Source organism: Emydura macquarii, unplaced genomic scaffold (genome assembly GCF_026122565.2).
Source record: "Emydura macquarii macquarii isolate MOO-44397 ecotype Brisbane River unplaced genomic scaffold, CSIRO-AGI_Emac_v2 contig_1390, whole genome shotgun sequence".
In the NCBI taxonomy this organism is placed as follows: Eukaryota; Metazoa; Chordata; order Testudines; family Chelidae; genus Emydura; species Emydura macquarii.
Window position 1 is genome coordinate 23,483,300 of NW_027131527.1, and position 206,199 is coordinate 23,689,498.

At 39.9% G+C, this 206,199-nt stretch overlaps 2 protein-coding genes and 1 long non-coding RNA gene across 13 annotated transcripts; 2 read left to right on the plus strand and 1 right to left on the minus strand.

The window, feature by feature from the left end:
* Positions 1 to 10,850: 10,850 nt before the first annotated feature.
* Positions 10,851 to 23,120, plus strand: ZNF518A (zinc finger protein 518A). 2 transcript variants are annotated; one of them, XM_067552890.1, is made up of 3 exons: positions 10,851 to 10,957; positions 13,258 to 13,386; positions 15,680 to 23,120. In XM_067552890.1, exon 3 carries the CDS (start codon positions 15,735 to 15,737, stop codon positions 20,457 to 20,459), a length of 4,725 nt encoding a protein of 1,574 aa, XP_067408991.1. In that variant the 5' UTR covers positions 10,851 to 10,957; positions 13,258 to 13,386; positions 15,680 to 15,734; the 3' UTR covers positions 20,460 to 23,120. The 2 variants fall into 2 exon arrangements, with proteins under 2 accessions (XP_067408991.1, XP_067408990.1); XM_067552889.1 differs by having other exon boundaries at positions 10,904 to 10,987.
* A 4,202-nt stretch (positions 23,121 to 27,322) lies between these two features.
* On the minus strand, positions 27,323 to 162,709 carry BLNK (B cell linker). 10 transcript variants are annotated; one of them, XM_067552894.1, is made up of 26 exons: positions 162,533 to 162,709; positions 160,952 to 161,030; positions 154,993 to 155,055; positions 118,873 to 118,919; positions 65,097 to 65,162; positions 59,492 to 59,548; positions 57,233 to 57,282; positions 56,097 to 56,137; positions 54,788 to 54,944; positions 53,480 to 53,622; positions 52,870 to 52,948; positions 52,107 to 52,196; positions 49,464 to 49,489; positions 48,554 to 48,579; positions 48,150 to 48,248; positions 47,110 to 47,152; positions 44,185 to 44,221; positions 43,466 to 43,538; positions 42,857 to 42,887; positions 41,318 to 41,360; positions 40,693 to 40,771; positions 40,263 to 40,294; positions 39,359 to 39,429; positions 30,348 to 30,431; positions 29,108 to 29,263; positions 27,323 to 27,769 (listed from the first exon to the last, which is right to left on the minus strand). In XM_067552894.1, exons 2-26 carry the CDS (start codon positions 161,024 to 161,026, stop codon positions 27,650 to 27,652), a joined length of 1,788 nt encoding a protein of 595 aa, XP_067408995.1. In that variant the 5' UTR covers positions 161,027 to 161,030; positions 162,533 to 162,709; the 3' UTR covers positions 27,323 to 27,649. The 10 variants fall into 10 exon arrangements, 9 of the variants coding, with proteins under 9 accessions (XP_067408995.1, XP_067408992.1, XP_067408994.1 ...); XM_067552891.1 differs by having other exon boundaries at positions 160,952 to 161,093; XM_067552893.1 differs by having other exon boundaries at positions 160,952 to 161,379.
* On the plus strand, positions 142,770 to 172,766 carry LOC137156171 (uncharacterized). Its single transcript, XR_010920681.1, has 3 exons — positions 142,770 to 142,832; positions 172,466 to 172,568; positions 172,731 to 172,766. It is a non-coding gene; the product is annotated as an uncharacterized lncRNA (long non-coding RNA).
* The last annotated feature ends 33,433 nt before the right edge of the window (positions 172,767 to 206,199 follow it).

The following is a 206,199-nucleotide window of genomic DNA, read 5'->3' on the forward strand; positions in this document are numbered from 1 at the left end:
TTCAAATTTAGCCCAGTTTGATAGTGACCAGAAATTATAACCAATTTATGACTATATGAAAAGTATTTAATCTCAGTCTAGTTCCTTGAGGACAAAATGTCCCCATCATCACAAAAAACACTATCACGATCAATACTAGTAGTTTCAAGCAGAGATGCCAAGCAGTGAATGGGCATGGAAATGGACATTGCCTTGATGAGTGGTTACTCTAAATCAAGGACAAAGGTACATTGCACGATGGTGTGGGAAAGCTCGAATTGTGCTGTTGCCTCTGCCAAACCCATTCTGTAGCGAGAACTTAGTTAAATACTAAATCAAGGATTCAAGGTGTGAGATGACACAAAAGAGTGAGAAAGATCCAATGACAGTATAGGAGCAATAGTATGTTAAACACTCTTGTCGACTGAGAATACCATTTTAAAAATCCATTTGAAATCTTATTAGAAAGCAGTGCAATAAATAACAAATGGATGAAATAAGAAAGCAAAGTTTTGTGCTATGATTAGCTTTATGATGAACAAGGTTTTTCAGGATATGTTGTGGGAGACTTAACTAAAATTAAGTATGTGATGCAACTAAAGTCTGGAGAAACACAGAGGTGTATGAGGGGAAAGAAAATGTATTAGTCAATCTACATTCTCCTGATAGTGAAAATACATTTTCAACATTAGATTCAAGTGTCATTCAAAGGATGGAAGGGGAATCAAGATTACTATGAGTAGTGACCAGAATATAGGTGATTAGTGTTAAAAGGACAGAAAATAAGACAGAGGAAACAAGTAGTGCCAAATTCTGCACATAGATGTGCACATCCAATTTCCACTGAAGTCAACAGGAATTGTTCATTCATTCCTGAAGGCAAAAATCTATCCCTTATGTCCATTGCTATATGATTTTTCTGTTCTTCTAATCACTGTCATCTACTTGGTTTTTGAAGTTGCATGTATGTATTTGAGGGTAAAATGTGGTCAGTTATGTCTAATGCTCACATTGAATCATCAGTCTTTGGGTCTGTATATATAGTACCTTTCATTGAAGGATCTCAAAGTACTTTACAGCTACTAAAGTCTTACAACACTTCTGTGAGGTGCAATTGCATTAAGTTTTACAGCTGGGTAAACTGAAGCACAGAGAGGTTAAACAACTTGCCCAAAGACAAGCAGGTGTCTTCATTATTCAAATGAACACTTAGATGGCAATGACTTATGACAGTACTCAAAGATTAATGTTCAAGTTGGTACAGCAGAGAGGAGTTATAGAGGTGAAAACTAGAATGCAGCCATTAGCTAAACCAGAAACAATGTCAGCAGGCTCAAATTATACATGCTGCAGTGACAAAAGCTGCATGCAGTTTTATAATTTCATCAGTTTTAGTTTAAAATAACCTGCTGATTTTAGTTGTTCCTGTTTGTATTTCTATAATTCTACTCCTGTAAGTTCTAGTGGGGAGAATTAATGCCAGTCTTGCTAAAGAAAATTAGACCAGTACTCAGGATGTATTTTGAAATGTTGCATCAGGAAGATATGTGTCAATAGTATGTGGTTTCTTGCTCTTTAGTCTACTAAGGATAAAATTATCTTCTCAGGCTTGCAGATCTTCCAATAGTTTAAGGATCTCTGTGCACAAGCAGACCAGTGGAATTCATTTCAAACCTTTCCTGGCTGCCCCTGAAATCTGGGTTTAAAAGACTATTCTGATTATTATTATTGATAGCATTTATAGAATACCCATCACTGTGGCAAATCTGTTGGGGGTGGAAAGGTTTGGAGACCAAGATTTGACCTGCAGATAGTCAGTGTTCAAATGGAATACAGCTATCCATTTGGTCTTGGTTCAAGAGGCCTTCTCCCTGGCTGCCACAAGCACATGAAGTTGGTACGTGCACCCTTCTGCTGAATATACTGTATAAAGAATATCATCCTGAGACAAACACATTGTGAAACACACATTTTCATGGACAAGGCATACATGGGACTCCCCAAAGTTAGGCTTCTCAGCTAGCCCATTGAAGTCAATGTGATTTTTGGGCACTGACTCCAATGGGGCCAGGGATTTCACCTTAGGAAGTATTTGCAAATCCCCATTTAACACATTGAAGCATTTGAAGGGACATTTCTGCTATAGATTTCATGGAGGATTTTGCTCCAAATACTGCTTCTCTATACTTCTGACAATATAAACACATATGCTAGCTCTTTAGTATCTGGGAGGTGCTCAGATTATATGGTGATGAAGGCTATATATAGAGCATTTGATGGGTGTGTCCAACATGCCTGAAATACTTACAATACATAAGAACATGGAAGATATATAGCACACACTGTGAACATATTTACATATTTGGTCCTCAGTTATATCCATGCTACCTATTAGCTTTCAGGAGGTTGTGAAAGCAGAATGTGGCTCACTTGCTTCAGTGAAAAGGGTCTTGTATTTAGCCGTGACACTGAATATGTTTCCCAGGCATGAAGAAGAGCTCTGTGTAAACTCAAAAACCTGTCTGTCTCACCAACAGAAGTTGATCTAATAAAAGATATTATCTCACCCACCTTGTCTCTTTAGTATAATCAAAACAGCTCAAAAAAGCATTTATATTTCCAGAAGGAAACAGACAGGGTGCTCTTAAAAAAATTATATATGCACACACACTCAAAGGTGAGGAACATGGAATCCACGTCAAGTAGTCAAACTGTTTTTTGGCTGGTTTCAATTGTTTTAAAATTACTTTTTAAATAAAGAGTATAACATTATAGGTATACAATGCAATGTAGGTGCAGAGTTCAAAGAAAATACACATTTGAGTCATCATTCTCCTCTATGTAGTCACCTTACAAGGTCATACCTTAGAAGATGTTCACTTGTCTTCCTCATAGTAAACAGTGTTGTGTTATCATGTCCTTTATTTATGATATATTAATTATTTTTATATTTAATATTTAAAACCTTTCGGTAGGGTCTGCTGAATACTAACACATTAATTTCACATGTGGTTTCTTTACAGAAAGCCCCAATTTATGCTTATAATTAAAACAAACAAACAAAAAAGATGAACTACTCAGAGATCAGTTTCTTTATGAAGTACAGTGTACTTTTAACAACTGCACTTTTGTGGATGAACTGTTTTGTGATTATCAGGAACACCCAATAAATAATTTCTCTAAGACAAACAGAATCCAGGAGACCAAAATGGTGTAGTGAAGAAACCAGGTTATTCATAAAAGTAAGAAAACTGCCTCTTGATGAATAAACTGTTTTCTGATTGGCTGAAGTAGCCTGTATTTGTTGACTCAGTCACTTGGAATGCACAGTGATACAGTGAGCAACTGTCACTGATATAAAAATAAACATCTTGCTTTCCCCTGTATTTATTTATGATAAAAGTCTCAACAGTTAAAGAGACCATAATCAATTAGCAATGCTGTTCTACTCCACTGATTTGTTATTTCTTAAATATTCCAGCATTAATGCCTGCACCCAATGATTTCTTTGTTAATATCAGGATGTCATTGAATTCTCAGAGTGGCCTTATCCGCACTGCTCATACAATGATAGTGTAATAATAAAAGTGGTTATTTTAACTTTCCTTGTAGTTTTCATGGTGCCAGTCAACATTAGACCCATCTAAGGCAACTCCTTTAATGTTGCAGGAATATGGGCAATAGGTTTGAAGCACTACAGAGGATAACCACAATAGTCTCCAAGTCTAAGAACAGCAGTGGATCTAAAGAGCTTTTGTGACCCATTTGTTTGGGCCTGATCCTGGAGAAACCTACACATTGAAGAACCTTTTTACCTGTGTGAGTAGTCCCTTTACTTTTCCATGTCAATGATAGTACCCACATGAGTAGCCTTTTATATGTATATTTACCGGATCAGGTTCTCTAAAAAAATCTAACAAAATCCTCTACCATTTCAAATCTCAGTGTTGGATCTATTCTCAGCTAACATGATACCATAGATCAACTCCAGATATAGTGTCCATGACGAAATACAACATACCCTAAATTATCTATAAATTTAGCTATGAGATGATGGCACAACAGAAGACACATGAAATAATGCTATCAGTTTTAGCTAGACATTTTCAATTTATTAGTTCAAGTATGGAGCACACTATCAATAACAATAATGCATTTCTTCCTGGATTCCTCAAAAATAAGCTGTTTCAGAATTATGGAAGTGTGTGTCAGGCAGATACCCAGGCAATTTGATTGATTGGAAGAAGTGGCTTTCTTATGAAAATGTGGAGTCCCTCAATGTGATTCATGTTGAACTGTTACTCCAAAATGGACCTTTTAACTGAATGTTCTCTTTTCAGAGTTTCTGAGAAAATCCTTAAACCAGTCACTTTTTAGCTGTACACCACATTTTGCATTATCTGAAAACAGGGACAATCTGTATCACTAATATATACAAGTGCTACTTGTCTAACAGATTATTTATTAATCTAATCCCAAACATTTCATAAATACAAATAAGATAAAATATCAAGTTCCATTGAACTCAATGGGATAGCACCCATGTATCTGAGGACTACAGTGAGTCTCAAATTAAAAAAAAATAAAAATAAAAATTCAGATTATAATGTTGCAATAGCTATAACAGCCACATTAGAAAGGGTTAACCCTTTAAATGGTCACATTAAACAACACACAAAATTAATGAGATTTTTAATTGGAAATTATATATGATTATAACAGGCAATACTAAGTCCTCAGTAAGCAAGGGGTTAACTCTCTGAGATGGCATGGTTCCTAACCATTTTCTGAGGACTGAATTGAACCCTAGCCTGTGTGATTTTTTTCATTAGGTTTGTTTTTGCTGATGACAACTTTTTTTGATGTATCATTACAAAGATTTGTGGCTGCCAAAAACCATGCAGCTTACTACTGCCATATCGGTCTATCAGCTTACAATGATATAAAAAATGTTATATGTTTGTAATATGAAATCTTGCTTGATTATTTGCTATTTAAAATACAACGCATAACATAATAAAATGTTTTATTTACCTTTATTCTAAATCACTGTACAAGCAATAAATGTGCCACACCACACAAATGTAGCCACTTTTGCAGAAGAATATGACAACCAGCCAGTCCACAAAACACTGCACAGCATTGGAAGAAGGGAAATATTGGCCAATGGGACTGGGGCAAGTTTTTTCTTATGAATAATGCTATGGGATCTTTCATGTCTACATACAGCACCTTGGATTTTAACATCTCATATGAAAGATCCCATACAGTAAAGTGGATCAAATTCAACGTATCTGTTGGAGCAGAATGAAGAACTAAGCTGGCTCTGCCTGGATTTAACCTGCGGTCCTAGGAATCTAGGCATTTTCAGTGTGACGTTTAAATCTCTAGATCCCCTAGCTATATTATATGTGTTGTCACTCCTCGGCAGGGGAACACTAAAAGGTTCTGGTTCAGAAACAGCATTCACCAAACCCTAAACAAAGCATAGTGATGTTGATGCCACATCAGAACCATCATATTGTGATGTTATCATCAATATACATGGGAACTATGTATTATTTCTGGCTGTGTGCATTCAGCCAAGTACACTCAGGATATTGGTTAGTGCAAAGGTTGTAGTGAGACATTGGACTCATCTGTAGTCCTTGAAGTTCCTTGATACCTTTCAGTTTAGTTTCAAATCTGGTTTGTGTACCTGTGTTGATTGCATTGGTTGATGATCTCCAAGTGATGGGCAGTGATCAGGTGTCCATTCTAATTCAATTAGTTTTTTAGGCAGCCTTTGATATCATTGTTCTGAGGTGTTTTTGACCTAGAGGGAGTAGATAGTATTACTTGGTAAATCTCAGAGAGTGCTTTTGGGTAATGACTCAAATATCCTAAAGACTCTTAAGGTATGTCCACACAGCAAATAAAAACCCACAGCTAGCTTGGCCAGCCAATGTGGCCTCGCAGGGCCCGGGCTGAGGAGCTGTTTCATTGCTGTGTAGACTTCCGGGCTCAGGCTGGAGCACAGGCTCTAGGACCCTGCAGGGTGGGAGGATACCAGAGCTTGGGCTCCAGTTAGGGTTGCCAACCCTCCAGCGTTGCCCTGGAGTATCCAGGAATTAAAGATTAATCTTTAATTGAAGATTATGTCAAGTGATGAAACCTCCAGGTATATGTCCAATCCAAAATGGAAACCCTAGCTCCACCCCAAGCCCAGAAGTCTACACAGCAATGAAACAGTCCTGCAGCCCAAGCCCCGTGAGCCCGAGTGGTCTGGCATAGGCCAGCCACAGGTTTTTCTTTGCTGTGTAGACAGACCCTTACGTAATTATTTTTGGTAGGAACAGTTATAAAATAATTACAACCTTTTAAATAGGAACTTTAGTGTTAAATGTAATAAAATATCTTTCTTTATATATACATTCTTACATGAATCTTGACTCCATTGTAAAGTCACTGTTATTAGTATATTCCTATGCAATATGTCTCAGTAATGGTCTTGGTTTTTCTTTGCCATTATACTGAATCTCCAGCATATATAGATATATATATATATAAATCATCATGAAAGGATTATCTATGCATATCAGAGTTCAGTTCACATCTACAATGCTATGTCACATTTGTGTTTGTACTTTTTTTGTGTGCTAATTTGGGCATGAAAATATAAACTGATTGTCAAATATGTTCCCATGCAGAGTCTACAAAATATTAACATTTAAGTTTTATATATATATAACTTAAATGTTAATATTTTGTAGAATATATATATAAATATTAACAAATTATATTAACATTTAATATAATGATAATATTTATAAAACTTAAATGTCAATGAAGCAGTCAATTGAGCAATGCAAAGGAACACCAGTATACCTCAAAAGACTGTTATTTACTATTAATGAAACAAAATGTCAGTGAGAATTTTGATTGAATAAGGACTGTAGTAATGTATAGAAACCCTTTTCTTAACCTGTGTATTAGATAACTTTAACATCAGCATTAATACATTTTTTTAACTTTGAAGTTTAAATATTTTGTAAACCATATCTGAAAAATACACAGTACAAATCAGCAGACTGTTCCTCACACTATAAGTGTACAAAATACTTCATATATTCTAATGGTTTGCAATTGTAAAGCACCATCCATCTGAGAATCTAAAGCACTTCACAAGCTTTAGTAAAGTAAGGCTCATAATAGCTATTTGAGGTATGGAAGTACAGCGTCATTATCACTGTTGTACAAATGAGGAAGCTGAAGTTGTTTTTATGTCCTCCTAAATTTGGATTTGTGCATGAAAACTGAATAATGTGCAAATGCAAAACTGAGTGTATACGTTTTTGTGTGTATGTGTGCGTGCGTGTGTGTATAAATACTACCACATAAAAGTAAAAGCCCTCGTCTTTCACAAATGGTAAATAGCTAACATGGAATCATAGAATTGTAGAACAGGAAGGGACATCACCAGATCATCTAATCCAGTCCCCTGAACTTATGGAAGGACCAAGCATTACCTAGATCATCCTCGACTGGTGTTTGTCTAACCTGCTCTTAAAAATCTCTAATGATGGAAATTCCACAGCCTCTTTAGGCAATTTATTCCAATGCTTAACTACCCTGACAGTTAGGAAGTTTTTCCTAATATCCAAACTAAACTGCCCTTGCTGCAATTTAAGCCCATTGTTTCTTGTCATATCCTCAGAGGTTAAGGAGAAAAATGTTTCTCCCTCCTTCTTGTAACAACCTTTTATGTACTTGAAAACTGTTATCATGTCCCCCCTCAGTCATCTCTTCTCCAGACTAAATATACCCAGTTTTTCAATCTTCTCTCGTAAGTCATGTTTTCTAGACCTTTAATCATTTTGGTGCTCTTCTCTGGACTTTCTCCAATTTGTTCACATCTTTAGTGAGATATGGTACCCAGAACTAGACACAATAATCCAGTTGAGGCCTAATCAGCATGGAGTAGAGTGGAAGAATTACTTCTCGTGTCTTGCTTACAACACTTCTGCTAATGCATCCCAGAATATTTACTTTTTTTTTGCAAGACTGTTACACTGTTGACTCATATTTAGTTTGATTCACTATGACCCTCAGATCCCTTTTTGCAGTACTTTTTACTAGAGGCTCATTTCCCATTTTGTAGCAATTGATTGTTCCTTCCTAAGTGGAGTACTTTGCATTTGTCCTTATTGAATTTCATCCTATTTACTTCAGACCATTTCTCCAGTTTGTCCAGATCATTTTGAATTTTAATCCTATCCTCCAAAGCATTTGCATCCCCATCCCATTGATCTTCCAATGTAAAGTGAAAGAAAATCTCCCTTTTTGGTTTCTAATTGATTGTGTTAGTATACATTTTGATACACATTTTTGTGGAAATTCATGGTTGTAATGTCCTAACTGCATAATGTGTTCTTGATGTTCCACATTTAACTCAGGCATAAAAACACGTAACAGTGTATAAGAACAAGATGGCACCAGAGATAAATGGACCTACTTCTTATTTTACATGACTACAGTTAATATAGCATATGTGAAAGATTTTGCATCTGACGGTTTGTAGTAGGGATGTAAATTTCGTTTAAAAAAGGTAACAGTTTAAACTATTAAAATTATATGGTTAACTGATATAATTTTCTGTCCCCCCCACTCCTCAACCACCAGTGAGCACCCCCAGCCTGGCTGCGTGGGAGACCCCTCCCCCTATTTCGAATCCATGTTCCACAGTGGGGTGCTTCCACAGTGCCAGCATCAGGGCCTTGGCCTCCCCAGGCAGCAGCAGCAGTGCAGCTGCCTCTGCCATGGCCCAACACTGTCACCATGGAGACCAAGAGCCTGTACCACCGGTTAACCAATAAATATTAGTCTTAACAGTAAGACTAATACTTATTGGTTAACCATTTAACCATTTAATATTTTATATCCCTAATTTGTAGGAATATGCACCATTTTACATGTTAAATTGGGAAAAAACAAATTTGAAATGGCTTCCTCTCATTCTCATTTAAAATCAGAAATGCAAGGGCAATAACTCAAGCTGTGATGACAAAGTGAATGAGGGAGATATAAAAAAAGTTATGGAAATTTGTAATGTCTCTTTGTTACACATGAACCACACATAATATAATTTTTCATCTCTAAAGGGAGAAATTTTAGACATTGACTTAAGTTCAATCCTCAGAGGAAGTCTTCCTCCTGATTAGTGAGACTTAACAGATATGGAGAACTTAGGCCTGGTCTACACTTAAATATTAGATCAACCTAGCTACTTTATTCAGGGCTGTGAAAATTTTGCTCCCTGAGCACTGTAATTAACCCCGTGGTAGATGTGGTTAGATTGATGGAAGAATTCTTTTGTTGACCTTCCTACTGCCTCTTGGAGAGGTGGATTACCTACATAGATGGAAAAACCTTCCAACACTGTAGGAAGCATCTACACTACTGTGCTACAGTGGCAGAGCAGCAGTGCCATAGCTGTACCACTGTACCAGCTGTCATGTAGACATATTCTTAGTTAAACTGCTCCCTTTGGGCTCAATCCTCACTGGAAACATGATCAGTCCTTTTGACTCCTTCCTCTTGCCTTTGCACCTTCTTTTATGGCCCCCGTTACGTTTGGAACGGCATTCCTTTTCCCATGCCCTTTCTTCCTTCAAATCTCACTTCTGCTAATCCTTCCTATGTTGATCTTGTCATTGACCACATCTCTTTGTCATCTAACATTTGAATTTATTGTACTGTAGGTATCTGAGATTGTAAATACTTCAGGCAGGGACCTTGCCTTTTGATATGTCTTGTAAAGCACCACAAACACAACACTCTACTAACAATAATTGTTATGAAAAAGGCAGCTGTACTTTATCCCTTATGTGTGGAACAGTCTCTCTCTTCTAGTGAAGTAAACTTCTCTCTGAAGACACATTTCTTCCACAGACCTTTTCAGCTTTAGTTGCTACATTACCTTGAGTATGTAAAATAATTCTTATCTATGCCTGGCATTTCTAATGTGCTCATCCTTGCAATAGGTGTGAGCTGCAAAGTCTCCAGCTGCACTGGACTCCTTAAGGCAAGAACTGTATCTTCTTCTACAGCTGTATGATGATGAGTATCCTGTTACTATTATTCAATGAATCTAAATGCAATGGGGGTGCATGTGTGTTGGTGTAAAGGAATTATAAATTTGCTAGATAGCAGTATTTGGTGAGAAAATATAGATACAACTTTCTATGCCATTTGAAGAACATTGGCCACAGAAAAGGTTTGTTTGGGGGAATGGCAAACTGTCGCAAAAAAACAGAATTGGTTGGCATGTATTGTGGGGAAGGAAGGGGGTGACCTTAGTTAGGATAAGCAAGGTGCTTGGGGATTAGCACACCTATACTCCATCCGGGCCAGGCTTTGTTTTCAAATGGTTACAATCCAAGACTCTGGAGAGGTTATGCGTGTTGGGGTGAGAGGTATGTACCTGTCAGAGGAAAGGGTGTGGGAGGTTGGTGCTCTGCAGTTGCCGGTTGTGTATTGTGTTCCTGTGTGCCCCCGCCAGTCACAGACAAGAAGATTATAGAATTACCAGATGGCCCCTTTTAGGGGCTTTGTCTTCTTTAGGCAACTATTCCCCCACCCCCTTGAAAAAAAAGCCTAGGTTTTTCAGACTTGCTTTCTGGTCACCCTAAAAGGAGGAGAGAGGGTGTGTGAGTCTGTCAGTGTTGCTGCCTCATATGTAGCAGGAGCCCAGGCTTGCAGCTGCTGCAGCCAGTATAGAGCCGTCAGCACAGCAGCCACCTAGGGCGCCGGGCATTTGCCCCAGGGGCCTGGAGGGTCACCGGAACGCACTCCCCTCCTTGGGCCTCGTCGGCCCCCGTCTCTCCGTCCCAGGTGAAGCGCGTATCCCTCCGCCGCTGCCGTCCCCACCCCCCATTGCTGGGCTGGGCTCAGCTCGGCAGCTCCAGTCCCCGGATGGAAACTGTTATGGCCGCCAATTGTGAGTCGGCGGGCTATGGAGACTGGCAGGGTAAGGGGGCGCTGGGCACGGTCCCCAGCGGGCAGATGGGTCCCCACGCGGCCCGGAGAGAAGGGGTGCGACCCCGCGCGCGGGAGGGGGCCGCGGAAAGCAGGGGCGACTCTCGTTGGCGGGGCAGGAAGCTGCCCTGCTGTAGGGCTGAGCCGTTAAATAGTTCCGGGCGCCTCCCGCCATGAAAGTTTGTGGGGCGGCCCCTGGCTCCGGGTGGGTAGCGGGAGGCGAGGGGGGGACAAGAGGGGAAGCGGGTGAGCCTCTCCCTCCGCGGGCACCGAGCGTCTCGCCCTCCGCGTGGCAGGGGCACAGCGCTACCGTTTACCCCTGTATCCTTCCGCCTGGCTGAGGGGGCAGGCGAGTCCCCGCGGCCGCTCTGCCTGACCTGTGGGCAGCAGCAAAAGTTCAGCGTCCTCAAGAACCCCCCTTCCCGAGGCCCTGAAGCGGGGCAGCCAAGTCGGGTTGGGGGGACTGCTCAGCCCTACCTGCCCTGAAGGAGGTTAGACTGGCCCAGCCTGGGGAGGGGTAACTGTGGCTAGTGGGGCCACTCGCTGCCCATCAGGTGTCCTGTGCCTTTTACTCCTGGAGTTGCATGAAAAGTTTGAGTTAATCTACAAGGAGGGATTCTCTCCTCAGTGCCCCAGCAAAGTGGGACTTCCCCCAATCCCACTTCTACCTGCAGAGTCTTGTAGCACACCCTGTAGTTTTAAATGTACTTCAGTAATGTTTATAAAGCACAGATAGCTTGAGCACACCGCACCACTTCACGTCTTGGCTTTCGTATTTCAGCACTGCTTGTCCACCATAATATTTTTTTTCCTGAGAGTTTATACCCTAGACTAGAAAACCCTTGACTGCGATTTTATATCTTTCCATGAGTAGAGTAATGAGCTGGGAGCCTTTAGAAACAGCCACTTAATTGTGGTGCTTAGAGTGTCTAAAATGTGTACACTGTGTTGAGCTAATGTTATTATATTTAATGGAGACTATTACAAATGTAGTTGAAGCAAGTAATTGCAGGTATGTTTATGATGATTGCATAGCACTGTATTTGTAGCATAAGACACTTTCATAAACAGTAAACCTTTCTCAGTTGATGTCCATCTTAATTTAATCTCAAATTTGTTATTTATATTTAACAAATTTCACTTCATTTTCATAAAATAAAGATATGAGAGTTCAAATATACTTGGGCATCAGAGCCCATTTCTGTAAGCCCTAAGTGCACATTCCTGTTGAAGTCAAAGAGCTACTTAAATGAGTGAAAATTATTTTTTTAAACTAGAAAAGTTTAAGTAAGTGGAAACAAATTTTACACAAAACTTGATGCTATTAAGCTGGACCTGTACTATATTTCAAAGTAAGTATTTTCCCTTAGCTACTTGATGAAAATTTACAAAATATATAATAGTTTATATGAGTTAAATTTGTGTACAAAGAGCTAATGTTGGTTGTTTTCTATGTTAAAAATAAGAATACTTAATTATCCTAACCAGATTAAACAGGGCTATTTTGTCTATGTATTCAATGGCTTGCTTTTGTTTTCACCTATATTGTGTGTTAACAACATATAGACAAACTTTCAAAACAAGATTGGGGCCTAGAAAATATAGAAACTGCTTACTCGTCTGAGTAAAGTTAAGCATATGCATAAGTGTTTTCAAGATTGGATCCTTACCCATGATATCAAAAATAAAATACGCAAAACCAATATTATTTTCAAATGGTGGTGAGTAGACTAGTTCCCTTTCCCCTCATGTCCACCCCTTTTCTTTTTTAAAAAGCATTTTTCAAAATCCTTGTGGGAAATAGTTCTGTGGTTTCTCCAAAGTTAAACTTTGTGTTCTTTGGAAAACCCACACTTCTGAGTGATGCAGTTGTACTGACTGAACTCCTGGTGTAGACAGTGCTGTGTGTATAGGAGCTTCTCCTGTTGGCATAGCTACCACCTCTCAGGGAGGTGGTATATCTATGCCAGACAGGAGAAGCTCTCCTCTCAGTGTGGTGGCATCTTCACTAAGCACTACAGCAGTGCAGCTGCAGCACTGTAAGTGTAGACAAGCTCTGCGGCACCAAATAGTGTTTTCTTTCGGTTTCTGTGGTTTAACAACTGTCATGTCTAGCTACCATATTTGTCATATAAGGCTTGTGTCCTATTTCATTTGGTTAGAAACATGCAAAATGTCAGATTGTGAAGAATCTACGCTTATTTTTCCCCCCAGAAATTCTTATATTTACAGCTTTTTAAATCTCTATCCTTTTATTTCCAGATCCTTCTCTTAAGTATTTCTCCTGATTGTGGCCTTTTCTGATCGTTGTATTTTTATGCCTTTCATTCTTGTGGAAGAAAAATGTTGAAAAGGCAAATGAAGAATTGAAATCTAATCTTTCCCTACCAAGTAAGTTCAATGAATGCCTACCTAAAAGACAAAAATTTCACTGGGCATCTTAACTAGTAAACTTACAAATTAGAATTTTTTTTTTTGTATGGGTGAGATACAGTTAGAAAAAGTTTTTGCTATACAGTGTGAGGCAGTTTTATATTATCATAAGAATGTTAACTTATAACTTATGTGGTTAATTAGTTTAAATAGAATTTAACTTGGTTGGATATATGTGGCAAACACTTCGTCAAGGGCATCTATATTTTATCCAGTTAATGAAAGGTTGCCCAACTGAGGACCACATTTGTGCCTTGGTCGGAACATGAAGTTCACCTTTGCATAAAATACAGCAGACTGTAGCTGCCTTAATTTTTAGTGCAAAGGTGCAGTCTGTGGTTATTATGGTGTCAGTATTCAGTATAGGCTCCATCCTCATCTGAGCAGCTGGTAGCATCAGACCGAAGTATTGCATGCTAGGACATATAATTTGAATGAGTTGCATCTTGTCTATTAATAATATCCAGCCATACTGAAGAATTTTCTGTGGCATACCTTGTCACCCATGCTTTATTTGGGAGCTGGATTATTTTCTATATTTATAGATCAGTATATCAGTGGATCTTAGTGTTGACAAGAGGATACATTAGTATATTTTTCTTTTAGTAACAATAAAGTGTTGTGTATATGCAGTGCATCTCTGATGGCACAAAATAGGGTAATGTCAGATGGACTAATCTCACACTTGTGAGTATAAACAGGAAATGTACAGTATCTTATCTAAAGGTAAAACGTCCTCTTTTCTGTATGCCAAGTCTTTGGTCTTAATTTCCAAAGACTCCTAAATGTGTGTGAGTTTTTTTTTTTTTAATTTGTTCTTAAGAACACCAAATGTGTAATTTAAAACTTTGCAAATCACTTCACTGAGGAACACTGTTAATTGAATTTTAATTCAGTCCAAAATATTACTATTACTATATTATAATAGTAACATGTAATATATTACTATTGAAAAGCTGTATAAAATGCTGGAAAGTGTTTTGCTCTTTATCATTTGGAAGACTTGTTTAGGAATCCTAATACTCTTATTTTTTTAAAGGTGTGCAATAAAGAATATGTATACAATTTTTGTTTGCCTTTCTTGCTCCTCCGATATGTAAATATAGCCTTGGAATTTTTTTTCAGCTTCCACCATCTTTTTGCTTGATTTTAACATGTTTAATACTTGCTAGAGGACTGAGATAAAATATTTGGAGAAACTCAACTGTGATGTCATAGGAGAGTGTTATCTAAACTGCAGCTTTTGCACACCCCTAACCAAGAGGGGATGAAAAACTCATTCTTACTGTTTGAGTGCTAGCCTGAATCTTAGCTCATTTTATTGGTTATGTCTACACTACAGCCTGTGTTGGCAAAATATGTCGCTTAAGGTATGAATAGTCCACCCTCCTGAGCGACATAAGTTACATGGGCAGAAGAGGGAGAGTTTCTCCTGCCAACATAGCTTATGGTGTTCGCGGAAGTGGTTTTTTGTACAACTGTGCTGCTGCAGTGCTGTATGTATAGACATGGCCTCAGTGTCCACGTCACTTTATGGGGGTAGAGAGGTATGTGGTGGATTGCAGCTCAAGTTACAGTATGTTGTGACTCTACTACTCAACATTCCAAAAATTTTGCTAAAGCCTTCCAGAAAAGAGGAAAGTGAAGATATCATTTTTTTCTGACGTAAAAAACCCCAAAAAACCTCCTCACAAAAGAGAACTTCATAAATTATGAAGAAGCAGGAAAGAGCAAACCCATATCATAGTAAAATTAATGATTTTTATATGGATGGAATCCAGGTTTTATCTGTTCCTGAGTAAGAAAGAACATCTGACTTAATAAAGAGGCACTCAAAAGTTCTGATGCTGACACAATATCAACATATATTTAAGACTTCTGTTTACAAAAAGGTGTATTGTGAGGAAAACAAAAAACATAAAGCTGTAGCTATGAGCTGGTAAAATATATATTTCTCTTGTCAGTAGGTATGGCACATACAATTTTTAAAATCATGTTTGTATATATTTATGGAAATCTAATGCCCAAATTATCAAAAAAAGTTTAATAAAAATATAATTGTTGCTTTTTGTTCTTTAGATTGATGCAGTTTTTCATGGGTAACACAGGAATACAGATAAATAAAAGTAATAATTAAAATACATTTAAAATGCTGGCTCATAAACTACACTTTAAATAATTTGGTAAGGAGTATGTTACAGTTGAATCTGCTTTTAAAAAGTAACATTCACTGCGCTATTTTTAATTTCAGGGAAATTAAAATGGGGGAAGTCCTGGAACTCTGAAGATATTTCAGCACAACAGGCATGTCTGCTGCACAAATTACAAAAACCCTCAAGATCTCCCTAAAACAAAATAAGGAATATTTAAAAACTATGCCATCTGAAAAGGAACAAACTTTTTGTGATAAAAAGCCAACTCCTTTATTAAAAGATCATGCTGCAAAGAAACTTTGTGTTTGTATTCCAGATAATGCTATGGAAAAAGCATTGGTGAATGATACGAGAAGTGTAATGCCTCCACCAGCAATTTTAAATGTTAGTCTTTCTTATGGACTGAGAAATGTGAAAATTGATTTGCCCAAAGTGAACATTCCAAATGAAGTGATATTGAAACATGAAGTTGATAGATACAGAAAATTATTCCAGTGTAAACAGCAAACTGCAAGAAAATCTTTAAGTCAAGAGAAAGTAAATGGAAGTCATTGTTCAGAGAGCTATAATTTTCAAAGTAAACCAGAAGTGCAGTTTGAAGAAGAGGGCTTGAAAACTACAGCAAAGATATTGAATTTCACCTGTACGAAATGTAGAGACAAAATTAGATACAGCCCAAATGATCTACAGAAACATTTTCAACTGTTACACTGTGGAGAGTTGCCTTCATATCCTTGTGAAATGTGTAATTTTTCAGCCAATGACTTCCAGTTGTTTAAACAACATCGGCGCATCCATCGCAGCACTTTAGTAAAATGTGAAATTTGCAATGATGAACATATGTATACCCTGTTGGACCTGACAAAACACTTCACATCAAAGCATTGTATAAATGGTCACTTTCAATGTGAAAAGTGTGGGTTTTCTACCCGAGATGTAGGCACATTTGTTCAGCACATTCATAGACACAATGAAACTCAATATAAATGTGGTAAATGCCATTATGTCAGCTTTACAAAAGGGGAATTTCAGAAGCATCTTCTTGTTCACACTGGTTCATTTCCTTTCAGTTGTCAGTATTGCAATTATAGTGCACCACGGAAGGATTACCTTTTAAAGCATGTAATAGCTTTGCATAGAGATCACTTATATGCAAAAGATAAACTGGAGAAGGATAAATGTGAAAAAAGAATAGTAAAGACTCCAGCGGGACTCAAGCTTATTTTGAGAAGGTACAAAACAGGAGCATCAAGGAAAGCACTTTGGAGACGGAAAAAAATTAATAATGGAAATGACAAAACTGAAGAGCAAAATGCACAAGTGCTTAGAAATTTGAATAAAATTCAACCCAAATCTGAAGAGCAAAATCAGCCTGTAAAGGAGCTGCATGTGAATGAAGAAAAGGATCAAATTGTACACAATGAAAAGCATAATCTCCAAGGTGGAACACTGTCACCTGCCACCATGCAATACAATAAAACAGAAGATGGGTCAAGTTTTGGTTTGGGATTATTCAAAAATGCTGTTCATGGACCTACAGTTCTGATGGTGAAAAATAATAAAATATCTGTTCCAGCAAACTACAGTGCTAAATTTATGGGATTTAAGATGGTGGATGGAAAACAACATATTGTAATAAAATTGTTGCCTACAAATAAACAGAACTTGTATTTATCAGGACAAAAATCTGATGGCATTAAAGATGCCTCAACTGATTCTTTGCTACAAACTGCTGATATCTTTGGCTTGTCTTCAAGTGCTACATCACATGTAACTAATCAGCAAACTCTGAAGAATAATTCTCTTCACGTATTAACCTCCACTTCATTTTCTGCTCCTTCAGGAAAAGGAAAAGCAGAAAAACAAAATAACGCTTTATCACATGGTAGGAATATTTCTCAGACTGTAGAATCTCCCACTGTAATTGTAGGAAAAAATGCAGCTCATTTGTCAATGAAGCCAGGATCATCTGCCGCTCCATGTGACTTGGTAACAAAGGTTGGAACTAGCAGTAATGTTCTGTCATGGGAAAGTTGTATTGCTCACAATCGTCCTCAGGTATTATCTCCCACAGTTACAGATACACTTCATTATGACCCCATGAAAATGCCTTTCCCTACTGAATTTAAAATACAAAATGGTGGTGTGAGCAATAACAGTGGACCTAATCATCTCTACTATCCATCAGTTGATTCATCTAACCAGGGACTACCACCTTTTCATAATTACTCCAAAATAGATACTTCAGATAATCCACGTAGCATTTGGATACCAACAGATGACAAACCTAAAGACTTTATGTCCAACAAAATGTTTCCTCTTCAAAACAACTTGAGAAGTGACTCTGCATCCTCATTTTCACAGTCAGTGAGAGGCCTAAATCCAGAAAAATGTGTATCATCTCAGTTAAATAATACAGTTTATGGACATTTAAACACTAAGAATAATTCTTTGTCTTCAAGAAACCAATCTAAATGTGTTATTGACAGACAGTGTTTTATGGGAAAAGGGCATGGTGGTGGCAAACAGTATTTGGACACTAATATAAACCAAATGTTTGAAAATGTAGCAGAGAAATCTAAAGCAGACAATGTTTCAGATTGTGTTAATTCATCCCTTATGCCTAAAATCACATCAGTTTTCTCATTACATAGTAAACAGGCATCTAATTATTTGTCACCTGAAGTAAACCAATTACTTCAAGATGTGCTAAAAGTAAAATCGAGTGCTCAGCAAGAATCTCACAATAAGTTAAATAAATGCACAAAACTTCATTGTGACCAGTCATTTTCATGTCATCAGGCAGACAATAAATCTTTTACACGCTTAAAAGACTTAACTGAATGCAGTTTATCCAGTTCTGCTAATGTAGGCGTTTGTATGTCTAAGAGAGAGTTGAACATGAAATGTAGCACAGCAAGTGAAGATACATGTTTTGGAAAAGAAAGACATGCACCAGTGACATCACTTGATGTAGAAGAAATGGATAAGTTATCTAGAACTGTGGGTGTTGGTACATTGCTTAAAACTCATACAGATGCAATCATAACACAGCAATTGGTAAAAGATAGGATGCGAACTACAACCCATAATCCTAGCAGCTTTACGCCAGTTCTTCCAGAACAGAAGAAAACACTTTTAGTTCAGTCACCTCCACCAGGATTTCTTGTACCTTTGCATCGTGCTAACCAACCAAGCATACAAGTTGTTTCAGGAAAATCTCTTCCATCAACGAATTCATCAGATGTTCATTTGACTAAAAGCATACCTACATCCTTTGTTTTAAATAAAGGACCTGGAATGATATTGACATTAAGTAGTGGGACACTTGGCACAGTTGCAAATGTCACTGGTGATAACTCTCAGATTTTAGGGAGAGTTGCATCTAAAGAGTATGGTAAAATAACAGTACCGACGTCAAAGACAGAATTGAAAAATGACAGTTTTAGAAATTTAAGTTGTTCCTCTGGTGTTAGCACTGCATCTGATGGAGCAGTCAATGATTCTTCAAATAGCATGCCATTCAAAGCACCTCTCACAATAAGAAATTCAGCTGATTCTTCCATGAAAGGAGTTTCCTCTGAAAAAATGTTACCAGAACGTCCTGGCACTGTGTTTGGTTCCTTGGAGTCAGTAAAACAACAGGAGATTCCACAGAAGCAGCCTGTTTATGCGCTTTTGCCTGATGGACGACAAGCCGTTTTTCTGAAATGTATGACACCAAACAAGCCTGTAGTACAGAAACACAATGTTTTTCAAGATAATGCTTATTATCAACCAAAGAAAACTGGAGCCATGCAACAAACACTTTTGCTGAAAATTAAGACCTCTACTTCTGATGCAACTACTGATCTAAATCAATCAGTTAACAACTCAGTGCCCCCATTACAATTGAATAAAATGCAGTCCTTTAAAAGTCCTGCACTAGAGCAGAAACAGACTATTTTTACTTCTAGTGATGCCTTATTCTTACCAGGTAGATTGATGCCAGCAAATGCCTCTTTGGCAAGCTCTAATTCAGCACATTGTGTACTTCCTGTAGAACCGATACATTCCACCAAGCCTATAGGTGCATGGTCGCAAAGGTGTTCAATTAATTCTACACAAGCAGTAATTGCTAACAGAGGGAATAGTTATAATAGCCAAAAGTCCACGTGGAGCTCCAGAAACAAAATTTCAAAAGTCAAACCTCGCTTAAAACAGACTGGTCCTAAAAGTTCTGAAGCTGTGGTTTCACAAAGAAACAAGAATTCCAAACGAAAAGCTAAGGCTGATTTCCAAGACCCCCCTAGAAAGAAAATAATGTTGCACAGGAAGTGTAAAGAAAAGAATCAAACTGAAGTTGTTAGCAAATCAGGTGGCCCTTACAGACCAAGGGCATCAAAGGAAACTGTGAGGACTTTAAAACTACTTCCTTTTAATTCTAAACAACTTGTAAAATGTCCTCGGAGAAATCAGCCAGTTGTAGTACTGAACCATCCTGATGCAGATGTTCCAGAAGTTGTAAATGTAATGAAAACTATTGCTAAATTTAAAGGACATGTTCTTAAGGTCTCATTGTCAAAAAGAACTATTGATGCTCTTTTGGAACCGGCATACTGCAGTACTTTGGACGTTGCTACTGAGGATCTCTCTCGAAGGAGACACAGGATGATAAAACCTATTAGCCCTGTAAAAGAAAGATTTGTTTTAAAATTAACACTGAAAAAGACAAGCAAAAACAATTATCAGATTGTGAAAACTACCTCTGATGATACCCTGAAAGCTAACTTTAGCTGCTGGTTTTGTGGTAGGATATTTGACAATCAAGATAATTGGGTAGGGCATGGACAGAGACATCTAATGGAAGCTACTCGAGACTGGAATTCATTAGTATAATCTTGATTAGCGGGAAAAAAAGCAAAAATTAAATACCTTCTAGTACTCCTTTAAAAAGAGCCAAGTTGAATTATGATACACAGGTTATTTAGATATGGTATATAAATACAAAACAAAAATGAAAAATAATGCAGAATGATAGCATCACGCTTGGGGATACAACAAAGAACTTTGTGAATTAGATATTGTATAACTAATTGCAATTACAGTACCATAAAACTGCATATATTTTTTGTTACTACTATCATGTCCTATATTTTTATTATTCTATAGAATGAGTTCCCAGGGTTTTTGTTCTGTACATATTTAAGAAACCTAAACATGTAAATATTTTTGTATTGCTCAGTTACTTGCTATAAATCTTGCACAGAATTTTTTCCCTTTTCAGTTCTGTGCATGCACTACTAAAACTGATTTTAAAGTTTTTCAACTACACACAGCTATTATCCATGGGTTTTTGTTGGTTTTTAATTTGAATTATTTTTGCTTTTTCAGGGATTGAACACTATTGTTAGCAAGTGCCTAAAAGATGTGAAACAGTTTACATTATGTCAACTGTATAACCATAGGTCCAAATAGGACCATTTCCCTAATAGTTTCATTTAAACAAAGCCATATGTGAATGCTTTAAGCTATATTGCTATGCACATGACACTTGTACTATTTCTGTGCAGTTTGTCTACTTTCTTAGTGAAGTATTTTTCATATAAATTAATAAAACATGTTACAATTGTGTTTAATACATTGAGCCTGAGAATGGAATCAGTTGGAAATATACAGTATATATTCATAATGTACATGGTGTTTAAGAATGGTGAACATTCCTAATCTGTATTGAGACTCATCAATATTAAATTTGATATAACTTTGTTTACAGGATATGGTTGGGAGAATTCATAACATTTCTGTTTCTAGCCCCAATATACTACCCCATCACAAACCCCAATTAAATGGCAACATGTAGTTGCACTATTCTAGGACCAGAAATTGGAGCAGACCAGAAATTTGTTTTCCCTGGAGCAAAGTATAATTCAGTCTGTTCCTATAGCTAAAGCAAATTACATCCCCTCTCTGCTTCTTCAACTGCACTGCCTGATATTTTGGGCGGGGGGCCCAAGGCATTACCCACTCCTCACCCATCAGTATTAGAAGGGGAGTAGCAGCCCTGCAGAGGCTGCTCTCTCTCCTATTGCAGCTGGTGAATAAAGGTAGCCCATGCAGGAGAATAAGATTTTATGCTCCCTTACTTTCCTGTGTGGACACAACCAGGATCATAATCTGACCCATAGAGATTAGTATATTAAGGGCTGTATCCTGCAGCCCTTAGTGAATCAATGGGAGTCTTGCTTAAGGACTGCAGGATTGTACCCTGAATGTCTGACTCAACTTTTGGAACATTGCTGGAAATCTCATATAGGTGAAGTTCAATTCTGTGCTCTCAGCATAGGGTCTATGCATTTAAAACATTGTGAGGTCTTGGGTTCTCTGTAGAAGGGTGAATGTCGCCCCAATATGAATATGGAGCCTGATCCTGTGTGCAGTGAACATAGTGGTAAACCTCTCATTGAGGAGCAACATTAGACTCATGATTAAACTTTTAATAAGGTGTAATGAGCGTTAGTATACTTTCTCTTTTAAAATTTCTCAATTGAATTGTTTTAATTTGTAAATAGGGATTGATATAAAGTATCAGGAAAATTATGTGCTTTTAGAATTTAAACAGTTAGAAATGTCCTCTTAAACTCTCCCTGAAAAAAGTTTAGCATTGACAAATTACTAGATGCAGATTGTTTTATAACTGTCTTAACTTATATTTTTGGTCAAGATTCTTAAAAAATTAGTGCCTAAAGTTAAGCTCCAAACTTGTATTTAGGTACCAAAATAAATTACCCGTGTTTTTTTGTTTTTCCTCCAAAAAGTGCTGAGCACATAGTGGCTCCTAGTGACTGCTAAAACATTTGTTCATCTTGACTTTTTGGCTTATTTGTTTTTTGTGTACAGTGTAGGTGTTTTTCACTGCATGAATAATACTGACACCTACATTGGTGGGGGGAGAGCAGAAGTATGAAAAAATGTGTTTTGAAGTTGCTTAAGAGTGTGTTGCTTTGTTATGTAGAAGCAAAGAAGGAGTCTACTGGAAATGAAAATAAGCAATTTGATGGTAGAAAATTTTTGTAATTAATGACATGTCATTCCGAAGGTGTTTTTACTTCAGCTGTTTAACAGACTGAGGACTCTCATAAATGGATACAGAAATGGATTTAGGTTGAAACATGTATATTTGTGTATACATATGGCGCAGCATTCCAGATCAAATATTTCATATTTAAATATTTTCCTTTCATGATGAGACTTAAGTCTCATAATAAATATGTCAAACGGTTTGTTAATTTTGCAAAGCTTTTAATATAGTGGGGAGAAAAGGAAAATCTTGCCTGATTTTTTAACACTAATTTATGAAGAATCTACCACTTGGGCTACTTCTGTGCAGCTTGTGCTGCAGTGCAGCCAGGCAAAAGCATGCGTAGTAATTGTGATTTCAGTCCCCTGCTGCAACAAAGCAACTCTTAAGCAGCCTTAGTGGGTTTCTGTATGTTTATTGTAAATCTAAAATTCTGTTGCTTTTGAAATTCATTCTTGTAATATTGACATTAAATTTTGATCCTTTATAAAACTCGGTATGATTTATCAATTTTATATCTCCAACTAGTAATAAGCCAATTACAAAAGACTCTTGAGGATTTAATTCTTCTACAGCATCCAGAATTTTATGGATGCAATGATTGACTGTTGTAACATTGTATCAGTCTTAATATTTTTGGGGGGACCATACACACACACACATACTATCTGTATACATTTTTCATAAGCATTATGTGGCTGATAGTTTGGAAAATGTCAGCTTCTTGAGAGTTAAGGCATTCAGAAAGCATCTTTGTATTACAGCTGAAGAATTCTGTTAAGAGGTACTTCACTAGTACATAAAATGCATTTGTAAATATTGTTCTGGAAACTAACTACTGATAAAGTGTGCAGTTACAAAGTTACCAGATTTCATTGATTAAGAAAATGTTGGTTTATGTAGAAACATTTTAGAATTGGTTATTGTTAACATCAAAGTAAAGATCACATAAATAGACTGGACACAAGAATCTTTTTATTAATATTTTATATGTTAGATGCAACTAGTAGTGCCACCTGCTATTAAGGTTGCCTGACATTTCCCATTATAAGACCCTATCTTCAGTTGCTTATTATTTTGCCAAACTTTTAACTGTTTGGGATGAAATTTTCCATGTTGGGTTTTTGCTTCAGCCTATCCTTGAAAGTTCCAGCAAAAATGGTTCAGCCAATTTCAAGAACAAGATTTGGGGAAAATAGTTGTACTCTGGCACCTCTATGCATGGGAGCAGGGATCTGTAATTTGGCAGAGTCATGGCCTTTGTTTCAGAGATATATGCCCTTTTCTCTTCCTGTGAAAAAACAAATTTGGCCAAATATCTCCGTTCATGCTTAAGATACTTGGAGTTGAGCAACAAAATTCTTGGAGGATGTTTGACTGCACTGAGCCTGTTTTCAGTTGAGGCCCAGGGGCTGAGCAGGAGTTTCCATGCAGGTTGCTGCGGATAGTTCTAGTACTAGGCACGGAACTGAGAGCTGGGAGATTCTCCCGGTGTTCTAAATAAGAACATAATATAAGAATGGCCATACTGGGTCAGAGCAATGGTCTGTCTAGCCCACAGTCCTGTCTTCAGACAGTGGCAGTTCCAGATCCTTCAGAGGGAATGAACAGAACAGCGGAATTTGAGTGATCCATCTCCTGTTGTCCAGTGCCAGCACTCCTGCTCTTGTCTAGGAAATGTGGAGGAGCAACAGTCTGAGGTGATTGCAGAGGAGACAAGAGCCAAGCTGGCAGCAACTGAGTAGAATGTGGCAAGGACCATGGAAGGGGAAATGAGGACAATGGAGAAAGAACCAGCGGAGGAGGAAGACTTGAGATTAGATGAAGGCCTGGAGGCTGGGACTGGCAGTGTGAGGAAATGGGTGGGGATACTGGGTGTGGGAGCTGGGGTGGAAGGAAAATTGGTACTTAGGGAGCCTGTAGGAGAAGACTGACTGGGATGAGGAGGCTGGCTGGGAAGAGGTGGGACTGGGAGAGGAGCAGAAGGGGTCAAGAGTATTTTTTGGGGTGGTGGAGGAAGGAACAGGTTGCCTAATAGAGTGCACTCCCTTCCGAGATTCCATCATTCCTAGCTGTCAGCAAAAATCTGAGTGCCTAACTTGATAACCTGGAGTTTGAGTTACAGAAGTTCTGAGCACTCACAGGGGGAACTATAGTCAATGGGAGCTGTGCTTTGAACATATGAAGTGCTATATAATGTTAAGTATTTTCAAAAATCGGGTCCTAGAGTATTGCACATTGGACTCCCAAAATTAGTGGATGCTTTTGACCTTAATCTCTCTGTTCCCCATCTGTAAAATGGGGATAATACCACTGCTCACTTTGTGGGTGTTGTGAAAATAAATTAATACGTGAGAAGCAATCCAATGCTATAGTGATGAATGATAGAAAAGCCCATGAGGAAATAATTCTCTCTTCAGAGCAGGTTTGAGTATTGTGGGGTCATATATTGTACAACGAAAACAAAATATTGAGTAGGGGCTCATTAAGTGAGCACCCACCATTCTGTGCACTGCATGAAGCGGGGGTTGCGTGGAAAAATAATAGGTGATTGAAATTAAATACTGTGTCATAATGTATATGCACAAGGAGGCCAAATTAAAGTAGCACAGGCAGCCTTAATGTTGGCATTTCCTAACTTTTGAGTGCTTAGTAACTTTAACATTCTTTTAATGTCATTTGTACATAGTGTGTGTATGTATATAGAAGAACAGACCTTAAAGTCTTAGCACACTTATTGGGAATGGATAGTAGCTGATTACAGGTATGGGGCTAGCTGCTTCCTCCCCTCCTATTAGGAAAATTTTAGGAATGACTAAAAGCTTTGGGCTCAAATTTTAATATGCCATTCCAGATGTGCAAAGTAACCTTAGTTGGCCTAGAAATTGGTCCATTGTGTATTCTTTGTTATTATAGTAACACACAATTTCTACAGTAACTTCAAAATATAACAAACAACTTTTGTAACAAGTTTTAATATTTGTTTGTTCCAGAGCTGTTGTGACATCAGCATCAGTTGTCTTTTTACAGCTTGCCGACTAGGAATGGTTTTAGGGCGACAAAGGAATGTAGTTTTTTCTCAGCTTTTGAATTTTAGGAATGTGAGCTCCCATGTCTTTCAAAGAACAGTACTGATAGGAATAAATTATACTACTTGGTCATTATGCTGCAATTTTAGTATCGGAGAGATATCATGTACTCTAACTCTTGCATGTTAATATGAGCAAATAAGTGAGATGGTTCCCAACCTCCCTGAGCTCTGGAACTAAAAGCAGGCTGAGTATTACATTTGAGTTCCTTAAAATTAAGCCTTACTTTTAGCTCTACAATTACTGTTAGCTGATTTTAACATTTAATTATTAATTATTTATTAATTATTAATTATGCATTAATTATTCTTAAAGCCAACTGGAGTACTTATTTGTATTGCATTGTAACATGGAAGAAATCTGAACAAATAATTGCTGTGTCAGACTAAAAACAACTTGAAATATATTTAGAACCCATTAGACTTGGTATCTGATGAAAACAGTTGACATATCGACTAGTCATGTCATCAGTTGGGAGCTTGAATTCATAAATTTGGCTAGATTCTAAAAATCATGGACTCAACAGACTCATTACAAGAATCTGTAACCCACTGACCCTCCTTTGTCCTATGACTGCAGAAGTGTTAATTGCCCACTTCATCTTAAAGGGTCCCCTGCTACAGCTGTTTATCCCTTATGCTAAAATATCTGTCCCCCCTTGTATTTAGCTGGGACACTGATTACCTTTTCCAGACTGAAGAAGTGCTCTGTGTAGCTCAAAAGCTTGTTCCTTTCATCAAAAGTTGGTCCAATAAAAGGAATTAGCTCACCCACCTTGTCTCTTGTGTCTACTAAAGGCAGATGTTGGGATTGAACACTGTTGTAGGTTGTGGTCCTGGAACATGCCACTCTACAGCATGGCACTATAATCATCCTGCCTCAGTTTCCCTCTTGGTTACCCAAGAATGTAGTGTTTAAATAATGTTTAGCAATGAAGGAATCTGGTATTGATGAAGCTTTAAGTCCTACAGGTAACAGTTTGCAGAGAGGCATTTGAGAAAACTGTCAGTCCAAAAATATACATGGGAGGAAAAAACAAAACAAAACAGGCCCATGTGCAAACTGTACATTGATATTTGTTGTAACAATAGAATGTGTTAAGCAGCTCATACAAAGATAATATTCACACTAAAATAAGCATGAGCTACAATAAAGTACTCTGACAGCAGTTGGAAGCACAACAGCAAATGTCAACCAGTAATATTACTTACTGTCCATTATTAATTTTATAGTACTATATTTTATTTGCACTTTAAAAATACAACCAAAAAACTCATGTCAGGCAGTGGGAATAGAGCTTCAGGCAGTGCTAATCCAGACATATCTCAAAATCCCAGACATGGAGCAAAATACTATCCTCAGCTAGTTGCACACAATGGTCCATCTCTTAGTTATGGTCATTCTATTTTCGAGAGCTCTGGATTTTGCGAAGGAATTACTTTATTGAAAACAATGATCTGTAGTAGATATAGTTCTTTGAACATATTGAATAGGCATATTTCAATAGTGGGTATTTATTTCCTTCACTTCTGAGTTGAGAATGTCCTACAGAAAATGCATCTTTAAAATAGGGAACAGATAGATGAGAGAGCTGTGGGGTACCGCTTTTATTGGCATGAATTTCTGGAATTACAACATTATGATTGGTGAAGCCACAAACAAATGAACAGCTTCTGTCTGACTTGGGTAACAGCATTAAAAATAACTCCTTCAGTTTTTCTGATAAAATAGCACTGACTTGGAGTTCTTCTGATCTGCATTTCTTATTGTTAGATGGAAGATTTCAAATAATCTTCTAGTAAGAGTATCCTTAGGGTTAATTTTTTTTTTTTTAAATACGTGATCCAGAAACTTTGGGAAGTTATAAAAAAAAAAAAAAATACATATATAAATCATGATCTTGTTATAGTTCAATGTAATTATGAAACTCTAACAATATGTTTCAGTTTGGTAGAATCTTTCGTGTTGTTTTGGCTGTCGATTAAAACCAGGGATGTATGTTGATGATTCTCTATTATTTCAGCAACACTTGCGAAGCGCTGGATTGAGAAAAGAGAAATCAGTTAGAAGTCTTATCGACTACTTGGCTAACAAAATGGAAATGACAAGAATCACTACCTCATCTTCTCTTACTCTCTGCCACTGTCTAATTTGGAACTACAGGATCTTCTGAGACCACGGTATCAAATAGATGTGTCTCCCTTCCCCTGTGTCTAAATATGTTGCCTTTATTGTGTACTTTGTCTCCTCTGTCAGTAGAAGGAGGCAGTAGAATAGAGAAATTAGAACAAAATACGTGGTATTGATGTTTAGGTTTTGGTGAGATATTTGCAACAATCATGACATTGCTTGGTTCTATAGCTAATTTTAGGAAGATGGTTTTGAGATGGGCTACTAAGGCTGAGATGTTCAAAGTTGATGATTGAGGTGGGAAGCTGGTGGGAGGGGGCAACTCACTAGCCAGTGCGTCAAATAAAGTTCCAAACAATAGCAGAATTTTATTTCCTTTCTTTGGTTTATTTCTCAAGATCCAAAACAGTCTGACATAAATCAAATAAATAATAAGCTTTTGCTGCCTGGCCCCTTTCCCCCGCCTTAGGGTCTCCCCCAAGTCTCCCTGACTGCCTTCCTGGCCTTTTATCTGAAGAACAGGTGACCTGCAGGCTATTACCTCATCTCTGGCTTGAAACCCATCACCTAGGAGGCAGATAATGAGGCTCAGGTGGGACTCAGCCCAGTTCCCTCGAAAGGCCATCCTGCCCAGTGATAAAGTCCAATTGCCAATGGTATTTTAGCCTCCAAATTTCCATACTGCATTGGAGATATGCTATTTTGGTAATCAGGCTAACGTTACAGTCCAGAAGAGTTTTAACTTATGCAAATGCAACCCAAAATATAAACTCTCTCCTTCTGGTAGGTGATGGGGAGGCAGAGGGAGCAGTTCTGATTAATTTTCTCCCTAAGTATTTAAGTATAACTGCTCTTTGTTCAAAGATCCCATTGAGTTCATTGGGAGCTATTGCATGAAGGATAGTTAGAAGATTGGTTTTCAAGAAAGGATGGAGAATTTACACTTAGTAACTGAAGTGCTGATTCTGATGACTGTCCAAAGTGATAAAATATATTTTAAACCAACTTGTGACTTTAATTGAAGTCCCAATTTGCAATAACCTAAGTTGCCCTTCTGAGTTGGATTTAAAGTAGTTTATTTTATATTTGTTTCACTGGATTTTTCAGTCTGAAGGATAAATCAATTATTTTATGAGGTATATTTTTATTTTGGTGCATGAAGATTTACACCCTAACAATGTTATTAAAATAGACCCCTTTACTTTTACTTATTAGCACATAAAACTAAAAAGGGAAAAATCACTCACCTCTTCACCAGATTTTTCTCTGCCCAGTGCATATTGTTTGGTTGATTCAATAAATCGTACAGGGATATTATAAACTTTTTTGTTATAAAACACAACTAGTGTGTATGGTTGCTTTGAATCCTGACCAGAACTCTTCCTTATCAGAAAAGATCCATCCTATGTCAAGGAAAGGAAATGCAATACTATTTTATTACTTTATGTTGTTGCTTTCATTGATGATGTAACAATATTAACATCACATCCCCTCCTCCTTTAAATTAATGATTGATGGAAAAAATTCACTGGGAGAAATGGGAGAGCTTTCCCCCCAACATTAGCTTATATGGGGTCATTTAGAAGCACTGCTGTCCTGAGCCCCAGTGGCTGCTGCTGCTGCTGCATGTTCCCTCCCAGCTAGAGAAAGAAGAGGAAGAAATAAGCATGCAGCAGAAGCTTCTTGGGGATTACAGGACATTAGGAAGTGAAGACTATGCAAACTATCACTAGTGGCAGTGGGTAGGAAAGGAAGGGGAGAGAACGTGAGCAGATGAAATGCTCTCAACAGCTTTGCACATGCAGCAAACAAGTGCTGAGAGCCACTGTTAGGGTTATCCTAATGCTTCCTAGCCAGCGATATCCTACCCTAAAGATTATCCCATTATTTTGTCCCTCTATCCCACATGGTGAAGCCATAAAAAAGAAATGTTTGTTGGGGGGGAGGAAAGCCCTCTTAAAGACAGTGACTTTGCCTGGCACTTAGGGTGCTGCCCTAAGTGTGATGCTCCCTGTGGCATTATAGCTTTGTGCAGGCTGATATAGTCTCTGTCAGGAAGTTTAGACAAAGTCTAAAATCCAGATCTGTGTGTGTTTCAAAAAGATAATAAAGTGACAGGACCAATTTTTACAGAGATCAGCATTTGAATAGGAGATAGTGATGGGCAACCTTTCAACCTGTCTGTAGCCTGTTACTTGCCCTTGTAAGGGATGTACATGAGCTATTAGATCTTTTCTATCTCTAGCTGCTATAATACTATCACCATCAGTGTGTTCTGAGTTATATAGGTGCAACTTTAATTGGCTTTAGAGATCACCATTTCAATCAAATCTGAATTATGTAGAGACATGTCAGCCAACACTAATCCAACTTGTTTAAGAGGTGGCGGGTGGGGGACAAACTTTCTGGGAACAATTCAAGTTGTATTCCACATTTCTAAAATGCTCTTAATAGAGGCATACTGTAGATGTTAACTTCCTGCTTTACCTTATTTGATTTGTATAAAGCATCTTCTGCAGTTTTTCGATCACAAGAAGCTGCATACCATGCTTTATTATGAACACCAGCATCCTGTGAAAGAGAGATGGAGACCTTTTGTTAATGCAGTGGAAAAGCCCTGGTTTTCCTCTATAACTTACAGCAAAATATGACCGTTCCATCACTGGATATTGTTGTACTACAAAGCTATAAGATAGGAGTAATAAAAGATAAACACCTACTGTAGTGTATCCATTGCCAAATGATGATGATGATAGAGAACATTAGGTGTGCAGAACACTTTAGAAAACACCTAGTTAAGACAGGCCTCTGTCAAGAGCTCACAGTCTCAACTGGACAGATGCAGTCCAAATGGAGGATGAGTTGAAACTGATCAGTGAATGAAAAGAGAAGAGATCTTAAGGAGAGGTTTCCAGGTGGAGATGGAGGATACTTGGTATTTGTAAAGCAGAAGGCTGTTCTAGTTGAAAGAGAAGGAGGGATGAAGCAAGAGAACTTGTCATTTTCACTATTAATAATTAAACGTCACTTTCTGGTGATATTTACATACCAATTTAGCATATACTTTTGTGTGTTGCAGTGGGTATTGGCCACAGGATGCCAGGTTTCTTTTACACCATCCAAGTCAAGCAAGTTATATAAGATGGTGACTCTGCCCTACCTCAGGCTGTTCTTAGTACTGAATATATTATTATGGGTTGGATTAAACCTCATTTAAATTGTAATGACCTCCACTGCTCATTTAAGATAGGCAGCCCCACGAGGCCTGATCTAGACTACAAAGTTAGGTTGATGCAAGGCAGTTTATGTTGACCTAACTATGTAAGTGACTACACTAAAATTTCGCTCCCACCAACATGACTACCTCACTATGTCAACTTAATAACGCCACTTCCATAGGAGGTGTAGAGTTAATATCAATGCAGTTACGTTCACGCAGTGTCAGAGTAGACACTGAATTGCTTATATCAACTGTTACTGTTCCACAATGCCAGACGCTGATGGTACAAGCGAACCTGGTGAGGACATGCATTGCTGACACAAGAAGCAAAGTGTAGACACATACAAGTGATGTAATTACTGTGGCAGCTATATCTGACTTAAGTGAGGTTGACTTAATTTTGTAGTATAGGCATGCCCTAAGACCAAAGGGTATATGAACCCACCCAGTAATTTTTGATTGTGTGTGTAGAAGGCTCCATAGAGTATTGTCTTTGAGTATGGGTGTGCATGTGGCTATCTCTCACTATGAGCTGGAGGTGTAATTCCCAACTCATGTAACATGTTCATGCTAACTCAGTGAGACTGAGCATGAGTATAAATGGTGGCATAGCGTAGCCATGCCAAGTACATACCCATGGGGTTCAGGCAGGTTTGTACTTGGTATGTATTATTGCAGATACACCCCCATTTATATATGTGTTAGCTTGATGAGTATGTGTATGCAAGCTGGGAATCCTACCTTAGGCTTGAATTGTAGACGTAGCCTGGGGGAGAGGGGAGAGAGAGAAAGTGTGTGAGTGAGTAAAGAAGCAGGACAGAGAGTGAGTGAGACAGCCTGAACAAGAAGCTGTGAGCACTACTGTAAGGAGCGGAAGAATTTTGTGACGCAGGGGGCAGCATAAGTGGCAACGGCTAGGCCCAAGTTAGCATAAGTAAAAATAGCTAGGCCCTATGGGTAATACTAAGCCATTTGAGCAAAAGCTAGGTATCTCCTAATTTGGGCATAAACTCGGGCCAATATGTAAAGGTAGGTTAATTGCAAAAAAACTAGGTCAATTGTAGGAAATTAGGCTCACCACAAAACCAGTTCAAGCCAATTAAAGGTCAGTGGAAGTTGTAAACAAGTAACTGCAGCTTGTAGTGGATTGGTCCTTAGCTAACTGCCAATAGCAGAGAAAATGACAAGTGTTAGGACCCAATCCCCAAGTGGATTAAGATATAACCAATGAGCTTATTGCTAGAAGTGGGGGGAAGAGTATATCGGGACTCCCTCGGGTGCCGCCCTGCCCCGAAGCTCTCTGCAGATGTATAAAGAATCCAGCGGGTGCTGCGTGGCAGGTTTGCTCCCGGGTTGCAGTCCGCTTACAGGGGGTTAATGGGCTTCCCCTCCTTTATTGTGGTAAGCACCTAATTTATATCCCCAGCAGCTAAGTGTTGTAATAATAGCCTAAAATTTGTAACTTTCACAGTTTAAGTGCTGCTTAAATAAACTAACAATGTAAGGTACTTCCTCGTCCGGCTGCTCTTCCCTCGCTACCGGAATATCAAACCACGGACCCTCTGTCTCAGCGAACCACAACTACTCTGTGGAAAGCCTATAGAGAAAGTTTCTGGTGCTGCGAGTGAGGATACTGTCTCCCATTATGGGGTTCCTCCCATGTTTGGGGAAACAGGATTTTGTACGTTCTCCATAAGTGAAGACTGCATCAAAGGTACCACGCTCCAACTTCAGTTTTTCCTCCCAACTGAAACAATTTGCAGGGTTCCATATTTTGACCAGATGCTCAATCAAAAAGGGGTAACAATAATTTTAGCTTGTATGGGTGGAAACTTCATTCTCATCTACCATTTGCTCTATGAATTTCCCATGTTCCTCAAAGCAGCAACCATTAATTCCATTCATCCCACATCTGAGGATGGACATTCCCCTTGGAATTGACCATATTTTCAAAACCAGTTATAAAAGCATCCTGCAAACTACACTGTTCCCGTTTCTTTTTTCCAGTTGAGTTGGATACTCCTAAGTGCTAGAAGTGATGGCTGCTTTTATATCTCCAAACATTTCTCACCCACCAGGACTGTGTACCTTCACCAATGAGTGCTGACAGGTTTTGATTATTTATTGAAAGGATCCTTCAGCAGGAATCACAGTTCCTGGGGTGAGGTCCTGGATCTGCTGTTGACCTGCCAAGTAATCTTAGGCAAGTTATTAAACCTCTTTGGTGCTTTAGTTCTCCCACTTATAAATGGGTACAATACTTTTCTAATTTCTAGAGTGTTGTGAGGCTTACTTAATTAACATGTGAAATGCTTTGAAACCTCAGATGAAAGACAGTTTATAAGGGCAAAGTGTTATCGTTAAAAGTTGGGATCTTCTGTACAGAAAAACAGTAAGGGTAAAATTTTCAAAATCACCTAATTCCCATTTTCAAAAATTACTTGGTCACTTAGGAGCCTTAAGTCCCATCAACTGTCAATGAGTCTTAGGTTCTTAAGTCACTCAGGTGCTTTTGAAAAAATTACTCTAATTGCATATCTGGAAGCAAGGTTTTATCTCAGATTTATTTCCCTGTAACTTAGAGAGAAATTACATTTATTCTTGCAGTTAAGGAACAGCAGTACGTATTGTGCAGGAAAGGAAATTGTTGTTATATAAGGTTTTAAAAATGTGCTTTATTTTATGCTGATATGCCGTACTTAACATACACACACAGCTAGACTAGTATGCAGGGGCCTATCAGACCAGCTGACCCTTCACTAGAAACATGCATTTTATTAAACGAAGGAGTACTGTCCCAGGGAATAGTCATCAGTGGGGGAAATAACCAGGATTTCAGGAACCCTAGACTGAAGGGATCTGAATAGCATTGGTGTTCAAATGGTTTCAACCATTTAATTAAAACCAGGTAAAAAGTAAAACAATAAAACTAGGCCCTTTTAAAAGATCTGAAACCTTGAAGGGAGTCTCTGTCTGTAAAGGCCTGTATCAGGGTACTGAAGTGTAGCACCAAAGACATCAGGAATAAAACAGGGTCTTTCTAGATAGTGAGATCTTACTGTACAAAATATGGTTGAAGTGAGCTAAAGTTTGTTACAGAGCTAGTACGTAGGCTGAAAGAGAGAGCTTAGCATATACTTGACTCTCAGCACTCCTCTGCTATCTTTGACCTTCCCCCACATGTCCCTGGAAGAAAAGAAAGAAAGGGCTGGCCTAAATAGTACAGTCAAAATACTTTCTCCCTAACTGCTCCAGATTTTGGGGAAGTGAATCTTTATTCTCTCCCCTTTTTTTATTTAGGAGAGATTGTTACTCAATTTTTGTGGTAGGGTGTTTCCAGAGAAATGAGTAATTATTTTTAAGGATTGCTTGTACTAACTATTGGCTGGGAATTTCTGCTTCCAAATATGTTGTTTAAAATAGTCATTTATCTCTCCCCTGGAAATAATAATTATTCTTGGCTGCCTTTCACTCTCTATAGATGATAGGTGTAATCCACCTAACTTCTTAAAAGGCATCCATCACTTTGATATAAGTGCCATTACCATGTGGGTTAAAAGCCTGTGTGTTAAAGCCTCTCCCATTTCCCTATAAGAGAGATTAATGCAAGTATATTTGGAAGACAGTTGTATTTGTGTGAGCAGAATCAAAAGTGAATTATGGGATAGTAGAGTCTGGATATAAGTTTGTAATGACTTACTGAACTCCAGATTGCTAGTGGCTCTGAAAGCATTCAATGGTTAGTCATATGGAGTTGTTCAGACTGAAGCAGGGGAAGGTACGCATAAACCTAGCAAATCTTAACATTTTCACTATACATCCTGTAGGCCCCCCCCGCCCCCCATCACATGATCCTGAGAGGGTTTTTTTATTCCTTCATATTGGATTTTCATAAAAAGAATAAAGTGCGAGAGTGACCTGGGGCTTTTTTTTCCCTTCAAGGGATGCCAGGGGTGTAGCCAGACATGATCTTCTGGCAGAGTCACAGGCTGGCATGGGCGGGCTGGCTGAAAAATCTGAATTTCCTACTTCCGGTCATGTAGCCGGAAGTTTGGGAAGCCAACATCCAAGAAAGCTCCAGTTGTGCAGATAGTTTAAGCAGAGCTTGGGTGGGTCTGCTTTCAAAGTGGGTGGGCCCTTGCCCACCCAGGCCTATCCATAGCTAAGGTGTAATGCAGACATATGCAGACTTGTGAGTTTATAGTTTGTATGTCAAGCGGCTGCTAAGCAAGCAATTATTACTGCAAATAGCTGGAATTGTCCTAGTAAATGATCATTGTATAATTAGTGCTGTTCTACAAGTGTGATTCATACAGCCTCCTCTTAAAACTATTATCTATTTTATGGAATTTGCTAGAATATACCGTCTTCATTTTAAATTTAACCATCATTTCTGTATTCCATGAGTGTACATATGATGTCATGCTAATAAAGATAATGGATTTCAAGAAGGCAGACTTTAGCAAACTTGGGGAGTTGCTAGATAAGATCCCATGGGAATCAAGTCTAAGGGGAAAAACAATTCAAGAGAGTTGGCAGTTTTTCAAAGAGACATTAAGGGCACAAGAGCAGACTGTCCCACTGCTTAGGAAAGATAGGAAGTATGGCAAGAGACCATCCTCACTTAACCAGGAGATCTTCAATGTTCTGAAACTCAAAAACGAGTCCTACAAAAAGTGGAAACTAGGTCAAATTACAAAAGATGAATATAAACAAATACCCCAAGTATGTAGGGACAAAATTAGAGAGGACAAGGCACAAAATGAGATTAAATTGGATAGAGACATAAAGGGTAACAAGAAAACTTTCTACAAATACATTAGAAGCAAGAGGAAGACCAAAGACTGGGTAGGCCTGTTACTCAATGAGGAGGGAAAAACAATAACAGAAAATGTGGAAATGACAGCAGTACCAAATGACTCTCTTGTTTGAGTTTTCACCAAAAAGTTTAGTAGTGATTGGACATCTAACTTAATGAATGACAGTGAAATTGAAGTAGGATCAGAGGCTAAAATAGGGAAAGAACAAGTTAAAAATTACTTAGACAAGTTAAATGTCTTCAAGTCACCAGGGCCTGATGAAGTGCATCCTAGAATACTCAAGGAGCTGACTGAGCAGATATCTGAGCCATTAGTGATTTTCTTTGAAGAGTCAAGGCAGACAGGAGAGATTCCAGAGGACTGGAAAAAGGCAAATATAGTGCCCATCTATAAAAAGGGAAATAAAGACAACCTGGGGCATTACAGACCAATCAGCTTAACTTCAATATGTGGAAAGATAAGGAAGAAATAATTAAGCAATCAATTTGCAAACCCCTAGAAGATAATAAGGTGATAAGTAACTGTCAGCAAGGATTTGTCAAGAATAAATCGCGTCAACCAACTTAACAGCTTTCTTTGACAGGGTAACAAGCCTTGTGGATGGGGGGGAAGCAGTAGATGTGGTATATCTTGACTTTACTAAGGCTTTGGATATTCTCTCACATGATTGTTTCATAAACAAACTAGGGAAATACAACTTAGAGGGAGCTACTAGAAGGTGGGTGTATAATTGGCTGGAAAACCATTCCCAGAGAGTAGTTATCAGTGGTTCACAACCAAGCTGGAAGGGCATATCGAGTGGGGTCCCACATTTCAGGAAAGATGTGGACAAACTGGAGAAAGTTCAGAGAAGAGCAACAAAAATGATTAAAGGTCTAGAAAATATGATCCATGAGGGAAGAGTGAAAAAAACTGGATTTGTTTAGTATGGAGAAGAGAAAACTGAGGGGGCACTTGATAACAGTTTTCAAGTGCATAAAAGGTTGTTACAAGGAGGAGGGAGAAAGTGTTTTCATTAACCTCTGACAATATGATAAGATGTAATGGGCTTACACGTCAGCAAGGGTGGTTTAGGTTGGACATTTTGAAAAACTTCCTAATTGTTAGGGTAGTTAACCTCCCTAGGTAATTTATTCCAGTGCTTGTGGAATCTTTGTCATTGGAGATTTTTAAGAGTAGGTTGGACAGACACCTGTGAGGGATGGTCTAGATAATGCTTGGTCCTGCCTTGAGTGCAGGGGACTGGACTAGAAGACCTCTCGAAGTCTCTTCCAGTCCTACGATTCTATGTTTTTTGTAAGGGAAGGAGTATGTCATATTATATTCATACATCATCATAACTACATTACAATAAAGTTGTTGCTTTTACAGGAAGCTTTAAAACAACCCACCCCTCTCCTCTTTGTAGTGGGGTCCAAGAGTCCTTCAAACAGAATAATGCAGTCTGACTGGAACTGTTATATTAACTGTAATGGAGCAGGGGGAACAATGTGAACTCTGGAAGGCACTCATACTGTGATGATTAGCGCTGTATAAGAACCTACGTAGAACAGACAAATTCCCATGTGATCAGCTTCCCCCTCAAACCTTCCTTCTTCCTGTCACATAAATTGTTGGGAATAACCTAGAGGAATAGAGAGCTGTGTGGTGAAACCCAACCAATTAATGAAGGTGTTGCCTTCATGAACCAAACAAGTCAAAGAGCACCTGTGCTGTGCAGTTTGCTGCAGTAAATGGATAATAGCAGTGTCCATCATAATTTTGGGGGAAATATCATTAACTTCATCAGCAATGCTTCAGTTTTTCTGGTGAAATGGACCTTTTAGTAGTCAATCTTCTGGTTGTGCCCATAGCTGCTATAATAAAAGCTTCAAATATAATTGTTACAAGCTGTTTGCTTTCGTGTCTGCTGGATTGTTCTTATGAAAAAAGATGTTTATAATAAATATCCACTATGACAGACTGTTAAAATTGTTCCACAATTGCAAGTTCTTTGTGTTCCTCACTGCGGTATTATCTTTGTTCTATCGGTCTTTAGAACATTTAGTGTTACTTGCTCTGCAATAATAGAGCCTTTGTTAGGCACTCAGCAGAACTATTTCTACCTTGTTTGTGACTCCCAAACAGGACTGCTTCCTGCCTTTTGTGTTCTGCCATCTTCCAAAGGGGGACAGAAAAGGACAGACTGAAATAAAAGTAGCCAATATTTGCTTAGATTTTTTTCAAACCCGTAATGTTGAAATACAAAATAGAAAAAGGTTTCCAATTAATTAATTAAAAGGGGCTTATAGTGAAAGGAAGATTGTTTGTTTTATGGAGCAGCAGGGCATAAGGCTGATGGGGGGGCGGGGACTAAGATTGTTTGTCAGGTGGAAGGATCCTAGTTTTCACAGAGGTGGGTGTGGGCCACCAGTGACTTCTGACTTAGGGCTAGTCTACACTTAAAAATTACAGCAGTGCAGCTGTATCAGTACAGCTGTGCCGCTGTAAGTGCGCCTGTGTAGCCGCATTATGTCAATGGGAGAGAGCTCTCCCGCCGACATGATAAAACCACCCATAGCGGTGTAGCTATGTCAGCGGGAGAGCGTTTTGCCAGCATAAGTGTTAGTGTAGACAAGGCCTTAGTCTCCTAGATCCCATCTCTGCTGATGAACCAAACTGTATTAAACAGTGCAATGTTTTAAACATGACTGTCTTGTGCATTCCTGTGCTTCTGTGTTGTACTATCTCTGGCAGCCTCATGCTCCAGCAAGGTTGGAGTACCTCTACCTAGCATGGCTCACAAGTATGTGTGTTCCTACTAGTGTATACGGAGATCTCTCAGTATCCATCCACTGATGCAACAGCTGCAGATGGTTTGCACTGCTTTGCACTAAGCATGCAGATACATACTTTCAGAAAGGCCAGTGAGCAGTAGAGTTCAGCTATGAAATACAAAAAGGAAAAGGGTAATTAAGTGCACTCTATATCTATCTGCACCCAGGACTGGCCTAAATACACCAATAAGGCATTTTCTGTTTGCTCACTATGGGATTATTTGATACAAAGTGAAGATCTGAAACACAGTTTGACTATGTTGCTTTTCAGTTCCTGTTTACATTGAGCAAGAAAACTGTGCTAGCCTAGGTTTGATATAACAATATCTAATCATAATTATACAGTTTATCATGGCTTTAACACACAGTCCCTGTGTGTTCTACCGATTTGGGGCTGGAACTGGACAACTAGATGACTTATACCATGACAAAAGATTTCACTCTAGAAAGGGCCAAAGTCGTTATCATAAGGGAGGAAATGGACCACAAGCACCTCAGCACAGGATTATGCTTTCTTGGAGAGTGGGTGGCGTGAAGTATAGGATCAGACAGCCAGGGGTCTTTCTGTAAGATTCCTCTTACAATAGAGCCTGATGACACATGCTTCCTCATGTCTCTTTATACCCTTAGCTAATTTCATACCTGGTCTGTAGTATCCAAACGAGCTGAAATGCTGTTGCGTGGAAGAGTACCCAATGAGCGGTTTGCAGTGTCTAGTGATTTTGGGAAGAACAAGGCATAATATGTGTAAGTGTCCAAGATAACTATTCCTATTATTATTTTATTGAGGGCAGAGGTAGGAGGAAACAATAACGCTGTAGACTGTCAGAACTCTGTTGGCTAAGGGAATAAGGAGAAACATTCATCCACCTTTAAGAGAGTGACCAATATCTTCATAAAAGTAAATTCTGCAGGTCATTAAAATTCTATGTATAGTTTATAACAATATAATGGAAATGCTGAAATCTTTCTGGTATAGATCATCATTTTATCTAATTTACATTTTTATCTGTGAAACAGAATGAACTGAAATTCTTGCCCTAAAGAACTCCAGTTCCAGTTGCCCTAAAGACTTCCAGTTCCAATAATGAACTGGAATTCTTGCCTAAATCTGAAACTGTAAATTGAAATATTTCCAACTATAAAAGTATTATTTAAAGCAGAATTAAAGCCTTAGTCATAATGAAAGTATTACATTTTTTTCTGTAGTATAAGAACAAATGGCTGGATGCAGACTGAACTAGCCCAGAAAAATGTTGTATTTGGAGTCTTGTGTCGCATGGAAGCCAGATGGAATTTTATAGAATTCAGCCCCCAAACTGGCTTAAGTTTTGATTTTCAGAGGCACAAAGGGAAGTTAGGTGCCCAACTCCCATTACTTTCCTATTAAGTCTCCCTGGTTGCTTAATTGTACTAATTAAGATAATACCATATAACCGGCTGGGTATTTTAATCTCATTCTTGTATGTGTTACATATTCAGAATCCAATGAATCTATATGTGACAATTGAAATAAGATTTACTCTAAAAGATAAATTGTACTTACTTGGGAGGGCTGGTGGCTTTTGAAGTAATGTTCTGAAATAAATATTTAGAGATTACCAAAAGGTATGAGGATGTCTACCTAATGTCTATATTTGAAACACTGAGCATGTATGTATATGGAAGAAAGCAATAACAGAATGTGCAGTGATGTATATGTTCCCTCATGAGGTTGAGGACTGAGTATCTCCAGCAACTGAATGGGTCATATATCCTTTTTTGGTTCCTTTGTTTTGCATTTTTGTGGGTACATTTACCATTCTTTACTTTTGCTATAGTGAAGACTAAAGGTCTCAGGAAATAGAAATTTAAAAGGGAAGTAAAAGCTGCAGAGAGAAGAGTGCTTCCCTCTGAATCTCTCACATCATTTTGTTCAAACTTAATAGTGAGTCTAGTGTCTATAGCTATAAGAAAGAAATGAAAGTAGCTTTTACTTTTGGCCTGCAGTTGGTAGAGGTGGAAGTGGAAGCTCTAGATTGGAAACTCGTCGCCGTTCAGCTGCTGTAGGTTTCTCTGTAATATGGAAAAAGTTGTAGTCAGGATTAGCTTTAAAAATAATCACTCCAAGTGAGAGATGACAACTTTAATTCATTCTTATTTGTACAGTAAACATTATTTTTACTGTATCTTTTCCCTAACTCTCACACTAAGTGAAATGCTCACACATACTGCATCATATTGTACCACAGATTTTCAGGCACAGCCACCTATTTATTTAAATGGGGACTTCTTACAAATGAGTGGTGAGATACTGCTCATAAAGCTAGTGAGTTAAAGCACAGGATGGTTAACTAATAACGAGAGCACTCTCTTTGGGTGGAATTCACCTCTGCACCAGATCCCAGTTAAGCTCTCCCAATGGCTCTCTGTGGCATGAATTGCACCCTTTGAGTAGTCTATTACTTTGCCACAGCCCCACTGATTTCAGTGGGACTGCTTGCAGAGAAAAATGCTACTCAGTGCAAGTAACGGGGGCTGATACATGTTCTAAAACACTAAAAAACAAAAGTTAAATTCTGGTGAATGTGAACCTTTTTCAGAGTACCAGTGATAATTTACCTTCAGTAACACTTAAATTCTCTTTGTGTGGTAAACTTGGTTTCTGCAATAAAACAAAGGACAATCAAAATGTTTTTGTACTTAAATGACATCCAGTTAATATTTTGTAACATTGCTATAGAGAATCTTGGTTTCATCGTTATACAAAACTCCCCACTAGTGCATGTAGTGGAGAACAATTACATGTTTTGAGCTCTAGAACATACATGTACAAACCCTAAACAATCATTATGAAATAATAGTGTACAAAAGTTAGACTAAGAGGTGGTTGATTTTCTGTTTGCATCCCAAACATGCAACACAATGTATGCTTAGTGCTCTACCATGCTAAAGGGATGCGATCTACTCAACTTTGGACCAAAATTTAGATTTTTGTTAAGAGGGTTTTCTACAAGTTTAAGCCCAGTAGAAATGTTTCCATTACATTTTAATTTAAAAAATAGTTTTCTCATTTTAAAACGAATCAGTGCTACTGTGTAATATTTGCAGCATTCATTGTCCAAGCTGGAAGAAGTCATGCAAAGCAATATGACATGTTGGCAAAAGGGGTGTGTGTGTGTGTGTGTGTGTGTGTGTGTGTGTGTGTGTGTGTGTGTGTGTGTGTGTGTGTGTGTGTGTGTGTGTGTGTGTGTGTGTGTGTGTGGTTTGAAGAAATCAAAAGATTTTTCCACTTGTTATTTAGATGTGAGATAGACAGGGATGTTATGGTTGGGGAGATAAGGGCATTGCCTTCTCATAAAAAGGAATCCGGTTGGATGATTGTGCAACTATGATCAGGTGGATTTTGCAACATGAATTTGTAGAGACTCCAACCCTCTTTATGTGAGCAAGACAGACCAAGGTAAAAGCCCATTTATACCGTGAGATATCATTCTTGTCCTAGGGTGATATTTTATTCTCATTCCATACAGGACACTCCTACAGACATGAGTGGGAATTTTTGGACAAAATCTGAGGCCAGAACATGATTCCAAGTAATTCTCATTTGTTTTCTTGAGTTCCACTAATGTGGATTCTACCACTATCTCCTGGGGAAGAGAATTCATATGCTGATAATTCTCTGGAGGAAAAGACTATCCCAGGTGTATTTAATCTAAACTAGCTGTCAGGAATGTCCATTTGCTTTTCCCTTTGCTGGTTAATTCATATACATTCCATAGCCAAGTCTTTGTGACTTCCCTTAATTACACATACACTATTATGATGATTCCCACCCCCTCACCCCCACACATGCTTCATATATTTCAAGCCTTCATGATGGCGTGGCCCCAAAACATTTTTCAGTTAGAATAGTCTCTGTGGCAGGCCAGAGGATTTCTACCATTCTTGTGGTAACAAACTCTTGAGTGTATCTTCCTCTGTCCAATTCTGTATGTAACTTCTATTAATGTGAATTAATCACTTATAAAACTGAACTTGGTCATAAATACAGTCTCCTTCTTAATGGGAAGTAAGGAAAGAATTAAGAGTATTTTTGCCCCTTGATTAAGAATCACAGGTGGGACACTGTATCATTATGAAAATACAGAATCTACTTACTGGTGGTTTTACTGGATTAGATGTCTTCTTTCTGACATGGAAAAAGTAAATGGTTATTTAAAAAGCACATGCAATGTATTGAACAATTAAGTATACAGTTAATTGTTTCCCATATTATTGGCAGTGGTGAGATTTTGGGTTGAATTTTGCCCTTCCTTGGGCTGATGTAATAGAGAAAAAAGGGCAGAGGCAGTGTTGCATTTAATATGGATTCCTAAGGGAGTGGTGGGGAACCATAGCATGGTGTGTGAGAAAGCTATGTTCTCCAAAAGCACCGGGCACACAGCATGGCTGGTCAGAGGGTGGTTTGTACGAAAAGGAGCATATATGCACAGGTATTTCTGAAGATCTCATCATTGCAGTGTTTGATTGTCTCAAGCAGGCCAGTAGGTTTTCTGTCATCAACAGCATGCAGTAACTGGCAACAATTCCAGCATGCAAACTGGCCCTACTTGGAGAAATAGTAATGAGTGGCAGGATGCCTCTTGCGCTAGGCTCATGGACAGACAACTCTTGCTTTGATGGCTGCCTTTGGTAAGGACAGGATTTAGTTCATAATAAATCTAGCAACTAACAATGAAAGAGAAGCAGTGATATTTTGTTACTCACATTGCCCTTGGTAATGGTGATGGCATTACACCAGAGGGAAACTTGGATTCCTGAGCTCCACTGCTGCTGTGATCTAAATACCCACACAACATATTTAATATATAGTATTTAATATATCTGAGCATTTTTTAATGTTCATACTGAAATGTTCTCAGGTGGCACTCGTAGTCCCTGAAGAAAAGATTATGCACCACTCTATTTTCATACTCTGGGTGGAGAGATGTTCCCTCAGCCCCTTCTTGTTGGTGAGTGCTTCCACTACATTCCTGCCATCAAGGGTCGTGAAAACGGAACACTGAGTATCAGTGGCTGTGGAGGGGAATTCATGATTAAGGGCTTTCTAGATCTGGTGTAACTACATCAGTGCAAACCTCTAATGCAATGCAGCACAGGGTGTCAGTGTGTTTTAACTCTGTAACTCTCCAGGGTAAGTCACACTGGTGAAAGCCCTACCTGCACCTGTCCAGGGCATCTCTGCTGGGGGCTTGAAGCAATTTACACAAGTACAAAAATGACAAAACTCAAGCCTAAAGTAAGTTGTTTCCTGACTTGTTTTCACACTGGCTAAGCTATTTAACAGTTCATTAAACTCGCTTTCTTAACATTGATGATTGCAGTTAAAACTTAAAGAAAGGTACCACTGCATTTGAAGTCGCCAATAATATATTGACCAAAAAATCTTTCTAGCAATCACCATATCTCCAGTGCAAAATACTTACTTTCATCATTATCATGTGCTTTGTTCCTATCATGCTCCTGAAATTGAAATATACAGTATTTGTCAGCTCACACTTACAATGCAGCAATTGTAAAAATGATAAATATGTATGTAGCATCTCAGGAATGGACTAAGATGTTCTGGTATGGACCACATAGAATTGCACCAACTTCTAAACATGTTAGTTTAGTCTGTATATTATATTAAGCCTTGCTAGTGCATTTCATCCATTTATTTGAAATCACTTCACAAACTATTAATTAACTGTGAACACCCCAGCATATAAACTGGAGATAAATTCAGCATCAAGACCCCTCTGGTTCACATAGCACTCCAGAGCAGGGAACAAAAAATTCACTAATACAATCAGTAGAGCATCAACTGTGTTTTTTACTCTGCCCCCAAATTTTTAGTGTGCTATAGTAATTTTTTAAAAATTGAAAACACTACATTTTAGAAGCATTTAGCGGCTTTGACATCTGGGGAGAGGACAGTTGGGGCACTTGACACCTAGGAAGTGTATTGGGTTTCTATCTCTCAAACATGGTTGAGGTCTTTGGCACTGGGAAGGGGATTCATTTAATCTTTCCTTTCATCTTGTAGACAGAGGTGACTTTAGGGGGTCTTGAAAACTCAATTCCCTCCTCCACAGCAACTCTTGGGAGCAACCAACTCCAAGATATGCCATGAATCCAACAGTGATGTATAGGCTATCGTTTGGCTGCTTTTACTGAAGCGATCAGCATGTATGAATGTTGATATTTTGATTGGTGTCATTATGATTCATGGTTAACACCTCCCTGAGTTGAATTGGTTCAATTCACTTGTCTCAGCTAGAGTTTCAGGCTGCCTGTCTGGAGATTCTGGTGGTGGCGGGGGGCATAGCGCAGCATTGGGTAAATTTCATTCACATTTTCAAAATTTTCTTCAGAACCATAAGGGTGAGACAACACTTATTTTTAAAACAAAAGGTTGGAGTTTGCTGCACCATTCCTTCCCAAAATGAAGTGTACAGGTGGGATGTAGTGTGGGAGTTCTGATCTTGGCTCTGCTAATAGTTTGCTTTGGGCAAATCATTTAATCTCTGTCAGATTCTATATCTGCCTAATTGTGATAATTCCCATCTCAGGGACCTGTTGTGAGAATGAATTAATGCTTGTGCAGAACTGTGATGATATAAAGTGCTATGCAGTGTAATGGTTTTCATTATAGTTGGTCTCAAAACAGAACTTCTGTTCTACAGCAAATTCAGACATTTCTAATTTTTTCCTCCAGAATCTGTACAAAAAGTTGAAATATTTTGTAGAGTGGTAATTCCAAAATGTTTGTATCTGAAATAACCATATTGAAATGTTTTGTTTCAATTATATTTAACTTTAAAATATGTTAATATAATGTAAATAATTATATATTATATTTATTAACATGATAAAATTAAGAGCTAAATAAGTTTTTTAAAAATTAAAAGTTAAAACAGTCAAAACAAAGTATTCTATTTTTATTTTGAATCTTTTGAAACTTTTCTGTCAAATTTCATCAATCAACAAATTCCCATGAAACTTCTTGATTTTAATGAAACAGCATTTTCTGATGGGAAAAGTGCTCCACTGAAAAATTTTCAACTATGTGAGTTGTTATATCATCATCTCTGGGGCACAGAATCATTAGTAGAGGTGGGAACTGAAGAGTTCTGATCTGCTCTAATCATTAGGCCAAACACAAATTATGACTCTTATGATAGCAAAAGGCATAACTAAGTTTAAATTGGGACCTTGATTATAATCCTAATTTCTCACATGCTCACATCTGTGAGACAATCTTCTTTGGCGCTTAACCTTTTCATGCTTGATGGTGAATTTTTCGGAATTTCAGAATTAGAAAATAAAAAAAACCAACCCATAACTTTTCACTATTTGAAGAGGTTTTTTTGCTCACCAAGAACTCAAAACCAGCTAGAAAAGAAAACCTTCAAACTCTGCATGTAAAGGTTACATAGGGATTTTCAGTGGAAGTTAAGAGGGCTAAGCACCATGCAGGAAGTGCTCAGCATTTTGTAGGATCAGAATCTAAATTATATAAGGTGGATCCAATTTACAGCCTTCAGGACAGGGGAAGGGGAAAGTAAATGCAGTTCCTATTCAGACTGCAGACTGACCTGTTCTCTCATATTTAGAGATTTGAAAATTGCGGAAATGTTGAGCACACATCAAATTACAATCTCTGAAAATAAAACTGAGCCTAAATTTTCAAAAAGAGACTAGTGATTTTGATTGCTAAATTTGAGCACCTCAAAAGAGTCCTGATTTTTAGAAAGCACTAATTATATACCCCTCTGAAAATCAGGATTCTTGAAGATGCTTCAAGGTGGGCACCCAATATCACTAGTCACGTTTGAAAATTAAGGTCATGGGTCCTGGCACTGGAATTTTTCTGTTGAAGAGGCTTTATTTGTAGACTGGGGTTTTAATGGGGATTATGAATGTATTCTCCATCAATGCATGGTAGATATTAGACTCCCAAGGGTGGAAAATACAGATATAGGGTTCATTTTCTCTCTGATGCAAATACATTTACTCAGTTCAATAGGGTTACACAGGGCTTATTCATGGATGTAAGAGCTTCAGCATCATGGTTGTATATGTCAGCTATTCCTTTCATGCTGTCATGACTTGTAAGAAACAAATTATGTTAATATTTTGAGTAAAAAGGATGCATTTGGCGTTTTAATTTCACAGTTACAATATTATGACACGAGTCTGTATTATGACGTGATACTTTGGATCTGTTTACGTTCTGAGTGATCTATGATTCTATAGTCTTTCTATCTGTAATACAGATAATAACAAATAGCAATATACAATGAAGATACCAGCACTACCCTTCACCATTTAAATGCATTCTTTTCTAATGGCATTTAGCTACTCACTGCTTTTTCCTGAGGATGGCTTCTGGGAAGAGGCAAAATATTTCTGGAAAACACACAAAATTATTAAAAGGTAACTATTTTTTCTGATTTCATTTAAAATTGCTTAGCCCAAAGGTGTAAGTTTTCTTTAGTTTCAAGATACATAGAATTCCTTAGTAAACAGGTTGTTAGTCAACTATGTACCGATGCAATTTGCTTTGCATGAGCTTGTGCCTTAGCACACAGCCCTGAGTTGGAGGCTGGGTGGAGCTGTGCTATTCCAGGGGGAGGCCAGGTGCAGCCCTGCTTTTTCCTGGTTCACCTGGTTTACTCTGTGGGAATGAGATCCCAACCCTGACTCCTTCCAGCTCCTCCCCACTCCCTTTGGAGCACTGTATGTTCCTGGGGACACATGGAAGGAGCAGTTCATAGGCAAGAGCTAGCTTTACTCCTGTGTACCTGATCCAGGGGTGAGGGAAGAATGGACAACATGTAGTCATGGGTCCACCAGCCCTGCACTACTCCTCAATCAGTCCCCAACCTAAAAACTCCATGTTTGCTGGGGCACAGGGACTGGCTCTGGCATGCAGGGGGTTCTCAATCCCATCATTGGGTCACAGAATTGTGCCCCCATTCCACTTGGTGGAATTCCACTGGTTCCACCACTGTCCTGAACCTCCATGAATTGGCTGCTCCTATATCTTGCTCTAACACTTTTCAGAATGGGTATGTGGGTTTGGTTTTGATAAGTGTCCTAATCTTGCCTACTTCTTAAATCATTTGCGTTGGCAGGGATCAGCTACTACAGTCTCCTGCTTCATGTCACGTTAAACAGCAAAAAATACATTGAAGAAGTATTACACATCTGGCAAACTCACTAAAACAGGGATGCTGAGAGTTAATTGAGAAATTTCATTCTTAAGTGACCCTCTCGTACCTAGGTAGTTTGCACATATGGCCTATCAATCATTCATTGTCTGAAGGCCATGCAATAACTAGGCACACTGTGGTGAGGTGTGTTTGCTTGGCAGTTGACGTGACATAAGTTGCTTTCAACTAACCTGGAAGTATCTGGTCTAAGGGACTCTTTGGCTGTGCTGCACATGTGGGAATGTCCTCCTATACTCTGAATAGGCTTTGGAGGAAGAGATTTAGTGATCCTAATAAGACAACACAAGTGAAGTTAGAAACATTATACAAAAAATACTGAATAAAAGCAAAGGCCTCTGTAATCCTAGAAAACACTTAATATTTCTGAGTATATGTATTGTGTGTTCTCATTCTCAAATTTAATCAAGAAATGCATGCCTTACAATATTTTATGAAATTGGTATCTCTTCTATTGAGATACATAGGTATTAAATATATAGATATTTAGACAATGATCACATGTTATCAAAGTATAGTTCTTGACACGGTCTAAGTAACTTTAAACAATGTACAGCATTTCATAGCAATGAATTACCTGTTCGTTGGTGGTGATGGTTTTTCCTTTAGGAGAAAATGCACTGTTAGTAATTGGGTCATATCTGCATTTAATAAAATGCATTTGTGCTAATATAACATTTTAAGTTGCCTTTGTGATCTCTTACTTATTTATTGGAGCATATATCTCCAGAAAAACATTGCCTGTTGGGAATATGCATGAAGATGGGGTAGCCAGAAAATAACCACTACTATATCTGTGAAGCACCAAACATGCTACTAGGCTATGTGTCATGTGCAGCTCTGGCTATATTACAGCTTAAGTCGACATAAGTTATGTTGCTCAGGGATGTGAATTAGCCACCCCCGAGCAACATAATTTATGATGACCTAAGCGCTGGTGTGGACAGCTTCTCCTGCCAACATAGCTGCTGCCACTTGTCGGGGATGTATTAATTAAGTCAATGGGAGAGCTCTCTTCTGTTGGCTTAGAATGGCTACAAGGTGAAGCTGCTCTGCTGCAAGCTCTCTAATGTAACCATAAAGGAAATTATCATGTCAGAACAGTCCATGTTTCCTTTAGTGGGGAAACACTTCTAGAAAATGTTCCTTTAGGCCTATGCTTGTAAGACTGGACACATTAAGCAGAGCTGGAAGCCTCACCCCACTTAGCAACCTTGGTAGATAGAACAAATTTTCACTGCCATTTGATGGAGGGAGACCGAGTTATGAAATTACCAGGGGAATGGGGCAGCATTTTCAATGGCATAGGTTTGTTCCAATTTCCTCTCTATTAAAGAGTTGACACAATAGTTTACTTTCACATGTATTCTGAACTATTTTGCACCAGAGGATACAATGCTTTCAAGCTGCAGCATGCATGTTCTCATCAGGTTCTTCATGTTTAGACTGCAAGAAGTATGACCCATAACATGTACATAAGGCCTTACCTCCTCTTCGGGAACCTCATAGACATCTGGAGGAAAAAAGAATATTCTGTAGTTACAAAAGAGGATCACAAGTCTCTTTTCACAGAAGTAAACTGTTTAATTTACATCAAAGTTAGTTTTGCTTTTAAAGAGAAAATAAGATTCTTCTGGGGAAAAGATAGTTTTAGGAGATGTGATTGTTCTCACTTAGGGACTGATTCTTCTTCTCTTATTCATAATAAGCTGTGCCTTACTCCTCAAGTAGTCACTCTGGGATTCTTTTTAACTGTAAATTGATGATGAAAAGCACACAAATCCATATTTACAATCAGCAATTACAGGCACTGCATTGCACCCAAATAATCTTTATTCCCCCCCAACTCCCAATTCTTAGTGCAAAAGGCAAGAAAAGTGCCTGAACTGGGAACAATTTTTAATGGATCATATTTAGATGACCTTTAAACTTTCCTCTAATGTTGGTGAAGAAGGGACCTAATGAATCATAAACCCTTAGTTTTCAGTGAGAATCTGCTGGTCTGATTCCTTTGTATTGCCACACTGTTATCCCTGAGCTCCTGCTCACTACTGCAGGGTTTTTACTTGCTCAGAAAAATCCCAACATATTATAAATCATGAATATTAAAATACACACATTAAAATAATTAATGCCATAATCTAAATCCAGCTTCGCTGATAGTAGTTAAACTAGGTAGTATTATATTTTAACTTTAGCAAAGAACTGTAATCGGGCAAGTGCTCTTATATCCACTAGAGGGAGTTGTTTTATTTGTTTAAAATCCCATCAAGAGAATTGTTGCTTAGGAACAGACTAGAAAGGTGTTGAAAGATGTCTGAAATGTATGTGATGAAACTGCAAATCACTGAGAGAACTTTTATAGCTATGGCTTGGAAGTTAAACAAATTACTAATGAAAATGAACATGCATAATATTTGGTAAGAATTGTGAAACTAGTTTGTAAAGGTTCTCTTCTGGGCAATTAATGTCATGACTAGGAAATAATTCAGGATAGGAGTGGCATTACTCAACTACAGAGGATTAAACACGTATGTTTGCAATTACAGAAGAAAATATCATCCCACTCTTTCAATTGCTTTTTGCCTTCATTTTCTCTTTCCAAATAAACTTCCTTTTACTGTACCTGACAGCAAGAGAAGTATATACAAAACTATCAGAATCCACATAATCTCAGTAAGATTGAGTCTTGATTCTGTATTTTAAAAACTCATTTTGGTATCCTATGTTGAAATGAGATCATGGATCAATGATTTATTGGTTCCTCTAAGTGTTTTTAGTCATACTGATCCATCTGAATTCTGACTTTTACTTGTGCAAACTAATAAAACGCAGAAATGAATACAAGACAAGTGGATTATTCCAGTTTTATCCATTCTTAAAACAGATTTATAGTGCAAAGATCTATTCCAAACACAATATGGCAAAACAGCTGTTATAAACCAGAAATTCCTGAAGGGGAACTTGCTTTTATTTTACAGACGTGTTATAAATTTATGTTTTGAACACATCAAGTATAATTTAATATCTTGCAATAGAAGAGATGAGCAGATGGATCTTTGAAATAAAACACCCAGTAAATGGCTTGGGGCTAATGCTAGGTTTTTAACAGGATTTGGAGAATACATAAAAAAGTTTATAGAATAGTACTTTTATTTATAGCAATGAGGTTTAGGTCAGAATCATCAGATTCAATGTGGAGAGAGGGGGAAGGAGTAAGGGAGATGGTGTGTATGTGTGTATTATACAATTTACCTGAAGTTCTTTAGGTTGCCCATTAGCTTTGTGACCTATCCTCACTACATAATTACCTTGCCATCAAAAGAGCTATATTTCTCCCTGCATGTGCTTATTATCCCTTGTGATAGGTCTCCTTTCTATTCATCATCAAGTCCTATTTAGCATTTCCTCTCCTGATCAAGTGTTGTGCTAACTCATCATCAAGTGGGTTATGGGACAACCTCTTCAACAGCTCTGGAGCAACATGATCCAGCAAGCCCTACATTGGGATGATTTAATCTCTTTGGTTTAAATTTAGAAACAAACCAACCAACCCAAACACAAAACCACTCGAGTTTATATTCCAGAATGCCCCATAGTATTGGAAAAGCCCTGAGCATGTAAGATGGGTGGTGCTTGTGGGAATGCAGGGACAGATCTTGAATGTTCCAGAATTTCCTTTTAAATTACTAAGCAACACAATCAGTGGCAATAGCCAGGTAGGAAGGATTACTGGGTCTCATTCCAACTCAGCAGAACGCTATCTATCTGTTCTCTGAGGATGAAAGTGAGGCATGAGGATAAACCGGGGGTAAGTGGGCCACACTCTGAAGAATATGCCACTGAAAGGAGTAGTAGGCTTTCAGACTTCCTATTATTATAGATAGGGAGCAAGATTATCCACCTGCCCCCCACAAGTTGCCACTGGAAGAAATAAATTGCAAGCAGTTGGTTGTTTCCAGGGATGAGCAAAGGTCATGCGCTGGTTCAGTCATCCCTAATTATGTGCAATATATTAATACTTTTTCCACCCAGCCAAATAGAACATATGCTATTGCATTTCCAAACACCCTTAGCAAAACAGGGTGTCTGCAAGATGCTCCTCTTACACCAATATAAACTCTGCATACCTAGCATGGAAGGAGACACAGGAACGGGAGAAGACCTGGCAGAGCTAGGAAGAACTGGCTTTGTTGGCTTGGTAGATCTGTTCACAGGAGCTTTAAAAAAAAAAAAAAAAGAGACAAACATACCAATGTCATGTCTATAACATCAGAACAAGTACAAAGAAGGTCTGAGGTATAATGAAGAGACCTTGAGAAATTCAATTGTGGCAGAAAAAGAACCTTTGACTCAGGTGAGTAGCCTTATTCACAGTGCTTTCACCTTGTCATAAATGTCCAAGACTGTCGACTGAGTGAAAGAGCAGAGTTACATACTCTGTTCAAGTCATTTTTCCCATTAGCACTGTACGTTTAAATTCCAGCTAAGTAAACGTCAGGTGCAATTGAGGTAAAAAATGAATCCCTACGTTTGTTTGCTAAAAATCTGCCTGGACACCCCAGCATGTGAAGAATTTTAATGAAGCAGTACTCTTGGGTGAGAAGAAAGGCATGCCACACCAAGCTAAGATTCTCAGTTGTCGGGGTGCAAGACTGTGAAAGGTCATGGAGACAGAGGTGCAAGCCAAACATGGCAGTCGGAAAAGACAACCATAACTTTTGCCCTTGGACTGCCCTGGTTAGGGGATCCATGTTGCCCCTCACTTGACTGCACTCTCTTTAGCCTTTGCCCCATTTCTCTATGAACCCTAGCAACAGCCAGCCAGTGGCACTATATTTACTCTCATCAGGTAGTAGAAAATTATCATGTGCTTAAAAGATTAAAACTCACGTTTTGGAAATTGTGAAGTACTGCCTTCTGTAGGTTCAATGTAGTTATCTTCATCATCTACAGGCACAATATAATCATCCTGAGAGAAATGCAGAGAAAAACTGCAAGTTAAGCATGCATTATATCAAATATACCTTACAGAACAATCCTGCCTTGGCAGGGATGGACAAGATGCACTAACACCAATGGCTTTCTCAGGCATCTATGCTCCCTCTGTGGCTGGATAAAGCTGGGCTTTTCCAGGGACATTCCTTCTTCACCAAACAACTCCATCTGTGGCACAGCTGATCAACCATCTGCTGTCCTGCTACTCTGTATCCACCCCAGTGCTCAACTCTTCTGGTCCTTCCCCACCTGGCTGCAGTCTGTCTCTAGTGAACAGAGAATGCTAAGTGGGCTAAATAGCTCCACAGATTTATGATGTGGGTAAATGTTCACTAGAAACTAATCTGAGACTATACAATTAGTTTTATGACCTACCTAATGATTTGAACCACAGCAGTCAAATGTGAAAGGCTAGCATATTAAAAACCTATAGCAAGTAGCTTATGATACTTATGGGGCCATCATTCATCTGTACTGTAAAGACTTGTGTATCTGTGAACATTACCTCATCCTCATTGCACACTTTTGACTTAGCTGGCACTTTCAGTTTCAGAGCAGCAGACGATGATGGCAGAGATGGTTTCTTGGATTTAGCTAAAGACTGACTTGGCTTGCTTGGGAGTGGCTCCTGGTGGGTAGTGCGATTATCTTTAATAACGAGGGGGGAAATAACAAATTTAGTGCATAGTTACTCACTAGCTTCAAACAATTGTTTTAATATCTATGAAAACTGAGCATCTTTACTATGGCTATAGCATAGGCTATGACTGGAGGTGAAGAGAACCTATTATGTTCTATAGTCCTTAAGTACTGTAGCATATAATTTCCCATGCAGCAAGGTGGGTGAGACTGAAATAAATGATATGGCCAACTTCTCTGGGGTACCGCCAAAATACCTACAAGGAACTGGGTAATATAATTCCTCATTATTTGAAGAGTGTACAAATAATGTTTATCACATATCCATCTATATGTATGACACTGTAATAGTTCAGTGCCTGTTATATGTCCAGTACCAGAGCCTAATATAATGCAACTGAAAGAGACAAGGGTGGGGAGGTGGTAAAGGGATGTTTATGTTGATACTCCTTTTCCCAGTGGCCTAAATCTTGGTCCAGCTGAAGTTAATATCAAAACTTCCACTGGCTTCAAATGGGAACAATGTTTGGTTCAAACTAATGTTGAAGGGAAGAGAAGGCCTGTTTGTTAGAGTGATGTAAGTAGGGTCATCTCTTTCCAGTCCTGTCTGCTCCCAATTGTCAAGGGCAGTATAGGCTCAGATCTTTGGGAATGTTATGACCCCTGTTTTACACTTGTCGGGCTAACAAATTAGGGCATAAACAAGATAGAAAAATAGGGCTCCTTTAATTTTTTTGTCCTTCCTTTTTGTCCTTAAGTCAGCTAGGGAAGAACCAATCCCCATATTAGGCTAATCGGGTGACTCCTGGGGTGTGCTCAGTGAAATGTATCCCCAACATTCCCATGCACATTATGTTATTACTTAGTTTATAAGCTTCGAGGCCTTTTACAAAATATACAAAGAAAAACTTGGGAGACAGCAGCGATACTGAGGGAGGTCTCACCCACCAGCAAATCCATGAATCCTTCCAGAAAGTAGGCACACTGATAATCAGTGTTGGGAACAAAGAGGCCTTCCTCCTTTCAGGCTAACTCCTGAGAAAAGGATGGGCTTTACATCACATTGAGACCTTTTGAAATTCTTTCCTTGTTTTTCAATTTGTTAATGGTCATGCCACTGGTATTGAGACCTGAGAGACTGACCGGCTTGTGTAACCAAAGATGTCATAGGTACCTGCGTATTCTCCCCTTGAAAATGAGAATGATGAAGGAATCTTCTTTTTCTCTTGCTCAGTTGGAGGGGGCTCATAACTGTCATCACAGTTCTCTTCACTGGGGACCACATACATCTCTGAATCAGAGTGGGCATCTGGATTTTCATAATCGCTGTCCTAGAAACATACCACTTCCCATTTCTTACTTTGTAAAACACTTGTGGCTTCATATGTGGAAGTAACATTCAAATATCCCACTAGTTTCATTATTTGCTAACTTACAAAAACACTTTCTGGTCATATGACCGTTACGAACAAGGTTCACTTCATTAGTATTACTCTATTGCATCACAAAATGTATTTTAAAATATTTTTACTCTGGAGAGAAAGCATTTAACTCCTAAACAAAGGGCTAGCACCCTAATTTTCAGTACAACCGTGCCTCCCTCTCTTCCCTACTGGAACACCACTTTCTATTTCTGCCTTCTGCCTCCCATCTCCACAGGCCTCTGCTAAACTGGGAATGCATTCCCCGACATCTGTGACCTAACAGCCTCATGCTTCTCCATCAGCCCACTCTTCTGGGAGCTGTTCCTTCCCAGTCTCAACCTCAGCTGATGAGGTGACACCTCTTTCCCCTTTCTGGTTCCTGGGTTTCAGGGAGAGGTCAGGAACTAGCATCAGGAGGAAACACGCTGCTTTGAGGAAGAAGGCTGTAGAGTGAGGGGATGTCTACACTGCGCTTTGTGGCGATTGATGCAGTGGGATTGATTGAGTGGGTCATAATCAATGGGACTTTTGCCATTATTTTCAATGGGGCAGGATTTCACTCTGTGTTTTTTCAAGTGTTTGAAAAGTTCCTAACACGCTGTGGGTGCTACCACTGTCTAACTATGAGATACCAAAAATAAGTCACTAACCACAAATTTGACAACACTGATAAATAAGTGAAACCTAAAAGTATCTGTAAATCTTCTAATTAAGAACAGGCCAGTGTTTTTCCAAAAGTGGACACTAACTTTGGGTGCCCTCTTTTTTGGGTGTCCAAGTTGAGACACCATAACCCTGCATCTCCGAAGCGCTGATCATCTACAACTACCATTAACAGTGCTTCTGAACGTTGAACCCTCTCTAAGCTAGGTAGCCATAAATCGAGACACCTAAATCAGTGGCCGCTTTTCAAAATTTTCAGCCTAGTGAATATGGTATGATTTTAATAGCAGAAATGTAAATTTGACTGAAAGTATCTGATTCAGAATTAAACTTTCATCATCTTCTCTTGTGTGGACCTAGTTGAAAGAGTATGACCGCCCAGGAAAATATACTTACAAAATCATCTGACCATTGTTCATCTTCATCATCTGGATGTTCTAAACCAAACATTTGAGTTATTTAAGGGAATGGTGTAGTGATCACAAAAATTCATCTTAACCACCGACTGAATGGCTCTATTGCATTCTAATCACACACAAACAAAAAAAGTGCAATATTCCTGGAAGTTTGAGCTAAACATACTTAGCTTTGGCTGAATAGTGCTGGTAATTTGAATTCTGCTCCTGTTGCTTATTTGGTTTTAGAAATTAATTTAGAGTGCTCATGAAAGAGTCCCAGATAGATGTGCTGGACAATGCAGTCCTCTACTTACCTCCAGTCTAAGTAATAACAATGCAAGCTTCCCCACACTGCCCTGCCAGTGTCTCCCCTTTTTAAAGGAAACATTCAGCCCTCTTGACAATTCAGCGCTTGGCCTCTCTGTTGAAATTCCAAGTTGGCTGCCAATTAACTATGATAGTTTTAGGGTTGTGGACGTCTGTCCGCTAGGAACTGGTTATATGGGTCAGTGAACGATTATTAGATGACAGCTTCCAGCCACTCCCCACTTTGTTCTGCTGCTGTTTTACTTTATTTTCTCTTAACAAAACCATTCTTAACACTTCAAAACAAAGGTAAAACAAAATTGCAGGCAGCGAAGCTGTAAGATAAGCAAATATAGCACTACTCACACTTGAAGATAATGTTTGATGCCATCATTATATTAGCACCAACATCAGATTCCATTATTGTGTGAAGGAGACCTATTACCCCTATTTCTTTCTTTATTTTTACTTCACAAGCCTCATAAGCCCTGAACTGGGTTGGCTCTCCATCTGGCAGAGCATGGCTGGATATGGTGCCTTCTTCCCCTTGAGAATGGTCTAGATATGGATCCCTGGAGTGGGTGAAAGCTGCCTATTAGAGTCAGCTAGCAGGGGCACTTACTATCAACTACTTCTTACTAGTTGTTCTTCACATTGGGGCAGCTTTCCATAGTTTGCTGTCCATAATTTTGCCAGAGAGAATTGCACTCTAAGTTATGGGTAATGGTTTAGGATTCATCGGGCCGAGAAGACAAATGTGAGCAAATATGCAGTTGTAACACTCTTAGAAAAAATATACAGTTTAAAGTTCCATTAAGCCATCCTTACCTGAAGCATAATCCCTTTGTGGTACACTTGGTGGGGGTTTATTTTTTAGCCTGTAAACAATAATTATTAAATTTATGATCCAATAAGTAATAGTTGCAGGAAGGCAAGCATTAGCCAGACACATAAAAAAAGCTGATGACAAAAGATATCTGCAACTGAAGACACAGGTCATTGTCACAGACACTTAGTAAATAGCTGCAGGCAAATGCTCTGAAAAGAGAGTATATTTTGGAAACAGCTAAGAATATAGAATGCAATCTGAGTTTTTTGCTAAGAACTTTTTTGAAAGAAACACATGCAGAGGAGCAAAAGATATAAGCAGCAGTATACATTATAGATACGTGCACATCTGTTTGAAGAAGTAAAGCTGATTGAGGTCCGCAAAAATCCTAGTAAGAGTTTTATATATGGGATGATAAAAGAGGACAGTGCTCTCTGGTTCTAATTTACAATTTTAGATTTGAATGAGCTCTAAATTCTGATTGAGGCTTAAAAGTTTTCCCAGGCTGTCTCTTGGTCAGATTCTGATCCCACTTACAATGATTTTGTACATGTGTAGCTCCTACAGTCAATGGAGTTATGTTGGTATCAGATCAGAACTGGGCCTTCAGCCTTTGCATCTATAACATGCATGAGGTATTGCATGTTTGGTATAATAGTGGAAGTCCTAACGCAGAAGGTCTCACACACCAGTTATTTTCATAGGGGAATATAATTGGAATAGCTTTGGTTCTGTAGTATTGAGAGAGCCAAAAGACTATTTATAGAAAGACTGAAACATTCTTCAGAGGCTTCTATTCATTTCCACCTCTACTATGCTATACCTAGAATTTAAAATTATGCACATTCCTGTTTGCTTAATTGTAAGCTCTGGGAGAGCACCCTCAGGAGCTTATGATCTATTTATTATTCATTAATGATCTGACATTACCTCATAAGAAGAGAGACAAATTTCTGTTAAGTTATTCACGTCAGATCCAATGGTGCAGCTGGGATATTACATGCATGAATGGAAGCATCTGAAGATAGTAATGTTTTCCTTTCTGTATTTACCTAAAGCATTAATATAATTTGCATTAAAATGCCCTTTTAGAATAATTCTTACTATACAATCCAACAATTTTCCTTAGCACTAATGAGACCACACCAAATGCTTGATCCAATGCCCAAGTCAATGGAGCGACTCCTACTGACTCCAGTGTACTTTCAATTAGGTCCCAAAAGAAGTGCTTCTTGGGATGTTATTTGCTTGCAGAGCTGAGTGACTAATTCACCGGGAATAATGTCCACAATGACTGTAACTTTTTCTTGTGCGCTTGAAGGTCTCTGAGCCATTGTGGTTTCCTTCAATTTATTCTTTCGATTTTTTTCCAGTTTTTTTAACAGTTTGCTGAAAGAATTTGACACTCAATATTCAAGACTTGAGCATGCTGCTGACTTGTGACTATTCACGTAAGTCCCACATCTAAGTGTTGTTTCTGTTCCCTGAATGGCTGAGTGCATCTGAGTGGATACCCAGATGTGCAAATTTTAAGATTTGGTTTCTGTGAATGATTTCTGCCACAGTTCGTGCTAGTGAAGTTCTATTGCTCATATAGTCGCACAAAGTGAACATACACGTATGCATGATGCAGGCATGGCCAAAATGAATTCATTACCAAGCTCAAGAAAAGATCCAAGGAACGTTTTTCACAGTGTTTGCCCACCTCTCTTGATTAGTGGTGCCACAGAAAAAGTATAGGTAGTTCTTCCTTGCTGAATGATTGCTAGTTCCCGACAACATGAGTATAACTTGTCCTGCAGGCAGTATTTTATTAAGCATTCTTTACAGTATTATTCCTACATCTCATCCAGGTTAGCACAGGCATGTTAGACAGAAGAAACCAGGGCCATTGCCAGGAGAAATGGCTGGTGCTTTGTCCCAGGTCTAGGTTTGATGAAGAGGGTGACCCCAAATCCAGCAGGCTGTTCTGCACTAGATTTGTGCTGAGGTGCAGGGATACCAGAGACAAAGAAAAATGGTGGAGAGGGAGCCAATAACGGCTCTTTTGAGTGACGGGGTGGGATGGATGGCCTGGGTGGGGTGGGATGGATGGCCCCATATGCTTGGGGAGGCTTTGTTTCAATATTTTGTTCAAGGCATCCTGGCTGTGGCCCTGGCAGAATATGTAAATATGTTACGACAAAAGCATATGAAGCACAGAAGAGCTCTATATCTAAGCCATCTATCATGCCTTGTGTGGTTCTGAAATAGCATACCGATCCCAAGTATTTTTCCCAGTTTTGCAAATTAAGGCCACTTGTTCATTTTGGAACCTAAGTAGCAATAGAAAAGAAATTATGTTTCTGTCACTGAAATGAAACAATTTATGGCCACATCTGTATTTGCTTCAAATATGTTAGTTGTTCGAAAATTCAAACACAAACCCACAGAAAAGATACTGCACCATATTAATATTATTTAGTGGGTGACAACACTGTGGAATCCTGGTCCCATTAAAGTCAGTGGGAATTTTGCCATTGACTGGAATGGGGCCATGATTTCATCCAATATGCAAACATGAAAGACATGATCCCTGCTTCCAGGAGCTTACTGTCTAGTTACTGTACATGTTAAGGTAATAATACATATGTATATTTACAACACTTTTACTCTTTGCTTTTGGTAAGCAAAGGCAATGGGCTTGATCCTGTTCCTGTTAAAGTTAATAGCAAAACTCCAAATGACTCCAGTAGAAGAGGATCAATTCTTATCTTAATGCATGTTATTCAAGGGAAAAATTATAGTCGTTCATTATATCTTTTATTTGCATCAAATTACTGCAAAAGTGGTTCCAAAAGAAATCACTGCGGTAAATAATTTCACCAACTTTGAAAGTGCCCTAAATATACTTTGTTCTGTATTGAAGTTAAATGTGACAGAATAGTGAGTTAACCCTTCTGGAAAAGTCCTATAGACCTGATTTATAGAAATTACTCAACTCTAAAATCTATAGGCTGAAATCCTGGCCTCACTGAAGTCAGTGGCAAAGCTCCCATTGACTTCAGTGGGGCCAGGCTTTCACCCATAGTTTAATAGAGAATGCTGTATCCTTTGTAGAAGTTTTTGAAATGTCCTGCAGAATTCTATAGCAGGGATATAATTTTCAATTCAACAAGACTCATCCAAAAGACAAATAAATCCAAACAGGTTTTTGAGAACATGTTAGAGTTGCTCAAAAATAACATAACCCGTCTTTCTGCATTATTAGCTTCAATAAATTATCAGCTGGTATTTGAGGCATTTCATTTAATATGTAACCAGCATTGCTCAGTGACCTTGCACAAAAACAAAATACAGCATATAGTAACTAGCCAGCAGTTAAGTGAATGAATTACTTCCATTTTAAGAGGTACCGTGGTCTTAATCTTCCTCTGTGCAATGTGCTGAGCACTCTGAGCCAGAGGCAGCAAAGCTCTTTGGCATGTGCTTAACTTGAAGCAGAAGAGTACTCCCACTGAAGTCAGAGGTACTACTCAGTTACTTGAACTTGAAGATGTGTGTAGGTGCTTTGTGGGATTGTGGACAGGGTGTTTAGTGAACCACAGGACTGAACCCTGAGCCTTGTCTGACACCATCTGTGTTCCTAGAATACTTGTTTTTAGGGATTCCACCACTTGCGCTGGAGATTGGCATTTGCTCCTCTATATCCTGCATTTCAGCCCACCTGCCTAGCTTTTAAGAGAGAGCTTAAACATTTGTTTTTTAAAATGTTCTTTAATTTTACTATTGTTGGCCCTTTCATACAGGATGTGTCCTTTACATCTCACCCATTTTTGCTTAGCAGGTGATTTTTAAAAGTATATTACTTTCTTTATTTAATTTTATGTTTTTACTGTATTGATTGTTGTGCAGTGCCTGGGCTGCACTACATCAGTACAATTATTATTAAAAAATAACTTCACTGAACCTGTCAAAACTTTTTCAGAACTCTGAAGTAATGCAGTTAAATTGATTGATAACAAACTGATCCCAAATTGGAAGAGCATGATAGACTAGAATGCTTTGCTGCTGCTTTGGAAGTATCTGGTGATAAAGAAACTCTTTAAAATATTTATGAAGCTGCCTACGAGTGTTATTAATGTTCTTAATATAGTTTTACATATTTTCTTTGCACCAAACTGTGGTAGTGTAATATTTCTGGCTACATGATATAATACTTTTGACTTTAATGGACTGTCCCTTTCAGGGGCGTGCATGAAGGGGGACAAGCAGGGGCCCGGGTCCCCTCCAATAATTGTCAGGGGCACAGAACTCCTGTGGCCCCGGGGCTGTGGTGGCAGGGGTGAGGAGGAGGGAGAGTGAGCTCCTCCCAGAGTTTGTCAGTGAAGTATCACTGATGTCCCCAAGAAACTTTGGAAAACTTTTTTTATGTAGAGTCAGTTCACATGAGGCTTGATCCCGCAATGTGCTGAGTGTTCTGATTTCCTACACCTTGACTCAGCAAGGTACTTAAGCATGTGCAAAACTTTAAGGGTGAAATGTTGACTTTGTTAAAGTCAATGGGAGTTTTGCTATTGAATCCCATGGGGCCAGGATTTATTCTATAGTATGCAACAAGTCCCACTGGGGCTTAAAGTTCCGTATGTGCCTAAGTATCTTGCTGAATCAAAGTCAGTTGAATACAGTGGGAGTTGAGGGCACTCAGCACCCTATAGCATAAAGCCCGTAACTTGTTTTTTATTTCCCTGTTTTGCATTACCATGGACATGGAAACAGGCTTTCTGTTACTTACAAATCCTACTGAACTCCTTGGTTATTCTATAACTGAATTTATAATCCTCTCTGAAATCACGATCTGCACAGCAACTAAGGCTCGCAGCCTGTAACCAATTATGCACATGATTAAAGGTAAACATTGGCATGTTAGCAGGATCTGGGCCAATTTTTTGGTTTCACAGATGGGACAATTGTGACCTCAGGTAGGGAATAAACATCAGGAGCAGATGAGTTTTTAAGAAACGAAGAGTCTGGTCCCAATTCTTTTCTCTGTAGTTACTTATATTCATACAACTGTTAAAGAACTTAAAAACATACACACACAAGGAAAAAAATAAAATATATTCTGATTTTCTTTCAATAAAATAATTTTAAGTAGCCTAGAATGTGAGCTCTCTGAGGCAGGAACTGTCTATTTTTTTTTTACTTATCTATAAAGCGCCCAGCCCAATGGGACCCCACTTCTGATTGGGGTCATTTGTCAGTTTTAATACAGATTAATAATACATAGAATGTATTCTAGGAGAGCTCAATCAGTTTATAAGCTTCAGCAATAAAGGCTTGCAGTACATATGTTTTATGAATAGTACATGGGATAAATTCAGACCTAGTGTAAGCAGGTGCACTTATATTGACTTCAGTGAAGTTGCACCCCATTTGTACTTGACCTGCATTTAAGCCAATACGTTTTGCATTTTTCATTGTAAAGAAAGATGTCCACACAAAAAGATACTACAGAAAACAAATTCAGTTTTTTCCCTATAATGTATCCATGTCTTTGAAAGCCTAAATTTCCACCAAACCTTGACATTTCTAGAAGCCATAAGGTAGCTGAGATGAACTGGCGGTTACCTTTATGCAGAGAGAGCAGCCAGAGTCCACAAAAAGAATAATCGACTTATAGGGTTAGGAGGGACCACAAGGGTTACCTAGTTAAAACATTAACTCATACACACTAGGTTCTGTCTCTGAACTTTGAATCTTCTATTCCTACTATTACCAACTCTTGCAATTTTATTATCTCATGATATTTGGTGTTTTTCTTGAAGTCCTAGCACCATATGAATGTGAGAATCTCAGCTTTCTTTTTTTTTAAAAAGTAAGTTTCTAGCCTTCAGGGTTTCAGAGAAAAGCATGAAAATGTGACTCCAATGCACCGTAAAGGCGCAATTAAAAAAAATCTTATTTTAAAATCAATCATATGATTGTTGGAAGGTAGACTTGTGATTTTTGAATGCTTGTTGCTGGCAATAATTCCCTTCTCCCTAGAGAAATAGAAATTCACCTGTGCTCTGTGCTGGGTTCACCCTTTAATAGAATCCTTTCCCAGCCTGCTCTTCTGGTAGCTGGCTCTTTAAATCTGGAAGCATTGAACAGCTGCAGCCCTATAATGGCCATTTTGTAGCTGACTGATGTAGTCTGCATCTCCCACCCTTCCAGCTACATTTAGCGCCTATTATTTTCCCATCTTCTGGTTTTTAAGGAGGGCGCAGCACATCTTCAAAGCCACGCTGTTTAAAACCAGATTTCATTTCCAGGTGGAAGCAACCACATAAAATGAGTTGTCTCTGTAAATTATAACTCTGAGATCTTTCTCTCATTTTTATTGTGTGCTTTCATTTTGAGGCAGTTGCTGCTGACCTCTTGTGATGTCATAAAGTTTAACTGCTCTAAAGCTGCTACTGTGACATTGTTCTTTATAAAGGCTAAGGTTTTGATTCTATTCCAGGTGGGCATGTCCTCCATTATATCAACTGAGCTTCAGGCAGATCCAGAGCTCTACAGTTTGTACATACACCATGTTAAAACCCCCTGCAAAGTCAAAGTATGTTTGAGTTACCATGAGGCTCTACCAAACTGACAAAAGAAGTGCCATTCAAAGGTAAGACTGATATTTAGCCCTTCACTTGCGCTGTTGTGCCTGCGTGTAGGCAAAGATGTGGTACAGATTCTATGTAACATCTGCATGTGAGATTTTTTGCAAGCTGCAGCAATACTTAATTACAACTGGATGAGTGAAGGAAAAAGGGTAATCTTTCGTTTTGAATTTCCCTGCTTCATCCTCAGTGTATCCCCACATCACACTGAGGGAGAGCTCTATCACACAACTGGGTCCATTTCTCCCACAAGGAGAGGACACTCCCTACTTAGCAGATACTAAAATAATACTTTCCAAACTTAATTTTATCCATTGTTGCTGTTACTTAAACACAGTGTTCTGTGTGTCTGTACATTTCCATTGCGTATGAGGGTTCCATCGACAGATGATATTGAGTTCTTCTGTGTGTTGTGTCCTATCATTGCAAATGGTTCATGAAAACCTGGTAAATAACATTTTTTAAAGTTCATTAATATATTTTGTGTACATCTTTCTTAGTCAATGGATCATTGACTATAGGTATCAATGAGATTACCGCATGCATCTGTTAATCTCACATGAAAGATATGTTGCATTAAAAAATTAGTGTGCATGCTTAATAGCTATTGTGCTAAAGATGTGTCTGACTTGGGAAATAAAGGATGGCTTATTAATATAATCAAGGATGAAAAGACACTAGGATTTATCTACACATACATTGTGATTATTTTATGACAATCATTCTGCAATTTACCACTGGACTAAGGATTTTAGGCTAGGGTTTTAGTTTTTCTGAGTTTCTTTTAAAACTTCTTACTATGTATGTAATATAATTGTACTGAGATAACTGAATTCTGAGCACTGAGTTTTGAATATTATGGCTGATTAGTTGCATGAATGTAAAAGTTCAATTTAAAATTAAATTGTAGGGGGTAGCCTGAACATAGGCTTAACGAGAAAGGGGACACATAAGCATTGCCTGGAAGAATTGACCCCAATGAATATATTATATGTAGATAATTGTTTAAACTGACCCACCACCAGTTTATAGAATAATTTTGGGCCTGATTCTGCAGCCATGCCCATTGATATCAATGACAACTCTGCATGTGGAGCAGTTCTGGAATAAAGCTGTTATTAGTATATATCTTTCCAGAAACACATACTCCTACCCTCAAAATGGTCATACAATGTGCTAGATATTCTGAACTTTAAACAAGATAGTTATATCAACATCTATAACTTACTTTTTGAACTTGCTCATTATTCCACTTTCATTTTTCTTGATATCATGTACCATCTTTTGAAGCTGCCTATAAGAAATTGAACAAAACATAATGAAAATCATATAGTGTGGCTGATAAGGCTATTAAAAAAAAAGAATTAGAATTATTCTCCTTGCAGTAATTGACCCATCAAAAAGTATTTGTTCACTATTATTTCACTTGCTACAATCACTTGTACATGTGCAATATTTTTCCATCTTTCAACAGAACCCTTTGGCATGCTATGCATTTGGCAAAAGAAAGATTATCTTTCAAGAGCCTGTAATTTGTTGTAGTTTAAACAGCCTTCTAAGTCCAAGCAAATGGCTGAAGCTGCAAAACAATCAGGATGCATCACTGCCTAGATTACAGTGAAAAACGTGAATCTGTTGGGCAGTTTTTTCAGAAACCGGATTAACATTCAGTTTTCTACATGTGTGGTGGGAATGCTCTCTGGTTTCTAATCTATATGAATAATCTAGATCAATGCATCTCAATCTCCTTCATACCATGCTCCCCATGTTACAACAGAAAAAAAGTGTTTTTTGGGTTTTTTTTTAAACCCAGCCTCTGATCAAATCTTACAGTCCCCTGGCATAGTCATGACTAGAGCTGGATGAATAATTAAATTGTTTCCCCTGTTTGCAAGCAGTCTTTCCTCCCCACCCCCATTTTTTTTATTTGACCCAAACTGAATCAGAAAATTCCTGACAAATTTTGGCAAATCAAAGTCCAGTTCAGGTTAAAAAAATTATTTAATCTGAAACATTTTGTTTCTGAGCATTTTGCCAGGGCAAGTCACAAAATGGTTGGAGGAGTAGGCGGGGGGGGTGTTCCCCCTTATTTGCCCTGTGGTTAAGGCACTCATCCAGGATGTGGGACACCCAGTTTCAATTCCCCTTCCGCGCCTGATGGGGAACAGGAGTCTGAACTTGTCTTCCACCTCCAAATAAAGTACACTAAACACTGGGCTATAGGATTTTCTTTTGAATCTGTTCCACTTCGTATAAAATACTTGAATAGCCATTGGAGCAGGGACTTTAACTTGGATCACTCCCACTCCTGGAAAAGTTCCATAACCCCCAGCCAATACAGCCATTTTCACTCTCTCTGTCTGTCTGTCTGACCCAAGTTCAAATCCCTGCTCCACATCAGGCAGAGGGAAGAACTCAATCTGAATCCCCATATGCTGGTTGAGTGTCCAACTAAAAGTTATAAATAGGGACCACCATCAATTCTTTCTGCTCCAGCTGTTTTGTGAATGGTGCCAAAGTCAAGAAAAAAAATTGCCAAAACTATTTGTCAGATTCATGTAAAACACTTCGGTTTGGCCAAAACTGCATTTTTTGAGAATAAACTATTCAACCAAAAACCTTCACCCATCTCTAGTCATGACTGCTAGGCTGAAAACCCATGATCTAGATTATGGTTACATGATCTGATATCTAGGGCCAAAACCTATTTATGTGAATGTCAATTACTGCCACTGACTTCAATAGGAATACTCCTGTGAATAAGGTAATTTGAGTATCACTTAAGAACTCAGCTTTATTTCATTTAACAAAAAAAGAAAATGATTTAGGTACCTAACATGACTCCAAGTACACAAAGCCACCTCTTTTGTAAACATACTCATTTTATAAGGAACAATGAATTAGAATTTGAATAGGGAGAGCACAGCCAAAATAAACTTTTATAGAAAAACTATTGTATTTACTTTTTCTCCTCAGGATACATTGCTAAATGAAAGATTGAATTATACTAGATTTGATCTGAAAATTTTATCATGATCAACAGGAAGAATAAAAGTGATTTTAAAAACTGGGCTTTTTGAAAGCCTGTCTACAATCTTCATTAGAAATTATCTCATTCCACATTTTACTTTCACTTTCTGTTTTATTTCTAAAGGAAGATAAATCCATTAGGAAGTTGTTGTAGGCTTTGTTTACATAGACCGATAAAATCCTGAAACTGTGTATTTTTAGACGTTTAGTAATCTGAAAGTCTTAATCTGCACAGATATATTGAAAGGGCAGAGATAGGTGAGGCTTGCCAAAACTAAACTTAACTTCCAGCTTCACTATACTCAATTTTGGCTGTCTCTTTAAACTAACTTAAATTATTTTCAAAGGAACTTGGAATTAGTTGAGAATCAATAAAACCAAATGGGAAAATATTATTTGCCTGGCAGGTGTGTAATTGTGTATATGTGGGCCTGAAATCAGTGAATCAGGGGTCCTGAGTTTGTGTGTGTAATTAGCATGTGCATCATGAAGTGGTTAGAGCACAGAACTTAGACTCAGATTTATTGAGGGTATGTACACACTGATGGCAGCAAATTTGCCACCGTCAGATCAATCTATCTGGATTGATTGAATGGAAGTGAAGACCCAGTCAATTGATTCGGAAGTTGATTCAATTAAACCACCTCCCAAAAAGTGTAGCGCTGCGTCGACAGGTATGCTTTTCTCGTTGGCGCAGCACAGTGGAGACGGTGTGCTAAAGGAAAGTTATGAAGTTGACGGGAGTTAGGCAAGCTATTCTGCATAGCTTGTGTAACTCCTGTTGACTACCGCCGAATTTCGCCGTCAGTGTAGACCAGGCCTGAGTTTCATCACACTTCTGAGACATGCCCCAGTCTCTTACTAATCACAAATCACTGGTTGCTTTCTTTGAGATACTGAATATGCCTTTTAATACCTACTGGATATGTCAGAATATCTAATGTTCTACGGGACAGTGATCAAAATAATGTCAACTATACATTGCACTGCAATTAGCCAAAGTTTCATTAAAAAGCCAGATGAGGCACCGTGTTCTAAAGAATTCTGAGCAAAGCAGAGGAAGAGACCAGCTAGTGGGTGTGAAATTGAGTTGAGTAACAGGTTTGCTGCACTGGAGAATGAGGAGAAATGGGCAAGAGATGAAGTGGTGAAGAAGAAAAGAAGGGAAACCAGTCCCTGCAGAAGAGAACAAGAAATGATGGAGATAGCCAGGGACTAGAGCCTAGGGAAAGATAAAGATGATGTACAAGCGACTGAGAGAGACAACAAAAGATGGATTCATATCAACACCAGGAAGAGACTGGTCTATGTGATCAGGGACTCCATACTCAGAAGACTCAACAAACCTATCATGAGACCAGATCCAGAAAACAGAAGAGTGTGCTGTTTGCCAGGAGCAAGGATGTGGATGTGAAGTTGAAAAGGATCCTGATGGGATTGGGGAAAAATACACTGATTGTGCTGCATGATGGGATGAATGACACTGCTAGATTCCCATTGGAATGGATCAAGGATGATTATGCGTGGCTGGGTAAAAAGCTTAAAGAAGTGGAAGCTCAGGTGATCTTTAGAGGAATACTTCCAGTCCCTAGAGACGGAGAGTGAAGACATGATGAGATAATAAAGATCAGCAGATCATTTTAAGGATTGGTGTCCTGAGGAAGGTTTTGGGATGATCAATCATTGGGAGGGGCTCACAGAAAAAAGACTCTTCCTGACTGATGGACTCCACTTAAGCCCCTGGGATTACCGTCTGACACCAAGGCTGGCATGCATAGGCAGTGCGTGAGTCTTCCCATTGGGGAGGCTTCGGAGTGCCAGAAACTCCCTAGAAGTGTATGTGTGTGGGGTGGGGGGCACTGGTGCCCGGACCATGGCCCTGCCCCCCCACCAAGCTTCTTCCCCCGAAGTCCCGCTTCCACTCTGCTGCCTGGCCCTAGCCTTACCCTCTGCTGTGGGGCACCACAGCCCCCTCCTGGGCTCCTTATTGCCCCTTCCCATCCATACCGGGCTCTTTACTGCCCTAACCCCCTCTCCCCTGGACTTTTTATTGCCTTAACACCCCCCACCCGCCCCGGGCTAATTGCTGCCCCACCATGCCCCCCAGGGCTCAGTCCCATCCTTTGTCCCTGCTCACATCCCATGAGGACCTGGGAGGAGAAGGAGAGAGGCCCGGGCTGCATCTGGAGAAGGCAGAGTGGCTTGGGGGTGTGCCCAGGAAGCTTGGGTTAAGCTGGAGCTGGCCTTTCGGAGGGAGGAACTCCGTGGCTTCCGCTGCTTCCTCTTGCAGCACAGAGGTCAGTGTGGCTCATTTGGTTCCCACCACTGAGGGATGCCAGGCTCCAACAGAGCCAGGGAAACGCTGCCTTCCCAGGTCAGCACTGAGGGGAGATGGACATGGGCCCTTGGGCTGCACTGGCAGCCGCGCTGACACTGCCCTGCTGGTGTCCTGTCCTGGGCTTCCCACCTGGCCGAGTGCAGCGACAGACAACCCAGAGACAGAGCACCACAGCAGGGGGGAAGAAGCAAAGTGGGGACAGGGCCTCGGGGGAAGAGTCTGAGCAGGGGTGGGACCTCGGGGTGGAGTGCAGGTGGGGCCACAGTCCAGGAGCCAGTGGCCCAACCCCTCCACTTCTAGGAGCTTCCAGCATTCCTGGCTGGTGCAAAGGTGGTGGACGGCATTCCTCCAAAGGGAGATGGCCCATGCCACATCCAGCATTTACCCCCTACATGGCCAGCCTGTTTTATTTTGGGGAGGCTTGGCTTCCCCAAGTCTCTCATACATGCTGCCCATCGTGGAATGACTGATAAGAAGGGCTTAAACTAGGATATGAGGGGAGAAGGCTGGAAGAGACTTGTGTCATCTCCACACTTGGCTTCAATACATTTAGCTGAGGAAAATCAGCTAAGTGAAGGTATAGGAAGGGATAAAGAAACACCCGAAGGTCAGAGTATGGACAACAAGGAGAAAGAAAGTACAAATATTGACTAGAATAGTAATCAAGTAGGTGATAAAGTTAATTAAAGGACTATAACTTATCCAACTAGAAATCTGGGCGAAGTCTAAGGGGGGAAAGACTGAGATGCTTGTACATGAATGCAAGGACTCTGGGCAATAAAATGGAGGCAGTGGAATTGCTGGTGCAGGAGGTTAAACTGGATATTACAGGGCAGTGGTTTTCAATCCGTGGTCTGTGGACCCCTGAGGGACCGCAGACTATGGCTTGGTCTACACTTACCTCGTGATTCAGTGGCAATTGATGGGAGTTACGTAAAGTATGCAAAGAACTTGCATAACTCCCATCGACTTCTGTGCTTCCCTTCTGCGCGCCATCTTCACTACACTGCACCGACAGGAACCGCGTTCCCATTGACGTAGTTCTATGCCACTCGAGGAGGTGGTTTTAGTATGTCGACTTCTGGATCGACTGAGCGGGTCTTCACTTACTGCTCAGTCAATCCAGATAAGTCGATCTGACGGCGGCGACTTTGCCGCTGGCAGTGTAGACATAGCCTATGTCTAAGATTTGCCAAGGGGTTCACACCTCCATTTGAAATATTTTAGGGGTTTGCAAATGAAAAAAGGTTGAAACCCACAGTGCCACTATTACAGGGTTTTCAGAAAATGGAATATAAGTATTGAAGGATATGTGCTGTTTGGGAAAGAGAAAGAAATAAAGGTTGTGGGTTAGCATTGTACATCAATGACATGGTAAACTGTAAAGAAATAAGTGTTTTTTCCATACTATCAATCACATTGGGGAAGGACTGTAAGATCAGTTTTACTGGGATATTGTTAGGGGTCTCTATAGAACCCCAAGGTCTGACTCTAATATGGATGGAGATCTTTTTGCTATTCTTAGAGAGAGAAAAACTACTGGGAAATGTGTCATAATGGAAGAATTTAACTGCTCAGATACATATTGGAGAATAAATGCTATAAATAATGGAAGGGCACCATTATTCCTGGATGTGATAGATGACAGTTTTCTTTATCAAATAATCTCTGAACCAACAAGAGGTGATGCAATTTTAGACTTGTTTTTTGTAAGTAGTGAGGACATCAAGGAAGAGCAGGTCATAGGAAATCACTTTGGATCGAGTGATCATGAGTTGGTCCAGTTTAAATTAAATGGAAGGATAATGGAAACCAGGGCATCAGCTATGGTGTTTTATTTCAAAACTGGCTGAATTTGGGAAATTGAAGGAAATTAGAGAAGTCAACTGGACTGAAGAGCTCAAGGACTTAAATGTGGAGGAGGCTCAGAATTTCTTTAAATCAACTATACAAAAATTGCTACAATTTGCATCCAAACAAGGGGGAAAAACTTGTAGGGAAAGGTTCCTGGTGCAGATGAATGAATAATCACCCCCAAAAAGTTTATTAGGAGTAAGTAGAGAAATTACAAGTAATAGAAAAACAGAATCCTCAGCAAAGAAAGCTACAATTTAGAGGTAGAAAAAGTAGGAATAATGAGAATTGTTAAGTCAACTGAATTAATATTTTTTCTAAGGAAATTAAAATAAGAGGTTTTTAATTATATAAATAAAAAGAGAATAAGGAAGGATGAGGTTAGGCCACTATACAGTGTGGATAGAGAGATTAAAAATAATCTTGTTATGACCCCAAAATTAAATGTGTACTTTGTCTTGGTTTTCAATAAGGATGATGTTATAGAACATGGGCTGGAAGTCAGGATGGCTGATGGAAATGAGTGTACAGAAATGGAAATTACCATATCTGAAGTAGAAGAAAAATTTAGAGATTAATGCAGTTAAATGAGGGGAAAAGGAAAATTTCCATCACAGAATATTCAAAGAACTGGCACGTGAGATTGCTAGTCCAGTAGCAAGGATTTTTAATAAATCTATCTAGTTAGGGGTGGTATCATGTGACTGGAGAATAGCTAATTTTGTCACTATATTTAAGAAAGGGGCGGAAAAAAGTAATGCAGGCAATTGCATGTCTGTTAATCTGACCTCAAAAGTTTGCAAGATTTTTGGAACAAACTATGAAGGAAAGAATAAGTAAAATCATGGATGAAAGGGGAATGTAATGCAACACGGGTTTAGCAAAGACAGATCATTCCAGTCTAACCTGATATCCTTCTTTGAGAAGATAACTGATCTTTCAGATAAGGGAAATGCAGTAGGTCTAGTCTACTTTGACTTCAGAAAAGCATTTAACACAATGCCACATGGAATATTATTTGTTAAATTAGAGAAGATGGGGATTAGTACAAGAATTCTAAAATAGGTAAGGAACTGGCTAAAAGGGAGAAGGCAATGGGTTGTGCTATGTGTAATTATTCAAGGGTCAGTCTTGGGACCAATTTTAGTCAATAATTTTATTAATGAATTTGGCACAAGAAGTAGGAGTCTGCTAATGAAATTCGCTGATGATGCAAAATTGGGAGGCATTGTCAATACAGAGAAGGATCGGAATATTATACAGGAAGATATGGATGACCTTGAACACTGGAGTGTCAGAAAGGGATGAAATTAATTAGTACAAAATACAAGATCATGCACTTAGGTCTAATAATAAGAATTTCTCCTACAGGCTGAGGTCTCATTAGTTGGAAGTGACAGAGGAGGGAGAGTGACCTGGGTCTGTGGGTTGATCACAGGTCAACTATGAGCCACCAATGTGATGAGACTGTGAAAAAGACATCCGTGGTTCAGAGTTGCACTGGGCAAGGCATTTCCCGTGACGAGAGAGATAGAGAAGTATTAATGCCATTGTACAAGGCACTGGTAAGATCTCCTTTGGAATACTGTGTACAATTCTGGTCATGGATGTTCAAGAAAGATGAATTCAAACTGGAACAGGTGTTGAGAAGAGCTACTAGGTAAGATGATCAGGGGAATGGATGGCCTATCTCATCAGAGGAGACTTTAAGAGTTTTGTTTTCTTTAGCCTAGCAAAAAGAAGGCGGAAAGGGGATATGGTTGCTTTCTCTTAATACATCAGGTGGGTAAACACCAGGGAGGGTGAAGAGTTACAGTATTTAAACTAAAATACAATGTTGATGCCAGAAAAATGGGTATAAACTGGCCATGAACAAATTCAGGTTGGAAATTAGAAGGTTTCTAGCCATCAGAGGAGTGAGTTTCTGAAACAGCTTCCCAATAGGAGTTGTGGGGGCAAACAACTTAATTGGTTTTAGGGAAGAGCTGGATAAACTTGTGAGTTCAACTATATGATGGAGTTGCTTCTGATGATAGGGGGTAAGACTCAGCAGCCCTGAGGCTCACTTCTGGTTTCTGTCTGATGTTTCCAAAAGCACATGCTTCAGGGCTTCAGTCGGTCACCTGGTGGGGTCAGGAAGCCATGCTTTCTCTCCCCCTTCCCCCCCAAAGTATTCTGATGTGGTGTGAGAATGTGTGTTTTGTTTCTTCTTTTGACGTATGAGAGATGGCCATGACTGGAGATGGGAGACTGGACAGGGTGAGTCAGGGCTCTGAGATGGCACTGAACAGTCTGTCTCTCAGGTGCTTGGCTGGCTGGTTCTTGCTCACATGCTCAGGATCCAACTGATCACTGTATGTGGGGTTGGGAAGGAATTCTCCCCCAGGTCAGGTTGGCAGTGACCTTGGGTTTTTCTTGCCTTTCTCTGAATCATATGGGAGCAGGTCACTTGCCAGGATTATTTGGATATATCTCACTTAATAATTTCCCTGCTGTTGCTGGAGGTCTCAAGCACTAGTGCATCTTGATCCCTCCCATTTTTTACCAATGGTACATAACAGTCTAGTGTCCTCTGGGCTGTAATAATTGGGTCTAATGTCAGGTGCTGGGTTGGTGTGCAGGTGCTGGGTGGTGTTGGTGGCCTGTGATATACAGATTAGATGATCTGGTGGTCCCTTCATGTCTTAAGCTATATGTCTCTTGATGAACACTGAATCCCTTTGTTCAATTCTCATTGGAGCTATGTTATTTAGAACCAACTTACAAATAAAGGGGACCAGTGGCAGGGCTTCTGTGTATGTCACTGTAACTCTTTACATCTGGACATATTTGTGAGAAATATGTAGCTGATTTAGGATTTGATCCAAAGTCCACTGACTTCAGTACACATTGGATCAGGTCTTTGGAATATGGTGATACTTCATCTATGAGCTTCTTTTGCCAAGCTTTGGAATTCTGTCAAAGAGATGTTTTACATTCCACAAGCTGGAGGGGGTGTGTGTGTGGGGGCGGGGGGAGGGGAGGGAGAGGGGAAGGTTTACTCCTCAAAGACTCTTCACGGACTCTTCATCTCCATTCCCCATTTTGTGTCTTATTTCACAATGCTCTATGTGCTTGGGGTAGTTATCCAGTTAATCCACCCAAAGGATGGCCCAGATCACAAACCCTGGCATAGTGGCAGGACTGACTCTCTGCTCCCTACAACCTTCCTTATAAATGGATATCGAGTCTCATTCTTGAGTAGCTCTAGCTGGAACTATCCTGCATCTTTAGATTATAGGCATCTTGAAGGCAGAGGCTTTGTATCTCTGTTGTTCAATACAGTACCAAGATCTCTGCTGGTGCTCAACAAGTAAAGAATCAATAATATTAATTCAGTTGCAGTCTCTCCTCACTATACCGCAATGTTTCTCAATTGGTGTTCCGCGGAACCCTGGGGTTCCGTGGGAACACTGTTAGGGTTCCATAATCAGCTGTTCTCCGCGCTGCTGAAAAAGGGAAGATGTCCCGGATTTTTCGGCAGAGGGTATCGAGTGTAAGTGTAATTTAATTTATATTTAATTGAGAAACGCTGACCTAGTTGTTTGTATATAATTTGCTTATTTCGACATTTTTTTTGGCCCCATATGTAAAAATACTGTTAAGAGTTTGGGGGGTTCCGCAATTATTTATCGAGTTCAAAAGGGTTCCGTGGCCAAATTTAATTGAGAAACACTGTTATACCGGTATAGCTATCCCAGCAGACCATATGTAGGGTGGACAAGCCTGTAGTCAAGTAGACCAGGCTGCTTTCATGAAATCATATCCTACCTAATAAAAGTAATGGAAGTGCTAAAGGAGAAGGGGAGAGGTCTGAGTTTGAGATGGGAGGCAGAAGGAACTTGCCTGTGCTGAGTTAGCTACATTTACGGGAATCAGAAGGTGTGGGAAGCTTAGCCTCTTGCTTCTCTTGCTTTTCTTGAACAGGTCCTATAGGAAGGTGCTCCCCACCCAACCCTCACCTCTGCCCCTTCGGAACTCGTCATTGTGTCCCCATCTGTGAGCCTCTCCAGCTGCCCCTGACAGGCCACCTGAGTCGGCTGCATGGCATCCAGCTAGTCTATCTTTGAACTACGCCCAGAAAACATCTGCACATACTTGTGCTTGACACCATCCACTTCCTTGCCCTCATGTCCCACCCTGACACCAAGTGGAGGGCACCTGCTACCTGTGGAGGGCAAGGAAGCCCAGTGGGCCAGTCTGTACTCCACTCTGGTTCGATGGTTGCTGGAGATATCAGTGAGTGACTCCTCCATGGAGCCATAAGCACAGGTGTGTACCTGGCATGGTTCACAAACTCCCCTGACACCAGTTCTTTCTGTGGTGAGAGGCAAACCCTGGTGCATGTCTATGTAGGGTGCCTAAGGTTACAGTCCCTCTTCCAGCTCCTCCAGAATGTCTTACTGAGGTTCCGACTACACTTCTCCCTGCATCTCTTAATTCATGAACACCTCACCTATGGTCCCACAAAGTCACAAGACCTTCTTAACTACCTCCTGGGGCTGGTCAAGAGGCCATCTTTCACACCAGGAAGAGGAAATTGGATTTGGATGGGGGGGGGAGGGGAGGAGAAGAAGGTCTTCTGTGACTGTGGGGCCTATTCCCGGTCCTTTGTCTAATCACGCCTCCCAGCAGAGTTCCTCTGGCTAGCATCCAATGACTCTTTGGATACGAGAAGGAGGAGCGGTGGGTGCTGTCGGGTTCTTTGCAGGATGTCCCCTCTGGATCCCTGCTTTTTTTTTTTTTTAACCTTCATTCCTGTCCCCCCCCTCTTTTTTTTTTTCATTTGTTGTCTCCAGTACTCACTAGCAGACTGGGTCTAATGACTCTTCCCCCTCAGTGGAGGGGGTGGGTCTCTAGCTTTGTGCGGGCCTAGATCCACTTGTCCCATGACTTGCAAATAATACACTTACAGGAAAAATAGGTCTAAGAAATGATTATAGGAAGGGAGGCATTTTCCTTTAATATTTGAGCTAGGACTAGATGCACAGAAAAATAATTTTGAAAACCAGTTCCTTTAATGTCCTACAAACTTTCCTGTATATTTGTTTCTAAAATAAATTATAAGTAACCCAATTTCCATATCCTCTCTCAGCACAGCAGGGTAGTTCTTTCAAAGTGGTTGGTGAGAGGAAAACTAGGATGTATATGATGCAGATTGGAAATGCTGATCATTGCAAATGCAGTAGATGAAGAAAGAGGGACTTGTCTGTGCTCTGTAAATGTCTAACTTGTGCCTAAGGACCAGCGGGAAAGGGAATGATTTATCTTGTGCACATCAAAATTCTTTCCTGTGACACTTATCCACTCAAAGAGCATGTTTACTGATCTTTAAACAACTTTGTCATGTATAGCTTCTTGCATACAAACTGTCCCACAAATGCTTTCCAAAGTTAAAATAAAAAAGGAGGGAGAAAGAGATGAAGAACAAAGTGTGTTTATATGCTTTCAACTAAGGCCATATCTACACTTACAAGCTTACAGTGGCACAGCTGTACTGATATAGTTGTGCTGCTGTAAGAGTGCTCTTGTAGCCATGTTATGTCGACGGGAGAGAGCTCTCCCATTGATATAATAAAACCAGCTCAACGAGTAGCACTGTACACATGAGTACTTAAGCCAGAAAAATTTATGTTGCTCTAGGATGTGTTATTTTCACACCTCAGAATGACAAAAGTTTTGCTGACATAAGTGCTAGTGTAGACATGGCCTTAGATTTTCAATTACACCAGGTTGAGAGATAGGGAAGAGTCTATTTTATTTTCAATGAGATCTATGTAATAAGAAGATTCTCCCTCTAGATGCTTGAAAGAGTGATCCTGTATCTACCAGTATTATACATTTGTGAGAACATTATGATTAGAGAGAATGGGGTTGGGGTGTGCTTCTGGGCAGTTGTTCTTTAAGAAATCCTCTAGCTGTGTGCAGAATTTTAGTAGTGTTGTACGAGAACCCTCTCTCTGAACAGACAATGGGTGAAGTCAGAACAGGGTGTAGTGAATGTGGTGCTGATAAAGTAAACAGTTTTAGGAGCAATGCCAACAGCAAAGACTGTGAGGGAAGTGGCAATGAAACTAAAAAAAGCACCAGAAATTGGAAATGAACTGCTAACACAGGAAGTTGTATAGACCTCATTACAGGCATACCGCTTTCTATCTATTTTATTGGGGGAATTCCAAGAATAAGGGATATCTGCACCCTAAAACTTCTGCCATCTGTAGTTCTTGCTGAATTATCTTTTGTACCTCTGGAAAGACTTCCAGCTCTAAACTAGGCAAAAGGAGAAACACCAAGTTAAATTTGTCCTAGAGGCCCAAATTTTCCAGTTATCAAGGATTCCAGAACCAGAGAGGTTTTGCTCTGGCAGCAGGATTAGGAACCTGTTCCGGGCAAAAAGGGAATCTATGGAGTGAGGTGGGTTTAAATCTATAAACTATCAAGAGACCTACATATTCAATCTCTTAAATTCTGTCATGCCCTTAATTTAACAGCAACTACTTTAACTGATTCAAAATAACACCACGAATAAAATATGTTTACAACAAAACAAGTTAGCAAAGTGAGTGGGTCCCTTAATTACAAATTAGCACATCTTCATTCTTGGGTTCAGTTGCCATCACATCTCCATCTGTAACTGCTTCTAGCTGATAAGGCTCCTCCGAATTCTGTATCTAGAATGTTCCGTATCTGAAGCGTACAGTAACCACCCACAGTCACTTCAAAATGCCATACCCCACACAAGAGGTCAGGCCCTCATTTGGGTTCTCAGAGTGACCACTTATTTTCTCAAATAGAAAACCAATAATTATATGGGGGGGGAAGAGGGAAATCCAATAGTTTTGGAACATGAGGTAAGGTGCCCAGAAATCTTGTACGCTACTTATTCAGATGTAATATTTAGGCACAGGCAGTCATTATGGTCGCTCAGAGGGACACTGCACTACCGGGAGCTCTGCAAGTAATTCTGAGGCAAGGAAGCAGAATTCTTCCCAGAGCTCTGTGGCACATGGGAAGTGTGTCTGTGAGACACCCTTCAGGGAGTGCAGCATAGCCTACTCATGCACAAGATCATTCTGTGAGCTGCTATGGAGCGTGCTGGGTTTTGCATTAGAGCAATGAGAATTTGTATTTGACAATTACAGTAGACGCTTGTTTGCAGCAACACCTTGTAAGACCAACCGCTGCTTATGAGCAACATTTCCCCTGGGAATGCTTTCCCTGCTGTGAATTGCCCACTTGGTAACAATAACAGCCACCCATAAGAGCCACATTTGTGACATTGTGACATCACATCCGGAGCAGAGATTGGGGCGCAAATAAGGGCATTGCCCCCCCAAACTGCATCTTTTCACTCCCCTCCCAACCCTGGCCCTTCAGTGCAACTCCAGAGCAACTCCCTGTCCACTTGCCTTGCCTGACAGAGCATGCATGGAGAGCATGTGTAGGAGGGAATTGAGGAGAGTGTCTGGAAGACACTGATTTTTTTAGGGAGAAGAAGACTGGGGTTGGGGGTGCAGCTGGAAGATTTCCTCCTTGCTTCCTCAGCGTCTGGCTTGCAGGGGCTGGGGGTTGCTATTTTGCAGTGGGGAGTATTGGGGACTCCTCCGGGCACTCACCTGTCCCCTCCATCTCTGTTGCCAGTGGTGGGATGTAGGTGTGCTGTTTGAAGTGTGTGTGGGGGGGAGGGAGGGGTCGGGAGATCTCTTACCCCAGAGCACTGACCTGTTCCCAACCCCCTTCTGTCTCCGCTGTCTGTGCTAGGAGCCACTCTCCTACCCATTGCAGGCTGCACAAGGTGCCCTCCCCAGCCATCCATCCCTCGCCAGGGTGGAACGTGAACCTGCCAGCAGCAGCCTCCTCAGCCTGTCCGCGGCTGGGCTCACTCAACCGTTTTGCCAACTGGGAGCTCCCCTGCCAAACTCAGGGCTCACCTGCCCCATTCCCCCCAAAACTGGAGTTCCCCTACTCCACCCGCCCCCAACACCCTTCCCCCACAATGTGGCTATCCCACCCCTTCCGAAACACTCTAATTTTTCATGTGCCTTTGGTCAGATGACACTTTCCATAACAGCAACAGCCACTTAAGAGCAACATAGCAAAAGGGGACCCATATGTTGCTACTAATGAGTGTCTACTGTATATATTTTATTCAAACATTACATAACACAAAAATCAGAGCTGCTGCTGGCCACTGACTGATCTCCCCACTGAAGTCCAGAATCCTGCATTCCAAAATGGATGATGGCCTCTGGTCTCTAGCCATGCCCTGCATCTGTACACAACAATGGCAGCTGCTCTAAGCATGGACAGGGTGATGCCAAAGTCCTGGCATGCCCTTTTCGGGGTGATACCCATGGAAAGAGCAGTGCCTTCATTCCCCCTTGTGCAAGTGCTGTACTGCAACAGGATGTGCAAAGGAGGAAGCCTCTTACATGCTCCCTCAACTCTCCATAAGAGTCCATCACAATCTTGTTCTGTGATAGCAAATGCTTCCTCTGATAGTGGGTCCAGTGGGAACTTTCAGTAAGAAGGGATATTTAATAAATTCAAATTGGGAATTACAGCTTTACAGTCTCATAAGGCATAATGGCACTATAGAAAATGTTAAATGGAAAACAGGAAAGAAGGGAAAATATAAAGGAAGCAGAAAGAAAAACAACTTATGTTACAGGATCATTTTAAAGAAATCAAACAGACAGCGGTACTGTAGCCAGGGAAACTTAAATACAGAGACTGAAATGTGAAATAATGCAAAGGAAAAAACATGTCCATCTCCCCTCCTATTGTTTCTCGTGGTGACTCTCTCTCTCTCTCATTCCAAAAATAGTCTCCCCCACCTGGTATTTATCTGTTTATTTTGATTGGTTTCTCTATTAGCTTTGCAATTTATATAAACAAGTCTGCAAGTGAGAACTTAAGAAAGAGGTTTATTGTTTCTGGACAAAGGTCCAGAGCAAAGAAAGATAATGGAGAAATAACAAAGCAATCAATTTGCAAACACCCTAGAAGATAATAAGGTGATAAGTAACAGTCAGCATGGATTTGTCAAGAACAAATCATGTCAGACCACCCTAATAGCTTTCTTTTACAGGGTAACAAGCCTTATGGATGGGGGCAGGGAAGCACAGATATGATTTATCTTGATTTTAATAAGGCTTTTGATACTGTCTCACATGACCTCTTAAACGAACTAGGGAAATACAACCTAGATGGAACTACTATAAGGTAGGTGCCTAACTGGTTGGAAAACCATTCAGAGAGAGTAGCTATCAGTGGTTCACAGTCAAGCTGGAAGGGCATATCAAGTGGGGTCCTGCAAGGATCATTTCTGAGTCTGGTTCTGTTCAATATCTTCATCAATGATTTAGATAATGACATGGAGAGTACACTTATAAAGTTTATGGATGATACAAAACTGGGAGAGTTTGCAAGTGCATTGGAGGATGGGATTAAAATTTAAAATGATCTAAACAAACTAGAGAAATGATCTGAAGTAAATAGGATGAAATTCAATAAGAACAAATGCAAAGTACTCCATTTAGGAAGGAACAATGAGATCTGGTTTACACTGCCAGTGAAATTTGGTGGCAGTCGTCAGGAGTTATGCAAGCTACGCAGAGCAGCTTGCATAACTCCCATCAACTTCATAACTTCTGTTTAGTGCACTGTCCCCACTTCGCTGCACCGATGAGAAATCACATCGACGCAGCGCTATGCTTTCTGGGGAGGTGGCTTTATTAAATAGATTTCCAGATCGATTGAGCGTGACTTCACTGCTGCTCAATTGAACTGGAAAAATCGATCTGACGGTGTCGAATTTGCCACGTCAGTGTAGACATAGCCTGAGTTGCACACATACGAAATGGGAAATGACTGCTTTGGAAGGAGTTCTGCAGAAAGGGATCTGGGATCATAGTGAGTCACAAGCTAAATATGAGTCAACAGTGTAATGCTGTTGCAAAAAAAGCAAACATCATTCTTGGATGTATTAGCAGGAGTGTTGTAAGTAAGACTCGAGGCGAGAAGTAATTCTTCCGCTCTACCCTGTGCTGATTAGGCCTCAGCTGGAGTATTGTGTCCAGTTCTGGGCATCATATTTCAGGAAAGATGTGGACAAATTGGAGAAAGTCTAGAGAAGAGCAACAAAAATGATTAAAGGTCTAGAAAACATGACCTATGAGGGAAGATTGAAAAAATTGGGTTTGTTTAGTCTGGAGAAGAGAAGACTGAAGGGGGACATGGTAACAGTTTTCAAGTCCATAAAAGGCTGTTACAAGGAGGAAGGAGAAAAACATGTTCTCTTTAACCTCGGAGGATAGAACAAGAAGCAATGAGCTTACATTTCAGTAAGGGCAGTTTAGAATGGACGTTAGGAAAAACTTTCTAACTGTCAGGGTGCTTAAGCAGAGGAATAAATTGCCTAGGGAGGTGGGAATCTCCATCACTGGAGATTTTGAAGAGCAGGTTAGACAAACACCTGTCAGGGATGGTCTAGAAGATAATACTTAGTCCTGCCATGAGTGCAGGGGACTGGACTAGATGACCTCTTGAGATCCCTTCCAGTCCTATGATTCTATGAATGAAGCTCGCAAATTCTGAAGAGGGTTTGTACATGTGCTTCGTGAGGCTTAGAAAAGTTTAAAATCTCTCCTCTTAAATAATAGATTAATAATTAATAATAGATTAATTATTTACCATCTTTGACTGAGTATGTGCAATTCAAACTAATGTCATAACAAGCTCTCTCTGTAAATGTTCTGTTTATAATGTAATATTTCTGTAATATTTCATGTATCTTTCTTTTAAAAAAGGAGGCAAGCCCTTATTTCTTGCCTGTTTTCAGTTTCTAAAACAATCCCATTTTAAAAGGACAGAAAAGTGTAAATTAATCATCAAACACAATTCCCCTCTGCCCCATTCCTGTAATTCAATATCAGCCAAGTTAAACTTTCCAAATTTGTCTGACACCTAGTTTCTCTCTGCTTTACTTCAAATGTACCAAGTCTCTCCATGAATGGAATTTTTTGGAAGTTATGAGCCTCTGAAAATTTCTTCCTCCAATTTTGATACAACAGTGCATCTACTTTAACATATCCCATAGCATCCAAAACAGGAAATATGAACTGTAGTTTGCAAAGAAATTCGCCTCATTTTGCCTTGGTTGCTGTTCTCCTGCTATTCCACTGTGATCCCTGTATGAGACTGTCAAAAAACACCAAAAGGTTGGCATATAGATCAAGTGTGCATATGAAACTGGTTTCATATTTTATAAGTTTCATGTTATTCCTTTGAAGACATCTGAAAGCTGTGAATAAAGAAAATAGTGAGACTTTTGGTTGACTTGTAGGGAAAAATCAATTACAAGCACCTAGCACGTTCTCGAGCTTTAATAGAGGGCAGGCAGATCTAACCATATTTCTCTTCTCCACTTCTCTAAAGGGATGAGCCAAAGGAAGTGGAAGGGACAAATATCCTTTTTTCCTCACAATCTGTTTTATTTTTTTTTAAATGTTAATCCATGATACAATCTTATTTTGTTCATTTTTCAACAATTCACTGCTCCACCTGAAAACTAAAAGCAGAATTAGAATTAGAGCAGGTGTATGTTTATACAGTATACACAATGGCTCAGAAAGGCTAAATATTTATTATATTTTCCAGCTTAGTGTGTCCTCTAAGTACCCTTGACAAACAAGATACCATTTCTCTTCTTTTTGTGAGAAAGGGTTTACTTTGCATAAGTAGTAGTCTAGGCAGAGTGAATTAAAATCTGTGGCAGAGTCAAGGGCAGTATAAATTACACATTTGCTGTAAATTAGTCCAAAAATGGAATTAAGTGTTGAGAGGAAACTAACTTGTGGTGATATGGAATTCTATAGTGGGAATGGTGCAAATTAAGAGAACCATTTTCCCTGGTTTTAATAGATCAATATATTATATGTACAAACAGTATATTATACCTATAATAACTTTGTGTTTATCTCATGTTATATTTTATGCAATAGAATGTTCTGCCTCTCCGATCTGGGAAGGGTCGATAGGCCTGCTTTCTGTTATCCGTGTTTGTAGTCTTCGGTCCTCTGATCGCTCTTCTGGATGTCCAAAGAGCAGTGGTGAGCAAGCAAACTTTTTAAAATCTTTTTTGCTTGGCAAGCAGTATACAAGCTTTCCTTTTAGATGTGGACTCCTCACTCAGCCTGCTCTCATCCTGCATGTAAGGAGCTTGTAATGAACTGCCCCCACATAATATTTGAACATGCACACTGTATTCAGAACTGCATGGATTCTGCTACCAGAGGACCTCCTGCAACTATGGAGGAAGGGGATGCATTTTCTCCCAAATATGGTCAGTAGCTAATGGTGTCGTGCTGCTAAACTGACACTAAAATGTCATTTTCAAACAGGAAACATTGATCCTGTGCCAATGTTATATTACAATGCCATGAATAAGAACAAGCTATTATTTTTATTTTTATTATGTGCACCAAGTAACAGATGCAGTTACAATCATATCATCTGTGGATTCAATATGTTGAGATACTTGTTGTCCTGATCCTGATTTCCTATGTTCTGATTTGGCAGACAGACCTTTTCTATGTCAGTCAGCTGGGAAACAGTTGATCCATAACTCAGTTTTTTTTTTTTTTATGAAGTCTACTCTATTCTTCTGAAATAGCATCAGAATGAAAAACTAAAGGCATTAACAGTCACCCTAAAACAAATACTATACACACTCAAACTCACTGAGCTCCAGACCTACACAAATTACAAACACACTACAATCGTGAAGGGGATGGCAGAGCAGGGATAGTGGGTTCCAAAGAGTTTTTATTGCTCTTCAAGAAAAAGGAAGTACAAAGTCATTGGAGAGAAACCAATAAGGAAAATGCATAGTGAAGCACCAGGGAATTATAACCTGTTGAGTCTGACATCAGTGTTAATCAAGATGCAAGAGGAATTTTTGAAAGATGAGAGAACATTCCTACAGGCACCTGGGCTGAAAATACTAACTCGAGAGTGCTATGAAGATATTAAAGATGATGCAAAGAGCAAACAGACAGAGGGAAATAATCTGTATTTTGTATATTTTATGTGTCAGTTGGATATACGAAAATGAAGGTCTGATATGATTGGCTTGAGATTAGCATAGCATGGGCAATTACATGGCAAGTTCATTTGTGTAGATTTTCCACTGCACCTCAGCTCTGACTTGTTTTTTCTATTGCTTGGGCATCTGTTGAGCAGTATCTAAAAATCTATCTTGAATTGTATGATGGTCTTTGCCCTGATTCAGCAAGAGTCCTATGCATATGTAAGAAACAAATACTTAGATGGAGTTTAGGCATTGTTTTAATTGTCTTTTATGGTCTGCTTCCTTTCAACCTCTCTGATGGACTCTTCAATCTTATTCTTCAAAGCAGCATTTCCTGTCACACTGCTTGAACTGGGAGTAGATTAGCTCTCTGTTACAGTGGTTTTGTTCTTTCTACACTGGCACTTAAACTATTTTCAGCTCCAAATCAGGGGGATGATTGCAATGGTATGACGATGGTTGGCAATGGACCAATTCTCGAGTGTAGGTGGGACTATACTATACTAAAAAGAAACAAATTTTGCTGGAATACCTATTTCACAGAGTTCAAAGTCAGAAGGGACCATTAAATCATCTGACCTGCATGCACAGGCCATAGAATCTGACCCAGTTACATTTTTTGGGTTCAATACAACAGTATCTGGGGGGGGGGGGGTGTCTTGTAATTTCTGCCTCAGGATGGATCATCTGAATTATTTCAGGAATGTTTAATGTAAAATTTTTGTTGAGATCACAGATTTGCAGCATTTCACATAAAGCTTCATTTCTAAGTAATCTGAAAAATAAGTTTGAAAGTGATGGTATCTTTTATTTTTATAGATATAGATGTGGGTTTTTTTTGTTAATGTGGGGGTTTTTTGTTAATAGATTAGGGATAAATAGCTTAGCAGAACTTGCAGATTTCTATTTGTCATTCAGTAAGTCTAAAATGCAAAATGTAAAGCTTTTTTCACCGTATTTGAGGTCCTCTCATAATCGGCCAAAATATAGGAAAGCTCCCAACAACTAAATGAGAAAATTCTGTCATTTTCAACCATTTTTTTTTCTGGAGTTTTCTACTTTCCTGGTCTATTGGTGAGCACATACTAGCTGTCATATTTGCCCTCTAAATAAATGTATTAACAGTATCTAGCTCATCATAATATGCTTTAGGGTAACTAGACTATGAAAAATGCTGACTAAAACTAAATTCTGTCCTATTCTTAAAATGCTCATTGTAGGCCCACATAACATGTCTAAAGAAAAACTATGAAGTGTGTGCACATATTCCTGCTTTTACTAGTGATTGGGCCCTTATCATCCATCTACACAAATGAAGAGAGGTAAAAAAATATTTTTAATGGACTCATGCTTTCAGGCTGTGCCTACAGCATCAGTGGTTGTGAAGCACTATTGATAACATAGAGCTAGTTGGGAATTTCCCAAACTATAGCTCCCAGGAGGCAATGCAACTCAAATAAAAAATGCCGTTTAATGTTGAACTGACTTAAAACGAAGCATTTCAACAAACTGAAACGAAACATTTGATTTCAGGAATTGTAAAAAAAATGTTTCATTTTGATCAGAAATGTTGAAGTAAAATTCAGAATTCAAATTTTGCAGAATTTCTGTTCTGCAGGAGAAAAAAAATGTGAAATTTCAACTTTGTCCTGATCTGAACAAAAACAAAAGTTGGAACTTCCCATAGGATGGAAATTCTGAATTTTGTTCAGCTCTAATATAAAGGGTAGAAACAATGGAGTTTTTATGGTGACAAAAATAAGAAGGGCACACAAATTTTCTGTCTACATTAGGAAAATAAGTTATACTTGTTTGAAATGTTTTTTCAAGTACATTTTAATCAAGGTTTGTGCTGTTTTCTATAAACTAAACTTGAATATGGTTAGCCAGCATTTGTTGATTGGACCAAATGGTTTTCCAATCCCTAATTCAGAAAGTAGAGATGAAACCTAGTTCTGTTAGCTCTGGTTAACTTTCTGAACTGGCTGCTGACTTGTTTGGCCCAGATTACATAGATGTTCATATAGTCATGGAAGAGGAGGTCATGTATGAAATCTGCTTTCAAACATGGGTCACTTATCTAGTACAGAGAAGACGACCCAAAAAGACATTTTCCAAGATGGATGAGAAAAACCATTAGAAACTATATTCATAAAGCCAGAAAGCAACAGCCCCAATTTCTTTCATTTTGAGAACTCTTAGGTGTTCCATACTGTGATATTGTCCATAACAATCTTACTTTTACAACCTTTTTTGATTGTGTGAGGAAGCACATTCCAAGGGCCGATACAATGTTGTACTGTGGAGCAATTTAATATACAGCCTGGGTACTCTAGCTCAGTGGGTCTCAAGCTTTCCAGACTACGGTACCCCTTTCAGGGGTTTGATTTTGTCTAGTGTACCCTAAATTTCACCTCATTTAAAAACTACTTACAGTAAAACCTCAGAGTTAGGAACACCAGAGTTATGAACTGACCGGTCAACCACCCATCTCATTTGAAAACGGAAGTATGCAATCAGGCAGCAGCAGAGACCCAAAAAAAGGCAAACACAGTACAGTACTAAAAAAAGGGGAAAGTTTAAAAAAAGATTTGACAAAGTAAGGAAACTTTCTGTGCTTGCTTCATTTCAATTAAGATGATTAAAAGCACCATTTTTCTTCTGCAAAGTAAAGTTTCAAAGCTGTATTAAGTCAATGTTCAGTTGTAAACTTTTGAAAGGACAACCATAACGTTTTGTTCAAATTTACAAACATTTCAGTGTTAAGAACAGCCTCCATTCCTGAGGTGTTCATAACTCTGAGGTTCTACTGTACTTAAAAAATCAGGCAAAGATACCAAAGTGGCACAGCACACTGTCACTGAAAAATTGCTTACTTTCTCATTTTGTCTGTATTCAATTTTAGTTTGTACTAATATGCTAGTGGTTTTTATGTAGCCTGTTGCAAGACTAGGCAAATATATAGATGAGTTGATGTGTACTCCTTCGAAAATCTCTGTGTTGAGAACCACTACTCTAGCTTGTACCGGCAAATACTAGCAAGCACACTGTAATGCTGATAGTGTTCATTATGAAGATATGCATTAGAATTTCTGACTGGATAATTGGAAGTATTTGTTCAATCATTCTACAAGAAAAATAGAGCAACACAACTATTCTTATTTTTCTTGTAATTTCTATTCTTTGCCAGACTGGAATAAACTAAAATCCTAAATTATTTTAAACTAAGATGTTTCAGCATCTGAATGAATTTGATGAGGTTAATTAGATATAGTTGCACTTTCAACCTGTGACAGACCTGAACAATAGGATTAGATAGAACACAACTGTTAAATGGTTTAATGAAAAGATATTTATATATCCTTTATCTTACCAATAACATAGCTAAAGGCTTATGCATTGATCATCAGCAGTGTGTTTGGCACGCTGTACAATACATAGAGGAAGTCATGGTCCTAGGACTGGTGTACAAATAGCGTTTTACCAGCCTAACTATTTCAGATAGTGGTGGGATTCTTTTTATCAAAATAGTTTATAGCAATAAAAAGAGATGTTGACTGGACTGCAGGAGATGCAACATGGTGCCCAGAAGGGGGTGGATGCAAGAATAAATTCTTGGCAAGATAGGGGATGAGCCCTCCTCCTCATCAGAAGTGGGTGGTCAGGTCAGCAAGTGGATTGCAACTGACTGTGAAGATGAAGCCATCTGCCTATGATGTAATGCAGAAGTCGCATGTTGTGGGATTAGTTTATTCCTATTTTGCATTCATTGATGGCCAACCTACAGCCATCTGATGTCTTGTCCTTGGTGAAAATGACTTTGAGGTTTGTACTGGATTAATTTTAAGAATTAGGATTTGCTGGGATGCATGGGAACTGAGAAATTGCCAGGATAAATTTGGTGGCAGGTGGTTCCGTGATAACACGCAGGAGTCCAACACATTGGACTTGAGCTTTTTCAGGGATGATGAAGTCCATCTGTCAGATTTGTCCATCTTTGGCTCCATGACCCTAAGAAGTGGATTGGGCAGAAAATAGCTACCAGGCAATGTGGGTAGTGGGTGTGACCAAGCTAATTGCTGGTGTGTCCAGTGCTGCTAAAGGCTAAAAGAACCCTGCTCCCAGAGATAAATGAGACCCAGGATTTCAAGGGTGAACTTTATGCCTATGGGAGACGGAAGTCATTAAGTTTTTCTGGACTGAGATTTCGTGTCCCCCCTGTACCTGTCTCCAATCTGGAAGGAGGGGGAGAGAGAGAGAGAGGCTTCAGAAGTGAGTTGTGTTTTAGGGGTAGGCTAAGGAGAGTTTACTCCAAATTACCAGCTATATGATGGGAGCCCTGTAACCCCACACTGGTATGTGAGAGCAGGAGGTGACAGCATAGCATCTCTCCTCAGTATTCAGGTAATGAAGTTGCAGCCTGCCACTTAAATGCATCCTTGTGTCTGTTATTCATTCACCTGTGTGTCCTGATTAAATTCCTAGTGTAGACACAGTTATACTGGTTATAAAGGTGACTTAAACCAGCATAGTTATTCTCCTTTCAATACGGGGATAACTCTACTGGTATATAGCATCTTTCTACTGATATAACTGCATGCATAATAGGGGTGTTGTAGTGCTTAAACTACACCAGTATAGCTAACGGGAAGCAGTTTTCTTGTGAAGACAGGGCCTAACTCAGAGGGTTTATAATATAATCTAAATGACAATAAATCCCATCTACACAGGTATAAAAACAACGACATTTAAACAGTTGTGAGAAATGGTTATGGCCCAAGTTTGTTAGAATAGTGATCTGGTGTTTTTTAATTCTCAGTGCACAGGGAAGAAAAAAATCTGGCTTATTAGAAAACTGTGTTTTAACATGATTGATAAATGGTTCCTTAGCAAGGGTATTCATATTACCGAGAGGGTTTTTTTCTTTTTTTGGATGATTGCTGGTCCCTCTAAACTGAACTTCACTTGCTAAACAGGGCGTAAGGATGCCAAATCCTAATGAAGATGGAGTGGGTGGGGACAGGTGTTCCTACTGGTGGTGTGGATTCTGCCCAAAGAGTCCTAGACACCATTTGACTTTGTCCCTCTCCAATGTTTAATGACAGAGCTGATTAGACTCAACTGAGAGTCCTTGTTTCCGGCTGGTTATTCCTAGAGCTGATATCACTGCTGAGCTGTCTTAGGAGCTAAGCTTCAGACCTGGACAGTGAAAGACAACACAGAGACTGCACTGGCTGTGAGGTTCCTCACTACCTGCTGAAATCACTAAAAGCTGGGTTAAGTGGTGGAACCTCAGAATGTGGCGGCAGAAAAGCAGCGGCAGCAGTGGCGAGTGATGGCAAAGTAGCAGTGGCAGCAGTGGCAGAGAAGCAGTAGGAGCCGTGAGACAGTTGCAGAGGCAGCAGTGGAGGCATTGTTCAATCTCCCACCCCTTACACTGGGGTGGGAGGTGAACACTGTGAATGTACCTCTCAACTCTGGGTATTTGCTAACCAAGGACAATCAACTGTGAATGGGGTGAAGTGGAAGGAGAGAGGAGTGATGTATTAAAGGGACCTTCTTTCACTGGACTTTCCCAGTGCAAGGTGGGACACTGAAGCAAAAGACACTGCCCAATCCACTTTGAGGCTGGATTTGCTTATGGTCATCACATGCTTTTGAATGTGGTTGGGCGAGGTGGTTCCCTTTCACTTTTAATAGAAGTTCTTTTTAGTTATACTCAGACACGGTGCTTGTGTGTGGAGAAGTTTGCCTCTTAGAGGCGCCAAGTGGTGGTGTCAGATTTTCCCAGACCACTGGATGGGGGCTTGAGCTGGCTCTGTTTTGTATTTTTAAGAGGAACCCCTAGATACTGAACATGGCCCTTGTTACTCTCAACTCCATCTGGCAGAAGGGTTACATATGGAAGTCACACAGTCCTTGTAGTTGGAGAGAAAAGTGATTTTTACAACAGTATTGTGGAGAGGCTGCAGTGGGTGAGATAAGAAGCATTGAGGCCGAAGAGGAGGAAGTTTCAGTAGCTGACTAGAAATGACAGAAAGCTGCAGGAAACAGAAGTTAAATAATCAGTTCTGTATATATACTCTGTGGCAAACTGGACTTACATCATGTGAACAAGACCTCTAGTTTCTGCAGTGAGGCAGACTGGGAATTACGTGTAAGCATCACGTGGATTAAAAAAACAAAAGTTTTCTATGGCAATATATAAAAAAACCCAAACAATACAATCAGCTCTGTCCCCATGTGATTTATTTTAATATTAGAGTCAGTTTATATTTTCAACAGGCCACAGCCTTTTTTTGTATTGACAACATGTAAATGCCTGGTGGAAACAGCTGGGGAAAAGCAGGAATGGGAGGGGGTGCTGTGGTTTTTGGCACCATGGAAGGCATAGAGTCAGTTTGGGAACTCAAGAGGCAATTGAGGCTTTTGGCAATGGAGGAGGTGAGATGTGTGCTGGGGAAATGCATCTCTTTTTTTCTTTCATCATGGTGGTAAGGGGCAGAAAAGACTTGACACTTTTTTGTGTGCAGTGTGGGGAAAGATTGAACTAATTTTCCTGTCCCAGCAACCCTTGATAGCAACCAGCTGCATCACTGCTCTAATGTCAGCTGATGCACGTGATAACACAATAGCACAATTGCTTGATGTTTCTCCTGATATGATCAGCAATGAAATAATGAATGCTGACAAAGCTAGCATTAGGTTTCAGAGTTATTACGCATTTTGGACGGATGATGCAACTCATGTTTCTTTTAGAGCTGATGTTTTAGGCTTTCTGCAAACTCAGGCATCAAACATTGACTGCATTTGTAATTTTGGCTTTGCGTCCATAATAGCTAGAAATGAGATGAGTGGAGGCTTAAAATCTGCTGCTGAAATGTCTGTTAGTGTGTATTTTGTAGCACATTCTGAATCTGTGGACTACATAGGACCATGTACATAATAAGCAGCTTAGCAGATCAACAGTTCTATCCCTGTTTGTGACCTTTCCAGGTTTTTTTTTCTGAATATGAAATGTTGTGTGTCAAAGTTTGATTACAAAAATTGATTAAATAACTATTTTTAATATTAACAAGAATTTAAGTAGTAAAATTTCCATCACTTTTTCAAACTGCATCACTGTAAAATCTCTAATATAGTTGCTCTAAACTCTCCTATCAGCTTAACCACTCCAGCCCCTGCAAGTGATTTCTCCCGCTGACATAGTGCTGTCCAAATCGGTGCTTATGTCGGTGTAACTTATGTCGCTCAAGAAGGTGGACGGTGGTTTATTCAACTCCCCCTTTCCCACCAAGAGACACAAATTATGACAACATAAGCTGTAGTGTATACATAGCCTAATGCTCCCAACTGATTTTCTCAAAAAGAGAACTGCTCCCTGTAATAAAGTATCCTGTAGATGATAACATAGTACATGCCAATTTATAATAAAACGTCACTTCATTCCCAGATGAGTACATTTTCTGTTCTGCATGTTCAAGAGGAATAGTGCAGGAGAAGAGGGAAAATGAAAAATACTTTATTGAAATACTCTAAGCCACTTCCAAGACCTCTAGGTCAGTAAGAAACTGGTGAGGACCACAAATACTTTTAAACTTGATAGGCCATTAACAGCAGACACTTGAGCTCTTAGGAGGCATAGACAAAGGATCCAATACTCATTGACTTCAATAGGGTGAGAATTTCATCTCTTGTGTTTAAGTGGGAATGCTAAATCCAAAAGGGTTATCTTTTGTATTGCAAAGCAACTGTAAACATGTTTGCCCAACCCCAGAACAAAGTGAAATACTTTTCAGGGTGGTTTCAAATAATACTTGAGGAGCAGTGGTTGGAGGTGGTGATTTTAAGTTACGTTGCAAGGCAATTGGAGGAGCAAAAAAAGCAGGGAAAGATGAAGGCCACAGTAGAGACGGCGTGCTAAAGGGAAGTTGCATAGCTTGCGTAACTCCCGTTGACTGCTGCCGAATTTTGCCAGCAGTGTAGACCTGCTTGGAGAGGCAGTAGCTAGCTCTGCATCTACAATGGGGAGGTTACATTGCACAGGGTGCAAAATTTTCGCAATCCTGAGTGACATAGCCAGATAGATCTAATTGTTACGTTTAGACCGGGCCTAAATGTCAAGGGGCCAATATTAAGTGGTGTGCTCATAATGAAGAATGTAATAAATTTTATGAGTTAGTACACAGTCATACAGCAATTAGAAATAGTTTGTAGGAGCAGAAGTTGCAGGATCACAATCTGTCTAAAGAACTTGAATCACAAAACTATTGGTGGGGTCAGAAACAACCTGTGCCTGCTGACAGTGAGGGGACAGAGTGAGGGCAGCCAGCTTCAGCAGTGTTACTGAGCATGCTCAATTGGTGTGAGCCAAGCCAAGCAGCAAATCTGGGGGGGGGACATGACCCCACATGCCTCCCTCATGCATCGCCTGTGGCTGGGGTTCTGAAAGTTTGGTGCTACATCTTTGAGTTGCTAACTGCACTGATGTTTTGCTGACTATTCTTCATGTTTACTAATATATCTACTTATGAACCAATTTGACTCTAGCAATCCCTTAACTTTTGAAAGCTGAGTCCAGATCACTACCCACCATGTTAGAAGGGCAGCATGCGGACATGTGTACTGATGCTGTTCCATGTCCCTCCAGCTGGTCTTTTGTGCCCCACATTTTGGGAAAGGCTGCTGTAAAGAGTATTGGATCCTTTGTCTATGCCATATAATTTATTCTCTCCTGACAAGGAGTCTTTCTCTGGAGTCCAATGTTTCCTGGCAACTCAAAAGCAATGATAATACAAACAAACAGTTCATCAAACTGTGGTATAATGTCATGCATCACATTCTACTTAATAAAAATAATAAAGGTAGAATTCTACAAAGTGTCTGCATTCAGACCTCAGTGATATGAATCTCATAAATGCAAGCACGATGGTCAAGTCTACAACATGCTGGGTGGAGAGGCATATAGTGACTCTCCCTTAGTTCCCATATTATTAAGATAAGTGAAGGAGATGAGTGAGTTAAAAATACAGACCAAGAAAGGCTGATGCAATGATGTCCACAAAGATATACATCTGGTAAAATAAAAAACACACCACTAGAGAGAAGCTGAGAAATAACACGTGGTTATCAAAACCAGTTCACAAAATGGAGCCTTTCAAAATTGCATGCATAAGCTTGAAGCTTTATTCACAAACAAATGCTGATACAGCACTAACACCACTTTGATTTTTTAAACTATTGAATGAACTCTTAAGAAAGCTGCCTTAAAGAAAATGGACTATAATTACACAAGTGGTACGTTGTTTCAGTTGGATTTTTTATCTCTGTAATCAGTGGCACATGAGGAAAGTCAGACTTCAAATGCAATTATCTCCTCTGTGTAACATTCAGTGCAAACACTGGGGCAAATATGTTTTGTAAAGGGGAAACAAAGAGTGATCCTACTATGTGATCAACTGCATTGCCAACACGCCAGGGACAATGTAGTATGAGCTGGTGACAAAATAGGTAAATGGGTGATTATGCAAGGGATGAGACAAAGGTTGCAGCTCCATTATGATCATCCTTTGCTGTGCTTGTGCATCTCTCTTAAATCTGCACACGTTTCTCTCTAAGCAGGAAATGCAGTTATAGCAACCATTGCTTAAAAAATTATCTGAACCCCTATCCAACAAGGTACTTAATTAAGCATGTGCATTGTGAGCAATGGGATTACTCACATGCTTAAAGGTAGATATGTGCTTAAGTTCCTTGATGAGCTAGGGTTTTGGTCAGACATGTACTGGCCATAAGGAGAAGGGGAGAAGAAGTCACCTTACTACTGTGAGGTATGAGAAGGGAGCAGAGTCACTAGGACATCACTAGAACTAGATAAAAGGGAGAAGCAGAGTCAGCCAGGCTGAAGATACAGTAGGAAGGAAATGGAATCTCTTCCTGACATATGGGCTTTGAATAAGTACATAAACAATTAATCTGCCATCATGCCCAGATTAGCATGGCAGCTGGTATCTCCTCTTAGTGCTTTAATTCTGCTTTAATCTTATGTAATTGTGTATCTCTATGACTATGCTTTTACTGCAAAAAATTGGTTTTTAAATTGAGATAGCTAATTAGCTGTGAAATCCTTGTGGCAACAAAGCACAGCTAATTTTTACTTCAGCATAGCTAGTTGAGATCAATGCAGTATCCCTTACCTGCAGATGACCTCAGCTAACTACACGGAAGTAAAAACTCTTGTGCCTGTCTCCACCAGGATTTTACAATGTGATAACTATCTCAAGCTGGCTATCTCCATGTAAAACACTTCTTTTTTGGCAGTGAAGGTATAGCCTGTGTCCTCTTCTGTTAGGCTCACCAGCTCTTCCACCAACAGAATGGGGAGCAGGAGCTAGCCACATGAGCTGTATTCAAACAGCTGATCTAGAAGCTTAAGACTCCATTGTAGCTCATTAGGAATTTTTTTGACATAACGCTTTTTTGTCTGAAAATACCTGTTAGTTAAAACCAAAAGTTTTCACAGAAACATATGAGTTTCAACAAAAGCTTCTCATGAAAGAGAGACACAGACATCCCCAGGATAGCCAATAGCTGGTTAGGACTGCTCATTCAGAGCAGGGACTTAAACTTGGGTCTCTCTCACCAAGCTATTGGCGGGTGAGGGGCTCTCTCAATGTCTCTTCTTGGAACTGTTCCACTTTGTTTCATGGGTCAGAGAGAGGCTAACTCTAGCTTGGTGCTAGGGCACGCATGTGAGCTGTGGGACACACAGGCGCTCCCAGATGAGTAAGAGATGAGTGCCCTAACCATCAGGCTGTGGCTATTCTGAGGTCTCTTATTCTCTCTTCCCCATTTTTCATGAAAAATCTCAAAAGGTTTTGATAGTGTCCTGATGGAGAACAGGAAAATGGTTTGAAATCTCAAAAATGTTCATAGGATGGGAAAACTATTTCCTGCCTATCTCTAGACTCCATACCCAGTATACAAATCCATTACCTTGTAATTGTGTAGTCCTACCTCTTCCCCCACATGTTGTATTTAAAAGAGTGCTATTTTCAGAATGTTTTGTTTCCTGTTTATCTACATGACACTATTCCTCTCGAAGATTTGGAGATACGAAAGAAGTTAAATGGGAGAGCCTTCTTAATACAAAATCTACTATGCATAAGCAAATTCCTGATTAAATGTTACTAATGTGCTAGGCTTATGGTGAATTAATGATTTTTAATAAATCCTTTAAAACAAAAATATATTGAGCAGTTTGCTTTTTCACAGAAAATCAAAGTAGCACGGACAGTCTGTGGTGAAAGCTGCTGAGTTGTATCTCAGTGTTATCCACATGATTGTTTTGTGTTTATTGTGATTCTTTTTGCAGCTATGTATACAGGTAACTATCCTCTTTCATACTCAATATTTTGCTGAATATTGTGGCTGCAGAATCCTGAAATAACTTTTAATTTTACTGAGGAAGAAAGTGCTTGTATTTTATATCTAAACTTCCTTTCATACAAGTTATCTATTGTTCTTGTTTTCAGTTGTTAGCATTTTAGCTGCACTGGTACAAAACTAATGTCAGGTGCTTTCCACACAACAGGTATTTTTAGAATTGCATAGCCCTGAATTAAAAACAGTCTGCATTTCCCATTTCTAAATCCAATCTGTCCTCTGACTTGGCTTATTTAGTCGTACATGGCACAGCACTAAAAGAACACAGTGAGTCACAACAAACAAAATGTAAAAGGAAAAAAAAAAAAAAAAAAACCAAACCCATACCTTAGCTTCTGCCCCGCTGGCTCAGTGATCTTATTGAGCTTGTCCATGTTCAGCGCTGACAGTATCAGGTAATCTAGTGACCATTTAATGAGACCGTGCTGTTTCCTATGATCGTAAAAAGGAGTGATATACCGAGCAGTTGACCTGAGATAAAATCCCACGGGCTATCTCTGCCTGGTTTCTACGTTGAGAAGGAGAATGCTAATTCATTACCAGACCTAAAACTTGCCTGAGCACATAGCTGAGTTTCATGTTTCTAGTTCATCATGTGACACACACCCAGCCAGCCAGACGGCTTGCTTTGACCCTGAACGCTAGGCAAACTCTAGGACCGACACCTATTGGGCTTGCAAATTCCCCTGAATGTCTCTCAAAGTCACCATTACTTCCTCTTTGTGCCTTACGTGCAGCTGGTGTTTTAATCAGATGGCATGACTGGAAAATATAAAACACACACCGGACACCACCCGCCTGCTCTGGGCCGCACGCTGTCCACTTCCTGCTAGCAGAAGTGCAGGAAAGCTCTCGGAATGATCCTCGTCAGTGCTCAGCTTGTCTGTCCTGCCCAGTTATCCCGTGCTGCTGCTGCTGCTTCCATTTAGCACCACTGTACTTCCTCTAGCGACTCTGACCGAAACAGCCCAGCCCTATAGAGAGCAATGTCTGCAAATATTTCCCTCCCTTTCAGGTTAAGCTGGGGATGTGCTGTGATGTGTCCAGAGTAGCCTGCAGCTGCTAACTGCTAAACTGGTGTTTCACAACTTCATTCCATTCCAAAACAATGCTGAATGCCAGCCTCGCCACAGACAAACCCTGGAATTCAGAGCTGGGGCTGCCCTGGGAAGAGTGATTGCAGGAAGGGAGCTGTTAAACACTCAGCGCCCTGGGGATGATCTTCCTATGGGGTATAATGGGAAGGAAAGTCTTGTCTACCCTGGAAGACTGCCAGGTGACTGGAAGACTAGAAACAAGAGACTAGAAATTAATCAGTGAAGTTTGGGGAAAGAAATGTTAGGGTCTGTCTACACTACAAGTGCTACAATGGCACAACTGTGGTGCTAAAGCTAAGCTGCTGTAGTGTGGACACTTGCTACTGCAACAGGAGGAGTTGTTCCGTTACTGTAGTAAATCCATCCCCTTGACAGCTAGGTCCATGAAAGAATTCTTCCATTAACTTAGCAGTGTCTATATCAGGGTTAGGTTGGTTTAATTATATCTCTCAGGGTTGTGAATTTTTCACACTCCCGAGTCACGTAGCTAGGTGGACTTGTCTAGGTCTTGTCTACACTACAGAGTTTTGTTGACACAAGTTATGCCGGCGTTGCATCCACGGCTGTAATTGAACTGCTGGTGCATATCCTCCCTATAGTAAGCTTCTTGTGTCAATGGAGTGCATTCATGCTACCAGCTCTTGCATCGACACAGGGAGCTGTGCACTTTGGGTGGTCATCTCACTGGGAAACTGCATGCTTTGGGAAGGATTTGCAACGCCTCATGGGGCAAGCACAATATCACATGATGGTTTCTGAATCCCATCTTTCATGGGCATGCTACTATGTTGACAGACACTTTTCAACTGCCATGTTCAGTGTGTGTGACAGGGAGGGAGGAAGGAAGGGAGTGTGTGTGTGTGTGTGTGTGTGTATGTATGAGAGAGTGTGTGGACAGTGTGTTGAGGGAAAGTGAGCGTGTCTGCACACTGTCTCTTTAAGTTCTGACAGCAGTAGGAAGCAACCAATCCTGAGGCAGAAGCAGGTGCACAGACAGCTGGCCTCCCCCTGTCCTCCCAACCGAGGGTGACCAGATGTCCCGATTTTATAGGGACAGTCCTGATATTCAGGGCTTTATCTTATATAGGTACCTATTACTCCACCGCACCCCCTGTCCTGACTTTTTGCACTTTATCTAGTCACCAACAGCACATCAGGAGTCTCTCCCCACTCCCCCCCAGCAGCAGCCTGTGCTGCCTCCCTGCTTGCCATAGGAGAGCAGGATTGAGTCCCTCGGAGTTCTCCCACAGCCTTGTCTCCCCACAGACCCAGGAGAATGATCCACCCCCCGGGCAGGATTGCATTTGCTGCCTGGAGCCAGCATGCTTAGCTGGCCAGTAGCTTTGTGAGCTCTCCACACTGAGCAATTTCAAAACTTCCTGGAGCTTTGAAAGGGGAGAGGCATGTGCCCATGTAGCTGGCTGGAGTGCAGGGCAGGGCAGAGTTCAAAACAGTGAGCAGAGTGGTCAGGGTGGGCATTGTGGGATAGATCCTGGAGCCAAGTTATGCACACAGTGTCTACACTGATGCTTTGTTGCTCTAACTTTGCCACAAGAAGCTCTACACCTCTCATCAGTTTTCTTTTGTCTCCAAAGCAGGGGAGTTTTGTTGGCGGGGAGAGCACCACCACTGTTTTGTCGCTTTCTGAAATTGTCCCTATTGAAGAACCACATGTATATATATTACTGTTCTGGATTTTATTCTGCTTGCTCATTATAAGATGGTCAAGTCATGACCACTTGTATCTAAACAATAATTAATTTTTAGTTCTGTGATCAGTTCCTCTTTATCTGTTCAGACAAGGCCTAATAAAGAATTCCTCTGTGTTAGCAGCATTTTTTGAGGTAGGAAATTGTCATCTACAATGTATAGAAATTTTGAGGATGTTATATGCTGGAAGTCTCATGCTGCCACTACTGAGTCACTCTCAATGATGATATCCTGTACACTGACCTCACTTCCCATAGTTCCAGCATTCTCCAAGGGCAAACCAATCAGGTCTTAGTTGTTAGACTTTGCCCTGCAATGTTTGTTAATGGATTCTTTGCAGTCTTTGTGCTTTGTGGGCTTGGTCTATGCTGTCAATTTCCTTTTGTATTTTTTGTCTCGCAATGGCTGCTCTGGATAAGAAGTCCACTAGATATAACTCTTCTCATAGGTGCACATCTACCATAGCTGTGAGAGCTCTCCACACTGGTGGAGTCAATCTCACCATGAACTGAAGGTTTTTAGTGCTGACAACTGTAACTTCTTAAAAAGACACTCCAACAATTTATGCTTGATTTCCACTTGGATGTTTTCTCTTCTTTGAATGTGCTGATTGGCTTTTTCTTGTGAAAATGCAGTTGCAAGTCATGGTTTCCCAATTGGTGCAAATCTCATTCTATTGGAGAGATTAGCAGCATACCACAAGATCTCCCTTGTTGGTAGGACTGCTCCAATGCCTGGCATCACTTTGTATCAGATCTGGCACAGTGGAAATCAGTGAGAATGGAGAGCATGCAGCACCTCTCAGGAGAGGGCTGATGATGAACCAGCTGAACTGTCTTGTCTGTTCCTAGGCTTCACAGCTCTTCAGAAACATCATTATAGTTGTCTAGTATACTACTCTCTGGGATGCTTCTTTGCATTATATGTTCTTATGAACCAGTTTCCTTTGTATGTGGGTTTTCTGTGTCACTGTTATACTGGAAATCAAGGCCCGTTTACATGACTCTGACAGTGTAAAGAGGCCTTAGAGTGGATGCAAATTAATTAAATGTACAACCACTTGATGGTCCCATTATACTGCCAGAAGGTGTATAGGGGCCATAGAGAATCAGGCTGTAGTGTCACTAAGTTCATGTAGTCACTTGTGTTCTACAACAGAAGTGGCTCCTGTCCTCCATGATCTGCACAGAAATGTTAATCTGTTTGGTTTTCTTTGGTGTCAGCCTGTAACTTGCATTATGTGTGAGGATAGTGTCATTGTATAGTTTGTTCTTAGATTTGTGTGGTTGTGATTTTACTTCTCTGTATTGCACGGTGAAGAGGAAATTTTTGCAACCAAATGCACTTACTGATGCTCATCTATTTGGCATTAAGGCCCTGTCACACTTAAAATTTAGATTGACATAGCTATATTGCCATGTCACATGCCTGAGTGCCATACGCACATAACTCCTGGTGTAAATATGGCTAGGTCAACAGAGGAATGCTTCTGTTGACGTAGCTACCACCACTTGGGGAGGAGAATTACCAACAACAGAAAATCCCCTTCTATCACTGTAGGTAGTGCCTATGCTATGGCACTACCGTGGCATAGCTACTGTGCTGTAGACATGGCCTCAGTCTCTTGCCAAAATTGCTGTGTTTTGTTACATTAGTGGTAATAGAAGAAACAAAACATTGCTCCTCCATTGCATCTGCTTTGCATTGATATAATAGACATCGAAGAGGCAAAGCTTAGCGTAGTGATTTGTCAGAGTTTCTGCGTATAGCTTCATATGATGGGCATTTGCCATTGTCATGACTCATTTCACAAACCCTGTAGGTTTTGCTTTGTGTTTTGTTTGCAGTGTCCTCAATGCACTTGGATGGATGCTTGTGCTTTTTTTCTTTTTAAGTTATATTTTTGAGATTGCTTTACCCTTTTTGATCAATTGTCTTTGTCGACTCTACTTTCTTGCTTTGTATCTGTGCTTTTTTGCACGTCTACGAACCTTTACGGTATTCACGTGGTTCTTAGAACATTCTCATTCAAGCACGATCACTACCCAGTATTTTATTAGATCATCTTTTGAGTCCATGCTCATCTGGAATCTGCCCCAGATAAATTTCAGATGTTGATTAGCATCAGGTACAATAGGATGAATTAAGATTTAAGAATTTCCTTGATTTTTATGTTTTTATCTGACTGTCTACACTGGATGTGTATTGTATTTCCTTTGATTTCTATTGAAGATAATAATATCTTACAATGCATAGTTCATAAATAAGGTTTGTTACTCAGTAATACATTTTGCTGCTTTGTCAATACATTGTATAATAAAACTCCCTAACTTAACTGATACCTTGGTTTTGTATGTTAGGACCTTCACTACAGATTCATGAGTAGCTCTGGAGTGATGCACAATACTATAAATTATTGTTGTGATGGAGATCATTATAAACAGAACTGTTGCTAACTCCCATGAGTCTCGCAGTATTTGGTGATTTTCTTAAAGCTCTGACTCCTGGAGTAATGTTACAAGGTGAGAGTCTCTATTTTCATTGGAAAGTGTGAACCAAGCATACCTTAAATGTTTAGAAACTAGAAGATAAATACAAAGAACCCCAAATGTATTACTTTTAGAAATCTCATGATTTTTAAGCCAAGATTGTGATTTCTGAATGCTTGGGGTTGACAATACTGCCACAAAGAATCCCAAGCAATCACACACTGTTCCAATTCAGGAAGAAACTAATTTACACATTGCATTAATGCTCTTATTTACTATCTAGTGTCGCTTTACAGATTCAACAGAGTTTCAACTGAGAATCTTGGTTTGGAATAGGTGATCAGAATGCTATTCAGATTTCAATTATATTCATAGTTGGAACCTGGAATTCTCTTTCTTGGCCATGCTAGAAACCCCGTTTTTAAAATGGTTTCAGTTAGTGCAGTTTTACCCCAGCATGAACAGAGCATATTGTGGCTAAAACTGTTTTCAGAAATATTAAAGAATCAGGTTTTGCTAGTTGTGAAAATAATTTTCAAAAAATGTGTTAGCCACACTATGCCCTTGCCACACTAAAGATGTAACTGTACTACCTGAGTAAGTTTTTAAAAATGGATTTCATGCACAGTCTGTTTATGGTATAGATGGAGCTTTTGCCTTTTAGTCAGCTTCCCTACTCCTGTGCCAAAACACAAGATGATGAAGATTTTACTTTTAAGGAGCGCTGCATGAATTTTTTGCTTGGGAAGGAATTTTTTGTTTGGCTTGTCTTCCAGGAAACACTGACAGGTGGAGAGCAACAAAGCTCTTCCAGCCAACATACAAAAGGATTGTTTATAGGTGACATGACTTAGTCTGAGTCCATTAGTGTTGTGTATTTTGTGTCTTGCCTTATTGCCTAGGTTGCCGTAGGAACAGAGCTTAGCTTGTTGCCATAGCAATAGTTAGACTATTAGGGGATAGCTCAGCCAGTCCTGGCTGGTTCTAGTTTAGTTCAATAAAGACTTTTGATGGGTTTGCATCTCTCTGTGTTCCGTGCTGATTTCTCTCTGAATACAAGTATTTTCCAAGGATTTATCAATTAGCATGTTTTCTGAGAGACCTCACTCTTTCCTGGAGTGCAGCTTAGACTTTTACTATGCTGTAGCAGTATCCACATGGCAAGTTAGTGTGCAGCAAGCTGGTGTGCTGTAAATTCACACCCTGGCTTTCCACACACTAACTCACCACATATACAAGCCCTAAGGGGCATATTGTGAACTGGAAAATACTAGCTTCTAGCATAGAAAGAAATATAAGTTGGAAGTACAGAGACTTCTCAATCATCAGCCCTGGAGAAGATAGGTCTTTTTCATTTGCATCACATCTTTCTGTGCCTAATAAATTAAGTGAATGCTTTAAGTGTATTCTCTTTCACACAATGCATCTCATCTCTGTGGGTTAAATTACTCTATGACACAGTACTGCAACCCTACATTAACTTTGGAAGAATCTTGGAAACTGGCATTTACTGTTGTTAAAGCCTAAACTGGTTACCACTTTGGATGGTGAATATCTCACTCAAAGTGTGGTAGGTAGCAGGCAAATAGCAAGACTGGGGGGAATATAGATCTATTTTTAATATTTAATATCCAAAATAAAATCTGATCTGAACTGGGATACATCTCTCGCTTCAATTCAGAAAGAACAAGTCTTCTGTATTTATCATTCCAACACTAACCTGCATGATGGACAAAGATGTGAAAGCAGCAAATGCAGTGTGTTTCTCTCATACAGGAACAAACTCATTTTAACACCTGCAGAGGCAATGTGTTTTATTTCCCCTGAGAACAAAACCCACTGTCTAAGTTATACTTCTCCTTTTTAGTTTTACTATCATCGGTTCGTCACCAAAAAAAAAAAAAAAAAAAAGCTTGATTAAAATTTTGCTGTATGATCAAATGCTGAACTCTAAACGTTTGGGGTCAAACTGGTCCATGTGGGGGCCATGTGGAATGACTCTTTCCAGATGGAGTTTTCAGATGCCATTGTGCCAAAAAGAGGCACCCATCCACCTGGAACACGGTTGAGAAGAGTGCTTGACGGAGGGTGCAGTTTGCTCCTCTTCTCTCTGCAGCAAGGCAGCATTGCTTGGGCCCTGCCTCCTTCTAAGTTAGTGCACCAGGGGGACTTGGCCAAATGCAGAGGGAGTGATTGTGACTGAGCCTAGTGCAGGACATAGAGAGGGGTATGGATGGGGAAGGCTCCTTACAACTTTCCTTCTTGTGTGCCCAACCAAGAGTCAGTCACAGGTCAGCCCTAAACCTTTTCATTATTTGACTAGGTTTGTAACTATGCTGACACTGCCAGAAAAAGAAGTCAAACTAGACATTAGTTCTGCAGGTTTCTGAAAGGAAGGGGTAACCTAAGATGATAAATATTTTGCATGGCACTAATGTTGTTCACATACATAATGGACTAGATTCTGTTCTCTCTTCTTTGAATCGAGCAGGGCAAAGCAGGTGGAAAGCCAATGACTCCTACACTCTCTCCTCTGCACCCTAGTCTCTGGGCTCATCCACATGGAGTCTTATGATATGTCTACACTGGAGCCAGAGGTATAATTTACAGATTAGAAGAACAGAAGTGTAGCTGTGGCAGCATACGCAATGGGGGAAGGGCTAGCTGTTCGAGGTATGATGCTTTCTGAGACTAGGTATGAACTTGGGCAGCTAGCCCATCCTGTGCCCATGCCACTATACCCACACTTTTATTTTTAGCACACTAGCTCGGTAAATGAGTATGTTTACTCAAACTGGAAATTAAACCTTCCCCAGCTCCAGATATAGCTTTACTGCATGGCAAGCTGGGATGCAAATCTACAGTGTACTAGCCTACTGCACACTAACTGGCCATGCTCTGAAAGGTCATAGTACACTTTGATGTAGTGCAAACAGCAGTAGATCAAAGAGCATTACAGACTTTTTAGCTTGTGTTAGTAGGGCCCACATAGTGACTTGGTCACAGCAGGCTAGTGCATTGTAGATTTACACTCCGGCTTGCCGCACTCTACGGCTCTGTGTGGACAAGCTCTCTGGTATGGCCAGAGAGAGTATGAGTGGCTGGAACATTGCTTTGTCCTGTTATATGTCCTGATACCTCCCACCAGCTGCAATGACTCTTGCAGGCCATTAGCAGCCAGGCAAAGTAAAGCAGCCCAGACCATCTCAGTGTTAGGAATAGGCAATTACTATTTGTCTGAAGCCTGTCTCACTTCCTATCTCTTGCTTTCTCATCCTGCTCCTTTCCTGCCCCTCAGTTATATGAAGTGGCCTAACTGTGTGATTTAGGCCATGTCTACATGAACAGCATTGCAGTGATGCAGCTGTACCAATACAGCTGCGCTGTTGCAGCGTGTCTGGTGAAGACGCTCTATGTTGACTGGAGAGACTCTCCTGTCAGCATAACCCCCACCACACGCTCTGACTACAAGCGGCATCAGCTCTGTCAACAGGAGAAACTCTCCCGCCAACATAGCGCTGTGAGCACTAGCACTTATGTCAGCATAATTTATGTCACTCGGGGAGGTGGAATATTCACACCCCTGAGTGACAAAGTTTTGCCAACATAAGAGGTACTGTAGACATAGTCAAAGTAGCAGCATTAGGAAATGGCAAGGGAAGAACAACAGCTCAGAATTATAACTACGGCCATGACAGTTACCTAAGATTGCAGATTTTGTGAATTGTTGCAGATACTATGAATGTTTACATAGTTGGTAACTTTAATTGTGTTAAAACCACAAAACCATAGCAATTGAATAGGCATAGAACACTATATCAGAGTGGGTTATTATTTTTTATGTTTCCTCCTATGCAGCATTTATTGTTGAAGTACAGCATTTGAAACTCTTATTTGGTATGTTTGAGGACGTAAAAGCTTGTAACTTTATACTCCAGGGGGACAGTAGGAGGAGAACAAATGTACATTTAATAGTAAAGACTCTTTTTAAAAATAGCTTCCTCTCCCTGTGGATTTAAAATAAAAAGGCAGCCTGGTGGGGCTGGGGAGAAGTTGAGGAAGAAGCAGTTTATAAAAGCCTACAATTTAAAGGAACACTATCCAGACTGACAGGTTCCCAAATATTTTTAAACTGAAAATTTTGTGAGTAAATTTGATTATTTATTGACTTACTATTTCTATTATATTGTCATAGCATCTAGGAGCCCCAGCCATGGACCAGAACTCCATTGTTCTAAGCACCATGAAAAAACAGGGAACAAAAACTTTTGTCCAAAGAGTTTAGAATCTAAGTAAGTTTTAGAGCTAAGGAGAGTTTTGGATTGTCAGCCCTAGCGATTACTATCTGTTTATATATTTCTAAAATGGCTGTCATAGTGGTATCTGGGCACCATATGATTTATCCACAGACAGCTACAGCACAGACACTGACAATTAAAAGTTCCACCTATTATTCCATGTTGTGGAGATCTGATAGGAATTTTAGGATGTAATAATTTCTGAGCTACCCTATTTCTTACTGCCACAATCTTAACAGTAGAGTGGGTTCCATTGCCAGGCAGAAGTTGTGTACTGAACAGTTATTTTTGTATTACTAATAATAACTGTAGAATATTTGTGTATTTCTGATATAACCGCTTTTAGCTCTAAAATGTTCACATTATTTAACAAGTAATAAAACAAGCATGGGAGTAGTTTTAAAGAACACATTACAGGAAAATTACAGTTTTTAAAGTGCTTTTTCCCCCGGGGCTGTGGGTGCCAAAACATTTCCTTCCAACTTTAGCCCCACAGTAGGTCTGCTAGTTTACTTTCGGTACTGTATTCACAGGTATATTTCCCTTTTTATGCTCTGAAAGAAACTCACAACATCATGAGCTTCTGAAGAAATGTTGGTCTGCAGAAACTCTTTGTATTAGATACAGGCCCATAAGACCAAATCTTTTCCATGAATATTTGTTTGAAGTGCAAATGAATTCACTTGGCAGTGTCCAGCAGGGTGTGGCATACCAATTCAGCTAGGGACTGTTCACTTGAGTTTGGTTTCTGCAAATATTTATGTGGATGGGCTTGCTGGCCGGGAAGCTCCTTGAATTGTAAGTGAATATTGTAGAATGTTATGGTAAAACTGAATGTCAAATTCATAACTAATTTTAAGACAGATCCCCGTCCATCTAAGGAACAAAATTATGGTTAAGGATAAGATTTTGTCAGTTATTTTTAATAAAAGTCACGAACAGCTCACGGGCAATAAACAAAAATTAAAGTGACCTATCTATGACTTTACTAAAAATAATGGGTGCCAGGGTTAGTGGGGAGGAATGACAGCCCATGGGGGCTGACTCCCAAACAGCTGATGGGGGCCCAGCCCAGCCCAGGCCAGGCCACCTTCAAACAGCTGATCGGCAGCTGCCAGGCTGCTGGCAAACAATTATTTGGCGACCTGGGGCAGCCGCAACTCTGGCAGTCCCGGGGCTGACAGCTGCTTCAGCCCTGCTCCAGAAAAAGTTCCGGAGGTCCTGGAAAGTCACGGAATCCGTGACCTCCATGACAGAATTGTATCCTTATGTATGATCTATGTGTTCAAATGTTCTCTGGTATTGCTCATGAAGGGCAACATCTTAAATCTATTCAAAGATGGGATTGCCTACTTGGTGAGCTGGGGTTCTGTACTGAGCACACAACAGCTGTGCTACACAACACCTTGTAGAATTTGGATAGATTTAGAGGTGTTGGTTTTGACTCGAAGAGGTCTAAATGGCCTGGAACGAGCCTATCTGAAAGACCATCTGTTTCCCACTATTCACTTCCACACTTGCAATTAACTGAGGCACTGATGTTACATCTCCCTGGCTATAATAGAGATAAGGTTGCTGGCAGGACATTTTCAGTAAGTGTCCTCGAGTTCTGGAATGCCCTCTTGCCCCTGGTCTGAAATAGGCTGGATTTGTTGATGTTCAGGGCATGCTGCAGAGCCAATTTATTTCACCTGACCCTTGAAAATTAGAAGCCAGTGAAGCACTGGCTGATGTATTGGTGCATTATCAGACAAACTTAGATATTCTGTTTAGTAGAATAGATGAGTGGAGGGAAATTTCAATTGGATCTGTAATTTTAAATAATTGGCAAGGGCACTCAAAGCTTATGTGTTTGTGCTTTTTATAGTTCTAAACTGAGAAAATAAATATAGACCAATATTTAGTTGCAGAAACTAATTTCAAATAGTTAATGCATTTGAGAAAATTGCAATCTGTTTGTGGGTAACATGTGAATAGAAAAAGAGGCGATATTCAATTAATAAATTATTACTTGTGGATTGTTTTCCCAGTTCTACTTTGCACCAATATTTAAAAAGCAACTTACATAATCATTAATGTGGATATTTCAGAAAATACAAATAATACTGGTAGTTCTATGGTCCTGAAGAGCATCATCTATTCACTAAAACAAGTTTATGGATATGTCAGAGATCCTAATGTTTCCCCAGATATTACTGTTTGAAATCAGATGGGTCAGATATGGATGAGAATTGATACATTTAGCAAATTATACCTGATACATCTGAGTTGATATCCGATTGATATCGAAGCTACCTTAACACCTTAATATGGGAAGATATTTTTAGACTATTGCCAGTGTTCTGAGTCAGCTTAAAGAAATAATAAAAAGCTATGAAACTGGATATTAAGGAACTAAACAGGAGAAATGATCAAGATTGTGGTAACAGGTGCCCTAAAGAAATGAGGCATTAGAAACGTAAAGGGAAAACTAAGAGACTGCTAAAGGGTTGGCAAAAAAAGAAAAAAAAGAACAGGGAGAACAGAAAATAGTAAGACTATGAGGGGTGGATGGGGGCTGTAAAAATACATGAAATCTCACTCCCAGAACTTCTTACTAATGGAAACAAACAAAAAAGGTTAGCAGGGCTGAAGAGATCAAACTTGGGGGTTTTGGAACCAAAAGTTCCAATTTTTCAAGCCAGCTTCAAGAAAAACTATTCAACTTGCACTTCTAATGACAGCTTCCACAAAGACCAAGGATTGATCAGGCAGAGAGAATGAATTGCCTTTTCACTCTGACAGTTGAGTCCACCAGGTCCAAGTTATACCATACTGTGGGGAAGAGTGCATTGCCTTAGCCATATCTAGTCTGCAGAAATACAGAGGACATCAATACCCAGCAATTGAAAACCAACACTTATCCTAAGCACTACATTTATTTAAAAAGCGATTTAAAATGAAAGTAGGATCATGTTCTGGCCATACATTATCATAACATTTCAAGAGTTCTCAACATATAAGAATCTTATATCAAAAAAATGTTAAAGGAACATTAAGGTTGCCAAGTCAGGCACTCAAAAGTTAGGAAATGCCAGAATTGAGTCTGTCTGTGCAACCTTAATCCAGCTCCCTTATACTTATGCATTACAATACAGTCTGTATTTACATGATAACATACTATTTTTTTTCTCACAGGACCTCAGAGATACCCCTCTGACTCAAATGTATATCGCCCCACCTGTGCACATGTACAGGTACCAGGATAGCAACACAAGTGTTGGTACCATGGTGGTTTCTTGTCTCTTCACATTTGAGTTGCTCCTAGAAAGGAGGAATTATGAATTGGTGCCTTGGTCACTTACTGGGACGGTGCTATTAGGTGATGCTTATTTGCATGGGGGGATGTGAATTCTATCCCTAGCTGGGATAAAACTCCTAAATATATACATGTATTTTTGGTATGTTTAATGATTTTAGGTGTTGTAGCTGTCTGGACCGTTCATTTTAGCTCTCTAATTCTAACATACCATTAAAATTAAAATGGCATGTCAGGGACAGGTAGGGATGTCAGAGGGCTGCTGTCCTGAGCTGATTCTGCTGCTATTGCCCCAGGTGATGAATGTTACACTTAGTTGCTGTCTGGCAGCAACTGCTGCTAGGTCCCTCCCCAGTCACTTTGCTCCTTCTCCTCTCCAGCCATGCTTCGCTTCACCTCCAACAACTCCCATGCATTGCTCATCCCTCCAGCTCCACCCACAACTATTCCATTCCCTTTATGGCCTAATATTTCTCATTCTTCCCCCCAGATGCTTCATCACCCACCATTATTTATCTCGAGGCGTTGTCTTCGTCCTCCTCTCATTCCTGACCTTAAAAAGTCAGAAATGAAGAGGTTAATTATTTTCTTCCCTGCCTTAAAATGACCACTGAATATACCTCTCCCTCCCCACCTGACAAACAAGCAAAATTGTAAATTAAGTATTGTACTGTTATTCAAAAGCAGAAGATTGCTATTTTTACTATTTATCATAGTGGTCATCCTAAAGAAGAGGAGGATGGCATACCCTCCTGCATTGTTGATAAGTATGTGGTGATAACATACTGTAAATAAATAATGTATTTCTGTATTTAAAAAAAAAAGAAAAAAGGGAGAGCTCTAGTCTGGAGGCTTGGAGTGAAAGGAGCTAAGACATCTGTTCTGTTTCCTGTGCAGTGTGTGCTTGAGCCCCTGCACATGTGAAAATCAGATGAAATGAGATTATAGATTAACAATTCTTCACACATTAATGCTTGAGTGAACCTGAAGCTATTTTCTTCTTAGTTCTGAGTGCCAGGTGCAGCGCGTTCTGGTTTACCAAATATAACTTTTTAAAAGGGAAGAAAGACCATTGATTTGAAACCACAACATCCTGCTTTCTGTTGTCTAAATGTCATTTTACAATGGAGGAAAGCAAAGCAAATCAATTGACGGCATGGGGAAAAGATCCTGAGGAGACAAAGGACTTTTGGGGAAGCTACGGGTCTGTGAGTTAGGAAATTTAGGTACTATCCCTGGCTCTGGTGTGAACTCACTGTGTGAATATGACCAAGTCATTTGGGCCTACACTTTTAAAAATGGCCTCTACTTTTGTTTGTTTCAGTTTTTGAAAGCCCAGCCTGAGTCATCTTGGTGTTATTTCTACCAGCTGCATCTTAGGAAGTGGGCTGAAGCCCACTAAAGCTTATGCCTGTTGAAATTAAATTCGTTAGTCTTTAAAGTGCTACAGAACTCTCGTTGTTTTTTTTAGAGGTGATTGAGCATCTCTAACTCCAAATGAAATGAATGAAAACTGTGGGTGCTCAGTGTCTCTAGAATCAGGCCCATAGCATCTCATGTTGGGCATATCTGGCCTTTATCTCTCTGTGCTTCAGTTTCCCCCAGCTATGGAGTTTCCCTCAACCATCTCATATGGATATTTGTAAGGCAGTATTCACTAATGTTTGCAAAAAGCTTCAAAATCCTTGGGGAGAAGATGCCATCTAAGTACAAATTATTAACAACAAGAGATGGAGACAGTCCTCATTAAAATAAGCAAAAGGTCCCGCCCTCTGCATATTGGGACTGGGTAGAACAACATACACAGTTTCACTGTTTGGGATGGAACAGAGTGCTAAACCAAACACTCATTGTTATGAGGCAGCTGGAAATGTTAACATTATACCACAACATCCCAAACTGCCTGCTTAAGGATCAAGGCCAGAGGTCTTCAAACTGTGGGGTGCACCCCAACATTTGGGGGGGCATGGCAGGGCCTGGGGCAGACCCCATGGAGGGTGGGGAGGGAGCACCACACTGCCCTGCTCTGCCCCGAGTTCTGCTCCAGCTCTGCTCCCCAACCATGGCTCTGGCCTTGGCTCCCGACCCCACCCTCCTGCCCCTGGAGCCCAGCTGGAACCTCAGCTCCTGCAGCCGCTGTTCTCCGCTCAGCCCACGGCCCCATTCCCAGCCACAGACCCCAGTCCCAAATGTGGCCCCACTCCCAGCCCCATTGGGGGAAAGGGGAAGAGTTGTGGACAGAGATTAGGGGGGTGCGTGACCTAAAAAGTTTGGGGACCACTGGTCTAGGTAGTGGTGTTGTAGCCTTGTTTGTCCCAGGATATTAGAGAGACAAGGTGGGTGAGGTAATATCTTTTATTGGACCAACCTCTGTTGGTGAGGGACACGAGCTTTCTAGCTTATACAGACCGAGCTGTGTATAAGCTCAAAAGCTTGTCTTTCTCACCAACTGAAGTTAGTCCAGTAAAAGATATTACCTCACCCACCTTGTCTCTGCTTAAGGATCTGTGAGACTTAGAGCAATAAGGGTCTGCAATTCACGCTCTTGGCTATCCCTGCTGGTGATTTATTCCCTGGGGAATAAACAGACCCTCCTGAAATAGATGCATCTTGATAACAAGCCCAAAAGGATAAACAGTATAGTCAAGGAAGATTATTATGGGAGGAACTGTTAGAGCCTGGGCAACCTCAATTCTAGATTTTCCTAATGTGAGTTTGCATTCTTATTGTTTTTTTAACATAGTGTTTTGCTAGGATTTATTTACACTATGGACAAAGACATACACCATAGCGGAAACCTGCTGTGTGGATTTCCCAGGGAATGCATTGCTGACAATTAGCTAAAAGATTTTGGGAATTGTGATAAAAGGAAAGAGGCAAAGGTCCATGTGTGACATTTCTTGCTGTTTCGCTTCCTTTTCCCAAGCAGGGGCAGCTGGTGTGGGTGGGAGAGGAAGGCGAGAACAGATTCCTCAGTCGCTGTAGGCAAGAGAGGAAGACAGTAGTTTGGGGAGGAGCGTGGGAGATTGTAGAGGAGAAGGCTTAAGAGAGTGGCCTTGTTGGGGAGACAAGGGCATAAGGGAAGATCAGTGGCAGAAAAAGGAATTTGTGGAAAGCTTTGGGCCAGCACCCCCACACCCCTTGTATACTGACCAATGCCAGCTTCCACTGGCACCTTCTTCCACTTTCAACTCTCTCTATTCTCCGCTGCTGCTTCTTCCTCGGCAGACTTGGCAGGGCGAGTTGTGCTAGTGAGGAAAGATGATCGGGTAGTCTCTGACTTATTACTACAGTAGTCACCTGTGGGTGGCTGCAAAGGAAGAACTGCAGCCCAGCTGGATGGGGTGTGAGAATCCAACAGGACTGCTTGGTTGCATGACACAGCTGCCATATGTGCAAAGGGCATGTAAAATGCTAGATCAAGGGTGGGCGCTAATTTTCACAGAGGGGGCACTGCACAAATTTGGCAAGTCATCGCGGGCCTGGGCCGCTTCTGGTCACGTGACTGGAAACAGGAAGTTCAGGAAGTGACCGGCCGAGAAACTAAGCTGCCCGACGCTCCAGTGATACCTTGGCAACTGGAGCGTCGGGCAGCTTAGTGATTCTCGGCCGGTCGCTTCCCGAACTTCCTGCTTCCGGCCACGTGACTGGAAGCTGGAAGTTCAGGTAGTGACCAGCTGAAGGCTGACTGACGCTCCAGGGTGGCTTAACCAGAGCATCGGCAGCAGAAGCAACGGATTGGGTGGGCCGGACAGAAATGTTAGACGGGCTGGATTTGGCTCGCGGGCCATATTTTCCCAACCCTGTGCTAGATACTTGGCAGCCCTGGAGAGGTAAAAGATATTTAGAGCTAATTTCTTTGAGATCTCCTCTGTACTCTTGTGACTCAGAAGGCCATGCAGCTATAGGTGGAGAGAGCAGGATTGCAAGCAAGGAAGCATATACACACAAGGCTTTTTCTGTTTAAGTTCGCTGATACCCTAAATCCCCCTCAGTTCTCTCTGGTAGCTCCAGTTAAGTCAGATGATATCAGTCAGACTTCCCCTGTTAAAATAGTTTAATTTAATTGGCTGAAAAATAAGTTGTTTTCAGAGAAAAATTTGGAAAGAAAGTAAACAATTTTTCTCTTACTGGGCATTTTTCACAGAATTTTCCATCCAATTGAAAAATTTCAACTTGATTTTAAACAACGTTTTCTCTCCTTTTCCCCCCACAGTAAAAGGAGACTATGACCAATATATCTTTACTCGTACAGCATTCCTTCGTAGTGCAGTGGTGGCAATCCTGTGACAAAGCTATGCACACTGAAAGGTCCTCATGTGGGACTTGAAGTCCTACCTTTCTGGCCTAGAGGAAAGGGTATGCTCAACTGAACAGTGAGAAGCCACACAATGAAAATACTACCCATACAATAATGCATTTCCACTTTAAACTTCCTGCTACAACATTCATGAATCTCATAACTGTCTGTAATATTTTTATTTGCTTGCATTGGTAATGTGAAAAGTAATAGCTCTGTAACTAAGGATTCAGTCACAGTGACCTGGACAGAAAATACAAACTTTATATGTGTCTTCTCAGCTTTTAGAAAGAGAACTGAATCACACCTAACAATTCACATTTCTCAAAAATCTAACTACTAAGTCATTTACAAACAAAGCTTGTAAAGCTATGTGCAATAGCCTCCCCTGGAGACCTCCAACAATCAATATCCATTGTCATCTATTTTTTCTCTGCACACTCTTCCAACTGTAATAGTTATAGACTAGCATCTTTAGTTTTGTTGAGAAAGAAAGGCAAATACATACTTGTTTCCACAGTTTTTATGTCCACTTTTAGTGTGTCTGTACATTTGTAGTTTACATTAATATGTAGCCATCTTGGAGAGACCATTTTAGTGAGAGTTTATCAGACTTTTTGAAAGGCTGAGGGCACCATTCACTAATACTTAAAGAATAGCATAAGAAGAAAGTGTTAAAACCACTTTAAAAAAATGAACAGGAGACTGACCTGAGTTATTTCTTATAAACAGGCAATGATTGCTCCTATGAATATTCTGCCCTGCCATTGATGGGTGAGATACTTCTGTCAAAGACTTAAATTTTGCTCTCCCTTGCCAAAAAACAAATGAATAAATACTTTAAAATATTGTTTTTTCACGTTTAATGTGGTTAAAGCCTTTTCTCTGAAGTGTCTATATTGCTGTACATTTCAGCCCAGCAGCTGAAAAGGTGCCCTGTGAAATAATTACATGATACTAACGTGATAGGGGGACAGAAGCCTCTTTCAGTACATGTTTAGATGACATTTTACTGTTTGGGGGGGTATTGTATTAAGAGATAAAAACCAAAACCTTCAACACAGTTCATCATGATACTGTCCATTTTCAGCCTAGAAATAATTAAAGATTTAAAAAGAATCATTTAAAGTATACCAGGAAATTAAGAAAAAGCTAGAGAACAAAATCTCTGAATATTTAAAGCCATGTGCCTGAGTCAGTACTGATGTCAGGATATGACAAGGTAATTTAATATCCCGAACAACATACACACTAATGAGAGGGGTAACCTTTGCCTAGTTACTAATTATCAGGATAGAAAGCACCACCTACAGAACTTTATTCAGCTTGGAAACCTTTACTGGGGTGAAAATGCAAATGCAGAAAGCCACAAGCTTTCAAGACTGTAGCACCTTACTTAAAGAGGCAGTAATCAAAAGTTCAGATATTTAAAACAATTTTTCAAATTAGACTATTTGTTAAGGGCTTGATCCTGTGCCCATTGAAGTCCATGGTAAACATTCTGTTGTCTTCAGTGGTGCAGCACCGTCCCTAACCCTAATATTAAGACAAAATTAGGCTACAGCAATCAAGCACACACTCAAGAATTATAAAAGGTAAGTTTCCTAGTGCAGCCTTAACTGAATCACGTTGCACATGCTGTATACTTTGTTATACATTTAATAACTATGAATAACTCCTATATGTAAAGAAAACAGGATTAGAAAATGCTATGTGCAAATTGGCAGAAGTAACACTTTGCTGGAAACCTAATGTTTTATATTTCCTGACTTTTCCACACTAGATTCCCCAGCCTTGATGTTTCATTAACGTTTTTTAATTTAATTTTCATGTTTTTTAAAAGAAAACAAAAATAACTTACAAAAGCAAAGCAAAGGAAAAACAAATAAAAACAAATGGATCCTTGACTGTTCAACATTTTTAATTGGTCTGGGTAAAAGCATTGTCACAGGGTGTCATGGTTTGGGAGTGCAAATCCACAACACTGAGGGGCTGTGTCATTACTTGCCCTGTAACCTGAGGTGCCTTTGCTTTGCTGTTGTAGCTCCCAACCTACCAGCGTGCAGGTCCCATCCTGAATGTCTATGTCCTAGGCAGCACTCTAGGAGAAAAAGAGACCTTCTCTTGCCCCTGGTTTGGAGCAGGTGCCCCATCCTGCCTCCTGGCATATGTATTCAGCATGGTCATTAGCTCCAACGGTTAATCAACTACTGGGCGCTGGCAAATCTCACAGCGCATAGATTTTCTAACTGCTTCTTGGCGAGCTTAGTATCTGCTTCTTTGCTCCTCCTGACTTTTCTGCTTCTAACTCATCATTACACTTTCCTTCCATTTCCATTGCTCAAAATAAACAAACAGGAAATAATAAAACTGTAACCTTTCTTTGACTGTTTCCAGCCTTTTCACTTGAGAAGCACTTCAAATTACTTCAGCAGTGCTTAAAGTGTAAACCTCAGTTAAATACGCAAGCTGGATGTAAATCTTCTTTTGACTACGCCACTGTCACAAGGCTGTCTTGCACACAGACACTCAGGGTGTGATCTACATGCTATTAGACTGGTTGTGAGTGGCCCAGGTTGGGATCTACAACAGCAAAGCATTGTCAGGCATCCAAGGTTATAGGACAAGTGGTGATACAACCCCTCAGTGGTCTGGATTGCACCCCCGAACAGTGACACCTTTACGGCTAAATATCCTTTGATGTGTTTGGTGCAGTGAGTTTGTCAGGTCTGAGGTGAGAGACATTTGCAAAGAACAGGGGAGCCTTTGCCAAGGAGTCTCTGTATCACTGGGGATATTTCTCATTATTGCATAACCACTGGTGGGAGTGCTAGTGTAGACAGGTTATTGGTGATTTTACTTCTGTATCCACTAACTGTGCTTAGGTCTAGATGCCATGATTGTAAGTTCTGGTGTACACAGTTCTACACCAGCACTGCCAATGCTGTTAATGTTAGTGGAACTCCACTAGTGGAATACACATTGGGAAGTTTCCCAGAATTTAATGTAGACAAGGTATGTTTCAGTGTCAGCTAGAAGCAGAATGGCTACAATCAGTCTTTCCCACAGCATAAAGTTAGTCATTTTTGCTTTACCTTTTCCTATTGGGGTGTAGATTCAGTACTAACTGGGAGGGAAGGAGTGTCTTCTACTGAATCACCAACTCTACTTACTGAAGCAGCCCAGGTATTACTTGGACTCCCACCAGTACATTGATGCAGCCTGCCCTTGGTTAATTTGTGAGATCTTGCAGGATCACAATATAACATAGAATGGATGTACGTTTTAGCTCTCAGATTGCCCTTGCTTCCTAGCGTCAGCATAGTTCCAGTTTTACGGTTAACTAGAGTTATATATAGAGCTACAGTGAAAAAGATTTTAAAAATAAACAAAGAGAAGGCCAAGAGTTTGCAAGGAGTGTGCTTCAGGCCATAAACCAACCTCTAACTAATGGAGGTTAGGAAGAAACTTTTTATCTGTGCATGTTATTCTATAGATGCCTGGTGCAGGGTTTTTTGCACCTTCCACTGAGGCATCTGGTATTGGCCAGAGAGAGAATATAGGACTAGCTGGACTACTGGTCTGACCTTGCATGGTAATTTCTGTGTTTCTATATTCTACTTTTAAGAATAAATCAGTAGTGGATTATCTGCTGTGACTGCAGACTTTATTAGAAAAGCTCATATAGACTTTGGGGTTAGGTGAGCCAGTTTAGGCCTTGTACAGTCAAGACCTGCAGTACTACATGAGTACTGAAAACTAGGACTCAGTAATGAAATGGGGCCACCATAGTTCTCCTCACCTTTCAACCACTGCCTGGAATATTGTTCACAGAGCATTAGCTTGTTATGTTACCTTCATTAAAGTTGCACATTTTTGGCCAACTTTCTATGTAAAAACCATTTGTTCTCTTTTGCTTCTCCCCTCAGCAAATTTCCAGGGGTGTCTCCCTTTCATTTTAAAGTGCTAAAAAAAGCAAAGAATAACATTTTGGTTTTAAGATCTCATACTTAAAAACAAACATTCTTCATGCATTTCATGTGTTTTTAAAGAAGCCATTTTATGTGAAAACCCAGAAAACCTGAAAAAAACCCTTACATATCTTTTACCATCCATTTTGTTTGCTTTTTCTTCATGTTAAACTTTTTCATAAAAAATTGGGCTCAACTTTTGAGTTTGTGTTCAGACTTGACAACAGTGTTTATATTACAGAAGAGATTGGTTTACTCCTATTTACAGTTTAATACACAGAGCCTTATAAAATGCCCATGTCAATGGGAGTCAGTGTCTGATCCCAAATCAATGGGATTCTATTGATTTCAATTGCATATTGGATCAGGACCAAAAGTATCACAGAAACAAAGGTCACAGTTTCAGTCAACTTTATATTATTAATGTTCTCTACTTTTCCTATTGAAATGACATCCCATTAGATTTAATTACTTTGCACAAAGGTCCTCCTGACATTTCCTTATTCATCTAGTTAATTATTAAAACAAGCCCAGGAGAATATTAGCTTTCTCTGTCATCAAAGTCTTATCAATAGGAATGCAGGTATGATGGGGAAAAACAAGCTTCTTATTGACAGAGAGAGAGAGAGAGACTTTGGAAGACAGTTCTGTTTTTAAAGCAGATATAGGGTTTTATCAGAGATAGGAAAAAAGATGTAACACTAGATTAAAAAGCCAGGCGCTAAAATATATGCTTCATCATACTGACGGTGTACATTTTGTCAGCTAGCATGCATGACTTCCTGCTTTCATTGTTTCATAGAGAAAACACCCCGATTTTTCTAGCTGTCCAAGAGACATAATATCCCAAAATATTAAAAATATATCACTGTAAAAGGATTTGATTGGCTATAAATTGTGTGTAAGCATTTCATAACCCTTAGAATCAAAATGGCTTGTTTCATAATTTTACAATACTATCAGTATTCTAATGGATATTTAAATATAAAATATTACCATAGGGCATTGCCTATAAATGTTGTACCAAATGATATGTGTATGCCATTCATTCATTAGGAGCAAGATGGAGATCACCCACACATTTGTTTCACGTAGGCCATTGAATAGTAATAACTTCTGGTCATTTGCAGCTTGTGCTAGATATGACTGTGTGACCTAGCTTCTCTAAGCTCATTACCAACCCTCTGAGCTATCTAGTACCAAAGGAAGGTAGATTTTCAATTGACTGCAAAACAGAGATCACTAAAAAGAAAACTTCAGTGGTTTGGATTTGGACCTGATTTTGTCTAAACACCTGGTGAAAGTGTTTGGGTAAATAGTTCTTTTTTGGGCTCTGTTCTGTATAATATACAGCAATAGATAATGTGGTTTCCATGCTATCACCATCACCTCACTGAACTGATTCTTTACCTGCAGTCTACGCACACTGTGGATTATCATAGCAATCTAGCTCTCGCAAAGTATGCATGATTTTCAGAAGATCTCCACCCAAATTTTCAAAAGTACTCTGCTCTTATTCATGTACTTAAGTAAGGGACACATTTTCAAAAAGGCTCCTCATCCAGCAGCAATCACCGATACACAAAATTTTCAAATCATCATGTTATTTGCTGAACTCCATTGAAAATCTGGCCACTTACTATGGTGCCTAACCGGGAGATGAGCTCAACTGAAAATCAGTGCAAAATGAAACTTGTTTTCTGTATCAGAAAAGCTGAATGTTAAAGTTGAACTTTGTACTTTTCTTACTGTTGTGGTTCTCTCTCACTCTTGCTGTTCTCCCTGATAGCATTCGTTTGCACAAGAATAACTGCTGCTGCAACGGAAAAGACTATTTTGTCAGCTGATCTGGGTTACAATTCTTACAAATATTTTATTACCTTTCTCTTGAGAAAGTTCAACCCAAATGACTTAGTTTTTACTATGCAGTGAACAGGAGCTTACAATTCTCCATGTCAATTTATTTATCAACAAAAAGAGTGACAATATGCAAAGGAAAAATGTCTATATAATAGGGAAGCAGAAAGAAACAAGAAACTTACGGCTGGTGCATTATATTGAATTTGTTCAGCTCATAGTCTGATATATTCTGAAAAAAGAAAAAAAGGATTTATCAAGAAAATAGTTTTTAAAAAAATTAAAGGGTTAATCTAAATTGAAACCAGTGTATTGTCTGAAGCACTGAATTTATAGTACTGAATTATGCAATTATTTCTTTTAAATTTGCCCTTAGTTTATGAAGTCATGCGGCTATCTAGCCTGAGTTAAAGCTTAACATTTTTACTAGTATTTGGTGTAACATTTCTGGAGGGCAGCTCACACATACCATGCAATTATGAATTTAACCTGGAATGTCACAGATTAACAAGCACTGGCTAATGGATTATTAAAGAACCCCCAAGAGATAAGTCACCTTGCATGGTGTATTTCCTGTCTTTTTCTATCACAGACTTTCCAGCTATATTTTCCTTTCTTCAGGAGCTTTCACTGAAATCAGTGGGAGTTTTGGGTAAAAACTGGTGAGAAGTACTAACACATGTTGAAGTTTGGTCTGTTACATGACTGGGTTTTGTATCGCTCTTCACCTGCAATTTTAGGAAATGGACAGGAGAACTATATGACAAACATCTTCAGCCTGGCTCTGGTTTTTGTTGTAGATATTTTAAGGGTTTTTTTGAATGCAAAGTTGCAGGCATAATCTTTGCACTTGCTATTATTTGCACCAAGGCCTACACATGTAAGTGACCTAAAGGGTGAGGGAAAAATGACGCCCACAATTATAAGTAATAGCTACAGTGGAAGCCATTAGCTGGAAAATTTAGATATATACGTTATGCATGATTTGGAAGAAGAAAGCTAAAAGATAGTTAGTTTATATATTTAAAAAAAATTTGCTTGTTGAAAACCAGTTAAAGTATACATCTATGTATGGAAGAGAATTAGACTCGATACAAATGCACTCTGAAACATCTTTTAAAAATTGATAGTTGCTAATGATATTTCTGAGCCCCATGTTGGATGTGGCCATATTGTGGTAAAATAGTCATTTGTGGTAACGACAACTGCACTCTGCCTTTGAACTCTTGTGGAGTGGGAGGGAAGTGCATCCCCATTGATTTCAACAGAAGGGTTAGGACCAAAGTGTGACCCTTATAATGGAAGGGACTGTAGCCCAATTTCTATTTCCAAATTGCATGGAATGGATTGGTTTCCTTCTTGTTGCTTGAGGTTCCCTAAGCACAGGAGTGGTGGCTGTGAAGTCTTTGAAGTCGATGCTTCGGTATAAGCTGGTGCTCTCCAGTGACTTCAGTAATACTGACTTCATTGTAACACAATTGACTTGCTTACATCAATTTCAATGTGCCCATTTGACTTAAAAAACCAAAACAAAAACCAAGCTGTCCCATTTGCCCTCCTCACTCATTATTCTCTTGGCATTACAGACTAATTGATGCTGAGCACATACAATTAAAATGAGAAACTAGAGTAACAACAATCAAATGAATTGAACAGTTAAGTGGTGCACATGGAAGATCTCAGCCAAAGCATCTGTCTTCAGCCTATATTTAAATTCAAGGATATCTCTGCATTTAATTGTTATTTGATATTTGTTGGGAAATATGTCATTTCAGTCACTAGAAAACCCTTCATATTTAATACTTATCCTATAATTATACTGTAACGCAAAGAAGCTGCTGAACTGCACATAGTGTGTACAATAATTAATGGATGATTTGCCAGGTCTGGAAATCAGCAAATTCCTTTGGAGATTTTAAGTGTATATCTAGCTATTTCATTTGACATTTGGCACATCTGTGTGTTTTTAAGTACAGTCAGCAAGCACCCAAATCCCTATTGTAAAAAAGTGACAATGGTGTATTAATGCCATTCATTTTAGTCCTGAGGAGACAGAACACCACACATCTTATTAAATGCCATTAGTTTTTGATCACTCCACTTTCACTATAAAACTAGCAGGTCATTTTCATTTCTTTACTAGCAGTTTTGGTAATCATCTCACTTAACTTCAGCATAAATGTATATTAAAAGTTCTAAGGCAAAACCGTCCTGTGAATTGCAACTAATATTCTTTCTTTTCTACAGCAACAGTCTCCAGATGGATTATTTAATCTGGAATCATATTAATGCCACAAAAGGCTGCATGAAGCCAGGATGGAATCTAACCCCATCTACACTGATGACAACTGGTAGTACAGCTGACGTACTGGCTCAGTGAAGTAATCATGTGAGAGCTCTCTCACTCTGGCTCTAAAGCTGTCTCTTTCATGTGTGTGCACACGTGCACACACACACACACAAACAAATAAGACATTTTTCTAGCAATATTAGGTTCACATTTGGATCCCCTTTCCCTACATTGGGGAATGTTTGGATTCAGCATTCTAGTTTTGGCTCCTTTATTAGAGCTAGCCCTGAGTTGTGACGTTAAAAGCTGAACTTCCCCAAAGTTTGAGGAGATTGGAATCCATGGTTTTAGGTGAGGCCTATCTCTTCTCAGCTTCTTTAACATATTCACTTTTCCAACAAATTGTATCCTCCAATCATAGCTGTGTGGCAAGAAAAAGAATGACTTAAAACAAAGTACAAAGATACCATGCAAACTCAGCATTTTCATGATGGTTTATGGGAGATGACTCATTCTCCTAAATTTTCATTACTCACTATTTCTATTGTTGCCCATTTTAGAAGTTGTAATATGTGTTGCAAGTGACTTGTACTGGCAAGACTTGGAATATGTTGCATATGAACGTAAATAACAAAGATGTTAAAATGATTTCTTTCCTGGAGGGCATTCAGCTACAAAACACATAATAAACAACTAGAAGAAGACAAGAGACTTTCGGTTGTCTAGGGCTTCATGATAAAGTGTATGAGAACCTAATAGGCATGTATGCAGTACATTAAAGATAAATACACATCATATTGTCCTTTAAATATACTTTAAAAGACATTGAAATAAATCGGAACTGATGAGATTGGTGTCCAGTTTTTAAATTTTCACAACGGGACCTCAGTGGTTTTTGTTTTGTTTCAGAGCTAGAGCAATGTATTGTTTAGTAACTTTGGTACTGTAGGAACAATTCACTTTAATTTTCAGCAAATAAGGCACACCATAATATGCTTTGCCATCTCCTTACTATCTGTATCATGGCTTCTTTCCACTTATTGTGTATCTCCCTCTAAGAGTAATTAACAAGCCATAGTGGCTGTGGATAAATTCTTAATAATATTGTTTTAACTAAAAACTAACAACTACTTTCCTATCTGCTCCTTGATTCTTCAGTCCCCTGACTTCTAGTTTCCCACCAATGAGGTAGGAGGGAAGGTTACAATAACTAATTTAATTGACTAAAACAAAAACAAAGACCATTCAAGGAATATAAGCTTCCTCTAGCTGCTTGGAGCAGCATCACATTTTTTCCCCTGGGTAGAAGGTTCAAAAGTTCCTTTACAAGAATCTGGCGTGTGTTAGCCTAAATATTTGGTTCAGAGTTTCTGCTAAGGATTTAGGAATTCCTAGCTGAGGTTGTATTAATGGAAGTTGATAGAAGAGCCTTCCCTATGTCCCTGAAGAGGGATTGTTTTGGTGTTGATTCCTCTCATGATTCTGACCCATTTTTTTCCACTATGGTTTAAAGCGGGTGGCTATGAAGTATGGTTCGTTATCAGTATAAAAAGCATCCCTAGGGGTAAGTGGCTCCCCAAGTGTACATGCAACATTGACGTGACAGCAGGTGGAACTGGCATCTTGGATAATTTAAAGGAAGACTCCTAGAAGACCACTGGAAATCTGTAAAGGCCAAACTTTAGCTTGAATGGACTGTTTGCTTTGCACACATGATTTGAGGACTTCAGTAACTCAGCCAGAGGTTATGTGTCTATTACAGGAGTGGGTGGGCAAGGTTCTGTGCCGTGCAATTTGCAGATAGATGATCATGATGGTCCCTTCTGACCTTTGAGTCTGAGTCTCTGCCATATTGCTTGATAAGGTTCTCAGTATGTGACCACAAGATGAAGTATTTATACTGTTGACCTTGTCATCACCTCACAATAATGGGGATTCTCTGGACTCTTTGCTTTGCAGGCATACCTTATTGCTTGAAAAGGTTCTCAGTATCTGACCATAAAGTGATGTATTTATACTGCTGACCTTTTCATCACCTGACAATACTGTGAGTATCTCTAAATGACTATCGTAAGCTAATCCTAAGGCTTCATTGATCTGGTGTGTCCAGATATAGGGAGGCAAACTATGGGTTTTGGTGGGATGTCTGACCTAACTGGACAGCTCCAGGCCAAAGTTTTATGGGACCACATAGGAACTTCAGAATATCTGCCTTCAAAACTGCATTTACCATGCTGACGGGATCCAAAGGGACTACCAAATGTTAAGAGAGAAAGCTAGTCATGCGATGTTCTTCCCTGGTGTAAACTGGGAATTAAATGGCTCAAAAGCTCAGCCCAACATAATATTCTCAAGGGCTAGTGTTCAGAAGGATTGATAAAACTAGATAGAGTGGAAAGTAAATGGTCTACTGCACACATAGATGTGCTGTTTCTCAGGTGTCCACATACATGTCAGTCTCTAATTCTCTGACTGAATATTGTTGCTTAGGAGATGTCAAGTCTCCACATGTCAAAGCACCTGGTCTCTGTACTTCTTCTACAGAATGAGGTGTCACAGTACAGTAGTAGCTATTGCTGATGCATGGCTCACCTGTAATGCTGGAAAGGAAAAATGGTCAATACTGGAACAGATGTAAGAACCGTTTTGAGGGAGTGGATCAATCTTCACCCTGGATATCTAGATCCAAGCCACTTGATACTTCTAAAGTGCCCACAGAGGGATGTTGATGCTATTACATATAAGGATAAAAAGGAGGTAAGAGTTACCATGTCCATGACAGGGGTTCTTACAGGAATGGTGGACCAATGGTTAGGGCATTAGTCTGGGACTCTGGAGACCTCAGTTTTAGTCCCAGGTCTACCTCAGCTTTTCTGTAGGACTGTGACAGGGTGCATCGTTCCACTCCTGGTTTCTTTTATAAATAGCTCTGACACTTACACTGTGTACTTTATTTTTGTTTTTTCCCAACCACTACTTTCTTACTGTCCGGTGCACCAATTCCTATTTATAGTGTCATACAATCATAAGTGGGGGAAGAGATCATACCATGCAGAGATTTCCCTTTATTCTGGCTCTGCTCTCCTCCCCCTCTTTCTCCTCCTCCTGCATTTTCTTCCAGTGTTCCTTTTCCATGCTTGCAGTTGACAGGCTAATTAGCTTCTTAGCTCTCCTCAGACCAGGCTGATCTAGTAATTAGCCATTTCTTCTCTCAATCAGGCCCTCTCTGAGAAAATTAATTGGATTTACGGTGACCAGTGTGCTGGGTCAGCTGCTGGTTTCAGCACTCTGACACAAGGACTTTGGGTAAGCCACTTAGTCTCTTTGAGCTTCAATTTCTCATCTGTAAAATGGGGATAATGGAACTTTCCTACTTTACAATGGTGTTACGAGGACTGAAGATTGTGGGGCATTCAGATATTATGGTATTAGGACCATATAAAAAGACCTTAATTAGATAGATAAAAGTTGTGAAGTACTCTGTGTTATGAGAGAAATGAGGATTCTCTGCACATTACATTCTAGAGACCAGTTACTTTGAAGCTGGTAAACTCAACTAGTTTCTCTGATTTATCATGTGGATATCTTCAGTTTAGAGCTGGGTGGCAAATTCTGCCAAATTGCGCTTGTGAAGGATCTTTCTTACTCTGAACAGCTTCAGCCACATTCCCTTTTGATTTGCTATTTACAAACAGTCGTCACACACACAAATTTCTGCTGGCCCAAATGTTTGGGGAATGGGCTGTACTTTGTACGAATGCCTGTCTTCACAAACAAACAAGGTTTGTGTGTGAACAAGAGTAATTCTCAGACAACCCACTGTCTGTAATTTGTTTTCATAAATGGTTAGTTGAGCAATTATGAACAATGATACAAGCTGTAAAAATCAAAGTGTTTGCTGATAATTTGCAAACAGAAAAAGGGGATAAATTCAACAGAGAAATGATTCACAATAAAATATGAAAAGTTCCAGAGTCATAAAATATGACACGCTGTAGTTCAGGATATTTCAGCGATGAAAGTATTGCAGGATGTGGTATAAATGTTAGTCTTATATACTGAGGAAGCGAGGAGTCTTCATAGCCCAAATGCCAGATGCACACCAAGGGCTTGTCTTCACATATAGCACTACAGTGGGGCAACTGCAAAGCTGCTGTAAAGTGCTGCTGTAGCGCTTTAGTGAAGATGATACTATGTTGACAGGAGAACTTCTCCGAGACCTGGTAGCTATCGATGGGAGAAGCTCTCCTATTAACATAGCGCTGTCTACTAGAGGGGGTTACTTTAGTATAGCTGTGTCACCCAGGGGTGTGGATTTTTCACACCCCTGAGCGATATAGTTATACTGATATAGATTTGTAGTGTAGTCTTGGTCCAATACTTCTGGATGTCTGCCCAGCTTAAAGCTAAAGGGGAAGTGAAACTAGAGGGCAGACTGAAGGGCAAATATTTATAGCTAAAAAGATCACTGGAACATATTCAGTAAGGAATTGACATGTTTTGTTAGAGGTATTCTGAGGTAGACTCATAGAATTTAAGGCCAGAAGGGACCATCATGATCATGGGCAGTGGGTATCATAGGCCAGGGAGGCTAAGCTTCCCCATACGGCCAGGCATGGCCCTGACCATGCTCCACCATGAGACTCCACATCCTTCTGCTGCGTCCTGCTCTTCCCCTGTGGCCCCAGCCCAGGCAGGCGCTGCTCACTCTTCCTGCCCTTGATCAGCCTCTCTCCCGAAGCGGGCAGGGGCTGGGGCTAGGGTGAGCCAGTCAGTGCTCCAGAACTTGGGGCAACTGGGGCTCCATCATGGCCACATCACACTGGTAACTCATAGTCATGTTGTGATTAACTAATGCGCCCATGTCTTTCTCCTCCTCTGTCTCTTCCAACTGATATGCTTGGGCCGCACGGCACAGGGGCCACCTGGCTGGCACTCTGGGGATGGGCTTCCCAGCCAGTGTGCTGGGGCTGGGGCTGCCCAGCGCTTGGTCAGGCTGACTCTCTAATAGCTTTCTTCCCCAAAGTGGTTTTCACCGAAACAGACTATTATCCATTCCATCAGTTCTAATTTCTTTACAGTCTACTTCATCATTAATGTACAAAGCTACTCTACCACCTTTACCTTTATATCTGTCTTTTCTGAACAGCACATGCCCTTCAATACCTACACTCCAGTCATGACTACTATTCCATCATGTTTCTGTTATTCGTATAATATCTGATTTCACTTCTTGCACCAGTAGGTCTAGTTCCTTCATTTTGTTACCCAGACTCCTTGCACTGATGTACAAACATCTTAGTTGTTTCTGCTTGGATTCACCCAGATTCTTCACCTGATTGGGTACAATCATTCATTGGTATCATCACTGTCTTTCCTCTTAATGTCCATTCTCCTACCCACTGCGGTTCGTTTCTCCATTGCTGTGTCCTTTCTTACTTGGTTTTCCTCCTGCTTGATGGAGATTACAGGAGCATCTCCCAACCATTTCCCCCAAGTTACTAGTTTAAAGCTCTTTTAATCAGTTGTGCCAGCCTCCATCCCACAAGTCTGTTTCCCTCCCTACTCAGGTGGAGTGCATCCTATATAAACAGTCCTCTGTCCATGAATGCCTCCTATCATAATCTTGTTTTGCCTTCATTCTCCTCCTCTAGGGACAGGTAGAATCCCACTGAAGATCACCTGAGTCTCCATTTCCTTAAGCACCTTTCCCAGCCTGGCATAGTCTCCCTTGATATGTTCCAGCGAGAATCTAGCTGTATCATTTGTTCTCATGTGAAAGACAATCAGTGGATTTTTTCCTGCTCCCATTGTGATCCTCTTCAACCTCAGGTCCATATCCCATATCTTAGCTTGGCAGACAGAACACCCTTCTGTTTTCCAGATCAGCTCTGATGACAGGCCTGTCTGTTCTGCTTAGTAGGGAGTCACCAATCATGTAGATCTGCCTTTTTTCCTGGTAATGGTGTGATTCTCTGACCTTCCTCCTGTTCTTTCTGGCTACAAGTCCTCGTCTTTTATTCTCCCTTGCAATCTTCTCTGAGTCATCCTGTATCCTCCCAGGGCTCTGAACTTTGGGTATCTCTATTGATTCTATCCCTCTTTTTACAGGACTAGCCACTCTTCTCCTCTTCATTGCCCTCTCACCTTCAGTTACTGCCTGCTGTGCCCCTTCTTCATTTTCCAACTCAGTAAACCTGTTCCTGAGCTCTATTTCTCCTTCACTAGCTGGTCTTTTCCTCTGCCTGGTTCTCATAGTCACATGCTTCCACTGGCCATTTTCCTCACCCAGCAGTCTCTCCTCAGAGTTCTTCAGTCCAGTTTGCATATGCGAGTCTTGACTTTTCCCTTCAGCCTTCTCTCACGTTCCCTCCATCATCTGTTCAAATCCACTTCAAAACTCAACCATAATTTCCATTTTCAACTCCAAACCTCGGATCGTCTCTTCCATCAGAAGAGAAGTGGCACTTCATACAAATGAAGTTCTTTCATGTACATCCCACACTTTCTGTATCTGGAACAGGATTGTGGGTTGGATATAAACCGTCAAGGGAGACATGGCCTTTTTTAGTGCAAAATGGCCTCATTGAGTGAGATCTCTGTATTCTCCACCAGGAATAGATACAAGGCAATAGTGATTTGGCAGTGGTTTGGGTGAATGAAGATATCAATGTGTCTTATCTTGCGTGATCTACAGAATAAAATTTACAGTGGAAACTTCTTGGTATCTTCCTCAGATAAAGGTAAAATGGTGCAATACAAGGAAAATGGCAGACCAGAGGAAGAAAAATAAAAACCTGGCAACCTTGGACTTATAAGTACACTTATATTCAAGTGCTCAACATTTTTGTTAGCAAAGATGGGAAATCAAAGCAATATATCTGTGCTATAAAAGTGGGGGAATTTTTAAAAATGTAATCATCCATTTTAAAGTAAAAATCTGACATCTAGTGGAGTAATGGGACATGTACTTGAAAGGTAGCTCTGTTGCACTCCCAGTTTGCAAAGCCGATTTATTGTCTGTTACTGTACTACAGGAAATCATAACTCCAGTCTGGCCCCTTTCAGACTTTGATATCACATATGGACTAAGGAAATCTGTACTTGTATTACAGAGCCTTTTACCTTCAGTTCAGCAAATCTGATATAAAAAAGGATATACAACATGCAACTAATAGGTGATTTTCAACACCTTCCCTTCTATTAGGCTATCTAGTTTCTCTTCCAGATAGTAAGTTGTAGGACACCAGCAATAGAGAAGGATGGGTGAAAGAAGTGATGAATTTGAAAGAGGAAGAAAAGGAAAATTACTCCCTTGGAGATGCAGTTGGAAGTGGGCCGTAATAATAAAGCAGAATTTCATAGCTTAATTTTCAAGATTGGAACTTGGTTGCAAAAAGCATTATAATGTATTTATTGGGATTTATATTTTGAAAACTTTATTGAAAAGGTCCAGTCAACTCATTCACTCCATAACAATCATTTTTGAAAGTGGAATATTTTTAAAGGAAACAAAAAATGTGTGGCATAGTTTTGGTTAAATATTTCAATTCAGTGTAGATCCTGGTCATCTTGAAGGATAACATAAGACTGAATGGTTAAGTATGTATCAGTGTTTGTGTAACTCTAGCTGTTTGTTATGTTTCCAGTGCTGCAAACTCAGCTTTGACACACAAATTTTAACCTCACACAGGATGAAACCAATATAAAAATATACTGGTTACAGAAGGAATTTCTGGTTGCTTTGCAAGAAAGGAATATCTGTGCTGAAGAGCAGCCCTGTCCATGCTACTGTTAGAACATACAACTACTTGCGAACAACAATCCTGTTTGTTGCAGAGTTTCTCTGTCCAGTACGGACAGAGATTATGTCGTTAATAAACTCCACCATAGACTCACTCTGTTTTCCTTTACCCTAATAGTCTAACACTGTTTCTCAGTTTTAAACATTTCAAACTTGGATGCAAAACATGTTCCAATAGTATGAGGCCTGTAGCCATTTTTAAGAATTATTTCAAACATGATCACCAGCCATACTGGCCTTGTCTGCAGCTGTTCAGTGTAGACATTCTCCCACAGTTGGTCTAGCACTGATCTATTGGTAGTCTTGCATATTTCTCATTTTCCCCATTGGGACACAAGATCTTTCTGAATGACTGACTTTATTTTTACACAGGTAAATCCGTGTGTTTTTAATAGATTTTGTGCCACTATACTGTTGTTTATCAGAATCCTATATTGTTCCTTAAAGTGAAGAAACACTAATGCATTACATTTCTTGCTGATAGGATTCTGGTGGAGTGACAGGAAATAGCTTTTTTTCAAGAGAAAGTTACTCATAGTATCTCTAATTAATACCCTTGTGGTGTATGTTATTTAGAGGTAAATTCCCTCTGCCGTGCCTCTGAAGTCTAGTCCAGAATCCTCAACTCTTAAATTGTGTGTTTTAATTTATCATTTGGACTTTGAGTGAGCGCCTCCAGATAGCAAACCTAGCGGTGAAACAAATGTAACCCTTCTGCCAGACCGCATCGGCAGCAGCAAGGGCCGGGTTCTATATCTAGGGGTCCCTCTCAATGATACAACACTAAACTGGCTCGAGTCCCCACCCAGTCACCTGGGAAATTACACACTATTCCCTGGTCGCCCCCCAAAGGGCAATACTTCCCCTCTCGCAAGCACAGAGTCTGAGTGTAGAAAGAAACCATTTAATAGCAAAAGAGAGGTAACACAGCACTGGTTTGGGAAACAGTGCAGAGTTCATGAACTCAATGAACCAAACCCCTCCCAGAGTATAGGGCGTGTCCTTCGCCTCTCCTTTCCTTCTTCCCCCTGTACTGACCAGCGTGGTCGCAATGTCCACCTCTTGGGTGTGGCACCACCCCCTATGCCGCTCCTGTCTGACACAGGCTTGACCAGGCCCCCTCTGCTGCTGTCTCCTGATCGCTGAGTCCCTGACCGCTGGCAGTGACCACGCCTGTTTCCCACTGACTCCGACCACACCTGGCTCCCGCTCACTGCACCAAGCTGGCACCAACTGTGCCGGCCCCTCTGCCAACCACTGATCGGGCTGGCACCAACTGTGCCAGCCTCTCCGCTGACCGCACCAGCACCAACTGTGCCGGCCTCTCTGCCAACAGCTGACCACACCAGGCTGGCACCAACAGTCCCAGCCTCTCACCAGAGTTGCCTGGTGCTCACTCAGCTCTGTTAGTTGTCCGGCAAGGTTTCCCAGATTGTCTCCTGGTTCAGCTCTTAGTGATTTCAGCTCTTAGTGATGTCAGCTCATGGGTAAACCTTCTGCTGACATACAGGCAATGTCCCTGCTTTCAAGAAACAAAAGACTCCAAGATGAGTCATTAATTCTACCTTTTAACAATGGGGAGAGAGAATCACTCCATGCCTGGGGTCAGCCCTTGGCCAGGGCCGGTGCAATCCCAATAAGAGACTGCTCCACCTCTCCCCTGTTTCCAGGCTGAAACATCTGTCTGCCACCCTTGTGGAGCTCTGTTTAGTTTAGGGTGCAGATTCTATCATAACAGACTAAGCACAGTTTTGCTGACATCTGTTCAGACAATTGAAGGACAACATTTCATTACCCCAGTAGTTAACACAAAAGTGGTTTGTAGCCCAAAACCAGCCCTGCTAACCATTTCCAATTATGCTCAGCACCTAGGTAAGTTATCCTAAATACTTAATTGTACTCATGAAGATACAAAGCCCATGCAAATAAAGTGCCCCCCTTTCAGCTGCTGAGCAGAGAGAGTGCCACTGAGACACTCAGACCTGGCTTACACAAAGATTGAACTAATTCAAGCCCCGTCCTCTTCTCTCATATGCCACTATTGGGTAGTGATTTATTCATTTGTGAGCAGATGTCCAAAGCCAGGGTTCCACTTTCCTGTATCACAGAAGCTGTCAGCACACATTCAGCAATTATAGACTGTCTTTCTGGTGTCTTTGCTATCCAATTCCACAAACTACAGCTCAGTGCCCCTCCAAGTTGGACAACAAGAACAAATTGGCCTAAAAGGAGACAGAAGATTAATCTGCTGCATTAATATTTCTCTTGAGAGCGTGAAATGAGGATGAGGCTTGTTCATACTTTATCTGGACATCTGGTGCCTCTGTTACTCATTTAGCTGCACTCCAGATAGAGGAGTAAGAAAGGAATTCTAATGATGCTTCAAACTCATTATCTTCACACCTGACAATGTGGTGTTTTGTGGGCTGATGCCTGTTTGCATGCTCTTACTGGAAGGATGCTGCTTTGGAACAAATGTTGTACCACAAAACTCAGAAAAGGAAGTTCCAAGTTGTTCATACTAACATATTACTTTGTCTAAGCAAATTGGAACACTTTTTGGTATTTGAAAAAGGAAACAAGTAACCAAGTACAGAAATAGCAACTGTGACTGACAGAATTAAAACATAAGCAAAAGATCAGCACAGCCTGCTGCTGTGGAAAGAAAGATTATGCAGGCTTTTCAAAAAATAGGGAAGCTAGCAGAGTTGGTTGAAAATATTCTGACAGAACAGTTTTCTATCTGAAACTGCTGATGCAGCAAAATCAAAACATTTTGAGGGAATGTATTTATTTTGTTGAAGTTTTTGACGAAAGGTTACCAAAATGCTCTGTTTCAAAACAAGGTTGAAGTGCTTCATTTTCACTTTTATATTATATTAGCATGTAATATAATATAAGAATCTTAAAGTAGTCTTTTGATTATTCCAAAATTAATATTTTTTTTAATTTCCATTTTGGGGGAGGGAAGGAAGGGGCAATGGGGTGGAAGTGTCAACTTTTTGTTCCAATGTGGGACAACAGGACATTTCTGAATGTGGGAATTTCCTATAGAACTTAAATTCAAAGTTTCAACCAGCTCTAGAAATCAGTGCTCAGGAGAAATCCTGTTGTTTTTACAGTGTGCAGCCATAAACACATGGAGCTATGATCGCCTGAACTATAGTGGTGTCCTCTGGGTCTCCAGCACGCAGGGGCGGTAGTGCCCCGTGGGGAGGGAGGGATCTGTGGGCCCGTTTCCCACTCCCCCCCCCCCCCACTGTGGGGGTAATGGGTGCAGCTGGGATTAGGAGTGACGGGGCAGATGCCCCAGGGCCGCCCATCAGTTGGGGGAGGGGGTGGTGTGATGGGTTTTGCCCTGTAGCCCTGCTGTGGTGTTGGCTGCCTGGCCCCTGCGTGGCCAGGTTCCCCACGTCCTTAAACTTCCAAAGCTGGGCTGTTTGTGAGGATAATCATCCCCTGAATGTGCCTGGGGCAGCAGTCCCCTCCTCTGCCTGAGCAGACCTGTGTCTACTGGCGTCACAAGGAGCTTGCTCCTGCCTTTTTAACATCTGAAGGTGAGGGACAGATCATGATGAAATCTGCAACATCTTCAGACTAAGCAAAGCAGAGAGCAGCTGAGACCTTGCTTCCTCCCAGCTGAGCGTGCTTGTTTCAAGATTGAAAACCTGTTGCAGAGGCTCCCAGCCCTGCGATTGGCTCTGTCACACCTCTGCGTGAGCAAAGACAAGGCTAGTGAGGAGAGATGGGAAGAGGAGCAAGCAAGGTCATTGCATTGCTCTGAGTCCTGGCCCTGAGGGAAGGAGAGGGGGGAGGAGGAGCCGAGCAAGCAATGTTACTCCCAGCTGTTAACAAAAATCAGGGTGAGGCAAAAGCCCCCCCCCCCACCTAAATGGCACCCCTGGTTGTGCCCAGCTTGCTCCCCCATAGAGGGAACCCTGGGCTGCCAGCAGGTCTGAGCTGGAGTCCATGTGCTGGGATGTCAAACCCCGGTGGTCCCTGGCTGCCTGTGACAGTGGGGGGCAGCTCCTCTGAGAAGGGCCGGGTCGGCACGCCCCCTAGGCCAGCATCTGGAGGCATAGCCCCCTCCCCCATCGGTATGCCACTGCTCAGCTAAGCAGTATTTGACTCTCTCAGTACTTGACTAAAAGGAACCCTAGGTTCTGCAGGAATTGGTGATGGTGCTTTTAGTAGCCCAGTATGGCATCAGGGGGCACTGAGATGCTTTAAGTATTGCGCCCACATTGGAGACCCCTAACATGGTGTATATTCTGTTGGAGCCTCTTACACAGACTCTGTAAAAGGACCTTACCTGATCTGTGTCAAATTCTCTCAATGCCTGTTTCCCCTTCTTGGTTTTCCCAATAACTACACCCAGATTCTTGGTCGGTTTTATTAAAACTTCACAGTTCAAATGTCAACTTAAAATCAAAACAAGTCTTTCTTGGAATTCACAGTTTCTTCAGCCCCTGCTGGGATCAACAGCTCCTTCCCAAAATGCATGTCTTGCTGCATGGCATTTCCTCAAACCTCTTCATCTTACGGTGTCTGTTCCTGCGCCCCTCACTGCCAGGTTTTTCTATCTAGCTGCCTCAGTCCTCTCTGACTATGCACCCCTACAAAAGTCTTCCTGTAACACTCTCCTCTCTGCTAAGCTGAGCAGGCTCCCTTTTATCTGCTTGCAAGCTCATCATCTAGAAAGGCCAACTCCCGTAAAGGGAAGGGCCAGCCCACCTGTGACACCCTCATCTACCACAAACACTTGCTGTACCCATTTGCAGTAGAGTGTGATGGGGAACTGACTCCCCCCACCACAAGTGTTGAAATGCCTGAGAGGCTAATTAACACATGTTTGTATCCAGAGGTGGGCCAGGCCCAATTAATGATGAGTTCCAGCCGGGGGAAGAGCTGGGTGGTTTCTATAAAGGAGGAAACCCAGAGTAGAAGGGGGTTAGAGGGCGAGAAGAAAAGGACTCTCTCTAGTTTCTTTCTGGATAATAGAGAGCGCAAAGGAACTTCAGGAGGTAGTTTATATCCTGGTCCTGACTTAAGATGGTAGGAGGAGACTCCTGAAGTGGGCCTGAGAGAAGGCTATCTGACAGGCTGAAGGCCTTGGGGTAGAGGGGAGTTGAGGATCCAGACTAGGGGCAAGACTTCTGAGAGGTAACACCTGAGAATTAGGCTACAGCTACATTGACAGTGGCAAAGTCGCTGCCATCAGATCGATATATCTGGATTGACTGAGTGGTCGGTGCAGACCCACTCAGTCGATCCAGAAATCGACGTACTAAGACCACCTTTGCAAATGGCGCAGTGCTGCGTCGATGGGAATGCGGTTCCCGTTGGCACAGTGCAGTGAAGACGGCACGCAGAAGAGGAGCCCAGAAGTCAATGAGAGTTACGCAAGTTTTTTGCATAGCTTGCGTAACTCCCGTGGACTGCTGCTGAATCCCGGAGGTAAGTGTAGACAGGGTCCTAGTGTTCTGCAGAAGAATGGAGAGACAGGGAGGACTCAGGATGGACTAAAAGCCCAAGCCTGAGTAAAGGACAACAGTTGTTTTTGTTGTGTTTAATTTTGCTTTTGAGTTTGGTTAAATGACTCCAGAAAGAAGCCCTAGGGTCACTATTCTGAGAGGAGGGTAGAACAAAAGAGGAGCCCTGGAGGGGCAGAAGACATCCTATTGATGACCAATATCAAGTGGGACATGGTCTGTGTGGGACACTGTTACCCTGAAAGGGGAGAGACTTTAAAGTGACCTGGCTGGAGGGCTGAGTCACACAAAGAGAGACCACCACAGGGCTGGAGCAGCTGTTAGTAGGGGAAAAGATGAGGTAGGAAATGCTATGTCATGCCAAGCCATGAGGGGGTGTGCCTGAGGTGAGTCACTCACATGGAGTCTAAACTGGTCTAACTTGCATGCTGAGGAAATCAAAAGTGGGATTTAATTATTGGTAACAACTGACCCCGCTCTCACTGGCTCAGTATTGATACTGAAGGAAGAGAGCCACCTCGGAGAGATCACCATTGTGAACTTCTGTGTCTCATTTTAAGAAGCTGTATGCACTGCTCTGTAGCCAAGTGTTTCTCTGTATTCCCTGGGCACTAATGTTTTGCATTTTGCTTTCATGAGGGAGGCTGAAATGATAACAGGATATAGAACAGTATGAATCAATTCTCAAGTCAATGATTGATGAGAGACTGATGCCTGGTACTTGCGGGAAACTATCATGGCCCTCCTCAAATACTGTTACATAAGGCAAACAGTTTAATACAGAGGTCCTGCAATGATCCCAGTCCAGTAAGAGCAATGTGATCAACCTCATAACATCCTAGATTAGAAAATGAGGATTTCAGTTAGCCTTTGCTGGCCAAGGGCCTGGGAACTGTACAGAAGTACTCCCTGCTGACGCTGCTTGCAAAAACAGCTGCTTTATGCTATCCTGCATCTGGATGAAAATAATAAGAAATCCATGCTGGGAAATAGCTAGGCAGGAAAAAATTGTGTATATGGGTGTGAGAACTGTCTCATCTCCCAAACCAAACATGCCATAAATTGCTAGCTGTCTTAAAAATACAACAAAAGTCTTACATCCAAAGACCATATGTTATAGTGCGCTTAATCTTTATGGCTCCAGTTCTGCAAGTTTCTTAAGCATGTGCATAGTTACACAAATATATGAGTAATCCCAGTTTTAAGCAGTGAGACAACAAGTGCTTAAAGTTAAGCATGTGCCACAGTGCCTTTGTTGAATCAGAGCTTAAAATGGTGGCTATCTAGATACCTGACAGTGCCAGTCATTCTGATGGTCTGTCTTCTTTTTGTTGTGAGATATTCACAATCCTTAAATTAGACTAACAACTTTATTTACAAAACCCCCCTCAAATCCACTGAGTTAGGTAAGTTTGAAAAGGACAGTTTCAGTTTGTAAGATAAAGTTGTCATGCCTCCTTTAATAGAATATTCATATGTTCCCAATCCAGCACTTTATCTGTATCATTTAATTTTAGTAACACTACGTTATGGTTCCTGGTTATGGTGAAATATCTCTCACATCCACCTCAATCTTTCAGCAGTGCTGTCTACAACGCCATCTTAAGTAATACAATCATAAAAATGTTGTGTGTGTCTGTCTCTAGGTTTACTACTTACTTATTTCCTTTCCTTGGTTCGTACTGCATTTGCCAAATAGTATGCAACATGACCTAGTGTTAGGTGACCACTGTGACCCTATTACCCAGACAGAAGTCTTCCGGGTGCTCACAAACTCAGCAGGATCAGGTCATGTTAGCGGTTGCATGAGTGATGATGACCAAGATAAAAGTAGGTTGTTACACATGTATATTTGTTTTTTAAACACTAGTGGATAGAGAGAATATAGATATTATAACTCATCTTTCCCTATATGTGTGTGCACACATTTATTTATTTGGATTTCATTCTAAAAGAAACTCCACAGCAAACAGCACCCATCTAAAGCTCTAGGATGCCCTCAACTTATATTTAAAAACAATAATACTATTGGAGTCTGCAAAACATTAACATGTACATTTATGTTAGACGTGGGTCCAAGTAACGAAGTTCAAGTCTAGAGCTGTGTTGCCCAAAGTGCTGAGGTGTTGAGACCTGCATTTTGGTTTGAACCTATCTCTGGTACAATATATATGCATATTCATATGCATATAGTATGTGGAGGTGGAGACTTTTGTTGGCACTTGTTTGAAACAGTCTATGTTATTTGCCGGTAACATAGCTATGAGTGAGTTGTATAGGTTATCCCAAGTTCCAGTAAAACTTTAGTACTGCAGTATATCAATATATATCACCCTATTTTAGAGCTGTTACTTCCCCCAGTTTTTATTGTTTTTTTAATATCCTTCTGCCTTTGTGGTCAGATTGTATCAATTGCCAAGTACAGGCTGTAGAGGAAAAGAAATAGTAGAATAAAATTTTAAATGATCTAAAAAACTTTCTATATAGCAGTCATAAAGTCTGATATCTTGCCAAACATCAGGGCTAGAAACAAACATTGTATAAAGAATCCCACCTCTCCAGTGAGAAACAGCTGAGGTTTCTAGCCTTGGCAGTTCATGGGCATTGAAATTTAAATCTGCTTAATTCTGGACTGAACAGTGTCAGCCATGGACCTTGGAACAGTATAATTCTAAATCTGTTTTTGTACGTTCTGTTTGATGAGGGGCCATGGGGAAGGCATGTTCTTTTCATGGCTCTTGCTCACTGTTGGAAAGCTGGTCAAAATTTTGAAATGTTACAAGATGACCCAGTTGAGATGTATTAATAAGCAAAGTGCAGGAGAAGAGGTCAAAGTTGCATAAGTAAATGTTGTTTCACACACTAGTAGTTTCAGGGATTCACATAGCTGCAAATATAAAGCAACATATTCCATGTGTACAATGTACATAGCACAAAAGAGGCTATTTGCATGCTTGTCTTAAATTATTTTCACAGTCTCAGCTGATCTGTGCTTGGGAGTAAGGCTACTTGTCTTCTCTAGGAAAAATAATCAACATTCTGGTGATTTTCAGAACAGTAAATACCATGCAATATAATGCACAGTGAATATCTAAAGTTCTGTTATGTGTACAGTGGTTGCTATTAAAATCCTGGTTTTTTCCAGGCAATTAAAAGTACAGCGTGAATGCCACAGTAGCATTACCTACTTGCAAAGGCAAAGCAAAGATTTTAATGATGACCATGGCATGCTAATATAACATATACACTACTCATTCCAAATGACTTGGTGTATTCAATAAAACAAATAGGCAATAATAGAAAACATTAGATCATATTCTTTGTAATATTTATGCTGAAAGACAGGATAAGCATATTTATAAAACAAAGAGAGGCTAGAAAGAAAATCATGTTACAGACCTTGATAAGGGTGAACTAATCAAATGTTGATAAATATTGATTGTATGTGCGTAGGCATGTGCATGTGCCGGTTGTGTTAAAAAGCCTAGGTAAGGATTTTCATAACCATACCCATCAACATGAATTCAGTCTTCTCTAAGCATTATAAGGAAAACAAAATGTGTTAATTGGAGGATTCTAGTCAATTTTAATTAGAGCCATTTCCCTACTGACCTAGTTAATAACTTAGTAATATTTAATAAGTACTACTCACTCAAATACTTTCCCCCTTATTTGTGGCTTCTAGCCACTAGCAATCTCATCATTTACCTATAGGGTTTCAGTCCTTCAGAGCTTAATTATAAATGCCGGCTTTTCTTGTGGTATTGTTCTAAAGAGTAATAAAAAGATGTATATCTTCCACTATCCAAATTGGGAATTAAAACCAATCTCTTAAAGAACTGTGTTGACAGCTACAGAAAAAGACACTAATTGTTAAATTACATTTTTTTTAAATCTTCATTCACTTTTCAAAAAAATTTTCTAAAGAAAAAGTACAGCCATTTTCTTCCTACATACAGACATTTGCAAACTCCTCCTTATAAATGACTAAAAGAACCCATAGTGGTGTGGCCATGGTATATAAAACTAAACAAAACAAATAAGACTCTACTAAAAAAACCCATGTTCACGTATAACTTTTATTAACCAAAAATCAGTGTTCAAGGTTCCTATGTCAACATTAAGTCTTGCATGTATGTTAGAAAAGGACATTAATCCCATGATCACACAACATACACAAAGTAATGCTGAATGATATATCTGTAAATCTGAAGTAATAACTGTGATTCTCTGTACCTCAACATACACCCTGGACCCCCATATTCACCACTGTGATCTGATTATATGTTTTGTAAAAAGTATGCCTTTTGAGGGATCATTCAACAGATCAAGATTGTTAAAACATTAATATCCTGTTGAATTATATGTAATATCATTGTATGTGAAGTTATGAAGTATTACTGTGTGTGTGTTACTGAAATATGTTGTAAGGTTGGGAGATGCCCACAACCAGCCTTTCTGTGGCTCTAGTAAGACAGATTTACATCAGGACCAGCCAGACATGTGTTGATGAGTTATTAAGGGGAAACCACTCTCCCAATGTCCATCCCAGAGACTCCTCAGTGAGAGTTACCTAAACCCCATCTCACAGCAAGGATCTTTCTAGCAGCCTGAAGAAGACATGAAAGAGAGACAGTGACATCATCACTTGCCATCTGTCCTCCCTTATCTCAACACCTGGAAGATAGTCTCTTTGAACTGGGGAGATTGGTCCCAGGCTGAAAGGGAGTACAGCCTGTGAGCTGCCTGTAACGTATATTAGGGTGAAAAACTGCTTGATTCAAATGTTACTTAGTCTGTAGAATTTAGACTGCGAATCTGTTTTTATTTCTTGTGTAACCAATTTTGAGATCTCTATGCCTACTACTTATAATCATTTAAAATCTATCTTTCTGTAGTTAAAAAATCTGTGTTATATTTTACCTAAAACAGTGTGTTTTTGGTTGAAGTGCTTGGGGAATCTCAACTCAAGTTACCAAAGGCTATTGCATCTCCACTACCCTTTGTTGGAGTGGCGAACTAATTAATGAGCTTGCACGGGTCAAGGGAGTCTTGAGCAGTATAAGACAATATATTTCTGGGGTGCAAGTCTGGGAGCTGGGATGGTTTGCTGGTGCGTCTCTCAGTATAATTCTTGAGTGGCTTAGAGAGCCTTCATGCCATTTAGCTGGTTGTGGGTCTCCACATGCTGATGGTGGAGTGATCACAGCACCTGGAGGGGTTGGTTGCTTGTCACTGGTATAGCTTTGTGAGAGACAGCCCAGGCTGGAGAGGTAAGGGGGCACAACGGTCCCCCAGTTCCAGGTTGTACCCCAGGAATCCCATCACAATAACAAGGTGTAATTTATTTTCCTTATATTTTCCTGTATGATGTTATTTGCCAAATAGTGTGTCATGACCCTGTTATAACTGCAGTACACACACACAGAATACTGTGGTTGTTTTGTTAACCTCCTCATTTATAATAGGCCAAATTCTGTCAGGTTTACCCACAATAATAGCACATCCCAGAGGGACTGTGAGCAAGAAGGTACCACTTCCTTGAGTACAGGGGGTGTTTGGCTCTGATTACTTCTCAATTTTAATATTGTGTAAATATAATTGCTTAAAATTTGATATAGATTTTCCTTTTGTTAATTTACAATCTGATTTTGGCCTCAAAGATGTTTAACTTTTTATTGTGGAAAGCTATTTATGGTTGCTTGCAAATCTCAATCAAATTTTGATTCAGTCACCTAGTTTGTCTGTGCCGTCTGTGTGGTTCCCTCCCCACCATTTTGAATCATTGGATTGGTTTGTATTATGCTAAAGATTACAAGAAAACTCCAGAAGTCCTCCATGATCTGTTTGCTGAGGTTCTCTATTCCTGATGATTCTGAATTTATTTGAGGATGGTCAAATTCTTCACAATATACAATATCTAGCATTACATTGTATTGTTCAAAAGTTACTTAATTGGGGAGGGAAAAGAATGAAATCATGATGTCATTAATAATGCATGATAAAGTTCTTTAAGTAAAATACTGAAAGTTTGCCGTAGAGGACTTTCTGCCAATAAAATCCATCTGCCAGCATCAAGGCTCCGTATAATTCAAATGATCTGGATAATGTACTTTCAAATTTGGGGATACTCTCTTACTCAAACTTTGCTATTTGCCTCTCTTTCTTATTACCTGCTTAAACACTCAGGATTGTCTGCATCAATAAGTTACAGGTAGTCTGTTTAGTACCTAGATCAAAATTCCTGTCATGAATGAGAAAGAGGTGGGTTTTTTTAATTTCAGTAGTGTCTCCTCACAAGATGCCAGTGCATTTGCATACTTTTTATTTGATTTCCCCACTTTACACACATAGGGGGATCCTGAGAGCCTAATATGCACATGAATTGTGGCAACAGATAAACACACTTCCCCTTTTTACTTGTAGAGGGAGCTGGGAAGTTTCTATACTTAGCAAGTCCCCTACTCCTACAGCTAACATCAGCTTTTCCCTCAGATAATGTAGAGCAGGTAAAGCTAGTTGTTGGCTAAAGATTTTCTTAATCTACCATTTGCATTTCTTTATTTAGCTCTTTGTTTCTGTATTTGCATATTATGACGTTTGATGACATATGTGTATTTACTGTAGATTGCACAGTGATTACTTCCATTATGGTGATCAGACCCTGTTTTTGTATAAGGGGCTTTTAAGTAAGCCATGTTGGAATGTTAAGATTTTACTTTAGCAGTAGGACAGTGCTAACATAAGTCTGTTTTTTATAGCCCTGGGTCCTGTACTTTTCAAACTATCCTTGTTACTCCTGGGGGGAAAAGGACATGGATTATGACCTATTGCATATATTGATGGGTCTTGAGCAAACTTCCAAAGGGACATGAGTTTTTTAAATGTCAAGAAAAAATAACTGATAGAAACCCTTGAAAAACTAGAAAGAAAAGCTTAAGAAAGTGTTCCCTCAGTGTAACTCCCATAGAAAGTAATAGACACTTCTCTCAAATGTCTTTAGTGGAAGTTTTGTGGCTATTGAATTTAACATGCAAATCCAGACACTGCAGGTTATGTTACCTATACAAAATTCATGCTTCCTACATGTAGAAGCCACAGCAATGGGAATTTTGCTCAGCTCTTGCAAGAGGCCTAAAGTGAATGAAATGTTTCAAATCCTTATTCTTCTAAGTACTGGTTTTGTGAACACACACGGAATTCTTTCCTACATGCCTCTTTCCAAACTTTGCTAACATGTGATGTGGTTTATTAGCAATGCAATCAGATCTTGAAGCCAGATTCCTCAATATTAAATTCTGAGCATATGAACAGGACAGACCTTTGGAAAATTCACTAATCACTAATGGAACATCTTGGCTGTTGCTTTTGTATGTGGTTACAGTTATAATGTGGGCAAATTCCTTAGGTTTTTACATATGGAAAGATTGATCGATATTTTAATGAGCTCCTCGCAGCCATTCTAGGGATGACTGAAAGTTTGTGATGTTCTGCGCAATCTGTTGACGACTGACTGACTACAAAAGTCATATTTTTCCCCACAAAGATTTTAAATTAAAGACAATGGTAGATGGTGTCATTTAAGAGAACAAAAAGATGTCTTCATTTTACTAGGGGAAAATCCCTATTGCTTAGTAACTTGGGTGGGTGTGTGTGTGCGCGCGCACGTGTGTGCGTGCGTGCATAAAATTTGCATTGCAGACTTTGTGGATTTTTCATTTCAGCCATGCTAAACTTTTTAAGATAAACAGAAAGGCCTAGTCAACATGAATGAAGTATGCTAGGTCACTGTGGACCACACTCAAATCTTAGGCTATGGATTGGTCCCAAGGGGGAAATTTACTGGCTTTATTATGCTGATATAATTATACTACTACAGCTATACTGGTCTAATTCCCCCTGTGGACACTCTTAGTCAGAATAACAGTGGCCTTTTTTTGGCTAAGCTTATATTGCTTTGTAGTTTGTAACTTTGTACTAGCTTCAAAATCTGCCCAGAAACTCTGTGGCTGCTCCCCCTAATAAATATTTTATCTCTGACCACAAGTCCTTTCTGGGGAGTCCTTTTTCCATATATGTTGCCTTAATTCCTTTTAAGAAGTCTTCAACTCTTGTTTTAGGTCTTAGCCAAAAGGAATTAAAATATCTTTGAGTTCTGCAAGCATCTCCATTATTTGTTCCATTGTGTTCCAACACAAATACCAGCTTAAAATGTATCTTCTTGGAAACTCTATCCTAGTGTTTACACCAGTATTGCCCTGTGATGTGGTATATACACTCTAATTAGGTTGAGGCTCAGTTAGGCAACTGAGTTGCATTTGGAGGGATTGGCATAATTCTGTGATTAAACACAGCTGACAAAGGTTTGAACATTCTTACAAGAAAGAGCACAGGGCAATGGGAAGGAAGGCAGGGAGCGGACACAGGACAGTCTGGAAGTTTTCTTTCTTGGGCTAAAGGCAGAGTGAAGCCTGGGCCTAAGGAATGTTTGGGACTGAGGTTTGAGGGGAAGCTGTAGCAGAGGCTACAGGAAGCTCCTGCAGGGACTACAGGAAGCAGGTGAGGCTCCCATGGGTGTGCCTGAGGTAGGGTCTGTAAGAAGCAGGGAAAGGCCAAACTCAGTATCTAGGGGAGATCCTGGAAGAGGAAAGCAGGGGTAGAACTCACAGGTGGAGGACCTGGGGCGTGGAACAGTGCAGAGAACTTGCTCGCAGATCCCTTGACATGAGGTTGCAATTGTCAGGGAGGAGTCCCAGGAAGGCAGCAACAAGGAGTATAGTGGAGCAGACCATAGCTGTTCGTTATAGGGTCCCTTGACTGGAATTTAGTTTAGGTGGGGAGGGTCTGGGTTCTCCTCCTGGCCACTGGGGAAGGTGTTGTGAATTGCCTGAGAAAAGGGACGTGAAGAGCATGGGGCCTAGAGTTGGGGCCAAAGACCTCCTGTAAAGATATTGGAACTATTATTTGTTGGACTCTTTGATAATCAGGAAGGGGTGGGAGTCGGCCCTTCAGCCATGTCACCTTCTAGTCCCAAGTCATGAGAAGAAGCAGACCACCATGGGATCGAGTGAATCAGCTGGTGGAACTAGAGAGGAAAGAGCAGCTATATCCCATGCCCAGTCATGACAGGACATGCCTGTGGTGAGTTGATCATTTTACATGTCCATTGGCCTGAGAGCCAACATTTGGGACCTTGCAGGATTGTTTCTGTTAGAAAAAATTGATGCTAGAGTCAGATATTTCTTTGGTGCAATCCTGTTATTTACAAAGAATGTAAAAAATCCTGTTTCCCTGAACACAGTAGGTATCAAACAGCACCAGCAGTTTTCTTGCTCACAATTTCCAAGTCTGCTTCTCCAGTTAGTTCTGTGCTCAAAAGGCAATGTCTCTGCTCCCTCTCAGGGCCTTGCTCATGACCGCTTCTCTCCTTGTCTGCCAATTTTCTCCTCACACACATCACACAGCTTGCCAAAGAAACCTCTAACCCTGCATTTGCTGCTAGTTCTAAGGAAACGCCTCAGACCACATGGCTTAGCCCTGCTCAGGACACTAATGCCTTGATAGCTGGAAACAACAGTAGGCTATCACTGCATAAAAAGACATTTGATTGTTCCTTCCATTTAGTGTGAAAGAAGGGTGTTTAGCACACCTATTAGCTTCCGATAGGTCTGTAATTATCTATAGATCAACTATCATCTTGATGGCAGCCATTAAATCCTTCCATTATAATAATACTTTCATAGTGTGACCCTGAAATCTGTCATATCTCCTGAGCCATGCTCCAGGGTACTATGTTTATTCTCTGTGAGCTGAAGTAATTTAGTTCTGCTGGAGGAAGTGGTTAATTAAATTCATCTTCCTCTCCCTGATATATATATATAAAATATGAATAGAGTGCTGAAGTTAGGAGTGGAAGATACCCATTTTATTTGCAGCCATTTTATTTGTTCTCTTTTTAATTGAGTCTAGTTCAACACAGCTTTAAGGCAATAAGCTATAGTCCTGAATGAAGTCTTCGCATAGCTCCTGTGACTACCCAGTGCTGGATGGTACTTAGTTCACTTCATATTATGGGGTAGCCATTTCATAGTGCTTTTACACACCCCATGATGTTGGGATGAGGGTTAGGCAGAAACTCTCTGCCATGCAGCATGGGCTTGTTGAGAGCCAGCTCAGTCTTCCAGAAAACAGTCCTGCATATTACACTGTGGTGGTCTCTACAGACCCACCTGCAAGACAGTTACACTAATGATGGCTGCATTATTTCTGGGAGCTCTGCTAAGAATTTGATGAGCCTAGGGATTCTTGGCTTCGGGTATACCACTGGACTTCTCTCAATTTGTTCTGATGCTAATTGACCACAATATTTTTCTGGCTGACTAAACTAGTATCTTGTCAGTTAGGTCTGTATTCGTTTAACTTGTATGCTCACATTGCTATCCTTACAAGCCGTGTTAATTAGATCCTTTGACTCCCCCCCCTTCTGGTTCTCAAAATGTGCCATCTAGTGGAAATCCATAAGGTTAAGGCACTTTCTGCTTTGCTGTTTGTTTCTACAGCATTTTTTGTGTGGGCCAGAGAGCCACAAAACTAAGCGTGCTCAAGCCCTGTCACCACCTCTCTGTGCACACACCTGTTTACTACTGATTCATTTTTAGCTTCTGTCTCAGCTCTACTGCTGCAGGAACTGGTATATACATCCTTTGGCACAGCCTTTGGAAGATATACACGGTCAACAAAATGGTAGAACTGATTACCACTAAGTGCTGTGGAATATACGAAGTAAACAAACTGAAAGAGATTTCCTTTAGTTATGGTCATTTTGGGAGTTACAACGTTTTAAAATAAAAATGTAATTTTAATGTTGATTGTATCACTTAAATTTAGTTCTGTTCTCACTCATCTGCTTATAAAAACCCAAACTGTTCCTGCAGTTTAATAAGTTCCTAATGCAAACATGCCATTATTATCTAGAATTTGAAGGAAATATTTCACAAGGTAATTGTGAATTAAGATAATCCTGTCGAAGTAAATTGGGATCTGGATTCCTGAACATTTGCTTTATCCACTCATCTAGCAGGTGGGTGGCATGGCCATTTCATAAATGTCATCATCCAAATGTAAATATTTGGCAAATTCTTCCATGTCACTCCAGTTTTTCCTTCATTAGTCAAAAAGCATGAAATGTAACTTCCTTAAATGCTTCTGAAAAAGTCACTGTTGGCCAGACAGTCTAGTACATTCCGGATGTTTTTTCTCTCTTGTGATGCAAAGGAATCATAAACCTGGCTTAAGTGCCAATTTTAGTTGAATTTGTGTTGCCGGAACAGCACAAAGCAACCAGAATGTACCAGGGAATCTGGTCCACTATTCTTATAGGAAAGAAGGTGATAGGCAGCTTCTTTTCTGCCCTTCTCAAACTGCTCTGTGATTGGGTGAGAATGTAGAGGAATATTATATTCTGACCTTCCAAAGAACTTGCCCCATAGGACTGAAAACTTCCCCATCAGTTCCTCAAATGCCTATCAGGCTATGTAACTCATTGTGTGACATGACCTTCTTTTCCATCATTTGTGATATTTAAGATACTAGAATATTGCATAGACCAGCGGTTCCCAACCTTTTCGAGTGTGCGGACTCCTTTCAACCTCCAAATATTTCGCGGACTACCACATGCTACTAGTTGTAAAATAAATTACAGTAATAGGTTTTTAGAAACTCTTTGAAATTACTTTTTATTTGAAATTGTACATTTCCCTGGTGAGTATATTATTTTTCTTTTCCGCAGACCCCCTGTAATAGCCTCGCAGACTACCAGGGTTCCACAGACCCCAGGTTGGGAACCGCTGGCATAGACAATTTTTCATTTCCCATTTACTTTGTTTATCTTTAATTCTTAAAAGACTTCCAGTATCGGTTTCCTGTATTACTCTGCCTCTTCAAGCACAAAGAAAGAACAGACAATTAGAAATATATAGCCTTGTGTTGGAAGAAGCTTAGATTAATTTGGATGGCTGAAATTATGATATTATAGGGATTCATGGAGATTTCTGAAATGGGTAGCAACTGGGGCGTGACAATAGGAGAGTGATTAAAGTTTCTGGATGAGGTTTTCAAAAGTGACTAGTGATTTTTGGACAAAGTTTTTGAGTGCCCAAACTGAGATCTTAATGTAGCCTGATTTTCAGAAAGGGATGAGCATCCAAGTGCCAGAAACAGAGGTGTCCCAAATAAAAAGTCACTCTTGAAACCTTTGGCATCTTCCTTTAACAGGTTGTGAGATGGTGCATTCATATGACTAATGTATCGTATTGTTAACCAGGCAAGAATGTCTGTGTAAAGCAATAAGCAGGAGTTGGTTAAAAATTGGAAATACTGAGAATGTGTGGGGCTTTTCCATTGTGGAGTTCAATTCTCATAAAATTAAGGTTGAAAACTGTGACACCATGATTTTTAAAATTCCCACCACTCCTCACAGTTCCTTGCACATGCACTGAATTTGACACATCCCTAAAACTAGAAGGACTTTTAAAATATTTTAATTTTCAACATGATCTAAAAAAGTATCTGTAAACTTTAAAGAACAAAGGATTCAGCATCAAAGGATAGATAGTTCTTTAATCTATATTTAATGTAATTATGAATGATTTGACGGTTAGAATTTGCTTGGATTATTTTGTGTCAGAGATTTCAAGGACTGGAATGTAGACAAGCACATCCCATAATTCACAGTCACTGCATAAGAACAAACAAAATTAATGTTTAACCATTTCTGGTAGCAATATTTAGAATAATAGCAGAAGTTTGTTGCTGTCACAGTAAAAATTAAGGTCCCAGTTTTTCAATGGATATTTTAGCATTCTTTCAGGAGTTGTTGTGATGGATTGCATTGCAAGATCAGGGCATTAGATAATGCACTAAATAGCTACTTGGGATATTTGAAAATATCCAGCAGGAAAATAAATCAAAATAACTTGATATAATTTCAATCTCTAATCAAATCTTCATGGGTTTTTGGCACTAATAATGCTTGACTTTGTATGTTAACCTACTATTTTATTGACAGTCTTAAGAATTGTTATATTTCTGCCATCGTTTTATTATTGTATTTTTGAATGGCACAGTTAAATGGTGTGTGACTTCCTAGTATTGTAGACTTCAGCAAGTAACTTATCTTCTATTTATGCCTTTTGGAAAAGTATAAAGATAAATATGCAGTTTGCTCTTACTCTTGTACATATTCTTTGTTGAAGAAATATGAATGTATTGGCCTTTCACCCTCTTATTTAATTGAAGATGATTGATGGTAGCAAATGCATTCAGCTTATAAAATGTTTTCCTTTTAACTGGGGCCTAAAACCACTTTAAACATCATTCTCCGTGCTTCAGTTACAATATAGTACAACAACTATTTACTGATTATGTTCCCCAGTTATCTTTCTCTTTCTGAACTGATCATGAGAACACGTTACTGCTTTCAGAATTGGGTTCATATTTGGCTGGAAACAGTAAAAATGTCTCACTTAATGAGAAAACTTGTAAAATAGATAAACAAAGATGCCAATCCTCAATGGAATATAGGTCTAGATTTAAACATTAAGCCCTTTTACATCCTCGTCTGGTGTAAATCTGCGTAGATTTTCTGAGGATCAGGATCATAATTTCCTTTACCTCCAACACTTGCCAGAGATAGTCCAGAGATCTGCCTTCCCTATGTTACAGTTGTCCTTAGTAACTCTATTGAACATGAAGAATGCAGCACTCTGCTCTGTTAGGTATCTCTCATGTTGGCCATTTTTACACACTGACACTGGAGCCTGAAAGATTTAATAAATCATTCAGTTAATGGCTAACAATTGTGCAGGATTATTGTCATGACTTATTTTCACTTGTGTTGTCTATTTTTAACCTTTCCCTTTGTCTTTACTCTCTTTAACTTTGTACATTTGTTGCCAATGTAAAGTTGAGTTAAAATTTGAAACAAGTTGCCCTCAGACTGGAGCCATCAATGGGATAAGCCACCAGCAGCAGAGGCTGGCCTGGGGCGGGTGGGGGGCAGGGATGGGAGGGAGGGGAGAGAAGGAGATGACTGGGCAGAAAGCCCAAGGAAAGAAGAGCACTGGGTGTCTGGGCAGCATTTCCGAGAAGCGTGTGTAAGTTGGAGGAAGCAGGGAGAGGACCAAGCAACGGGGAAGCATGTGCAGGGGCTGTGGTCTAGGTGGCAATGAACTGTGTATGGAAGCTGAGAGAGAGTAACAGAACTGATGTAAAGTGGCAGTGAAATGAACAAAATGAGACGGTCTAATTAACTTCTAATGGAATTTCCTCCATCACATTACGCAGCTAAAGATAGATAAATGCTTCTTTTAATGATATTTTCCCATGCAAACAATTGCTGCAGTTGCCACAGGGAAACTGTGTAATTGCAAAAGGGAGAGCAGATGAGTCCATAAGACCATCTCTATTAAGATATGATCCATGTTATAGGAAAAGCCTGAATACCCTTGAAATGTAGTAATGAAGTTTTTTGTGGTTGTCTTATGCACTAGTAGATAATACTGGCTGCAAAATGTGGTTTGCAACATTTTAAGTACTTGACAAGGTAGTCTGAGAAAACAGCTCACTAGTAAAAACTGGAAGTAGCTGTGGGTTATTGTGGAGTGTTAATAACCACATTATCTTTATTCCTTCTTTGCTGGCTTGTGCTGCAGCCTTCTTTCAGTGGTAACATTTGGCAGTATTCTTCAATGTATTTGATACCTGGGGAAGCACTGGAAGAGTGTTTTTTTCCTAATGTAGCAAGGGTATTCGGTCATAACTGAGTGGTTAGCTTGCCTCTTGCTCTTTTGTTAAGATAGCATCCTCTGTATAATTGTTTCCTCAAGCTCAGATCAGGCATTCAAGATCTAGATTCTATTTCCTATACTGAACAATCAGGACCAAATTTTCAGATCTGGCTGAAGTATGCTTGACACACAAGTTGAGTGTGGGTATGTTCCTCCAACTCCATAACCCTTCCCCTGCCATAACTTATAGCAGCCTCAGGGCCACAGTAATTTACATCCAGCTGTCCATGGCTCCAAAGTGCTATTCCAGCAGTTGGGGATCACTCACTTTACCGGGAACTGAGGGGAGGGGGTGGGACATAGAGCTAGAATGGTTCTATGGCTATGGAATCTTGGGATTCCACTTATGCAAAGGAAATCAGCAGAGAGCTGAATTCACCAGCTTTCCAGATACTCTATGCTGCCAGAGAAGCACAAAGGAGCCATAATGGGGCCAAGGATCTATCCTTTAAAGTTTACTTTTCAAAAAGCAAATGCGGATTGTATAATTAAAGCGAAAGTACTCAATGTCCCAGAAAACTCAAGTTCTAAATACCCAATCGAAAACAGCCTTGAAAGAGAAACAAATGTGAAAAATGTCCAGAATCAACATAACCCTTTGTCACTTTTATATTTTGTAGCCTCTCTCTAGTAAATATCTAATTTTTTGTGACAAGAGTAGCATCTTAAATCAACCTATTTTAGAATTCAGTTGTTAAACTCAATCCTCAATTCTGAGATCTCTACATCATCTTCAACCTCTCAGTTGAAAATCAACATTAAATTAGAAAGCAGCACCAAAGAGGCGAAGAGTTCTAAGAGAATTGAAAAGCAAAGCAGCAAACACTCAGCCATTAGATAGCAATGAGAGAGAAAATATAATGCACCCTGTTCAGTTCAGCTGTGGCTAAATGCTGATCTACACATTAGCCCCAGATTAGTATCATTTGGATGTGACCTGCATGTGGAATAATAATAGCAAATATGCCAGTGGTAATAATGGAAAAGAACTGGCTCTGTGGATGTGGGGAAAGCAGTAGATGTGATATACCTTGACTTTAGCAAAGCTTTTGATACGGTCTCCCACAGTATTCTTATCAGCAAGTTAAAGTAGTAAGGGTTGGATGAATGGACTATAAGAGGGATAAAAAGCTGGCTAGATCATCAGGCTCAATAAGCAGTGATCAATGACTCGATGCCTAATTGGCAGCTAGTAACAAGCAAAGTGCCCCAGGGGTCAGTGCTGGGGCCAGTTTTGTTCAACATCTTCATTAATGATCTGGATGATGGGGTAGATTGCACCCTCAGCAAGTCTGCAGATGACACTAAACTAGGGGGAGTGAAAGATACGCTGGAGGGTAGGGATAGAATACAGAGTGACCTAGACAAATTAGAGGATTGGGCCAAAAGAAATCTGATGGGGTTCAACAAGGACAAGTACAGAATCCTACACTTGGGATGGAAGAATTCCATGCACAGCTACAGACTGGGGACCAACTGGTAGGGGGACCGGGCTGCATTAGTAGGAGCATTGCCAGCAGATCGAGGGAAGTGATTATTCCCATCTATTCGGCACTGATGAGGCCTCATTTGGAGTATTGTGTCCAGTTTTGGGCCTCCCATTACAAAATGGATCTGGACAAATTGGAGATTCCAGAAGAGGGTAACAAAAATGAATAGGGAGTTGGAGCACATGACTTATGAGGAGAGGCTGAGGGAACTAGGCTTGTTTAGTCTGCAAAAGAGAAGAATGAGGGGGGATTTGATAGAAGCCTTTAGCTACCTGAAAGGGGGTTCCAGGGAGGATAGAGCTAGGCTGTTCTCAGTGTTAGTAGATGACAGAACAAGGAGCAATGATCTCAAGGTGCAGTGGGGGAGACCTAGGTTGGATATCAGGAAAAAGTTTTTCCCTAGGAGGATGGTAAAGCACTGGAATGCATTACCTAGGCAGATGGTGGAATCTCCATCTTTATAGGTTTTTAAGGTGTGGCTTGACAAAGCCCTGGCTGGAATGATTTAGTTGGTTTGGTCCTGTTTTGAGCAGGGGGTTGGACTAGATGACCTCCTGAGGTCCCTTCCAACCCTAGTCTTCTATGATTCTATGAAACTGCATGGCATTCTTTCATTCTAATTAGCCATGTGTTGATGCATTGCAATATCACAGAAGTATAAGGACTTATTTATTTCTAAATTCCTTTAAAATTCATTTAATATTGTTTTCTATAAAAGAGCAATCTGAAACAGTGTGTATTTATAGAATAGAAATTAGTTTTACTATAAAAATGATTGCCTTATTACAACTTAAAACCAAGATAGGTGAAAAATATTCAAGGAAGCAAACATATCTGCTGAATCTGAATGTTATTTACACTACTAAATTCCCAGTCTGAAATCAGAAAAAATCGATTTAATGTGGTATGGCCACTTTATAGAATGTTACGTGATTATACTGCAGTTTTAGCCAGACTTGCAGCATTCTAAACTTCAAACAGCCCTGAATATTGCCAACTTCATTCAGCTAATTTTCAATTAAAATGCGATATTTGACATATTACCTGAAACACACACATGCTTTGTTTGTTTTGTTACTGAGTAGTTTATGAGCTATATAATAATTTCCTGTAGCACTTCCCAAACTTTTGAAGCTAAGCTCCTCTTCAGAAAAATTAAACCAATCACACTTCCTCTGAAACCCAGCCACATTTGTTAAAGGCCTTCACATCTTAATGAATACATCTTTCCGTCCTTTGATGTAGATTTCTGTAGTATGTTATTACTGCTCCATTCTTACATGTGAAATAGTTAACATTGACAGTTTGGCATCTCAGTCGGCACCCATTGAAATAAATGGAGCATTTCTGACATAAGAGCCATTGTTTTAGGCCTTTGCAAATTCAGGGAGACATCGTGGCATTGGTTACACACTGGTTAATTTTTTAAATGAAATCGGACTCTCTGGAGAACTAGGAAGTCTCACTATGCCCCTTTGTCTAGTCCATTATGGCCCCCTTCCCTCCGAGGAGGTACGCCATACACCTTGGAAAATGTTGCGTCACTGTAAATTAGTAAGTCACCTTTTGCAATAACTAAGGGCTGGTTCACACTTACCACGCGATTCGGCAGCAGTCGACGGGAGTTACACAAACTACGCATAGTAGTTTGCGTAACTGACGTTGACTGCTCTGCTTCCCTTCTGCGTGCTGTTCACACTGCGCTGAGCTGTTCCCATCGACGCAGCGCTACGCTACTTGAGGGGGTGGACTTACTCAGTTGACTTCCTGATTGATTGAGCAGGTCTCACTGATCGCTCAATCGATCCAGAAAGATTGATCTGGTGGCGGTGATTTTGCCGCCGTCAGTATAAACTTAGCCTAGGTGCTGTATCTTCATGGAGATGTGTTAATTTTGATAATTGGATTCATGAGTCGTGATATTAAACAAGAGCTGAACAAAGAATCATGACCGGCTACTTGTGGGCAGGTTGGCTTGCTTTATTTATTGGCAGGCAAGATTCCCCTGGTAGATTTTGTCTTGTCTGTATTGCCTGCCTGACAACTCTCATAGACAGGTATGCAAACAAATAGGGGCTGCTAATCTAGCCTCCTTCCTTCAGGCTCGATTTGCAGTTTCACAGACGATACTCTGCATGCTACAGTGCAAACCATACAACTGAGGCTAGAGAGGTGGCATACCTCCTGGTTCTAAAGACTGGATAGCAAGCAGTGCCTAGCCTGATGGATAAAAGAAAAACATATATTGAAGTCACAGCGAAGGCATCAAGTAAGGGTTGCCATCCTCCTCCTATGTCCTCTGTCTTTAGATGTAGTGTGATGTCCAGAGATCCCTGATATAGCTAATAGCAAAAATGAAAATTAAGGTCTGAATACTGTTGACACATGGTCCCATGCAGTGCAATAAATCTCAGAAAAATGTATATCTGTGTTCATGCACATGGGTGTAGTAGTTGAGTGTAATTGATCTTCTTGTGTGTGTGCCCCACTGTTACCTGCTAGGTGGAATCAGACCTGCCTGAGTGCTTTATTTTCTTGCTCTCTAGCCACCGGAGGCCTGTGTTTCTATAGTGTCTTTCAGTTGAGGAGCTTGAAACAGTTTAAACATTCATTAAGGCTTCACAGTTTTCTGTGTGGTAGGCAATATCTTTATTTTACAGACTGATAAATTGAAGCACAAAGGTAGTGCCAAAGTTCACAAAGGAAGTCGGTGACAGATCCAGGACCTAACGATTTTGATTTCTAGTCACACATACTAACCACTAGATCAATAGCTGCTGTTACTATTAACAAGCTATTGTAATTTATTGTACTTCACTTCATTTTTTGCAACTTTGGCATAACCCATTCTGTTTCAGACATAATTTATTACGGGTTTGCTATCATGTTGACAATGCGGTGGAACAATTCAATTAAAGAGCACATGAAAGCACTAAGAATCTTCTGTTGTGTGAGAGATCTGCCACTCTTTTTTTGTATAACATTAGAAATGCATGTCGCTGGTGGCACTCCACAGGACATTTCACATATTGCTGTTTTCTACAATGCAGAATAAGGTAATCTTAAAACAGGGGAACTAGTAAAATAAATGTTCAAGAGAATACATAATTTGCATAGCATACTATCAGATGTTCACTTGCATTCCTTTCACTTTTGTTTTACTCTTGCTCATGGATGATTTTGCAGAACTCACCCATGGTTCCTTTTTTTTTTTTTTTTTTTTGTCACTTATGTCCTATTAATTTACCATTAAGTTCTGAAAAGATTTCTCATGTCCCATTCCACCATTACTATGCAATGTGCATATTTCTTTTTCTTGCTATGGGTAAAGTTAATTCAGGTGCAAAGAACCAACTCAAGGCTTATGCATCACTTAGATTCCACCCAACACTCTTACTCATCCAGCAATAAATACCGCAAACAGAACACGTTTAACAATTTTCTTATGATGCACAAGCTAGACAAAACTCAGTCTTTCTTTCCCACAGCTCTGATAGTCCTGCCGTGTTAATAGAAACAGGTAATAACGTCTTAGGCCTTGATCCTGCAACCAGAGATGTGCTAGTGGATCTTTTATGTTCACATGGAGTTAGTTCCAGTCCCACTGGAGTCAATGGCACTCTACTGGGGTGCAGTGGTCCACTTATGCAGATGATCACATTACAGGATCAAGGCCTTAGTCAGGAGAGTGAACAGCTATAATTCCTAAGACACCCAGGACCAGGTTTCTTGAGTAAGATGGGGCCATAAAGACAGTTTCTTTGCAGAGTAGAAATACACTTTAAATATTTTACTTTAGCTTTCTCTCCATTCTCCTTCACAAAAAGGTCTCATTTTTGTGTTCCAAGAAGATAGAATGGGAGTTTGAGGCCTCTACCTCAATAGCTTCAGGGATGGAAGGAGCAGTACCTCTAGTAGTGGTTCTTTCCCCCTGATGTTTACCTTCCTTCAGAGGCCTGACCATAATCTGATGGGAAAATAGAGCTCAACAGAGGTGAAATGAGCCTATAGAATTCTGTAATCGATATACGTTTGCATTTAATTCTATAGGATGTTAAAAACCCTATAGAAAATGTCCTATAGAATTTAAAGGAATGTGATTCTTTTCACAGGGGCCTTTCCTCCAACACCCAGCTGCTTGAATGAGAATCTAGGCTTTTGTTGCACCTATGCTAGATTGTGTAGCAGCGCTGAGCTTTCCTTGTTCACAGTAGTATGCCTTGAAAATGTCTCAAAGGTCAGGATCAAAACAAATGACTAACTTGCCATTATTTTACAAATGATTAAAGAAGCCAGCATAGACGCTGCTGTTGTGAATACAAGTTACACATAGACACTTCTAGTGAAAGATTTTCTAACAGAGAAAATATTTTAATTACTTACCAGAAATTGAGCTCCATTAATGTCCAATTTTTTCACTACCACAGCAGAGTCAGGCATTTGAAACTGAAAGGGGGGAGAGAGAGGGGAAGAGGATTATGAAAAGAAATTGAAAACCATACAGGCTAGTCTAAATCATAGACAAGTTTATAGATAGAAATATTTCTATGTTGAAATTCAACTGTATGTGGTAGTTTCAGACAGCTATATATTTGATTTGAAGTGGATAACTAGGAAAAGAATATTGCAAAGAGTGACTGGCAGGCATTCCTAGAGAGTAGGGCTCAGAGAACATCGACTTTCAAAATCAATCTTGGAGGACAGATCCTGATACCTTTTTTTCTTAATATATCAGAAAGTCAGGTGTAAAGCAAAATGAAATACAAACCTGCAGCCCCCCAAGAAGCTCTCTTCCTTGACAAAAGGAAGTTAAATATTTGCTTAGAAAGGGAGCAGACTCAATAGGTTTTCATTATAAAGTAGCAAGGAATACAGCTATGTTGGTAAAGGCCCTAAGAGTATTTTGGACTGCTGCGCTTTAGTGCTTTGGCATGGCTTTTCAAAAGAACTGCTTTGTTATGTACAAAACCGAGGGTTTAGGAATTTCAGGAGGAAAAACTACTAAACGTTCTTCATTAAAAAATATACAGAACGTTAAGTGAATTCTAGGAGTTACAATATTTAGTTTAACCATCAAATCTGTCTTCTGTGTTATAATAGTGTGAATTTTAAACCAGAGTCTTATAAATTCACTTCATTAGCTTAGATGTGAGCCATTGAACTCAGGAAAATTGTTAAATGTATAGTCTCGATGCTCAGAAAGAAGGCAAATTTTGGCTTCCAATAGATGTGTAAGAATTGCCTGCAGTTATAGAGTTCATGGGAATTGAAGGTACACAGCAGTCTGCAGTAGGTGCTCAGCACTTTCCACAGTAGCTTCCTTAATGGTTTAAGCATTTGACAGTGCTAAGAAAGTAAACTTGAAATTTGAAAAACATTTGTATGGCAGAGACTGTGAACTCTAAGGTAGGTTTGTCATATATTTGTTTAGTGCTTGCTGATTGTCCTTTATATGGCAGCTGTAAAAATTTGTTTGGAAGATTAATCAGAAAAAAGCATATTAGGCTTTATTTCTATAACACTTTTCTCTCAATAGTGCCCACCATCAGAAGTATTCAGTCTAAGTAAAGTGTGTGTGTGTGTATTTTCTTTGTTTTTTCCTAAAATATTTATGTTGGAAAACCTTGATGAAGAAGGTAAATAAAAGTCTGGCTGGTTTTTAACATTAGGCAGATCAGATCAGTATCTAAACCAGTATTTCTCAGTTAGATTTAGTAAACTGCTGTCATAATTTGGAAAGAAATAATTAGTTCTTTCCAAAACAGAAAGATTGTGACTTCATGAGCACCCAGAATAAAAGGCAGACAGTGTGTAGCAACACTGTTGCTGGAGCATGCCAGGGAACCCCGTGTTTCTGAGGGGAAGTAATTTGCCCTTGATATAGCTGTGGTGTGGTTGGAGAGAGAGACCACCCATTCTGCCTCCTTGCTTCCCTACTCCCCCCACCTGCACAGGATTAGGAGTACTGACTCTGCAGGGCTATTCCCTCCTGAAGTTCCCTGTACCCCCTTACTTTCCTGTGAGGTGTGTCAGGCAAGCGGCAGTCTTAGTGTTATGTGCACTACATTTCCAGTATAGTAATACTACAGCTTTAAAGTTAAAACTGAGGAAAGGTATGTGGACTCATTTGTAAATGTCAGGGAAAGGAAGAGGGAAGAAAAAATTGAGCAGAGGAATGTAACATTTCTGTATTGTCTAAATATGCATGCAAGAGAATAGGGGAATTGGTACATGCACATAGCTAGAGGTTTTGTTATGGGTTTCATTCAGTCATGGGGGAGAAAGCAAAATCTACATGGTTAATTATTTTTTATTACTATATTTATTAGTTTGTCATTCTGCAGAGTGTTGTAAGGCATTATATAAAAACTAATAGCCTCTGCACGTATCTCACACAACGAAGTTGATGTTCAAAGAACATTACTAAGGTTGTCATGTCGAGCATTTAAAAGTTCGGTAATATCAGAATTAAGGTTGCCAATGCCAACCTTGTGTCTATGCATTATGATAGACTTTTTTGCATGATCATATACTGTTTTTTACATAGGACCTCGGCCTCATTCAGTGCACAGAATGATGGTTCTCACTTATTGAGCAGATATTCAATATTCTGTTTTCTCCTCTTTGATCAATTTCTGGCCTTAGAATACAGGATTCAAACCCTGCCCTAAAGACAGAATTATTAATTTCCTCATGGGATTTTCTGTGATGCTCACCACTGTGTGCTTTATGGACATTAATGAATTTATTTTCACAACACCCCTGTGAGGGGATGGAGTGGTGGTATCCCCATTTTACAGAGGGGGAACTGAGGCACAAAGATTGTGCTCAAAAATATTCACTAATTTTTGGATGCTCAAATTGAGATGTCTATGGTCTGATTTCTTTCAGAGAATTTAGCATTACGTAGCACTTCATATTTTCAAAGCACAGTTCCCATTGACTTCAGTTGCAGCTGTGAGTGCTTGGCACTTCTGTAAATCAGACCCCAGGATTTCAAGTCAGGCACCCAGACAATAAGGAACACACTAGTAGTGACCACCTGTGAAAAGTTTGGTTTAAGTGAGTTGCCCAGCATCACAGAGGAACTCTGTGGCAGAGGCAGGGATAGACTCAGATTCTTCAGGTCAGCATTAAACTGCTTTAAGCATGAGTCCTTTCTCTTCCAGCAGTCCCTGGCTTCATTTGCTATACACCTTCCAACTTCTGCAATAAACAAAGCAGGAGCTTTACAAACAACACTATTCTTCACTACACAACCCGGATTCATCTCCAGAGCGGGTCCAGAATGTGCACTGAATGAGGCAGGGGTCCTGTGGAAAATGTGCCCATGTAATTCCTGTATGCACAAGGAATCTGAATTAAGGTGGCATTGGCAACTTTATTTGCGGTATTTCCTAAGTTTTGAGTGCTTGACTTTGCAACCTTAAGAACATTCCTTTGGCATAGTTTTTTGTATGTAATTACCTAGACTTTAAAAAAAAAAAAGAAAAAAAAAAAAAAAAGAGGCAAACTAAAACAACGCAACTTCCATCATGGAGTATCATATTGAAACCCACATCATCAGGATTGGAACCTTTAGCTCCACCACACAGCTAACGTAACATATATTACAGCCAAGCTAGGGAAGATCTTTATGCTTCAAGAGAATATGCTGGAAATGCTTTATTAGAGACAGAAAAGAGAAATCCCGCTGACTGGATTAAGAATAGTAGATTAGTTGAAAGATTTTAAAGATGTAATTAAAATAGAAATGTGCAAATCTATATAGATTTTAGAAAGACTTTGATACAGCACCACACAAGATATCTAGAAATCAATGGAAAGTGATCAGGAGCTGAGCTACTTCCCACTTTGGAATGTTGGGCAGCGACTAGTCGAATACCAAAAAAGATGAGCTGTAGAACCACTTTTGTTTAGTTTACATGTCAACTTGCAACTATATAAACTCATGATGTGAATGTAAGAGTAAATATTGCCATTCAGCACCTTGATTGGATCCACAAGGCACCAGCCAGCTTTGGAATAAAAGGGGAGGGGGGCATCCTCCCCTGGACGCTCCACTGCCCAATGATCCATTGGCTAGTCAGAGAGATGCGAGCCAGTTGGCTCTTGTGTCCCGCTATCTTTAATATTAAACTCCATGCCTGGGTTTCTTGAGCCTCTTGCCCCATTTTAGTTGAACCCACCCCGCCTCCCCTAGTTATATTTAGTATAGGAACTCTGGTTTTTAGGTTGTTGTAGGTCTGATCTGTTTTAAGGGTCAGGAAGAAATTTTTCCCCTTTGGGGCCAAAGGCTGAGGCCTGGTAGATTTTTTTTTTTTTTTCTTTTTCACATTCCTCATAGCACCATGGAGACACAGTACAGTTATATAGGAATAGGATTTAGAAATGTAATACTATGTATATTATATTATAAATGTATAAATGTTTAGTTAATTGCACCTTGTGTCCAGTGCAGATAAAAGCCATAAGGGTCTGTGCCCAGAAATAAGAGACCTGAGATTTCAGTGGTGAACCCCAGGACTATGGGAAAAGGGGAGACCCGAAGTCCTTGCAGACTGGGACCCTCTTTGGTACCATCTGTTCCTTTTGCAGGAAGGAGGATGAAAGGACTCAGTGGAGCAAGTGGAATTATAAGGGTAGGCAGAAGAGAGTCTACCCTGAGATATGGGCTATATTATAACCCTATAAACCTTGCACTGGACCCACCTAAATGCTGGATATAGGGAGATAGCGTCCACTCTGACTCTGAGGTTAAATTTAATAAAGTTGTAGCCTGCTGCTTAAAATCCATCCCTTTGGCTGTTGTCATTGGTTTGTATGTCCTAGTCAATAAAGCTTGTATGCAAGTGTGTGTAAATTTGTTAACCCCACTTTCCTGGTCAAATGCAAACATCGTGGCCACCTAAATTTTCCTGTAGTTTCTGTGTGGTTTTGCTGTACTAAATTCTTGTGTAGGGTTAGTGAATATTGTTAAACAGTTGGTGTGTTTCATATCCGTAGTGGGGAAAGTAATCTCTGTTAATAGTACGTGTTTATTTTAAAGCATTCTGATATCAATTGAGATGAAAGACTTTATAAATCAGGTTTTGAACTCCTTACTCACATGAGAAAGTTTTCACCAATGGGAGTAAAGGATTCATAACCTGACACTTTCAGATAAATTATTGTTACAGTACTAATTAATGTCATAGAACAGGCAATTATAGAAATGTAGGGCTGGAAGGGACCTCAAGATTTTAGTCTAGACCCCTAGGCAGGACCAGGTAATACAGTAATTCTCACGATTAAGACAAATCTAGGAGAATAATCAATATGAAGGATGGTGACGCTGGCTATAATATTTAGAATATGGATAGGTTATAAGCAGGGCCGATAAGGGCCATATGTAGAACAACAAAGAAATACACATTTGGGGGACAAAAAGAGAATATGCTTCAATATAGTCAAATGCTGTGAAGCAATGAAATTCAAATGTCTAGATAAATAGCTGGTGATCCTTTAAAACATGAGCCACAAATATTCAACAGTTGCAAGGAAAAAATGTCTGGCATGTGTAAAAAGAAGCACTTGAATATATCTTAGAGGAAACTATTCAAGTAGAGAAGGGATTACTGAGGACAAGTTTAGAATATTGAATATACTTCAGGTTACATGATTATAATAAAAAGGAAATAGGAAAGGTGCAACAGAATGATAAAGAACTCAAGGATTTTAAAGTACTCAACTTTAAGTGGGAGCATTTAGAAATTACAGTAGGTCTATATTCATTGGAAAGAAAAGGTGATGAGCAAATTCTTATTGAAATCTTGAAAATCTTAGTGATGTGCAAAGTGATGTTCTCTCTCTAAAATAATACACATACACCTCCAATAAAATTGTTATTTAGTGCCAGAAAGAAATAAAAAGTGGCATGAATTTTTTGTGTAAATATTTCTCAATATATCCCTGTGTGCACATATTGTCGTTCTTTGCCTTGTGCAGGATACTTTTATATTAACAAGCAACATCTGTCATGGATTGAATTTCACTAAAAACAGAGTACAGAGAAATTTACAGAGCATTAATATGCATTGGTAGTCAAAATTGCTGACTAAACAGCTTCCAACACATTTTATCATCTGCGTCTGTATCCAGAAGGGAGAAATCATATATTACAAAGAATAAATGATAAACCAGGTGAGGTAATATCTTGTATGGCTAGTATCCTGAAACTGACACTGCTACAACAACACTGCATACCAAGAGTAGATTATTAGTCCGGCAGCCAATTTTGCTAGCTGAACTCAGTGAGTATGATATACTGTACTGTCTGCAGCCTGAGCCCTATGTTCAATACCTGTCTCAGGAGATCTGCAACTTGAAGAGTTGTCCAATTCTCACATTCCTCTCGAAGGGGTAGTTTTGTGGCCATTTTGCTATCCAGAGAGGAAGATTGATCTGTTAGTAAACTCTTTGCTTCACTGAACTTCTCCAAGCTGCTGTGGAAATTGAAAGAGGAAGTCCCTTTTGCAACTTTTTCCTGTTTGATTGGTTAGAGTACACGCCTTTTCCAGTTATTTGAAAACTACTGGTACACTCATTATTTCAGAACAATGATTTTGAATATAAGATGGTACTCATCAATAGTGTCTTATCATATCATCCATATATAGGCAGAAATCCCCACTGAAGTGAACTGAGATCAGGATACTTTTGCTTGATAATCAATGACCGTGTGGCCACATTTATAGGCATTATGGTGGCATCTGCTTCATTTTTCAGAAGCTGTTAAAATAAATTAGTGTTAGTGACAACTGCCTCTTGCAACCTTTAACTCCTTTTCATTCTGATCAGCCCTTAGACTGTGTTTGATACACTTCTGTGTTTTTAACACTCTGTGATGCTGTGAATACACATAGAGAGAGAAAGCAGAGCTCAGATGCAGGTTTTATATTTCCAAATTGTCAAATTATTTAACCTGACTCTCTGTTTAAGGTGTGGGCACAGTACTCTCAGGATTAAATCCTGTATGCATGATGAGAGTTTGAAAGAAAAAAGTTTTGGCTATCAAATTCTTAATGCTGTTAAAGAACAAATTATCTACAAATATAGTCTGATCTTTATTTAATACATTTAATTAAAAAAAAAGACTAATAGATAATAACATTTTATATGTTGGGAAATAAAATTGCAATGATGCACTTCCAATAAAACCAGTTTATTGTGCACATCAGCTCTCAGTTACTGCAACAGAAGTAATGTGAAGGTTTCCATAAAAGGCTGGGAGAGCAAAGAATGTTCTGCTTTCTCATTGTGCTTCCTGTTTTATTTCCCAGTGCAAACCATTTTTGGGAACATTTTTAAGGATTTGAACTGAATCTAAGTAAGTTTAAAATGTTTTATCTGTTACCCTTTTTCAAATTCTGCTATATGTTGTAGCTGTTACAAAGTAACTGAAAGGTTTATTAACAACCAGCATATTAATGAAAACCGGATGACTCTAAAACTTTAGCAAGTTACTCCATACAAGTGTATATACAAAGTTTGGAAAGTGCCAACTCCATTTTTACATGGAATTCCTTGGAGTTCCATCTAGTAAACATTCAATTTGCAATTAGAAATCATTGCATTAAGCAAAACAGATTTATCTCGGAGAATGCTGGTAATCTTTCTTGCTAAAATACTTTATATTATGCATGTAATCATTTAACATAGGAAATTTATTGCAAACTTTAAAATCAAACTCATCTTTACAAATGCAGCAACTACATCTTCTGTTTCCTGTACTAAGATTAATAGAGAAACATGATTTTCATTAAGAATGTAAATGTTAACATCTTAGATCTTTAAGGTATCACTTTAATACAAAATATAAACACTTAGCACGGATGATTTTGTGTCCAGTACATACAAAAACAGTAAAAAGAACATGGCTTACCAAACAGATAATTTTTTCTCCAGACATACACATTGGAGCTGATTCCAAGTAAACTAAAGTAAGAGCAGTTTACTGGATCTGCTATAGCTCTGCAAACACTCCCATGTGTTTACTGTTGTTGTTAGAGTGATTGACAGGCTTGCCATGCCTGGGTGAGAAGGAGAAAAGGATCCTTAAAGTCAAAACCTAGTATTTAGTATAAATAAATAGACAGAGTTGAAAAGGGAAAGGGAACATACAATTCTTTCTAAAAGTTTGATGAAACTTTGCCAGTTCACTCTTCAGCTGATAACAGTGTATAAAAAAATAATACTTCAAGGACAAAGTTATATTATTTTTGGAGCACTAAATTCACCAAGATGATCTATCACTCTGCAAATTTTTTTTCCTTGTGGATTTTCTTCTAAAGATGTTCTTGGTAGAGCTGCTAAAAAGCAGTTGGGCTAGTATTTGAAATCAAGTTAACAAACCCTTGTACATTCACTCTAAAAATCTGGGTTTCTCTCCAACTGTTAGACTTAGGTTGGTTTGAAATGAACTAGGAGACAATGGGAAACAAATGAGTAACACATGGCTGTATCTTTTTTTCTCTTTCAAAATGTGTTTTTAATATTTAAATCACATCTTTTATGGACAAAGAAAACATGGGCCTCAGTACAAAGAGGAACCGAATACACTGTGAATCAGTTTTAAATACAATACCTCAGTAGGAAATAACACAAATGAGTAAGTTACAGTCTTGTATGGGGATGATGAGGAAAAGTAGAAAAGGGATATTTTTCTCTGGAACAGCTCGGGAGTCTAGGCTTGATCCAAAGGCCATTGAAATTACTGGAAAGTTTTCTAATGACTTCAATGTGCTTGGGATCAGGCAGTAAGTGAGGAGAATGACCCGCTCCAGAGGGTAGCCCTGGGTGAGTGAGTTTCACATGTTTGTTTTTGCAAAAACATCATTGCATAACTGAAATAGATAAGCTACAATCACACTTTGCAAATTTGATTTGCCTTCATTTTCCAGACACATGATGTTTTTTGTAATACCTTGCTAAATTTCCAGTATTTATTCAATAAGATTAAAACTGCTTATTTTGCATAAGGAGAACATGTGCAATGCAGCACTGCTTAAAAGTGACTTCTGTTCTTAATGTAAAAAATAAATCCCAATTTCAGTTGTGCTAAGAAATTCTGAAGAGCTTTAGTAGCTGGCAGGATATATGCCCCCCAAAATGACTCAAAGCTGCAGTGTGGTCTTGCAAAGCACTGGACTGGAAATCAAGAGCTCTGGATTCTGTTCCTGACTTTGTTCAAACTTCTTGTGCGACTGAGGAACAGAATATTTTTTACCTATAATTTCCTTTCTGCGAGCAGCATCTCCCACAATTCTGGACATCTGAGCTGCTCTCCTCTCTTGCTCACGGAGGCAGATCAGTGTTTTGCGGCTGCATGGTCTGGCCACGCTCCCTCTGCTCCTGCTTGATGCCAGATGAATTATTCCCGAACTGTAAAACTCGCATAATATCATCATTAAGAAATATTCCAGTGATAACGAAATAACCGTTTACATGAGACCAAGGAAGATGGTCATACGGTAATGATTCCACTTAATATCTATGACTAATGAGCTATTCAGGATGGGTAGAATTATGGAAAATGCTAGTAGCGGAAAGGAAACGATCGGTAAGAAATTTTCCATTCTTCAGCACAGTGTGTCCCACAATTCAGGATGTTGGGAAGTAGCAAGCAGTGAACAGAAATAGGGAGAGTTATGAAACTAAAGTTTGGTAGGAAAGAAATACCTACTTTTTTTGTGAGCTTGCTCAAAAGTTTGTATTATTTCTAGGCCACCGCCTGCTGCACTTCCTGACAAGACAGGCTTCTGCAGAAGATAGAAAGTCAACCTAGTAGTGTTTAATGAAGGTGTTAGCTGTGGACCGCTTTGCAAATTTCTGAAATGGAGACACTTGCTCATTCCAGGAGGTTGCTAAGGATCTCTTGGAGTGTGCCTTGATGCCTTTTGGGACCAAAGCCTCTGATTTGCAGGTTTCCACAGTGATAATCTAATCTAACTAGTGATGGAGTCCCTGGCATTTTGGGTGAAAGGACACGAATAGGGAGCCCGATCTTCTCTCTCAATGTACAGATTTTCAATCCTCTTCTGACCTCTAAGATGTGTAAAAAGGGAATACTCCCCACCAGTGCCACCTAGGTGTCAGACAGTGGTGCAGCAGATGATTGCCCCTTTTCAGTTATAGTCCTGTCCTTCGACTTCCCCAAGGGCTTCAGGGCTTTCACTTAGTGTGGGGACTTTGGGGGTCTGGGACCTCGAACACTTGGGATCTTGCCCTGCTGGACTCTCTACTGAGGTAAAGGCTTCTGTTGATGCCCTGTCTTTTGGGCGTGGGTAAGGAAGTCCAGGCCTACCCTCTCCATTGGGTTTTGAGCAATGGCCCAATGATGAGCCCTGGACGTGGCATGGAGCTGTCCCCTGGAGCACTCCCTACCCAAGTTTCCCTTTTTCCCATGAAGTAAATTATAGAATTGCAAATAAAGTTTCTGTCCTTCCCAATCAATCAACAATCTCTCTATTGTAGGTACTTATCAGGTCGGTTTTTCTAGGTCTCGGGCCATGGGAGTTCCTCAGAAGTACTTCCCAAGAGATCAGATCAGAGCAGAGCAAAGGTCTGCTCACTTCCACTTTCTGCCTTCTTCCGAGTTGCTCTGCTTCCGCTTTTAAGTCTTTTCTCCAGCTTGTGCAGGCTTTACAGGTGTGGCCGGGTGGAGCTGCCTAGGCCCAGAGCTGCTCCCTAATTGTTTGTTCTTTCGTGTGGGGCTTGTACAGCCCATCACGCACCCTTCAAAACAGGACTTGGGGTTTGCCACCTTGTTCTTTGTACTCAGGTGTCCATCCTCTTGGGAAAAGAAGGCTGCGTTCTGGTGGGCCTATCCAGATTGGTGAAGTACCTAAAAATGATATGATTGTAAAGCCATGTATCACTGTATAATTCTGCGATTAGTGTCCTTCATGGTGTTCAAGCAGCGAAGGGAGCCTGGTCTGTTACGAGTGAGATCTTACAGGAATGTTGGATATATTTCTCTGTTCATGTAAAGCTAAATTGAGCAAACTTTTTGTGATGGAAAAGTGAAGTGGAATTGTTTAACCGCTCTAATTAACTGTGTCTTTAGCTCATTCTAAGTAGTAGAGAGCCATTCCATAGTCCTTATTCAGGCAAATCTCTCATTTCATCGTTGAAAATTTTCTATAAGGACTTTGGCTCTCAGTTCATAATTGCAAAAATAAGTGTAGCTATTGATTATAAAAACTGAAAAAAATCTGTATTTTTGCTGTTTGGTTGGTGGTTAAAGTAATTCAATTTAAATCAAGAGTCAACCTGCTTAGCTCCAAATATAGCTCCAAAATGTATTTTCCTCAGAAAAAAGTAATGCCATTACATCCAACATTGCATAAGGATGTCTTAATTACATAAAATCTTCCCTTAATCATAATCATGTCCTGGAGAATTTAAAATCTGCACTTCATAAGTGGATCGTCTCTCCATCCCAAACACACAGTTTGTGTCCCAGTGACCCAAACAAGGGGTGACATCCTGGCTCTGTTGAAATCGATGGTGAAACTCCTATTGATTTCAATAGGGCTAGGATTTCACCCTTGTTTTTTCCAGTGCATATGTACCCACAAAGCAGCAGGACATGTCTTGCCCCCTAATATGGTCCCTGGTTCCAACTATAAGAAAACTAGATCTGGCCACATTTTTTTGATACTGTGGACAACAAATTACTTTTAGTTTTCCAACAAACTCTAAGGGTAACCAAGTCTGAAGAGCAGAACAAGGGCAAAAGTTTCCAGCTGAGATAGGTCCCAGCTCAGTTCCCAGCTGAGCCTCAAAGTTTTGTATATGAATCTCAAATATTTGTATCTGAACTTACACAGAGTTTGGTTCTGGGGCATTGGCTCAGCCTCATCACTTGCTCTTTCTGGCAAAGGTGGAGAACATTTCCTAGGCTTCTGTGCAGCCATAAGTACAGACTGTCCTTTTCTTTCATCATGTCTAGGTAATTTCCACTTTAGCTACGTCACTGCCTCCAATGTATCCTCTACCTTCTTCGTCTCATTTGCTCTTCTCTGTTCCTGTGAAAATGTACATCTTCCCTTTCTTCACTTTTCAGTTAAATTTTAGTCTGTCCCTTGGTTGACTGCTTGTTTTTTCTGTTCTATATGCCACAGTTGGTTGATACAAATTCTCATGAGGACTTATTCTTAATATTATTGTTTAATCTTACAAGGTCACCTCGCCCTCTAGCTGCCATCACCTTATCTTCCCGGTTGGCAATAGATTTAATCAATTGTCCTAGATAGACATATCTTACAGGCTTATAATGCTTTCTTACCCACTCTAATTTTTCCTTTTTTTGCACTGAAAATGACTTTGCTCTTCTGTATATCTGTTTGGAATCTACATTTAGTACTTAGTTTTCTTCATCCTGTCAGAAATCCCTGTTCTTAACTGGTACAGTAAAGAAGATAAAAAATTACTGCTACACTTGTGACATCCATTCATCTGAAATTCTCTTTGGTCTTTGAAGGCTACAATTGATGATGACATGCTTGGTTGTGGTATCTTTTTTGTGTGTTTCAATATTCTTTGCAATTTAATTGAACCACTTTTTTTGAATTATATTTGTTTGAACAGTTTGGCAGAACTTGCAGTCAGAGCTATTGAGCTGCAATTATACGTTAGACTTTTACAGTCTTACTTTGCACATGCAGCTTATGCTATTTCTTTGTAGAAAAACATAACCACTCAAAATGCATGTTCAAATTCTGAGAAAAAATATACAAAACTGATTTGCCAACTTAGAACTCTATACAATTGCTTTAATATTTTACTTTTTGGGGGCATAAAAATCTGCATGGGTTATTCAGAAAATATATGAACAATATTAACTACATTTGTATATGATGTATAGTATTATATCTATATAATTGAATGATGTCTCTTGCTTTATCATTTAAATCAAATCTCTGTTATGTACATTTGAAAATCAGCAACTGTGGTTCATTAATTCCCTTTTAAATAAAGATTTTGTTTGTGTGCACATATTTTTTGACAGTCTTGGTTAAACCCTATTGACTTCCTAGGAACTTGAGCATTCAATAAGAACAAATGCAAAGTACTTCACTTAGGAAGAAAAAATCAGTCGCACACATACAAAATGGGAAATGACTGCCTTGGAAGGAGTACTAAGGGAAGAGATCTGGGGATCATAGTGAATCACAAGCTAAATGAGTTCTGGGATGTATTAGCAGGAGTGTTGTAAGCAAGACTTGAGAAGTAATTCTTCTGCTTTACTCCAGGCTGATTACTCAACTGGAGTATTGCATCCAGTTCTAGGCACCACATTTCAGGAAAGATGTGGACAAACAGGAGAAAGTCTAGAGAAGAGCAACAAAAATGATGAAAGGTCTAGAAAACATGACCTATGAAGGAAGATTGAAAAAATTGGGTTTGGTTAGTCTGGAGAAAAGAAGAATGAAGGGGGACATAACAGTTACAAGGAGGAAGGAGAAAAACTCGTTCTTTTTAACCTCGGAGGCTAAAACAAGAAGCAATGGACTTACACTGCAGTAAAGGGCAGTTTAGGTTGGACATTAGGAAAAACTTCGTAACTGTCAGGGTGCTTAAGCACTGGAATAAATTGCCTAGGGAGGTTGTGGAATCTCCTTCACTGGAGATTTTTAAGAGCAAGGTAGACAAACACCTGTAAGGGGTGGCCTAGATAATACTTAGTCCTGCCTTGAGTGCAGAGAATTGGACTAGAAGACCTCTTGAGGTCCTTTCCAGTCCTATGATTAATATTTACATAAAGTGTCTCAAGTCACATGACTCCTAATTTGATATAATTGGAAGAACATCAAATTGCTACCCAAAGTCTCAGTGACTGTAATAACATATCAGTGCATATTATTTTGCAGTGCAAGACCACAACAAAAGGCTGACATTTTAAGTGTTCAGGGCCATTCTGATATTACTGCAAGAACTGCAATGAGTCACTTATGTTTCATCAAGACAGAATTCCTGGATATAATGAGACAAATTGGCAGCTTGCAGTCAGGCAAAATTTCTATTCTCTGGGATGTTTGCCCCATTATGGACTGCAGTGTTTGATCTATTACTAATAATGGATGAACATGAAAGAAGCTCAGGGGTTCATTTTAGATAAAGAGATAAAAGCATGGAATATCTGTTCAGAGTTTATCCAAAAGTATCGTAATCTCTTTGGGTAGGGAAACAGCTGAGATCTCACAAGCACAAAACTTCTCAAGAGATTTCCCTCACTTCCTTGTTTTGGCCTATAGTAGTTGGAAGTACCAAGAGTATGGTGTAAATTGTCATAGCTCTATTGTATTTCAATTGTAAATAACACGGAGATTTTATCTTGACTTACAGTAGTTGAATATCTGGCCTTAAGAGAATAATACTTTTGAGGGTATTTCAATATTTCTGCATCTAGTCTTAAATGAAGCCAGCATGTGCAGTGGATGGTGAAAATTATATGCAAACATAAATGAATTTTTGAATTCCCCACAAAAATTTGGTTTTCTGGAAGTGATATTAAATAGTGAATATAAATATATTTGTGGAAGTGGGGAGAAACTGTGACAGGTATGACTGGGGAGAGTGGGTAACGCAGAGATGACAGGTAGTGGATTCTGATTGGGTAATGAGCCCAGATTCAACAAAGGGATTTAGATTTAGGGGGACTTCATTGGCTCTAGGTTTCCTGCTCAGAGATTCTGTACCCTGTATAGCGCTGTCCTATAGTGGAGCTCACTTTGTGGAACTGGACCCGACCGAGGTGGAGTTGATTTAATTTGACTGGGTCAAGCAGCAGCCAAACTAGTAGAGCTGTCTTTGTGGGGCAGGACTGAGTATATGCAGATCAAAGTGGGACGGATGGTGAGGCCTTCTCCAGACTGCAGCAGACAGGCTGAGTAGAGCCACCTGACACCTATAGGATCACTTCAGAGTTAGGTTTGGGTGGTTGGGGATTGTTTGGTGAATAAGAATTCTGGGCCTCAACAATTAAAATCTGGGTTTCTGGAGTCAGCCATACCGCCCATACAATGCTTGGGTTTTGCTCATTTACTTTTATGTACATTTGTGGCTTATTGTTTCCCCGCCCCCCAAATAAAAGGTATTTGTGGTTTCATAATCCTGAGGATTCCTGTGTGCCTATGAGGGGGAAGAAACACCTGTAGAGGGGACCAGGAAATTTAAATTTTAAGTTCCATAAACCAGGCAGAGGATAAAGTTTCAAGTGAGGGCTCAAACCAGTCATTTTATTTTAATGGGACTTCTTGGTGTCATTGGATCTGAACCTTCCAACAGCTAATGATACCTAACAGGGTTACATTAAGATTGCATTGCTTATTTTTAGTTTTAAAAATTCTAATGTCAAAAGTTTTAAACTAAGGGTTAGTACAGATTCTAAGTAGAAATTAAATAGGATACATCCACTGGTGACCTATTTTGAAGCATTAACTCATAAACCAAGGTGATTTTTTTTGTGCTGTATCTGTTTGCTTATTCCTCTTTTGCATAAAAATAAACTTCAAGATTTGGGTGTGTGTAATATATAAAGTACCTGACAGTTAAGTAGAAGTGATTCAAATACAAGTAGGAGACACTGTCAGAGACAATGAAAGAAAAGAGCAGAGGCTGCAGCTTGGGTGGAATGACAAAACCCCATCTAAGTGTTTTATTTGTGACAGTTGTATTCGTAGGATTGATTCATTGAGAATAGCATGAAGAATGTGCCTGCTGGGTTTTACATATGTAAGCAGTCAGGTAAAGATGAGACTAGGAAAATAAAACAGCACTGCACTTAAAAAATAATGTGTGTTTTTAAGGGTGAGGAAGGCTATTTTATTTTATTTGTCATATTGCAAACAAGGGAGAGAGAAGGAACCTAACAAGAAAATTAAAACATCAGGTAGAAATTAGAACTGATTTATTTTCAGATATGTGTCTTTTCTTATTTATTACATATGGTGAGAAAGGGTGAATGAACCTGCCAGCCAGGAACCTTAGAGAGAGAGATATCAAAATAATACTGCACCACACTCATTGTTTGGTGTTATTTCTATATCTAAGCTTCTGATAGGGCTTTTCATTCAAACATATATTAGCAATGGACTGCAGTGATACCAGTAGGTCACAACCTTATCTAATGCACATATTTAGAATTGAGCAAACCATGAAGGGAGAATTGGGAGAAGCAAAGACTCAGAAATCAGAGTGGGGAGAACAGTGCATTGCAAAAGTCTATGCAGCCTCTCTTCAAGCACAGAAAGAACTGGGAAAGAGGGCAGAAACTGAGGTGGATGTTTGTAGCATGTGAGTGAGTGGGTGGTTTGCCCTCTAGTGTACTATGTACCAAAATCAGTATCATTCCTCCCGCTTTCAGGATCATAGAAATGGAATAGAGGGGAGGGCGTAAGGAGAGAACAAAGCTCAGTAGAGGCTTGTGAAGAGGAGGAGGAGGGGGGAAAAAGACTAAAGGCCCTGAGTAAAGAGGGAAGGAAGGAAAGAACTAGAGAGGCCTCTGAGAAGAAGGATGGAAACAGTCTTTGAATAGGGTCAGAGAGGGGGAAAGAGTTGTATGCACAAAAGAAAAGATAAGAAGGCCCTGGTGGAGAAGAAGGGAGAGGGTCAGGCAGAGGAACAGAATGGGAAGGAGGGAAAGAATAAACAGAACCAAAAGCTAAGTGAAGAAAGTAAAACTGATCAGCCGGGGCCTTGCTTGTAAGCCTTTCTCCCATATCTTTAGCTGTCCCATTGAATTGCAAGCTGATACTCTCTGCTGTCTTCCACGCCTTTTTTCTAAAGACTCTCCTAAAGAGGAAATCTAGGAACTTGGTTCTAGAAGCTTGGAGTAATTTTGGAAGACCTTTTCTAGTCTCATTTCCTTCCCCCACAGGATAACAGCCATAGGATTTTATAAACAAGGCTCAGTTGAAAGTCAAAGGCAATGAAATGATAAAATCTCAGTGAATCAATTAGCATTACAGCTTCTTTCAGTCCCCTTTGCACAAGCTGTTGTGATTCAACCAAATGTCAGTTCAAGAGACGTTATGTTAGTAATACACTTTCTTTTGCTGCTATTATGTTCTGAATCATGGAGGATGGATCCAGAAAAAGACATGACCTAGAAAGCAGTGTATTGTCAGGCTGAAATTCAGCAAGCACAAGAATAATCAGACCTTTGAATAGCACCACCAGCCATTATAACTACAATAATTGAGTACCCCTTTATTCTCTCCTCTTTATTAACACATTGTTGTTATGTATCCTTGTGATAGCGACTATAGGCCTCAGCCAGATTGGTCCTAAATAAAAATGGTCTCTGGCCCAAGGATTTTAAAATCAACATAAAAGAACAGAAAGGATAAATATAGTCTATAATGATCAGTTGTGGAAACAGAGAGAGAAACTCTCAGATAGGTTCGGTTTGGGATACGGGGGGTCGGCGAGACAGTGATGATTCTAGTGGTTTGCTTAATCAATAAACTTTTTATTTTATAATAAACAATTCTACTCCTATAGTAAACAGTTCTACTTCTATAATAAACAGTTCCACAGCAAGCAATTGCACAGCAAACAGTGATAGCAAAGGGCAGGGGAACTCCAAGCGCGAAAGGACAAAGTGCACCACCCAAGACTTCTGTGTTCGTGATCTCTATGGATCAATGCATAGCTGCCAGCATGTGACACTAGGGTGCCCGGTTTTGGAGTTCCCCGAAGGTGTTACAAGACAAACACAACAGGGAACAGTTAATCCATACTCACAAACACCATGTACAAATATACCATGTTGGCCAAATTCAGTTGCCATTTGCTTTAAATCCTGCAGACAGGAGAGAGCCGCTCCGAGTGATCAGTTCGCAGCGAAGCGGGCTGGGGAAGATGCGTCAGTCCACTGAACCGACGCGACCAGGAGATACGTGGGGTGCCAGGTAGATCCAATTCCTCTCTGCTCTCTGCTACCTGAGTTTGAACTTTTATAGTTTCCCGCGGTCAGCAGAGGCTAAGCCCTATTGGTTGCTATTTGCTGCATGACCTTTTAAGGTCATGGCTTGGCGTTTAGCCAACCAGGTGCTCATGATTTTCCCGGGCAGGTACTGACCAGCCAACCAGGTGCTTACAATTTTCCCGGGCAGTTGCTGACCACGCACCAGCAGGTGAGGTCGCTTCATCCCCTTATAAGGTGACAGGTACGTGTGGGTCGTGCGGTTCGTGCCGCTGAGTCAACCCTCCCTAAGCTGCTTCTTTATCCGTGTGGGGGGTGGGTGCGCTGCGGACGCCACTATGCAATTTTGTCTCCACAACAGTGAGAATCAGAGAAGCATGTCTATTATGCTATTAGTACTTCTGAGTTTTTGTAAAGTACAGATTATTTCCAACTCCCATCCTCCTCCTGATCAACTAACTCTTTCCCTTGCCAGACCTTCTCCATAGTGTCAGCATTTTCTGCCTGTTTGCTATAGAGATATCAAAGGAAAACATTGCGAATATGCCCGCAGCTATTATCTATGCACAGGGTGAGTGACTCCTCTTATGGTGTGAATTGAGTACACTACAGAATTGTTTCAATTCATTCCCTTTCCCGCTCTTCTAGATGAGGGCAGTAGCTCCACTAATCAATTGTTTTTCTTAGTGCTTTGACAGGAAACTGCTTGTTTCATGCTGAAAATAATGCCAGGGCTTCAATGCATATTCATCTAGGAGAGGAGTAAAATTATATTTCAGAAAATAGCTTTGTCTTATCAGTTCAGTTGTATGGAACTAGGGGTGATGAGGTGTCTATCTGACTGCTGCAACCTAACATTAGTATTGGTCAATTATTAGATAGAAATGGTAATAATAATAATAATAATGCAGAAGAGTTCCATAAATATTTCTGTTCTGCCTGATTATATCTTAGGCCCAATGAATATTTAATAAGTTCCTACTCTGCCTGATTCAGAGCAGGGACTTGAACCTGGTTCTCCCATGGTACAGATGAGTTCTCACCTACTGGGCTCTCTGACCAGACATTTCATCCTGGACTTGATAAAAAATGTAGTCAGGAAGGTTTCTCAATACCAATAATTTTCCACAAAAAGTTTGTTTTGTCGAATTGGCATTTTCTAATGAAAAATTGTTTAATTAAAAAAAAAATCCAACCAGCTCTACTTCCATCCATCTGAAGTTCTGGGTAACTAGCTTATGCAAATGAAGTAGCTTGATGGGCATTTCCCTCTCTGTTTACCACAAATAGGAGCAGTGAGTTCCTTTTCCTCTAGAGCTTCAGTCTACTTACAGAAAGAAAACAAAATTAGAAATCACAGAATTTCCCACAATATGAAAGTTCTGGTTTCTACACAGCATCAAAGTTGTGTGTAAATTATTGTTGAGCATATAACAGCTAGTTCGTTTGCCTACACAATTAGTGTGAAATGCTTTGGGATGTTATGAATCAATAAGGTGCCAGGCAAAACCCCATAATGCTGTAAGGATTAGGAAAAGGAAATATTTAAAGAATGAGAAATTATAATAGATCTCACTAATACTTTTAAAATTCCATTAGTGAATGTTATTAAACTAATTTTACCAATTCTATCAGCAGACACAGGAATAGACTCTCAGACATTCACATAAAGACAGAGTCATACTTTATTATTTAAATTATTGTAGTGCCTAGAGGCTCCAACTGAGATCAGGGCTATCTTGTGCTAGGCACTGTACAGTTGTACAACAAGGGTCTCCACCTCAAAGAGCTTCCAATTTAAATAGACAACACTGATAAATGGCAGGAAGAGAAACAGGCACAGTCAAAGTGACTTGACCAAGGTCACACAGCAAGCGCCTAGCAGAATCAGGACCAAAACCCACGTGTCCTGCCTGCCAGTCCCGTGCCTTACCACTTGGCCACACTGCCTCTCTAACTTTAAAACTGTTTAATCCACTAACCCAGTTAGCTTGCCAGCAAAAATAGGTGCTAAGAATGCTGTCTTATATAAAGAAATATATTTACAATTATTAGCTTTATCTGTGATCTCAACAACCATAGGTATGGAAACTTTTAAAACATGTTTTTTACAACATAATGTACTGGAATTCCAAGGGCAGTCTTATTATAACAATACCTAGGTGATGTTTTCTTGCATCTGGAAGATCACAGAAGAAAAATATCTCACTTATCTAATGTTTTCAGTGAAGTTTGATAGAGCATAACAGAATATTTTAAAGATGCATGATCTATTTCATGGAAATTCAGACCTATAAAATGGGGAAAACACTGAAAGGAATAACCTTTGTTATAGAAGCTGACACCTTTCTTTGTCTCTCAAGAAGAATTATTAATAAATTTGATCCTGAGAATAAAATTGCTTTGCAAATATGTCATAAAATCATAGAATATTAGAGATGGAAGGGACCTCAGGAGGCCATCTAGTCCAACCCTCTGCTCAAAGCAGGACTAACCTCAGCTAAATCATCCCAGCCAGGGCTTTGTCAAGCCACACCTTAAAAACCTATAAAGATGGAGATTCCACCACCTTCCCCCCAGGTAACCCATTCCAGTGCTTCACCACCCTCCTAGGGAAAAACTTTTTCCTAACATCCAACCTAGATCTCCCCCACTGCGACTTGAAACCATTGCACCTTATTCTGTCATCTACTAACACTGAGAACAGCCTAGCTCCATCCTCCCTGGAACCCCCTTTCAGGTAGTTAAAGGCTACTATCAAATCCCCCCTCATTTTTCTCTTTTGCAGACTAAACAACCTAGTTCCCTCAGTCTCTCCTCATAAATCTTGTGCTCCAGCCCCCTAATCATTTTTGTTGCCCTCTGTTGGACTCTCTCCAACTTGTCCAGATCCTTTTTGTAGTGGGGGGCCCCAAACTGGACACTGCTCCTACTAATGCAGCCCAGTATGCTATTAGCCTTCTTGGCAACCAGGGCACACTGCTGGCTCATATCCAGCTTCTTGTCCACTGTAACCCACAGGTCCTTTTCTGCTGAACTGCTGCCTAGCTTCTCAGTCCCCAGTCTGTAGCTGTGCATGGGATTCTTCCGTCCTAAGTGGAGGACTCTGCACTTGTCCTTCTTGAACCTCATCAGATTTCTTTTGGCCCAGTCCTCCAATTTGTTTAGGTCCCTCTGTACCCTATCCCTACCTTCCAGAGTATCTACCACTCCCCCTAGCTCAGAGTCATCTGCAAACTTGCTGAGGGTGCAATCTACCCCATCCTCCAGATCATTAATGAAGATGTTGAACAAAACCAGTCCCAGGACTGACCCCTGGGGAACGCTGCTTGTTACCGGCTGCCAGCTAGACATGAAGCTATTGATCACTACCCGTTGAGCCCGATGATCTAGCTACTCTCTATCCCTCTTATAGTCCATTCATCCAACCCATACTGCTTTAACTTGCTGATAAGAATACTGTGAGAGACCGTATCAAAAGCTTTGCTAAAATCAAGGTATATCATGTCCACCGCTTTTCCCACATCCACAGAGCCAGTCATCTCTTCATAGAAGGCAATCAGGTTGGTCAGGCATGACTTGCCCTTGGTGAATCCATGTTGACTGTTCCTGATCACTTTCCTCTCTTCCAAGTGCCTTCAAATGGATTCATTGAGGACCTGCTCCATGTTTTTTCCAGGGATTGAGGTGAGGCTGACCGGTTTATAGTTCCCTGGATCCTTTTTCTTCCCTTTCTTGAAGATGTGCACTATATTTGCCTTTTTCCAATCAGCAGGGACCTCCCCCAATTGCCATGAGCTTTCAAACATAATAGCCAATGGCTCTGAAATCACATCAGCCAACTCCCTCAGCACCCTCGGGTGCATTGCATCTGGCCCCGTGGACTTGTGTATGTCCAATCTTTCTAAATAGTCTTGGACCTGTTCCTTCAGCACTGCGGGATGTTCACCTCCTCCCCATTCTGTGGTGCCCAGTGCAGTAGTCAGGGAGCTGACCTTGTCTGTGAAGACGGGGCAAAAAAGACATGGAGTACCTCAGCTTTCTCCACATCCTCTGTCACTAGGTTGCCTCCCCCATTCTGTAAGGGGCCCACACTTTCCCTAATCTTCCTCTTGTTGGTAACATACCTATAGAAACCCTTCTTGTTCCCTTTCACATCCCTTGCTAGTTGCAACTCCATTGTGCTTTGGCCTTCCTGATTTCATTCCTGCATGTTCGAGCAGTATTTTTATAATTCTCCCTAGTCATCTGACCAAGCATCCACTTGTAAGCTTCTTTTTTGATTTAAGCTCCCCAAAGACTTCTTTGTTAAGCCAAGCTGGGCGCCTACCATATTTGCTCTTCTTTCTGCACATTGGGTGGTTTGTTCCTGCGCCTTCAGTAAGGTTTCTTTAAAATACAGTCAGCTCTCTTGGATTCCTTTCCCCCTCATATTAGCCTCCCAGGGGATCCTGCCCATCAGCTTCCTGAAGGAGACAAAGTCTGCTTTTCTGAAGTCCATGGTCTGTATCCTGCTGTCCTCCTTTCTTCCTTTTGTCTGGATCCTGAACTCCACCATCTCATGGGCATTGTTGCCTAGGTTGCCACCCACTTCTACTTCCCCTACCAAATCTTCCCTGTTTGTGAGCAGCAGGTCAAGAGGAGCACGGCCCCTAGTTGGTGGCTCCAGCACTTGCACCAGAAAGTTGTCCACAACACTCTTCAAAAACTTTCTGGATTGTCTGTGCTCTGCTGTATTACTCTTCCAGCAGATCAGGGTGATTGAAGTCCCCCATGAGAACCAGGTTCTGAGAACTGGAAACTTTCCCTAGTTGACTGAAGAAAGCCTCATCTATCTCGTCCTCCTGGTCTGGTGGTCTATAACAGACACCCATCATGACATCACCCTTATTGTTCTTGCTTCTAAGCTTAACCCAGAGACTCTCAACTGGCTTATCTCCAGTTTCATACTGGAGCTCAGTGTAATCATACAGTGCAACTCCTCCACCCTTTCACCCCTGCCTGTCCTTCCTGAACAGTTTATACCCATCCATGACAGTGCTCCAGTCGTGTGAGTTACCCCACTAAGTCTCGGTTATTCCGACCATATCATAGTTCCTTGACTGTGCCAGAACTTCCAGTTCCTCTTGCTTGTTTCCCCCACCACCTGCATAACCATGCATTTACTTCCACATTTATGTCCTTGATTTGGAAACTCAGATAACAGACTCAAGACAGCTTTCTGAATGGAGGTGACCCACTAAATGTTAGAAAGAGACCATGCTTGAAATCATTAGCAGATTCTTCCTTTAAAATCCATTTACAGGATGCCTTATGTTCTGAAAAAAAGATTTAAAGTAGTCTTAGGGATCATTTGTCAAAATTGTTTATAAGGAGTTCCCAAACTGAGATGTAATTTTTGGTGAGCTTTGCTGAATTTCCCTAAGGGTAATCTTCATAGGTCTGCTTGCCCCCTTTGAACCTCAGAACAGGATTAAAAATTATTCCTGAATAATTCCTGAATTCCTGTCAGAAAACAGAAGATCCTGACATTTATTTTCAGTATGTTCCAGTACCCCAATAGTTTATTTTGTCTCTGCAGAAAATCCTTTTATGGATGGGTCTACTTATTTCTTGAAGCTGTGCCTAAGCAAAGATAAAAGCACCATCAACAAAGGGGGCTGTTGTTCCTAGTGGAAAAAATGTTGTATTGACGTTATCCCAGCATTATCCAGTTTGAGTTCAAGAAGAAGAATGTGGGTCAAAGAAAGTGATATTTGCTGCTGGAGAGGACCTGGGAGTGGCTACTTGTGTCTAATGCCCCTCAGTTGACATGACATGATCTTTGCAGGGAAGTTGCTGAGGATTGCCCTAATTTCATCTATGCCCAAACTCTCCAGGATTAGCCTGGGGCACTTTGCTGAATTAACACAGAAGAAACGTGGTGATAATTGTATCACTGTTATTTATTCCTCAATGCACTTTTCAAGAAGTAAAGGAACTGATGGAGACTGTGGGGAGTGTGGGGTTTCCATGACACTAACTGCACATTGCTTAGTTTTTACTTGTATTTTGGGGGTAAAGATGCCTAGGCATTTCCTCCTCATCTTCTGATGGATGAAAGATCATGATGATGTGACATAACCATTCAAAATGCCTCATTCTAACTTTAATTAGGATTAGGGTGCTCACATCGTGTTTCAACACTTGACTATATTGCATTATAAGACATTGCTATGACGAAGATGGGAACTGCAGAACATTCTCTGTAACTTGAAAGATGTAGCAACTTTTAATCCAATCTAACTGATTTCACATAACTCCTAACCAATGAACGCTCTTTCAAAATAGCCCTGTTGAAGTTGAAAGTTTCATATGTGTACATAATTTGATATTACAAACACTAGTATTTGAGAATAGACTAATTAGTGTGGGATGAGGGTGGTGGCATATAGAATTCTTGAGGCACCCTTTTAATATACTGAATGATTATATAACTGTTTACAAATAATTTAATTTTTCCCCTCAGCACTAGAGGCATACTCTGATGTAACAAATACATAGCAGACACCCAGTATATGCTTATAGTCACTTTGTGCAGCTGTCTGAACAACATTTCTCAGAAACACATTTAGTGGCATTTCATTTCACTACACTCTTTGCTTACAGGCATTGCCTAAGTCACATTTGCGATAATTCACCTTAGCTGTGAAGTTCTTATTAATAATTTCATGAGGGTCTGAAAGCAACCCCCCTCCAACCAACCCTCTTTAATTATTTTAGCTATTTTTCTAGATATGAATACTGTATTAATAAGATACTAATATTAATATCTTATTACAACATATTATTTGCCTTGCATATCACTGGTAGATGAACACTATAGAAAATTATATAAATAATCATAATAATTTAATATCAATATCTTGCTCTTTCATCCATAGATCTCAAAGCAAGCCAGTAAGTAATCATCTTACAATTGCAAATGTCTCATGACAAATATACACTGCAGACCAATTCTAATCTTGTTTATAATAGCTAAACTAGAGTAACTTCAACGAAGAATGTGTGTGTATAGTACATACAGAATATGCCACAGTTTAATCATAAATCAGACACAATATTATAATGCCATATTGTAACACACCAGTAGGGGGAGAACTTTACTTTATTAAATTGTTAAACCTTGACTATAAAGACACTAAACAGCTTTTGCACAGACCTAGTGCACTTTAGAACATAACTTCTTTCTTTGTTTCATATTGCTAATGCAAGCATAAGATTTCTTAAGATATTTAGGCACAGAGCATTGAAATCCCATTGAAGACACAATTAAGCACATGCCTAAGGCCACATGCCTTGCCTTAGGAATTAAACTTCGTTTTGAGGAAGAGTATGGAGTTCTGTTCGCTTACAAAAAAGTTTGATTACTGTTTTAGTAACTTGACTAGAGAATTAATAAGGAATTAACTTTAACCTTATGGAGGTACAACTGTGAATTTCTACACACTGAATACAGATTCTGTCTGGAATTTTACCCCAGGTAAGTAGGTGTGATATGCACGTTTAAAAAATAGGCACTCAGTTAAGGTTTTCCTCTCACAATATCAGGTATTATCTTCATGCTAACTGGGACTTGTCTATAAAAAAGCCCTGGTTTTAAGATGGTTTACCAGAATGTATTGAGAGTTATTTCATCTTTAATGGAAGAGAATACTAAAATTATAATTATATTACTATCATCTTACAATGTATATCCTTTGCCTTTTATCTGAATAGCTCCAAGTTCTTCACAATTTCCACAAACTCACTGAGGCAGGTAATAATTACTGTGCTCATTTTACAGATGTTATACTAAGGCATGCAGGGCTTGTGACTTTCCAAAGGCTCCCTGACTAATCAGTGGTAGAACTAGGAATACAACCCAGGTCTCCAGGTTCTCCGATGCTCACTGTAACAGAAACCTCTGGGTTTAGATAAGCAAAATACTGTAACTGTTCTACCAGGTTCTTGTGATATTTGTTCTTTGTTATTTCCTTGATACGAAAGGAAAATGCAATAGTTAAAAAGCTCATATTTTGCATTTTGATTCCTCTGCCAGGATTGAAATTCACAATAAACATACATAATCTTTTAAATGGAAACCACGCTATAATATGCCAAATTTTGGGTTAGATACTCTTTCTGATGGATCAGATGCACTCCATGTACTGACGACGCTGATTCAGAAGGATGTTCAAGATGAAATGAGCTTTCAGATTGACTTTATTTGAAAACAACATATAGCCATTGATTATAAACCTAATGGAATCTAACTGTGTTTTTATTGATTAAACTGTAATTTTGAGCTAGGGAATTGGGAATAAATGGGCCCTGAACATGGTCAGTCCCGTACATTTTCATTCTTCAGCAACTCGGGTTCAAAAAGCTGTGTCAACTGTATGCTAGAAATAATACCTGAATTCCCATCAAACTATTTATGAAAATGGTGAAAACCTTAAGTGATTTCTTTGTACTGACCAATAGCCTAAGGACGACTGTAACTGTATTTCCTTTCTTTCGAGTCCAATTGCTAGATTTGTTACCTCATGTGAAATGCACTAGACAATAATCAGTGAATAACTAGTGAGAAAACACTTACAAATATTGATTCTAGTTTTCTGGGGGGAAATCAATAATAGCAAAATGGATCCCTATTTATTCTTATCTGTTTAATTGTTGTCAGTTTTCAATGGTTGAGAGATTTACATTTCTAATGGTTATAGTATCCCAAAGTTCAACATGTAGAACCGAATGCAAAATTGCTATGATTGCTATATATGGTGTGGGACTGGGCTGGAGAGGTAACATTTCATAAATAGCTCCCACAGCTAAGGCTACGTCTACACTGCTGGCAGCAAAGTCGCCGCCGTCAGATGGACTTATCTGGATTGACTGAGCGGTCAGTGAAGACCCTCTCAGTCGATACAGAAGTCGACGTACTGAAGCCACATCCTCAAGTAGCGTAGTGCTGCGTCGATGGGAACATGGTTCCCGTCGGCACAGTGCAGTGAAGATGGTGCACAGAAGAGAAGCACAGAAGTTGACAGGAGTTACGTAAGTTCTTTGCGTACTTTGCATAACTCCCGTCGACTGCTGCCGAATCGCCGAGGTAAGTGTAGAGTAAGCCTTTGTGTGAGATGATGGCAATAGATGTGCAGCCTTTTCCAAGACAGGGCAATGCTAGCTGTCTATATCTGATGGGTTTTGCATTCAGGATATGATACTCCATTGACACTCACCTTTTCTAAAACAGTGCTGCTGGGTATTTATCATCATCATCTGAAAAAAAAAAAAAAGTTTCTAAATGTCAGTGATATTGGATGGTATCTAGACCAGCTCATACATGCCTATCTGTCCTTGAGAGTAAACTGGAGATCTGCAGTTTCCCTTTTGGTACTGATATTACCATCTCACTTATTGCCACATCAACTTCTTTCTGCAGCGTTGCTAGCTCTCCAGCTAGTTCTGTACATCAGCCCTTCTTAATATGACTCTTCAATAGGCCATTTATCTTTAAATGTATTGAACAATCTGGAGGATATTCTGGGCACAAGACTTGAAGATAGTTAATGATATGGATTTCTAGGGTCTTTGCTATGCCCTGGCCTTTAAAAAGATTCCTTGGACTAACTCCTTTAGTGTGCCAGGCCCCACAGGTCTACCCTTTTCTGCAAGGGCAGGCCATGTGGCCTCAATGTCTTCTAGATGGAACCTTTGGGCTCCAGCATCTCCTGTTTCTCAGCATGGATATCAACAGTGAGTCCAACTGAGATCAGACTCCTGAGAGAGACTTTAGCTTCTGAATGAGCAATGCAACTAGCATGATATTTGCTGTGTGGCAGGGCAACCTTTTGGAAGCAACATAGTGATGTGGGATAAAGCATGAGAAAATCCTTAGGTTAGCATGGGAAAGCCAGGCTTAAGTCAGTGTTCACATTGATAGAAGCAATGGCTGCACATTGCTATGATTTCCTGCGGTCCGTTTTTGCTTTCTCTGTCCCTGACTGTCCTTTGTGTGTCTCTCTCCAGACTCCTAACACCTTCCCCCTTTGTTCCTCACTTCAACCGTGCTGTCTTCACATGTTCAGCCTGCTTTGACTTCCCAGTCTTTTAGCGCTAATGTTTGGTCAAGGGGACTCCCATTGTCTTTTCCTGATTCTCTATTCATGTGTTGGTTCTGTTCAGTCCTTGATGGCACATTCATACCAACTGAGACAAGCTATGTGACATTCTGCCTGTCCTCATTTCCTTCTATATTCAAAGTATGGCCGTGCATAGCTAAACTGAGGCAAATGCATGGATCATAAAAATATCACCAAAATTCTCATATTCATCACTGGTAGCTTAAGTCTGTGAATATATCCACCATTCAGTCAAAGCAACCAACAACTATGGGTAGTACAGGGTAATTGAAGCATAGCACAACATACTATAGCTTCATCCTACATATGATAACTCCAATATCAATTTAACAAGATCAAACCAAATGTTTCTGTGATCCTCTGTGCTCTTCCACTTGCTTGCCTGTAAGTTTTGAGCAAGCCATTTATAAGGGTACAGTCTCACTTAGGGATAGGCAATTAGTGTCTGATCCAATGTCCACTGAAATCAGTGTGTCTTTCCATTGACGTCAGTAGGTTTTGGATCGGGCCCTTAATGAATAAGTCTTATACCAGGTTTCTGTTTGTGCCATACTATTTAGTCATTAGAAGTCACCAGGGTAAATACATAGATTTTAATGTTATAAAATACAAACTTAAAAATCATAGCTATGGAATGAGAAATTTGTCAAACTTGTACTGCCCTATTTATTAGGAATACTCTGGCTCTTCCTCCAAGCTGCTGAATCCTGTTAATCTATTAAATCTTTCCAGAACACATTTAAATTCTTCACTTTACTGTGGTTGTCATGAAAAAATCAATGTTTACCCACAGTCATGCCTTTCCCTGGGGCACATCCACTTCCAACTTGGTCAAGTGGTCTGATGGCAGCTTTTATGGTCCCAGTTCAGCAGAGTATCTAAATGTGTGCTTAACTTTAAATGCATGAGGAGCAGTCCCAATGATTTTAATAGGGCTGCTTATGGGAAACCATTGGGACTACTTGTGCTTAAAGAAAACCATGTGCTTAAGTATCCTGCTGAATTTGGGCCTATGAGTTGAAATGTGTTTTCTCTTATGTCTGCTAATAATCCAGACTTTTGCCTTTTACAAACTGAGGTGACTTTCATGGCTAGGTACATCATGTAGCTTAAAAGAAAAGAATATTTTGGTGTAACGTTTTCAAAAGTGCCTAAGTGTCTTAAGAGCCCAAGTTTCATTTTTCAAAAGAGACGTTGCCATTTAGGAGCCTTAAATAGCGTGGAATTTAGGGTTCTCAGTGCCTAAGGGTATGTCTACACTGCTGGGGCTGCGTCGGGCTCCACGGATCGATGCAGCAGGATCAACTGAGCAGACAGTGGAGACCCGCACAGTCGATCCCAGAAGTGCTCTCTGGCTGACACAGTAAATCCACCCCTCCCCCTGAAAAGAGTCATGCTGTGTCGACCGGAGGGCGTTTCCTGTTGATGCAACGCAGTGGAGACACTGCTGTAAGGGAATGTTAGTAAGTCAACGGGAGATACACAAGCTATGTACTAACATTTGCGTATCTCCCATCGGTGTCACTGGCAGGGTAGACCAGGCCTCAGTGTCTCTTCAAAATTGAATTTAAGCTCCTAAATCAATTAGGTGCTTTTCAAAATGTGACCCTTGATCTTTAAACTTGATCTTTTGGTATTACTTCCTGTTGAGTTTGGCTTTTAGGAGAACAAGGACTGTCCATCCAACTAAAGGGACATTAATAGGTGCTATTAGTTTAGATGAATTATTTCTGCAGTAGCTATTCCCCTCCCTGCCCCCAAATAGGTAGTTGCTAAAAAGTAGAAAGATAACTGGACTGTCCTTAGCAATGAATTGTCCATATTTTCTTACCCAGTACTTCATGTTGAAATAATCCATCTGAATCATACACTAAACAATTCTGTCTGTTTCAGTTCGTTGTTTCAAAGTCTTTCTGGATAAAACATTGCTAAAATTTACACTAAAATATTATAAGTCCTTTGCCTGATTCTACACATCTTATGGACAAAAATCATTAGGCATATAGGACCTCCAATTAATGGTATGAAATTGGCTCAAAAAGAATTCACATGTAAAGCAAATTTGTTGAAGTAAGAAATCAAACATATGTCTGAATAATACCAAATTATTCTCAACTGTGATGGAAATAATGAACAATATAACAATTAGGCTGGATTTATCCTTGAAATAAGAAACATTACAGTTACTTTAAGAGCCTTCACTGGAATAAATCTATCTGCCATGAAAGATATTATGGTAATGAGGGCAGGATAAGTACTTGGATTGAAAGCAGCATGTGCTCCAAATTAACATAGTGCTGTGGTTTCAGTGCCCTGCAGAACATGGTGGCTAAGCCAAGAAAATGTAGCTATATATCAAGGCTGCCTTTCTGGCTTTCTAGGATGCAGAATTAGCTGAACCCTAAGCATTTAAACTACCCAGAACAGTCAAGGTGGTGTGCTTTTTATAATATAACCATATTGTCTGATAGGAATAATGCAAAGTGCATGCACACAATATAAACCTTTCTGTGCAACTTTCTTAGTGGAAGAGCAGAGTATTTATTACTTGGTTATATATTTATTTAGAGTTATACAAAACATAAAAGCCCCTATCCAGTGTTCTAGGCACCTTTTGCCATATATATCAAAAATACAGTCATGTTGATAGAAACAGAAATAAATGCAGCAGCCTCCTTAAAACCAGGAAGGAAGAGAGGAAATCACTCCAGTACAGAAATCCCAGCATTCAGGTTATCCTTTACTTCCCCAAAGCCTAAGAAAAGAGACTAATAGATTCTTAGGCCAGAAGAGATCATTGTGATCATCTACTGTGACCTTCTGCATAACATATATCAGAAAACTTTCCTGAATTCTTGCTTCAAATTCAGTAGCAGAGGTTGCACTAGAGCATATCCCTTAGGGGAAAAAAAGGAAATCCAATCTTGATTTAAAATTTCTAGTGATAAACAACCCACCATAACCCTTGCTAAATTGTTTCAAAGGTTAATTGCCATGTTAAAAATTTGCATCTTTTTTTCAGTTTGGATTTGACAAACGTCCACTTTCAGCCATTGGATCGTGTTGTACCTTTGTCTGATAGATTAATGTTCCTCTATTATCAAATTTCTGTTCCCCATGTAGGTGTTAACAGACTGATCAAATCACCCCCTAAGCTTCTCTTTGAGAAGCTAAATAGATTGAGCTCCTTGAGTCTCGATATAATGCATGTTTTTCAATCTTTTTTGTCATTCTTGTGGCTCTTCTCTGAATCCTCTTCAGTTTTTCGACATCCTTCTTAATTGTGGACATCAGAACTGGACACAGAATTCTAATAGTGGTTATACAAGAGCCAGATACAGAGACTATAACCTCTCTACTCCTTTTTGAAGTTTCCCTGTTTGTACCTTCAAGAATTGCATTAGTTTTGGACACTATCACAATGGGAGCTCATATTCAGCTCATTATTCATCATGACCCTCTATCCCTTTTCAAAGTCAGTACTTCCCAGGATAATGTCCTCCATCCTTTAAGTACGGCCTATGATAGCTACTACTATGACCTTAAATTTGACTGTATCAAGTCCAGTTTGTAAGTGATCTAGATCCCTCTGTACCAGACACCTTTCCTCTTCATTATTTACCGCTCCTCCAATATTTGTGTCATCTGCAAACTTTTGCTGTGTTCTTCCCGCTCACTGATAGGAAATATTAAATACTGCACCTGGCACAGTGTTCAAGAAGAGTTAAAGTGTGGCCCATTTCAAAGTGCACTGCAATAGTCTAATCTTGATGTGACAAATTTGTGAGGCCCAGTAGCAAGGTTCACACCTAAAATAAATTGTTACAACTTCCTAACTGAGAACAGATGGGAAAAAATCCATCCTGGTCACTGCTCTGTTCATCTAACAGCAGCTGGAAATTCAACCGTGCCCCCGATTGCAAGCTCAATTTACAAATGGTGCACAATCACCCTCAATTAAAGGGACAGATATATTGCTCACTATGACTCCTGGTCACATCCCCATCCTACTTCTATCTTATTAGCCACTTTGCGTCTCAGTCTACTTGCTCACAAAAATGGCTCAAACTTTACCAAAGTCTGGGAAGCCATTGTACAACACTAGTAGTATCAAATGAAATAAAGATATGGGGCCACATTATCTCTTGCGTTTGAGCTACTTTGCACTTCTCTAGCAGTGCAACATGTCCCTAAATCCAGCCTAGCCAGTCCTGAGAGGGTTTCCTTAGTGGGAGTCTTTGGATGACATAGAATCTCTCAATTGCTCCTATGCCACACATGTGCCACCCTGAAGCTGATGCAAAAGGCACACCTGGAAAAAAGGATAGTAGCTAGGTCTCTCTCTTACTCTCAACTAATAACAACCCTTTGAGGAAACTGAAGCTTGTGCAAATTAGACACAAACAGATTCAGCCCCAGGCTTCCACCTTTTGTGTTCTAGCCACTTTCCCTCCAGATTCATTTGACTCAGGTCATCTGTGAAAGAGGTTTCCTAGAAGTATGCATACTTGATCTCTATAGTGGGTTCATATAAGAATGATAAAGTTTGGTTTAAGGGGAATGAGCATGGTATGGGAGCTAGGAAGGTCTGAACCCAGTTCTGAAAACTGACATGCTGTGTAACCTTGGCCATTTTACTTATGTGAATCTCTCTCTGTCAGTTTGAGATCGGTGACATAGTGATTTGCCTACTTTGCAAGCATGTTAAATATAATTGTTTTGAAAAGTGCTTTAAAATGGAAACGTGGCATGTAAATAATGTGTCACCATTATAATATATATGAGCTCAAAGTATCAAAGCAAGGCCCTAAATGAATACAATTGGGATGTTCTAGACCTGGGTGATCTTTTCAGTCTTTAGGGAGGATATTTTCTATCTCATTGATTTAATGCTGCTCTGTGGTGAAACAGTGGTGTCAGCTTTGAACAGCACACAGCTCAGAATTCTCATATATTATGAAGGCACTAAATGGCTCAGAGCTGCATGGAGGTAGGTATGTACGCTATATAGCTAGAACAGTTATGGCAGAAAAATCAGAAAATGTCTCAAAAGTCGAAGCCCTAAAATTAAGCAGATCTGATAGCATTTGTAATGAGATGGGTTCTTAGGAGACAAAATAAAAGGACAAGGAAATAACTCTGTCATCAATCTAAAGAGAAAAGATTCTCAAATATCAATGAGTTAAGAAAATCTGGGAAGTTATTCTTTTATTATGTTGTTGAATTATCCCTTCCCTGCTCTGGGGTTGACTTAGTAGGCTGCATATAATTGTTTTAAAGTAAGTCATAAAGCAATCGGCTCTATCATTGTATGGAAAAAATGTTTTCTCAGCTGATTCTTCTGACTACTCCCAGATCACTCAAGCTTTGCAAGTCCAGCAGGCTTGGCAGGTTTTCCCCACTGGTTCAGTGAGCCTGGGGCCGTGGCGAGTTCCCTTTGGCTCACAGTTTACCGAGAGAGGCTGAGCCGCAATTATGCATTCAAGACAGTACGAGCTCTGTCAGATGTACAGCATAAAATTGCAGTGTGCTTGACAAGACTGTAACAAATTGTTTGTAACTGAGTCTCATACGCATACATAGCACAGTCTTAGGAGTTCAATTTTAATAACGCTGTGTATTTTCATAAGCGCTGTTACATAATGCATATGTTGTTCAGTAACATTACCCAGCAATGTAAAATAAATGGAGAACATTTGATCAACCAAAATACATTTAACCCCGTTGAATATATTTAAAGGAATTATGTTAACTACTTTTTCACACCTGTCATGCTGTTTGGAGCGGCTCATGACTGTGACAGCCTACCTTAGGGCAGGATGTCAAAAACAGGGCAGACACCCTAAACTGGTGGTGTGTTCTATAATTAGATTTCACCAAGCCAGTAACAAATGTGAACTCCAGGATCACGGTAAGTCTTACCATGGAGTCACAGACAGTCTCCTTACACTCTCCAATCTCTGTTGCCACTTAGGGTATGTCTATTCTGATTCCACTGCATCGGGCTCCACAGACCACTGCAGCAGGATCGATTGAGCGGCCAGTGGAGACCCACTTCTGATCCTGGAAGTGCTCTCCATTCGACACAGTACTTCAGCCCCGGAAAAGAGTAATGCTGTGTCAATTGGAGGGCATTTCCTGTCGGCACAGCACAGTGAAGATGCCGCGGTAAGGGGGCGTAAGTAAGTCGACGGGAAATATGTATTCTACAGTATGTAGCTTGTGTATCTCCCATCGACCCAGCGCGGCAGTGTAGACCAGGCCCCAGACAAACTGGACATAGTGATAAATGGTCACTTACACCAAAAATCATACCACATTCAGGTTGTTTCCAGTCCCAAAAGACCAGTCACTTAGCCCAGAGCAACTGATACCCTAGATCCTATACCAAAGATGCTGCCTGTAGCCAATCCTGTAATAAACTATCCAAAGATTTATTAACTAGGAAACAGGAATAAGAGAATAATTTACAGGTTAAAGCAAGCAAACGTATACACACAAATGAGTTACCATCTAAATCCTAAGAATGACAGGGTTGTAGTGATCTGTCAATTCAAAGTGTCTTTCAAGGAAAACCCATATTGTCCTGTGGCTTTGTTTTGTTCCTTTCATTCAGCTTCTAAGCCCACAGGACAAGTTTCATTGCATGTAGCATTTCTCAAGTCTGATAGTGCCATTAACCAATCCTTTTTATGGTGATGATCCCAGATGACCCATCTGATTTTCATGGCCCTTCTGGATGGGGATGGGGAGGGATGGACAATTCCCATGCCTTACTTCACAAGTTCAGAGCAAACGTTTTCAAAATTATAAAGCAAAATGTACATATTTCTTATAGCATGGAACACAGACATTACAGGTGAGATTAATGCATGCATACATTTACAAGCATTTCATAGAGCTGAAATATTAAATACATTCTTATAAGACTAATTCCTATTTTGAGCAAAATTAACATACAGGTGTTGTCAGTTCGCAGCTAATGCCCACAGTTTGGGCAAGAGCTGGCATCTGGCCTGCCAGCATCACAACACCCTGTGTGATGTTAGCCTCCTCTTTTAAAATTAATCTTTCATTTCCAGCTCCCACACCGTTCTATGTTTCACTGCCTTTTGTTTCCCTTTCTGACTGTTCATTAGTATTTCAATGGATGGCATAGTTCTAGAAATACAGTCTAATGCTGGTTTCCAGCAGGGGGAACTCACACACTATGTCCCACCAAAATGGTAGCTATACTTGACAGACCAGGGTGCAAGAAAGAATGAATGAAATAAGTCTGTTTAAAAGTCAGAGTACATCCCCCCACCAGTTAACACCTACAAAGGTTTAAATTATAAATGATTTTATAAAATCCTGATGAACAGTAAATTAAATTATTCTTTTTAAATGAGTCCTGATTGTATACCCAACTGAGATCAGAATAACATGTACACATATAAATATACAGTTATCTGCAGCATGTTCTAATGATATTTTTGGTACTATTCAACTAGTTGATAATGACTGGACGAGCTGTTTAAGGTGCTTCTTTAGTTGCCTGTGTTAAATGGTGAAACTATTTTTGCCTTTGAAGAAATGTCTGTAGACTCCTTACCCTCAGACATGCAAATCCTTTCCCCTCTGAGATCCCTTCCATAGACATGCCCTTCTCCCTCAAACAAACACACCCCCGCCACCTCAACTTTTGATTTACACACCTGTTTTTCCTCACACACCCGTTTTCCCTTAAACGTGTACCAGCTCTTTATTTCCCTCTCAAAAACACCAGAAGAAAAGACTCTCAGAAACCGATTTAGAAAGTTTCTTTACCCACCTTCTACAAATATTAATTTGTTAATAGATACTTTTTCTCCAGCTTTTTCATTTAGAGCACTGCATTCAGCTTACCCAAGAGAGGTCACTATAATATTGGTCTGCAGCGTTCTTCTCCAGTCCTGTGAACTGACAGCAATGCCCCCACACATTTCTAGTGATGCTTTATAACCTGGAGGGTTGAGGAGTAAAAAATCAAGGAGGCATTTTGACTCTGATAACCCACGTGGCAGATTACTGGTAAGTCACCAGGTCTGCATAGAGGCATATGCATGTCATAAACATTACTTGTGGCAGAGAATTTTTAGCTTTACTTTTAATGATGATGAAAATATGCCATAGGAGAATTAATATTCTCACTGTCCCTCCTCTGCAGAGATGCAACTGATTCGCTTAAGTGTCTTATTAAGACATCTATACAATCTAATAGACTGATGAGTTATTTCAAATTTTCCATTAGTCAGCGAATCATATTTTTCCAGATTATAATATAATTAAAATTGATTACATAGTATAGTAATTATAACATATATTAATAGTATTAATTATTTAGTCAAATGGATTTCCTAGGATAGGTTGTTTAGGTTGTATGTGTTTTCTGTTTCACTTCCCATTCCATAAACTGGTTCTGAACAGTGATATTGGAGTTTTGTTTGTTTTTTGTTTTGTTTTTGAGAATTTTTTACATTTCCAAGTTAAGAATTATTATAATTGCCTATTTGTTCAAGATATTAATACAAACGAAGAAAGTTCAAATACCAGCCCCCCCTCCAAAACAAAAACAAAAAAACCACTCCCAAAAGTATTGAAGAAAAAAGTATAGGAAAAGTAATACTAACCCTTTAGGAATAGTCCAGTAGCATGTAATAGGGATGAAACCATGAGGGTTGTATAGAGAAGACTCTACAAACCTGTACTTAATAGAGAATATCTATCTTCTAGGTTATAAGCTTTCCTAAAGAATTGATTGGAGAGTTATGTCTGGGATTTTCAAGGGCGCCTAAGGGAGCTGAGCATCTTTGAAAATCCCAGACTGTATCTCTGCTATTAGACTTGTCTAGATTAGTTTAAACATTCTGTAGAAAGCGTATTATTTTATATTGTTAAATTCTATGGGCCATTTTCCGACATATCACATTTATGAAACCACAGCAGCACTGGGCCAACAATCCCCATGGGAATAAACTTAGTTTAAAATCAATTTGTCAAACACCCTATATAGTTATACATTTGAGCAAAGGCATATTCCAAAAGCAATTTTCTCATTCAAGGAGGTATTCAGCATTTCATTAAACCAATCCTTTTAAGAAAGGGGAGCATCTATTTTCTATTGTCTGAAAATAACCAGTGTAGCTACCAGAACTAATAACAGAAATCAGCTTGATGAAAGGAAGTATGATTTTTCAAAAGACCATGTAAGCATATCTATCTTAGTCCACAACTCAATAGTCAAACTTTCAGGCTTTCTTACTGTTAACAAAAGAACTAAAAATTCACCCCTGAAAAACTGTTGTCTGAAATACACTCTGCTTTTACTTTGTTGCATAGTATTCTCTGTGGGTGAGTTCAGAACTGGTCTTGTATTTATATATGAACTAAAACCTTATTGGCTAATGTTTAATTTAATCTGTTTGAGCCATGCATTTTTATTACATTAACAGGATTTTTCTGACCAGAACCTAGGAGCCATGGGTGATGCTTAAGCTCTTCTCCTCCTCCTCCCATTGCCTGTCTGTCTCAATGGCTAAACTACTAATTCAATCTCCTCCTCCTCGTTCTTCTTAGCACTCATTTTTGTCCCTCTCCATGTCATCCTCACATTCTCTGAAGCCCATCACTTCATTACCCTCTATCTTAGGTTCAAACTTCTTAACTAATAAAGGGCTGTGCAATAGATCTCCACATGACAGGTTGACTGATTAATGGTAGATTATAACGGAGAAATGCTACTATTTTCACATCTTCCCCAATGGCTTGAGGAGTAAATTAATGGCAGAGAGTACAATCTCAATGGGCAGTTCTACATGTCCAGCAAAATTCGGTGGCAGTTGACGGGAGTTAAGCAAGCTATGTAGAGTAGCTTGCATAACTCCTGTTGACTACATAACTTTCCTTTAGCACGCCATCGCCACTGTGCTACACCGATGGGAAATGTGTTCCCGTTGACGCAGCATTATGTTTTTTGGGGAGGTGGTTTTATTAGGTCGACTTCTGAATCGACTGAGCATGTCTTCACTGATGCTCAATCAAACTGGAAAAATCGATCTGATGGTGTCAAATTTGCTGCTGTCAGTGTGTACATGGCCAGTCTTTGGATAATTACCAAGAAACAGATGCCAGCACTGAATCTGAAGGAGAATTTACCTGAAATCCCCCACCTTTTTCTGTTATGGCAGGTGAATTGTGTTGGACAGTGAAAGTTGGGTGTAATCATTTCTGGTATACTTGCTCAAAAAACAGAAAGGGCCATCTTAGTGATTGGAAATGAGTTGACTAGAGTTAAGTCTACACTGCAATAGGCGGTGTGACTGCAGCAAGTGTAGATATATACCCAAGTTAGCTTTGATCTAGTTAGCTGGAATAATAGTGGTGAAGATGCAGCAGCACAAGTGGCTGGAGGGGTTAGCCGCTCGATTACATGCCCAGGGTCAGAAGCAGAATTATACAGCTGCTGTGGCTCTACTGCTACTATTATTGAAGTTAGCTAGTTCAAAGCTAGCTCAGGTATGTCTACATGTGTTGCGATCTCACCTCTGATTGCAGTGTAGGCATATCCTGAAACTAGAAAATATATATGAAAACAAAATTTCTTCTACATAGGAACTCTCAGCTTTTGTGTTCAATGGCACTCCCACTCCACAACCATTATTACAGTCTCAGGGACATAATTATCTTCTAACTTAGCCTGATTTTACACTAATGTAATGCCATAGATTTAAACAGTTATTCATGATTGACACCACTGATATATTTCTGCACATAGAGCTCCTCTTAATGTCAGTTGGGAATTCCAGTATATTGTATGCCTCATAATATTTCAACCAGCAGCAAAGGAAAATCACTTTACTGAATTATGAGTGTAACACCATGAAAAACATGTTGTACACAATGTCTAAATCAAAATGTCTCTAAATAATCAGCAGCAAGTACTTGAATGAATTATTTGAGTTCCAACAGATGGATTTGCCAGTTTCAAATCACTTGTGCGCTCACAGTCTTTGAAAGATGTTAACAATCGTTGTAACCAGGGATATGGAAAACTTTAATGCAAGGAGAAAAGACAGTAAATCAAATTCTTCAGTTGAGCATGGCCTCCAGGACTCTTACTGATTCTTGACCATTGAATAGAAACCATCTCTTCAATAGCCACATAACAATGCATATAAACTGAATTATGACATAGTACAAAATTAGTTTTCTGTTTCTAAACTTGAAAAACTACACAGCACACAGTGGATTTCATTATATGGATTTACATTGTTCCCCAGAATTGTATAATAAACTCCTGGAACCTGCTATGGAGTTCCCTTTGGGAATGAAGGAGTGTATGTGTCATAAGATTAATAAAGGCACATGACCTCCATCCGAGGACTCAAATCTGTGATGCGGGGAATAGAAGGGATGAATGTGAAGGATGCTTTCTGGAAAAGACTTACAGAACATGAATGAACTGAATAGATGTCTCAATACCAGCAGATATTTTATTATATTAAATAAATAATTCTACATCGTAAAGCTATGGCCCAGGTTACCTTTAATGGTATTTGCCATGGAGGGAATGAAAATGCAGTGTAAAGTTACCCCTCAAAGTCCCCACAAAAGTTGGTTGCCTTAAAATAGAAGTGGTCTTCTAATAGAGATGAAACAGATATGTGTGCTGGTAGTGATTGGATGTATCAATCCCAATAGGGGGCCAGGCTATGAAGGAGCTAATATAGACTTATATTTCCTGGAGATAGGGACTTAAAATCCCCACTTGATACTTCTTATAAATGTTGCAGGACAATGCTGATGTAAATTCCTATCTCTGGCAAATAGAGTATATAGGTTAAAGTTTGGAATGTTAGCTCATGTTCTACATTTCAGACAGGAATCTTCAAAACAAATGAAGGAAGAAATACTATTTATAATTCTGAACTGACTTAATACTCAACTTGGGGTAAAATGAAACGGTGAAACAAATTTTGAGTTAGCATGGAAGAGGGATTTCCAGTGGCTTTGGGAAATAAATTGATATTTAATGGACAATTTAAAAAAAAAAGAGTTTTCAGTGTAGCAAAATGTAGACTGAAGAAAGCTGCATGGCAAAATAAATGATTTAAAAATATTTCATAAAGCCGTAGGCAGTTACAAAATAAAGGTGCAGTTGGATAGAAACCAGAAAGGAATGGCTCTTTGGAGATTGCGTGCTCTGTGGCTATAAGGTAGGAATGGCTTTGGGTTCAAAAATATCCAGTTGAATAAATCAAATACTTTCTCGCTCTGGATACTTGCACAGCTATGTTTCTTTTACTTGACAGTTAGTTCTGAAGCAACTGAATTCAGTACATTGCTAAATCAAAGGACTGAGAATTGTAATCCATGGTAGTTCAATAAGACATAGAAATTAGGACTGTGACCTTACATAATAGCTCATTTTCTGAGAATTCTTTTGGAAGGTTGTTTGGTTTTGTCCTACACTATGTTTTCTGACTTCCTTTTGTTTATTATATTTACAGAATGAAAAAGGCATCTAATTGATTTTCTCATCCACCTGGAAACCTCACATTGCATTGTTCTGATGAACAGCTGTTATGTTTTCTCACCAGAGGTAGTGAGAAGATATTTAATCATCATTTACAGAAGTTCTTTCAACTTCTTTGTTGCTAGTTTCAGTCTTTCTGCTGCTTGTATTAATGGAAAGTGCGGAACAAGCATCATCCCTCAAAACTCATAGTGGTGTTAACAATAAACTGTCACTTTTGCTTAGTAGCCAGAAAGATAAAATGTATAATCTCTGTGTAACTGGCATAAATTGCTAGGGGAAAAAAAGAATAAGCAAGTGTCTTGCTTCTTATTCATTAGTTTAATATTCTAGGGAAAATACAATACTACAATATTCATAAGCTTCTCTTCCCCTTTCAGCTAGGGACTTGGCTACTTGGCAGTTTAGTTCACAATGAGTTGACATGCACTAGTTTATGTGCAATACCTAAGTCTCACTAACAGTGTGCATATTGAACAGTTGGGCTTCTTTCAATTCACATAGTTGTGTAATTGCAGCAGGAGCTTAGTATACACTAAGGGCATGGCATTCTGGAGGGTATTCTACAGTCCTTTGCTTTGCTGCTGCTCTGTGTGCATTCTGGGATTTCTCTTGCTGTGGCTTGTGAGATGCATAGTGAAAGCCAGATGAATTCTGGGACTTGGGGTCAAACTCAAAAAATCCCACAATTCTATTCTTACTATCACATGCTTCCTCTCTCTGAGTGGGCTAGTGCCATTTTTTAAATTGATGTCAGCCAGCATGGACCTAGCAATGTTCTGCACTGCTATGCTGGCAACTGCGAATATGAAGAGGCTGTTTGAGTTTTTCTGAGCTCTCATAGAATCACAGAAGATTGGAAGGGACCTCAGGAGGTCATCTAGTCCAACTCCCTGCTCAAAGCAGGACCAACTCCTACTAAAACATCCCAGCCAGGACTTTGTCAACCTGTACCTTAAAAACCTCTAAGGATGGAGACTTCACCACCTCCCTCATGAACCCTATTCCAATGCTTCACCGTCCTCCTAGTGAAAAGGTTTTTCCTAATATTCAACCTAGATCTCCTCCACTGCAATGTGAGACCATTGCTTCTTGTTCTGTCATCTACTAACACTGAGAACAGCCTAGCTCCATCCTCCCTGGAACCCCCTTTTCAGGTAGTTAAAGGCTGCTATCAAATCCCCCCTTATTCTTCTCTTCTGCAGACTAAATAAGCCTAGTTCCCTCAGTCTCTCCTCATACGTCATGTGCTCCAGCCTCTAATAATTTTTGTTGCCCTCTGCTGGACTCTTTCCAATTTGTCCACATCCCTTCTGTAGTGGGGGGCCCAAAACTGGACACAATACTCCAAATGAGGCCTCACCAGTGCCGAATAGATAGGAATAATCACTTCCCTCGATCTGCTGGCAATGCTCCTACTAATGCAGACCGGTATGCCATTAGCCTTCTTGGCAGTAATGGCACATTGTTGACTTATGTCCAGCTTCTTGTCCATTGTAACCCCCAGGTCCTTTTCTGCAGAACTGCTGCCTACACAGTTGGTCCCCAGTCTGTAGTAGTGCATAGGATTCTCTCTTTGAATAACTTCCTGTCTGACCTCCAAAAAAAACCAAAAATGGGGAACTGGAGAGCTTTTTAAGAGTCTGCAAACATCTCATTCCAAGTTCTCAGTCTCTTCCCCCTCAGGTAAACCAGCTACTCAGTCTTTAGTAAAGGCCCTGTCTTTGAGGGTCTGGCCACTGCAGTGCCATGGCTGGGGAATATGGGAAAAAACCCAAAGCAATTATTGTTCATATTCTCAGGAGGCTGCAATAGCATTTTTAATACATTTCTGATTTGCCTTCCCTGAGGTGGTTCCCAGTCTTAGGGAGACCTCGGAAATGGTAAATGGTGTGTGCATGGGGAGTAGTGGTGTATGCTTGGGATTTGGGATGCGCATGTATGATACCCTGCACCCCCCTGGTCACCCTTATAGTGTAATTGAGTATTGTTTAATGCAAGTTATATCATGTAAGATGTTTTTGGAATACTCATGATGCAACAAGCATTATTATTATAGGAATATGTTTGTTGCAATGTCATGTGTATGGTTTATGAAGCTCTGCTATGTAATATTCCCAAAGATGTGTCCTCACAGCTTAAAACATATCCAGGCAAAACTCTCTAAGAGCAGAGGGGCTGCTCGCACTTCATTTAGGTGTGCCAAGAACAAACCCAGCTCAGCATTCTACGAACAAAAGACTGACCAGGGTATCCACTGGAGTTCATCTCAAGGGAGTCACCTGCTCACCTCCCTTCCCTGGGCAACTTGGAATCATGGGGAGGTGATGTTCACTAACTCAGAACATGGATGAAACCATACAAGGACATTGTTTGTTTGCCACCTGACCCTGAATGGTGGGGGAGTGGGGGAGAACAAAGCCCCAGAGGGGAGAAGGAACATTTTAAAAAGTGAAGATATTTACAGTGCTCGCTCTCTTCCACCTCCCTCTACAAACACCACCAAGTAACTGAAGTGCTGACCAAAGGGGAGAGCCTGGCTGAAGGGAAACCAGCCAGCCTGTGGTGAGAAACACCAAAGTTTTTAAGGTTTCTGAAAGCGTTAAGCTTAATTTAGAATGTGTTTTGCCTTTTGTTTTCTCTTGATCAAATCTGACTCATTACCCTTTGATTTATAATCACTTAAAATCCTTCTGCAGTTAATACATTTGTTTGTTTGTTTGACCTAAACAGTGCATTTGGTTTGAAGTGTGTTGAAGACCTCACTGGGAGCAACAAGCCTGGTGCATATCAATTTCTTTGTTAAATTGATGAACTATTATGAGCTTGCATTGTTCAGTGGGCAGCACTGAACATTGTAAGATGGCAGTTCCTAGGGTTGCATCTGGGGTTGGGGGTATGCCTTGGGTCATTCTGTTGTATAATCCAAAGAGTGGCTGGCTAGAAGCACTGACTCACCTTGTTGGGGTGACACAGTAATACACCAGTCCAGCTTGCACTAGGGGAACGTCACAGCAGGATTTGCTGTTGGGGTTTGCAGCTGTGCCTTGGAGGTGCTTATCTGAGGTAAGAGGAGTTAGGAGAGGTCATCTGGGGGTGAGCTGGATTGTAATTCTCTCTGCATCCCCTTTAGGCTGTCCTGACTCTAGATGACTACACTCAGACGGGTGACTAGGAGGCAGAGGATGGCCTTATTCAAAAAGTCAAAGGGCAGACCAGTGAGATACACTGTGAAGTTATTCATCAAGATGGTCCCCCACTGAAGTGCTACAGGAGTGGAAATGAGTTGCAAGCTATACTGCAGCAGCTAGCCCTCTGAAATACAGCTGAGCAATTTCTCAGTCTTAGATTCTGCTTTATCTCCCCTGCAGACTGCTGAAAGTGCAGAGAAAAATAGTCTGGGTTCTGCACAGATTTTTTGAAGCCTTAACTGCTCCAAATCTTTCTGTACATAAGCCTGTGAAAAGCCATTAAGAGCTATACAGATATGCTATCCCTGAAACAAACTTATTTTCCTGTACAAATGTGTGTTACAGGACATATATACCTCAGCAAGGAGCTGTAGTCTTACTACCTTAATGGGCATGCAGTGCCCATGTCTACCTCCTTTAAAATGAGAATACTAACTAAACCATTTTCCCGTAGCCACTGTTTCAACAAACTGTTGAATTTCACACAATTGAATGTTTTCAGTATTCAAATATACTATGGGAGGGAAGGTGGTTGCAGTTGTGAGGTTGCAGTTGTGCAGTGCTGCTGTCCACCATTTTGTGCAGCCATGGAGGTTTTTTGGGGAGGAAGCATTGTTCGGCAGGACAGATGCAGGGAAGGGAAAAGGAAAATAGATAGATGGGTATGGGTCCGCCACAGTATGGGCTTGTAAAGCGTCAGTGGTCGGGCATTTTAGCATGAGACAAAAGCCAGTAGTTCAGCTGCCATTTTGAAACGTGCATGTGGGGGGAGTGAGAGGGATGGAATGAATGAAAGGGCATAGTGTTGGATTAGGAATGGAGGGTGGTGGGGAGCTAGAGACTCTGAAAGAATCCTAGCTTACATCTGCAGCATCTGTGGGGCACCCAGAACAGAAGCTGGCACAGCAATATAATAAAATAATAAATTCTAGAGATACTTATATGCCAAGATTTCCTTGATAGGATCTGCCTCCTGAGTCCTGGACTGAGTTTCGTGCTGGGAACTGGGCTAGCTTCCTACATGGACGCCTTTAGGATACTGAGTCCTGAAGAGATCCTGGGAGAGCTCTTCATTGCCCTCTTTGTGTTCCTCCTCTAAAGACTCGTGCTGCTTGTTCTTGGGTGGTAGTGCGGAGGAGATGCGGATGCAGTGTCCACCATCTCATTGGGTTCAGAAGTGGTGTGGCTGCATAATATCTTGTCCAGCTCCCCAAAAAATTAACAAGTTATATGTCCACAACTGGCATTCCTGGTTTTAATGTAAATTCTCCCAAGCTCTTTGTTCTTTATCCACCACCGGTCAGTGTCCTACTTGTGATCCCTTTCGGACATCTGACTCATAGTGTTCACAAACACATCTTTATCCTGATGGCTAGCCCCAAGAGCTTGCTGCACCAATGCTTCTCCTCAGAGAGTGAGGAGAGCGAGTGCCTCAGCATGGCCAAGTGGCCACTCAAGGCATGTTGTAAAGGCTGCTGGAGTTATATCACAACAATGCTGATATATTTGAATCCAGGAGCAAATGGGCTGATGCTCCATGCTAGTCTTTAAATGTGGGAGGGACAATCTGGTCAACTTGACCCCAGAGCAGTAGAGGGTACACAGGTAAATAGACAGATTGGTCATGGGTGCCCACAAAGCGCTGTGGGTTAGCCGTTGGAGGACTGTCAAAGTAGTGTGCAGAAGCATTGGGTGCACACAAAAAATAGACTGCACTAGCTCAATTCACATCAAACTCAATACGCTTTGAATGGGACTCCAGAGTCCAAGATAAACGTGGACTTATTGTGCTCTAATGAATTGCCTGTGTATGCAGACATCTTTCACAACAGACTAATCCGAGTTAGTGTGGACTAACCTCCCTATGTAGACAATCTCTGTATTAACTATAGTAATTACTATACTATATTATATTATGGGAAGGCTTTATTTTAAATGCAATCCTGTTTTCCTTCTGTATGAATTTCACATATTTCCCCAGTTAAGCTGAATATGGAAATGCTAGCCTGTTTTTGTTTGTCACTGTTTTTGGATAATTAATTTGCATGTATTTTTATTAAATGAAGCATGCTTTTGCCACCTACCATATAGAATGTATTAATCATACATCATTTTGGTTTGCAAATCTTTTTAATGAGTAGCTGTAGAACTACATTATTTTCAGCATTACTGTAATGTGCAGACTGTACTGTACCAGCTATATAATATTTCTAAGTAGCAGGGCTTAATAATTAGCAAAGCACTTCTCACAATCTTCAGAGATAGTGCTAGTGAACGGCTTGTTTGGAGATTGATTTGGGGCCTGAGGAAGAGGGAGACAATATTCATCACTGCTTCTACTAGCCATTCAAACAGAGGAGGAGTTTCGTGGTGCACTGGGGGCTAAATCCTGAAGTACTCACTCGGGCAAAACTTACATTTATCCCTACAGAAATTTTGTTTGAGTAAGGACTATAGGGTTTTGGTCCACTGTGAAGTATTCTGTCTTGTTAGCTTAAAGATACTGAGCCTGATTAACCTCATATGCACAGGATGCAAGCAGCAGGTTACAAGTAGGTGGACTCAGTCTAGTTGTCTCCATTAGTAGCTGCTAATATAAAAGAGAGGGAGGGGAGGAAATAAGGAGCCTTGCTCAGAGAATGGAGCCAACAGCAGAAGTATTTAACATCAGGCACTAGTTTCTCATATTTTTCCATGTAAGAAGCTGCTATAACGCCCACAAAGATGTTATGTGATTGTCATTTACACAGGGAAATGGTCCATGAGACAATCTCTCCATTAAGGTGTGGGCCATGCTGTGACCCCTTTGTGTAGCCTCACTCCCCCCGAGAGACCTTTGGATGTTAATAGATTAACAAGTTGGCACTAGTGTTGGTTGGTATTCAGGGTATTTATATTTGTGTCCTAGCCAGTGTCCAGATAAGTCCATATTGAATATCCTGGGACCACTGATTCTGTTTTCTTGAGAGGTGCTCACACACAAAGCCCATTGAGCCATACTTTTTCACAGAGTGTTAATTCTCTGTTCAGTTTAACATTATATCTCTGGCAACAGGTAAAGTTGTCCAAACAAATTTTTCTTGGTGCTTATCCAGGTCGATTGCAGAGACACCTGAAGCCTCCAGGGCTGGGCCTGATCCTGCCATTGATTACAGCGGACTCTGGGCCAAGCCCATGTGCAAGTGGCCAGGTACTCTTTTCTTATTACTTAATTATTTAATTATTACCAGAATTTGTTCATTTATATCAAGAACATGGAAGTCCTTTCTGTGTAACTATTAGATTCCAGTCTACTTGTTGCAATAACTTACACAAATTGCACGATGGTTTTTAGTTTAATAAGCTTTTATTAATTCTCTAATAAATTACTCAGGTGTTTAATTACTTGTCTTAAGTATATTGATGTTAACTTTTCTCAGAAGAGCCTTTTGCATGTTCAGCAACATTTAGCAAACTGCATCTAAGGGTATGTCTACACTGCAGTTAGATATCTGCAGCTGGCCCGTGCCAGCTGACTCAGGCTTGATGGGCTCAGGCTGCAGGGCTGTTTAATTGTGATGTAGACATTTGGGCTCAGGCTGCAGCCTGAGCTCTGGGACCCCTCCCCCCACCCACCATGCAGGGTCCCAAAGCCCTGGCTACGACCTGAGCCCAAATGTCTATACTGCAATTAAACAGTCCCTTGGCCTGAGCCCTCCGAGTCAGCTGGCATGGGCCAGCCACAGATTTTTAATTGCCATGTAGACATACACTGAAAGTCTGGTTCAGCTTTCAAGGAGTCCACGGAAATTGTGCTGGGAGTAGGAGTGGGTCCACTGTAATGTCTTTCTGACTTGTGCAAATGTAAAATAACCAAAATCATTGAAGCAGCAGCACAGCAGTCAAAAATCAGTCCAATAATATATTAGAACTAGAGTTGGGTAAAAAGTTTTGTGTGTGATTTATTTGCCCCAAAATGCAGTTTTGGTTGACCTGGAACTATTTGTGAATTTGAACAGATAGTTTGGCTTGGGGAAAAGTTTTTCAGGTTCAGCAACCTGTCTCTGTGTACGCATGTCCTTTGGCACAGTGGTTATTTTCACTCTGTCTGAATCAGACAAAGGATTTGAATCCACATGTCCTATCTCCCAAGTGAGTGCCTTAATTACTAGGTTACAGAGCCCACCTCACTCTATCTCTTTGAAATAATGAATATTTTATTATTTATTCTAAATGGAACAGCTTTAGCAGGAGAGACTGAGAATAACTCACCCCTGAATAGCTAATAGTCTGGTGGTTAGAGCATTCACATGTTTGAAGATCTGAATTCAAGTCACTGCTCCATAGGAGGAATTCAAACCTGGGTCTCCCAGGAAAGTGCCCTAAGCACTGGGCTAAAGGGGCATGCACACACGAGTCACTCACCTGAAAAGAACATTTCCAATTTGCTGACAAATTTGGAACACTTTTGGAAATGAACCAAAAATTTCCCCTGACTTCTTGGTTTGCTGACTGAACTGAAAAGTCCATTATACTGATCGCAACAAGAAGCAGCAGAGCAATCATTTGCAATATGGTAGAGTTACTGTGTATGTGAAAACAAACTCTGGAGCACAATTATAATCTTCATTATGTGCCCGTACAGGGGAGTGCATAGTAGGGGTTGGGGCATCTCCATGGGGTACTGCTGAGTCAGCATGGAAGGGAAAGTAATCTTTTTCAATTATAGGACTGGTGCTGATTAATTTCCCCCTGGAGCAAGTGGAGAACCAGTACATATTGGCATGTTCTCTGAATCACCATATAGTCCCAATTTTTGTTGTTAAAGTCCTTGCGATTGGATTTAAGAAGAGGGTTTTTCTAAACTATGAAGAAAGCAGTCTGTGTCAAATCCTCAAAGTGGATTGGATTTTTCCAATTGCTGGTATGATTCTTGTGTTTTTTGAGCATCAGAGATGTGAGGTTGATGAATTCATTCTCCTTGTGCAGTTTTCTGTCTCAGTTTTTCCTGTGTTAGCATTCTTATGAACAACTCTTCCTACTCATATACCACAAAAGTTTTAGGCACTTAATGACAGCAACTATAAGATTTTGTCTCCTTTGTAAGCCTTCCTTATTTTACAGTTCAAATACCTGATATAGCTAAGTAAGCACAGTCTAGGCACCGTATCACAGTGTCATCAGTTTCTTCATAAATTGTAATCTTGCTTTCCAAAATTGTTGATCTTCTGAATATCTAGGTTACATGATAAAGTCTCACATTTCTCATGTGAAAACTTGAGCTTGCACACTTCAAAGTTGCTTTCCACAAACAAATAAATAAGTAAATTCAGTTGCTGGTGCATCCACGGAAAGTGAACACTAAAGGGACGTGAATATTGCTGACAGTGAATTGATTTATAAATATGCACCAGTAATCCGGGAATGTATTTTGCAGGATTTGCCCATCTCTAATACTATCCCATTTATTCTAAACCCTGGTCTCTACTATGATAGCATGAGTGACTGCTTCTCTATTTGCAGACAGGTTGAATTATTTTACTGTATAAATTTTGTCAGACTTATAGTAGAAAATGGAGAAAGACATTGACTTCAGAAATAGCTTCACATGAAGTACATTTAAACAATGGCTGCTGATTCAGCTACTACTGACCCATAGTACCTCTCATCAGCACTCTAGCTCATGACTTGGTCATAGAGTTTAAGGCCAGAAGGGAGCACCAGAACATCTAGTCTGACCACCTGTATATCACAGGCCACCAACACCACTCAGCACCTGCACACTAAACCCAACATTGAAAATTAGACCAAAGAATTACAGCCCACATGACTAGACTTATGTGCCAAAGGCAGCGAATAGCAGGAACTGAAGTGCACCAATGTCTGAGGCCATTGCAATGGTATGTAAATGATGAAGTGAGATATGTACCTACCGATGCTTTACGCTTTGGTTCTAATTCAATGGAACTATTTTGCTGCAGTCTAGAGCTGCTACTTAATAATGACACCAACTACAACTAATTAACAACCTACTTACATAGGGCTGGATTAAGAACAGAAGTGTGAAGCTATAATGAATGATGTATTGTCCCCAATGGCAATGAAAGCAGATGACTGAAGTGTAGTAAAATAAACAAATAATTTTTTTAAAATGCTGCTTTGGTTGTTTTATCTTATTAATAGCAAAACAAGGGAAAATGAAACTTTTCAAAGTATATCTTATTTAAGTCTTACGTTTTGGATAATATATGTGCCCTTTTATGCTTTTGTACTATGCAATGTAAAACCAAACAAAAAAGATCCATAGCACAAATGTGTTTAAAAATGTGTTTGGCTTTTAAATCTATTCCATGGAAACGTTACTAGAAGGAGAAGAAGGAAAACCGTTTTATATTATTTCTAAAGCATCTAGACCTATTATTTCTAGACATCTAGAACCTGCACTGACAAAAGATAGAATACTCAGCAGCAAATAAGCACCAGACAAACAAGAAGTCATAGCAGACTCTTAAGAAAAATAAAGACCAGAAAGACTTAAAAAAAAATAAAATAAAAAAGACAAAGGTAGTACCAGGACTGGAAAATGCTGAATTTCTATCAAGTTCCATCATCTGGCAAAGCTAACAAATTTTAAACACTTACTTATGCCACTTTTGGAAGAATCTATGCAAAACAAATTCTTGGGTTTTGTACCTACCTGCGTTGGAAAGGTCATTGTATATATTGCAACTGGGAGGAAAAAAGGAATAAAAATCACTCTACAGATTTTTGTTGATAATAGTTAAAAGGTGCTGCCCATTTGCATTTCTTCCCTCTGTGCTTTGAAGACTAATGTACTGCAATTATTCACTAAAATCATCTCACAGCATTTTCTTGGCTTTAGACAAGAAAGCTAGATGAAAGGTACCAAAAACATTTTATAAAATATTTTAAAATCTAGTTTATGTGCAAGCAAACTGGTGAAAATACCAGGAAAGAGACAATGAAAACATACATTAAAACAGAGATAAGGTGGAACTGAACAAGCACTTCTATGTTTTACAGAAGCCGGCTGCTCCAGCAGTCCTTCTCCAGGTCTAACTCCCATTGAAGTCATAACTGCATAAGAAGTGCATGATCACGCCCATACTGGTTACTGCTTGCAGACTATTTCTGTTACTGTGATTGACACACACACTACAACACACTGACAATTGTAGGATAATCATTTAAATCCTCAACAATGTTTGTGAATGTCTCGTTCATCCTCTGTGGCTTTGATCATCCTTTTCTACAGGAACAGCATCAAAAGGGGGAAGTTTTATTCTAAAAATCTGCCAATTGTGTTTCTGTAGCCAACTTGCTGCACAGTTCCCTCAGGTGAAGTGAAGTATGCCATGCTCTTGGGGAATTGTAGATAAAGAGGAATTGCACTTAGTTGAAAACAGTGCTGTGGTCTGTGTGGTTTTTATGCCATTAACCATGGGTGGTGAAGAGTAAGCAGTTACATATGGTATCATGACTCAGATAACGGGACACCCTTCTTCTGAAACAACGACTACTGTAATCCAATATAAGTCACTAGAAAGATGCTTTACTGCCACAGTAACAGTCATGTGGCAATTGTCCATTGTTCTGGTGAAGAATAAAACGTGACAAACAAATATTTGTGTGGACTTTTCATAAAGTGAATGCAGTGGTGAATCTGGCCACGCATTCTTTTTATTGAACATATAGTTAATTAGTTAC

What these genes read in the sequence shown, in the direction of transcription:
- ZNF518A (XM_067552890.1), top strand. Translation starts at nt 15,735, where the DNA reads ATGTCTGCTGCACAAATTACAAAAACCCTCAAGATCTCCCTAAAACAA.
- BLNK (XM_067552894.1), bottom strand. Translation starts at nt 161,026, where the DNA reads ATGGCCACAAAACTACCCCTTCGAGAGGAATGTGAGAATTGGACAACT. An exon ending in TTCAAGGGGAGAATACGCAG is followed by an intron (nt 53,623 to 54,787) that starts GTACCTATGACA and finishes TCGTTATTAAAG; the next exon opens with ATAATCGCACTACCCACCAG. An exon ending in TCACCATTACCAAGGGCAAT is followed by an intron (nt 42,888 to 43,465) that starts GTGAGTAACAAA and finishes TTTCCATGTCAG; the next exon opens with AAAGAAGACATCTAATCCAG.